Source organism: Podarcis bocagei, assembly GCF_964188305.1.
Source record: "Podarcis bocagei genome assembly, chromosome: 1".
Classification (NCBI taxonomy): domain Eukaryota; kingdom Metazoa; phylum Chordata; class Lepidosauria; order Squamata; family Lacertidae; genus Podarcis; species Podarcis bocagei.
The window spans coordinates 2903615-3191972 of record NC_138125.1 but is presented as its reverse complement, the minus strand read 5'-3'; the positions used below and the strand labels follow the sequence as shown (position 1 = coordinate 3191972).

The 288358-nt window shown below is 48.0% G+C and overlaps 1 protein-coding gene, 1 long non-coding RNA gene and 1 pseudogene across 52 annotated transcripts; 2 read left to right on the top strand and 1 right to left on the bottom strand.

Moving 5' to 3' along the window:
* Positions 1-81806: 81806 nt before the first annotated feature.
* LOC308582437 (prefoldin subunit 2 pseudogene) lies at positions 81807-82485 on the top strand (annotated as a pseudogene). The gene has a single exon. The product of its transcript is annotated as a prefoldin subunit 2 pseudogene (transcript).
* A 35003-nt stretch (positions 82486-117488) lies between these two features.
* On the bottom strand, positions 117489-274382 carry LOC308588239. The gene is made up of 2 exons (XR_014008605.1): positions 273974-274382; positions 117489-117554 (listed from the first exon to the last, which is right to left on the bottom strand). It is a non-coding gene; the product is annotated as an uncharacterized lncRNA (long non-coding RNA).
* On the top strand, positions 193887-198160 carry LOC308592431 (uncharacterized protein). Of its 50 annotated transcripts, none has more exons than XM_081203893.1 (4): positions 193887-196177; positions 196304-196330; positions 196628-196654; positions 196709-198160. In XM_081203893.1, the coding sequence occupies exons 1-4, from the start codon at positions 194305-194307 to the stop codon at positions 197971-197973; spliced, it is 3192 nt and encodes a 1063-aa protein (XP_081060019.1). In that variant the 5' UTR covers positions 193887-194304; the 3' UTR covers positions 197974-198160. The 50 variants fall into 50 exon arrangements, with proteins under 50 accessions (XP_081060019.1, XP_081060018.1, XP_081060017.1 ...); XM_081203892.1 differs by lacking the exons at positions 196304-196330; positions 196628-196654 and adding exons at positions 196223-196276; positions 196358-196384; XM_081203891.1 differs by having other exon boundaries at positions 196223-196330.
* Positions 274383-288358: the final 13976 nt, after the last annotated feature.

Below are 288358 nucleotides of genomic sequence, written 5' to 3'. Positions count from 1 at the left end.
GCCAGGGCTCTGGGTGCAAAATTTTGAAGGGGCAAACCAGGCGCCCCTAGGCAGGTGCCAGCTTCCAGGGGGATCCCTGCCCTCCTCTGGGGAAGACAGCAAAGCAGCTCAGGCACAGAGGGAGGGAGGGAGGCAGAAGAACCAGTTAAGGCGGTGAGTGCCCTGTGCGAGTGTCTGGAGGTGGTTGGAGGATGCATGGCAGCTAACAGATTGAGGTTGAATCTTGACAAGACAGGAGTACAGTGGTGCCCCACAAGATGAACGCCTCGCAAGACGGAAAACTCGCTAGACGAAAGAGTTTTCCATTTTGGAGGTGCTTCGCAAAACGAATTTCCTATGGGCTTGCTTCACAAGACGACAATGTCTTGCGAGTTCCTGCTGCCCCCCCCTTTTCTAAGCCGCTAAGCCGCTTATCAGCTGATCCGATCAGCAGATAGGCCGCTAAAAGCCGCTAATAGCGCTAATCCGCTAATCCGTCAATGGGCTTGCTTCACAAGACGAAAAAACCGCTAGACGAAGAGAATCACAGAACGGATTCTTTTCGTCTTGCGAGGCACCACTGTACTGTTTTGGGGGGACAGGATACGGGTGGGTGTGGAGGACTCCTTGGTCCTGAATGGGGTAACTGTGCATTTTGGACTCACAGCTGCCCATGGAGGTGCAGGTCAATTCTGTGTCCAAGGCAGCTGTCTACCAGCTCCATCTGGTACGCAGGCTGAGACCCTACCTGCCCGCGGACTGTCTCACCAAAGTGGTGCATGCTCTGGTTATCTCCCGCTTGGACTACTGCAATGCGCTCTACGTGGGGCTACCTTTGAAGGTGACCCGGAAACTATAATTAATCCAGAATGCGGCAGCTAGACTGGTGACTGGGAGTGACCACTAAGACCACATAGCACCGGTCATGAAAAACCAGCATTGGCTCCCAGTACGTTTCCGAGCACAATTCAAAGTGTTGGTGCTGACCTTTAAAGCCCTAAACGGCCTCAGCCCAGTAGACCTGAAGGAGCATCTCCACCCCCATCGTTCAGCCCGGACACTGAGATCCAGCACCGAGGGCCTTCTGGCGGTTCCCTCATTGCGAGAAGTAAGGTTACAGGGAACCAGGCAGAGGGCCTTCTCGGTAGTGGTGCCTGCCCTGTGGAACACCCTCCCAGCAAGGGAGTCAAGGCAATAAACAACTACCGTATTTTTTGTTCTATAAGACTCACTTTTTCCCTCCTAAAAAGTAAGGGGAAATGTGTGTGCGTCTTATGGAGCGAATGCAGGCTGCGCAGCTATCCCAGAAGCCAGAACAGCAAGAGGGATTGCTGCTTTCACTGCACAGCGATCCCTCTTGCTGTTCTGGCTTCTGAGATTCAGAATATATTTTTTCTTGTTTTCCTCTTCCAAAAACTAGGCGCGTATTGTTGTCTGGTGCATCTTATAGAGCGGAAAAATACGGTAATTTACTTTTAAAAGACAACTGAAGGCAGCCCTGTTTAGGGAAGTTTTTAATGTTTGAAGTTTTATTCTGTTTTTAGTGTTCTGTTGGGAGGCACCCAGAGTGGCTGGGGAAACCCAACCAGATGGGCGGGGTATAAATAATAAATCATTACTATTATTATTACTCTCTGTGGGAATGGGGGAATTTGGCCATCAACAGCTGCATCTGCCTGCCAGGCTCCCCCCTGCGTAGACAGGAGGTGCAGCGCAGCCCCATTTGGTTCTGTGGGGGGGGGGGTCATCGCTCCGGTGCCATCAGCAGCTTCTCTGTCCTGGGCACCAGCAACCCACGCTACACCTCTGTGGCACTATGTGTGAGCTTGGGCTCATCACACCAAAAAGTGGGTCACCTGGCTGCGGTGGGCGGGGCCATAGGCAAAAGTGAGCAGAGCAACAAATAGAAAGGTTATAGCTGTACAGTAGGCTGGTTTCTATACACATTCCTAGATTTAGATAAGCAAGGGGCATTGTCAGAGTTCAAGGACTCATTTCAACCAGGCAATAAACTCTTGAGGGCCAGGAAGAGATGTGGCCAGGGGAGGATTCCAAGGGCCAGCGTAAGAGGCCTGGAGGGCCACATTCACCCCCTGGGTGTGAGGTCCCCTACCCCTGATGTAAAGAGACAGACAGATCCCCAAACCCCATGTCTGCTTCTGCAAAGATTTGGGCCGTGTGGTTTTTCCTTTCCTTGCTCTCGGGATTAGTGGTTTAACTCCATGGGATTTATCACCGAGTGCGAAGTTATTAGCATCACACTTGGCCTCGGAAGGTGTCCTTGCCCCCTTCCCATTCCCCCACAGCTTTAGTTGGGAGCTTTAGCGAAATCCTCTTTGGAGATCAGCTCGGAGGGGCCTCCTGCCTCAATCTTCTCCACCCCCTTAATGCAGAGGCTTCATGGCTCCAGAAACAGAAATCTTAGTGTTGCACAGAAGTTTGATCTCTGAGTGCCGGGGAGGAGAGAGTTCTGCTTTTGCACTTGAATCCTGGACTAGATGGGGCCACTCTTGCCTGACCCAGCAGACAGGCTCCCCTTACATACTTATGAAGCTGCAGTCTCTAAAAATAAGGAAGAGAAAACCCCACTCAGTGCTGAATTAATTAAACCATGGCAACCCACCTGTCACGACAATACTGTGACGTCATGTGAATGACAGGTGGGTTATCTGACCCGCCTGTGAAAAACTCCATCGTGCCCTTAATGCCTGCAACATGCTCCCTGTGTTCCCTCACTGTCTGTCAGTTGGTTTCCATTGAACCTCTGTTTTAGCAGTAGTTTTAATGGAAATGCTTCGTCCTACAGGAGCAAGACTAATAAGCATCAGGAAGAACTTTCTGACAGTAAGAGCTGTTTGACAGCGGAACAGTCTTCCTTGCAAGGTGGTGGACTTGCAAGGACTCCTTCCTGTGGGATGTGAAACACAAGAGCAGTCAAGTATAACATTCCTAGAGTGAACATGTTTACACATGGGGAGGAATGTTTGTCCAGCCAGCAGGTAAACTTTCTGTTTCCTTCTGGGCTGGGGCAGACTTCCTCTGCATGGGACTAGAGGTGGGCGTGGCCTCACCTGTGCAGGTAACGACAAAAGCACAGGGCAGGGCAGCCATCTCTCTCTCTCTCTTTGACTACATGCATCGAAGAAGCAACATCTGCCTAGCCAAAGATGCTCTCTTGGCCTCCAGCCAAGAGAGGACAAAGGGACTGTCTTCTTATGAGATAGTTTCCAGGTGTATGTTACTTTGCTAAGCGAAGTCTGCCTTCTGCGATCCGACTGGGAACAGAATGTAAGTGAGTAAACTCTTTTTATACTTTTATAGAAGACTGTGTTGTGTCTTTTCTTTTATGAAGGAATAAGGGGAAAATACCAGAACAGTTGTTATAGAGGCTTTAGCGAGCCTGAGCAAACGCATCCGCTGTGAGTTTAAAAAGGGGAATGTTACTCTGCTAAATTGTGAACTTGTTTACCCAAGTTGGAAAGGCTGTAATCAAATAATATATCCTCTCCTGCATCCCTGAACATTCCCACACTTCGTTGGAGGCTTTTAAGCAGAGGTTGGAAGGCCATCTGACATGGATGCTTCAGATGAGATCCCTGCATTGCAGGGGGCTGGACTAGATGAAATTGGGTGTCCCTTCCAACTCTATCATTCTATGGTTCTATGGGCTTCTTGGATCAATAGCGGGCTTTGAGCTTTGAAATTTCAGAGCATCCTGCACAGCACCAAAATTCAATGCCCCCCTTGCCTCTCACCTTCTGCTGTCCATTATTGTTGCAGCGCTCCTACGGCACCCTCTTGGCTCAGCACCCGGTGTTTGCAAGCCAGCTGTGTTCCCTTAAACTCACCTCTTCTTGGATATATCGGTGCCTGATCAATCGTATTGACTAGCTCTGAGCACGACACATCCTAACCCAGAGCGGGCTGTCCTTCTTTTCTTTAAAAGCAGATGATAAATTATTCCCGACTCTTCTTCCTGCCAGTGGTTTTGGACTATTAAGCTGCTAATTTCCATTTGGCACGGGACGCTATATGCTCACTGCCTAGTTCCTAGTCTCCAAAACCAATGTAGTCTTCATTAACTCGAATGAGGATATATTAACCCAGATGGAGGCAATAAGATAGTCTTTCGCAGCTAATTGGCTCCTTAAAACCACCCCGTCGCGGGGCTGCCTCTGCCTTGGGGACATTACGGCTTTCGACGGCGCTTTAGTTCCTAATGAATGTGCAGCCGTCTTAATTGTTATCTATAGTACAGGGTGCATCCTGCCTCTCCGTATTGCGGGGCCCAGTCCCAAATGCATCAGGACGGATCTCGCACTGGGAGCGACCAGCTCTAATTATTGCGGCTCACAGCTGTACTGATGGGTGTTCTGCTTTGTTCCGGTGGAAAAGGAGCGTAATTGCAGAGGCACAAAATGTTGTGCTCACCACTTCCAGGGCTCGTTCCACAACAAAAAAAGGAACAGGGAGATTTGTTAGGGGAACGACTCAGCTTGGTTGATACAGCATTCTCAATCAGATTTTGCCCTCTCCTACTCACCTGCGCTTTCCTCTCTGCATTCGCTTGAGTCAGTGGAGGGTCTACATTTTTGGGGTCCCCAAAGCTTGAACTGTCATGGGGGTCCCTTCGCAACCAGCAATGAGGTCTGGGTAACTGCTGTTATCTTCTTCAATGGGGTTGTTTGCAGCAATCTTTACGAAACCTGTGCTACTGGCTCTCAGACTTTGGGATTGCTGAAATTGTTGTTGTTTAGTCGTGTCTGACTCTTCGTGACCCCCTGGACCAGAGCACGCCAGGCACTCCTAGCAACTGCCTCCTGCAGTTTGGTCAAACTCATGCTGGTAGTTTCGAGAACACTGTCCCACCATCTCATCCTCTGTCGTCCCCTTCTCCTTGTGCCCTCCATCTTTCCCAGCATCAGGGTCTTCTCCAGGGAGCCTTCTCTTCTTCATCTGTCCTTCCAGTGAGCACTCAGGGCTGGTTTCCTTCAGAATGAATGAGTTTGATCTTCTCAATTTGCCTCATGCCACTCAAATTGAATCTACCAGACCCCAAATTTTTAAGCAATGTGCACTAAAGTTGCCACTGGGATCCCTCCAGGATGAAGGACCCTCAAGCTTAATTTTTTATTAGTTTCCTAGTAGCCCATGTGAGTGTAAAAGAGGCTTAGGGATGTAGTAAGTTGATCGCTGAAGAATGGATGCTTTTGAATTATGGTGCTGGAGGAGACTCTTGAGAATCCCATGGACTGCAAGAAGATCAAACGCATCCATTCTGAAGGAACTCAGCCCTGAGTGCTCACTGGAAGGACAGATCGTGAAGCTGAGGCTCCAAGACTTTGGCCACCTCATGAGAAGAGAAGACTCCCTGGAAAAGACCCTGATGCTGGGAAAGATGGAGGGCACAAGGAGAAGGGGACGACAGAGGACGAGATGGTTGGACAGTGTTCTGGAAGCTACCAGCATGAGTTTGACCAAACTGTGGGAGGCAGTGGAAGACAGGAGTGTCTGGCATGCTCTGGTCCAGGGCGTCACGAAGAGGCGGACACGACTAAACGACTAAACAACAACAAGTTGCTGTGCACTGAGTCTGGCCACTAGCCCATCAAGGTTGGTGTTGCCTACACTGGCTGACAGCAGCTTTTGAGAGTTTCGGGCTTTACCTGGAGGTTTACCTGGAGATGCTATTGGGGACTGAACTTCTGCAGTCAAAGCAGATGGTCCACCACTGACCAAGAACATTTACTGCAAAGGAGAACGTTAAAGGTCAAGGGACCCCTGACCATTAGGTCCAGTAGTGACCGACTCTGGGGTTGCGGCGCTCATCTCACTTTATTGGCCGAAGGAGCTGGCGTACAGCTTCCGGATCATGTGGCCAGCATGACTAAGCCACTTCTGGCGAACCAGAGCAGCGCACGGAAACGCCGTTTACCTTCCCACCAAAGTGATACCTATTTATCTACTTGCACTACGTGCTTTCAAACTGCTAGGTTGGCAGGAGCAGGGACTGAGCAACGGGAGCTCACCCCATCGCGGGGATTTAAACCGCCGACCTTCTGATGGCAAGACCTAGGCCACCTGCGTCCCAGCCAGAGAATGTTACTCCCCTATTAAAACATCTTCACTGGCTACCGGTTCATTTCTGGGCATGATTCAAAGTGCTGTTTATGTGGAATTGTGGTCAAATTAAAGGAGCCTTGGGAGGGGAAGGAGGGAAGTCGCTGAATCTATTGGTATAATGAAAGATCTTAATGTGGTAATGTATACAGTGGAACCTCGGTTGTTGAATGCTTCGGAAGTCGAACATTTTAGCTTTCGAACACCGACAACCCGGAAGTGAAGGCTTCCGTTTTTGAACGCGCCTCAGAAGTCAAACGGCTTCCATGGGGCGTTTCTCCATTTTTCCAATGGATTTTGCTGTTTGTCCATTGAGCCTCGGTCGCTGAACGTTTCAGAAATCAAACGGTCTTCTGGAACGGATTGCGTTCGACAACCGAGGTTCCACTGTATTAGAAAATCTTTTAATAAAAATTATTCACCTCAGTGAAAAAACAAAACAAAGACCTATAAAGCCCTTTATGGCTCGGGCCCTGGAAACCTGAATGTTTGTATCTCCCTCTATGAACCTGCCCAGGTGCTAAGATCCTTCCTGTCAGCTTTGGAGACATGATTGGTGTTGGCACAAGAGGCCCTTTTGATCATAACGGCTAAATGGAACCTCCAGAGTGCAGGAGCCTTAAACAGACCGGGCCCTGATCCAACTGCGCTCTTCTCATAATCTTCTGTGGTGCTGGAGACCACAGGAGGAGACAGTGCTCTTGTCCTTGCTGGTTTCTCACAAGTAACAACCGATTGGTTCAAAATTGGGAAAGGAGTACGACAAGGCTGTGTATTGTCTCCCTGCTTATTTAACTTATATGCAGAATTCATCATGCGAAAGGCTGGGCTGGATGAATCCCAAGCCGGAATTAAGATCGCTGGAAGAAATATCAACAACCTCAGATATGCAGATGACACAACCTTGATGGCAGAAAGTGAGGTGGAATTAAAGAACCTTTTAATGAGGGTGAAAGAGGAGAGCGCAAAATATGGTCTGAAGCTCAACATCAAAAAAACGAAGATCATGGCCACTGGTCCCATCACCTCCTGGCAAATAGAAGGGGAAGAAATGGAGGCAGTGAGAGATTTTACCTTCTTGGGCTCCATGATCAGTGCAGATGGTGACAGCAGTCACGAAATTAAAAGACGCCTGCTTCTTGGGAGGAAAGCAATGACAAACCTAGACAGCATCATAAAAAGTAGAGACATCACCTTGCCAAGAAAGGTCCGTATAGTTAAAGCTCTGATTTTCCCAGTAGTGATGTATGGAAGTGAGAGCTGGACCATAGAGAAGGCTGATCGCCGAAGAATTGATGCTTTTGAATTCTGGTGCTGGAGGAGACTCTTGAGAGTCCCATGGACTGCAAGAAGATCCAACCTCTCCATTCTGAAGGAAATCAGCCCTGAGTGCTCACTGGAAGGACAAATCCTGAAGCTGAGGCTCCAATACTTTGGCCACCTCATGAGAAGACTCCCTGGAAAAGACCCTGATGTTGGGGAAGATGGAGAGCACAAGGAGAAGGGGACGACAGAGGATGAGATGGTTGGACAGTGTTCTCGAAGCTACCAGCATGAGTTTGGCCGAACTGCAGGAGGCAGTGGAAGACAGGAGTGCCTGGCGTGCTCTGGTCCAGGGGGTCACAAAGAGTCGGACACGACTAAATGACTAAACAACAACAACAAACCTGGTTGGCCACTGTGGGGCCAGGATGTTGGAAGGAGATGGGCCAGTGGCCTCATCCAGCCCATTCTTCTTATGTTCTTATGGGAAGAGGATCCCGGAGTCGATAGACCACTGGCCTCATCTATCAAACCCTTCTTATGTTCTTATGCCTGTTCGTTTCTCTCCCTGCCTTCCCCATCCCCCCTTGCCAATCTCACAGTTCTCTTCCTAAAAATAAAATAAAACATTAATAGATTTTCAAAAGAGCATTTTTAAAAGCCCAGGCTTTGTTCCTGCCGCGCTGCCCGTCCCCAGGTGAGCAATGGCGCTCTGATGATGGAGGCTGCAAATCCATCATCCTTCCGTGATGCTCGGATGATGTATGCCACAAAGGCATCACTGGGAGAGCAGCCTGCTGATCAGCGGGGCTTTGATGATGTATTTGTGTAAACGCTCATCAAAAGGTCATTGCCCTGATGATGCATTGCTTGGTGCCATCGCTGAGCCAGGCATGCCAAAAGCACATAAAGGATGTGGCTTGGGGAAATGGCTGCAAGTTGGATTTTCCTTTGCATGAAGGGAGCCAGGTGTGCTGGGCCCGGGGGTAAACCCGAGCAACGCGGTCCAGGTCCGGTCCTGAATCCAAGGGTTGCGCGAAGAGTCAGTCCGACAGGCTCAAGGCAGGAAACCAGGCTAGGTCAGGCACAGGGTCACAGGCAGGTTCTAGCAAACAGCAATGTTGCTCCCGCAACCTGGGGCGGGGTCCGACATCCTTTTATATGTGTCGGGATAACGGCCAGTCCTGATCCCCCGGCGACTCACCTCCCTGTCTCGCCCAAGCACTCCTCCTGCGAGTACTCAGGTCTCTCCTTCTCTCAGACCTCAGTCTCTGCAGCTCAGGAGACGTTGGTGGGTGACTAGACCCAGGGGCTGCCTCAGCCTCCCCTGACCCAACCGGTAGTGGAGCAGCTGTAAGTGATGGCCCAGCTGAAGGCAAGGAGGTCATCCCTGCATCTGGAGCCAGGGCAGGATCAGGCCCCGGACTCGGCCCAGCTGGTGCTTGTTGCAGGGGAACCTGTGCAGACTGGGACTCTTCAGGATCAGGCCCTAGACTTGGTTCAGATGCCGCCTGAGGCAGAGGATCTGGTGCAGACTGAGACTCCTCTGGTTCCGAGTGCGAGCCTGAGTCCCAGGCCATCACACCAGGAGACCAATCCCCCCACACCCCTGTCCCTGGGAGCAGGGCATCTTCTATCTTGACCTGGTGTCCCCCAGATGGCTTGGACTACGAGCAGAAAGAATGGCCATGTTGATGGGAGGTGAAGTCAGAATAACATAAGAAGAGCCTCCTGGATTAGACCAATGGCACATCTTTTAGAAGATATCTGAAGGCAGCCCTGTTTAGGGAAGCTTTTAATGTTTGATGGACTACTGTATTTTAATATTTTGTTGGAAGCCACGCAGAGTGGCTGGGGAGGCCCAGCCAGATGGGCGGGGTATAAATTATTATTATTATTATTATTATTATTATTATTATTATTATTATTATTATTATTATCCAGCATCCTGATCTCACAGTCAGTGACTGTCTGGTTTCCGTCACGGTGTCCCTTTGTGCCAGAAGCAGTTTAGTCCTGCTGGCCACATGACCCAGAAAAGCTGTCTGTGGACAAACGCCGGCTCCCTCTGCCTGAAAGCGAGATGAGTGCTGCAACCTCATAGTTGCCTTTGACCGGACTTAACCGTCCAGGCATCCTTTACCTTTTACTTTTTACCTTACCTTTACCTGTATGTGGAGGTTGTCAGTGTCCCTTCAAACTCTACAATTCTATGATCCTGTGATTTCAAAAAGCCTGGAAATGGGAGCCAAAGGCTGATGCCTTAACTGGCTTGCCCCATGATCAGCAATGACATTGTCATAGGCAAATAATAATAATAATAATTCATAAACTGATAAATAAATTGATGGATTTGCCCATCCCTGGGAGGAATGGGTGCTCTGCATGTTGGTGCAGAGATTGGTGGCTAGGCTGCTGATGGAGACAAGTTACACCATTGTTAAAATATCTGCACTGGCTGCTCATCTGCTACTGATTCCGGTTCAAGGTCCTTGTATTAATTTACAAAGCCCTGAGCAACTCAGTTTCAGGGTCCCTCAAGGAACACCTGAATTCTTCCGTCCCAGAAGGATCACGAAGACCATCAGCAGGAGCATCGCTATTTGCTGCGGCTCATTTGACGACGAATCCTGTTATTGCAAAGATCTTCCAAGCTGTTCTCCTACACATGCCTGGAAAACTACAGAAGACCTGCGTTCAGACCAGGGGTCTGCAACCTTTAAGACAAAAAGAGCCACTTGGACCCGTTTCCAAAGAAAAAAAACCTGGGAGCCGCAAAACTTGTCATTATAAAAATAACTTTTTTGTCACTTTTTTATTATTTCTTTGTTTGACCCCTCAGAATTACTCCTCCTCATAGAAATAAATGTTAAATTAACAAGTTACATTTTTGTGTGTGTGTGTTCTTCACTCCCCTTCAAAACAGTGACCAGCGTACATGCCCCCTTTCAATGCAGTGACCAGCGTACATGCCCCTTACAATGCAGCGGGCGGGCAGGAAGGTGACGTCAGGACGGTGCGTGACTAACACATGCACCGCCCCCATGCGATGTCACAGCCAGTACAGCGCCCGCCACAGTGGGGAGTGTCGGGGCGCACAATGCGCCTCCTCCCCTCGCTAGTATCCGCCCCGGAGCCGCGGCAAAGGTGTAAAAGAGCCACATGCAGCTCCGGAGCCGCAAGTTGCAGACCCCTGGTTCAGACCCACCCCTTCCTCCTGATTCACCTGATAAATGGTCCTTCCTGCAAAGAAAAGCCCCTGAACATGGTTCACCAACAAACAACGCGGAGGCAAATACAATACAATGCATTAAGAAGCAAACTAAAACTTCACTTTTCAAGGGGATTAAAAATGCATTCATTTTCCTGCCCCAAAGGCAGCAGATTATTCTCCACAAAACTATTAAGAGGGAGCAAGAGAAAGTAAGAGAAAATAAGGACCAGCTTGCCCCATAGCTCCAACACTCTCTCTCCTCTGTGGCAAGCAAACCATGGCTCCTGACTTGGCTGGACTCCCGAACTGACGGTAGCAGCTTTTTCCTTTTCCTTGACACTCTCCCCACCAAGTGACTCTTCAGAATGCTTAATAGAGTATTTAATCTCACATCGGAGCTGGTTGCACCTATTATAGAATCTCAGACACAATTCAAAGACATTCAAGAAAATTTACTACGGACAGAGAGCTCAGAGGGAAGCGGCTGTGTGTCTCTGCATACTAATTACGGGTGTATATTCAAGGCACCTCAAAAGGGGAAAGGGAGCCGAGTCGGTGGAAAGAACCCTGAGCTGGAGCATGTAATGGGGGTACGCTTGACTGGAAACTTTCTTTGGTTCGTTTTGAGGGTAAAGGTTAAAAGGTAAAGGACCCCTGGAAAGTTAAGTCCAGTCAAAGGGGTGCAGCACTTATCTCGCTTTTCAGGTCGAGGGAGCCGGCGTTTGTCTATTGACAGCTTTTCTAGGTCATGTGGCCAGCAGGACTAAACTGCTTCTGGTGTAACGGGACACTGTGTCAGAGTGCATGGAAATGCCATTTACCTTCCCACCACAGTGGTACCTATTTATCTACTTGCACTGGCGTGCTTTTGAACTGCCAGGTTGGCAGGAGCTGGGGCAGAGCAACGGGAGCTCACCCTGTTGTGCAGATTCGAACCGCTGACCTTCTAATCAGCAAGCCCAAGAGGCTCAGTGGTTTAGACCACAGCGCCACCCACGTCCATTTCGAGGGACACATTTCAAGGGACCAGTGATAGAAATTAGGAGAGGATACATCAGTTAAATATTATCCTTCCTAAACGGCCTCAGCTCAGTATACCTGGAGCTTCTCCACCCCCATCGTTCAGCCCTGACACTGAGGTCCAGCTCTGAGGGCCTTCTGGTGGTTCCTTCACTGAAGGAAGCGAAGTTACAGAGAACCAGGCAGAGGGCCTTCTCGGTAGTGGCGCCCTCCCAATCAGATGTCAAGGAAACTATTTGACTTTTAAAAGACATCTGAAGGCAGCCTGAAGGCAGACTGCCCTGAAGGAAAGTATTTAATGTTTGATGTTTTATTGTGCTTTTAATATTCTGTTGAGAGCCACCCAGAGTAGCTGGGGAAACCCAGCCAGATGGGCAGGGTGTAAGTAATAATTTATTATTATTATTATTATTATTATTATTATTATTATTATTATTATTATTATTATTATTATTATTATTCCTTACTCATGTTTGTGAGTAGAGTGGTACCTTGGGTTACATACGCTTCAGGTTACATATGCTTCAGGTTACAGACTCTGCTACCCCAGAAATAGTTCCTCGGGTTAAGAACTTTGCTTCAGGATGAGAACAGACATCGTGCTCCGGCGGCGCGGCAGCAGCAGAAGGCCCCATTAGCTAAAGTGGTGCTTCAGGTTAAGAACAATTTCAGGTTAAGAACGGACCTCCAGAACGAATTAAGTACTTAACCCGAGGTACCACTGTACAGCAGATTGCAAACTCACTACATCTCTGCAGAGATGCAATGGTAGAAGATGAATGATGGAGACAAGTGAGCAAGGTAGAGTCAGAGCATAAGGGAGAGACAGAGAGAGGGTGATGTGACCAGCCTTTTAATATAAATTACTTCCATCTCTTCCTGGCCGCACTCAGGGGGGAGTGGCTCCCACAGGTTTGACAGGAAGTGAGTCATAGAATCATAGAATCATAGAGTTGGAAGAGACCACAAGGGCCATCGAGTCCAACCCCCTGCCAAGCAGGAAACACCATCAGAGCACTCCTGACATATGGATGTCAAGCCTCTGCTTAAAGACCTCCAAAGTAGGAGACTCCACCACACTCCTTGGCAGCAAATTCCACTGTCAAACAGCTCTTACTGTCAGGAAGTTCTTCCTAATGTTTAGGTGGAATCTTCTTTCTTGTAGTTTGGATCCATTGCTCCGTGTCCGCTTCTCTGGAGCAGCAGAAAACAACCTTTCTCCCTCCTCTATGTGACATCCTTTTATATATTTGAACAGGGCTATCATATCACCCCTTAACCTCCTCTTCTCCAGGCTAAACATGCCCAGCTCCCTTAGCCGTTCCTCATAAGGCATCGTTTCCAGGCCTTGGACCATTTTGGTTGCCCTCCTCTGGACAGAGTCCTCTCTGTTGGATCCACAGTCGGCTGAGTGCCCATTCTAGCAAAACAGGAAATGTCGGATTGGACTGCTCTTCTGGATATCCCACAACATGCACATAGGTTCTGAGTCCCTGCATGGTGGAACAGCCTTCTCTCCCCCATGTATGTTTTGGAAGCAAAGCGCTAGAATGCCTGGACATCAGTGTGAAGCTGAATGCTGGAAGATTCAGGACAGATAGAAAATACTTCTTCATGTAGCGCATAAACCATGGAACTTACTCCTACAGAATGCAGTCATGGCCACCAAGCTAGATGGCCTGAAAAGAGGATTAGGCAAATTCATGGAGGAAAAGGTTGTCAGTGGCTACTAGCCACAATGGCTATGCTCAGCCTTGATAGTAACGCTTTCTGAAATATACTTGGAGTCGAGAGTGGATTTCATGCTCTTTACTCAGCTCATAGTGGTGAGGAGGAATGGAAGTTTCCCCAGGATGTCTGCTTTATATACATTATTTACACAATGGGCCCACGTGATTGGCTGATTCCGGGATTCACCTGTAGGCCAATCAGGTTGCGGATTCACTTCCACCTGGAGCTGGATTGGATGGCTCCTGTGGACCAATCAGACTGCTGCATTCTGAATCTTATTGTTCTAGGACCAATCAGACTGCTGCATTCTGAATCCTATTGTCTTAGGACAAATCAGACTGTTGCATTCTGGATCCTATTGTCCTAGGACCAATCAGACTGCTGCATTCTGAATCCCATTGTTCTAGGACCAATCAGACTGCTGCATTCTGAATCCTATTGTTCTAGGACCAATCAGACTGCTGCCTTCTGGATCCTATTGTTCTAGGACCAACCAGACTGCTGCCTTCTGGATCCTATTGTTCTAGGACCAACCAGACTGCTGCCTTCTGGATCCTATTGTTCTAGGACCAATCAGACTGCTGCCTTCTGAATCCTATTGTTCTAGGACCAACCAGACTGTTGCCTTCTGGATCCTATTGTTCTAGGACCAATCAGACTGCTGCATTCTGGATCCTATTGTTCTGGGAGCAATCAGACTGCTGCATTCTGGATCCTATTGTTCTGGGACCAATCAGACTGCTGCATTCTGGATCCTATTCAACTCAGTACATAACACTTTCAAATAGCCGTTGCTGGAGACCAGAGGAGGAGAGAGGGATCTTGCCCTTGTGTCCTATTTGATGGCTTCCCACAGGGATCTTCTTGGCCACTGTGAGAGTTTTTGAAAGTTGGCTTAGATTTGGCTTTCAGTGTCTCTGCTGGAGAGCGGGACTTAGGTCATTTTTAGCGCTTCCCAGTGCATTTTCAAAATGCCATTTTCTTATTGTGGTCGGATGAAATGACCTGCCAGCCGACGTCCTTTCAGAGTTTTATGAGTGAGTCAGAGATGAACTCATATCTCTGGGGTCCAAGTCCTACATCATAACTACTGGCCCACGTTCTCACCCTTGAACTTCTGAAGAGTCCTCTCTTTGTGTGGAACTCATGCCTTGATTGAGATTCTTGACCATAGTTGATCCCAGCACTTTTATTTATTTTCAGGATTTTTGGTGGTGGTGGAAGGAGAGGTTGAAAGAATACTCTGGACGCGCATCCAGTTTGACTAGAACTAAAAGACAGCTGCATGCTTGAGTTGAGATTCCTTCATTGCAGGGGGTTGGACTAGATGACCCTCGGGGTCCCTTCCAACTCTATGATCAGGACAACCTGTCAGGAGTTCAGCCTATACTTGAGTAGGACCCTGGCAGGGACACATGCCCGACTGACATGTTCTCTCCCTCCTGGTAGATCGTTCGGGAGCTTCATGAGCTTTCTTCTGCCCGAACATCACAGCGACCGATGCCAACAGACACCGGCACACTCAGGGATCCGCAGAGTTTGCGCACCTTGTGTGACAAACCTCAGCAACACAGCATTTTGGCTAGCAGTCACGAAATTAAAAGACGCCTGCTTCTTGGGAGAAAAGCAATGGCAAACCTAGACAGCATTTTTAAAAGCAGAGACATCACCTTGCCAACAAAGGTCTGTATAGTTAAAGCTCTGGTTTTCCCAGTAGTGATGTATGGAAGTGAAAGCTGGACCATAAAGAAGGCTGATCACTGAAGAATTGATGCTTTTGAATTATGGTGCTGGAGGAGACTCTTAAGAGTCCCACGGACTGCAAGAAGATCAAACCTCTCCATTCTGAAGGAAATCATCCCTAAGTGCTCTCTGGAAGGACAGATCCTGAAGCTGAGGCTCCAAGACTTTGGCCACCTCATGAGAAGAGAAGACTCCCTGGAAAAGACCCTGATGTTGGGAAAGATGGAGGGCACAAGGAGAAGGGGACGATGGAGGACGAGATGGTTGGACAGTGTTCTCAAAGCTACCAGCATGAGTTTGACCAAACTGCGGGAGGCAGTGGAAGACAGGAGTGTGTGGCGTGGTCTGGTCCATGGAGTTATGAAGAGTCGGCCACGACTAAATGACTAAACAACAACAACAACTTTATTTACATATCAACACACACGGAGCACTGCAACATGGCTCCCTCTCTCTCTAGCACCAGACAGCAAAGAGAAAAAGAACAAAGGACAATAGTCCCACTTCACGGAACACAGTAAAACAAACATCCTGTCTCCGTCACTTTCCACTCTGTGGAGTCAAAACATACACCATCATGTGATAGACAAAAACCCCATGACTGCAATCATGGAGCAGGAATTCTAACACAACCCGTCTCTGTTTTGGATTGGGTTGCAAAGTACCATTACCACTGATCGGTGTTTGTTATTGCTTAAAAGATGACACTTATATATTCTGGCTGAGAGGGTTTTTGCAGTATATGTAAGAGTTTCTTACAACGTTTTAAGGAATATAAGGCCCATTAAGATTTCCTGCAGAAATACATACATTGTGGTGCCCAATTGCACTCATTCTTGTGAGCAAATGCACATATGAAAGAATGCCAGTATTGTATAAGCCTCAGGATCACACAACCCATGATGCAGTGAGACTGCGAGTAAGATTTTAAAACCACACAAGGCTTTTAAAAATCAAGGCCAGCACTATGTAATAGTGAAAAAATGGTGCAGGGAATGAAATGTGATGGCCTGGGATTCGGACTCGGAGGCTGAACCTGAGGAATCCCAGCCTGCACAGGATCCCCCAACTCCAGAACCAGCTGAGCCGAGGCTGGGGCTTGAGCCTGAAAGGCCCTCACCTGTGCTGGATCCTCAGGTGCAGGCACCAGCTGAGTCTGCTCTGGCTCCTGAGGTGATGGAGGACCCATTGCCTGCAGGTGCTCCACTCTCAGCCCCGTCAGAGGAGGCTGAGGTTGCCTCTGGGTCAGGTCACCCTCCAGCCTCTCCTGAGCTGCAGAGGCTCAGGGCAGAGAAGCGGAGGGAACTGAGTTCCCACAGGAGGAGGGCTCCCCTCCAGGCCAGGAGAGGTGAGTCACCAGAGGATCGGGGCCGCCTATGCCTCGGGGCAGATAAAAGCCAGCCACCCCAGTCCCAAGTTGCGGGAGCACCATTGTTGGTAGCCTGTTCCTGCCTGAACCCTGTCCTGCTCTTCTGCCGGAGCTCCTGACCCCACCCAACTCCCCGCCTTGGACCCAGCTTCAGCTTTGACGGACTGCCTCCATACTGCACCCTCGACCTCGGACTGGACTCGGACCTCGCCTCGCGGTTAGCCCCCGGGACCAGCACATGAAATGACATAAAATCTGAATATGCAAACTGAAGACTGACAACAGAGTTTTACTTGGTTCTGGTTTTTTTGTATGCAGGAAGGTCCAAACTTATTAGAGAGCTAAGAATTAGAAACCACACCTTGAATCTAGAATACGCCGAGAAGCGTCCATTTGTTCCGCGGCCAAGTTGCTGCTCCACTTCTGCTCTTTTGCTAACGACTGAGCATGTAGCCAGAAGAGGCAAAGGCAAAGTGGATATTCTGGAAGGTTAATTTGACATTCCCAGTCTCACGTTGTTAAAATGAAAAGGAGAACGAGATCCATGGCTTTTGACATTTAACAAAGGGTTTGCAGTTACCCAGAGCATCAAAAGCAGACTCCTAATGGGGAAATGTAATTTGGACACTGAGAAACGAAACTTTAAACAACAGCTTGCAAATGCTGATGGAACCTAATGGCCCCATGCGGCCCACAAAGCCGGGGGGAGGGGGGCAGGACAGGATCTTGAGATGGAGTTGAGGTTAAAAAGGAGCATTATAAAACCATGCGCCTTTGGCAAGCTGATGAAGAGCTGCTCTGTGAACAAGCTCCATCAAAAGATAAAGAGAACCGAATCCCCGTCCCAAAATGCCTTGATTTGATTTCACAGAATCATAGAATTGTAGAGTTGCAAGGGAACCCCAGGGGTCATCCAGTCCAACCCCCTGCTGTGTAGGAATCTCAGCTAAAGCATCCCTGACAGATGGGCTGGATCCAACCTCTGCTTAGAAACCTCCAAGGAAGGAGAGTCCACCACCTCCCAAGGGAGGCTGTTCCACTGTTAAACAGCTCTTACTGTCAGAAAGTTCTTCCGGGTGTTAAGTCAGTCTAAGGATCCATGCGACAGTCATCTCCAGGCTTGACTACTGTAACTCGCTCTACGCGGGGCTGCCCTTGAAGCTGTCCCAGAAACTCCAGCGGGTACAGAATGCTGCAGCGAGGCTCCTCACAGGGTCTCTGCCATGGGAGCATATTCATCCAGTGCTTTTCAAGCTGCACTGGCTCCCGGTGGAGTACAGGGTCAGATTTAAGGTGCTGCTTTTGACCTTTAAAGCCCTTCACGGCCTAGGACCCTCGTACCTACGGGACCGCCTCGCCTGGTATGCCCCACGGAGAGCCTCAAGGTCCATAAATAACAACACCCTAGTGGTCCCAGGCCCTAAGGAAGTTAGATTGGCTTCAACCAGAGCCAGGGCCTTTTCAGCACTGGCCCCAACTTGGTGGAACGCTCTGCCTCATGAGACCAGGGCCCTGCAGGATCTGATCTCTTTCCGCAGGGCCTGTAAGACAGAGTTGTTCCGCCTGGCCTTTGGATTGGAGCCAATTTGATTCCCTCTGCCCCCTTTTTCTTTTTTCTTTTCCTTCTCCTGCAATGAGGCTCCATTTTAATATTTTAATGTTCCATTATTTTAATGTTGTATTTTATTTTTGTTTTTAAGTTGTAATCACTCATCTTGTTTTTATTATTGCTTGTAAGCCACTCTGAGCCCGGCCTTGGCTGGGGAGGGCGGGGTATAAATAAAAAATTATTATTATTATTATTAAGGAATCAGAGCATCTTTCTTCTAAGTGCTCATGGACCGACTGCTGAATGATCTGTTTTAAGACCTTTCCTGGTATCATAATAATAATAAATAATAATAAATTTTATTTATACCCCTCCCTCCCCAGCTAGAGCCAGGCTCAGGGTGGCTAACACCAATAAAATCACAGTAAAAACATAATAGGGGGGAAAGAGAAAAGGGGAAAAAACCAATTTAAAATACAGGTTAAAATGCAATTTAAAATGCAGCCTCGTTTTAAAAGTAGCCGATAGATCAAGACCATAAGGGGAGGGAGGGATAAGGGTCAGACTCAGTCCAAACCAGAGGCCAGGCGGAACAGCTCCGTCTTGCAGGCCCTGCAGAAAGATGTCAAGTCCCGCGGGGCCCTAGTCTCTTGTGACAGAGCGTTCCACCAAGTCGGGGCCAGTACTGAAAAGGCCCTGGCCCTAGTTGAGACCAACCTAACAACCTTGCGACCTGGGACCTCCAAAGTGTTGTCATTTGTGGACCTTAAGGTCCTCCGTGGGGCATGCCAGGAGAGGCAGTCCCGTAGGTACGTGGGTCCTAGGCCACGTCAGTAGTTACCAATGTCAACCGGTCAACCTGGGTCTTTTTCTCCCCCTCTCCCACTTTTGGGAAGAATGTTTTCTTGCCTCCAGTCTGCAGGGTCCTCATCTCTTCTCCAAGAATTCTAAAAGATTATAGGCAGAAGCTCTGAGATTACACTCCAAAGCTCCTTTTTGGTTGGCTGGAGAACTGCGTTGCAAAATCCACAGAAGTGTGAATTTCGAAGAATAGCTGTGCTTCAGTCTGTGCATTGGCTCAGGAAGTGTGAATGAGGCAGCTTTTCGTTAAGGTGCAAACAAAATCCCATTTCTGCTGCATCCCTGCTCTTGTTAGGGTGTCTGGCAATCATGCCTTTCTTGAGGATATTGCGGCACATGTGCTAAACCCTGTCTGTGATGCCTACCCTTTCCCCCCAAAGAATGGGACAAGAGACTGGAGTATGGGTTCAAATTGGCCACAGCTTTATTGAGCTTCAGAAGTGGGAAACTTGGCACAGGCCTTGGCAGGTAACCCTCTCAGCCCATCTGGTCCAATGAGAGGAGACTGCAAAGCACAAACTTACACAGCATGCCCTTCCACTAACCTTGTCCCAGGAGTTTGACCTACATGCTCTAGGGGCAGAGACTCACAGTTTTTCCCCTTTAACGGGTCCTGCAAGTGCCGCCGCATGGGAAAGGAGCATGAATTCTCCCCCCCCCCCGACATGATGTTAGATTAAAGAATACCTTGCCAAGGCCTAAAACCGCTAAAGTTGTGACGAAATGCTACGGGGAAGACGCAACCTGCCAATGCAGGGAAAATTCTTCCCGGTTCTGAATACAGCAATTGTCTTATGACCGCAGCAGTGCCGGCTGACCTGGAATGCAAAATATTAGTCTGTAAGGAAAAAGATGATCACCTCATCTGTCTCCTGAGAAATCTCTATGTGGGACAAGAAGCTACAATTAGAACTGGATATGGAACAACTGATTGGTTCAAAATTGGGAAAGGAGTAGGGCAAGGCTGTATATTGTCCCCCTGCTTGTTTAACTTATATGCAGAATTCATCATGCGAAAGGCTGGGCTGGATGAATCCCAAGCCAGAATTAAGATCGCTGGAAGAAATATCAACAACCTCAGATATGCAGATGACACAACACTGATGGCAGAAAGTGAGGAGGAATTAAAGAACCTTTTAAGGAGGGTGAAAGAGGAGAGCGCAAAATATGGTGTGAAGCTCAACATCAAAAAAACGAAGATCATGGCCACTGGTCCCATCACCTTCTGGCAAATAGAAGTGGAAGAAATGGAGGCAGTGAGAGATTTTACTTTCTTGGGCTCCATGATCACTGCATATGGTGACAGCAGTCACGAAATTAAAAGATGCCTGCTTCTTGGGAGAAAATCAATGACAAACCCAGACAGCATCTTAAAAAGCAGAGACATCACCTTGCCAACAAAGGTCCGTATAGTTAATCCATGGTTTTCCCAGGAGTGATGTAAGGAAGTGAGAGCTGGACCATAAAGAAGGCTGATGGCTGAAGAATGGATGCTTTTGAATTCTGGTGCTGGAGGAGACTCTGGAGAGTCCCATGCTGTTAGAAGATCCAAACTCTCCATTCTGAAGGAAATCAGCCCTGAGTGCTCACTGGAAGGACAGATCCTGAAGCTGAGACTCAATACTTTGGCCACCTTGTGAGAAGAGAAGACTCCCTGGAAAAGACCCTGATGCTGGGAAAGATGGAGGGCACAAGGAGAAGGGGACGACAGAGGACGAGATGGTTGGACAGTGTTTTCGAAGCTACCAGTATGAGTCTGACCAAACTGCGGGAGGCAGTGGAAGACAGGAGTGCCTGGCGTGCTCTGGTCCAGGGGGTCACGAAGAGTCGGACACGACTAAACGACTAAACAACAACAAAGGGAAAAGTATCATTAACTTGGTGACCGCTGACCTAGGATGAAATCAAGACTCTTCAAACTCAATTTGCAATGATAATAAATAAGGAAGTCGAATGGAACATTAAAAGGTTAAGGCAGAAAAACTTTGAGTTCGCAAACAAATCAGGAAAATGGCTTGTGTGGCAACTTAAAAAGAGAAAGGAGCAGAGCACAATTAATAAAATCAGGATAAATGGTGAAGAGACAGCTAATCCGAAATAAATCAGGAAAGGATTCTTGGACTTTTACAGACAACTATACAGAAATAAAGAAAGGAACAATGTGAAGAAAGTAGAAAGATATTTAAGAGATAAAATGGTGCAGAAGATCCCGACAGAACAAAAAGACCAGCTGAATGCCCCAATAGAAAAAGAAGCAGTAAAAGAGGTGATAAAAGATTCGAAGAGAGGGAAAGTACCGGGACCTGATGGATTCACATCAACTTATTATAAAGAAATGAGAGATGTGTTGATGATCCCTCTGATAGAAGTTATGAATAATATTTTAAAAGAAAGAGACATTCCAGAAACGTGGAAAGAAGCATATATTACACTGATCCCAAAACAAGATTCGGATTTAACCCAAGTTAAAAACTACAGGCCTATTTCACTATTGAACACGGACTACAAGATTTTCGCGGGAATTTTAGCAAAGAGACTGAAAAAGATATTAACAAGATTTATACACAAGGATCAAGCAAGTTTCCTACCAGGCAGACAAATGAAAGATAATATAAGAAATATAATCAATGTCTTAGAATACCTGACTGCTAGGAATGACAAACAAGCAATTTTAATGTTTGTGGATGCTGAAAAGGCCTTTGATAACATTATATGGGAGTTTATGTTGAAAAATCTAGAATATATGGAGGTGGGGAAAGAATTTTTCAATAGTATAAAGGCAATCTATACAGAACAGAGAGCAAAATTGATAGTTAACAACGTAATTACTGAAGATATAAAAATAGCTAAAGGAACAAGACAAGGTTGCCCACTTTCGCCATTGTTATTTATAACGGTTCTGGAAATCTTTTTAAATGCGATTAGACAGTAGGGCAGAATGAGTACAAAGTTAAAGCCTTTGCTGACGATTTGGTAATGACTGTTGAAGAACCAATAGAAAGTGTAAAAGAGGTATTGGAGGAGATGGAACAATTTGGAAGGGTAGCCGGATTTAGACTGAATAAGAAAAAGACTAAAATGATTGTAAAAAATATGGAACAAAGTAAGATTGAAATAATGCAGCAACAAACGGAGATAGAGGTGGTGAAAAAGGTAAAAAAATCTGGGAATTTGGTTATCGTCTAAAAATATAGATTTGTATCAAAATAACTACATTCCGGTTTGGAAGGAAATAAAGAATGATCTGGAGGTGTGGGGCAGAATGAAATTATCCTTTTGGGGAAGAATTTCTACGGTAAAGATGAGTGTACTGCCAAAGATGTTATTTTTATTTCAGACTATACTCACTATAAAGGGTATAGGAATCTTTAAAGAATGGCAAAGAGTGATTTCAAGGTATATCTGGCAGGGGAAGAAGCCAAGAATAAAATTTAAGTTATTGACGGATGCAAAAGAAAGAGGCGGCTTCGCCCTGCCAGATATGAAACTATACTATGAAGCAGCATGCCTATGTTGGCTAAAAGAATGGATTAAATTAGAAAATAAGGAGCTATTAGACCTTGAAGGTTTTGATAACAGATTTGGTTGGCACGCGTATCTATGGTGTGATAAGAAGAAAGTTCATAAAGGATTTGGAAGCCACAGTTTCAGGGGTTCTTTAATAGAAATATGGGATAGATACAAAAATATATTGGAACCAAAAATCCCACATTGGCTATCTCCGCTAGAGGTTATGAGTGTGAAGAAAATTAACATGAGAGGTAAATGGAGTATATATGGAGAATTGGTAATTAAAGAAGGAGGAAAATGGAAATTGAAACCATATGAACAAGTTAAAGATCATGTATATGATTGGTTGCATTATTTTCAAGTAAACGAAATGTTTAAAAAAGATTTAAAAGAAAGGGGGTATGTAGAAAAAGATTCTGAATTTCATAGATATAATAAATAATGATTGTAAAATTTTGTCAAAAATGTATAAGATACTGTTGGAATGGCATACGAAAGATGAAGAGGTTAAATCGGTTATGATACAATGGGCCAAAGATTTTAGGTATAATATACAATTTGATGAGTGGGAAAAACTGTGGAAAGAGAATATAAAATTCACTGCATGTTCGGCACTGAAAGAAAATGTTATGAAAATGTTTTATAGATGGTACATCACACCTGTAAAGTTAGCAAAGATGTATAAGACGTGCAATAAATGTTGGAAATGTAAAGAAAAAGAAGGAACATTCTTTCATGTGTGGTGGGAATGTAAGAAAGTGAAAAGCTTTTGGGAAATGATAGACAATGAAATGAAAAAGATGTTAAGATATACTTTTATAAAAAAAACCGGAGGCTTTTCTTTTAGGGACTTCAGGAAAGGAAATTAGAAGAAAAGGCTGTAAACTCTTCCAATATGCAGCAACGGCAGCCAGAATCTTGTTGGCCCAGAAATGGAAACAAGAAGAAATACCGACGATAGAGGAATGGAGACTGAAATTGACAGATTACGCGGAACTGGACAAATTAACTGGGGAAATTAGATATACCAAAGACCAAAAGTTCATCGAAGACTGGGGAAAGTTTGTAGATTATCTGAAAAATGTATGTGATGTGAACACAACGCTAGTGGGCACTGTAAAAATAGAGAAGTACTGTTAATATGAAATAGTGGGGGAAGGGAAGTTTAATGGCACTATGAAAGAAGGGAATGTGTAATTAAAGATAAAATATGGATGATTCTCAGAGACACTGAAGGAAGTTCAAAAAGAGACAATCTGTAGAAATTTGGTTAAAAATGTATAATTGTATGGAAAACCAATACAAATTTATCTAAAAAAAGAGGATGAAATTATTTGGGGGCAAGAAATTATTAATTTGAGGGAGGGTGGGTGGGTGATCCTGGAAGGAAGAAAACCAAAAGAGGCTTGGACTAAGGGGTCAGCCTCTTTTCTTTGGCCTTAGCCCCACCCCTGGCCAGCCGTCCATTGTCCTCCCTGGCCGAGGGCAGGTCAAAGGCCGGCCCAAGCAGGTGGGAGGCACCCACCCAGGTGAGCCCTCGCCCGGTGCCGCAAACCCCACCCACCTGTGGGGAAGGGAGGGCAGAAATTAGAAGCTGTTTGGCCAAGGATGGTGATCCTGTGAAAGTACCACTTTTGAAGCCAGATGTTGCAGAATGCCCATGATCACCCTGGCCAGTATGGCCAATGGTTAGGGATGATGGGAGTTGGAGAATATCTGGAAGTCACCAGATTGGGAAGGGCAGGTGTGGGATGATGGAGAACAGCTTGACCCCAGCAACTGAAATGTTGCATGCCGGGTGGCAATGGTAGGGTGTCTAACTCTAAATGCCTCCCTTTTGCGACAGCCCTTACGCATCCTTTCCTCTCGAAGCCCAGGGTTTAATTCATGCTGCGGAGTTCCTTTTGATGCAGAAGCAAGGCTCGTTCACAGTGTGTTTGGAATAGGTCTCTCCTGCAGGTAAACAATTCTTCTAAGGACTTTTTTTGCACACGATGAAAGCAAATCACCCTCCCGTATGACAGCTTCACTGCCCTTCCTACAGATTAAAAGGCTTTGACAATCTGCTGGCAATGAAGGGAATCGCTAAATGTTTATAGGACCCGACTTGAAAGAAGGAATTCCTGATGAGACGGCATTAGGTGCAGGAGCTGACTTGGGTAATATGGCACTCTGAGCGTGGACAACATTTGGCACCCTCCCCAAATATTTATGATTTTCACAATAATTCATTTAGGGACAGTTGCTTTTCAATGGATTTTCTCAGTAGGTACCCATATAATTATAGTTTCCTCCCATTAATATGACTGTTTTGTGCCCCCTCAGCTCAGGGTCCTGTGTGTGGGAACTGCCTGCCATACCCTAAATCTGGCGCTGTTAGATGCAACCCACAAGCAAGAGGGCTTTTTTTGGTTTCTCTATGTAAGTCCTTGACATGCCTTTACTACTTCGACAGGTGAAACATATCCCTCCCTTTTCTGGAAATAAGGGGCGTGGCTTAACAGGAGGTGTAAAAGGATAAGAACTTAAGAAGAGTCTGCTGGATTAGGTCAATGGCCAATGTCGTCCAGCATCCTGCTGTCCAAGTGGCCATTCAGATGCCCCAAATTGGGAAGATTGCCTTCCATGAATATGGTCTTAACAGTGAGTCCGTAAGTGACTGTGGAGGCCAATTCTGGATCCACACGTCCTTCCACAGTTGGGACATTGGTTTCCAGGCAGGAGTTGATCATGGTGTGGATTTGCCAAGCGTGCCTTCCTCTTAGTTCATTTCTCCCTTGCATCCTGAGTTCGAGTGTCTTCAAAGCCCAGGACACCTTTGGTAAAGGCTGTTCTCCAACTGGAGCTCTCGCAGGCCAGTGATTCACAGTTGTCGGTGTTTATACTACATTTTAAAAGATTTGCCTTGAGAGGACCTTAAACCTGCTCTGTTGTCCACCAGCATTACGCTTTCCATTCTTAAATCAGGAATAGAGTACTGTAGTTGCTTTGGAAAATGATAATCAGGCATCCGCACAACATGACCAGTCCAACGAAGTTGATGTTGAAGAAACCCTTAGCCTTATCCTCCATTAGATGGTTCCATCAGAGTCAATGGAGTTACATTCAGGATTATTATTTTTTATAAGCCTAAAATATGTTTTATAAGCCCATAACATGCCTTTCTTTTCAAGGTTGCTAGCCTAAACATTTGCATGGGTTCTTATTCACTTCTAGGCACAGATCAAGAAGGTGGTTTTTCACTTTAGTACATAAGAGGAATACTGCTGATTGCAGTAAAGGTAAAGGGACCCCTGACCATTAAGTCCAGTCATGGCCCACTCTGGAGTTGCGGCGCTCATCTCGTTTTACTGGCCGAGGGAGCCGGCGTACAGCTTCCGGGCCATGTGGCCAGCAGGACTAAGCCGCTTCTGGCGAACCAGAGCAGCTCATGGAAATGCCGTTTACCTTCCCGCTGGAGTGGTACCTATTTATCTACTTGCACTTTGATGTGCTTTCGAACTGCTAGGTTGGCAGGAGCAGGGACCAACCCCGTCGTGGGGATTTGAACCGCCAGCCTTCTGATTGGCAAGCCCTAGTCTCTGTGGTTTAACCCACAGCGCCACCCGCATCCCGTTGATTGCAGTATTCACACATATATACAACCTGATCACAAGATGCATTAACACCCAAAGGAGATCTTGCTTCTCCCATAGTTGGTCTCTAAGGTGCTACTGGAAGGAATTTTTATATTTTGTTTCGACTACGGCAAACCAACACGGCTACCTACTTGTAACTAGAACTTATCCCATAGTTACAGCCTTGGACTCAGGCAGCAATCAAGCATGGCTCTCCCTCTCAGACTTCTGCCTGCAGCCTGCTTCTTGCTCTCTATTCTGTCTTTCGATCTACCAGCCAATTGGGGGAGGGGGCACCACCCATCTGCCCTCTGGCACAGAGCCACTTCCTTTGTTGCCCCACCGACCCATACTTAGCCCATTACCAAGAAACTCACCCGGCTATTCCAACAATTGAATCCTTGCTGGATGCAGGTATTACCAGGGACTCAGGCATACAGCCTAACCCTCACCCCACCGCCAAAAAACCCACGCAACAGTATTTTCCAGGTGCAAGAGATGAGCTTTATTTTCTTTTTTTTGCAGGAGTTATGTTTGTGATCTGGGATAAAAACTATATTTCCTGCTGGCTTTTATCAACACGTTCTTAGCTGCTTCACGGAGATCAGCAAATCATTTTCCTTTGTAAAGTTTTAGCTTAGTCGGAAACACAAAGCAGATGGCTCTTTGAATGTGGAAGGAGGGAGAGAGTTCTCAGGAAGGTCCTAAATGCCAGATAAATGGCAAGGGAGGTTTACAATCAGATTAAGAGAATATATTACAGTTTGGGTGGGCGTAAACAGAGATATTAAATGGAACTTCTAATTTGGATCACCCCTGTGGAGAGGGAGACGGGCTCTCTCCCACTTTGACAGCCTCAGGGAGCCTGCCTGCTCCCCACCCCCTCTTTTTAAGACGCACCTGTACATTTGGAGAAGAAAACGTGCATTGACTCCCCAGAAACTTTAAAGCACAATTCTACGAATAGCAGAGGACATGCTTTATAAATTATAGAGTCACAGAGTTGTGTTGTTGTTGTTTAGTCATTCAGTTGTGTCTGACTCTTCGTGACCCCCTAGACCAGAGCACGCCAGGCACTCCTGTCTTCCACTGCCTCCCGCAGTTTGGTCAAACTCATGCTGGTAGCTTCGAGAACACTGTCCCACCATCTCGTCCTCTGTCGTCCCCTTCTCCTTGCGCCCTCCATCTTTCCCAACATCAGGGTCTTTTCCAGGGAGTCTTCTCTTCTCATGAGGTGGCCAAAGTCTTGGAGCCTCAGCTTCATGATCTGTCCTTCCATTGAGCACTCAGGGCTGATTTCCTTAAGAATGGATACGTTTGATCATTTTGCAGTCCATGGGACTCTCAAGAGTCTCCTCCAGCACCAGAATTCAAAAGCATCCATTCTTCGGCGATCAGCCTTCTTTATGGTCCAGCTCTCACTTCCATACATCACTACTGGGAAAACCATGGCTTTAACTATACGGAGCTTTGTTGGCAAGGTGATGTCTCCGCTTTTTAGCATGCTGTCTAGGTTTGTCATTGCTTTTCTCCCAAGAAGCAGGCGTCTTTTAATTTCATGGCTGCTGTCCCCATCTGCAGTGATCATGGAGCCCAAGAAAGTAAAATCTCTCACTGCCTTCATTTCTTCCCCTTCTATTTGCCAGGAGGTGATGGGACCAGTGGCCATGTAACCCCCTGCAATGTAGGAATATGCAGCTGTCCCTTGATCCTGCAACCTTGGCCTTATCAGCACCACGCTCTAATGGTCCAACCAACTGAGCTATCCAGCTGATGGATACAGAAGGACCAAGGTAACATTTTCCCAGACCCAGTTCTTGGCATCTCCAGTGGCATGATTTCAGAGAGCCAGCTAGATTTCTCTCATGTGCTCTGGGTCGGCAATTTTCAAAAACAGCCCAGAAACTGATGTCCCTCAGGTGTGTTGGTGGAGAAGAGGGATGTAGAATTTCTATTGGGCTCATGATCAGTGAGGTCAATGTCAAGTACAGTGGTACCTTTGGTTAAGTACTTAATTTGTTCCGGAGGTCTGTTCTTAACCTGAAACTGTTCTTAACCTGAAGCACCACTTTAGCTAATGGGACCTCCTGCTGCCGCCGCACCGCCGGAGCACGATTTCTGTTCTCATCCTGAAGCAAAGTTCTTAACCTGAAGCACTATTTCTGGGTTAGCAGAGTCTGTAACCTGAAGCGTATGTAACCTGAAGCATATGTAACCTGAGGTATCGGGGGAACATTTTAGGGAAACACCTGCTGACGCTCTGGAAATGTGCTTAGATGGAAATATGTCCTGTTCAGGGTGGTTTCACTACTGTTTCCAATTGTTGACTTCTGATAATAAAAGGAGCCTTGGCAGAGCTAGTTGGCAGCTTGCTTGGAGCATGCTTGCCAGCGTGCTTCTGCACAGCTCACCTGCCTCCAACCTCCCCACGTCTCTGTTACTCCTAGACTCCATTCCCGGAGGTGCCGTTAACATTTGAGCAGAAGGCAAAAACAAACTCAGCTTCATCTGTGCAGAGCAAGGATGTACCTTGTGAGCTCTTCCATCACTCCAGGGCCTCGTGCGCAGCTTCAAAAGGAGGCTGCCATACCTCACAGCCCCAAGGGGACGACTGAGCATCATTGACTGCTGCCTTTGCAGAAACTTTGTCAAGAAGAATTTGGATTTGATATCCCGCTTTATCACTCCCCTTCAGGAGTCTCAAAGCGGCTAACATTCTCCTTTCCCTTCCTCCCCCACAACAAACACTCTGTGAGGTGAGTGGGGCTGAGAGACTTCAGAGAAGTGTGACTAGCCCAAGGTCACCCAGCAGCTGCATGTGGAGGAGCGGGGAAGCGAACCCGGTTCACCAGATTACGAGTCCACCGCTCTTAACCACTACACCACATTGGCTCTCAAGAAAAGGCTGGATTTGAGAGAAGGGAGAGGGGTACTGAGTCTCCTCCATGGGGGTGAGGGCTACTGCTACCCACTGAAAGGATAAACCAGGCACCCCCAACCTTCGGCCCTCCAGATGTTTTGGGACTACAATGCTGGAGTTCATAGTCTACGTGCAGCTTGGCAAGTGAGCAATTGGTGTTTTGACTACAAGCTAGGGAGACAGAGCATGGGAGAAATTTGTCTGGAGATAAGAGGACCTGGTAACAGCTCAGTAATTGACTGAGGTCTCTCATATAGGCAGCATGACCTATGACATTATTTGGCTAGTTTGGAGTATTCTGGAGTGCCTAGAGAGTGATGAAGTTTGTGTCTGTATATAGTAACTTGTATATAGCTTGTGAGTTTACTGCCGTACAGTCATACCTCGAGTTGAATGCGCTTCGGGTTGAGCGCGTTCAAGTTGCGCTCTGCGGCAACCCGGAAGTAACAGAGCGCGTTACTTCCGGGTTTCGTCGCTCGCACATGCACAGATGCTCAAAATGATGTCACGCGCATGCGTGGAAGCGGCAAATGCGACCTGCGCACACGTAGACGCACCGTCGCATCTTGCGTTCCGTTTGGGATGCGAACGGGGCTCCGGAACGGATCCCGTTCGCATCCCGAGGTACCACTGTATATAATAAACTACAAAATCAAGTTACTAGTTGTCAGCTTTGTTCCTGATTGTCGCCCTGACTGAGCAGTCTTGATTGTTGCCTAGGGAAAGCTGCACTACTCTGCTAAGTTGTGCCTCATTGAAGAAGTTCAGAAGTGAAGAGACTGGTCCTAGTAGCATGCAAAAGGACTTCAGAAAGTGCTCACAGGCTTTGGAGTTTTAGCATACAGTTCCCATCATCCCTGACCACTGGTCCTGTTAGCTAGGAATCATGGGAGTTGTAAGCCAAAACATCTGGAGGGCCACAGGTTGGGGGTGCCTGGGATAAACTCTGGTGGAGGTGAACTGACTCTGCAATTCCTCTGTTTGCATTCTTATTTTTTGCATCGGGCAGAAATGCATATATTGCATGAAGCCAAGGAGTGTGGTGGAGTCTCCTTCTTTGGAGGTCTTTAAGCAGAGGCATGACAACCATATGTCAGGAGTGCTCTGATGGTGTTTCCTGCTTGGCAGGGGGTTGGACTCGATGGCCCTTGTGGTCTCTTCCAACTCTATGATTCTATGTGGGTTTTTGTTTTTTAAAATTACAGACTGATGCAGAAACGGAGAGAAGCAAATGTAGAGGTCCTTCCACTCCAGGTATTCCTATACTAAGACTTGCTACCACCTGTAGCAACAGTAGCGCTAATAGCAGAAGCTAATAGTAGCCGTAACATTGCTCTGTTTGGGAGAAGGAAGGCACACACTCTCAATGTAGCCCCTATACAGCTCAGCCCGCAGCGAAACAGTGTGATGATGATAATTGCACAACTGTGGAATTATGAGCCTAATGATAACAACCTAATGATAATTACCATTTTTGTGTGGTGTTGATTGATCATAGGACTTTCCCTGCGTGAGAAGACAGGCTCCAGCACATTGATCCATAGTCAAGATCCATAGTGGGCCCAACGGTCAAGAAGGCAGTTTCCTCATGAGGGGCAGGTGGGGCTTGTCCCCCTGGGAAGGGAGCCCATCTAGTCCATGGGCCAGTGGCCTGATCCAGCAGGCTCTTCTTATGTTCTACCACTGAGTTTTGGCCCTTCCCCAACAGGTCCCAGAACTGACTCCTCACTGTAACAGCCTTGCTAGCACTCTGAAAAAATGGGCCCTTCTTCAGCAAGGAAGACTGTTCACAATTGTCAGGCATTCCTGAGCTGAGGAACAAAGCTGATTTTCCGAAGCAGAGAGGTTCAACTTGTGCAGAGGAGGGCAAACGTGATGACCAAGGGTCTGGAAACCAAGCCTTATGAGGAGCGGTTGAAGGAGCTGGGTATGTTTAGTCTGGAAAAGAGGAGACTGAGAGGAGAAACAAGAGCCATCTTCCAATATCTAAAGAGCTACATAGGCGCCGACTCCATGGGGCCTGAGGGGGCTCGAGCCCCCTCAAAAAATTTTTTGGGGGGGCTCAGCCCCCCCAATAATCTCGGGCGCCCTTCCAGCAGAGCGCCGCCGCCATCCCCCGCCTCCTCCCCACCTGCTCCTTCGCCAGCCAGCCAGCCAGCCACGCGCCCTAATCGGAGAGCCCCGGCCGTCCCCCGCGAGATTAGGGAATCCCCGGGGGCGGGGGCTCCTGCCTCGCTGCTTCGCAGCACCACCGCCACTGCCAAGGCACTGCCGGAAATCCCGCGAGAACGGGGGAATCCCGACTGGCCACACCTCCCAGCCAGCCAATCGGCTGGCTGGGGGTGGCGTGGCTTGCCCTATTTAGGGCCGGAGCCACTTTATTTGCATATTCATGAGCTTATTTATTATTCATGAGCTTTCCCGGGCCCCCCCAATATTTTTTATAAGTCCGCGTCCCTGAAGAGCTACCACATGGAAGAGGGAGAAAGATTGTTTTCTCCTGCTCTGGAGGGGAGGGTTGAATTAATGGATTGAAGCTGCAAGAAAGGAGATTCCGACTAAACATACGGAAAAGCTTTCTACCAGTAAGAGCTGTTTGACAGTGGAACGGTTTCCCTCTGGAGGTTGTACACTCTCCTTCCTTGGAGAGTTCTAATCTGAGGTTGGATGGCCCTCTGTCTTGGATGCTTGAGCTGAGATTCCTGCATTGCAGGGGGCTGGACTAGATGAACCTTGGGGTCCCTTCCAATTCTACGATTCTATGCTACTATGGTTTTGCTGAAGGGCATTTCCCACCCCTTGACCTGATTCTGGGGAGGAGCCATTCTCATGTCTATGACATTCCTCAGGGTGCCCACCAAGCCCTGCCACATCCCATTAGAAGAAGAAAAAGAGTTTGGATTTGATATCCCGCTTTATCACTACCCGAAGGAGTCTCAAAGCAGCCAACATTCTCCTTTCCCTTCTTCCCCCACAACAAACACTCTGTGAGGTGAGTGGGGCTGAGAGACTTCAGAGAAGTGTGACTGGCCCAAGGTGTGCTGGTCCCGGGGTAAGGTACCGTGAGTGTAGCAGAGTCCACACGAAGCGGGGCGAGGTCCGATGCAGAGAGACGGGCGGGGAACAGGAACGCTGGAACAGAAGGCTGAGCAGGTAACAGGAACACCGGATGGTCGGGAACAGGAGGCCGAGCAGGGAACAGGAGTACTGGATAGTCAGGAACAGGAAGCCGAGCAGGGAACAGGAGTACCGGTTAGTCAGGAACAGGAGGCCGAGCAAGGATCAGGATCACAGGAAGGTCCGAAGCCAACAACGACGTTGCTCCCGCAACCTGGGGCCGGGATGAGTGGGCTTTTATCCTCTTCTAAGGTCAGGGGCGGTCCCGACCCCCAGGAGCCCCGCCTACTCTGGCCTTAAGGCGAGCACTCCTCCTGGGGGCAACCAGTTCCCTTCGCCTCTCTGCCCTAAGCCTCTGCAGATCAGGAGAGGCCGAAGGGTTACTGGGCCCTGGAGGAGGCTCACCTGTGGCCACTGAGTCTTCCAGCACCTCTGGGGCCAGAATGGCTTCACCTGGTGCCTGCTCTTGAGTTTCCTCAGCATCTAGGCCTTGCCCCAGTTCAGCCGGCCCTGGAGGCGGGGACTCCTGTGCCAGCTGGGATTCCTCCGGATCGCTCTCAGACTCGGAATCCCAGGCCATCACACCATCCCCCCTCCCAGGCCCCCCCCTCACTTGAGGGTCCGGACCCGGCTTGCTGGGGTACGCCGCATGAAACTCTCGGATGCAGGCAGGCGCGTGGACGTTGGCCGCTGGTTCCCAGGAACAGTCCTCTGGCCCATATCCCTTCCAGTCAATGAGATACTGCAGCCTTCCCCTGCGGTATCGGGAGTCCAGAATGCGTTCCACCTCGTACTCAGGCTCTCCCTGCACCAAAACTGGCTGCGGTCGGGGACGGTTCGGGTGGAACTCGTCGGGTGGGGCCACCGGACTCAGAAGGGACCTGTGGAATACCGGGTGAACCTTCAGGTGTGCTGGCAACCGGAGACGGAATGCCACAGGCGAGACCTGGTTCACGATAGGGAACGGGCCGGTGAACCGGGCGTCCAGCTTCCGCGAAGGTCGAGAAGGGTGGAGATGGCGAGTGGAGAGCCAAACCAGGTCACCGACGCGAAGTTCCGGCCCCACCTGGCGGTGGCGGTCGGCCTGGGCTTTGTACGCTTCCTTGGCCTGGTGCAGTTGCTCCACCAAAAGCTGTTGCTGGGACTGGAGCTCTTGAAGCCACTCCGTCACTGCCGGGACCGCGGATGCCGGCAGCACCTCTGGAAACAGCCGTGGATGATAACCATAGCTGGCCTGGAACGGGGTCTGCTGGGTGGACGCATTCACCGCGTTGTTATAGGCGAACTCCGCCAATGCCAGGTGGTCGACCCAGTCATCCTGCTGGTAGCTGCAGTAACACCGGAGGTACTGCTCTAGCACCGCGTTCGCCCGTTCCGTCTGGCCATCGGTCTGTGGGTGGTAGGCTGACGAGAGACAGACCTCTGTCCCGAGGGTCTGGTGTAATGCTCGCCAGAACCGGGATGTGAACTGAACGCCCCGGTCGGACACCACGCGCTCAGGTAGTCCATGCAGGCGGAAGACATGCTGAAGATACAGCTGCGCAGTTTCCTTGGCTGTGGGTACAGATGGACAGGGAGCGCAGTGTACCATCTTGGTGAAATGGTCGGAGAAAACCAGAAGGCAGGTACAGCCACGAGACGAGGGTAATTCCACTATAAAGTCCAACGAAACCGTGTGCCAAGGGCGCGGTGGAACTGGCAATGGCTGAAGTAGGCCGGGGGGTCGCCCGGTAGGACCCTTGGCGCGACGGCAGACATCACAACCAGCAACGTAACGAGCCACGTCAGCCTTCAGGCGGGGCCACCAAAACTCCCGACTGACCAAATGGGTGGTCCGATACCGTCCAAAGTGCCCCGCTGCTGGGGCATCATGGGCCATCCGGAGAACCTCCAGCCGTAGTGGCCCTGGCGGGACGTACAGACGACCGTGGTGCAGCAGCAGGCCCTGATGCAGGACCAGCCCCGGATATTGTGGACTGGACCCTTCAGCCAGCTCCCGGAGACGATCCTGGGCCCAAGCGTCGACCCGCTGCTGTTCCCGCACCCGAACCTGCAGTGGCTGCGCCTCCTGGGTGGCCAGGAATGCAGCCGAAGGTAGAATCGTGGTGGGTTCTGCTTGCTGTACCGTGTCTGCGTTGTCTTCAGGTTTCCGGGACAGAGCATCCGCCTTCTGATTCTGAGAGCTAGGGATGTAGCGGATCCGAAACTGGAACCGGGAAAAGAACAACGCCCACCGGATCTGTCTCTGGTTCAGCTTGCGGGTGGTCTGGAGGTACTCCAGGTTCCGGTGGTCGGTTCTCACCTCCACCGGATGTCGTGCCCCCTCAAGATGGTGGCGCCAGACCTCAAAGGCTACCTTGATGGCCAGTAGTTCCCGCTCCCACACAGTATAGTTACGCTCCGCTGGGAGGAGCTGGCGGGAATAGAAGGCGCAGGGTAAAAGTGGCGCTTCCGGTCCGTGCTGCTGAGACAAGACGGCACTGAGAGCCGTACTGGAGGCATCAGTCTCTACCACAAAGGGTCGAGAAGGATCCGGATGTTGCAAGATTGGCGCTCTCTGGAAACAGGCCTTCAACCCTTGAAACGCCTCCTCCGCCTCCTTGTCCCAGGAAAACGGCGTCTTGGGGCGCAGTAGTCGGGTCAACGGGGTGGTGCGGTGAGCATAGTCCGCAATGAAGGTTCGGTAATAGTTGGCGAACCCCAGGAACGCTGTAGGTCCTTGCGGTTCCGAGGTGCCGCCCATTCTCGAACCGCTGCCACCTTCCCAGGATCCATCTGCACCCCACCTGGTGAGAGTCGGTGACCCAGGAAGTCCACTGACCGCTGATGAAACTCGCACTTGCTGAGCTTTGCATACAGACGATGCTCGCGCAAGCGCTGCAGCACGGTCCGGACATGGCCTTCGTGGCACGCCGGGTCACGGGAGTAAACCAGAATGTCATCCAAGTACACCACCACATACTTGTCTAGCAAGTCCTGGAACACGTGGTTGATGTACCGTTGGAACACAGCAGGCGCGTTGCACAAACCAAAGGGCATAACCAAGTATTCGAACTGACCGTACCGGGTCCCAAATGCGGTCTTCCACTCATCCCCGGCGCGGATCCGAATCAAATTGTAGGCACCCCGGAGGTCTAGCTTGGTGAACACCTGCGCCCCTTGCACCCGCTCCAGTAACTCCGAAATAAGGGGCAAAGGGTACCGGTCCGGGATGGTGATTTTGTTCAGGGCCCGGTAATCATGGCAAAGGCGGAGCTCCCCACATTTCTTTTTAACAAAGAGCACTGGCGCAGCAGTGGGCGAGGTAGAAGGCCTAATGAACCCACGCTCCAGGTTCTTGCGCAAGAAGTCCTGTAAAGCCTCACGCTCTGGCTCGGTTAACGAGTATAAGCGACTCACCGGTAGAGGCGCTCCGGGCTGGAGGTCTATGCCACAGTCAAAGGACCGATGCGGCGGCAGCTGGTCTGCCCCCCGTTCCTCAAACACGTCGTGATAGTCCCGGTATTCAGCGGGGAGCGTTGCAGCAACCTCCTCAGTGGGCGCAGCCGCTAGCATCTCAGTCTCAGCCGGAGAACTGGGGTCTGGGAAGTGTACAGTCCGTTTGACCCAGTCAATCCGCACATTGTGAGCCTCCAGCCAGTCCATCCCAAGCACCAGGGGGAACCGGGGCATGGAGGCAATATCCAGAGTTCGCATCTCACGGTGCTGCTGGAGGCACAGGACCAGGGGCTGGGTCTCTTGAGTGACGGCACCCGAACGCAGGGGCCGTCCGTCGATTGCCTCCACCTGCACCGGTTCTGGCTTGTTCCGCAGTGGCACCCGATGCTGGGCAGCAAAAGCAGCGTCCATATAAGAGCGGGTTGCGCCCGAATCCACCAGCGCATGGGTAAGAATCCATGGCCCTCCTGGAGGGTATAGATGTACCGGAACCATAAGGTGTTGTAATTCAATTGGTGCGGCCCCATTCTGTGCTGTTTGGGACCCCCGGTAGCCAGGGCCATCAGCTACTGGGGTTTGGTGGTTTCCCTGCGGCTGGCGTTTCTCAGGACAGGACCTTGCATAGTGTCCGCTTCCGCCACAATAGAGACAAAGATTCCCCTCCTGACGCCGCGACTTCTCTGCGGGGGAGAGGCGTGGCCGCACTGCCCCAAGCTGCATAGGTTCCTCCAATGACTTAGCTGGGCCCGTGGGGCTGCTGGTCGACACTGGGGCCAAGAACTGGAGGTGCCGGCGGTCCCGAGCCTGACGACGATCCTCCAACCGGTCGTCTATTTGTAGACTCCGTTGAATGAGAGTGTCTAGCGTGGTGGGGCGTTCCATTGTGGCCAACTGGTCCAGTACCTCGTCCGAAAGCCCTTCGAGATACTGGTCCCGCAGTGCCGAATCATTCCAGGTCAAGTCCTGTGCCAACAGCTGAAACTCCGTGGTATATGCGGCCACCGTGGACTTGCCCTGTTTCAAACGCCGAATCGCCCGGTTGGCTTGACTCCCTTTCTGGGGGTTGCCGAACGCGGCCTCCAAACGATTGCAAAATCCCGTATAGTCTGCTAGCAAGGGGGAGTCTTGCCTGAGTAGCGGCAACGCCCACTTGGCCGCCTGGTCCTTTAACAAACTAATCAAAAAGTGCACCTTGGTGCGGTCGTCAGGAAAGTTCCGGGCTCGCCCCTGGATATATAACTTGGCCTGGGCCAGGAACATAGGAAAGCTGGCCGGGGCTCCATCAAATTTCTCAGGCAAAGCCACTGGGTACTTGCCAGGAGCCGGGGCGTCGGCCCCAGGAGCCGGTAGGGCTTCTAAGCGTTGCTGAAGTGCCACGACCGCGTCACTGAGCTGCTGCACGGTGTGGGTCAAGGCCTGGTTCTCCTGGGCCAAAGTCACTAGTGCAGCCGCCTGGTCCTCCATGGCCTCTGGCTCTTCCCGAACGCACCCCTACGAAGGGGGAGTGCGGGTGTGGCGGGAGCAAACTGTGCTGGTCCCGGGGTAAGGTACCGTGAGTGTAGCAGAGTCCACACGAAGCGGGGCGAGGTCCGATGCAGAGAGACGGGCGGGGAACAGGAACGCTGGAACAGAAGGCTGAGCAGGTAACAGGAACACCGGATGGTCGGGAACAGGAGGCCGAGCAGGGAACAGGAGTACTGGATAGTCAGGAACAGGAAGCCGAGCAGGGAACAGGAGTACCGGTTAGTCAGGAACAGGAGGCCGAGCAAGGATCAGGATCACAGGAAGGTCCGAAGCCAACAACGACGTTGCTCCCGCAACCTGGGGCCGGGATGAGTGGGCTTTTATCCTCTTCTAAGGTCAGGGGCGGTCCCGACCCCCAGGAGCCCCGCCTACTCTGGCCTTAAGGCGAGCACTCCTCCTGGGGGCAACCAGTTCCCTTCGCCTCTCTTCCCTAAGCCTCTGCAGATCAGGAGAGGCCGAAGGGTTACTGGGCCCTGGAGGAGGCTCACCTGTGGCCACTGAGTCTTCCAGCACCTCTGGGGCCAGAATGGCTTCACCTGGTGCCTGCTCTTGAGTTTCCTCAGCATCTAGGCCTTGCCCCAGTTCAGCCGGCCCTGGAGGCGGGGACTCCTGTGCCAGCTGGGATTCCTCCGGATCGCTCTCAGACTCGGAATCCCAGGCCATCACACAAGGTCACCCAGCAGCTGCATGTGGAGGAGCGGAGACGCGAACCCGGTTCACCAGATTACGAGTCTGTTGGATAAAAGCAGCAATGCAAAAGCCAGCTGCAAGTGGCTGGAATGCAAAACAGGATGTTGTTGTCTCGAACTATACTGTTGGGAAAAAGGGGGAGTCTATTCTCTGTACTGAGCACCGGATGTTAGCTCAGAGTGTCATCTGACCTGTACTGGAAGTACAGGGGTGGAGCTGTGACTCTTCTGCTGGAGTCTGGAAGGTGCAGTCACGTTTCTATGTACTGCTGAATGACAGGAATAAAAGACATGTAAATAGACTCCTGTCTGTCTCATTTCCCCTCCCTGGGGGGAAAGCTGGGAGAAAGAAGCAGAGGGTGTGTTCTTCTCACGTCTGACGAGGAGAATCGCCGATTTGCGACCTAGCCTGCCGGGAGACGCAGACGGAAGGTCAACAAGTATCTCACTCAGTTTGCCCCGGGGGAGGCCAGTTACCTCTGACCGTGAGCTGAGATACTAACAGAGTCTATCGCTCTTAACCACTACACTACATTGGCTCTCACTGGGCCGGCTTCTCTGCTTCTCCCTCCTCCCTGTCCTCAGATCATCAGACATCTGTGAAAAAGTAAAAATCTGCACTCTGTGCACCTGTGAGCAAGAGGTAATCTTATCTCTTAGGAAAGAGAGCCATGGGCTAAAGTTATTCCATTATAATTGGCCGATTTTTAATTTTAACTTTTCAAATATGGTTTTATCATATGATTTTTATGTGCAATTGCTGTAAACAGAGACAGTGTGGCATAATGGTTAAAGTGTCAGACTAGTGTCTGGAAGACCAGGGTTCAAATCCCCACATGGCCAGGAAGCTCACTGGGTGATCTTGGGTCAAACATTTTTATCAGCCTAACCTAACACAATAGGGTTGTTTTGGGGATAAAACAGGGAGAAAAAGAACTATGTTAATTACACTGAGAACTGGTATCCAATGTAGTATTGTGTTCACCAGACATGAGTTTTCCTTTATTTCTTTATTTCTGTCTATTTTTTATGAGGTCAGGGACAATATGTTCTTAAGCTGAATGCTTTGCTCAGTTCCACACGCCACACTTTTCTCAAACTGCCATAGAACTGCAAACCTTGTTGTTGTTGTTTAGTCATTTAGTCGTGGCCGACTCTTCGTGATCCCATGGACCAGAGCACACCAGGCCCTCCGGTCTTTCACTGCCTCCCCCAGTTTGGAGGAGTATCTCGTCCTCTGTCGTCCCCTTCTCCTTGTGCCCTCCATCTTTCCCAACATCAGGGTCTTTTCTAGGGAGTCTTCTCTTCTCATGAGGTGGCCAAAGTATTGGAGCCTCAGCTTCACGATCTGTCCTTCCCGTGAGCACTCAGGGCTGATTTCCTTCAGAATGGATAGGTTGGATCTTCTTGCAGTCCATGGGCCTCTCAAGAGTCTCCTCCAGCACCAGAATTCAAAAGCATCCATTCTTTGGCATCAGTCTTCTTGATGGTCCAGCTCTCACTTCCATACATCACTACTGGGAAAACCATAGCTTTAACTATACGGACCTTTGTTGGCAAGGTGATGTCTCTGCTTTTTAAGATGCTGTCTAGGTTTGTCATTGCTTTTCTCCCAAGAAGCAGGCATCTTTTAATTTCGTGGCTGCTGTCACCATCTGCAGTGAGCAAGCCTTAGCCTTACAAAGCCCCATTTATAGGTCAAAGCTATGCATGACTTTATAGGACATAACCGCCAGTTTCCCTGCACAGGAAGACTTTCTGCCAACTTCCTCCAGCCTCCCGCCGGAAACATTTAACTCTCGAAAGTTGTCGGAGTGATAGAGAGCTGGCAATGCATTTATGACACCTTCGCTCACATTGTATTAAGCGCTGGCTTTTTAGAAGTTTCTCTGGCGACAGTTATGCAAATCCTGCAAGACAGGAATGGATGTGGAAATGATTTCCTGCGTCGGAAGATAAGCCGGGAAAACGACGCGTTCCTCTGAAATATTGTAGTTCCTCTGTGTCTGAAACTTCAGACCCTGGGAGGGGAAAGTGGAGCCTGAAGTGAAAAGCAGATTAAAGCTATTAATTTTCCCTTCATTATTCCGGAATTTGGATCCTTCCAGGTCATTGCAAGTGCTTAGCTATTCAGTGCAGGAGTTCTGCGATGGTATCCCAGCTCTCAGAAAGGTCTGAAAAATAAGATGCACGTAAACAGCTAGCCTGGGCAATACGTGGGCCAGCAGAGACTGTCTGTCAGGGACTGGCTGGATTTGGGGGAGAGGATTTGGTTCTGGGGTCCTGGTGGTGGGAAACCAGCTACACCCCAGAGGAGGGGAAGATCTGGGAAGTGCTGCAGGCAGGGATCTTGGAGGAGGATGAAGAGGAGGACTCAGGGAATTTCACCAGTACAGGGCAGAGGTGTAAAGGTAAAGGTAAAGGAGCCCTGGACAGTTAAGTCCAGTCAAAAGCGACTATGGGGTTGTGGCACTCATGTTGCTTTCAGGCCAGGGGAGCCAGCGTTTGTCCACAGACAGTTTTCCAGGTCATGTGGTCAGCAGGAATAAACTGCTTCTGGTGCGACGGGACACCGTGACAGAAACCAGAGTGCACGGAAATGCCGTTTACCTTCCCACCGCAGCGTTACCTATTTATCTACTTGCACTGGCGTGCTTTTGAACTGCTAGGTTGGCAGGAGCTGGGGCAGAGCAATGTGAGCTCAGTCAGTTGCGGGGATTCGAACCGCCGACCTGATCGGCAAGCCCATCTGCGTCCCTACAGGGCAGAAACAAGGATCAGACTTGGCAGCTCCACCACAGAGCCCTCCTGATTGCTTCTCTGCTGACAGCCTGCAAGCCCGCCCCCCCCGGCCCCACTCCCAGAACAAGGCATCTATTGCATCTTACTGAGCAGAGAGCCAGGCAGAAACAGAGAGGGTCCCTTGGGGTTTGCCGTGGGCAGAGGAAGGGGCCTGACACAGAGGGATAGAGAGTGGAGGGGGAGTGGCAAGCCAGTCCGGGCAACAGCTTCATCTAGAGAGGAGCAACCTTTAGAAGTCTCCGTGTGTTCTCTGATCTACCGTACTTCATCAATAAATAAACTGACTGCAGGTAATAATAATAATAAATTATTTATACCCTGCCCATCTGGCTGGGTTTATCTCTTTGACATCAGGTGGGAGGGTGTTCCACACAGCGGGCGCCACCACTGAGAAGGCCCTCTGCCTGGTTCCCTGTAACCTCGCTTCTTGCAATGAGGGAACCGCCAGAAGGCCCTCGGCGCTGGACCTCAGCGTCCGGGCAGAACGATGGGGGTGGAGACGCTCCTTCAGGTCTACTGGGCCGAGGCTGTTTAGGGCTTTAAAGGTCAGCACCAACACTTAGAACTGTGCTTGGAAACATCCTGGAAGCCAATGTGGCCGGTGTGTTACTGTCATTTCCTGATCTGTGAATGACCTGCTCTCCTTGTCGGCTCCTTGACCCTGACCCATTGCATGGAGAAATCCTTTCTTACCTGTTGTGGCATCTGGATGTTTCTCAGATCCTGCGATCCCACACTGTGACTCTCCTTGCCTGGAGATGCTGTAGGAGATTGGATCGGGGACCTTCTGGAGAGGGTGCATGAATAAACACATGTGGAATTGACATGAATGAAGATACACCAATCCCTCCATCCCTATTGGATGTGCTTTCAAGCACAGCAATTTTTCAAACGACTCCTCCCACCCCCATTTTTATAGACAGCTCAGAACCGGTAAATAGTTCTTACTGGTAAATCTCTGCCAAATCTCTGGTTTGGGCTGGGTGTTCATCAGTATGCAGATGATACCCAGCTCTACCTCTCTTTTAAATCAGAACCAGTGAAGGCAGTGAAGGTCCTGTGTGAGTGCCTGGAGGTGGTTGGAGGATGGATGGCGGCTAACAGATTGAGGTTGAATCCTGACAAGACAGAAGTACTGTTTTGGGGGGACAGGGGGCTGGCGGGTGTGGGGGACTCCCTGGTCCTGAATGGGGTAACTGTGCCCCTGAAGGACCAGGTGCGCAGCCTGGGAGTCATTTTGGACTCACAGCTGTCCATAGAGGTGCAGGTCAATTCTGTGTCCAGGGCGGCTGTCTAGCAGCTCCATCTGGTGCGCAGGCTGAGACCCTCCCTGCCTGAGGACTGTCTTGCCAGAGTGGTGCATGCTCTGCTTATCTCCCACTCCCAGATGGGCGGGGTATAAATAATAAATTATTATTATTATTATCAAGGTGTTGTGGGCTCCATCTCCGCTTCAGGGCAAATGCATCACAAGTTGAGTTTATCGTGCCAAGATTTATTGGTTGGTTGCCACTAGAAACGCCTCTAGATTCAGCAGCCCCTGTGCAAGGAGAGAATCAAAGGTCAACCCCAGGGTACAGATTACACATCCGCCTGCTCTTTGTTGCTGGTGGCTCCCTCCAGGGGGATTTCTTTCAACACGTTGCAGTGTTTAATTAAGAGTCTGACAAAGGAGCCCCTTTCAAACGCATGACTCAGATGTTTGCAGGCAGAACCCCTATTCTCCGAAACAGGGAGGGCTTGCTCCCTCTTCCATGATAGGCTCTCATTCAAATCCATGGATCTGAGCAAACTTTGGGTTGTTTTGGAAAGCTGCCTTTTCAAATGCAAACGCCAGAGCGTTTTGCCTGTTCCCTCTGGGGTCATCATTATGATTTACTTTGCGAAGTGCTTTTCACATGGGTGTTAAAAGGTGATTTATGGAAATATCCTGTAGATCTTGGGGTTCAGCTCCCTGACCCACCTTTAAAAGGGTAAAGGGACCCCTGACCATTAGGTCCAGTCGTGGCTGACTCTGGGGTTGCGGTGCTCATCTCGCTTTATTGGCCGAGGGATCCAGCGTACAGCTTCCGGGTCATGTGGCCAGCATGACTAAGACGCTTCTGGCGAACCAGAGGAGCAACACTGTTTACCTTCCCGCCAGAGTGGTACCTAATTATCTACTTGCACTTTGAAGTGCTTTCGAACTGCTAGGTGGGCAGGAGCAGGGACAGAGCAACAGGAGCTCACCCCATTGCGGGGATTCAAACCGCTGACCTTCTGATCTGCAAGTCCTGGGCTCTGTGGTTTAACCCACAGTGGCATCCGTGTCCCTTTAGCCCTTACCTAAAACAGGGAATTGACTCCCTCTGAATATGATGGTGGACTCCCCTTCCTTGGAGGTTTTTATCTAGAGTACCCACATTGAATTGTTTTGTCATGCCAAGCCTTATGCAATATATGAAGGGCTGTCCCATGGAAGAGGGAGCAAGCTTGATTTCTCCTGCTCTGGAAGGTAGGGCTTGAACCAGTGGATTCAAGTTACAAGAGAGGAGAGATTGTGAGTAAACCTTAGGAAGAACTGTCTGATAGTGGGGCAACTGGTTGGCCACAGAAGGAACAGGATGCAGGTATAATAAACAAAATCTGCCCTTATTCCCTTATGGGGGACACAAGAACCCTGATAGAGTCTTTAAGTGGGTTCCCTATTGGTAGGAGAAAAGAACAGAGGCCAACCAGAGAATATTGAGAAGCAAAGCAGCTAGTAAGCCTGATCTTTATTAAAGCTGTTGCAACAGGGTGCTCCCCTCACACGCAGGAGGACCCAGAACAAAGGTGTGTGCATCCTTATATAGACATTTTAAACTGCCTGCCCTGGAGTCCAAGACAACCCCCCAGAAACACCATACCTACATCACAGAAAAGGCTGTCTACAACAGAAATCTGAGTGCGTCGTTTATCTCCTGTCTGGCTGGTTACCTGTTAATGCTTGATTGGATTACCTGGGGAGCCTGGCCAGTCTTTTGTAATGATAAGTACTTAGTTCCTGTGCCAGGTCACAGGCTCACCCTATTCATGCACAGACATACCCTTAAGACAGGATTTGTGTAGGAAAAGAGAATGGGGAGGCTTTTCCATTTTCCTTTGACCTTGCAGAGAAATATTTGAGGTCAATTTGGGAGGGACAAAATGGTTTCAGGACTTTTTCTGTGGGGTTTCAGACATGTGTTTTATATATACAGTTATATCTATCATCTATCTATCTATCTATCTATCTATCTATCTATCTATCTAATCTATAAATTATAAGAATAGTAAGAGCTGTTTAACAGTGGAACAGACTCCCATGAGAGGTGGTGGACTCTCCTTCCTTGGAGGTTCTGAAGCAGAGGTCGGATGACCATCTGTCATGGATGCTTTAGCTGAGGTTTCTGCATTGCAGGGGGTCAGACTAGATGACCCTCGGGGTTCCTTCTCAACTCTAAAATCCCAAGATTCTATTTGAATGACCGCCTGGGAGCCGTATCCCCAAATTCTCTAATCCGAATGTGAAAAAGGCTGAGGAGTGGGGCGGTTTGGCCTAATGCTATAATGATATTTAACATCTCACATAGCTATTTATCAGATTTTCCATGAGTCTGAGAGGCATAATGAGAGTTTTATAGATTGGTGTGGCAAATTAACAACTGCTGGGCCTCTTTGATATTTCTCACCCAGCTGGAGAAAACTTGGGCTTTAAAAAAAGGAAAGAAAAGTGTTGGTTTGTTTTTCGAAGTATTTCCTCTCCCCCAATGTCCTGCTGGGTATTGTAGGATGAAGCAGAAATAGATGATTAGCTGAGTCTAAGAGCGCACACATTTTTTTCCATTGGATTTGTTTTGAATACCCATATGTGGAAATTAAATGAGGAGCGGACTGTTCGTTTTCATCGAGTAAATGGCAGGCGACACACGGCAAAAGGCACTGCTGAGTGGAGGGACAGCTTTGGGGGGAAATCGTTGCTGGATCCCAGTGTTTGCTAGTCTTGATTTTGTAGTGGTCTTGGCTGAGGGAAGCTCTTGGAGGAAAACAAGTAAAGCCATGCTGGATGAAGTCAGTGGCCCATCAAGTCCGGTACCCTGTTGTCACAATTGCCAAGCAGATGTCTGTGGGAAACAAAAGCAACTCTTCCCTTCAGAAATCTCCAGCAACTGGAGTGGATTTGTAACTGGATGACTGACCGATCCCAAAGAGTGCTCATCAATGGTTCCTCTTCATCCTGGAGAAGAGTGACTAGTGGGGTGCCACAGGGTTCTGTCTTGGGCCCGGTCTTATTCAACATCTTTATCAACGACTTGGATGATGGACTCAAGGGCATCCTGATCAAATTTGCAGATGACACCAAACTGGGAGGGGTGGCTTAACACCCCAGAGGACAGGATCACACTTCAAAACGACCTTGACAGATTAGAGAACTGGGCCAAAACAAACAAGATGAACTTTAACAGGGAGAAATGTAAAGTATTGCACTTGGGCAAAAAAAATGAGAGGCACAAATACAAGATGGGGGACACCTGGCTTGAGAGCAGTACATGTGAAAAGGATCTAGGAGTCTTGGTTGACCACAAACTTGACATGAGCCAACAGTGTGACGTGGCAGCTAAAAAAGCCAATGCAATTCTGGGCTGCATCAATAGGAGTATAGCATCTAGATCAAGGGAAGTAATAGTGCCACTGTATTCTGCTCTGGTCAGACCTCACCTGGAGTACTGTGTCCAGTTCTGGGCACCACAGTTCAAGAAGGACACTGACAAACTGGAACGTGTCCAGAGGAGGGCAACCAAAATGGTCAAAGGCCTGGAAACGATGCCTTATGAGGAATGGCTAAGGGAGCTGGGCATGTTTAGCCTGGAGAAGAGGAGGTTAAGGGGTGATATGATAGCCATGTTCAAATATATAAAAGGATGTCGCATAGAGGAAGGAGAAAGGTTGTTTTCTGCTGCTCCAGAGAAGCGGACACGGATCTTCTGCACCACCTTCCCCCTGTTCAGTATAATTGGTTTAATTCACACTGAAATGTGTGAATTCACTCTAAATGTGTATCGCTGAAAAGGGCTTAACATGGGAAAATTCCACTGAGCTTTATCTGAGTTGATATTTGATGATTGCTGCTTTCTGCTAACCAGCACGTGAGTGTTTAACCTTAGATCACATGAGAGGTATTGAATTACAAATTTGCCATCTTGGAAGGGTGGTGACTAGAGTTTTTTTTGTTTGTTTCCCAGGCTCTGTGAGAGTGATGATGTACATGAAGCCCTCCAGGTAAACAGCCTAAGGCAGGATGCAGTTTGTAGGGAGAGACAGACCTCTGCTTCTAGGACTGTTGGAATGAGTTCATGTTTTCTAAGATGCTGAGCCTATGCCTTGGACTGGTATACGTCCTGTAGAACTGTTTGGATGCATCATTTGATGCTTCTGTTTTGTTTTGAAGACAGTTCTGCAAGTAAAGTTTTGAGTAATATCTAAGGAGTCTGGGAAACGCTTCGTTTCCAAAATAGCAAGGATAAAACTGATTATGAAAAATATATTTACCAGTTATCAAAACATTCAAACATCCGTAACTAAAATGAATAATAATAATAATAATAATAATAATAATAATAATAATAATAATTTATTATTTGTACCCCGCCCACTCTGGGCAGCTTCCACAGAGACAAAAAATACACTAAAATGTCACACATTAAAAACTTCCCTGAACAGGGCTGCCTTCAGATGTCTTCTGAATGTCAGGTAGTTGTTTATGGCTTTGACATCTGATGGGAGGGCATTCCACAGGGCGGGAGCCACCACCGAGAAGGCCCTCTGCCTGGTTCCCTGTAGCTTTGCTTCTTGCAATGAGGGAACCGCCAGAAGGCCCTAAAACAGAGCAACAATTAAAACAGGAGGTTCAGGTCAGGAGATTGGGGTTTGCATCTACAGTGGTACCTCGGGTTATGTATTTAATTTGTTCCGGAGGTCCGTTCTTAACCTGAAACTGTTCTTAACCTGAAGCACCACTTTAGCTAATGGGGCCTCCCACTGGCACTGCGCCGCCAGAGCACGATTTCTGTTCTCATCCTGATGCAAAGTTCTTAACCCAAGGTACTATTTCTGGGTTAGCGGAGTCTGTAACCTGAAGCGTATGTAACCCAAGGTACCACTGTATTCAAACCATACCAATGATTACAGTTAAAACAGCACAGCGCCTGTCTTTCTCAAAGCCTGTTAGAACAAGAAAGTCTTTGTCTGCCGGAGGATTGACCGAAAGGAACCAGTCTGGCTTCTCTAAGGAGCGAGTTCCAAAGTTTGGGTGGAGGCACCGAGAAGGCTTCTCCCCTTCTCTGCTTTAGCCTTACAACGACCCTGTGAGGTAGGTTAGGCTGACAGATTGTAGCTGGCTCAATATCACTCAACGAGCTTCATAGCTGAGTTGGGATCTGAATTCAGCCCAACAATCTAGCCACCAGGTGGTGAGCAGTGTCAGCTCAAATTACCTGCAATAAAATGTAACAAAAAGACCCCATATCTGTTAATAACAAAAAAGAGGCAGATTGAAAGCTGAAAAGTAAACTGAAACTGAGCCTCAAGAGGCCAAATGCCTTTAAAGAAGAGAAATCTTTGCCCAAAGGGTCTCTCTCTCTCTGTTTGAGAAGGCTCTAGCTGATTTTAAGTGGTCTCCAAAGACATTTTCATTTTCATTAGGCTGTTTAAAGGACAAAATGAATTTATTTGCTCTTAAATCTCTTTACTAGCTTCTATTTTTCCATTTTATTTCTGGCTGTTTTGAGACGGCATCGTTGCGTCAGGGTACATTTCCCCCTGAAATGCAGCGGGAGAAATTCCTGCAGTTTGATGCATAAGGCAAGATTCTCTTTGCTGACGGTTCAAGAGTCCAGATGTGGCTACAAAAAAAGGACTCTGTCCCATGTGCCAAGCAAACACAACTCAGTGGTTGGCGGGATGCAGAGAAGGACCTCCAGAGCAGACCTTAATTGGTGAGCAGATTTGTGCGGGAGAAGGAAGCATCCTTGAAGAAAGTATCCTAGACCACAGAACCACAGCACTGTAGTTGCAAGGGACCCAAGGGGTCCTCTAGTCCACCCCCTGCAATGGAGGAATCACATCTAATTTGTCAGTTGCATGGACAATTCCCTCCTTTCCTGACACTAGAACTTGTGGACCTCCAATGAAGCTGGAAGATTCAGATAAACATGCAGCACCACTTCTTCTTCTTCCTCCTCCTCCTCCTCTTCTTCTTCTTCCTCCTCCTCCTCCTCTTCCTCCTCTTCCTCTTCCCCTTCTTCTTCGCTCTTTCTCCTCCTCCTCCTCCTCTTCTTCATCTTCTTCCTCTTCTTCTTCCTGTTCTTGTTCTTCTTCTTCTTCCTCTTCTTCCTCCTCCTCTTTTTCTTCCTCTTCGCTCTTCTTCTTCCTCTTCCTCGTTCTTCTTCTTCTTCTTCTTCTTCTTCTTCTTCTTCTTCTTCTTCTTCTTCTTCTTTCACCTTCACTGCTCTTCATCTGAGGATCACAGGGTGGTTTACAATATAAAAACACAAAAATGCAAATCGTGCTAACAAAGAAAAACAATACCCACCCCACTCCACAGTTTAAAAGGCCATAGATTGTTTAATCAACCAAAGGCCTGGGAGAAGAGGAATGTTTTTGCCTGGTGCCTAAAGATATGTTAAGGATTGAGCTGTGATTCCTGCATTGCAGGGGGTTGGACTAGATGACCCTCAAGGTCCCTTCTGACTCTACAATTCTATGATACTATGGAACTTGCTTCCACTCTGTTCTGGCTCCTGGATGCTCTCCACTCAGACACAGAGATGCAATCACCGGAGCAAGAATTCCCATTTTTCAAACTGAACCCAAAGACAGGTGCAGGCCCTATGATGAGATCTGGCTTTTGGCATCTCCGATTGCAAGCGGGAGTCATTTGCTTGACATTCATCTTTCAATAAAGGCAATCAGCTCCCTGCATTTACACTCAGGTAGCCTTTTGACACCTGGTTGGCATCCAAGCCCCCCTCATCGCCCCACCCACTCCAGCACTGCAATGCCCTCCCCATCTCCCTGCAAATTTCCTTCTTGTCTCCTTTCTCCTCTGCAGGTACAAAATTGCAGCAGAGGGCACAGGAGACAGGGACCTGCGTGGCATAATTCCTAAGTTTGGTTTTGCAGAGATTTCCTCTTGGTGAAGTGTTTGAGGATCATGTTCACCAGTGCATCTCTCTGCCTTGTCTGTGGTTTGGGGTTCATTGAGGACCTAGATTTGCTTGCCATGAATTAACCTCCACCAGTTGTTATTTTTAATTCATAGAATTGTAGGGTTGGAAGGGACCCCAAAAGTCATCTAAACCAACTCCCTTCATTACAGGAATCTTAACTGAAGAATCCCTGGCAGACGGCCATCCTACCCCTTCTGAAAATCTTCCACCGATGCAGAGTCCACCGACTTCTGAGGTCATCCATTCCACTGTGAAACATCATCAGAAAGTTCTTCCTAATGTTTAGCCAGAACATCCTTCCTCGTCATTTGAATCTACCCCCTGGAGCAAGAGAAAACAAGCTTTCTCCCTCCTCCATGTGACAGTCCTCTAGGTGAGTGGTGTCCCAACGTTTTTGAAGAGGGCCAGATTTGATGAAGTGAAGGGCCGTAACGGCCAATCAAAGTTATTGAGCTTTTTTTAGGGTTGAAGTTGTTGAGATGTTTTTTAGGAAATAAACTTCCATAGAGGCCGGATTAAACTGACCGGCAGGCTGGATTAGGCCCCCAAAATGAATTTTGGACATGCCTGCTTTAGATATTTGAAGATGGCTATCTTATCTCCACCCTTCATGGATCACTGCCTTGCCGTGGCGAAGGGGCTTGAATAACTCAAAGAAGCTATGAACTATGCCTTGCAGGGCCACCCAAGATGAACAGGTCATAGTGGAGAGTTTTGACCAAACGTGATCCACCTGGAGCAGGAACCGGCAAGCCACTCCAGTATCTCTGCCAAGAAAACTCCATGGACAAAGACAACAGGCATATAAAAGTTATGACGCTGGAAGATGAGCCCCTCAGGTCGGAAGGCGTCCAACATGCTACTGAGGAAGAGCAGAGGACAAGTACAAGTAGATTCAGAGCTGATGAAGCGGCTGGGCCAAAGCCGAAAGGACGCTCAGTTGCGGATATGCATGGAAGCGAAAGGAAAGTCCAATACTGTAAAGAAAAATATTGCATAGGAACCTGGACGAGATGGTTGGATAATGTTCTCGAAGCTACCAGCATGAATTTGACCAAACTGCAGGAGGCAGTGGAAGAGAGGAGGGCCTGGCGTGCTCTGGTCCATGGGGTCACGAAGAGTCGGACACGACTAAATGACTAAACAACAACAACAAATCTTATCTCCTCTTAGTCCCCTCTTTTCCAGGTTAAACATACCCAATTCCCTCAACCGTTCCTCATAAGGCTTGGCTTCTAGACCCTTGATTATCTCGGTTGCCCTCCTCTGCCCACGTTTCAGCTTGTCAACATCCATCCTAAATTGTGGTGTTGTGAACTGGACACAGTAATCCAGGTGTGGTCTGACCAAGGCAGAAGAGAGTGGGACTATGACTTCCCTTGATCTGGACACTAGACTTCTGTTGATGCAACCTAGAATAGCGTTAGCTGTTCTTGCTGCTGCACCACACTGTGGGCTCACGTTAAGCTTGAAAGGCCATGATTCATGCTGACTGCCCTTTCCTTCCTTATGAACGCAAAGTGCCAAGAAGAAGCCCTAGATAGGAGCAAGCAGTGGCGTAGCGTGGGGGGTGCAGGGGGGGCCGGCCGCACCGGGTGCAACATCTGGGGGTTAGGGTTAGGGGGCGCAAATCCACGGGTTAGGGGGCACAAATTACTTGCCTTGCCCCGGGTGCTGACAACCCACGCTACGCCACTGGGAGCAAGGAGCAAAAACTGTGACTCTGACATACCACAGTTGTTTGCTTTCCTTTGCTCTGGCCCCTCCCCATGCAATGCTGTTCTTGATTATTCCAACTGTTTTTGCCCAGAAAGCCGGAACGTTCCCTCCAGGGGCAGCATTAAGCCTGAAGCCTCCTTCACAGAACGGAGCTGGGAGCAAATAAATTGGAAGACCGAGTTATGCAAATAGTATCAAAAGCCCAGTTTGGGATCTGCATGTTATTCAGTTCCAGCCCCCTCCCCACTCCCCCAGTCTTTCAAGGCATCTCTCAAACATTTATTCCTGTCCTCGGGGCAAACTCAGAAGATAATGGACAGAAATGTCAGAGAGAATGAGGAGGAATGATGAGGTTCCCCAGCAGAGTAAATAGCATTTTTGCAGACAGAGGAAATGCATTTCCAGAGGTTACCAAAGGAGCAGAAGGGAAGAAAGGGGTCAGTTTACTCCCAGGACAGACACTCTGGGTAGGGTAGGCATGGCAGAGACTCTCAAGTAGGCTCCCCCGAAACTCTACCCCAGAGTTGTTGTTGCTGTTTAGTCGTTTAGTCGTGTCCGCCTCTTCATGACCCCCTGGACCAGGGCACGCCAGGCACTCCTCGCAACTGCCTCCCACAGTTTGGTCAAACTCATGCTGGTAGCTTCCAGAACACTGTCCAACCATCTCGTCCTCTGTCGTCCCCTTCTCCTTCTGCCCTCCATCTTTCCCAACATCAGGGTCTTTTCCAGGGAGTCTTCTCTTCTCATGAGGTGGCCAAAGTCTTGGAGCCTCAGCTTCAGGATCTGTCCTTCCAGTGAGCACTCAGGGCTGATTTCCTTCAGAATGGAGAGGCTTGATCTTCCTGCAGTCCATGGGACTCTCAAGAGTCTCCTCCAGCACCATAATTCAAAAGCATCAATTCTTCGGCGATCAGCCTTCTTGATGGTCCAGCTCTCACTTCCATACATCACTACTGGGAAAACCATAGCTTTAACTATACGAACCTTTGTTGGCAAGGTGATGTCTCTGCTTTTTAAGATGCTGTCTAGGTTTGTTATTGACCCAGAATAGAGGGATGTAATGATTCATAGTGATATCACAATTATACAAATCTATGCTGCCTTGCAATCATATTTGGAATAGTCTGTCGTGTACGGTTCTCGTCTCCTCCCCTCAAAAAGGATATTCTAGAGTTGGAGAAGGTTCTGATAGATCAAGGGGATGGACAGACTGCTCTGCAAGGAAAGGTTATAGTGCTTGGGACTTTTTAGATTAGAGGGAAGGCAAGTAAGTGGTAATATGATACAAGTTTATAAAGTTATACCTGGCATGAAGAAAGTAGACTGACAAAAGTTTTTCTCACTCTCTCCCAGTGCTCCCCCCCCAAAAAAATGTTTAGGGGTACTCTCATTTTGACTCAAGTAAACCACCATTTTGTAGTTCAAATCGGGGGAAATAAATACAGCAAATGGACAAAAGTACAAAGATTCACAAAATGTTTAGGGGTATGCGTACCCCTGCGTACCCCCCAGAAAAAAAGCACTGCTCTCTCCTAACACTGGAACTCATGGACATTGAAGGAATCTGCATGTTGGAAGACTCAGGACAGATAAATAACGCATAGTTAGAATTATATAATTGTCATCTTTTTTGGCGATCCATTGTAGCCGAGTAAGATTGTCTTCCATGAGCATGGTCTTAACAGGTGAACGTAGAGTTGGAAGGGACCCATAGCAGTGCAGGAATCACAGCTAAAGAATTCTAAGCTCTGTTGAAAAAAGAAAAACCATCAGTTAAGTGTGCAAGGTACACCATTCCACTGTTGAACAGTTCCAACGGCCAGGAAGTTTTTCCTAAGGTCGATTCGGAATCTCCTTTCTTGTAATTTGAACCCATTGGTTCAGGTCCTACCCCTTGGAGCAACCAAAAGCAAGCTTGCTCCATCTTCCATGGGGCGGTCCTTAGATGTTCAAAGTGTGCTGGACCAGACCAATGGCTCGTCTAGTCCAACATCGTGTTCTCTCTGTGGCTGTCCAGATTCATCTGGGCAGCCCATAAACAGAAGCTGAGTGCAAGAGGACTCTACCAACCTTGCTCTCTCAATGTTTGGATTATTAATATAAGATTTAGAACGTAGGGTGGTTTGGTAGTGTTTTGTGTGCCGCTTATGTGCTGCTTACTTCATACTGGTCTACTATGAGAATTGGCAGCATAGGTTCATTTCTTCAGAAGCTGTGATTCCCAGCAACTGGGAAATGCAAACTGCTTCTGTATTCATGTTTTCCAAGGTCAAGGGGCTCCATTCAGAAGCCAAAGTGTAACATTTTCAGAACAGAAATCTATTTGAAGGTCCTTTTTTCATGGCTCACAGATGCTCTCATCAGAATCAAAGTTTCTGCAGCAAAGAGCAACCACTGAGAAGATAAACTGAGTTGAAGAGAAGTTTTGTTTTTAAGGGAGGAAAAGTCTATTTGCCACCTCCATAATGATGAGGCATTTGCATAAGATCAAACAAGGATCTCTCCTATTAGCTGATAAATAACTCCATTGCTGGAGACCTTTGGGGGATGCGTGTTTGCATTTTATGGTAATGAGCCTCCCATATCTTGGGGCCCTTGCTAAAGGGCGTTGGAGGGGGTGTGTGTCACAACAATGAAATATTTTCATAATTAAATCCTGGGAAGAGTCACAAATTTATCACATTGGATCCTTTTGATTTGTCTCCCAGACTGTCCCATTTGGCGATCCCCAACCTAATTTACGAAAACGTTGCCAATTACAATTACTTTCATCCAAAACAAGAGAATCAAATCACTGTGAATAAAATAGCCAGGGGTTGTGTGGAGGTGAAGTTCACGGACGTGACTTGGGTTATTAACGGCAGCTCTGAAGATCAGGTGAGGGGGAATTGCCACCGTGAAGAGAAAGCAGCTTTTTGGACAGCAAGGCACACATTTTCCTAATTTGCAGAGGCCTCTCCGTCTCTTAAGGATGTCCACGTCCCCTCTGAGAAAATCTGCTGCACTTATCAGAGCCCTTCACAATTCCTCAGATGTGATCTCCTGGGAGAAAGGCCTACAAATCAGTTTCTTCTAAGGAAATATAAGAACATAAGCAAAAGCCTGCTGGGTCAGGCCAAAGTCCTATCTGGTCCAACATTCTGTTCCCACAGTGGCCAAACAGATGCCCAATGGGAAACCAGCAAGCAGGATTCAAGCGGAAGAGCAGCCCTCTTCCCTCCTGTGTTTTCCAGCAACTGGTGTTCAGAAGCATTGCTTTCTCACATAGAGCATAGCCATCCTGGCCATCAGTTCTTGCGTCCTCCATAAATTTGTCTAATCCTCTTTTAAAACCATCAAAGTGTCAGGAAAAAGCAGCAATGCAAAAGCCAGCTGCAGGTGGCTGGAAAGCAAAAGAGGATGTTGTGGTCTGCAACTGTACTGGTGGGGAAAAGGGGCAGTCCATTCTCTGTACTGAGCACCGGGTGTTAGCTCAGAGTGTCATCTGACCTGTACTGGAAGTGCAGGGGTGGAGCAGAGACTCTACTGCCAGAGTCTGGTGGGTACAGACACGTTTTCTCTGTACTGCTGAATGACAGGAATAAAGACATGTAAAAAGGACTCCTGTCTGTCTTTCTTCCCCTCCCTGGGGAGTGTAGGGAGGGAGAGAAGGAGGAGGGTGTGTTCTCCTCATGTTTGAGGAGGATCGCTGATTTACGACCTTGCCTGCCGGGAGAAGCAGACGGAAGGTCAACAAGGATCCCAGCCGAATGCCTGGAGTGTGGCCAGTTCACCTGTGACCGCGGCTGGAATCCTGACACAAAGATGGTGGCCATTACTGCCTCCTGTGGCAGGGAGTTCCACATGGGGCAGGGGGTGGGGAGAGTCCTTTCTACTCTTGAACAGCTCCTTTCGTGTAATTTGAATCCATTGGTTTGAGTCCTGCCTTTCGGAGCAGCAGAAAACAGCCCTTTAGGTGTCTGAAGATTGCTCTCCTATCTCCTTTCAGTCTCCTCTTTTCCAGGCTAAACATACCCAGCTCCTTCAACCGTTCCTCATATGGCTTAGTTTCCAGACCCTTGATCATCTTGGTTGCCCTCCTCTGCCCACCTTCCAGCTTGTCAATATCCTCCTTAAATTGTGGTTCCCAGAACTGGACACGGGACTCCAGGTGTGGTTTGATCAAGGCAGAATAGAGTGTCCCATTGAACTTCTTGGAGAAAAAGGTGAGATATAAATGCAATCAATCAATCAATCAATCAATCAATCAATCAATCAATCAATGAGAGATTTCAGGTGTTGCTGCACAAAGACTGGGTCAGATTTTCTTATGCAAGCTGCATGCAAAGTCTCCTCTTCCTCCTCCTCCTCCTCCTCCTCCTCCTCCTCCTCCTCCTCCTCCTCCACCACCTCCTCTTCTTCTTCTTCTTTGGACTCACATCTACCTGGACATTTAAGACACCCACCTGCCACCTAGAGGGTGACAGGCAAAACTGGAGACCTGGAAGGCTAGCCAGCCTAAGATCCATTGACATTCAGCTAGTTGTGGACTTAATTTAGTCGTGGCTGCTGTATTTAGTGGGTTTACTGTGAGTAGGGTTGGTATTGGCTACACTCTATTCTGCTGCCCAATGAACGTACCCTGTACTCCAGAATGAATCTGCCAAACTGGGTCTATTTCTTCTCTCTCTCTCTCTCCCTCCCAATAGCATGTTAAGCCAACTTTCCTCAATGGCCTATTATGTCTCTCTCTCTCTCTCTCTCTCTCTCTCTCTCTCTCTCTCTCTCTCTCTCTCTCTCTCTCTGTTTAATACAGTATAAAATTGCTCATCTCTGCTTTTAAAGACCTTGAGCTGCAAGAAGAAAAGGGGGGAAATTAAATGCATTTAGTGAGCAGATGTAATCCTATTTGAGAAGAACCCTTTTGTATAATTGGCCTTGCAAACTTTCACTTAGCGGAAAGGCTGCTCTGTCAATGATTCCGCCTCCTCCCCTTTCCAGTGGGATCAGGGTCGGACTCTGTCAAAGGCAGCCGCTTCCTCTCGGTGTTCTGCAAGCAGGAGATGTTTGCCACCACACAGAGGTTGGATGGCAATTTGTCATGGATGCTTTAGCTGAGATTCCTGCATCGATGACCCTCAGGGTCCCTCCCAAATCTACAGTTCTATGATTCTACTGTGCACTGCCCTTACGTCGCACAGCTGAGATCATGTGTGTCAGCATCAGCATCAAAGAAGCAAATACATCAGCATTTCCTCTCCTATTGGGTGTCCTGGGAGGAATCAATCTCCATCCCAGCCAGGCAGGTGGAGCCAAGGTAATGTTTAGATGCAAGGTTATTGAAAATGACCTTTAACCAGCCCCCCCCCATCTCATTGGCTGTTTATCTATCACATAAGGGAGAGAGAGGGAGTGTCAGGAGTGCGTGCAGGAGCGGGCCCTGGACTGGGGCCTTCCTAAGTTTGTTCTGGAGAGGCAAGGCTCACAGCTGAGGCCGCTTCGTAACTCACTGCACATGGTGGCTAGAGCTGGAAGGGATATAAGGTAAGCATTTCCTTTCAGCTCTTTGCCACAGTAACACGTTTCCTGCCTCGCTGCGTTTGGCTTCTTGCTTCCTGATTCTCAGACCTCGGCTTCTTAACTCCTTGCTTCTCGACCCTCGGACCCTTGACTTTGTGACTCCTTGCTTCTCGACCCTCGGACCCTTGACTCTGTGACTGCTTGCTTCTCGACCCTCTAACCCTTGACTTTGTGACTCCTTGCTTCTCGACCCTCAGACCCATGACTCTGTGACTCCTTGCTTCTTGACCCTCAGACCCTTGACTCCGTGACTCCTTGCTTCTCGACCCTTGGCAGTGGCGTAGCGTGGGGGGTGCAAGGGGGGCAGGCCGCACTGGGCGCAACATCTGGGGGGGGCGCTCGCTGCCTCCGGAGTCGCCGAAGAGCCTCGGGCGCAGGCTGTAGCAGAGCCGCATGTCTCGCGGCGCCCGGCTGAAGGCGCCCGGCAGGCAGCGGCTCTCAGCGCTCGCCGCGGAGGACGCGCCTGGCAGCCCCTCCTCACAGCCCCGCCTCCGCCGCTGCTGCTGCAGCTGCTGGGCCGTTGCATTTTCCTCGCCTCTCTGCCCCCCTCCTCCTCCGGGCAAGCGGCGTCGTTTGGGCAGCAGCGCCAGCGGCAACTCGCAGGTTAGGGGGTAGGGGGGGCACAAATTACGTGCCTTGCCCCGGGTTAGGGGGCGCAAATTACTTGCGTTGCCCCGGGTGCTGACAACTCACGCTACGCCGCTGACCCTTGGACCCTTGACTTTGCGACTCCTTGCTTCTCGACCCTCGGACCCTTGACTTTGTGACGCCTTGCTTCTCAACCCTCGGACCCGTGACTCTGTGACGCCTTGCTTCTCGACCCTCGGACCCTTGACTTCTGGACTCTCGTTCCTGCTCCCACCCCGCCATCTTGCCCCTGGTCCAAACGTCCTCAGCCGGGACTTTGATCGCCCGTAGACCGGACTGTGACAGGGAGGTATGTTCAGCCTGGACAAGAGAAGTCAGGATAAGATAGGATAGCCAGCTTCAGATATCTGAAGGGCTGTCACATGGAAGATGGAGCAAGCTTGCTTTCTGCCTTCCAGAGGGTAGGACCCGAACTGATGGATTCAACATGCAAGAAAGGAGATTCTGACTAAACATCAGGAAGAACTTTCTGATGGTAAGAGATGTTCAACAGTGGAGCAGACTCCCTCAGAAGGTTGTGGACTCTCCTTCTTTTTAAACAGAGGGATATAGAATGCGGCAGCTAGACTGGTAACTGGGAGAGGCCGCCGAGACCATATTACACCAGTCCTGAAATAAATACATTGGCTTCCAGGACATTTCTGGGCACAACTCAAAGTGTTGGCGCTGACCTTGAAAGTCCTAAATGGCCCTGGCCCAATAGACCTGAAGGAGCATCTCCACTCCCATCATTCAGCCCAGACACTGAGGTCCAGCTCCGAGGGCCTTCTGGCGGTTCCTTCACTGCAAGAAGTGAGGTTACAGGGAACCAGGCAAAGAGCCTTCTCGGTAGTGGTGCCTGCCCTCCCATCAGATGTCAAGGAAATAAACAGCTATCTCACTTTTAGAAGACATCTGAAGGCAGCCCTATTTAGGGACGTTTTTAATGTTTGATGTTTTATTGTGCTTTTAATATTCTGTTGGGAGCCGCCCAGAGTGGCTGGGGAAACCCAGCCAAATGGGCAGGGTAAAGGTAAAGGGACCCCTGACCATTAGGTCCAGTCGTGGCCGACTCTGGGGTTGCAGCACTCACCTCACTTTATTGGCCGAGGGAGCCGGCATACAGCTTCTGGGTCATGTGGCCAGCATGACTAACCTGCTTCTGGCGAACCAGAGCAGCACACGGAAACGCCGTTTACCTTCCTGCCAGAGCGGTACCTATTTATCTACTTGCACTTTGAGGTGCTATCGAACTGCTAGGTTGGCAGGAGCAGGGACCAAGTAATGGGAGCTCACCCCATCGTGGGGATTCGAATCTCCGACCTTCCAATTGGCAAGTCCTAGGCTCTGTGGTTTAACCCACAGCGCCACCCAAGTCCCTTAAATGGGCAGGGTAGAAATTTATTTATTTATTTATTTATTTATTTGCTTGCTTGCTTGCTTGCTTGCTTGCTGCCTCGGTCCATCTAGCTCAGTCCTGGCTACACTGGCAGCAACTCTCTAGGCAGGAGTCTCTTGAGGTGCTGGAGATTGAATCTGGGAGCTTGTGAATGCAAAACAGATACAGTGGTGCCCCGCAAGACGAACGACTCGCGAGACGAAAAACTCGCAAAACGAAAAGTTTTTCCGTTTTCGAGTTGCCTCGCAAGACGAATTTCCCTATGGGCTTGCTTCGCAAAACGAAGCGTGCCCCGCAAGCTCCGGGGACAGCGGGTCTTCCCCTCTGTCCCCGGACCCCTTCTGAACCAAGGGGCGGCAACGGGGAGAAGCGATCTTCTCCCCTCCGCCCCTTGCTTCAAAAGAGGGGACAGAGGGGAAGGCACGCGGCGCTTCCCCTTTGTCCCCGGACGGTCTCCATAGGAACGCATTGCTTGATTTTCAATGCATTCCTATGGGAAACCGTGCTTCGCAAGACGAAAAACTCGCAAGAAGAAAAAACTTGCGGAACGAATTAATTTCGTCTGTACTGTACTGTACTGTACTGTACTGAACTACAGCTGTTCCCTGAGGCAGCCATCAGGGGTGATTTCGCTGTGATTCCTGCATTGCAGGGGGTTGGACTAGATGACCCCCCGGGCCCCTTTCAACTCTATACATCTGAGATTCTATAACCCCAAGTGGAAAATGGAAACAGAATATACATACTTTTATGAGAGAGCGTGAGAGAAGATACGGATTCTGTGCAACTATGATCTCCATGCAGCTTAGGCAGCTTACAACATTCCATCTGTCACACTTCAGGGTGACCAAGATGCCAAACAGTTAATAGACCCACAAGAGCTGCTCATGGGGAGCATTGATGCAGCAGGATGGGGACGGGGATCCACTAAATCTGCCATAGAGGAGCCCAACCCTCACTGACAGCATTCAACCACCCTGGAGAAGAAGAAGAAGACTGGAATAAGGCTCAGGGTGGTGGCAAGGTATTCATCACAAGAATGACGCCACTGAGTTTCAGCAATCTAACATGCATGGTCTTCCCCCATTCATCCTGCGCAATTAAAAACCCAGCGAGCAATTTACATTTATTGTGCAGGGATCATTAGAGTAATCAAAGCCTGTTCACAGATGTAAATAATGCTGTTTTAATGGGATTTGGCTGTCAAGCGAACACCTTTTTTCACGTCCCTGTCAGGAGAGAAATAGAAACTTTTGCGGAAGTTTCATGTGGAATCTGACTGGTGCAGCTGGAACAGCTGCGCGGCCAAGATCCAGAGCAACTTTTGCCAACATCTGGATCCCATCAGGAGGGCGGCAGGTTGACAAAAGCTGATTTTGATAGAATCATAGAGTTGGAAGGGATCCACAAGGGGCATCTAGTCTAACCCCTGCAACGCAGGAATCAAAGCTGAAGAATTCCTGACAGATGGACACCCAACCTCTGTTGAAAAACCCACAAGGAAGGAGAGCCCACCACCTTTCATCTCAGTGTCAAACAACTCTTAGTGTCAGAAAGGTCTTCCTAATGTTGGGTCAGAACTTCCTTTCTCGCAATTTGAACCCATTGCTCACTCCTTCTTTCTTCTTCTCCTTTGGCGATCCCTCACAACCGAGTAAGATTGTCTTGCATGAACACGCTCCTCCTCCTCCTCCTCTTCTTCTTCTCCTCTTCCTTTTCTCTGGCGATCACTCGTAGCCGAGTAAGCTTGTCTTCCATAAACACGGTTTCCTCCTCCTCCTCCTGTCTTGCCAGAGTGGTGCATGCTCTGATTATCTCCCACTTGGACTACTGCAATGTGCTCTAATTGGGGCTAGCTTTGAAGATGACCTGGAAATTGCAATTAATCCAGAATGCGGCAACTAGACTGGTGACTGGGAGCGGCTGCCGAGACCACATAACACTGGTCCTGAGAGATCTTCATTGGCTCCCAGTATGTTTCCGAGCACAATTCAAAGTGTTGGTGCTGACCTTTAAAGCCCTAAATGGCCTCTGCCCAGTATACCTGAAGGAGCGTCTCCACCCCCATCATCCAGCATGGACACTGAGGTCCAGCTCTGAGGGCCTTCTGGCAGTTCCCTCACTGTGAGAAGTGAGGTTACAGGGAACCAGGCATAGGGCCTTCTCAGCCTGCCCTGCGGAACGCCCTCCCAACAGATGTCAAGGCAATAAACAACTATCTGACTTTTAAAAGACAACTGAAGGCAGTCCTGTTTATGGAAGCTTTTAATGTCTGACACTGTATTGCTTATAATATTCAGTTGGAAGCTGCCCAGAGTGGCTGGGGAAACCCAGCCGGATGGGCGGGGTATAAATAATAAAGTCATCTTCTTCTTCTTCTTCTTCTTCTTCTTCTTCTTCTTCTTCTTCTTCTTCTTCTTCCTCTTCCTCTTCCTCTTCCTCTTCTTCCTCTTCCTTGGCGATTCCTTGGAAATCATTCATAGCCGAGTAAGATTGTCTTCCATAAACACGGTTTTAACAATGAGTCCGTTGGGATGGGTTTTTGTAAGACACCTGTGCGTGAATTTGTTTTATGTGTGTAGATCAGTGCACGCTGACCAACGCACACTCTTCACAGTATGGCTCTGTTCCGATGGCATGGGTAGATTCTTTTCTGCTGCAGCCTTCATTCACCTTCACAGCCATTGTAACACACTGCTTGTTATCATCTGCCTGTTCTGCCGTTGAGGACTTCTTGGATCATTCTTTGTCTAGCTCCTTCCCTTTGACCTTACCGCCTTGGGTGACCCTGCTGGGAGTACAAGACTGCTGATGGCTTCACTCACAAGGGTCATAGGAACGTGCAAGCCCACTCAGCAGGACAAGGTGATGATCCAGCGAGTGAAAAAAATAACAGTCTGTAAGTGACTGTGGAGGGCAATTTTGGATCCACTCGTTCTTCTGCAGTGGGGCCAGAGGTTTCTGGGTGAGAGTTGATCATGGTGAGGGTTTAGCCATCATCCACGTGACAGCACTTTGGATATTTGAAGATGGCTCTCATATCATCTCTCAGTCTTCTCTTTTCCAGGCAAAATTTGCCCAATCCTCTCAATCTGCAGAGGTTGAATGGCCACCAGCTGTGCTTCCTTCATTGCAGTGGGGTTGGACTAGATTATTCTCGGGATCCCTTCCGACTACAACTCCTCTACAGCCCCACCCCCTTTTTGGATTAGGCTGAATCATCTTAGCTTGTGCTGACACAAATTAAACAGGGACCCTGCCGTCTATTGATTCTGCCAGCACTCGGACAATTTGCTCCCCACCCGCCCCTGTTCTTTCCCGAAGTCATCTTTAAAGACTTTACTTTTTATTAAACTAATGCTGCCAGTTAACTAAAGTCTTTGTTTTTATAGACTCGGGAGAACAAGATCCAACATAAATTAATCATGACTTAATTGAGTGAACTAATTCTGGTTCTCTCCAGTCCGCTGCACCGCAATCTCCCTGTCTTCCCAGTGCTGTAACTGAGGGCTAAACGGCGCACGACTCTCACAGCCTCCACTCTTATCTCCGGAACACAAAGGAATTCAAGTTTTAATTTCCCCCAGAATTAAATCTGGGGGGACAGGACAACAACACACCCACATTTTCTTGGTTAGGAAGGCAAAACCCTTTGGAAAGTCTTGGAAATCAATATTGGAAATGCCATCCACCCTGGTTTGGTCTCTTGGGTTTCTCCAGGACGGATGACAAATCTTTCAAGATCAGTTTCTCATTTTACTGACGCCTGGTCTGTTCAGACCAGGGTTTCCTGAACTTGGTTCTCCGGCTGTTTTTGAACTACAACTCCCATCACCCCTAGCTAGCAAGGCCAGTGGTCAGGGATGATGGGAATTGTAGTCCCAAAACAGCTGAAGGCCCAAGGTTGAGAAACTCTGGTGTAGACAGTGCTGAGCTGGAGGGACCAATGGCCAGACACATTTCTACGATCTCCATTTGTTTGTCTCTTTTTCCCCTACAAAAAAGTGCATGTTTCCCCTAATAAACACGTTTTTGCAAGAGTTTTCCCCAGTGCAATGCATTTTTGTGTGTTACACTTTCCCCTAAAATTTTTTTTATTTTTTTTTATACAAACATCAACCGCAAAAGGCACATACAACAAAAACCATAATGACAATAATAACACAATTTGACAATTCAGATTTGAATACACTGATATACCTATGACTATCCATTCTGAAGGAAATAAAGCCTGAGTGCTCCCTGGAAGGACAGATCCTGAAGCTGAGACTCCAATACTCTGGCCACCTCATGAGAAGAGAAGACTCCCTGGAAAAGACCCTGATGTTGGGAAAGATGGAGGGCACAAGGAGAAGGGGATGACAGAGGACGAGATGGTGGGACAATGTTCTCGAAGCTACGAACATGAGTTTGACCAAACTGCGGGAGGCAGTGGAAGACAGGAGTGCCTGGCATGCTCTGGTCCATGGGGTCACAAAGAGTCGGACATGACTAAACGACTAAACAGCAACCTACGGCTACACCTTTTTTAGCATTATTTCCCCATCTCTCTCTCCTGCCCCTACTTCCCACCACTATCCACCTTATCGCTTCATTCCAGATTTCTTCATATTTATCCATTCTTAATTTGCGTCAACATGCAATTCGTTCGTATGTGGCTAATCTGTCCATATTATCAATCCATGTGCTCAATGGAATCTTTTTGCGACTCTTCCAATTAATCAAAACCAGTTTTTTTGCTTCTAATATAGCACGGTACATACATATTTTTTTTTGACCCCTTGAAATCTCCCACGTTTCCGGAATATAATTTAGAATATAAAGTCTAAATATAATAAATATTCTAAATATAATATAAATAGAATTAAATAGAATTAAATATAATTTAGAATTAAATTCAGTTCCCCTAAATAACAATTTCTTTTTATTACACTTTCCCCTAATATGCACCTCTTTGCTGGGTAAATAGCATTGCAAAATTCGGGATTATGTGTGGATTTTGCAGGATTTCGTGCAGTGCTTTGGAAGGTGCATGTTGGGCAGTTTTGCTACCTGAAAATCCCCCCCCCAAATGTTTATTCCCCAGTCCCTATATATTGATGCAGACTGTCAACTTTTCAATTTAGCAGAAATCCTCTGAACTCCACCAAATACCAGTACTTCCAGTGCTGCATCAAATGTCCACGCATTTCCACCTTCAGGCTGAAAGCAGTGTTTTCTCGGGGTCCAAAACATTCCACCAAAAACCCAACCAGTGAAGATGGTAGTCAGGTAACACAATTGAAGAGCTAGAAGAGACCTAAATGGTCACAGGATCAGAGTTGGAAGGGTCATCTAGTCTAACCCGCTTCTCCTGGTATGTCCTGCAGGGGACCCTAAGGTCCATGAATAATAATAGCTTAAGGGTCCCGGGCCCTAAGGAAGCCAGACTATCCTCCGCCAGGGCCTTCTTAGTGGTGGCTCCGACCTGGTGGAATGCTCTGTCCGATGAGGCTAGGGCCCTGCAGAACTTGATCTCCTTCTGCAGGGCCTGTAAGACAGAGCTATTCCGCCTGGCCTTTAATTTGAATTCAGCCTGATCCTCTGTTCCCTTTTCCTTTTCCTCTTCTATGAAGAAACCCTTTCTGGGACCCCACATTTAAATTCTTCCCTGGTCTCCTTGCTGGCCCTGGTAGGACCAATTTGGCCAGTTAGCCCTGGTGGTCACTTGATGTCTACTGACTGGGTCCCCCCCCCAATGACCCCTGAATTTTTGAATTTTATTGATATTGATGCTGCATTTTATGTTGTATTTTATGCTGTTTTTAAGTCGCATTTTAATCAGTGTTTTATATTTGCTGTTAGCCGCCCGGAGCCCGGTTTTTAAACCGGGAAGTGCAGGATATAAATATAATCTATTATTATTATTATAAATGCAGGAATTTCGGGTAAAGCATGGATGTCCGACCTCTGCTTAAAAACCTCCAAGGCAGGAGAGCCCACTATCTTCCCAGGGAGTCTGTTCTACTCTCAAAGAGCTCTTACTATCAGAAAGTTCTTCCTAATCCCATTGCTCCACCGGAGGAGCAATAGAGGACTTCTGAAACAATAGTGGGATATTACCGTATTTTCCCGTTTATAACACGCCAACCTGTATAAGACACCCCCTATTTTTGGAGACTAAAATTTAAGAAAATGGGGGGAGATGACTATATTACCAGAGTTTTTAAGCTTTTTGGGGGGAGGATGGCCCAGGGTTGTTGAGTTTGCAACTGCCTATTTGCAATTGCAAGCCAGAAACCAAATGCCCAATTGCCACAGTGGCAGCAAACCAATCGCCCGCCCTATTAATGCAGGAGCAGCCAATCCCAGGCAGCCCTGGACGCAGCAACCAATCACCTGCCCTATTAACGCAGGAGCGGCCAATCCCAGGCAGCCCTGGACGCAGCAACCAATCGCCCGCCCTATTAACGCAGGAGCAGCCAATGCAAGGCAGCCCCGGACGCAGCAACCAATCGCCTGCCCTATTAATGCAGGAGCAGCCAATCCCAGGCAGCCCCGGACGCAGCAACCAATCGCCCGCCCTATTAACGCAGGAACAGCCAATCCCAGGCAGCCCTGGACTCAGCAACCAATCGCCTGCCCTATTAACGCAGGAACAGCCAATCCAAGGCAGCCCTGGACGCAGCAACCAATCACCCTCCCTATTAACACAGGAGCAGCCAATCATCACCCACCAAATCTCCGCTTACAAGGTGCAGCTCGTGAATGCAACCACTCACCAGGTCCCCCAATTCAATACCCGTCTATAAGATGAGCCCCGTTTCTTAACATTATTTTTTAGTAAAAAAAAAACACCTCGTCTTATACACGGAAAAGTACGGTAGCTCTGCCCAATAATAGTAAGACATGATGGGGAGAAGCAACGGCTGGGGAAAGAGAGACAGAACATTTTACAAGGACAAGGGAGGGAAACCAGGGACAGAATAATTGTCCCACACAGGAGGAATAAGTGTATAGTTTGAATGCTTCACCTATAGCTTTATAAATCATTTGATGTGTCAAATGACACAAAGTCATTAATATTGCAGTTGTCGTATAAGCGATTGTTACTTTGAATGGAACGTAATTGAGATGAATAAGATTTTGGGATGCAGTAATAAAGAAAATCATCAAGCCATCAATTCCAGCACGCGGGAGGCCGCCTAAATGATATAATTTGGCATCTGAATGATTGGGATTAGTAACTGTGTTATAATTTGGCATTGTTATAATGAGGCTACCGTTGGATTATTATAACTGAAAAATAATAAAAATTATTGTCAAAAAATTAGAGAAAGTTCTTCCTAATGTTTAGTCAGAAACTTCTTATTTGTCATTTACCTAGTTCCTTCAACCGTTCCTCATCAGGCTCGGTTTCCAAACCCTTGATCATCTTTGTCACCCTCCGTTGCACACGTACCACTTGTCAACATCCTTCTTAAATTGTGCTGCCCAGAACCGAATGCGACAGTATCATAACAATGTTGCATAAGCTAGTTGGATTTGGCTGTATGTTGGCACAAGTGAGGGCAAACCTAGCTCATTCAGAGCAATGGCAGGTTCCTCTGTTTGCTTTGAGTGTTTATCCTCTGCTCTGCAGTCCCCAAGGATTCCTAGAGTGCCTCACAAGAGAAGTTAATATCCCTCAGAATAAAAGACTTAAGATAAAGAAAAGACATCAAAAAAAGCAAACTGAAAACACAGCAAGCTTGAGGTGCGAGAAGGAAGAGGTCAATACATCTAAAAGTCCTGAGATGATAAAAGGGCTTTCATCTGCTACGTGTTTTTCCAGACTCAGTGCCAAGTCAAGCTCTCTGGGGGGAGAACGACAGAGATGGACTGGGGACACGACTGGAAAGGAAACAGGAAAGCAAAAGAAATTTGTTAAGTTGTGGGTGAACATATCAGACGACACAGCGATTCTTCAAACAGCTCTTGTTTCTTCACAGGCCCAGAACAAAACTGAGCTGAAGGGTTCAGCCAACATATAGAGCTCCACTACAACGCAACAGTAACAACTTTCTGTAAGTATCCAATCACTGAACGTCACTTTCAATTCCTTATTTGCATATGTGGACCTGAGTGAAAACTATCTACAGTATCCCCCTGCTGGCCCAGGGTGAGAACTTCAGTACATAACAGAATTAGACCAGGCATAGCCCAAATGGTGCCCCCAGATGTTCCATCACTCAAGACTGCATGACTGCAATGCACTCTGTACTTGATGCAGAAACTGCAGTTGGAGCCTCTACTGAAGCACAATTGCTGCCTTTTCTGCAAGTAATGAGCGCGCTCAGAAATCTGCGCTGGTTTCGGATTTGCTACTGGACCAGTGGTGTTAAATAAATGCTATGGAATAAATACAGTGGTGCCTCGCAAGACGAAAAGAATCCGTTCCGCGAGTCTCTTCATCTTGCGGTTTTTTCCGTCTTGCGAAGCAAGCACATTAGCGGCTTAGCGCTATTAGCGGCTTAGCGGGCTTAGTGGATCAGCTGATAAGCGGCTTAGCGGATCAGCTGATAAGCGGCTTAGCAGATCAGCTGTTAAGCGGCTTAGCGGATCAGCTGATAAGCGGCTTAGCAGATCAGCTGTTAAGCGGCTTAGTGGATCAGCTGATAAGCGGCTTAGCGGATCAGCTGTTAAGCAGCTTAGCGGCTTAGGATCAGCTGATAAGCGGCTTAGCGGCTTGGGGAAAAGGGGGGAAAAGGAAAAAAACCCCGCAGGAACTCGCAAGACATTTTCGTCTTGCGAAGCAAGCCCATAGGAAATTCATTTTGCGAAGCACCTCCAAAACGGAAAACTCTTTTGTCTAGCGGGTTTTCCGTCTTGCGTGGCATTCGTCTTGCGGGGCACCACTGTAGTTTAAAGAAACTCCTGAACTGGGAGCTGGAGTCCAGCAGTGTCTTGTAGGCACCAAGTTGACTACTTCTGAACTGGATGATGAAATTACATTTCCAGATTTCTTCTTTCCCCTCTGAGAGGTAAACAATGCCTTCGGTGGCGTACCATGTTCACTCTGGTATCTCCAAGCAGATGTGAATAACCGGCAGCCTGCTTGCAGGCGGATTCCTGTAATGAAAACCTAGAATTGAATTTTAACTTAATAAAGTAGATTGTTTTTAAATTGAAATGTATTTCTTCCCCTTCCCCTCTCCCTCAAGTGGGACTGTTCCAAATAGTTAATTATGTTTCATCTAAAGGGAGAAGACCTACCAATTAATTTATTTTCTGACTGTCAAATGAAAACAGGGACTACTTCTCACCAGCTTCTGAGAACAACGTTTCAGAACATGGCCTTAACGCAGGGGAGACAAACTTATTGAAATAAATGCGCATATGCTGCATCTTCTCTCGCGGGGGAATGTGCTCTTGTGCGCAAAGAGAGTGGGAATGCTGAAACAACCCCTCTGCTAGGCAGCTACTAAAGATGTCCTCTTTTTCGCCTAGCTACTTTACCCAGGATTCAAAAGCCAGTGTTTCCCAAACTTGGGTCACTAGCTGTTTTTGGACTACAACTCCCATCCTCCCTACTAGGACCAGTAGTCAGGGATGATGGGAATTGTAGTCCAAAAACAGCTGGAGACCCAAACATAGCTGTCAACCTTCCCTTTTTGTGGGAAATTCCCTTATTCCAGTGCCGTTTCCCACTGCTTCTTGCTGCTATCCTGGATTGTTAGATATCCCGTAGACTGTCCCCAGGACAGGTGAGGCTGTTGATCCCTTATTTTCAAATCTGAAAGTTGACAGCTATGGACCCAAGTGTGGGAAACACTGGAAGCCACATTTGGCAAACCCTCACCATGATCAATTCCCACCCAGAAACCTCTGTCCCCACTGTGGAAGGACGTGTGGATCCAGAATTGGCCTCCACAGTCACTTATGGGCTCACTGTTAAGACCGTTTTCATAGAAGACCATCTTACTCTGCTACGAGTGATCGCCAAATAAAGAAGAGAGCATAGCCCTCTCTTCCCTACTCAGGACTGAATAAAGCAAGATGTGTGCTCTAATTGGAGAACAGCCTTTACCAAAGGTGTCATGGACTTTGAAGACGCTTGAACTCAGGACGAAAGGGAGAAACATGCTAAGAGCAGGGGTAGGCAAACTAAGGCCCGGGGCCGGGGACGGCCAAATCACCTTCTGAATCCGGCCCACAGATGATCCAGGAATCAGCGTGCTTTTACATGAGTAGAATGTGTCCTTTTATTTAAAATGCATCTCTGGGTTATTTGTGGGGCATAGGAATTCATTCATATTTCCCCCCAAAATATAGTCCGGCCCCCCACAAGGTCTGAGGGACAGTGGACCGGCATCCTGCTGAAAAAGTTTGCTGACCCCTGTGCCAAGAGGAAGGCACACTTGGCAAACCCTCACCGTGATCAACTCCCACCCAGAAACCAGTGTCCCCACTGTGGAAGGACGTGTGGATCCAGAATTGGCCTCCACAGTCACTTACGGAATCACTTTTGAAAACTGTGTTTATGGAAGACAATCTTACTTGGCTATGAGGGATCGCCAAAGAAAGATGAGAGCATAGCCCTCTCTTCCCCGCCCAGGACTGAATAAAGCAAGATGTGTGGCTCCTCCATACAACTTGCCTTTATGAGGAAATCAAAGTAGGGTGAGCCTCCTGGATCAGGCCAGTGGCCAATCTAGTCCAGCCTCCTGTTCTCACAGGGACCAAACAGGGGCCTGTGGGAAACCTACAAGCATGGATTCAATCATCATCATCATCAAATAATTTTATTTATATCCCGCCCTCCCCAGCCGAAGCCAGGCTCAGAGCGGCTAACAACAACAAAAGTAACACAGTTTACGTAAAATCACAACCAATTAATTCAAATGCATTCTAAAATCAATTCATTCTAAAATCAATTCAAAATCAAATTAAGGGCAACCATTGACAGTACCTCCGGCTGTGGACGGGATCCATTCTGGAGCTCCAGCCAGATCCCGAGGTTTCCGCAACCGAAAGGACCACTTCTGTGCATGCGCGCATGGCGGTAGACTGCTTCTACACATGGGCAGAAGTGGTTGACCTCTTCTGCGCATGCACTTCCCAGAAGGAGGACAAGAAGCCTGATCCTGCAGTTTTGCCTGTGGGTGTCGTGGGCACGCATTGGCTAGTGCCTGTGACGTTGCTGCAGCCAAGGATCACACTTCCCAACCTATGTTTTTAAAGGTTCACACAAATAGCACATCCTGAGACCATAGCTGTCAACGTTTCCCTTTTTTAAAGGGAATTTCCCTTATTTCGAATAGGATTCCTCGCAAGGAAAGGGAAAAGTTGACAGCTATGCCTGAGACCAGGAAAAGCAGTTCTTCCGCCTTCCCCATTTACTTTGTGCCTCCCAGTGCCTTCCCACAGCAGGCACAACGCGGGAAGCCCCTGACCAGAATCCTGGTCAAATCTGATCAGCTGTTTTCCATCCCCTTAGAAACACGGCGTCCGTTGCATCACTGCAGGCATGGTAAGATTAATTTTTCTTTTTGGAAGCAGGACCCAGAGGCGCTGGGATGCTTCTGTGCGCATCCATTCCCTTCTCTGGTGCCCAAGCAGTCTGCAGATTGAGCCTCAATTGAAGGGAGGAAAAAATAAGCTTCACAATCTCAACGCCCAGTGGTGATTCCCTTTCAAAATAAAACAAAATAAACACATTCATCCACAATGGCTGTTTGCCTTGTTTATGTGTCATGGAAGCTGTTCAGGGAATGGGCACCTGGAGGACCAGCGTTCAGTTTGGAAGGAAGATAAACGGTTGTAAAAAGAGACTCGCGGCCCTTCTTCCCTTCCCTTTCTCTCTCTGCCACAAGAGTTGCCTGACAGGAGTGTATCCCACCGCCTTGTCTTCATCTGTGTGAATAATCAATCTGAATGTCTCTGACAGGAACTAAAATAACAGAACAAGCCAAATAGCTGTGGTAAGAAAGCAGCCGGCGACGGAGAATTCTTTTGAAAACTTCTCGTTTTCCTGCTTTGAAAGAAAAGCGCCTCACGACTCGAACAAATTCCGTTGTGCTTTCCTTCAAAAGGTTTTGCTTTAAAAGGCTCCTTATGTTGACTGACAGGCCAGTAAAGGCTCCCAACAGGCCCCAAACGGTCCGTGAAAATGGAACCCAGATTAGCCAATGCCAGGGAGGCACATCAAGGACTCTTGGCCATGAGAACTCAGAGGAGACTTCTAGGTTAGAGACAGGAGGCAGGAAGCTGCCTTGGACTGTCTTTGTGGAACATCAATCAGCTCTTGGGTTTTGGAAAATAAACTGGTTTATAACAGAGTTAAAAGTGTGTGTGTTGGGGGAGCTTGGAAGCTGGAGCTGCCCTGTCCCACCAGCAATCGTTCTGCCTCATTCATGCACTATGAACGTTGCTTAAAAGAGTGGAACAAAACACACAGAGGTCCCATTGGTCAAAGGGCAAAAAAGGTTTCTTTACTTACATACCCTTCAACATTTCTTCAATGAAGAGAGCGACGTCTTATTTTGTAATAATAATGATTTCATTATTTATACCCCGCTCCTCTGGCTGGGTTGCCCCAGCCACTCTGGGCGGCTCCCAACATACATAAAAAATGCAAGAAAACATTAAACATTAGAAAACAGATGTTTTCTAAAGGTTGTATAGTTACTTACCTCCTTGGCTCTTGGGTTGCATAACTCCATGCCCTCCAACATTTCTCCAAAGAAAATAGAAACATCCTAAGGAAAAGCGGGACATTCCGGGATCAAATCAGAAAGTGGGACGGCTTCTGCAAATCTGGGACTGTTCCTGGAAAATAGGGGCACTTGGAAGGGCTGTACTTGCAGTTTTTTCCTGTTTGTTATTGGAATCTAATCATGGTGGGAGCTAGTTTCTCATGGCTGCTTCATGCAGGAGCAGGGGAGAGAGATGGAGGCAGACATTGATGCCGAAATCCAGCATCGCCTGAGCTCAGTGAGTGCAGTTTTCTCCTGATTGAAGTGAAGAGTGTTTGAGGAACGGGATATTCACAGGGAAACCAAACTGCTTGTTTATAAAGATACTGTACTACTAACCTTACTGTAAGCTTGTGAAACATGAACCACTTATAAAATCCATCTCCAACTCCTTGAAAGATTCCATCAACGGTGTCTCCGAAAAAATGTTCACATCACTTGGGAAGACAGGCGAACTAATGCCAGTGTACTGGAAGAAGCAAAGATCACCTGTGTCAAAGCGATGATTCTTCAACATCAACTTCATTGGACTGGTCGTGTTGTGCGGATGCCTGATGATCGTCTTCCAAAGCAACTACTCTCTTCCAAACTTAAAAGTTGAAAGCGCAATGCTGTTGGTCAACAAAAGAGGTTCAAAGACTCTCTTAAGGCAAATCTTTAAAAATGTAGTACAGTATAAACACCAACATTTGGGAAGCACTGGCCTGTGACAGCTCCAATTGGAGAACAGCCTCTACCAAAGGTGTCATGGGCTTTGAAGACACTCGAACTCAGGACAAAAGACAAAAACTTGTTAAGAGGAAGGCATGCTTACTGTGATTAACTCCTGCCCAGAAACCTATGTCCCCCTGTGGAAGGATGTGTGGATCCAGAATTGGCCTCCACAGTCACTTACGAGCTCATTGCTAAAACTGTGTTTATGGAAGACAATCTTACTCAGCTATGGGGGATTTGAAAGCTCTATGGGATGAGATTAGATTTCATTTATGTATCACACTCCAGCTGCCCATGTTGCTTCGAATAATTTTACACACGGGGAAAGGGGAGGCTGAGAGTGGCCAAGGTCTCTGAGTGAGTTTGTGGGAGAGAGATCTGCTTAGAAGAAGTGGAAAGTACGTACTTGGGTTGCCTTCTGAGTGTGAGCACTGCGACACCAGTCAGCGCATGTCTGAGCGCAGGCTACCAAGCCAGGAACAGAGGGAGGCAAATAGTCAGTTCCTTGCCTTGCTCCTCTCTCACGCTGGGACTCCACTCGCTGAGCTCTGAAGAATGAAGTATCATAATCAGTTCCACAAAGCCGAAGGTAAACAGACGAGGAAAACAGGGATTATCCTGGGTTTATAGAACATCATCAAGTTCAAATTTGCCCAGATGATGAGTAATATAATTGGGGATTTAGTCAAATCTATCGCTAATGGCTTCTTTTATAGATAACCTTTCTCTTTAGAAATGAGATTAAGGGGAGAGGGAGGATTTGGCTCTGTTAATTAAAGTCAAAAAAGTGATTTGAGGGGCAATTGGATTGCCAAATATTACAGCGCTTAATGGGTGCATTGATCGGCCCGTAGGGTCTTGCAGTTTCTGCAAGCTTGGAAGTTCAAGAGGACGGGCGCTGGGTCCTGTGAAACCACATGGAGGGGGCTGTGATTTACATGGCAGTTGGAAATTAAGAATAGAATCATAGAATCGTAGAGCTGGAAGGGTCCTGAGGGTCATCTAGCCCAACCCCCTGCAGTTCAGGAATCAGAGCTAAAGAATCCCTGGCAGATGGCCAGCCAACCTCCAAGGAAAGAAAGCCCACCACCTTCCAAAGTTGTTTGAACAAACAGCTCTTACTGTCAAAAAGTTCTTCCTAATGCTTAGTTGCAATCCCCTTTCTTGTAACTTGAATCCATTGGTTCGATTCCTTCCCTATGGAGCAGCAGAAAACAAGCTTGTTCCCTCCCACGCCAGGCACTCCTGTCTTCCACTGCCTCCCGCAGTTTGGTCATGAAGAGCCATGATGGAGAACAAAAAGTTGCCCACAGGAAGCCCACCAGCAACATTTTAGAAATCAGCCCTGAGTGCTCACTGGAAGGACAGATCCTGAAGCTGAGGCTCCAAGACTTTGGCCACCTCATGAGAAGAGAAGACTCCCTGGAAAAGACCCTGATGTTGGGAAAGATGGAGGGCACAAGGAGAAGGGGATGACGATACGATACGATATCTTTATTGTCATTGTCCCTTGCGGAACAATGAAATTGACAGAGGACAAGATGGTTGGACAGTGTTCTCGAAGCTACCAGCATGAGTTTGACCAAACTGCAGAAGGCAGTGGAAGACAGAAGTGCCTGGCATGCTCTGGTCCAGGGGATCACAAAGAGTCGGACACGACTAAACGACTAAACAACAACAACAAAAGGAAGTCACAGAGTCATAGAATTTTAGAGTTGGAAGGGATCACAAAGGTCATTTAGTCCAACCTCCTGCAATGCAGGAATCTTTTCTCCAATGTGGGCTCAGCCAGTGCCAGATTTATGCAGAAGCTAAACAAGCTATAGCCTAGGGCCCCACTCTCTTGGGGGCCCCCAAAAAAATTAAAGGAAAAAAACCCTGGATGCACAGATTCTGCGCACAGCTCTGTAGGCGCAGACCACCCCCCGATTCAATCTAGTTTGTTAAGAAAATTCCCAAACCCAGATCCACAGGTGACTTTGGGTCATTTCTCTAAGGTAGTCTATTTTAAAGTTTTAATGTGTTTATATGCCTTTTGCACTTTTAAACTTAAAATCCACTGATGCATATTGTTTTAAATGTTTGCTTTTGGGATTGTGGTTCCATTTGTGTTTCTCAAGCTGGTCTCTGGCAGTAATAAATTTCATGTTCAACCTGGATGTATGTTTCCAAAATATAAGATAAAAAACAAATGAAATAAAACCTACATCCAGCAACAGTGTTTTGTGTTGTGTAGGCTCCTATGATGTAAGTCATGGACCCCGCCTGCTCGCCTGCTCCCTCAAATATCACTGGTTTGCTCCTTTCTATATATAGGGTGCCTACATTCTGCATGGACTGGTTGCATGGCAACATGGGCAACTGGCTTTAGATACCTATTAGGTCCATAAATTACGATATAGCATATACAGCGACAATTTGTTGTTGACAAAGGACAGCTGGAGATATAAAGGGCCCCATTACCTTCAGTAGCTGAGGGCCTCATCAAACCTTAATCCAGCCCTGGGCTCAACCTGGAGATTAAGAATCTCATGTTCCACCGACTGAAGTATATCCAGTCCTTTGTGCAGTCTATAGTTAAACTGTGGAACTCATTGCCACAGGAGGCAGTGATGGTCACCAACTTAGATGGCTGTAAAAGAGGATTAGACAAACTCGTGGAGGAGGAGAGAGCTATTGGTGGCTACTAAATCTCATGCTATGTCCTGCCTCTACGGTCAGAGGCAGCTGAGCTTCTGAATCCTAGTTGCTGGAAGAAGGCACAGGAGGAGAGAGTTGCTCTTGCGATAGGATCCTGTTCTGTGGCTTCCCACAGGCAACTGAGAACAGGATATTGATCTAGATGGGCCATTGGCCTGATCCAGCAGCTACTCATTTGTTTGTTTATATTTGCAAGCCAGATACCAGGGCAAAAAAGGCCTGAAATGGCAAAACATTGGAAGACCCAAGATTTGCCCACACTGGAAGAATGGCAGACGCAATTGATGGATTATATGGAGTTGGCTGAAATGACTGGCAGAATCCGAGATTTGGGAGAAGAAACAATGGAAGAGGACTGGAAAAAGTTTAAGGACTATCTACAAAAACAATATAAATTGTATGAATGTTAAGAAACTGCACGATTGGAAAAATACGGTTCCAGCAATTTAGTTGAAAGATACAGGAAACTAAGTGATGAGTAAGAAAAGGTTGAAATTTAAAGTAATATTATGTTTAAATTTAAGTTATAACTAATTGACAAAAACTATTTGACGTCTAGAGACATAATATGTGAGAGGTATAAAATAAGAAATTGAAATAAGGTATTAAATTGCTGTCACTAGTTCTATCATAGAGAACGCAGGGAAGGGAGATGTGAGGAAGTCCAACTAGTTATATAAAGAAGTGTTATTAATAGTTATGCTTTTTCTCTTTACATTTTATGTCGGTGTAAGTGTATGTCTTTCTCTTTTGTCTGTTATTTGTTTGGTGTGTATATGTTTGGTATATGGTTGGTGACTCTTTCTTGCATGTTTGAAAACTGAATAAAAACTTTTATAAAAAAACAAAAACAAAAAAGGCCTGAAATGTAAGACCATAATAAAATAAAATGCCATCATTTCAGGCAGTAATTAAAGAGATCTCAAAGTCCAGCCAAGCCATCCATAAAATTAATGAAACCACTTTCAAAAACAGTTTTAAACCTGCAGTAAAATAGGCACTCATAATCCCAAACCAGCCTGTGTTCCTAATTAAAAGGCATCTGAACTAAAAGCACTTTGAAGCCAATGGGTCTTCACAACCCATTTTAAAGCCAGAACCAATGAGGGCAACCACATTTTCCTTGTCTGTGGGTCTGTATGTGGGGACTTACTGCAGAGAAGGCTCTATTTCTAATGCTGTCCATCTAACTGATTTTATAGGCGAGCCAGTCAGTGGCGTAGCATGGGTTGTCAGCACCCGGGGCAAGGCAAGTAATTTGTGCCCCCTAACCCGTGGATTTGTGCCCCCTAACCCTAACCCCCAGATGTTGCGCCCAGTACAGCCGGCCCCCCTGCACCCCCCACGCTACGCCACTGGAGCCAGTAAGTAGAGCGTTAGATGCAAACCAGGTTTTTTTAAAAATACCACTGAGCTATGACCTGCCCATAGGAATATTTGCATGGAATATGCAGAGTTGTCTAGTATTATTAATCACATTTGTCTCCCATTCTTCCAGTGTAGGAATGCACTGCACACAGGCACTGAAAAGATGTGATATTAGCATGATAGCAGATCCATTGGTCCTTAGCCACCCTGATCTCTAGCCTGAAGCAGGGGCCGGTGGGATATAGGAGCCTTTAACAATAATCTGCCCCATTTGGTCTTCACAACAACCCTGTGAGGCAGGGCCAGGCTGAAAATGTGACTGGTGGAAAGAAGGTCACCCAAGGAACTTCAAGGCTGGGGGCTGATCCTTTCCCACAACATTTCTTCCCCTTTTATAGCTCTCCCTATTTCAGGGTTGGTAATCAGGGACCACGGGATCCACAAAACCCGAAACGCCGGTCTGCTCCAATCCTGCCCCTGAACAAATAGATATCCACCTGCCAGCCGATCCCCAGTGACCTCTGGGCAATGCACTTGCTTTGTGCATGAGTGACAAAGGACATGGAACTGGGTACCCAGCAGAAAAAGGCATATGATCCAGAGACCCAGCCCAGAGAAAGAAAATTGCTCTCTCCCATTTCAATGTGTCATTCAGCTTCAAAGCATTGCAACTGAGAGCCCTAATTTCAAGAGCAGCCCACAGAAGCTTTTCAAAGGGAGAAAATATTTCCTTTGCGCTGATGCTCCAGTGCTTTTTGTTGTTTGGGGGGGTTTGTGTTCCCGCAGAGCTTTCTCTGTGCTCCGAGGAACGGGCCCCGTATGGCAGTCTTGTTACACAAAAGCACCCGGAGACATTGTGGTTGCCAGGGATGAGGAGGCTGAGATATACGGCTTTAATTGTGGCTTTTGTTTTCGCTCCCCACAATGGAATTAAAAGGCTGGGCCGCTTTGGTTTTACTGCAAGTCGTTTGGAAGCAAAACAGGAGCCTGCCTTTTCCTCTCCTCTCTGTTTGAAGGCCATTATATGTTGGAGGTTGGCCAACGATTTCCGACTCAGAGTTGCCGGAGAGATGGATTGGGCTACAGAAAAGGTGGCGCAGCGACGTCGAAATATTTGTTTCTGAAATATTTCCCCTTTTGCAAAAGGCCTTTTGTTTCCCCATGAATGGGGAAGGGGAGTTGGGGCAGCTATAATTCTGCAGATTGCGTTGCCATTGAAGAAGACAGCCGTTTGGGTGATGTATGAATGGCTCTAATTCCGCTTCCTGCTCCTGCCCAATCCTCCATCCAAGTAACTATTTGTGTGCATACGGAGGGGGACACACAGGAGGCACAGATTAACTCATCTCTGGGCACATCATGGAGCTGTATGTCAGGAGACAAATGCACTCTCTCTCTCCGATTCCTCTCGGCAAGGTTGCTTTGTAAAAACAGGCCCGTGAGCAGGAATCTGAAGTCCTTACAAGGACTGATTTTATTTGGAAGCTATCCTATCCCCGACATTCGTGATGAGCAGCGATAAACTGTTCAGGTAGCTAATAATAGAAACATCCGCCGATTGTACGGTTGATAGCTGCAATCCGTCAGGCAGTGGAGAGAGCGCGGCGGTGGAGGAAATGTCTTGCATGCAGATGGTGCCAGGTTTTCATCCCCGGCATTGCCAGTTCGGAGAGGAGGCTGTGGGGGAAATTCCCCTGGAAGGTTCAAATACCGAGACTCACACCAAACTACCAAACGGTCAAACTTTATTTTAAAAAATTAAAAAAATGCCCAGGAGCACCTTAGAGACCGACTAAGTTTGTTCTGGGCGTAAGCTTTCGTGTGCATGCACACTGAAACAGAAGTCACCAGACCCTTATATATAGTGGGAGGGTGGTGTGGGGTTTTTCCTCAGGAGGGGAGTAGGAGATGGGTGATTGACTCAATGGGTATGGTCAACGTGTTGACCACTTTTAATGGCTGTAATTAGTCCTGCAATTAGACAGCTGCTTTTTACAAAAGAATTTCAGAAATGGGCTTGGAAGAGAAGTTGCTGAATTACAACTCATTACTAAACTGAAATGGGACACAGGTGGCGCTGTGGGTTAAACCACAGAGCCTAGGACTTGCCGATCAGAAGGTTGGCGGTTCGAATCCCCGTGACGGGGTGAGCTCCTGTTGCTCGGTCCCTGCTCCTGCCAACCTAGCAGTTCAAAAGCATGTCAAAGTGCAAGTAGATAAATAGGTACTGCTCCGGCGGGAAGGTAAACGGCGTTTCCGTGCGCTGTTCTGGTTCGCCAGAAGCGGCTTAGTCATGCCGGCCACATGACTCAGAAGCTGTACGCCGGCTCCCTTGGCCAATAAAGCGAGAAGAGCGTCCCAACCCCAGAGTCGGAGCAGGATGTTTGTGTCACAGCCTGCGTATTTCCTGTTCACAGGATGTTTATGTTTCTATTGCTTTCGTCTCTCTCTGTCGGAGACACTGACGCAGGCAGTTATGTCTTTCTTTGTTCTGATCAACGCTGAATAAAGCTTGTAAATAATGCTCTCCTGAGTGCGACTTCTGCTGTCAATTATCTGCTGATAAGAGTGTGCATGAGCTCTGGAATGTGGCAAGATATTTTCTAGAAACTCATGTCGCTAATCAATGATACTGCGTGCCTACGGGAGGTCGATGGATTGTCCGGCAGACGGCTTGGGGCCATGATGGACTTTATCTCCCTGGCAGTATCCCAACAGTTTCTTCCATTTCCCTAACTGCTCATTTCCGCATTAAATTTCTGCTTTTGCATGGCATAAATGCCACTTCTGGGGAAAAACGAATGAAAATGGTCAGGTTTAGCTCTCATTTCTGTGTTATTTGATTCCAGGAAAGATCTGTTGGCAGTCCCCTTAACCCAGAAAATAAGAGGAGCAAAGTGATGAAATCTGGGGTGGCAGGCATGTGAGGAAAGGGTGCAGGAGGAGCAACATTGTTCAGTGATAATAGAATCATGGAATTGTAGGGTTCGCAGGGACTATATGGTCATGGGCGTAGCCAGGGGGAGCAGGGGGCAGCTGCCCCTCTAAATCAAGTAAAACAATAGTAATACTTAACCAACTGACCAATATTGTCATTTTTGCCCTCCAGCAAAAGTCCTGCCCCCCCAACAAAAATCCTGGCTATGCCCATGCACGGGGGTCATCTAGTCCCACCCCCTGCAGTGCAGGAATCTTTTTCTGACATGGGGCTGTAACCCGTGATAAGAATTTTAAGGTCTTAGATAAATGTACCAACCAAGCACGTACAGCACAGGAAGACCGACCGAAACCATTTTTGATTCCCCCGCCTGTGGTTTTCGAAGGGGCCCCCGCTTCGCCGTAGCGGCAAGACCCGATTTCCGCGGAACTACTCCCTCAAGACTAGAGGGAATCCGCCATTGCCGATAGCGCCGCCTCCGGAAATCCGCCAAATGTTTTCTCTGCAACATCAAAGGAAAATGGAAAAGCCTCCCCATTGTCTTTTAATTCACAAATCCTGTCTTAAGGGTATGTCTGTCTGTGTTTGAATAGGGTGAGCTTGTGACCTGGCTCAGGAACTAAGTATTTATCATTACAAAAGACTGGCTAGGCTCCCCAGGTAATTCAATCGAGTGACCATTAACAGGTAACCTGCCAGACAGGAGATAAACAAGGCACTCAGATTTCTGCTGCTGTTGTTGTTGTTTAGTCGTGTCCGACTCTTCGTGACCCCATGGACCAGAGCATGCCAGGCACTTCTGTCTTCCACTGCCTCCCACAGATTTCTGCTGTAGACCGCCTTTTCTGTGATGTAGGTATGATGTATCGGGGGGGGGGGTTAGGTTTATACCCCTTCTGTGAGGTATGTATGATGTATGGAGGGGTGGTCTTGAGCTCCAGGGCAGGGAATTTAAAATGTCTAGATAAGGGCAGGCACACCTTGGTTCTGGGTTCCTCCTCCTTTCCTGCGTGTGAGGGGAGCACCCTGTTGCAACAGATCAATAAAGATCAGGCTTACTAGCTGCTTTGCTTCTCAATATTCTCTGCTTGGCCTCTGTTATTTTCTCCTCCCAATAGGGAACCTACGTAATGGCCTCTATATGGGTTCTTGGATACCCCATAAGGGGAAAAAGGGCAGATTTTTGTTTACAACAAACCCGTGGTCCTTAGATTAAGAATCTCATGCCCTACCGACAGAGCTATTGTGCCACACCACACCTGCTGGCATGAATAAAGCTTAGCATGACATGCCAGCGTATCAGTGAGAAAGCCATTGTTCCATAGCACAACAGGTTCTGCAGCGTGAAAGAAACATCGTAATCTGGGACAAAATCACTAACATTACAATCAGGACAACTAATGCAATATCTCCCATGTCTAAATGCGTCCTTTGTTGGCAAAGACTCCTCCAAATGGATCAATGGAAGACTCAGAGGTTGATGGGGTTGGGCAGCCCAGGGAGAGAGGGACGTCTCTGTGCAGAACTCCGTCTCTCCCTCCCATCCAATAATAATGTGCTCCCTATATTTCTCCCAAAGTTGAAGCACCATGACCAGAGCCTTGCTGTGGGGTGTATCTTCCAGGTGTTCATCAATCTGGGGTGCCCAACTTGTATTGACTATCTGAATGTCCACCTCCCACTTCTTTCCCAGAATGCTCATTTGATTGATATTTCCCCCACTGTTCAGGAGCATGGAATGTTCCTCTGATATATTAAATTCCCACAGAGCAATGTTTGCAAATCCCACATAATAGACTTTTATCGCACATACTAGAAAGTCTCTTTTCTAACCGGCACACATTTTTAATAGTCTCCAGACAGTTTCAGAAGATTAACAGGAGGTGCTATAAAAACACTCTTTATTTTTTTTAAAAAAAACAGTAAAAAACAGCATTCATTTTGCCAGCTTTCTGCAAGTTCCCCCACCCCAAAGTAAGACTAAGCAGATGATGTTTTATACGGCTTGCAAATAAGAATACACATTTCTCTCTCTCTCTCTCTCTCTCTCTCTCTCTCTCTCTCTCTCTCTCTCTCTCTCTCTCTCTTAGCATTTCTCCAGTCTTATAATGTGGCATTGTGCTTATCTGCATTTCAATAGGGGTTTAACAAAAGCCATGACATTTAACAGGCTTGGCTGACAGTAGACTACCCCATAAAAACAGCTAGCGGGCGTATTAATAAAGATCGCATCAGGCAGGTTAACTTAATGCAGCTGTTACAAAAGAGCATCTACAAACTCTTAACCAGAGAGCTGCATTTTATAATTATAGCAGCTCGGAACCAGTTGACGCGAAGAATTGCCCTGCCCCCAATGTGCCCGTTTGACCGCTTCAATCTGCGAAACATGTGATTTTTTTCTTCCTCCAAGTGTCACATACTGTTTATTCCCTAATGGTGAGGAGGAATCGATAATTTAGTTTGGCTCCCCCTGAACTTTGGAACCCCCTAATCGACCTCAGCCCTGTATATCTGAAGGAGCGTCTCCACCCCCATCGTTCTGCCCGGACACTGAGGTCCAGCGCCAAGGGTCTTCTGGTGGTTCCCTCACTGCGAGAAGTGAAGTTACAGGGAACCAGGCAGAGGGCCTTCTTGGTGGTGGCACCCGCCCTGTAGAACGCCCTCCCACCAGATGTCAAAGAGATAAACAACTACCTGACGTTTAGAAGACACCTGAAGGCAGCCCTGTTTAGGGAAGTTTTTAATGACTGATGTTTTCATGTATTTTTAATCTTTTGTTGGAAACTGCCCAGAGTGGCTGGGGAAACCCAGCCAGATGGGCGGGGTATAAGTAATAAATTATTATTATGATTACTACTTAGTGTTAGGCAGGCACACTCGCCATGCCATCTTGCTAAACACGTGCTGACCCAGTACGTTTCCGAGCACAATTCAAAGTGTGGTGTTGACCTTTAAAGCCCTAAACGGCCTCAAAGGCCCAGTATAACTGAACGAGAGTCTCCACCCCCATCGTTCTACCCGGACACTGAGGTCCAGCTCCGAGGGCCTTCTGGCGGTTCCCTCATTGCGAGAAGCAGAGCTACAGGGAAGCAGGCAGAGGGCCTTCTCGGTAGTGGCGCCTTCCCTGTGGAACACCCTCCCACTAGATGTCAAGGAGATAAATAACTACCTGACATTCAGAAGACATCTTAAGGCAGCCCTTCAGGGAAGTTTTTAATATGTGACATTTTAGTGTATTTTTGGTCTCTGTGGAAGCTGCCAGGAGTGGCTGGGGAAACCCATCCAGATGGGTGGGATACAAATAATAAATTATTATTATTATTATTATTATTATTATTATTATTATTATTATTATTATTATTATTGATGTCTCTCGAGGGCCTGGCCAGGTGAAGGAAGATGGCGGAGAGCGGCAAGATGAAATGTGGCCTAGCGGCTCCTCCCAGTGGCGTCGGCACTGCTTCTTCAGTTGGGGGTGCCGGCAAGGCCATGACGGCGAAGCAGGTGGTAGCTGGATTTAACCGTTGGTGTCAGGAGCAGTGAGGTCTAGCCTCAAAGGCAGCTGAGCTGGAGCTGGAGCTGAATGAGCACAAGCTGGTAATTAAAACACTCCGAGAAGTGGACCCTACTAGGAAATGTTACTGGATGGTGGGAAGTGTGTTGGTGGAACACACTGTGAAAGAAGTTCTCCCAGCCTTGGAAAATAACAAAAGAGCAGATCAACAAGATCATAAAGGCCTTGACCCAGAAGCTGCAGACGAAAGGGCGGGAGCTGAACGAGTTCCAGGAAAAACACAACATCCGCCTGATGGGTGAGGACAACCAGAAGGCTCCCTCCCAGGACAGCGCTGAGGGTTCAGGTGGCAAGGCCAGCTCCACAGGGGTCCTCATTTCCTAGTGGGTGCAGCAGCCATCTCCCAAAGGACTTTTTTTTACCGCCTCTCGCTCGGCAGTTGTGGCTCTTGACCTCAAAAGGCTTAATTTTATTATTATTTTGGTGTCATCTCTGACAATTTTTTTTTGTTAAATAAAACTTTTTGGTGTGTCACATAAAAAACACACATGCTGACACTTGCTAAAAGCCTTTTCATTTCCTCAATTAGAAAATGGACTTGAATATCCCTTTGTAAGCAGTTTGAAAGAAGAAGAGTCTTTCAAAGGGATGGTTGCTCAGGACTCAACAGCTGATGGGCGCTGAAAGCTCAATTGGCTGCACTGGGGAGGTCCTGATGGAGAAGTCCTTCATGCGGCCTGTCCCTGTCAGAAGAAATCAGGTGATTGGCACTGTCAGTTGCCCTTCAAAGGGGCTTAAAGGTAAAGGTAAAGGTACCCCTGCCCGTACGGGCCAGTCGTGTCCGACTCTAGGGTTGTGCGCTCATCTTACTTAAGAGGCCGGGAGCCAGCGCTGTCCGCAGACACTTCCAGGTCACGTGGCCAGCGTGACGAAGCTGCTCTGGCGAGCCAGCACCAGCGCAGCGCACGGAAACGCCGTTTACCTTCCCGCTAGAAAGCGGTACCTATTTATCTACTTGCACTTAAGGGTGCTTTCGAACTGCTAGGTGGGCAGGAGCTGGGACCGAAAGACGGGAGCTCACCCCCCGCGGGGATTCGAACCGCCGACCATGCAATCGGCAAGCCCTAGGCACTGAGGTTTTACCCAAGGCGACACCCGCGTCCCTCTCAAAGGGGCTTAGTGGGCCCCTATCAAGTTATCACTGAAGGCCATCAGGACCCTGGAGAGCTCTCAGCTGCCAGAACTGGCTGTGACTCACACACAGAGAACTGTTGCCTTCAAAGCACAAGGTGATTGACAAGTGTGTGGTCACCTGTCAAAGACTCACCTGTCTTTGTTGGCCATCAGGTAGGAGGAGTGAAGAGGAGGAAGAATTCAGTCTACTAAGAACATAAAATAGGGTTGCCATATTCTGAAGAGCAAAAAAAGAGAGATCACATTTGTGTGCCATGTCATGTGATTGATTATATGGGGCGGGGCTTAGCTGACACCCACCCACCCATATTTTATTCAAGTTGACACCCCTATCAGATATACTTTAGTTGAGATTCCTGCATTTCCATGATCTATATTTCCATATAGAATATTTTAGTGGTCCTCTAACATCCACAGCCCCACTGGATGTACTGACTGACACATTAAAAAAATATTTTGTGTGTGTGTGGGGGGGAGCAGCAGAAATTTTGACAGTTATTTCTGGCGTTTCTAAGATAAGGGCTGTTTTGCAAAGGGCATCGTTCCAGCTTAGCTGGCGAAAAATGTGGGCCATTTGTGAAATTAATCCACGACGCATAATTGGCTTCATATATTTCCCCTTGAAATGGTAATAAATGGTAATAAAATCGGGAGCTTCTTTTTGACAAGTCGCTCACCCACGTGGGCGCAGCAAAAAAGAAAAAAATGGGGGGGGGGCCTTTTCAGGATTAAAGGTGTGCAGACGTTACTTAGAACGGGAAAATAAAACCCGGGCAAGTATATCTGAACGTTGCATGCGTTTTGTAGGAGATAATCATATTGCAATGAGCTTTTCAAAGACAATCTTCCCTCTCTAAATCACTGTCCATCTAGGATGGATTTGCCAACTTATTCTGCTTAGGGAACCTCCCTGGAATGCCTGTGATGGATGTTCATTGGGGGAGGGAAAGAAATCATACCCACAAACATTTGGGGAGGGCAACTCAGACCCCCCCCGACCCCATCGCTAGCCCCCTCCCTGCCACTGCCTCTTCCCTTGCCCCTCCCTCCCCCACCTCCTACCTTTCTCCAACCTCCAGGGCATGGGTAGGCAAACTAAGGCCCGGGGGCCGGATCTGGCCCAATCGCCTTTTCAATCCGGTCCGGGAATCAGTGTGTTTTTAAATGAGTAGAATGTGTGCTTTGATTTAAAATGCATCTCTGGGTTATTTGTGGGGCATAGGAATTGGTTCATTCCCCCTCCCCCCAATATAGTCCAGCCCCCCACAAGGTCTGAGGGACAGTTTACCAGCCCCCCTGTTGAAAAAGTTTGCTGACTCCTGGTCCAGGGAGTGTTGGGAGAAGTGGCGCGGTTGGGTGTGGCCTAGCAGAAGGCCACCCTGGCCTGCACCCAGTCTCCCGACACCCGTCTTTTGGTCCCTTGCTCTGGCTGGACCAGCACAGGGCAGCAGAATTGGGGCATTTGGGATTGCGAACAGGAGACAGGGTGGCTTCCATCAATTCGTGATGCCCCAATTAAATCGGGACACTCGAGGTGTCTGAGAAGTGTGTGTGTGTTAAAGGATTATAATTTTAACTGGAACATAAGTGAAATTAATAAGATTTTGGAATGCAGGGGGTGGAAAACCCTTAGGGAGCCATCAAATCTAGCCACTTTAACTAAAATGTGTAATTTGGTATTTGATTAATCTGTATTAATGATTGTATGAATGTGATATGAATTGGCATTGTTATGATGCGGCTATTATTGGAATAATATTGGAAAAGTAATAAAAAATTAATTTCTTAAGAAAGAGAAAAGTGTGTGTGTGTGTGGGGGGGGGGGATTTCAACAGCAGCCTCTGGCCTAGACTGCCTCATAAACTCCTATGAGAACATATGAGCCCGCTGGACCAGGCCAGGGCACCATTGAGTGGCCAGTCAGGTGCCACTCATGCAGAGCCTAACAGCAGCAGCAGCAATAATAATAATAATAATAATAATAATAATAATAATAATAATAATAATAATAATTTATTTATACCCCACTCATCTGGCTGGGTTTCCCCAGCCACTCTGGGCAGCTTCCAACAGAACACTAAAATACAATAACCTATTAAACACTCAAAGTTTCCCTAAACAGGGCTGCCTTCAGATGTCTTCTAAAAGTCTGGTAGCTGTTTTTCTCTTTGACATCTGAAAGAGGGCGTTCCACAGGGCGGGTGCCACTACTGAGAAGGCCCTCTGCCTGGTTCCCTGTAGCTTTGCTTCTCGCAGCAAGGGAACCGCCAGAAGGCCCTCAGCACTGGACCTTAGTGTCCGGGCAGAATGATGGGGGTGGAGACTCTCGTTCAGTTATACTGGGCCGAGGCCATTTAGGGCTTTAAAGGTCAGCACCAACACATTGTGCTCGGAAACGTCCTGGGAGCCAGTGTAGGTCTTTCAGGACTGGTGTTATGTGGTCTCAGCGGCCGCCCCCAGTCACCAGTCTAGCTGCTGCATTCTGGGTTAGTTGTAGTTTCTGGGTCACCTTCAAAGGGAGCCCCACGTAGAGCGCATGGCAATAGTCCAAGTGGGAGATATCCAGAGCATGCACCACTCTGGCAAGACAGTCCGCGGAGAGGTAGGGTCTCATCCTGCGTAGCAGATGGAGCTGGTAGACATCTGACCTGGACACAGAATGGACCTGTGCCTCCATGGACAGCTGTGAGTCCAGACTTGAGGACTTGGGAGTGACATCACTTCCCTCCTTATTTGTGATTCCCAGCAACCAGTATTTTTTTTCTACAAAATGGAGACTTGCTTATTATAATCTTACTGCTTTGTGAGGTCCGCCTGAAAAGCGGAATATAACTGTAAACAAATAATACTAAAGAGCCCCTGGAGAACATCAGGTTCAAAACTCCTGAGAGACGCAGGCGGCCCCCTTTCTCCTCCCCTCCTCCTCCTCTGTGAACTCTCGAAAAAGTCGGAGCTATTTTGGCACTAACTAGTTTAAAGAACTTGTATCAGCTTTTTCCATTTGAGGCTCTGGCAGTTATTGTTCCCAAAGTGGCCATTCAGTTAAAGAAAAAGCAATTTCCAGTTCTCTGCTGACGAGGGAGAGAGAGAGAGAGAGAGAGAGAGAGAGAGAGAGAGAGAGAGAGAGTCCATATCTCCCCAAGAACTGCTTGCTGCATGAGATCAGAAGAACTTCTTGGTGTATTTTCATACTTAAACTGATTTTTATTTGGTAACGCGAACATAAAATGCATAATGATCATTATAATTCTCATTGGGATTCCACCTCCTCCCCGGCGCCTTCTGTTCCATATTAGCTCATAACTAGGAGTCCGCATGGGCTCGTAAAGAATGTAATAGAGGTCTGAGCCCCTCTCTCGATTCCAAGAACCATCTTCACTGAATGCAGGGAGCAGAACTTCATCAATTAACCCGACCTCCCTGGGCTGGTGGTACAAGACATTTTGCTGCCCGAGGCGAAAGGCATTCCACATACAGAGGCATTCCACCTGCAGAAACCAGCCAGGCTGGCAGAGCTGGATCTGACTTCAACAGTGGGGACAGGTTAGCACCCCCCACTGCATGGGAGGCAGCAGGATAGGGTTGGGGGGGGGGTCAGGACAGGGCATGTGGAGTGCAGAAAGTTGCGCCCAATGTTGCATGTTGGGGAATCTGACTTATGCAGAGAGATTTCCCTTCCTCCCTGCACAATCTCAAAACCTTCTGTCTGAATTCAGTCCAGTCCTAGGCTAAGCACCCCAAACCTGAACCAAGTTGGCCAGGCCAGCAGAGACGCCTGAAGACTGCATCTTTCATGATTCACAGGACTGTCGTCTGTGATTGTGTGGATCCATTGGAAATCTTAGTTTTGCCTTTTTCACCTGCTTTCCTCTGAGCCTGAGAAGCAAAAGCAATGTTGTAATTTTATTCTTTTCTCTGCCTATCAGCCACGGTTTGCCGACGCAACGCTGAAACTCTCTCCTGATTAATATCTGTGAATCTTTCATAACTACTTATCAGAGGACAATATTTGAAAACTGGAGCAAGGCTGTAGGAGAAACACCCAGTGTTTTGTCTTTTATTTTCCGCCAAATGTTTCTGCTTTGTGTATTTCTCTGCTCTTTTGTTCTCAAGTGCCTTCCTGACTGAATCCAGCCTCCCCAAAACAGTGGAGGAATTAGCATAGTTTGAATATGAATGCGAGATCTGCAATAAGGCTTCACCTCTCTCTGAATTTTAATTCCACCACACTTCCTTGAAATGCTATTCATATGCGTAATCAGGCGTTTGATCACTGCCACGCTCCTTGGAGCCACCATACGGGAGCACATACATATGCGGAGGAGAATGGAGTGAAAAAGAGTTCTATGGCAGCCACAGCGCAGCCTGGTCATAAGCAGGCTAACTTGGAAGTCCAGCTACAAGGGGGCTAACTTGAATAAAATATTGGGGGGGCCAGGTAAGCCCTGCTCTGCATAATCGATCACATGATGCCATGCACACACATCATTTGAATGGCAATGCCCATCAACTTTTGGGGGGACATCTCTCTCAAATACTTTATTGGGGGGCCAAAGCCCCCACAGCCCCTGGGATTTGGCTCCCAAGTCCAGCTGAGTCCAACAGGGACAAATGTCAGGTTCTGCACTTGGTAGAAAGAACCAGCTGCACAAAAATAAGATGAGAGACACTTAGCTCACTAGCAGTATGTGTGAAAAGGATCTGGGTGACTTAGTGGACCACTAGCTTAGCATGAGTCAACAGTGTGATGCGGAAGTGAAAAAACCCGAATGCTATTCTAGGCTGCATCAACAGAAGTAATGTTGTTGTTGTTTAGTCGTTTAGTCGTGTCCGACTCTTCGTGATCCCCTGGACCAGAGCACGCCAGGCACTTCTGTTTTCCACTGCCTCCCGCAGTTTAGTCAAACTCATGCTGGTAGCTTTGAGAACACTTTCCCACCATCTCGTCCTCTGTCGTCCCCTTCTCCTTTGTGCCCTCCATCTTTCCCAACATCAGGATCTTTTCTAGGGAGTCTTCTCTTCTCATGAGGTGGCCAAAGTCTTGGCACCTCAGCTTTAGGATCTGTCCTTCCAGTGAGCACTCAGGGCTGATTTCCTTCAGAATGGAGAGGTTGGATCTTCTTGCAGTCCATGGGACTCTCAAGAGTCTCCTCCAGCACCAGAATTCAAAAGCATTAATTCTTCGGCGATCAGCCTTCTTTATGGTCCAGCTCTCACTTCCATACATCACTCTATTGGTCAGACCACACCTGGAGTCCTGTGTCCTGTTCCAGGCACCACAATTTAAGAAGGATATTGACAAGCTGGAAGGTGTGTAAAGGAGGGCAGCCAAGATGATCAAGGGTCTGGAAACCAAACCTTATGAGGAACGGTTGAAGGAGGTCCATGTTTCACAAGCATACAGTAAGGTTGGTAGTACAATGCAAACTCATATCAGTGTACTGGAAGAAACAAAGATCACCAGTGTCGAAGCAATATTCTTCAACATCAACTTCATTGGACTAGTCATGTTTGTGGATGCCTAATGATCATCTTCCAAAGCAACTACTCTATTCCCAGTTTAGGAATGGAAAGCAAAATACTGGTGGACAACAAAAGAGGTTTAAAGGATGCGCTCAAAGCAAATGTAAAAAAATGTGGTATAAGCACTGATAACTAGGAAACACTGGCCTGTGAGAGCTCTAATTGGAGAACAGCCTTTACCAAAGGTGTCATAGACTTTGAAGACGCTTGAACTCAGGACGAAAGGGAGAAACATGCTAAGAGTGTGGGTAGGCAAACTAAGGCCCAGTGACGGGTCCGGCCAAATGGCCTTCTGAATCTGGCCTGCGGACGGTCCGGGAAGCAGTGTGTTTTTCCATGAGTAGAATGTGTCCTTTTATTTAAAATGCATCTCAGGGTTATTTGTGGGGCATAGGAATTCATTCATTTCACCCCCCCCAAATATAGTCCAGCCCCCCTCATCATAATTACTCCCACCCAGAAACCAGTGTCCCCACTGTGGAAGGACATGTGGATCCAGAATTGGCCTCCACAGTCACTTATGGACTCACTGTTAAGACTGTGTTCATGGAAAACAATCTTACTCGGCTATGAGGGATCGCCAAAGAGACAATGGAAACAAACTGTAAATTGTAATATACAATCACCAAGCACATTGCAACCACGGAAGATGCCCACTTCTGTTTCATTGTCCCACAAGAAGTCCTTAGGATAGACAGTGTCCCCAGCTGCATTTCCAGAAATGGCTTCAGTGACTGATTATGCATTAGGGTAAAGGTAAAGGTAAAGGGACCCCTGACCATTAGGTCCAGTCGTGGCCGACTCTGGGGTTGCGGCGCTCATCTTGTTTTATTGGCCGAGGGAGCCGGCGTACAGCTTCCGGGGCATGTGGCCAGCATGACAAAGCCGCTTCTGGTGAACCAGAGCAGCGCACGGAAACGCCGTTTACCTTCCTGCCAGAGCGGTACCTATTTATCTACTTGCACTTTGAAGTGCTTTTGGACTGCTAGGTGGGCAGGAGCAGGGACCGAGCAACGGGAGCTCACCCCGTCGTGGGGATTCGAACCGCCAACCTTCTGGTTGGCAAGCCCTAGGCTCTGTGGGTTACACCACAGCACCACCCACACCCTGGATGCATTAGGAGGAACATCCTAATCGAGAGAGGAAGAGTGGAATGCACTCGCTTGGGAGGAGGTTGGCTGCCCCAGGCTAGATAGGGGTGCTGTGGCTGGGCAGATCCATGCATTGAGAAAGAGTTTGTGGCTAGAGGACTTCCCAGCTGCCTTCTATCCCACAGGTTTCGTTTTGGGGATGAAGGGTGCTTTAAATGTATGGTGTGCTTGCAGCCGGAATTTGAGCGTTGTCAGAACTGGCTGCCTAGACACTGATCATGCTCCCATGCCTTTGCCTTCTCTTTCTTCCCTGAGAGATTAATCTCTCTTCTCCTTCAGTGTGACAAATGCATTTCGCTTCCCAGAAGCCCTAATATTTCAAAATCACTCTCCTGAAATCAAGCTTCTTGGATCTGCGTGAAACCTTGATTTGTGATCACACTGATGACACAAACCACTGTGGCCACAGGCTTCATTTCTCTTCATGACTGATGTCACTTCTTGCAGAAGGCAATGATGACAGTCACTCTTTTGATCCTCTGTCATCTCAGACTGTCAGTCCCAAGCACGCATGCCCTCACTTCTCCCATTATCCAGGACTGGTAGCCATTCACTCCAGCTCACTCATGCAACCAAAGAAGATCCTGCTGGATCAGGCCAGAGTGTGATGGCCTGGGACTCAGGCTTGGACTCGGAACCAGAGGAGTCTCAGTCCGCACTGGATCCTTTGCCCCAGGCATCACCTGAACCAAGTCTGGGGCCTGATCCTGAAGAGTCCCAGTCTGCACAGGTTCCCCTGCAACAAACACCAGCTGGGCCGAGTCAGGGGCCTGAGCCTGCCCTGGCTCCAGATGTGGGGATGACCTCCTTGCCTCCAGCTGGGCCATCACTTACAGCTGCTCCACTACCGGTCGGGTCAGGGGAGGCTGAGGCGGCCCCTGGGTCTAGTAACCCACCGACGTCTCCTGAGCTGCAGAGACTGATGCCTGAGAGAAGGAGAGACCTGAGGACTCACAGGAGGAGTGCTTGCCTTTGGGCGAAACAGGGAGGTGAGTCACCGGGGGATCAGGACCGGCCGTTACCCCGTCAGAGATAAAAAGCTGTCTGACCCCGCCCCAGGTTGAGGGATCAACATTGCTGTATGGCAGATTCTGCCTGAGATACTGTACCTGTCCTTGCCTGGTTTCCTGCCTCGTGTCCTGCCTTGGCCCTGTTGGACTGACTCCTCATGGAACCCTTGGATTCAGGACCGGACCTGGACCGCGTTGCTCGGGTTACCCCCGGGCCCAGCACAGAGCGCATCCAATTTCTCAGTCAAGGTTTAGCACTATTTGGCTATGTCCCAGCGATCACCCAACCTTCAACGGAGGGGGCACCCTCAAAGGCCTCTCTAGCCATCCCCCCCCCACTTCTCCCCTCTCGCCATTATGGTGCTTCCAAATTCTGTGCGATAATTTCTTCTAAGCTTTCATCTCTGGGCTGTATCTCTTACCAAGCAGCTTTTGAGAGAATGTCAGAGGTTCAGGACTGACATAAGACATCAGTTAAGGCTCAAGTCTTAAGTCTTTGAAATGTCTCTGCGTGGGAATCAGCTGAAGCCATTTCTTCTCCTGGATAGGGATTGACACCCCCTCTGTTCCCCACATGACGCTCTCTGATCAAGCAGAAGATAACAAGGGCTTCTTTTCATTGTGGAAATGAGAGTGCATGCCATCATTTGATCCTCAGAGTCATTTTGTCCTTCCTAATAATGAGAGGATGATAAAACAAAGGATCTCTGCCCACCAAACTTTTGTTACATATTTCCAAGGAAGGAAGAGTGAGAATTAGGATCAAAGTTTTTGCTTTTTTAAAAGCAAGCTTTTAAAAAGCGTTTACTCACCCTAGAAATAACCAAGCCTTATGAGGAATCGTCAAGGGAGTTGGGTATGTTTAACTTGGTAAAGAGGAGACTGCGAGCACATATGGTAGCTATCTTCAAATATCTCAAGGGCTGTCATACGGAAGCTTGTTTTCTCCTGCTCCGGAGGCTAAGACTTGAACCAATGGCTTCAAGTTACAAGAAAGGAGATTCCAACTAAACATCAGGGAAAGCTTCCTGACCGTAAGAGCTGTTTGACAATGGAATGGACTCCCTTGGGAGGTGGTGGACTCTCCTGAGAGCCAGTGTGGTGTAGTGGTTAAGAGCGGTTAAGAGACTTGTAATCTGGTGAACCGGGTTCGCGTCTCTGCTCCCCCACCTGCAGCTGCTGGGTGACCTTGGGCTAGTCACACTTCTTTGAAGTCTCTCAGCCCCACTCACCTCACAGAGTGTTTCTTGTGGGGGAGGAAGGGAAAGGAGATTGTTAGCCGCTTTGAGACTCCTTCGGGTAGTGACAAAGCGGGATATCAAACCCAAACTCTTCTTCCTTCCTTGGAAGTTTTAAGCAGAGGTTGGATGTCCATCTGCCAGGGATGCTTTAGCTGAGATTCCTGCATTGCAAGCATTTGGGGGAAATGACCCTCATGGATCCTTCCAACTCTACAATTCTATGATTCTGTGAAAATTCTCAAGAATAAAAACTGATCTGGTTATATTTAGTGACATTTAATGATGGGTGTCTGCATCTCAGCTTTCTCTAAGTGGATCAGGAAAGTCCATATTGTTCTCTCCTACCCATAACTCATTTCATGTTCACAACACCCATGTGAAGTAAGTTAGCTTAAGCACGGTACTCCTACTTGTAAAAGTGGTCAACCGGGGTGCCCTACCAGTTCCTCCCCATGGAAATAGGGTTCAGAATCAAGCAATGAGTTTATTTCACCAGTTGTTTGGCTGAAGAAGAGTTTACTCTTCTGTTTTGATGATCTGTTGTTTGGTGGTGGTGGTGGTGATGATTTCTTACCTATCATTCACCATGAGATCACAGAGTAAGTTACAACTACAGTGGTACCTTGGTTTATGAACTTAATCCGTTCCAGAAGTCCATTCTTAAACTAAAGCATTCTTCATAGAATCATAGAATCATAGAGTTGGAAGAGACCACAAGGGCCATCGAGTCGAACCCCCTGCCAAGCAGGAAACACCATCAGAGCACTCCTGACATATGGTTGTCAAGCCTCTGCTTAAAGACCTCCAAAGTAGGAGACTCCACCACACTCCTTGGCAGCAAATTCCACTGTCAAACAGCTCTTACTGTCAGGAAGTTCTTCCTAATGTTTAGGTGGAATCTTCTTTCTTGTAGTTTGGATCCATTGCTCCGTGTCCGCTTCTCGGGAGCAGCAGAAAACAACCTTTCTCCCTCCTCTATGTGACATCCTTTTCTATATTTGAACATGGCTATCATCTCACCCCTTAACCTCCTCTTCTCCAGGCTAAACATGCCCAGCTCCCTTAGCCGTTCCTCATAAGGCATCGTTTCCAGGCCTTTGACCATTTTGGTTGCCCTCCTCTGGACACGCCTTCTTAAACCAAGGTGTGCTTTCCCATAGCAGCGGGGGACTCAATTTACAAATGGAACACACTCAACAGGAAGCGAAACATGTTCTTATTCCAAGGCAAAGTTCACAAACCAAAACACCTGCTTCCTGGTTTGCAGCGCTCTTAATCCAAGTTGTTCATAAACTAAGCTGTTCTTAAACCAAAGCACCACTGTATTTAAAAATACAATGTTAAAACCAGTTGGAAACAGATTATGGTCGAGTTAATGGTGTGGGTAGAGATTAGATTGCAATATGTTATTGGTGATTTTATTTGCATTCAAGAACATAAGAAGAGCCTGCGGGATCAGGTCAATGGCCCATCAAGTCCAGAATCCTGTTCTCACAGTGTCCAACCAGGTGCCCATTATTGGAAACCCACAGGCAGGATTCAAGCCCCAGAGCAACTCTCTCCCCTCCTGTGGTTTCCAGCAACCGGGATTCAAAAGCATTGCTGCCTCTCAATGTGGAGGCAGGGCATAGAAATCATGGTTGTGGTTGTTGTTGTTGTTGTTGTTATTACTATCGCTATTACTATTATTCCCTGCAAGGTCAGGGCAGAAACAATGCTGTCCAGGGTTGTAAAGAATGCAGAGAGAATAATTGGGTGCACTCTTCCCACCTTGGATCAAATCTACGCTTCCAGGTGCCATAAGAAAGCTGCAGAGATAGCGCAGGATAGTGCGCACCCCAGAAATGATCTCTTTCAGCTTCTGCCTTCTGGAAGAAGGTCCAGGGTTATAAAGAGTAGGACTAGCTGCCTGAGAAACGGTTGCTATCCAAATGCGATTTTGGTTTTAAACGCAGTGTAAGGTAGTCTCTGTGGGGAGTATATTGTACAGTGGTACCTCGCAAGACGAATGCCTCGCAAGACGAAAAACGCGCAAGACGAAAGAGTTTTCCGTTTTTTGAGTCGTTCCGCAAGACGAATTTCCCTATGGGCTTGCTTCGCAAGACGAAACGTCTTGCGAGTTCTTGCGAGTTTGTTTCCTTTTTCTTAAAGCCGCTAAGCCGTTAATAGCTGCTAAGCCGTTAATAGCCGCTAAGCCGCTAATAGCCATGCTTCGCAAGACGAAAAAACCGCAAGGCGAAGAGACTCGCAGAACGGATTAATTCCGTCTTGCGAGGCACCATTGTATTTAATTATGGGGTATCAGAGTTTTTAGGGGGTTAACCAGGCTGGGATAGCTGGGATAACAATCTTACTCGGCTACGAAGGATCGCCAAAGAAGAAGATAGTTAAAAAAAACACAACAACTTAAAAAGAAAGGAAGCAAGAAAGAAATGTGTTCATCTTGTAAGAGGCAGAGATGACTCTTCCTTTAATAATACCTTTATCTCTGTGGCTTCTACCTCTGCCTTGTCCGGGCTGTGCCTGAGTACATTTGCTCCATAGCTGTGACGTCCTCCTGACTGCACGGTGCATCTTTATTACAGAGCCTGATCATCCATGCCGAGGTCAGCTTGTGTGGCAAAACATCTGCTGTCTGGAGGATGGAGTAGACTGTGGAAAGCGTGGCATTGGCTGGCATATGATGATCGGAGGGGGAAATCCAGCGTTTCATAGCGCGAGAAAACAGGTTTGCTACATTCAGCAAAGGCTTTTGTCTTTCTTGATTGAAAAAGAAGAGAGGAAATTTCATTTTGAACCTCCCCTCGGAAAAAAGGGTGGGAGGGGAGGGGGAGAGAAATCCAAACATGTTTGGCATTTTTGTGGGTTGGCAAAGGGAGCTTTGTTCTGCTCCTCGCTGAATTACCCATCAGGCAAATGGCCAAGCTCCAGTTTTATGAGAATGGAAAGCTAAGCCGGGTTTTGGAAGCAAGTTGAAGGATTTGGCCTTGCGCAGATTGCTTCGTTGTAATGAAAGAAATCTCCAGATGTCAGGGTCCCCCCCTGCTCCTCCCCACTCCTTTCCTTCCATGGATTTACATAATCTTTTAGTTTTGATTCCCCCCTTTCAATGAAGGCTCCCAAATTGTGGTTTTCTCCCTTTCCTTTTCCACAGGTAAATGGCAGAGCGTCCACACTGTTTGGGACCTTTCCGTTTAGAGAAAAGGCAAGCAACGTGAAAGAAGTTTATAAATGATGCCTGGCATAGAGAAAGTAGATAGAGAAAAGTTTTTATTGCTCTCTCATAACCTTAGAACTCTTGGACATTCAGTGTGTGGGATAAAGGTAAAGGGACCCCTGACCATTAGGTCCAGTCGTGACGAACTCTGGGGTTGCGGCACTCATCTCGCTTTACTGGCCGAGGGAGCCGGCGTACAGCTTCCTTCTGGGTCATGTGGCCAGCATGACTAAGCCGCTTCTGGCGAACCAGAGCAGCGCACGGAAACGCCGTTTACCTTCCCGCCAGAGTGGTACCTATTTATCTACTTGCACTTTGACGTGCTTTCAAACTGCTAGGTGGGCAGGAGCAGGGACTGAGCACCCGTCATGAGGATTCGAACCGCCAACCTTCCAATCGGCAAGCCCTAGGCTTTGTGGTTTTACCCATAGCGCCACCCACGTCCCTATGTGGCATAACCAGCCTCATATAACCCACATGCTTCTGTCTAAGCATGAAGGGGTTAATACCACAGAGTAAGCTGTCCTGCCAGGCTTAGCAAGGCAACTTGCCCTTACACTGAGAGGGAATAGGCAATCAAGCCTCTAGTCTACCTGAGAAGTTCATTGGGCAAAGGGGCTGGTTGCTCTAGCTCAGACCACATGGCTCTCACAAACCACTCTTGAGTTCTTAAAGCAATAACTTAGGAACTTTCACCACTTTGTAACTAAGCCAAGTTTCACTGCCTGGGAAACTTTTTCTGAATACTGTATGAAAAAGCACATGAATAGAACCTTTGGAGAGTTTGTAAGTAAACCATTTTTAAGTTACCTAATGTGTGGGGTTTTTTTCCCCTATGCTAGGGGAAGAGTTCAGACAGCCCACTGGAAACCAAGGAGCAGACATTGTTGTCCTGGGCAAGACAAAGCAACTAACAAACTTAATAAATAACAACAATAGTATTTTAGTTGCTAGTTCTAAATGTATTTTAATGTATTTTAAGTATTGTTTTTAACAAGCACAACCCCCCTGGATCTTCATGCCAGACCACCCCACCCCCTACCCCGCAATTGACTACCGTATTTTTTGCTCCACAACACTCACTTTTTTCCTCCTAGAAAGTAAGGGGAAATGTCTGTGCGTGTTATGGAGGGAATGCCTATGGGTGGGGGGGGGGATCTGCTGCAGTCGTGAGCAGAGGATCCATGGTTCCCCTTCCTTTCCTCCTCCGTGGCTTGCTTTGAAACAGCAAAGCGGGAGAAGAGCCGCTGAGTGGGGAGGAGAGAGGGACAGAGAGCCTGCTTGCTTTAAAGGAGCAAAGTGGGAAAGGAGAGGATCTGCTTACATGAGTGTAAGCGGCTACTGTCCAGCTGGCTCCTTTAAAGCAAGCAGGCTCTCTGTCCCTCTCTCCTCCGCACTCAGCTCGCTAAATAGCAGCAAAGTTTTTCAGCTCGCTAACCAGGGGAGGTGGGAGAGAAGGAGCAAAGCGGGAGGGGAGAGGAGCCTTCTCCCCTTATACCCCTCTTCTGCATTATTAGCAGCATCCTTCTCCACACACCCCACACGTGCTTTTCCTTCCCTCCCCACTTAAAATGTGGTTACAAAGCACAGATCCACATGGATCCTCAGGATTTTTCCACTGGGTCACCCCAAATTCACCATCAGATCACATAGTATGTCCATGGCTACAGCTTGCACCCAAAAAATCAGGCACCCACTGTCGCCTGGGGCTGCAGTGGTTCAAAAACGTGGTTACAAAACATGGATCCACATGGATCCTCTGGATTTTTGCATTGGGCTACCCCAAACGCACTGTCAGATCACATGTCTGTGGCCACAGCATGAACCACAAAAATCATACACCCATTGTTTCATCTAGAATTTTTTTTCTTGTTTTCCTCCTCTAAAAACTATGTGCGTGTTATGGTCGGGTGCGTGTTATAGAGCGAAAAATACGGTAAATTATTTTAAGCCCTCAACCAGAAGAAAATCCAAGGCCCCTAAAATCTATCAGGTTTAATAATGACTTCTGAATGGAATGGGGAGGTGGGGTCAACACTCAGCAATCTCTTGCATCAGAGAAAGCATACCTCTTTATATTCATTTGATCAATAGTCCTGATGGAATTATTAGGGAGGCGGGCTGCAACAGTAGCACTCGGTCAAGCTGAGGTTTCTACTTCAACTGCAGCAGAATCTGTCTGGATGCCGTTTGCAGTGGCAAAGCTGCAAGCTCCACCACCAAGGGCAGAGAGCATGCGGGGTGTGTGTGTGTATGTGTTTGGCACCCCTGGGGCGTGACGTGCATCCCGGGGGCGTGGTACGCCACCCGTGAGGGAGTGGCATGTGTTATGGGGGCGTGACACGCCGCCTGTGGGGGTGTGACGCCTGGTGCGCAAGGGGTGGTGTGGTGCACGGCATGTGTCCCGGGGGGGGGGGCACTGCGATGGCACCCTACCGGAATAATGGTGCTGGGGGTGGTCTGTGCCCTCCACACTCCTGTTTCTCCGCCAGTGGCTGTTTGGAGGTGAAGATTTGAGTTTCCGTTCAGGCCGTCGTGGACTGCAGCTGAGTCCAATTTGGAATCCTCTCCTGAGTCCACAGAGGACTTAAGGAGTGGCACCTCTTCGGACCCCACTGGCGGATAAATGTGCCCCTCCAGGTCTCTTTGTGTGGCTCCTGAAATTCTCCCAGGCCTCCCCCCTCACCTTTGCACCATCCTGGAGTGTTTATGTCTCCCTGGGATGTATCCTTGAACTCTGACGATGCCTCTAGATGGTACATTTCCCAGTACGTTTCCAAGCACAATTCAAAGTGTTGGCACTAACCTTTAAAGCCCTAAACGGCCTTGGCCCAGTACAGTGGTACCTTGGGTTAAGTACTTAATTCATTCTGGAGGTCTGTTCTTAACCTGAAGCACCACTTTAGCTAATGGGGCCTCCCGCGGCTGCCGCGCCGCTGGAGCATGATTTCTGTTCTCATTCTGAAGCAAAGTTCTTAACAGGGAACCAGGCAGAGGGCCTTCTTGATAGTGGCACCCTCCCTGTGGAACGCCCTCCTATCAGATGTCAAGGAGATAAACAAGTATCCTACTTTTAAAAGACATATGAAGGCAGCCCTGTTTGGGGAAGCTTTTAATGTTTAATGCTGCATTGTGTTTTTAATATTTGATTGGGAGCCGCCCAGAGTGGCTGGGGAAAGCCAGCCAGATGGGTGGGGTATAAATTATTATTATTATTATTATTATTATTATTATTATTATTATTATTATTATTATTGTTAATGCAGGGCACTGTGGTGGTAGATGTTGGTTGCTAGTGGATGGACAATTAAGATGATGGACAGTATATATATATATATATTGTGTGTGTGTGTGTGTGTGTGCGCGCTCTCTCTCTCTCTCACAGACTCTTTTGGACTCTGTCTAGGAAGGCATTACTGAATGAAGTCTAGCAACCCAGCTTGGCCCTCCGATTGAGGGGGCAGGGCAGCGCAATGTGAGCACGCCATGCTCACAGGCCATAAGCCGTGCTGACGTTACATTCCTCTTTCTGCAAAGACAACCTCAAGAGGGGAAACCAAAATCATCCACTGAGATATGAGCCAAATGAAACCCAAACTGCTGATACTCCCTGGGTTATGTTTATTTTATTTTCTTCTGCCTTTCCTAACCCCATTCAGGATGTGCTTCTTTTATCTGCCTAACCAACATCTGTCAGGGCACATTATTCCATTTCGTGTGTCTACAATCCCTCGAGTGGACTCCCATTTTGGGGCCTTGCTGGGACTCAGGCTTCACCCACCAGACAGATAATCTGTTCAGTTAAGGAATTCCTTTCCAGTGTACTCCTTCTGATGGGGATGGGGGTGGTGGGGTTTGACTTAGCTTTCCAACGCTTTTGCCTCCAGGTCAGGCTTCTGGAAGAAAAGCTCCTCTGTCTGCAGGCACCGCGATTCCAACTCTTTGCCCGTTTGGTTGTTGATGAAGCTTCCTTCCTTCTCAGAATCCTCTTGGCCATAGATCAACAGGAGGTCCTCCTCATCTACAGGCACAAATACAAGTGATGACTCTATTTTGAATAGGATCTCGTCACTAGGATGCTTGTTAGTTACAAATGTCTCATATGACTCCATGGAGTTTTGATACGCCCTTCGATCATGTATGTCACTGTGGACCCATTGACTGATGGTTTGCTGCCCCCTAGAAGCACTTCGTCCCCCTTCACTTTCTTCCACTGTGGTCTCTGGTTCATTTACTTCCAGAGTTCGATACCCTTTTCTTCTGTAGTTATCCAGTGTTATTGGAACAGTGGTGGAAGGGAGGGCCTCCACTGTCTGTTGACCACGGTTTACAAGGATTTTGCGGGTTTTCCTGTTTAACAGGATTCCCCTTTCCAGGGAAATTATGCTGTATGTTTGCTCAGTTTCCTCTCCTTCCGTATACGACAGCGTCATCTCCCTGTTCACTTTACTTCCAACGTCAGATCGAGCCCTGTCAAACATTCTTGCTCTTCCATTGACCTTGCCTCTCTTTTGCTGAGATTCTTGACCTGCGGACTGTAGAATTTCCGAAAGAGGTTTCATTTTCCATGTACTGCTTGTCTGCTGACCTTTGCATTTTATTTCAGCACCAGTTCTTTGGCTGACCCAAGTGTGGTCCCTCTTGACACCAGCTGCGTCTGTCTGTGATGACCGGGAACATTTGGGGATATCTGGTGAGCCTTGGCTATTGCGTTGCTTAGTGGAATCCCATACCTTCTGTTCCTCTGGCACTTGACACATCCATTGCTCTCGACCCCCAAGTTGGGATGGCGATGCTTCTGGCTGCAGATCACTGTAAAGCACCGTGATCTTCTCTGACCTGCTCTCTTCTGAAAAAACCACCTTCCCCATTGACCCTCCTTTTTTTGATTCTCGGCTTTCCTGGGGTTGCTGAATTGCAGGGTGAAGAATTTCTGAAAGGGGCTTCCTCTCCCAAACCAAGCTTGTCTGTTGATTTCTGCTGACCATTTCTGAGCCAGTTTTCTTGCTGATCCAAGTGATGGCCCTATTTGTACCAGCTTCATCTGTGGGCCTCACCTGAGAAGGCTGTGGTGTCTCCTGAGATGCTGTGCCATCTTCACTGCGATTTTGAGGTTTCTGATTTTGTAGCTCTTGACTAATCTCTTGGGCTTTCCCTAGATGTTGGCTCTGAAGCTGGGACAGGCCCACGCCACTATGTAAATCTTGCTCCTGGTTGCTGCTGTGCGATTCCTGCCCCGTACGTCCCTCTCTCTTTGTCTTACCTGAAGAAAAGGTGCTTTCTCCTGACCTGCCCTCTTCACTTTCCTTTGAGTCTTGGCTTACCTGGGGTTCTTCTGTTGAAGGGTGTAGAATTGCACAGAGGGGCTTCAGCTGCCAAATCCTACTTGTCTGTTGGCTTTTGCATTTCATCGTTTTGCCTGTTCTTGGGTTGATCCAGCTCACGCCGTCTTCGAGGGCATCTGCCTCGCTTGCATGCTCCACACGGGAAGCCATTGGGGGCTGCAGGCTGATAAATGGCTGGTTGGCCCGGTGTGGTTCCTGCCCGGCGAGGCCTCGCTGGATGCTCCGGTGAGATGCTTTGCGGAGGGACGTGCTGTTTCGGACACTCCCTGCCACAGCTGCCTGCTGACTTGGGTCCATCACTCCTGCTTGCCCAGAACAGCCCACTCCCTGATCGGTGGGAATGGATTGATCTGGCACGTCCTTACCCGGGATTCTTCTCTTTGACTCTGCCCCTTGTTCCAGTGTCAGACCAGTATCCCCACTTTCCTGGTGACAGTTCATCTCGCTGTTTCTCTCCACCTTGATTTCAGGGCAGTGCTTTTCTTCTTTCGTGTCAATATAAATGGTTTTCCAACTCCCCAGGATGACCAGATCTGGTGTACGCTCAGGTCCATCCATTAGCTGCCTGGAACCAAATGCTGATCCCCCTCCTTCTGCCTTTCTCTGATGACTCAGACAAGAAGACAACTTGAAAGCTACCTGAGATCTACCTTCCCCACTCGCTTCAAGGAGGTCTCCTTGCTCTTCTCCTTGAGGCTAAATCTTCTTTACAGGCTGTGACATGGCCTAGATGGTTTCAGGTTTTCATTGTCTCACTTCTCCTCTCAGCTGAGAGCCAGTTGGAATCATGGCCTTTCCAGGAAAGCCGAAGCTTCTGGATGTTCTGCAGCTCTGCTTTCTCTCTTTGGTAGCCTTCCCATTCTCACTTCCATGATGTTCTAGAGGATTCTAAAGAATGATAACCAAACGACTATGACATCATGATACATTCTGCTCCATCTCTCTGTGTGTGTTTTGCGGGATGTAATCCATTGGTGCAGTCAAATGCAACATTCCTTATTTCCCTAGAGTGGGCACAGGCAGGGGGACATCCAGTCAGTGTAACTTCCTGTTCCACTGGTTTGGAGCTATTTCCCCCTGCATGTGACCTGGGAGATGGGTGTGTCAGGAGCGTTCCTTCTCAGAGTGAAAGCGAGGAATCAGAGGGTTGGGGGGGGCGGGAGGGAGGCAGACAGAGACGGGGGCTTGCTTTCTTCACAGGCAGAGGGTGAAGCGAGCCCCTCCTTCCCTGGGATGCAGGTCGTAAATTCCCAGGGAGACATGAGACAGAGCAGCCACAACTTTCAGACACGCTATCAGGGGAGGAGGGACAAGCCGGGCAGTCTGTTCAAGAATCCCCTCGCTCTCAGAGATGGGGCAGAATTCAGGCTTGGCGTCAAGCCCACAAGAAGGGGAGGAGCCGATGGCATGTTTCCTGTTGGAGAAGAGCCCGTCTTCCAGTAGACGATTGAGCTATGTGCTCGGACTGAGCTACTGTGTGAAGCTACCAATGAATCTGAAAAAAAACATAAAACCACCAGCCTGCCGTCTCTTGGTGTGAGAGGGAGATCATAAATTCTGACAGGGCATGGCTCTGTCTGACTCCATTAAAGAGCCGAGTCACACAGCCATTTTATCAGTCTCTAGTTTTGGTCTCTCTTGCCTTTCTTCTATCTTTTGCTGCCATGCTGCTCTGCTGCAGCCATTTTGTTGTATTGATGTATTTTTTGCTGTCTGTTGGCTCACAGCCAGCAGCACACGAGTTCAGTCTTCCTATGAGACAAACTCACACTTGATTGTGTAACTACTAAGGAAAGCCTGCCTTTCAGGGATCATATCGTGAACTGAAATGTGAGCAAACTTTTGTTACTTTACTCAGAAAGACTCTTGTGTCTTTATTCTTTTAGGAGGGATAAAAGGGGGCACCAGGAAATAATCTTAACTAAGAGATTCAAATGAATCTGCAGACTAGCTTCTAGCTATATTAAGGGGAATTTGCTCTGCTACATCACTCACTAGTATGAGTGAAGGAAGGATAATAATTATTCAATATATCATTTCCTACTATCCTTAACATCCCCACATGTTCTAACAGCATTACCAGAGGGGGAAAAAGGCTCTGGAATGTTGTCTGAAATTAGGCAGCCACTTGTGACCACGTGAAGATGCCTGGGAGACAGGATGGCACCTGATGCCACCACCATCTGGAGGTGCAAGCTGTCAGGAGTTCAGCCTACACTCGAGTAGGACCCTAGCAGAGACACATGCCCCACTGGCACGTTCCCTCCCTCCTGGTCAACCGTTCGGGAGCTTCCAAAGCTTTCTTCAGCCTGAACATCACAGCGACTGATGCCAACCGCCACCGCCACACTTAGGGATCCGCAGAGTTTGCGCAGATGCGTAACAGAGCTCAACAACTCAGCATTTTGGCTAATCTACTTTATTTACATATCAACACACACGAAGCACTGCAACATGGCTCCCTCTCTCTCTAGCATCAGACAGCAAACAAAGGACAAATAGTCCCATTTCATGGAACACAGGAACACAAGCATCCTGTCTCTATCACTTCCCACTCTGTGGAATCAAAACATACACTGTCATGTGATAGACAAAAATCCCATGACTGCAATCACGGAGCAGGAATTCTAACACATGCCTGGGGATCCTTAGATCTGGACTGTTTTCACACACTAATTCCACATCCTGTAGAATTCTAGCACTCATATTTTATCTGCACAATCAGAATGAATTTCTGGAACCAAAATGCTTTTTCTTCACAGCCTGAGCAGGAGCAGTCACCATTATGAAGAAGAGGTCTCTCCATATAGTGCAAATATTCCCTTATAGATAAGTTGAATTGTGCCTGGTTTTAGATTCATTGCAGGTTTGTTTGTTTGTCCCCCCTGGATTTATTCCTTTCTTATCTCACGCTCAGCTGAGCTACCAAGACTTGATCATGTGACTGGTCACGTGTGTTGGTGAGCCACTTGGGAAGGAACATGCAGAAAGAAAAATGGGATTTGCGATGTATTTAAATGTCAAGGCCAATCTAACTGAAAAAGCTTACGGGAGAGATACAACTAAAAAAGAAAAAGAAAACTAAGGATGTAAAGTTAAATGCTACACTAAAACCTCTAATTGAAAACCAATACGGAAAGAACCATCTAACCTTTAGAAAATTCTAACATTCCCCAAGTCCTACTTAACTTGCCTATTAAAATTCAACCTTTCGCCATATAGTCAGTCGGTGCCCGGAGCATTCTGCATTCTGGATGGTGCATCTATCAAAACTTTGTACCTTCACACCAGTCATTCATTCCCTTCCAGTGCTTCATGGACCTTATAGTCTACCTGAGACTGCCCAGAAGGTTCCCAGGAGAGTTCAGAAGAGCTCTGTTTTCATAGATTCATAGAGTTGGAAGGCACCTAGTCCAACCCCTTTGCAATGCGAAAACCTAAACTAAAGCATCTGTTCCACTGTTTTATTCTTTTTGATAGAACTGGGGCAGGCAGAAGGTAGATCTGGAACTCCTGGTGGATCTCTTGAGAGTTTTGCAGCAGACTGGCAAAGATTCCCAATTAGTTAACAAGAGGAACCATAGACCCCACCCCCTGTTGAAATGTCAAAAATGTGGGGTAGCCAGTAATGGATTGCTTCTGTAGAAAGAATGTAAGCTCTGATCCGCTGTGGCACTCAAAACAAATTCCTGGTCTCCCAATTCTTTAATACTATATTTTGCATTAGGTTGTTGAATTTTTGGGTTCTAGTGAAAAACAAAGTCGATCCCGCAAGTCTGAAGTCCTCCCATCCCTGCCCAAGAAGACCAGCCCCACAAATCTTGACAACTCCCGATGAAATCCCAGGAGAACTTATTATTAGATGTTTCAACTACCAGCCGCCTCCCTCCTCCACCCCTTTGTATTGGCCCAGAGAATGGGATAAATTACTCTTGGACTACAGTATGAAACCCAAGAAAACTTGTCTGTGGGTGATTAATGGCTCCATCTTTTAGAGCTGGCTTGAATTCCACAGCTATTAATTTGGGCTGCTGCGGCTGGCTCCAAAATCCGGGTTCAGCCTTCTCCCTGCCTCTCAGATCTTGCAGCTTGAAGAATGATGGGTTTGCTGTTCCTTACACTGTCAATCTCTGAGGGGGAAGCATTACTCCTTTTTCTTTCTTCTGATGGGGAGAGGGAGGCATGAGCCGGATTCAGCCGGGCTCCAATTAGACTCTCAGTATTTCTCAAACTCAGCGCTTGGGGCTGTGAGTGCATGTGGCCTCCAGCCACACAGAGAGCTCTTGAGGGGCTTCACACACACACACACACACACACACACACACACACACACACACACACAAACAAAAAGCCTACAACTCGCCAGAAAAGGTATTCTGCTGAATTACCGAGTGATGGATGCTCAGCAGAAGTCCAGCGATTATCTCCCAGCTGAGAGGCATGATTCAACTCAACTTTGCCATTTTTAGACATTAGAAAATGATCTGGTCTGAATTAAATCCAGACAATAGTAAACAGTGGGGGGACGGGGGAGAGTTCTGAGGCCCTCGTGTTCATCTGAGGGGAAGCATGCCATAAGAATGCTTAGAACTCTCACATTCCTGCATTGCTAGGGGTCAGATTGGATGACCCTTAGGGTCCCTTCCACCTGTGCAATTCTATGGTTCTATGAGCCAACTCTGGTTTATTTTAATTTGTGCAAGCTGCCTTGAGTCCTGGTCTGGAGAAAAGGTGGGATATAGATAAATATAATATCAATTGCAATGACAAATACAGTCTTACCTCTTCTTGTGAATGCTTCATGTTGCGTTTTTTCGGGTTAGGAACACAGCAAACCCAGAAGTGTTTACCTCCGGGTTTCACTGGGTGCACATGTGCAGAAGCGTTCTGCACGGTTTTGCATGCACAGAAGCGCTCTATCATGCTTCACACATGCACAGAAGTGCTGCTCTGGTTACAGACTTTTTGGGGTACAAACGGCACCCCAGAACAGATCATGTCCGCAACCAGAGGTACCATTGTAGTAATAAAAACCACAGTTTAATGAGCCTGAGGGCAGGGTGTCAGCTGTTAATTACAATACCAGTTTGTTTTTTGCCCAATGCAGAGGTAAGTTCTGCATATCTAGGGTGTGAGTCATTTCGCTGAATAGCCGAGCCATGTCTGTAGGACTCTGAGGAAGTGTGTTAGCATTGTGTTCTCATGAAATCTGCTCCTTCTGTGTTAACAACTGGGCAGGAATAACTATTGTATCTTGTGGCAGCTCCGATTTGCTCCGCAGCTTTGGCAGAGATATATGATGCGAGATGATCATTTCAGCTTCAAGATTACTAGAAATCAATGGACCTGTCATATCTGCTCGCTGACGGGTTGTGCCAAACAGTCTTCTGAGTCGCTCCGGGAAATGGAAAAAGACCCTATTAAATTGCTAACAAGCTGACAGGTCTGGACCAAGTGAGAGCATCCCTCGATGCGAGTGAAAACTTAACGGCCCCTCTCAAGACTTTTTGGAGGGAAGCAGGAAGCATAACAGAAGAAATGCCCATCTTGCTTGTGAAATCAATTACACACAACGTGATCCGGCCATAGCCTGCAATGTCCTTTATAGCATCGTTTGGAGACCGCGGGTTTCTCGGTCGAGGGGTTCGGCTGCACCAGGAGGAGGATTCGGGTGGAAATCGCCAGGGTCTGTTTCCAAACGAGGAAAAGCTTAATAGCACGGCAGGTGTAATGGCATGTATTATGGCTGGAGGTAAATGCCTTTGCTTTTTAAGAATGAAATGTAGCTCAACAGAATCCCCTTTTGATGCCTCCTGCGTCTCCTGTGTGCACATAGCAACTGCAAACAAGGTAGAAACAAGGGCAGTTTTTCTACCACATTAATTTTTGGAGTCTGAGGACAGCACACCTCCCAAGATGGCAGCAAACTTGGTAATTTAGGCTGTTGGGGTGGGCTGAAGGGGAACAGGCAGCAGCAAAGGAGAGCCAGTGTGGTGTAGTGGTTAAGAGTGGTGGACTCGTAATCTGGTGAACTGGGTTCACTTCCCTGCTCCTCCATATGCAGCTGCTGGGTGACCTTGGGCCAGACACACTTCTCTGAAGTCTCTCAGACTCACTCACCTCACAGAGTGTTTGTTGTGGGGGAGGAAGGGAAAGGAGATTGTTAGCCACTTTGAGACTCCTTAGGGGGTGAAAGGCGGGATATCAAGTCCAAACTCCTCCTCCTCCTCCTCCTCCTCCTCCTCCTCCTCCTCCTCCTCTTCTTCTTCGAAACAGACTCCCTCAGAAGGTGGTGGGCTCTCCTTGGAGGTTTTTAGGCAGAGGTTCGATTCTGGGATTCCAAAGACAAAGAAAGATGATTCTGACTAAACATTAGGAAGAACCTTCTGATGGTAAGAGCTGTTGGACCATGGAATGGACTCCCGTGGAAAGTGGTGGACTCTCCTTCCTTGGAGGTTCTTAAACAGTGACTGGGTGGCCATCTGGCCAATTATTCTTTAGTTGAGATTCCTGCATTGCAGGCAGTTGGACTAGATTTCCCTTGGAGTCCCCTCCAACTCTACTCTTCAATGATTCTATGATTCAGAGCGAGGCTTGCTGTCAGGGCCAATCAGCTGACTGGCCCTGAGAGCAAGCCAGTTGGGCTAGGCAGTGCTACAGAGTTGCTCCCATGCAGCCAATCCCAGCTTGAAATTGGCACCTGTCAGTTGATGGATGCTGACTTAACTCTGCATCGAATCGGCTGCACTACAGTGAATTGCCCTGATCTGGGGGCTACAGATTGGTGTTCCAAGGCCAGATCAGTGGGGGTCCATGCACAGCCCTAACCTGTAGCCCTCCACTTATGGTTAGACTACAATTTGCATGATTATTAGTCATGCTGGCTAGGGCTGATGGGAACTGGTGTCCAACCCCTTGAGGAACCCCAATCTCAGCTTCATGGGTAGAACCCAATAGGTCTGATGTATAGTAGAAAGCAACAGAAATATTGGAGGAAGACAGTGACTGTACTGGGGACCCCCCACAGAACTGGACATAGTACCCCAGGTGAGATCTGACCAAGGCAGGCTAGAACAAGTACTACGACTTCCCTTGTCAGTGGACATTTAGGGAGCGCCCCGGCAGCAGCTTATTCATCTGCCCCTCACCTGACCTCACCTGCAATGTCAGGTGAGGGGCAAGTGGGGCGTGTTTTGGGGAAAACAGCTTCCTGGTGCCCAACTGGAACTTGCACTGGGCCAAATTAATAGGCAGTGGTTTCTCAAATGAACTTTCCACCTAGATAAAAAAAACAACAACACTCAGCCAACCGACACTTTTGAAATTCAAATGACTCGCTGTAACAGCTTTATTAAAATACTGCTTTCGTGTGTGTGTTTTTAGAAAAGGAAACCTAACTGTGTTACCAAATGCCTCGAAGAATAAGGCAGCATTCTTGAGGCTTCCCTGTTAAAACTTGATAATGGTATCAGTCTTCATTTAACAAGAAATGTCTGCAAAAAAAAGAGAAACAATAAAAACATTAATTTCCCATTACGCTCGGCAATGACTTGATCGAATCCCCTTTGGTCCTGAAAACGGATATTAGGGAAGACAATATATTATGATTATTGCAACACCTGCATTTTTGAAACTCAATCTGCAGCCACCAGCCCTCCAATAACGCGGCAGGCGGGACGAGCCAGTCAGGTCCATTTTTCTTTTGTCTTGGAAGCTGTTCCAAATGGGCCAATTCTTATCTGCAGCTCCCCTCATTAAGGTGTCATTTAAAACCTCCGTGGTGCTCTTGACAGGTTTATGCCTCCCGGCAGATTAAATGATGAAAGATAAATGTATTCTTGAGCTATCGGAGATGATTTTAGTATCTAAAGAAAGCGCAGTTGAAGGGTAGAAAAACACTGCGTTGCTCCATCACTGGAGAAAGCCCATGAGATAGCAGGTCAGAGGAGGGGGACCAATAGCCAGCTACCTGGAGATGCCATTGAGGAGTGTACGTGGGACATTCTGGTTGCAGAGAAGATGCTCAGTCCTTGAGCTACAAAGCCACTTCCACCCTGCAGAGGAGGTGGGATTGCGGGCATCCCGGCACCACCACGCGTGTGGTGGCTGGAGCCCAGCCCTCACACGATTGGGGGAATCCCTGGCCACGTCATCCCCTGGCCAGCCAGTCGGCTGGCTTTGGGGGCATGGCCTGCCCGATTTAAATGCAGGTGAAGCCAGGGATCTCCCTCTTTTCCTGCATACCAGCTGTTCCTGTTTCCCACCCTCCTGCCCTTTAAGGTTTTCGTTCCTTGACCTTCCTATGGACCTTGGTTGGTCGCCGTTGAGGGGCCTGGTAGGAAATTTTCCACTTGGCAAATTTAGGAACTAGGGGAGTTCCTAGTTGATATGCATCAGCAGGACTCCCCCTACTGGTGGTTAACTCTTCCCGGACTTCAAGCAGACAGGCTGGAGTCAGATATACGTAGTTGGTTAGGTCCAATGCCTAAGCCAATACCGCTCATCACCTGTAACCAATAAAGTTGTGGCGTTATTTAGTCGATTAACCTTAATAATTGTGTTATGTGTCATTATATCCCCGGGGGGGGGGGGGGCGGAACTCGCCACGCAATGCTTCTGCTCACACCTGTACTAGCAGTCGGTACTTCCAGGAGGTTGGGGAAGAGAGTGAACCATCACTGTCCCCTCTGGCATTTGTCTTTTGCTGCTGCCAGCTTCCTCTGGAATAAGACTATGGCAGCCATTTCTGTGTCACGCACTCCTCCCCCTGAACTTTATTTAAGCCAGGCTCCTCGCAGAGCAGCAAGGCCGGTGCCAGAAATGTTATTGTCAGCTAGTTGTTGCTTTGCTAGCAATGTTTTACAGGTTGCAGTTGTTTCACCGATGAAGAAGAAACGACAATAATAATAATAATAATTTATTATTTATACCCCGCCCATCTGGCTGGGCTTCCCCAGCCACTCTGGGCGGCTTCCGAAAGAATATTAAAATACTATAATACATCAAACATTAAAAGCTTCCTGAAACAACGGGGCTGCCTTCAGATGTCTTCTGAAAGTCTGGTAGTTGTTGTTCTCTTTGACATCTGGTGGGAGGGTGTTCCACAGGGAAGGCGCCACTACCGAGAAGGCCCTCTGCCTGGTTCCCTGTCAAAAACGTACTGGGAGCCAATGTAGGTCTTTCAAGACCGGTGTTATGTGGTCTCTGCGGCTGCTCCCAGTCACCAGTCTAGCTGCCGCGTTCTGGATTAGTTGTAGTTTCCGGGTCACCTTCAAAGGTAGCCCCACGTAGAGCGCATTGCAGTAATCCAAGCGGGAGATAACCAGAGCATGCACCACTCTGGCAAGACAGTCTGCGGGCAGGTAGGGTCTCAGCCTGGGTACCAGGTGGAGCTGGTAAACAGCTGTCCTGGACACAGAATTGACCTGTGCCTCCATGGACAGCAGTGAGTCCAAAATGACTCCCAGGCTGCGCAGCTGGTCCTTCCGGGGCACAGTTACCCCATTCAGGACCAGGGAATCCTCCACACCTGTGCCTCCTCTCCCCCAAAAACAGTACTTCTGTCTTGTCAGGATTCAACCTCAATCTGACAAGATCCTCTCTCACCATTATATCTTAACTTTCATCCCCTAGAGAGGAAGGTGTGCCCTCCCAGCTCTCACCTGAGCTCACCCTTCCCTTGTCACAGCCTCTGATCCTGGGAGATCTCCTCTTATCCGCCTCTCTTGAGGGGCCCTCAAAATATCCTTCCCCTTCATCTGTATACAGTTCTTGCCAAAGTGCAAGGAGAGAGAATATAAGAAGAGTAAACTACCAAGGGAGAGAAAGAGAGAGAGAGAGAATATACGTAACGGACAGATGGATAGCTGGAGGTCATTTTATTGATGATTTGTTAATTATTCTATATGATTTATGCTAGAGTTGTGATGTTTTATTATGTTGTTTCACGTTGTTGTTATTCATTGTTTGCAAGCCAAAGATCCAGGACAAAGCATCGCCATTCGGAAATTCCACCTTTGAAATCCCAGTAATGCCTGGGAAAATCCAGTCGTTTGGCAGCCCTTTGCCCCCCCCCCTCCATGTCAGCTCTTCATATTCTACAACATTTCTCCAAGGAAAATAGGGATGCCCTAAATAATAATAATAATAATAATAATAATATTGATTATGGGTTCTAGCCTGCCCATCCAACTAGGTTGCCCAAGCCACTCTGGGTGGCTTCCAACATACAGAAAAAGATAATAAACATCAAACATTTAAAAACATTTTAAAAACTTCCTTTGGGGGCACATAACTCCCTACCCTTCAACATTTTTCCAATGAAAATAGGGACGTCCTAAGTAAAACCAGGACATTATGGGATCAAATCAGAAACCGGGACGGCTTCTGTACCTCCTGGAAAACAGGGACACTTGGGGAGTTTGAGCTCTTGACAGCTGCCCCCTGAGAAGACCTTCTTATCCCCATGGCCCGTCATGTGACGTTATGCGTGGGAACCTTTTGCCTTCCTGACCCTTACGCAGAAGCCGCTGGCTAGATCCATCACGCTGTAAGTGAGCCTCATGAGCTAAAAAGCCAGGCCAGCAATCACTCCCGGTCCCTGAGGCTTCCACTTAGCTGAATATCTCCAGCATCTAATCCAGCCATTGCCCCCCTAACTAGAAACTGCAATTTGTTCGTTTTCTGGTTTAAAATGCTTCCCACTGTGTTTGGATGTGCATTTGTGGGGTCAGAAGGAATCTTAACTCTCTCTCTCTCTCTCTCTCTCTCTCTCTCTCTCTCTCTCTCTCTCTCTCTCTCTCTCTCTCTCTCTCTCCTATGTTTGCATATATCCCAGTTCCCCCCCCTGCTTGAAGCTGCTGGCTCCATACGGAGAGATGCAGAAATGGCCATGCTTTTGAGCAAGCAAAGCCTTCCTTTCATCTACCTCCAGCTGAGGCTGTTGTTGCTTAGAAAGGCTCAGCATCCTTCCAAGCGCTGCTGTGAAAATCAGGATGATTCCCTCTCCCCCAGGCTCTTGCAGGAAAGCAGAAGCATGGGTCCAAGGGCCCGGTGCCCCCAGTGGAGTAATAAATGCAAATTACTGCAACATTCAGCATGTACCTGCGAGGTAAGCTGGCGAGGGGAGGGGAGCAGAGGCAGCAACTAGGTTTGGGAAGGGATGCAGCACCTAGGAGAGTTTTCAGTGCAGCATTTATATTTTATAAGCTGCTTATTTACTGCAGATTCTGCAGATTAGCTCACTATTACTATTTTGTAGACTCATCCCATTGCTCTTCCTCCGAGGAGGGAGAAGCTGTTCTTCTAGTCCCACTTCACGGAACACAGCAACACACACTTCCTGTCTCTGTCACTTCCCACTCTGTGGAGTCAAAACATACACCGTTATGTGAAACACAACAATCCCATGACTGCAATCACGGAGCAGGAATTCTAACAGGTGGGCCACTGGTCTGATCCTGTAGGCTCAGCTTATAGTGTTACATTTGCAGATATAGGACATACTCTTAGTGGAGCTGGCTTCAGGCGGCAGCCCTGCTAGCAGCAGGGGCGGAGGAGGTGGGGCTGTCCACCCTGGGTGTCATCACTGAGGGGGGTGACATTCAGCGTGCCGCCCGCCTGCGACTCCCAAGCCTACCCCGAGCCTTTGGGGGAAGAGGGGGAGCTGCACTGCCTTGCCAGTGGCCTTCCCCCCTTCCCCCTTGTTTTGACACCTCGGAGGAGGCTTGGGAGTCGCGGGTGGGCTGCGTGCTGTTGCCCCCGTTCCTGGGCTGCTTCCTGGGGGGGGGGGAGCCTCCCCAAAGCTGTCAAAAGGAAGAGGGAAGGGAGGAAGGCTGCTGGCCGAACAGCACGGCTCCCTCTCTCCCACCCCCCATCCAGGAAGCAGCCCTCCATGGGTGCCTTGCTCCACCCCCCTGGGACACTTGCCTCGGCACCCCCCTGGGATGCTCTCCCTGCCCCATGGCCCTGCCCCTGGATCCACAGTACATGCGGCACACCAGGTGCCCAAGCATCTAGCTCCACCTCTGGCTAGCAGGGCAACTCTGTGTTGCAAAGATGGCTGTCAACGTAACATGACAGCTGGCAACATCAACCTGGCCATGTGGGAATCCCTTGCAGATGACAGGAGGTGGTCAGGTTGTGCATCTGCAGCAGTGACCAGAAGAGGAATGACCGCTGGGAGGAGTGCAGAGAGAAGAAAAGCCCTGGTGCATCTGCAGCAGCGCAACCGGGCACCTTCCTCTGCCCCAGCTGCAACAAAACATGTCTCTCCAGTATTGGTCTCTACAGCCACAGCAGGCACTGAAACTCTCTGATGGTTTGACCTAACCTCCAGAAATGGACTCCTGCATTGTCTTCTGAGATAGACGGATACCAACAGGCCAATGTCTGAAAGCAAGATGAGCGCCGCAACCCCATAGTCGCCTTTAACTGGACTTAACTGCCCAGGGGTCCTTTACCTTTTTACCTTTATGGAAGTGAGTCGTGGGCAACTCACAAGCATCAGGTGCGAGGCCTCACCCCCTTCCACATGCGCTGTGTCAGGAAGATTTTGGGCATCACATGGCAGGACAGAATCCCAAACCAAGCTGTGCTCTCCCATGCGCACATTCCGGGCATGCTCACATTCTGTCTCAGTGACATCTACACTGGCTTGGTCATGCCCATGGAAGATGGCAGGATCCTCAAGGATGTTCTCCATGGGGAAATGGCTTCTGGCGCCAGGCCCATTGGCAGACCAACTCTGCACTGCAAACGGGACATGAAGGCTGGCCACACACCCCTTGTCATGTGGGAATCCCTTGCAGATGACAGGAGACAGTCAGGTTCTAAATCCACAGCAGGGACCCAGAGGAGGAGGAATGACCACTGGGAGGAGCACAGAGAGAAGGAACGCCCTAGTGCATTCGCAGCAGCGCAACTGGGCACCTTCCTCTGCCCCAGCTGCAACAAAACATATCTCTCCCGTATCTAGTAGCACCTTAAAGACCAACTAAGTTAGTTCTTGGTATGAGCTTTCGTGTGCATGCACACTTCTGTGTATCTGAAGAAGTGTGCATGCACACGAAAGCTCATACCAAGAACTAACTTAGTTGGTCTTTAAGGTGCTACTGGAAGGATTTTTTTTATTTTGACTATGGCAGACCAACACGGCTACCTATCTACTACTCTCCCGTATCTGTCTCTGCAGCCACAGCAGGTGCTGTAACTCTCTGACGCTTTGACCTAACCTCCAAAGGTGGACTCCTCCATTGTCTCCCGAGACAGACGGATACCAACAGGCCAATGTTGAGAGAAGCATGAGCTCAGAGGACAATTTGCAAGTCATGTAACTCTTTCACAGTAGCTTATAGAGCAGAGGATTCCCATGGATTTTTCGTTTGGAGCCTTTCAGCTTGATGATACGGTGGAATGTCAAGGGATCAGCTCCTAACTTACGACGGATACAACGCGCGACAGCTTTCTGCTTTCCTTATGTGCCAAGAGAGAGACTCGCCAGCTTTGCCTGTTTGCAGTGATAGTTCAGTCTTGATGGGACTCGGCTGGTATCTGAGTGGCGTTTGGGGAAGCAATGCAAATAATCTCTGCTGTCCTGGTGTCTGAGAAGCCGTGTGTGTTCCGGTGGGGAATCTGGTAGTTTCCACAGCTCTGAACATCACTGCCTGGCTTTTCAGTCCACGTTGGGTCTCAACAGCAGCTTTGCAAGCCACCCATGGCTCAGGAGGGAAATGAGGGCAGCCGAAAGCTCAGAGTGGGGAGTTGCGGGAAGAGGCAGGAAAGCAAGCTGGAAGCCGAGCTTGCCTCATTGCTGCAAGAAAGCGAGAGCTAATCCTCGGAGTTGCCAAGATTTAAAGCTGTGGTTTTAGCTGCGATTCCTGCATCGCAGGAACATGGACTAGGTGACGCTTCCAACTCTACAATTCTATGAGTCTTTGGTTCATTGGAGGCATTTAAGCAGAATTCAGATGGCCGTCTGTCAGGGGTTTTTTTGCTATAATTCCTGCCTTGTGGGGGTTGAGCTAGATGACCCCTTGGGGCCCCTTGCAACTCTACAATGATATGGTTTTAAAGCACGATGGGGGTGGAGACGCTTCTTCAGTTGGGTTGGGCTAGATGACCTTGGGGGGTCCCTTCCAACTCTACCATAACTCTCTTCTCTGGCTCCCCCTACAGCTGTTCTCCAGTCATTAATAATCCATTTGGAAATGCAATTCTTGCTCGCATGATGAGCCTGTCATGGATACCCATCATTTGGCTTCCTTGGTGCTGCCTGCTCCGGACATCCCTTACTTAATGTGACAGGTACAATAACCCATCAAGATAAGAGGGTCATTCTCCTGAGATGATTTAGCCATGTTGTACTTAGTAGTAAATGACCTTCTCTCTCTCTCTCTCTCTCTCTCTCTCTCTCTCTCTCTCTCTCTCTCCTTTTCCTTCTCCCTCTGATCTGTGGCTGAAGGTTAGCGCATGTCAAATATGTTTCCTGACAGCGTCTGCAGTTACTAAATTAACTCAAGAATTAGCGAGGGAGCGAGGGGCACTCCTACTGACATTTAATACGCTCCCAATCCGAATGTCCTTCTTCGGGAACAATGTTTTCATTTTGTTTCTTGGTTTATCTCCCACAGTGCATTCATATTGGGACATCTTGACAGATGCAACTCTGGGTTAACAGTTGACGTCTCACTGCAATCTTATAAAGCAAGGAGAAAAAACACTGTTTCCCCACAAAATCTTTTCTGTCTCTCGTTGTAAATGAAATATACTCGGAGTTGCGTAGTGATTTCATGCTATTTATTGCAGCTCGTAAAACAGTGGATGACGCTCCCCCACCCCCAAATCTCATGCTTTATATACATTATTTACACAATGGGTCCCATTTGATTTGCTGGTTCTGCTTCCCTCCTGGAGCCTGATTGGTCTTTTCCTACCTGCCCATTCTAGGATCCTACCTGCCTTTTGTTCTAGGATCCAAGCGTAGTACAGTGTGGTGTAGTGGTTAAGAGCGGTGGACTCGTAATCTGGGGAACCGGGTTCGCGTCTCCGCTCCTCCACCTGCAGCTGCTGGGTGACCTTGGGCCAGTCACACTTCTCTGAAGTCTCTCAGCTACACTCACCTCACAGAGTGTTTGTTGTGGGGGAGGAAGGGAAAGGAGAATGTTAGCCGCTTGGAGACTCCTTAAAGGGAGTGAAAGGCGGGATATCAAATCCAAACTCCTCTTCCTCCTCCTCCTCCTCCTCCTCCTCCTCCTCCTCCTCCTCCTCCTCCTCTTCTTCTTCTTCATAACACCCCTCACCTCTAAGTTCCCATTGCACCTGGAAGGTTTGCATTTGTAGTCATTGAGGTATGCCGGTCACCTACGTATGCGTTTGTGGTCTGGGGTGTCCCTCAGTAGGGGTTCCTGGTTCTGATTCTTGTTCCAGGGTTGCCGGAGCTGTTTGGTCAAGCGCCGCTGGTCTGCTCGGTTGTGGCTCTGGTACCCGTGGCCGCTCAGGCTCGGGGCCACCTCTGGGCTTACTAGTTCTGCCTCCCTTGCCCGCTCCTCATGCTTTACTGGCCTCACCTCCCTGCTGTCCCATTGGGTCCCCACCATCGTTCTGCCCGGACACTGAGGTCCAGCACCGAGGGCCTTCTGCCATGGTTGAGATTCCTGCAGTCTGGGGGGGGGGGGGTTGGACTAGATGCCCCTCGGGTACCTTCCAACTCTTTTTAAAAAAAAATATTAAATTTTATTAAATGTTACAAAAAATGAATAGAAAAAAAGAAATAGAAACCATACATAACCATACATAAAAACATTTTGTCTACACAATTTTCCAGAATGCAGACTAGAAAAGAAGAAAGAAAGAAAGAAAGAAAGAAAGAAAGAAAGAAAGAAAAGGATGAAGAGAAAAAATACTTTTCATAATAATTCCAAATTCATACTTCAAACATTACAATATATAAATCCTAGTTAAAATATTATAAAAGACTTCCACTGCATTCACCACGCGTCTCTTGGTTATCTAATTCACCTTTACATCTGTTCCTCAGTCACTTCCTTTCCTTAAATTCTTTCATAGTCCATCTAATCTTTGTATTCTCTGTATTCTTCACAAGGTTAGTCTAAGCACAACCAAACTTTCATGTTTGATCCCTGTTTGCGTAAATATTCATTTAAGCATTCCCATTGTTCCTGTACCATAGTTTTAGATTTATGCCTTATTATGTCCGTCAATTTTGCTAACTCCAGATACTCACATAGTTTAGTTAATTTTATCTTTGGGAATATCCTTACTCAAAATTCCTAAGAAGTATGCTTCTGCCCTTTAGTTATATGAAAGCTTTATTAATTTTTTAATTTCTTCATGGATCATTTCCCAGAATTTTTTTGAGCTCTTTCGTCCGAGTCCAATGCTCTCCTTCCTTCTTGCGTGTCTGAGGGGCAAAATGTGCTGTGTTTTGAGATCTGAAACACATGCTGTCGAAATCGTGCCACATCCCAGCATGGCGCAATTAGAGCGAAAGCAGAGGTGAGCCATGGAAATGGCTTCTGTTATGCTACACTGCACTCTGGGGGAGCCCAGCAGTGGGAGCCAAGGGCTGCTCTTCCCCTTCATGCCAGAGGGGGTGGGAGAAAGGGAGTATCCCCCCCCCCTCGCTCTGGCGGTTCCTGGAGAAGTTAGAACCAGCAATGAAAGAACAGCAGATCTCAAAGAGAGCGAGGCAAACGTTGCAAATTCCTTTCTCAGCTTATGAGACTGTTGTAAACAATCATCTGCCCCTGTTCCCTTATGGGGTGTCCAAGAGCCCATATAGAGTCCTTACATAGGTTCCCTATTGGTAGGAGAAAATAACAGAGGCCAACCAGAGAATATTGAGAAGCAAAGTGGCTAGTAAGCCTGATCTTTATTGATCTGTTGCAACAGGGTGCTCCCCTCACCTGCAGGAAAGGAGGAGGAACCCAGAACCAAGGTGTGTCCACCCTTATATAGACATTTTAAATTCCCTGCCCTGGAGCTCAAGACCACCCCTCCATACATCATACTTACATCACAGAAGGGGTGTAACCTAAGACCACCCCTCCATACATCATGCCTACATCACAGAAAAGGCAGTCTATAGCAGAAATCTGAGTGCCTTGTTTATCTCGTCTGACAGGTTACCTATTAATGCTCACTTGATTGGATACCCTGGGGAGCCTGGCCAGTCTTTTGTAATGATAAGTACTTAGTTCCTGAACCAGGTCACAGGCTCACACCCTGTTCATATCTTAAATGTGCCCTTAAGACAGGATTTGTGAAGGAAAAGACAATGGGGAGGCTTTTCCATTTTCCTTTGACCTTGCAGAGAAAACATTTGGTCAGTTTGGGAATAAAAAATGGTTCCAGGTCGGTCTTCCTGTGCTGATCTATGTACGTGCTTGGTTGGTACACTTATGAACATTTATCTAAGACCTTAAAATTCTTATCACTTTTCGGGATCTCCTTGTCTGACCATGGAAAAGCCGTCCCAAACCATGGGCTAAGCCATTGTCGTGTGTCCCCTAAGGAACTGCCCATGCGTGGCATGCAATAAAGCAGCTGGAAAATGGACTTCCCTTGCAAGTCCAAGGCTTCCGTGCCTGGGGGAGTCTTCTTGCTGCGCCTCTGCATGAGTCAGCGTTCTGGAGTTGTTCTCCACTTTGCCAGTGGCTGCATTTCTGGAGGGTGGCTGGTGCTTAGTTACTTGAGCAAACCCTAATCCCGGAGCAAGCCAAATCTTTATATCCCAGCTCAATCACGGAGTTCATCTGCAAGCCGCTGACCTGAAACTGAGCATTAAGTGTCGTCAGCCCAGTCCTGTGGAACTGTCTGCCACTAGGTGCCGAAGAATTGATGCTTTTGAATTATGGTGCCAGAGGAGACTCTTGAGAGTCCCATGGACTGCAAGAAGATCAGACCTATCCATTCTTAAGGAAATCAGCCCTGAGTGCTCACTGGAAGGACAGATCATGAAGCTGAGGCTCCAAGACTTTGACCACCTCATGAGAAGAGAAGACTCCCTGGAAGATACCCTGATGTTGGGAAAGATGGAGGGCACAAGGAGAAGGGGACGACAGAGGACGAGATGGTTGGACAGTGTTCTCAAAGCTACGAAGATGAGTCTGACCAAACTGCGGGAGGCAGTGGAAGACAGGAGGGCCTGGCGTGCTCTGGTCCATGGGGTCATGAAGAGGCGGACACGACTAAACGACTAAACAACAACAACAGATGACTTCTCTTTTAAACTTTAAATGCCTTCTGCAAACTTTACACTGCCAGGTTTATGCCGACAGTTACTTCTTTCTGTAACTGCCACTGCCCAGGCGTCGCCAAACTAATCTTTTCTAAATTGGTTGCTTCTCACTGAATGAGAACGGGGCCAAGTGATGTTGGGGGGATGAAGTATGGAAATTTAGCACCCAGGCCATTTAAATTCCAAGTTGCAAACAGTTGAAGTTGCAGCCTGTCTCCATTAAGCTGGCCCAACGTATTTTTGCACAATCACTCTTTGTTTTGCATGCATGTTTTCTTTTGATGTACACTCATTAATTTCCTTTTTTTACAGTTTTTTATTTATACTTTTCAAATTTATACATTTCATGAATTTTACAATCCCTTTAACATTTCAAAATTTGACTTCCTTCTCCCTCCTTCTGTGGTTCCTTAAATTTATTTTTTCAAATCTTCTGCACATCCAAATTCATTTAACTTGCTCATTTAATTATCTACTGTAAATATGTACTCGTACAGAAGCTGAAGAGCTTAGGGAGGAGTTACCCAATTATGAGATAATGACAAGGGAGCCAGAAAGGGAGGGTAGGGCTAGTTGAGATGTCCCTTGAGAGTGTGGGGGACCGCCCCCCTCACCATGGACTCGGAGGTCCAAACGTATCAGAAAGCAAAGGAGTCAGAGGGATGGAGGAACTTATCGTTGACGCCTAAAATGCTGCGGAAGCCAGAAGGAGAATTTAGAGTAGTCAACTGCCCTCCTTGCGGAGAGCTGTGTATCTGTTCTCACAATATGACGCTGTAATAAAAGGACTATGAATATATCAACTGCTCATTAATTTGCATCTGTGAAGTTATGGAAGGGGAGAACTCTCCACGTCTGACAGTACAGTCATACCTTGAGTTGAATGTGCTTCAAGTTCAGTGTTTTCAGGTTGCGCTCCGTGGCGACCCAGAAGTAATGGAACAGGTTGCTTCTGGGTTTTGCCACTCGCGCATGCGCAGACGCTCAAAATGACATCACGTACATGCGCAGAAGCGGTGAATCGCGACCCGTGCACGAGCAGACCCGTCTTGCGTTCTGCTCAGGATGCGAATGGGGCTCCGGAACGGATCCCCTTCGCATCCAGAGGTACCACTGTACCTGTGTTCAGTCTAATGTATGAATGTGTCTATACCTAGCAAGAAGCCCCCCCCCCTTTTATAGCATTGTTGAGAAGCACGGCAGTGAAGTAAAGATAAAGGTAAAGGTAGCCCTGACCATTAGGTCCAGTCGTGACCGACTCTGGGGTTGCGGCGCTCATCTCACTCTATAGGCCGAGGGAGCCGGCATTTGTCCACAGACAGCTTCCGGGTCATGTGGCCAGCATGACTAAGCCGCTTCTGGCGAACCAGAGCAGCGCACGGAAACACCACTTACCTTCCCACCAGAGCGGTACCTATTTATCTACTTGTTCTTTGACGTGCTTTCGAACTGCTAGGTGGGCAGGAGCAGGGACCGAGCAACGGGAGCTCACCCCATCGTGGGGATTCGAACCACCGACCTTCTGATCAGCAAGTCCTAGGCTCTGTGGTTTAACCCACAGCGCCACCCCAGCAAATGCCAACACTGCAAGCTTGGGTTTATTTTTTTTAAAGTCTCCTTTTCCCTTTGCATCCCATTTGCTACTTCCTTTTGTTTTCTCTTAGGTTTCTCTTTCTCTTACGTTTTTCACCGGGGTGCTCCCCAGCTGTGCAAGCAACAAACCAGGGTGTCATGTAATTGTTTTGGTGACTCACTGAAGCTTGCTGCTCCCCCCCCCCCGATTTGCGGCTGCCTCGCTAGCATTCCTAGGTGGCACAGGTGGGGGGGGGCGCGCGTAATGCCACAAAACATTATGAGTCACTGAAGAAGAGCTGTCTGGGAAAAAGTGACAGGATTCCAGTTGTTCACAGAGCAAGCTTGTAATTATTGACCCAAAGATGATTCAGTTAGTGTCTCTGTGTGGAACATCACGCCAGGAAAGCTTCAGCTGTTCAGCTTTCAGGAGCTCCGTCCACTTGGCATCTGGTTCCGCCATCAGTAATAGAATTATATAACCATAGAATCGTAGCGTTGGAAGGGACCCTGAGGGTCATCTAGTCCAACCCCCTGCAGTGCAGGAATCTCAACCAGAGCATCCCTCTCAAAGCAGTTTAACAATTAAAAAAAGCCTCAGCAGCAGAAATCTATATGCAACCATAGAAAAACAGTGAAAATAGAAAGTTCTTCCTGAGGTTTAGTCAGAACCTCCTTTCTTGTAACTTGAAGCCATGGATTCGAGTCCTACCCTCCGGAGCAGGAGAAAACAAATACACCTCCAGAGAAGCGGACACGGAGCAATGGATCCAAACTACAAGAAAGAAGATTCCACCTAAACATTAGGAAGAACTTCCTGACAGTAAGAGCTGTTCGACAGTGGAATTTGCTGCCAAGGAGTGTGGTGGAGTCTCCTTCTTTGGAGGTCTTTAAGCAGAGGCTTGACAACCATATGTCAGGAGTGCTCTGATGGTGTTTCCTGCTTGGCAGGGGGTTGGACTCGATGGCCCTGGTGGTCTCTTCCAACTCTAGGATTCTAAATGTCTGAAGAGACGTCACATGGAAGAGGGAGAAAGCTCATCTTAGACAGGACTAACATTGGTTAAAAAAGTGAAATACTTAGGGGTTAACATGACTGCTAAAAATGTGAATTTATTCAAGGATAATTATGAAAAAATGTTGGACTGAAGTGAAAAAGGATTTAGAAGTATGGACAAATTTGAAGTTATCATTGCTAGGCCGAATTGCTGTGATAAAAATGAACGTGCTGCCAAGGATGTTATTTTTGTTCCAAACATTGCAAATTTTGGATAAGATGGATTGTTTCAAGAAGTGGCAGAAGGATATTTCTAGTTTTGTTTGGCAGGGCAAGAAGCCTCAAATAAAATTTAAGATATTAACGGATGCCAAAGAAAGAGGTGGATTTGCCCTGCCAGATCTTAAACTTTATTATGAATCAGCGGCTTTATGCTGGCTGAGAGAATGGCTGCTTCTTGAAAATACTGAAGTGTTGGATTTAGAAGGTTTTAACAATGTATTTGGTTGGCATGCATATTTGTGGTACGATAAGGTAAAAATACATAAAGCATTTAAAAATCAACAGAAATACTGTAAAATTAATGAATGTTAGAAAAATGTTGAAATGAAGTTATATGGCTTTAGTAGAAATGTTATAAGGAATTAAGTATAAATAGATTAATAGAGTATTAAAGGGAAAAATAAGGTTAGAATGTGTTAAGATAATTATAGGATAGAAAACAGAGGAAGGTGGAAAGGAATTGCTGAAACAATTAATAGAAGTGGAATACAAAAAGGGAGGTGTGAGGAGGTCGTGGAAATAAGTGAAAGAAAGATAAGATATTGAAACTGGACAGTGTTTTAAATGGTTTTGTTTTGTTTTCTTAGTTGTATGTTAGTGTTTTGTAGTGTTTTTTTGTATTGTATTGTATTGCTGTATGTTTTTTTCTTTTTTGATTTTTTGTAGTGTTGTGTTCAATTTGTTGGAAAACTAATAAATATTATTATTATTTTTTTTTTTAAAAAGAGAAAGCTCATCTTATTCTGCTTTGGTGGGTAGGACTTGATCCAATGGCTTCAAGTTACAATAAAGGAGATTAGTAAGTAAGAGCTATTCAACAGTGGAGCTGACTTTCAACACAGGTGGTGGACTCTCCTTCCTGGAGGTTTGTAAGCAGAGGCTGCATGGACATTGGTCATGGATGCTTCACTTGAGTTTCCAGCATTACAGGGGGTTGGACTAGATGACCCTCAGGGTCCCTTCCAACTCTATGATTCTCTTCTTCTTCTTTGGTGATCCCTCGTGGGCGAGTAAGATTGTCTTCCATAAACACGTTTTTAACAGTGAGTCCGTAAGTGTCTGTGGAGGCCAATTCTGGATCCACACGTCCTTCCACACTGGGGACATTGGTTTCCAGGTGGGAGTTGATGACAGTGAGGTTTTGCCAAGCCTGCCTTCCTCTTAGCACATTTCTCCTTTTTGTCCTGAGTTCAAAAGTCTTCAAAGCCCATGATACCTTTGGTCAAGGCTGTTCTACAACTGGAGCACTCACAGGCCAGTGTTTCCCAATTGTTGGTGTTTATACTACATTTTTTTTAGATTTGCCTTGAAAGCGTCTTTGAACCTCTTTTGTTGACCACCAGCATTACACTTCCTATTTTAAAGTTTCGAAGAGACACAGGTATGAAGTTTACGGCATGTAATGCCTTAAGAGAGAATATTATGAAAATGATATACAGGTGGTACATGACCCCAGTCAAGCTTGCAAAAATCTATCATTTGCCCAATAACAAATGTTGGAAATGTAAAGAAATGGAAGTTACATTCTTTCACCTTTGGTGGACGTGCCCAAAGATTAAGGCTTTCTGGGAAATGATATATAATGAACTGAAAAAGGTATTTAAATATACCTTCCTGAAGAAACCAGAGGCCTTTCTCCTGGGCATTGTCGGCCAATTGGTGCCAAAGAAGGACAGAACTTTTTTAATGTATGCTACAACAGCAGCAAGAATACTCATTGCAAAGTATTGGAAGACACAAGATTTACCCACTCTGGAAGAATGGCAGATGAAGGTGATAGAGTACATGGAATTGGCAGAAATGACGGGCAGAATCCGAGACCAGGGAGAAGAGTTGGTGAAAGAAGACTGGAAGAGATTTAAAGACTATTTACAGAAATATTGTAAAATTAATGAATGTTAGAATGATGTTGGATAGAAACTAAGGGGTTTCCAGCTGTAATGCTTTAGGAGATACGAAAAAAAAGGTTTACAAATGGGTAAAAGCTTAATGGTAAGGATTTGCTGAACTAACAAATTGAAGTGGAATACAAAGAAGGGAGGTATGAGGAGGTCTGGGGAAATAAGTGTAAGGAAGATATGTTATGGAAAATTATTTGTTTTTTAACTGTTTTTATGTTGTATTTTGTATTTTGTTTCTTTTTATTTATTATTTTTTTCATTGTTATGTTTTAAAAACTTTAATAAATATCTTTTGGGGAAAAAAAGTTTGGAAGAGAGTAGTTGATTTGGAAGACGATCATCAGGCATCTGCACAACATGACCAGTCCAACGAAGTTGATGTTGAAGAATCATTGCTTCGACACGGGTGATCTTTGCTTCTTCCAGTACACTGGTATTAGTTCGCCTGTCTTCCCAAGTGATGTGTAAATTTTTTCGGAGACACCGTTGATTAAATCTTTCAGAGCTGGAGATGGCGTTTATAAGCGGTCCATGTTTCCCAAGCATGAAGTAAGGTTGGTAGTACAACAGCTTTGTAAACAAGCGTTTTGGTTTCCCTGCGAATGTCCCAGTCCTCAAACACTCCTGTGATTCAGAAAGCCTTGGCTGAGTGGGCTTGGTAGAATCATAGAATCATAGAGTTGGAAGAGACCACAAGGGCCATCGAGTCCAACCCCCTGCCAAGCAGGAAACACCATCAGAGCACTCCTGACATATGGTTGTCAAGCCTCTGCTTAAAGACCTCCAAAGGAGGAGACTCCACCACACTCCTTGGCAGCAAATTCCACTGTCGAACAGCTCTTACTGTCAGGAAGTTCTTCCTAATGTTTAGGTGGAATCTTCTTTCTTGTAGTTTGGATCCATTGCTCCGTGTCTGCTTCTCTGGAGCAGCAGAAAACAACCTTTCTCCCTCCTCTATGTGACATCCTTTTATATATTTGAACATGGCTATCATATCACCCCTTAACCTCCTCTTCTCCAGGCTAAACATGCCCAGCTCCCTTAGCCGTTCCTCATAAGGCATAAGAAGCCTGTGCTGCTGTTCGCATGGGGAGGAGGGACCTTTTCATGGCAGTGGGAGGGGCCAGTCTTGGTGGCCCTTTGACTACGGTCTTAATTCAACATACAGTCCCTGGCTGCCAATTTACAATCTGCAGCTTGGGCTGATTTTCACCTGAAGGCAACCTGGATCTTACACTCGAATCCTGGTTGGCCACCCTGGGAACAAAATGTGACTCTCGATTTCGGGGGTTCTGGGTTCGAGTCCCACCCTGTGCAAAAGATTCCTGCACTGCAGGAGGTTGCAATTGTGCCGCCTAAAGGCTTTCAGCCTGGCATATCACTGCCATGCCGATACTATGATTCTATGACTAGGTGGGCCCTTGGTCCAATCCAGCAGAATCCTCTTGTGTTCTTATATTTAGGGTTATGTACAGAGCAGAAGAGGGATGGAGATGAATACACACAGACACACATTGAGAGAGGGAGCAGTGAATTATCTGCTGTACTCTCCTGATACCAGAAAAGAAAATAGCTTTTCATTAACGTCTGTTTCCCTGGAAAAGTGAGTAAAAGATCGCAGCTAAGCAATAAAAAAACAACAACACGGGGTTTGTTTGTTTTTTGTTTTTATTTTTTTTAAAAAGCTTTATTGCCTTTCTGTTGCCCTCCAGCCAAATGATTAAAATGTACTGTATATAAAACAGCAGCGCGAGATGGCAAGCTTGATGGTGCCTCGTGGGCTGGCACCCTGCCCAGGACTCAGAATGAAATAAAAACAGGAGGCGAAATGCCCTCTCCTCGCGCCCCCGGGAGAAGCGCAGGAACTCTGCCAAGTGGGCTGCTGGCAGGTCCTTACAAGCAGGAGGCAGGAAAGGTCACTAGGCTCAGGAGATGGAAGGAAGCAGCACGGATTCCCTCTCCCTCTCGGACTTACGCCTTAAGGAACAGGGGAAAACATCAATGATGTGCAAGAGCAGGATTCAGCAAACTTCTTCAGCAGGGGGCCGGTCCACTGTCCCTCAGACCATGTGAGGGGCCAGAGACCTGCATTGGCTCCCAGTACGTTTCCGAGCACAATTCAAAGTGTTGGTGCTGACCTTTAAAGCCCTAAAGAGCCTCAGTGCAGGATACCATTCAGCCTGGACACTGAGGTCAGCGCTGAGGGCCTTCTGGCAGCTCCCTCATTGTGAGAAGCCAAGTTACAGGGACCCAGGCAGAGGGCCTTCTCGGTAGTGGCGCCCGTCCTGTGGAACGCCCTCCCATCAGATGTCAAAGAGAATCTTTGAGACAGAGCGTTCCACCAGGCCGGGGCCAGTGTTGAAAAGGCCCTGACTCTGGTTGAGGCTAATCTGACTTCCTTAGGGCCCGGGACCACTACGGCGTTGCTATTTATGGACCTTAAGGTCCTCCATGGGGCGTATCGGGAGAGGCGGTCCCGTAGGTAGCTGCCGTGTGAGGGAGAGGGAAAGAATGTGTGCACTCGCGACCCACGCGCTGGCGATTCCCACACCATCTGCGGGCCGGATCTAGAAGGCAATTGTACCTGATCCGGCCCATGGGCCTTAGTTTGCTGACCCATGCACAAGAGCCATAGAATCATAGAGTTGGAAGGGACCCCCATGGTCATCTAGTTCCACCCCCTGTAATGCTGGAAACTCAAGTGAAGCATCCATGACAGAAGGGAGAGTTCTCACTCCCAACACTTCCCCAAATCCTGCTTTCCTCCTCATGGGAGCCACAGCCAAGGCAGAGAGGGAGTGCTGTGGCGCATGAGAGAGGAATCTCAGAGTCGGGCCCTTGCAATTTGAGGGTCACCAAGTTGAAGGCAGCGCATGCATGGCCTGTTGAAGATCCCGGGTTGGCGGGAAATGATATATCATGAGTTGAAAAAAATGTTTAAAACAACTTTTTCTAAAGAAAACGCTGAAGTCTTCCTTTTAGGAATTCTAGGTGGCGAAATCCCAAGGGAGCAGAATGTATGCGACCATGGCTGCGTGGATGTTATTGGCCCAGAGATGGAAAGAAGATAAAGTCCCTACCAGAGAGGAATGGCAGATCAAGTTGATGGATTATGCCAAAATGAATAAAATGACTGGAAGAATCAGAAATCAGGAAGACCAAAATTTTAATAAAGAATGGGGGAATTTATAATTTATCTTAAAAGCCATTGTAAACAGTTAAAATCATTAGTAGGATTGGAATAACACTTGTAGATGGAAAAGAGGGAGAGTGGCAGCATGCCTTGTCCTTTTACCAGGTCTGGAAAGATCACGCCCATCCACTAGTCCCATGCAAGGAAGGATGCTCCAGGCCAGATGTTATGTACTAAGCTTGAGGCAAGTAGGATCCTAGAATGCAACAACTGATTGGCTTGCAGGAAAAGACCAATCAGGCTCCAGGAGAAAGTTAACCAGCCTATTAGGCTGGTAGGATCGTAGAATGCAACAACTGATTGGCCTGCAGGAAAAGACCAATCAGGCTCCAGGAGGGAAGCAGAATCAGCCAGTCAGACAGGACTCATTGTGTAAATAATGTATATAAAAGCCTGAGGTTCGGGAGGCAATTCAATCACTGTTTTACAAGCTGCAATAAAGAGCATGAAATCACTACAGGACTCCGAGTATATGTCACCAGGAGGAACAGGAAGTTTCGACTGGCTGGACCAAACATTCCCTTGCATGTCCACTCTGGGAAAACAAGGAATGTTGTACTTGACTGCTCCCAGTGGATTACATCCCATGCTGAGAAGACGAGGAGGGCCCATGAACTGACAGAAAAGCTCCTTCTAGATCAAGGGAAGTAATAGTGATCCCTAAACGGCCTCGGTCCAGTATACCTGAAGGAGCGTCTCCACCTCCATCGTTCTACCCGGACACTGAGGTCCAGCACCGAGGGCCTTCTGGCGGTTCCCTCATTGCGAGAAGCCAAGTTACAGGGAACCAGGCAGAGGGCCTTCTCGGTAGTGGCGCCCTCCCTGTGGAATGCCCTCCCACCAGATGTCAAAGAGAACAACAACTACCAGACTTTTAGAAGACATCTGAAGGCAGCCCTGTTTAGGGAAGCTTTTAATGTTTGATGTACCATAGTATTTTAATATTCTTTTGGAAGCCGCCCAGAGTGGCTGGGGAAACCCAGCCAGATGGGCGGGGTATAAATAATAAATTATTATTATTATTATTATTATTATTATTATTCTAGATCAAGGGAAGTAATAGTGCCACTGTATTCTGCTCTGGTCAGACCTCACCTGGAGTACTGTGTCCAGTTTTGGGCACCACAGTTCAAGAAGGACACTGACAAACTGGAACGTGTCCAGAGGAGGGCAACCAAAATGGTCAAAGGCCTGGAAACGATGCCTTATGAGGAACGGCTAAGGGAGCTGGGCATGTTTAGCCTGGAGAAGAGGAGGTTAAGGGGTGATATGATAGCCATGTTCAAATATATAAAGGGATGTCACATAGAGGAGGGAGAAAGGTTGTTTTCTGCTGCTCCAGAGAAGCGGACACGGAGCAATGGATCCAAACTACAAGAAAGAAGATTCCAGCTAAACCTTAGGAAGAACTTCCTGACAGTAAGAGCTGTTCGACAGTGGAATTTGCTGCCAAGGAGTGTGGTGGAGTCTCCTACTTTGGAGGTCTTTAAGCAGAGGCTTGACAACCATATGTCAGGAGTGCTCTGATGGTGTTTCCTGCTTGGCAGGGGGTTGGACTCGATGGCCCTTGTGGTCTCTTCCAACTCTATGATTCTATGATTCCTTCTAACAGCTCAATCTTTTTGCAAACATATGTTCCTTATCTCAGCCATCAATACAATTGCTCCAGGAGACTTTGAGAGTGGCTGCTGATTCCTCCCTTTTTATCCTACCCCTCTTTTTCTTTGTTTTGCATTAGTAATGGGCGAGGGGGGAAAGTCAAACACACAAGAAGCCTTGAGAGAGGACAGGCTGTCACAGCCCAGCCTGTCAGTCATGAGATGCCATCGCTTTGAAACTTCAGAGAGTTTGTCTGCAGGATGCAAAGCTGCGCTTGATGCCATCGCAAGGGGTAGCAGCAAGCCCAGCTGTCAGGTGGTCCCTCCCTTCCAGCCGCTGTGCATCTCAGCAGGGCCGCTCCGTCTCAAATCACAAAGAAATGCTCCCCCCCCAGCCTCTGGGCTCCCCTCAGCAAAAGTGCCTCCTTCCTCCTTTCCAGCAGAGACAGCTAACCGGCCCGCCTGACTTGCCAAATTCTCCAAGGCTTCCCAGTCAGACAGAAAATGGTGAAGTGTCTTCTCTGCAATGCTCCAGACAGCTCAGAACGTTGGTCGGGATCCCCCGAGAAAGTCACTCTGAGAACAGCCTCCTTTCTCTCCCGGAAACTGGTGGCGCAGATGTTCTTGACAGCATCTAGTTACGTCCGGAGATTTCTTCCCTGTCTCAGGAGGTGCTGGAGGGAAGCTCCGAAACAGAGCCTTCTCCTCCCCTTATATCCCCACCAGTGCCAGATTTACGTATGAGCTAAACAAGCTATAGCTTAGGGTCCCACTCTCTTGGGGACCCCCAAAAAATATAAAGGGGGGAAAAAACCTGGATGCGCATTTCCAAAATAAAAGATAAAAAAACAAATAAAATAAAACCTACCGGTACATACAGCAACAGTGTTGTGGCGTTTGCCTGTTCTTTTTAAAATGTCTGTACAGGGGGGGGGGGGGAGAAAAAGTTAATAGGTTGTTGTTTAGTTGTTTAGTCGTGTCCGACTCTTTGTGACCCCATGGACCAGAGCACACCAGGCACTCCTGTCTTCCACTGCCTCCCGCAGTTTGGTCAAACTCATGCTGGTAGCTTTGAGAACACTGTCCAACGACCTCGTCCTCTGTTGTCCCCTTCTCCTTGTGCCCTCCGTCTTTCCCAACATCAGGGTCTTTTCCAGGGAGTCTTCTCTTCTCATGAGGTGGCCAAAGTCTTGGAGCCTCAGCTTCAGGATCTGTCCTTCCAGTGAGCACTCAGGGCTGATTTCCTTAAGAATAGATAGGTTTGATCTTCTTGCAGTCCATGGGACTCTCCAGAGTCTCCTCCAGCACCAGAATTCAAAAGCATCCATTCTTCGGCGATCAGCCTTCTCCATGGTCCAGCTCTCACTTCCATACATCTCTACTGGGAAAACCATAGCTTTAACTATACGGACCTTTGTCGGCAAGGTGATGTCTCTGCTTTTTAAGATGCTGTCTAGGTTTGTCATTGCTTTTCTCCCAAGAAGCAGGCGTCTTTTAATCTCATGACTGCTGTCACCATCTGCAGTGATCATGGAGCCCAAGAAAGTAAAATCTCTCACTGCCCCTTCTATTTGCCAGGAGGTGATAGGACCAGTGGCCATGATCTTAGTTTTTTTTATGTTGAGCTTCAGACCATATTCTGCCATCAAGGTTGTGTAATCAGCATATCTGAGTAAAAAAATTCCTTCCAGTAGCACCTTAAAGACCAACTAAGTTAGTTCTTGGTATGAGCTTTCGTGTGCATGCACACTTCTTCAGATACACTGAAACAGAAGTTGCCAGATCCTTCTATATAGTGAGAAGGTGGGGAGGGGTATTACTCAGAAGGGTGGTGGGAATGGGAGATTGGCAGATAGCTGAGATGAGCCTGTTGACGACTCTTAACGACTGTAATAGGTCTTACAGGAAAAGGCAAGGGGTGAGAAGGTGAAAAATGGCTTAGTCATGTATAATGGGATAAGAATCCAATGTCTCTGTTCAGACCAGGTCTCTCCATGGTTTTAAGTTTGGTAATGAGTTGCAATTCAGCAGCTTCTCTTTCCAGTCTATTTCTGAAATTCCTTTGTAGTAAAACAGCTACTTTGAGATCTTGTATAGAATGTCCTGGGAGATTGAAGTGTTCTCCTACTGGTTTCTCTGTTTTGTGATTCTTGATGTCAGATTTATGTCCGTTTATTCTTTGGCGTAAGGTTTATTTTGACTATGGCAGACCAACACGGCTACCTATCTGTAACTGCATATCTGAGGTTGTTGATATTTCTTCCGGCAATCTTAATTCCAGTTTGGGATTCATCCAGCCCAGCCTTTTGCTTGATGAATTCTGCATATAAGTTAAATAAGCAGGGAGACAATATACATCCATGTCATACTCCTTTCCCAATTTTGAACCAATCAGTTGTTCCATATCCAGTTCTAACTCTAGCTTCTTGTCCCACATAGAGATTTCTCAGCAGACAGATGAGGTGATCAGGCACTCCCATTTCTTTAAGAACTTGCCATAGTTTGCTGTGGTCGACACAGTCAAAGGCTTTTGCATAGTCAATGAAGCAGGAGTAGAGGTCTCCAGCCTCCCCCCCCAAATATTTGGGGTCCCTCCACAGTTGACAGGCATTGTCTGTGCACCATGGCACAAGATCGATTATGCAGGGCAGGGCTTACTTGCCCCCCCATATTTTATTCCAGTTGGCCCCCCTGAAGGAACCCCAAGGTTTATCTGGTCTAAAGCCTCCCTGACAGATGGCCATCCATCCAACTGTTGCTTAAAAGTCTCCAAGGAAGGAGAGTCCAGAACTTTAAAAGAAGACGAGACAATTTAATGGAGAAGAAGGCTTTCGGGGTCCATGATCCACAGTCGCCTCTGATGTTGGAGGTGGGACTCACAGGGTGGGCAGAGCGCTGCTGTGCTCACGTTCTGCTTATTTTAAACGCCTTGGCCCATGACATCTTGTCCTAACTCTGTTAGGCGAGGCGGGTGTTATCAGCCCCGTAGGACAGATAGGAGACTGCAGCTCCCAGCATGCAGTATGATGGCAGCGAGATTCGAATCAGGGGCTTCAGCCCTGTGAATGTTTCGGAACCGTGTCGAGTCGTGGCTCCAAATTTACATCAGCCGAGAAATGGGGCAGCCAGGTAATTAAGCCAAGAGTGGTGTTCGTTTTCCCGGCTTGCTTTGATATTTACGGCCATCCGGCAGGTCTAATTGGATGCCGGTTGCCATGACGATGGGCCGAAGTTGAAAGCTTCTTTGTGGGAGCTCTTCCAGTACAGATTCCACCTGCCATCACTTGAAATGCTCAGTGTGGGGTACACTCCCCACTTAAAAAAACCCAAACACCTGGCCCTGCTTTCCACACCTCACAGATCTCCCTGGGACATGGATTTGCCTCCAGCGACCTATTTGAACTCCTGTGTGGACAGATCGCTTCAACTTCCCTGTTTTGAGTCAGATCATATTATGCATTCAGTTAGTGCAAGTTATGGGTCTGTTGCCCCAAAATAGCTGTCAGGGTAGCTGGCTTTTTTTAAAAAAATGGGTTTTTGGGGAGGGATTAATAATTATGTGTCAGAAGACCAAAGTGAGAGATCTCTGTGGGCCAGATGTTTTAGAATGGAAGATTGGCTGTTCCCATCAAAGGGGTGGAAAAACTCTCCTATGAAGAAACCTCACAACATTTGTTTTTGGGTTTTTAGTTTAGAGAAAATGCATATTAGAGAGGATACAATAAAAGTATATGCGTGGAGAAACTGGATAGAGAGAAGTTTTTCTCTCCCTCTCATAACCCTGTAATGCAGTGGGATGTTGGAAGATTCAGGACAGATGAAAAAATAGGACTTTTTCAAACAGCACATAGTTAACCTATGGAACTCCCTCCCACGATGGCTTTAAAAGAGGATTAGAAACAGAATGCCTCTGGATACTAGTTTATTCAGCAATCATTTATTTATTAGAAATTATTTGCACCTGCTGTCTCATGAAAACAATCTGTCCAAGTGGTCTGCAGCAATAAAAACACAGGACCCTACGATAACAACCATGAAAAGTTAAAAAACAAGTGTTGATTAACCAGTGTGGAAGGATCTGTTCTCAATTGCCTGTGTAGGCCCAGTGGAAGGCGCCTGCTGAATCTCCAGTGGCAGAGAGTTCCACAGGACTGGGTCGATGACACAATAAGCAGGTTATCTCAGTTTCTGGGAATCACAAGTGGGAAGAGGCACTGTGGCAACCCAGATCCTCATTGGTTGCCCACCATGTTTGCGTAGACCTGTTGCGTAGACTATAAGTTGTGCAGACCTGTGTGGACTTTAAGGCCAAGAGAATCAAGCCTCATCTGGAAAGGTGCCCTAAAAATATTTCCAAACAAACAAACAAACAAAAATGGATTTTCATAACACGGGAGGAATGCGCTTCGCTTCGCTCCGGTTTCGAGGTTTGTGGGTCCTTCTGCTATTTCTGAGATTCATTCAAGTTATAATTAGTTTTGTTTTCCCCGAAGCTTTCAGGCCATCTGAACAAAAAGATTGAATTGGCATCACCATGCATGAAATTATTTCTTTTCCATCGCAGAATGCTTCCAGTTGACATCAAGAGGAGACATTATTTGTGCATTTCCAGAAAACGCTGTGAAATTAGTCACAGAATTGCAGGGTTGGAAAGGACCAGAGGGTCAGAGAATCGTAGACGTGTAGAGTTGGGGGGCGGACCATCTAGTTCAACCCTCTGCAGTGCAAGAATCAAAACTAAAAAAATCCCTGACAGATGGCTATCTGACCTCTGTTTAAAATCTCCTAGGAAGGAGATTCCACCACCTTCTGAGGTCGTCCAATCCACCGTCGAACAGCTCTTGCCACCAGAAAGCCCTTCGACAAACAGCTCTTGCCACCAGCAAGTCCTTCCTTTTTAATTAATCCATTCATTAGGGCTGTGCCCTCTGGAACAGCAGAAAACGAGCTTGCTTCATTCCCTATGTGATAGCTGTCCAGATATTTAAAGGTTGCACCCACCCACCATTCCTCTTAAGGCTCCGTTTCCAGATCCTTGTTAAATTGCGATGAACAGAACTGGACACAAGACTCCAAGTGTTGAAAGTTCAATGGATTTTTAAAGCCTGTGGTCACAAACCACTGCCCTGAGCAGTGAAGACTGATGCACTGGAGCTCATGGGGACCACCAAGATCCTTTCCACATGTATGGCTAGTAAGACAGGTGTCCCCCATCCTATATTTGGGCTCCCAGTACGTTTCCAAGCACAATTCAAAGTGTTGGTGCTGACCTTTAAAGCCCTAAATGGCCTCAGTCCAGTAGACCTGAAGGAGCATCTCCACCCCCATCATTCTGCCCGGACACTGAGGTCCAGCGCCAAGGGCCTTCTGGCGGTTCCCTCATTGTGAGAAGTGAGCTTACAGGGAACCAGACAGAGGGCCTTCTCGGTAGTGGCACCCGCCCTGTGGAATGCCCTGCCACCAGATGTCAAAGAGAAAAACAGCTACCAGACTGTTAGAAGACATCTGAAGGCAGCCCTGTTTAGGGAAGGTTTCAATGTTTAATAGGTTATTGTATTTTAATATTCTGTTGGTAGCTGTCCAGAGTGTCTAACCTGACATTTGTCCCCATTGAAATTCATTTTGTTAGCTTGCGCCCGGTTCTCCAGTCTGCGAACGTAATCTTGAATCCCGATTTTGGCCTCTGCACGGTTAGCTACCCCTCCTAGTTTGGTGTCATCTGCAAATCTGATGAGCGCCCCCTCGATTCCTTTGCCCAAGTCATTTCGAAAAACGTTGAACAACAAACTGCCCAGGACAGAGAACCCTGCGGCACACCGCTTGTCAATTTCCCCCAAGATGAGGAGGAACTATTAGTGAGCACTTTTGGGTTTTGATCAGTCACTTTGAAGGTGACTCGGAAACTACAACTAATCCAGAATGCGGCAGCTAGACTGGTGACTGGGGGTGGCTGCCGAGACCATATAACACTTGTCTTGAAAGACCTACATTGGCTCCCAGTACGTTTCCGAGCACAATACAAAGTGTTGGTGCTGACCTTGAAAGCCCTAAACGGCCTTGGTCCAGTATACCTGAAGGAGCGTCTCCACCCCCATCGTTCTACCCGGACACTGAGGTCCAGCACCGAGGGCCTTCTGGCGGTTCCCTCCCTGTGAGAAGCAAAGCTATAGGGAACCAGGCAGAGGGCCTTCTCCGTGGTGGCGCCTGCCCTGTGGAACGCCCTCTTTCAGATGTCAAAGAGAAGAACAACTACCAGACTTTTAGAAGACATCTGAAGGCAGCCCTGTTTAGGGAAGTTTTTAATGTGTGACATTTTAATGTATTCTTAATCTTTGTTGGAGGCCTCCCAGAGTGGCTGGGGAAGCGCAGCCAGATGGGCGGGGTACAAATAAATTATTATTATTATTATTATTATTATTATTATTATTATTATTATTATTAGCCAGCTACAAATCCACCATGGTTGGCCACTGTGAGAACAGGATGCTAGACTAGATCACCCATTGGCCTGATCCAGCAGCCTCTTCTTATGTTCAGGATATTCTGGGTATTTGGGGTGGAAGACAGTGGAGCCTTGACTCTGGGGAGCAGCCTGATCCTAATTCAGCCGGTAATTTGCAGCCACTCCCCATATCTCTAGCCTGCATCCTGGCTCCTCTCTATCTGAATTTATGTCGATAAATTCCTCCTTTTGTTAAGCCCAGGCCTGCTTCTTTGAAGAGCGGGGAATTAGAATCTTTATCAACCCTTTGCGCAAATCAATTTGCTTCGCTCTCCTCGGTGACCGCGAGACTCGAGCGAGAGAGAAATGGCCCTGATCAAAATTCTGTCAGAAGACAACTTTCCATGGAAGTTTCTTGAGCAAACATGTTAACTCTGACAGCTCTATTAAGGAGTGAATGGAAGCTTGAAGCCGAAGTTAGGATATTGATTGGCTATGGAATGCCATTGCAAGAACATCTCGCAAAGCAGTTCCAAAAGTCAGTTCCGGTTTGTTCGATCGGCAGGATGCCTGTCAAACTTGCCGGAGTTCCCTGTGTCTGGCCATGATGGAAGACCGGGCCTTTCGGTAAGCTGGTTTGAAGAAAAAAAAGCCCCTCTTCAGACAGCACACCGTTAAACTGTGGAACTCTTTGCCACAGGAGTCAGGGACATCCCCCCCCCCAACTTGGATGGCTTTAAAAGAGGTTTAGACAAATTAGGACCACAATTTGAAAAAGAACTTTTACAAAATAAGGATAAACTTCTGTGTAAAACGTATAATTTTTTATTTGAATGGGAAACGAAAGACGATCTTGTGAAAGCTTCAATGAAACACTGGGCAATATATATATAGGACACAATATAGATCTTGGACGCGGGTGGCGCTGTGGGTTAAACCACAGAGCCTAGGACTTGCCAATCAGAAAGTCGGTGGTTCGAATCCCCGCAACGGGGTGAGCTCCCGTTGCTCGGTCCCTGCTCCTGCCAACCTAGCAGTTCAAAAGCCCATCAAAGTGCAAATAGATCAATAGGTACCGCTCCAGCGGGAAGCTAAACGGTGTTTCCGTGCACTGCTCTGGTTCTCCAGAAGCGTCTTAGTCATGCTGGCCACATGACCTGGAAGCTGTACGCCGGCTCTCTCGGCCAATAAAGTGAGATGAGCGCCGCAACCCCAGAGTCGGCCACGACTGGACCTAATGGTCAGGGGCCCGTTTACCTTTTTATAGATCTTAACCTCTGAGAGAAAGTTTGGAAAAGTGACCTGAAATTTACTGCATGCTATTCACTGAAAGAGAATTATTTGAAAATGATCCACAGATGGTTATTTATGTATTCAACAACTGCAGCCCATGTTTTGTTAGCCCCCAAATGGAAAATGAGCAAGGTCCCAACTAGTGGATTGCCAATTTAAGATGACAGAATATGCAGAACTTGCAGATTTAACACATAGAATAAGAGAGCAAGAAGAACATATATTTAAGGAAGAGTGGAAAACATTTATTAAATATATGGGGGGGGGGACTATACACAGCTGAAGAATTCTGGCAGCATTAAGATAAATTCAACAATGTAAATAATATTTGATTGGTGTAAAAGTGGAAATCAGATTTGAATGGCTATAGTAAAATATGCAGGGACGTATGATATGTAAAATGAACCATGGAAAGAGAGGAAGGGAAGTCTTTGGATATTCTAAAGTTTGTCAACTGTTTAAGTGGAAATGTAAAATTGGAAACTTCATAAAAATTACTACAAAAGGAGAGAGAAAGTATTAGACAAATTCGCGGAGGAAAGGGCTATCGATGGCTACTAGCCAGAATGGCTTTGTTCTGTGTCCACAGTTGGAAGCCGTGTCAGGAGTGCGTGCAGGAGCCGGGCCCTGTGACCATAGGGCTTCGCAGGATTGGGGCCTTCCTAAGTTTGCTCTGGAGAGGCAACGTGCGTCCGCACAGGTGAGGCTGCTTGGTAACTCACAGCACCTGGTGGCAAGAGCCGGGAAGGGATATAAAGTCAGAATTTCACTTCGGCTCTTTACCACAGCAACACGCTTCCTGCCTCGCTGCTTTTGGCTTCTTGCTTCCTGATCCTTGGACCCTTTGTTGGGAATACTGCCAGGGAGATATAGTCCATCATGGCCCCAAGCCGGCTGCCGGACGTCCATCGATCTCCCGTAGACAGGCAGATCCAGCAGTTAGCGACACGAAGCCTCAGAAATAGATTGCCACATTCCAGGCTTGTGCACACTGTTTATCAGCCGAAACACAGGCAGAAAGCTGCACCGCAGAAGAGCATTTTTTACAGACTTTATTTAGCGTTGAACAGAACAAAGGAAAACATGACTGTTCTGAGTCAGTGTCTTCGACCGATTGCTAAATCGAAAGGAATAGCAAACATAAACATCCTGTGAACAGGACATGTGCAGACTCTGTGACTCACAAAGCCTGCTCCCTTTTAAGGTGGAACAGAAATATCCTAACACCCTTGACTTTGTGACTCCTTGCTTCTCGACCCTCGGACCCTTGACTTTGTGACTCCTTGCTTCTCGACCCTCGGACCCTTGACTTTGTGACTCCTTGCTTCTCGACCCTCGGACCCTTGACTTTGTGACTCCTTGCTTCTCGACCCTCGGACCCTTGACTTTGTGACTCCTTGCTTCTCGACCCTCGGACCCTTGACTTTGTGACTCTTTGCTTCTCGACCCTCGGACCCTTGACTTGGTGACTCCTTGCTTCTCGACCCTCGGACCCTTGACTTTGTGACTCCTTGCTTCTCGACCCTCGGACCCTTGACTTGGTGACTCCTTGCTTCTCAACCCTCGGACCCTTGACTCTGTGACTCCTTGCTTCTCAACCCTCGGATCCTTGACTTTGTGACTCCTTGCTTCTCGACCCTCGGACCCTTGACTTCATGACTCCCTGCTTCCTGACCCTTGGACCCCTGGCTTCTGGACTCTCGTTCCTGATCCCACCCTGCCATCTTGCCCCTGGTCCCAACGTCCTCAGCCGGGACTTCGATTGCCTGTAGACTGGACCGTGACAGGCAGCAATACTTCTGAATGCATTCTGAATGGCAGTTCCTGGAAACCACATGAGGGGAGGAGGCTCTTGTGTTCAAATCCTGTTTACAGGTTGTGGGATATAATCCACTGAGAGCAGTCAAGTACAACATTCCTTGTAATGCTAGAGAAGGCATGCAAAGGAATGTTTGGTCCAGCCAGTCAAAACTTCCTGTTCCTCCTGGGCTGGAGCATCCTTCCTTTTGCATATGATAGAAGGTGGGCGTGACCTCACCTGTCCAGGTAACAAAAGGACGAGTCAGCACACCTCTCTCTTTTTGACTTCCTTTGTTGTTTGACCAATTGGGATTATTCCCCCCTATGGGGTAGATCCACATGTACATATTTGTAACTAAGTCTGCCTTCAGGAATCCAACTGTGAACTGATTTAAGTAAACGTCTTTTATTGACTTTGAATGAGATTGTGGCATCTTTATTCTTTTAAGAGGGATTCAAGGGAACTTACCAGGAAGATACAATTTAATCTGAAAACAGATTGAATTGTATAATAGTGAGAGGCTCACATGAGCCTGCAACCAGCTATCTGCTGTGCGTGGGAAGGGGGATGTAAACTCTGCTAAGTAAAGGGACTTGCTAGCGCAAGTGAGGAAGGATATTAATAAGCAGTATATCCTCTACTGCCATCCTGAACATTCCCACACAGGTTTCCCATGTTAGAACAGGATCCTGGCCTAGATGCGCCAGTGGCCTGATCCAGCAGCCCCGTCTTATTTTCTTCTGCCATATGGTAACAGAAAAAGGTGCCTGTTTCAAGAAACACCAAATTGCAACTGAAAAGGAAGTTCACGTACTTGTGGCTTGAGTTGCACCTTTAATTCATTTTTTTAAAAAATAAAATATTTATTAAAGTTTCACAAATTATATAGACAAACACAGTAATACAAACAAACACAAAAAAAAGAAACAAGTATAATTTCAAACCCTTATTTTCTTATAACTTACTTCTCCGACCTCCTTATACCTCCCCTTTCTGTATTCCAATTTCAGATTTTAATTCAGCAAATCCTCACCCTTAATTTTATCTAATTTTTAACCTTTCTTTTCTTTTAACTTAATCCTTACAGCTGTAATCCACTTAATTTCTAAAACCGCATCAATCTAACATTCATTAATTTTACAATGTTTCTTAAGATAGTTCTTAAATTTCTTCCAATCTTCTTCCGCCATCTCTTTTCCCTGGTCTCGGATTCTGCCAGTCATTTCTGCTAGTCCCATATAGTCTATCACCTTCATCTGCCATTCTTCCAAGGTGGGTAGATCTTGTGTCTTCCAATACTTTGCGATGAGTATTCTTGCTGCTGTTGTAGCATACATAAAGAATGTTCTGTATTTCTTTGGCACCAATTGGCCGACCATGCCCAGGAGAAAGGCCTCTGGTTTCTTCAGGAAGGTATATTTAAATACCTTTTTCATTTCATTATAAATCATTTCCCAGAAAGCCTTAATCTTTGGGCATGTCCACCAAAGGTGAAAAAAAGTACCTTCAGTTTCTTTACATTTCCAACATTTATTATCAGGCAAGTGGTAAATCTTTGCAAGCTTGACTGGGGTCATGTACCACCTAGAGTTGCACCTTTAATTCAAGCTGATCTGCAAAGGGGGGGGGGGAACCGAACTCTCTTGAACAAGCTCAACTGCAGATGAAGAAAGGTGCTTCCTTTGAAGTTGAGTCACCTGCCACCAGGTGACATCAAAGTGGTCCTCAGGGGGTGCAGGAGTTTTGGATCCAGCCCGCCACCTGGATCCAGTTTCCATCCCTACATTAGAGAAATTAGAGCTCTGATCCTCCAATGTCCTGTGATTTCAAGGCTTCATTTCCCGGACAACGGGTTTCCTTAACTCCTCTTGTCCTCGCTGCAGAGGGTGAGCGACTCCTTTGACATTCTCACTCAGTGGTGGCCCACGCTAAGTGCACCTGTTTGCTTAGGTGCGCTGAGTTTCCATGCATATTTATTAAAAAATTAAGTCCTGAATTCCATCACATTAACCCAAGGATGGGCTTAAAGAGCATAAAAGGCAACTTTTCAATTGGTTTATGGGTGGTGGTTTTTATAATCTACTTCCTTCAAGGAAGAATGAGCAAGATTTCTTCCCAGTGAGCAACTCAATACAAACGATTTTTTTTTTACTTTAAACTTTTCTTTTCCCTTTTTCAAATAACATTCCTGTAAATTATTTCAAAAATACCCTTTATAAGGACATAATAAGAACAATGAGCAAAGGAAATGGAAAGGAAGAGAAAGGAGTAATGAATTAAAGTCTGGCTTGGCTTGTAAAGTCTCCATGGACATAAACATCAAAGGTGGAACACAACCCCCCCCCTACAGACAGCCAATTTCGCTGGTCGATGGGTCACTCCAGTTGAGTTCACAGCTATCAAGCTGTGCTTAACAGTGACTCTGTGCTTCATGACACCCTTCAAATATTGGTTCTGCTGGAGTGTGTTTCTGTTGCCTCCAAGTCCTGCTTTTAAGCTTCCCAGAGGCATCCGGTTGGCTGCTGTGAGCAGTGGCGTAGCAAGGTCAGGGGGTACCCGGCACGGAAAATTTCTTGCCCTCCCCATTTACACACACACACACACACACACACACACACACACATTATTATTAAAAAGCAGAGACATCACCTTGCCAACAAATGTCCGTATAGTTAAAGCTATGGTTTTCCCAGTGGTGATGTATGGAAGTGAGAGCTGGACCATAAAGAAGGCTGATCGCTGAAGAATGGATGCTTTTGAATTCTGGTGCTGGAGGAGACTCTTGAGAGTCCCATGGACTGCAAGAAGATCCAACCTCTCCATTCTGAAGGAAATCAGCCCTGAGTGCTCGCTGGAAGTACAGATCCTGAAGCTGAGGCTCCAGTACTTTGGCCACCTCATGAGAAGAGAAGACTCCCTGGAAGAGACCCTGATGGGAAAGATGGAGGGCACAAGGAGAAGGGGACGACAGAGGACGAGATGGTGGGACAGTGTTCTTGAAGCTACCAGCATGAGTTTGACCAAACTGCGGGAGGCAGTGGAAGACAGGAGTGCCTGGCGTGCTCTGGTCCAGGGGGTCACGAAGAGGCGGACACGACTAAACGACTAAACAGCAACAAAAATCTGAGATGGCTCTTAGCCAGGCATAGGCAAACTCGGCCCTCCAGTGTGTATCTGAAGAAGTGTGCATGCACACGAAAGCTCATACCAAGAACTAACTTAGTTGGTTTTTAAGGTGCTACTGAAAGGAATTTTTTTATTTTGACTATGGCAGACCAACACGGCTACCTACCTGTAATAGTATTGCAGAGTTGAAATTGTAGGGTTTGGGGAGGCCTCTTACCCCCCACCACAAGTCCACGCAGTCCTATGATTCTGTGATCTCATAGAAGCTGAGTTTCTGAGCATGGTATGATTGTGGGAGTCTGAAGATTGGGACCATCTTAGAACAGATTATTGCAGGTTGCTCAGGGAGCCGTTTGAACCGAAGGACAGTGTAGAAATGCTCTAAATAAATAAATAAATAAATGCATAGTATCACCTTTCAAGTATATATATATAAAACCCACTGGGCTGATGTATTTGTGGTTTTTTTAGCCCATGTAAAGGTAAAGGTAAAGGGACCCCTGACCATTAGGTCCATTCGTGGCTGACTCTGGGGGTGCGGCGCTCATCTCGCTTTATTGGCCGAGGGACCCGGCGTACAGCTTCCAGGTCATGTGGCCAGCAGGACTAAGCCGCTTCTGGCGAATCAGAGCAGCACACGGAAATGCCGTTTGCCTTCCCGCCTGAGCTGTACCTATTTATCTACTTGCACTTTGAGGTGCTTTTGAATTGCTAGGTGGGCAGGAGCTGGGACCGAGCAACAGGAGCTCACCCCATCGCGAGGATTCAAACTGCCAACCTTCTGATCGGCAAGTCCTAGGCTCTGTGGTTTAACCCACAGCGCCACCCACGTCTCTCTTTAGCCCATGGGATGCATGTATTTCTTCCAGCCTTTCCTCAAAAGCTTGCTTTTTTCTCCCAGCTCTCTTGAATCTGTTTAGCAACCATTTAACCCTTTCAATGGTAATAGCTTCCCCTCCTCGCTTTGCCATTGATGCTTTGACACATTTGCAACTTGCATCTCTGCCGAGTCTGGTGGCTGCAACCTACCAGCGTTGCTGAAAGTTTTCATTAGTTCTGGTAGATTAGACTGTATTAATTAACTCAGATTAAGCATTCTTTTAAACCGCCGTAAACTGCCATCTCGCTGCTGGCAGCTTATTAAGGAACATTTTCTGGTTGTTTGTTAAACCAATCTGAAGTGACAATGTAATTATAATTGTTCCATCAAACAGAAAGGTCAGTTGACAAGGCCGATGTTGCCAAGTTAATTACAAGTGGGTGATTCCATTGATTAAGAAAACATGGCACAAAGCTAAGAGGGAGAGACGCACACCAGGAGGACTTCCATTATTTCCGGAAGGACTTGACAGCAATTGTCTGCGTTCGTTCTTGCAGAGGATCTGACAGGTTGGCCCCTTAATAGTCCCCCCCCCACACATTCGTGGTGGGAAACTGGCATCCCTGATTGGCCGCCTAAATAAGGGAAATTCATTGTGCTGTTTCGGATGCTCAAGGTCCCAAGAGCAGGCCTCTTGCATTATTATCTACATTTGAAAGGTGGAGAAAGAGTGCCTCGGTTTGCAAAAAAAATCTGCTTAAAAATAAGATCCCAGCATCCAGGAGGTTAGAAATATCTGTGCAAGTAAATGGACGTCTTTTGCTGACCCCCTTGCCAACAAAGGTCCTTATAGTTAAAGCTTTGCTTTTCCCAGTAGTGATGTATGGAAGTGAGCGCTGGACCATAAAGAAGGCTGATCGCCGAAGAATGGATGCTTTTGAATTGTGGTGCTGGAGGAGACACTTGAGAGTCCCATGGACTGCAAGAAGATCCAACCTCTCCATTCTGAAGGAAATCAGCCCTGAGTGCTCACTGGAAGGACAGATCCTGAAGCTGAGGCTCCAAGACTTTGGCCACCTCGTGAGAAGAGAAGACTCCCTGGAAAAGACCCAGATGTTGGGAAAGATGGAGGGTACAAGGAGAAGGGGACGACAGAGGACGAGATGGATGGATAGTGTTCTCGAAGCTACGAACATGAGTTTGACCAAACTGTGGGCGGCAGTGGAAGACAGGAGGACCTGGCGTGCTCTGGTCCAGGGGGTCACAAAGAGTCGGACACGACTAAATGACTAAACAGCAACAAAAATCTGAGATGGTTCTTAGTCAGGCATAGGCAAACTTGGCCCTCCAGATGTTTTTGGACTACAACTCCCATCATCCCTAGCTAACAGGACCAGTGGTCATGGATGATGGGAATTGTAGTCTCAAAACATCTGGAGGGCCAAGTTTGCCTATGCCTGCTCTTAGCACTGGACCACTGTCTGTGGTATCTGTGCACAGCAGAGGCTAGGGATTGGTTAGGGAAAGAGGAGCACAGACTTGGAAGGTACTCAGAGGTCCTCTAGCCCCTGCCAGTGCAGGAAAATCTGCAACAACAGCACCCCTGACTGGTGAAATCCATTGCACTGTTTCAGAAGCACAAGCACATCTCATGGAGGAGAAGGCTATCAATGATCATTGACCGCCAGAGGCAGGAGTTTTTCTGAATACCAGTTGCTGGAGACCACAGGAAGGGAGAATTTCTGTTGGGCTCAAGTCCTACTTGTGGGCTTTACATTGGTTGGCCACTGTGAGAACAGGATGCTGGACTAGATGGTCCACTGGCCTGACCCAACAGGCTCTCCTTATGTTCTTATGCCTCCAGATACCAGACGCTACAAGGAACCAAGGGTTGGAAGGGTGCTGTTGCTCTTAGCTCTTGCTAAGACATTAGGACATTCTGGAGGCATCTGGTTGGCCACTGTGAGTACAGAATGCTGGACTAGATAGACCATTGACCTGATCCGGCAGACTATTATGTTCTTATGGTCCCATTCCCAATCTCCCAAGAACAAACAGCCTTCTGACTCTATACCTTCTGTCAGGAATGAGCCAGCTCCAAGTGAAGGTTTGCAGTCAACTGCAGGAAGCAGCCAGGAAGAGAGAGGATTAGATGTTAGGCAGGAGAGTCAGCAGCTGCAGACTTCGGCTCTTCCTGACCCTGACGGGCAGGCTGATAAGGCAGTAGATGAGAGGCTAGAACACAGAGAAAGCTCGTAGGAAGCACAAATAGGAGCGAATAGACTCAGAGATAGTCTATTGGAAAAGGAAGAGGCTGGACTTGATCCAATAAGTCTGAGGAGTCAACAAATGGGAGGGCTGCTAGACAGGAAGCAAAACAAGAGACACAAGGAGCGTAGGTTCAATATAATCTGTAGACACCGGAAGGAGTCTTCAGAAGGGTCATCTTGAGTAATGATGTAATTGAGGCTTTGTCAGAGCAGTCTGGAGCTATCCGTTTGTTTTTGCAATAAATCCTCCTTTTTAATTACCTACGCTTACTGTGTTATCAAGCTGGGAACCTGGACTCCTGACACCTTCACATGAAAGGTTCGCGAACCCAATTACTCTGCGCCAACCTTTTACTCACCTCGGGATTGTTCTCCGATTGAGTACATTAGTGCAACCCAAAGGCTTCCCTTGAAAGCTTCGTGGGTTTCTTTGAGCTCACAGCAGCGGCGTCTTCAGCGACAGCTCTTGACATCTCCTGGTTCCTGAGTGTTGCACCGGCTTGACAGAATAAAAGAACGGCACCTGCTGGATCCTGTTCAAAATGGAACACCCAAGTGTGACGGGGCCATTTCATGAGTCGTACACGAAGCAAGACTGACATCCAAAGGGAGGGAGAACGGGAGGCTTCACTGCTTGTGAAATGTGTCTGCCATGCAGGGCAGAAAGCAGTTAAGACACTGCTCGAATGCTTTTACATTTCTTCTCCCTGAGCAGAGAGGTGCTAAAGCAACTGTCACAGGGTGCTGGTATTCAGGTGTTTATTCTTCATCATCTTTGCTTATTCCTTCTGGTAAAAGGTAAAAAAGGTAAAGGACCCCTGGATGGTTAAGTCCAGTCAAAGGTGACTATGGGGTTGCGGCGCTCATCTCGCTTTCAGGCTGAGGGAGCAGGCGTTTGTCCGCAGACAGCTTTCCGGGTCATGTGGCCAGCAGGATTAAACCGCTTCTGGTGCAACGGGACACTGTGTCAGAGCTCACGGTAATGCCGTTTACCTTCCCGCCGCAGCAGTACCTATTTATCTACTTGCACTGGTGTGCTTTTGAACTGCCAGGTTGGGAGGAGCAAGGATAGAGCAACAGGAGCTCACCCCGTTGTGCAGATTCAAACTGCTGACCTTCCGATCGGCAAGCCCAAGAGGCTCAGTGGTTAAGACCACAGCGCCAGCCATGTCCTTTACCTTTATTCCTTCTGGAAGCTCTGAGGAGTTGACGACAGAAGGTCCCAGGGTCAACCTTGGAAAACAATGAGCTAGGTGGACAAGTACCTGACTCAGTACAATGCACCTTCCTATGTTCCTAAGACATATGTGATCCATGCATGGAACAAGAATCCTCCGGAAAAATACCTGTTGATGGCATTTTACCATTGCACTGTGGAGAGTGTATTAACTTATGGTCTGTGTGCGTGGTTTGGGAGCTGCACGGCCAGGGGAAAAACAATGCTGTCCACGGTTGTAAAGACTGCGGAGAGAATAATTGGGTGCACTCTTCCCACCTTGGATCAAATCTATGCTTCCAGGTGCCATAAGAAAGCGGCAGAGATAACGCAGGATAGTACGCACCCCGGAAATGATCTCTTTCAGCTTCTGCCTTCTGGGAGAAGGTACACGGTTATAAATACTAGGACTAGCCGTCTGAGAAACAGTTTCTGCGCAAATGCAATTCTGGTTCTAAATGCATCATAAGGGGTCTCTATAGTATAGTGTATTTTAAAATACACTACAAGAAAGAAGATTCCACCTAAACATTAGGAAGAACTTCCTGACAGTAAGAGCTGTTTGACAGTGGAATTTGCTGCCAAGGAGTGTGGTGGAGTCTCCTTCTTTGGAGGTCTTTAAGCAGAGGCTTGACAACCATATGTCAGGAGTGCTCTGATGGTGTTTCCTGCTTGGCAGGGGGTTGGACTCGATGGCCCTTGTGGTCTCTTCCAACTCTTTGATTCTACGATTCTATGATTCTATGAAAATGGGGTTTCAGAGTTTTTAGGGGTTTTATGTAGTTTTTCAATTTCATTGTATATATATATAGAACAAAGGTCAGAACATAAGAAGAGCATCTGGTGGATCAGGCCAACAGGCCATCTAGCCCAGCAACCTGTTCCTACAGTGGCCAACCAGATGCCTGTGGGATACCTGCCTGGGCTACAGCGGCGGAGGAAGCCACTCGGGCGCCTGGGACGGTGCGCCCTGGGGCGGTGTGAGCTGCCCATAGGGGCAGGGCGAGGGTGGGGCAAGCCGCCCATAGGTGTAGGATGCACCGCAGTGCCTTCAAGGGGTCTGCCTGCCTTCTCCCACTCAGCCGCCCTACAGCTGGGGGGGGGGCAGTGGGCAGACTGTTTGGGCAGCGTGTGTCAGGAGCTCGTCCTACACTCAAGTAGGACCCTGGCAGAGACACGTGCCTGACTGGCATGTTCTCTCCCTCCTGGTCTGTCGTGCAGGAGCTTCAGAATCTTTCTTCAGCCGGAACATCACAGCGACTGATGCCAACAGACACCGACACACTTAGGGATCCGCAGAGTCTTCACAACTTGTGTGACAGACCTCAGCAACTCAGCATTTTGGCTAATCTACTTTATTTTCATATCAACATACACGGAGCACTGCAACATGGCTTCCTCTCTCTCTAGCATCAGACAGCAAAGACAAAAAGGACAATAGACCCACTTCACGGAACACAGTAACACAAACATCCTGTCTCCGTCACTTCCCACTCTGTGGAGTCAAAACATACACCATCATGTGATAGACAACAATCCCATGACTGCAATCAGGGAGCAGGAATTCTAACAGCATGGAGCCTGTATGTGCCCAAGCCACTGCATCTCTCCCAGGAGAGATGTGTCGCTCAGGTGCACCGCAGGCCCTGCGGTGAGTGCCGCCCTGCGGTGAGTGCCGCCCGCCATTTTGTCACCCCCCTCAGTGGTGACACCTGGGGCAAACCACACCCACTGCACCCTCTTTCCTCCGTCTCTGCTGAGCCAATAAACTGAAGCTCAGTCCAGAGAAGACGGAGACACTGTTAGTGGGGGGTTCCCACTGTTGACTGGGAGGTTGCCTGCTCTGGATGGGATTACATTCCCTCTGAAGGAGCAGATACTTCTTGATCATTTCCTTAGGTGGCCCTGGTGGCATGGAGGGCCTTCCATCAGTTTTGGCTGGTGGCCCAGCTATGTCCCAATCTGGACAGGGATAGCCTAACTACTGTTGTCTATGCTCTGGGAACCTCAGGGTTAGATTACTGCAATGCATTATACATAGGGCTGCCTCTGAAGACAGTTTGGAAGCTTCAACTAGTGCAGAATTCAGCAGCCAGGTTGGTCACTGGGAGAAAATGGTTTCAGCATATACTGCCAATCTTGGCTACCAGTTACAGCCACACCTTGGGTTACAGACGCTTCAGGTTGTGTTTTTTTGGGTTACAGACCGCCAAAACCTGGAAGTACCGGAATGGGTTACTTCTGGGTTTTGGCGGTCACGCATGCGCAGAAGTGCTAAATCGCAAGCCGCGCATGTGCAGCTGCGGGTTGCGAATGTGCATCCTGCACGGATCACGTTCGCAAATCAAGCGTCCACTGTAGTTTCCCAGCCCAACTCAAAGTTCTGGTTTTGACCTTGTTGTTGCTGTTTAGTCGTTTAGTCGTGTCTGACTCTTTGTGAACCCCTGGACCAGAGCACGCCAGGCCCTCCTGTCTTCCACTGCCTCCCACAGTTTGGTCAAACTCATGCTGATAGCTTCGAGAACACTGTCCCACCATCTTGTCCTCTGTCATCCTCTTCTCCTTGTGCCCTCCATCTTTCCCAACATCTGGGTCTTTTCCAGGGAGTCTTCTCTTCTCATGAGGTGGCCAAAGTCTTGGAGTCTCAGCTTCAGGATCTGTCCTTCCAGTGAGCACTCAGGGCTGATTTCCTTCAGAATGGATAGGTTGGATCTTCTTGCAGTCCATGGGACTCTCAAGAGTCTCCTCCAGCACCATAATTCAAAAGCATCAATTCTTCAGCGATCAGCCTTCTTTATGGTCCAGGCTTACAGCCTTATGGTCCAGCCTACAAAGCCTTAAAGGGCTCAAGACCGTAATTCTGCAAGGACCGCCTCTCTCAGTATGAACCAACCTGGACCCTGCGAGCATCATCTGAGGCCGTTCTTCATGTACCTCTTCTGCGAGAGAACAGAGGGTGGCAATGTGAGGAAGGGCCTTTCCTGCAGCTGTTGCCCATTTATAGGATGCTCTCCCCAGAGAGGCACACCTGGCACCTTCATGAGAAGTCTTTAGGTGCCAGGTGGAAATGTTTCTCTATAACCAGGCCTTTGGCTGGTTGTGATTTCCATGGCCTATTAAATGTGTTTGTGGGAGGGGGGTTTGTTTGTTTGTTCTTGTTTTTATCATGCGCCTTGTGTTCTCTTTTTGCATTTTAATGTTGTGGACCTCTCTGCCATCTTTGCACGAAGGGCAGTGTTCTGATTTAATAAATATATAAATAAAATCACCAGGGTGAAAACTCTGGGGTAATATGTACCTCTTAGCTAATGAGGCCCTTTAGTTTCTCTGCTGCCTGAGCAACAGGAGAGATTTAAGAGTTGTTTGTGGGTTCAGGCAGACCTGTAAACGCAATTTGCTGGCAATGTGCAACCAGAGAGTGCTTGACACAAAACACATAATTACATTAACAGATGTAGGCAAATTGTAAGGCTTGGCACATTAATAATAAAACTCGCAGCCATTAGCTACCCACAGGACTCCGCCGAGGTCTTCTGCAGGGATTTCAGCCTGGGCCAATGGCTCCCTATTAGTGCTTGTTTATCTTTAAGCAAAGCAAAACCGCAACAAAGGGGACATGAAAAGAGCCGCGCTGGATTGAAATGAAGGTCCAATTCACCATCTGATTTCCAAATAGGAAGTCCACAAACCGAGCACTCCCAGGCCAGCAGGGTAGCTGACCAAGGAAGTAAAAATTGGACGTCCCCATCTACGAGTTGTGATCTCCCAGGTATGCCACAAACCCTAGTTTTTGCAGTCCTAAGTAGGAAGCACTGCCAGGTTGGTGGGTTACATTTGGCGTAATAGATCACCACTTTGGCAGGCATGCCCATTATTATTATTATTATTATTATTATTATTATTATCATCATCATCATCATCATCATCATCATCACCACCATCCCGACTTTTCTCCCTAGACTGGGACTCAAGGCAGCTTAAAGGTAAAGGGTAAAGGGACCCCTGACCATTAGGTCCAGTCATGGCCGACTCTGGGGTTGCGGTGCTCATCTCGCATTATTGGCCAAGGGAACTGGCGTACAGCTTCCGGGTCATGTGGCCAGCATGACTAAGCCGCTTCTGGCGAACCAGAGCAGTGCACGGAAACGCCATTTACCTTCCCCCCTGGAGCAGTACCTATTGGTCTACTTGCACTTTGACGTGCTTTCGAATTGCTAGGTTGGCAGGAGCTGGGACCGAGCAACGGGAGCTGACGCCGTCGTGGGGATTCGAACCGGCGACCTTCTGATCGGCATGTCCTAGGCTTTGTGGTTTAACCCACAGTGCCACCCGCGCCCCCAAGGCAGCTTACACAAATTTAAACAATGCATCCACATATGAAAGTATGTGTAATTACAAAGTAATTAAATTCTAATAGAATTGAAACAATATAAAAACAAATCTGTATCAAAATACAGATAATAAAAACACAATAGGAAGCTCTTTCCTGAGATGGACAGAAGATAAAGTCCTGACCAGAGACGAATGGCTGACAAAGATGATGGATTATGCCGAAATGGCAAAAAATGACCAGGAAAATCAGAAACCAGGAAGAGAGGAACTTTGACACGGAATGGGAAAAATTTACAATGTACTTACGAGAACACTGTAAACAACTAAAAACTTTGGCAGGATTAGAGTAACGCTTGTAATGTATTAAAAACTAACATTAGGATTAGTAAAAATGGATTATTTAAGAAAAATTGAGGAAATATGTGAGGCAGTTGAAAAAGATTGAAAACGGAAAATTCCATCGCTAGAAGAATGGCAGACGAAGATGATGGACTATGCAGAATTGGCAAGGCTGACCGGGAAAATCCAAAACCAGTGTGATCAAAGTTTCCAAAAAGACTGGAGTAATTTGTAAAATATTCTGAAGGACAATTGTAAACAATTAACAACACTAGCAGGGTTGTCGTAAGAAAACTTGCAATGCTAAGGATTTGTACCTTTTTATATTTATTTTCCCAAGGGATGTGGGTGGTGCTGTGGGTTAAACCACAGAGCCTAGGACTTGCCAATCAGAAGGTCGCGGTTCGAATCCCTGTGACGGGTTGAGCTCCCGTTGCTTGGTCCCTGCTCCTGCCAACCTAGCAGTTCAAAAGCACGTCAAAGTGCAAGTAGATAAATAGGTACCACTCCGTCGGGAAGGTAAACGCCGTTTCCGTGCGCTGCTCTGGTTCGCCAGAAGCGGCTTAGTCATGCTGGCCACATGACCCAGAAGCTGTACGCCGGCTCCCTCGGCCAGTATAGCGAGATGAGTGCCGCAACCCCAGAGTCGGCCACGACTGGATCTAATGGTCAGGGGCCCCCTTTATTTTTTAAAAATGGTGATTAATGGAAGGAGTGAAACGTAAATGGGAAAATATATAAATGCTATGAAGTAAGAATGAAATATGGAAGCCCTGAGATGGGGGGGAAGTCGAAGCAAATATGTAATGAGTATAATAAGGATTTGTTTAAATGTGATAAAATGGAAACTTAATAAATATTTTTTTAAAAGAGCAAGTGGCCGAAGTGTACTGAGAGTGCGCCCTCATTGCGCTCTAGAACTCCCTTTGCATGCAGGAGCTGCTCCGTGGATTCTGTTTCTGCTTTTTCACAGGCGGAGAAGTTGCTTGGCCTTCACGTTTGTGTGAATCGGCCCCCGTGCCACACCTGAGCTATTCTTGGCTGCAAACATTCCAACAGCGAGGGACATTTGTCTATGTAATATATGTGCTTTGGCTTTTAAAGTTCTTGACTTGAATGCCTGCCTTTTATTTCCCAAGAACATGGAGCCAGAAATCTCTCGTCACCTGCAGTCTTTGTGCCTATCTGTACTCCATTAACGCACGATGCGCTCCCTTTTGTCAACACCACGGCAAACTTCGCTTTGAGGTGGAGATCAATGGGATGCGCAGGTACGTTGAAAGACATTTCCATCCTCCCAGCATCCAGGCACAACTTCAGAGATGACGGCTGTCCTTCTGATGAATTGTAAGGTGAGCATTTGCTGCCTGGTGAATCTAGGAGGGGCTCGGCGGTCAAATCTGCTTCCTGGCAGCTTGCAGAGAGGGATGCCACCTGGATGCCGTTTTACCTGCCAACGTGTTTTGTCAGTGCCTGCACCGCTTGCCAGGGCAGGCGGTGGAGAATCCAGTCAGTCTAAGCACACCGCTTTCCTCCCTGCTCAGCAAACTGCCTTTGTGACAGCTAGGGCTGGGTGATATCTGGTTTTGAACTTCATGATATATCACCAGCTGTATATTGCAATATACTAATGTATCACAGTGTCTGAAATAAGGATGGAGCTACGTTGGCTGCAAGGGCAGGTAGATAAATAGGTACCACTCTGGCGGGAAGGTAAACAGAGTTTCTGTGCGCTGCTCTGGTTCGCCAGAAGCGGCTTAGTCATGCTGGCCACATGACCCAGAAGCTGTACACCGGCTCCCTCGGCCAATAAAGCGAGATGAGCGCCGCAACTCCAGAGTCGGTCATGACTGGACCTAATGGTCAGGGGTCCCTTTACCTTTTAAAAGAGCTTTAAAGGTGTGCCCCCTGTACTTGAAAACACAGGAGTGGAAAATGTTCTACTTAATCCCTGTGAGAACAGGATGACAAGTTGGGCCATTGGCCTCATCCTGCAGGATCTTCTGACATTCCCTTGTCCCTAAAGCACATTTAGCTGTTGAGCTGAACTGGCAGAGCTTGGTATGCGGGTGAAGAAAAAGCAGAAAATGGTAGTATTGCACACCAGCAGTGAGCTGCGTGCTGTGTGCACTCGGAGCAGTGAGAACTTTCAGTTTTAGCTGTGGTGCCCTTAAAAGATCTACAGCCACTCAGTACTCACCCCAGTGTCAATTCTGGGGGTGGAACAGCAGAAATGGGAGCCTTCCCTGGGGACATTTTGGAGCGGGGAGGGGATGGTGGTAAGGAAACAAAACACCACATGGCACTGCAAGCAGTGTTAAAGCTTTCTCGAAAGGTCTGGACCTCCCCCAAGAAAGCTAGAAACTATCAAGGGAAGAGATATCCCCGTAACTGTCAAGGCAGCCAGTGAAACAGATGGGGCTGCAGGCCATTCTGTGGACACGTCAATATGACAGATTAGGGGTGTTAAGTGACAGCGGAGCTGTGGTCTCTCTCTCTCGGAGCTGACAAGTTTTTCAGAAAGTGGAGACAGGCTGCAGGGTGTCTTTGCTGGAGGGGTGGTTAAATCAGGTCACCCGTTTCCACTTTGCTAACACTTTAGCCCGATGATGGAAAAAAACAACGCACCAAACCACCCAGCCATTGGCTCCAAATCCTTTCCGGTTGCTCCTGAGTTCATTTGCGTTACCTGCAGGCAAAGAGACCCGGAACTCTTGGAGGCTTGCGCTTATTTACAGAGACAGCCGAGTCGGTGTGCATGGGAGAAGGAGGTGCATCTCGCAGGACTTTTCAAAATCCCATTCCAGAAGTGTTTCTGAAATCGGTCAGAAGCATCGCTTCCTCCAGCTGTGGAAGCAGAACGCAGCCAACCCGCCTAGGAGCTGTCAATTGCCTCCTCCCAGTGGCGTAGCGTGGGGGGTGCAGGGGGTCCCGGCCGCACCGGGCACAACATCTGGGGGTTAGGGTTAGGGGGCACAAATCCACGGGTTAGGGGGCACAAATCCACGGGTTAGGGGGCACAAATCCACGGGTTAGGGGGCACAAATTACTTGCCTTGCCCCGGGTGCTGACAACCCACGCTAGGCCACTGCCTCCTCCTCCTGCTCCACCATGAAAATCTCACATCCTCTTTTTGCTAAGCGATCAGGGAAGAACTAGAGAACATCTCTCTCAGTAGGGGGAGGCAGTTCAGGCACATCACGATTTCCTATAGCCATGAACTGTTTCTCCCTGCGCCTTTCTCCCTCATGTTTAAAAAAGAAGCCAAAACAGAGACAGCCCCACACCAGAATGCTGCATTATTCGCTTGCTGTAGTGACACAGTCACGAGGGAAAGCAGAGAGAAAAATAGGTTCAGATCTCCCAAGGAGGTAACCACTGCAGACAATGAATACTTACTCCAGATGCCTCCGGTTCCACATTAGCCTTTAACTTCACTTAGCTGTTCCTGCAAAGTGTCACGTAGGAAAGAATGCACACTCGCCCACACCAAGACGGGTCGTGCATTTGTTCCCTCTCCTTTTTAATTCCAGTGTAGTATATTCTACAAGTCTTTTGCATTCTGCTTTCCTGTCCTTGAGGAAATGCCCTAAAGGGACAACTGTCTTCTAGCACCAAGAAGCTGATATTCAGCAGGATAATGTATTCAAACAATTCAAACACAGCTGGGGGTTGTAGCTCCAACTGGTACACAGGCTAAGACCCTCCATGCCTGATGTCTGTCACACCAGAGTGGTGCATGCTCTGGTTATCTCCTGCTTGGACTACTGCAATGCGCTCTATGTGGGGCTGCCTTTGAAGGTGACCCGGAAACTGCAACTAAGCCAGAATGCGGCAGCCAGACAGGTGACTGGGAGTGGCTGCCGAAACCATATAACATCAGTCTTGAAAGACATTCATTGGCTCCCAGTACGTTTCCGAGCACAATTCAAAGTGTTGGTGCTGATATTGAAGGCCCTAACCAGCCTCGGTCCAGTATACCTGAAGGAGCATCTCCACCCCCATCATTCTACCTGGACACTGAGGTTCAGTGCTGAGGGCCTTCTGGCGGTTCCCTCACTGCGAGAAGTGAAGTTACAGGGAACCAGGCAGAGGGCCTTCTCGGTAGTGACACCCACCCTGTGGAACACCCTCCCATCAGATGTCAAGGAAATAAACAACTATCTGACATTTAGAAGACATCTGAAAGCAGCATTGTAGAAGGAAGTTTTTAATGATTGATGTTTTAATGTATTTTTAATATTTTGTTGGAAGCCACCCAGAGTGGCTGGGGAAACCCAGCCAGATGGGCGGGGTATAAATAATAATAATAATAATAATAATAATAATAATAATAATAATAATAATAATAATTATTATTATTATTATTATTATTATTATTATGGCTCCAAACATCTGAAAGGTGCCAGGCATCAATGGCTACAAGGCAGCAATGCTTCTGAACCAGTTGCTCTAAACCACAGGAAGGGAGAGGTCTCTGGTGCTCAAACTCTGTTTGCGGGTTTCCCAGAAGAGGCATCTGGCTGGCCACTGGGAGAAGAGGATGTTGGGCAAGATGGACCATTGGCCTGATCCAGCAATACTGTTTTTCGAGTCCAACCCCCTGCCAAGCAGGAAACACCATCAGAGCACTCCTGACATATGGTTGTCAAGCCTCTGCTTAAAGACCTCCAAAGTAGGAGACTCCACCACACTCCTTGGCAGCAAATTCCACTGTCAAACAGCTCTTACTGCCAGGAAGTTCTTCCTAATGTTTAGGTGGAATCTTCTTTCTTGTAGTTTGGATCCATTGCTCCGTGTCCGCTTCTCTGGAGCAGCAGAAAACAACCTTTCTCCCTCCTCTATGTGACATCCTTTTATATATTTGAACATGGCTATCATATCACCCCTTAACCTCCTCTTCTCCAGGCTAAACATGCCCAGCTCCCTTAGCCGTTCCTCATAAGGCATCGTTTCCAGGCCTTTGACCATTTTGGTTGCCCTCCTCTGGACACGTTCCAGTTTGTCAGTGTCCTTCTTGAATTGTGGTGCCCAGAACTGGACACAGTACTCCAGGTGAGGTCTGACCAGAGCAGAATACAGTGGCACTATTACTTCCCTTGATCTAGATGCTCTACTCCTATTGATGCAGCCCAGAATTGCATTGGCTTTTTTAGCTGCCGCGTCACACTGTTGGCTCATGTCAAGTTTGTGGTCAACCAAGACTCCTAGATCCTTTTCACATGTACTGCTCTCAAGCCAGGTGTCACCCATCTTGTATTTGTGCCTCTCATTTTTTTTGCCCAAGTGCAATACTTTACATTTCTCCCTGTTAAAGTTCATCTTGTTTGTTTTGGCCCAGTTCTCTAATCTGTCAAGGTTGTTTTGAAGTGTGATCCTGTCCTAGGCCGCATAGGGCTTTACAGGATTCTTTGGCTGTGATTCCTGCATTGCAGGGGGTTGGATTAGATGACTCTTGGGGGACCCCTTCCAACTCTACAATTCTACAAATCAAAGATGCTTGTCCCCACCTCCCTATTTGCGTGGTGAGTTCCCGCCTCCCCCCTCAGAAATAAAGACACGAGACACAAGAATTCGAGTTAATGGGTCAAATTAGGCCACAACTTTATTGATTACAGGATTTGAGCGGTATTGGCTTAGGCATTGGTCCTATCAACTAACCGGCTTCAGCCTGCTTGCTTGAAGACCGGTAAGGGCTAACCACCAATAGGGGGAGTCCTGCTGATGCACATCAACTAGGACCTCCCCCGGGGTCACCGCTCGGGGGCGTGCCGTGGGCCCACAGCTCCATAGGCTTAGGACAAGGCCAGGCCCCCCGGAATCCTTTACCGGACTACCCTTTGTTTTGGGGGAAGGTGATAGCACTTCCTTCCCCCCTTCATCTACATAACAATACCCCTACCAATGCCTAACCGCCAATACCGGAAGAGTTGTGACGATTTGCTACGAGGTAGGCGGAAACCAAATGGCCGGTGCTAATCTGCCAATTGGAAAACTTCCTACCAGGCCCCTCGACGGCGACCAACCGAAGCCCACAGCAAAGTCGGGAAGCCTAGCTAAAGGGTGGGAGGGGAGGGAAAATCTGATCAGCTGAGGCGAGGGAAAGAGGGAGATCCCTGGGGGTGCCAGCCCTAAATAGAGCTGGCCATGCCTCCTGAGCCAGCCGATTGGCTGGCCCAGGGGATGACACGTCGGAGGATTCCCCTGCTATTGTGGGGGCTGAAAGCCAGCCCCAGCGTGTGTGGGGAGGGGCGTGAAGCCCGCAACCCCACCTCCTCCCTAGCTCAGAAGTGGCTTTCTCTCATGTCCATACAACTTCCCCAGGTCCCACTAGGGTCACAAGGTAAAGTGGGAAACAGCAGAAACCCTCATCCACGGCCACCTTTGGCCAGACCTGAGTCCAGCGCATCTCACAAAGAGCATGAAGAGCGGGTTGTTTGGATTTGGATTTGATATCCCGCCTTTCACTCCCTTTAAGGAGTCTCCAAGCGGCTCACAATCTCCTTTCCTTTCCTCCCCCACAACAAACACTCTGTGAGGTGAGTGGGGCTGAGAGACTTCAGAGAAGTGTGACTGGCCCAAGGTCACCCAGCAGCTGCAGGTGGAGGAGCGGAGACGCGAACCCGGTTCCCCAGATTACGAGACTACCGCTCTTAACCACTACACCACACTGGCTCTGGTTGTTACCCAGAGTGCACTGCTAACTCTTAGCCATTCTGCAAGGGAAGCTCTAGGGAAAAGATTCAAAGCGCAGCAGCACCTGGTTCTCTCCTAACTTGCCTAAGCAGAACATTACTAATGATAGCTTCAATTTATCTCATTTACTCCAGTTCCTGAACAATATGACTAGAGCCTCTGAAGCATTAAGTTGGAAGTTAATGTTCATTGAACCTGTGAAGTGCACTCAATGCTTTAATATTTTTTTTCTTCAAAGAAAAATCTGCACCAGTGGCTTTGGAACAAAAGGGCACAGGCAGGATGGCAGCTACAGCCAGCATGAAATTTGCAGAAAATACATATTGTTTGTTGCCAACCTCTAAGTGGAGAGAGACTCTAAGGGTTCCAGGTGCTGACCCAGGTTCAGTTTGCTTGGAATGAAGGTCAGCAGAGACTGTGGTGTCTTTGGGATAAATGGCCCTATTTACACATATATATTCACGCTGAGAATGAGACGGAGGAGCTCACAGCGTCAAAGCCCCAACAGATCTTGCTCTTCCATCATTCATAGATTTGGATCCAGAACCAAACAAGCAGGTCTCTGGGTCTCCAGCTTCTAGCCTGCTTCCAGCTTAGCTCTCACACACTTCACTGGTGATCACACTCAGCAGTGAGACTACGACATTAGTGAGCAGGAGGAACCAGTGACAGGGAATGGTTCAGACTCCGGGGCTGAAGCAGAGGAGGAGGTCAAGAGGCCGGTGGAGAATCCAGGGAGTCTCCCTCTCCTGCTGCAAGAAGCTCCCCTTCCCTTGGTCTCCAAGAACTCACAGATTAATGGGAAGAGCAGAACAGAGGCCAGAGGTGCACAGATGCAGCTTGAGACTGCTTGGGAAACATCTGGGAGAGGGGGAGCCTTAGAAAGGTGGACTGTTGGGTTGAAATAAGCGACAGACAAATGGCAAGGTGTCATACGGGAGGCATCTCCCGAGCAAGTCTCGGAGAGTCCCTTTTATTGAATATTACAGCATTTGCCACATATGTGTTTATTGCTGATTGGTTAACACAAGTACAAAGCAAGGGTTACATTAATCACCAATAGATTAAAGGTTGGGAAAGGGAGCACAGAACTAGACAGGCATGAAACCTCCTAATTAAATTATAACTAGTGATTGATATTGTCAGGGGTTTAGGTGCAGAGGCACGGGCAAGGGAGGAAACAGAGAGCGAAGGGGAGGAGACAGAGGAAAGGATGAGTGATGACGACGACCCGAGATCTCCCAGTCTTTCCAGTGAATCAGAGGATTCACAGAAAGGAGCACCAGTGGCCAGGGCAAGGGGGGAATCTAGAGAGGCACCCCAGGAAGATAGAGCCAGAGGAGACTCAGGGGGGAGCAGCTGGAAATCGGGACCAGCGTCACCGCCAGGAAGTAGGGAAGAGGAAAGGAGCCAGGAGGGAAGCGCTGGCAGCTCACCACAGGAGGGAGGGCAGGAGTCAGGAGTGGCCACACCTCCATCGGGGAGCGAAGAAACGGTTAAGAGGAAAGTGGAAGGTTGGGCGCGCGCGCCAAGTTCAAATGCAGAGGAAGGCGGCGCAGTGAGCAGCCCCGAAAGGGAACCAGGTCCTAAAGCCCGGCGCAAGGAGGCAGAAGGGTCCGGGTCAGCGTCAGAAGAATCCCGGAAGGAAGAAGCCCCGGGGGGTAGAGGGACCCAGAGGAGGACAGTCAGGAGGAAAAGGTGGAGCAAGGCTAGGATATTAAGTTGGTGCGCACGGGGCGGAGACTCAGACGGAGCCTCGCCGATCTAGCTAGTAGACGTAGAGTTGCAGACAGCAGCGTGAGAATGGAAACTGTAATTCAATAAAGACTTTTACTTAATGACCGCTGGCTAGCGTGATCCTCTGTGAGCTAGGATCTGGAAGCAGCTCTGACAGTAGGCTCCGTCACCACATTGTGGGCATCTGCAGCCTCGAGGAGAGGAGAGAAACAGGCGCCCACTAGCGAGCTCACGAACGGCAGGAGACATGACGGCTGAGCAGCAGATAGAGGACCTCAGAAAAGCAGTGGCACAACTGAACGCCGAGGTTCTCGCATCCAGGAAGAGAGAGGACGAGGCAGCTGCCGCCTGCAGGGATCTCCAGGTCAGGTTAGACGTACTGGCAAAGCAACCACCCCGGCAGGAGGGAATTGGGTTGGCGAGACGGACAGGCGGGCTGCTCTCTCACTTCGATGGGAACCTGCAACAGTATCCCAACTTTAGAGCCGACGTACTGTGCGCACTGCAACTGTTGCATAAAGACTTTAGAGATGAACAGGAGAGAGTGGGGTTCATCATGTCCCATCTGCATGGGGAGGCGAAAGCATGGTTGCGCAATTTATGGAGAGATAACGATCCGGCGCTCCAGAATGCGGATGCCTTTATTAAAGCGATGGATGGGTGTTTCTTATCAAGTATTGACATTGATCTTGCACGGAAGGAGGTGCATGGGCTGAGACAAGGGAGGGCCAGCGTCAGACAGTTTCATGCACGCTTTTTTGCCTTGGTCAGCGCCCTGGAATGGGACAGAGATTCGGCTCCTGTAAGAGACCTCTTTTGGGAGGGACTGCACAACTCGATTAAAGATGAGATAGCGAGGGGGGAGAGACCCCGAACCACTCAGGAGGTCGTTCAGAGGGCGCTGGCCGTGGGGGTGAGGCTGGAAGGACGTCCGTGGAGCAAGGACGAAGGACGTGGAGGGCGCGAACCAGCCGGGGGCCCCTCCTTCTTTCCCAGAGAAGCAGCACGGGCGCAATCCACGCCTCCGCCAGGAGGAGGAGCCGAACCTATGGAGGTTGGAGGTGCAAGGGCTCAGTCAGCAACCAGAGCCCTAGCACCGGCAGCAGTGAAGGCGAAGCCTCCTAGAGGGACCAGGAAGTGTTACGTCTGTGAGCAGCCAGGGCATATGGCGAAAGAGTGTCCCCAGAGGCCCCACAAGCTTACTGCAGCCTCAGCAATGGTGACTGCAGCAACGCAGCAGGGAGGACCACAGCAGGGAAACGACGATGTCTGGCTGGAGGAAGAGGCACTGGGGCCCAGCCAGACGTGTTAGTGACGCAGTCCCCAGAGATTTTACAGCCAGTGAACCCCCTCCCGCCCAAACCAGTAGTGAGGCTCACAGCATCTCTCCAGCTACCCACTGGAATCACCATGGACGTGCCAATCACCATCGACTCCGGCAGCAACGCGGACTTTATAGGGCAGGAATTTGTCGACAGGCACGCTGTGCAGTTGCTGCCGGCCACACTGCCCCTGCAGGTTGTCACTGTGGATGGCAGGGAGCTGCTAGGGGGGCAAGTGGTGAAGCAGACGCCACCAATGGTGATGCGACTTGGAAATCACAGGGAAGTCATCAGCTTCAACGTCACTCAACTGTCTGACACGCCCATTGTATTGGGCATGAGTTGGCTGGACAAGCACAGCCCAACGATGGCTTGGTACCAGAGGCAGCTGGTTTTCGGCTCTTCCTTTTGTGCTGAACACTGCATCGTACCCAGGCAGGAAGGAGAGGAAGAGGAGTCACAGCTGCTGCTAGGCACGCTGCAAGCGATTCCCCACAAGTACGCAGAATTTCTGGAAGTTTTCTGCGAGAAGGAGGCGGACAGGCTACCCCCTCACAGACCATATGACTGCAAAATTGACCTGCTGCCGGGGGCGGCGCTGCCTAAAGGGAAGCTGTATTCCATGTCTGAGGACGAACTGCAGGAACTCAAAGACTTCATCGATCATAATTTGGAGCGCGGTTTCATCCGAGAGTCAAAGGCAGCGGGGGGCAGTCCTGTATTCTTTGTTAAGAAGCGAGACACGCCCCAAAAAAGACTCGTAGTGGATTACAGGATTTTGAACAGTGTGACCAAGCCGTCGGACTTCCCCATGCCCCGCATCGACGACCTCCTGGCGAAGGTACGGAAGGGAAAGGTGTTCACCAAGTTGGACCTGCGGGGGGCGTACAACCTCATTCGCATGCGGGAGGGTGATGAGTGGAAGACAGCCATGTTCACGCCACTGGGTACCTACGAATACAGAGTTATGCCTTTTGGACTGCAAAATGGCGCTCACGTTTTTCAAGCATTTATGCATCACGTGTTGGCGGGACTTCTCTACAAGACGTGCGTCTGTTTCTTGGATGACATCCTGATCTTTTCGGAGTCGCAGCAAGAACATGACAAGCACGTCAAGGAAGTGCTGGGCAGGCTAAAGCAACACAGGCTCTACGCCAAGCTGGAGAAGTGCCAATTTGACGTGCCGGAGGTGGATTTTCTGGGCTACAAGCTGTCTGACAAGGGGCTCGCCATGGACAGCGCCAAGGTTCGAGCAGTGTTGGATTGGAAGAGCCCACGCAACCGGAAGGAGGTCCAACGGTTGGTCGGCTTTGCGAACTTCTATCGCAAGTTTATCAAGGGCTTCGCGATGCAGACGGCGGCCATCACTGACACCCTTAGCTCCAAGAAGAAGAAGTTCATCTGGACAGAGCAGGCGGAGCGGTCCTTTCAGGCCCTCAAGCGTCTCTTCGCGTCGGAAGAGCAGCTGCTTCATGTCAACCCCAGCATGCCGATGAGGGTGGAGACAGACGCTTCGGACAGAGCAGTGGGGGCGGTCCTGCTGCAGAAGGACCAGCAGGGCGTGTGGCGGCCGGGAGCGTTTTACTCCAGGAAGCTCAGCAAGTCCGAGCAGAACTACACCATATGGGACAGGGAGTTGCTGGCCATTCATGCAGCGTTCAAGGCGTGGAGGCACTTTCTGATCGGCGCCAAGCACACGGTGCAGGTTTGCACGGACCACAAGAATCTGGAACACTGGCGCACGGCACAGTTCCTGAACCAGAGGCAGATACGTTGGGCTGAGTTCTTTGCGGACTTCGACTTCCGAATAGAGTATGTCCCGGGGGACACCAACATCATGGCAGACGCTCTCTCCCGCAAGCCACAGTATCTGGAGGACGCAACACCAGCGGCCGCCATGCACATCTTTGCACCGACAGTGTGGGCGTGCGCCGCGGCGACCGTGGACCTAGAGGCGGTGCGGCGAGCGTTGCAGGGGGACTCCTTCGCACAAACGAAGATGGCAGAGGTGCGAGGGGGCAAGGCAGCGGCCGACGGTTTCCAGCTACGAGATGGATTGCTCATCCGTAAAGGGGCCATCTACGTGCCGGGTGACGAACTTCGAGCCAAGGTGCTACAGCAGCTGCACGACGCACCCACGGCCGGGCACTTTGGCAAGGAGAAGACGGTGGAATTAGTAGCCAGGGATTTCTGGTGGCCTGGAATGAGAGGGGAGGTCGCAGACTACGTGGCGAGGTGTGACACTTGCCAGAGGGCAAAGACGGTGCACAAACCGCCGGCTGGACTGTTGGAGCCGCTGCAAACTCCGGTCGAACCTTGGGAAAGGGTGGCTCTGGACTTTGTCACGGATCTGCCCAGCTCAAGGGGCAAGACGGCAGTGTTGGTGGTGGTGGACCTGTTCTCCAAGATGGCGCATTTCATTCCGTGTGCTAAGGTGGCCACGGCAGAGCAAACCGCCAAACTGTTCATAGACCACGTGTTCAAGGTTCACGGTCTGCCACGGTCTATTCTGTCCGACCGGGGGCGGCAGTTCATCTCGAACTTCTGGCAGAAGCTGATGGGCTTCCTAAACGTCAAGATCAATCTGGCGTCGGCGAGACACCCGCAGACCAACGGGCAAGCGGAGCGAGCCAATGCCATCATGCAGCAGTACCTGAGATGTTATGCGAACCAACAGCCTGCGACGTGGGTGGATTACCTGCCGCTTGCAGAGTTTGCCTACAACAACACGAAGCACGTATCCACGGGCGTCACGCCGTTCTTCGCCAACAACGGGCGGCACCCTAGAACCTTCCCGGGACTGGAATGCAGGGGAGAAGGGGAGCCGCAGTCAGCAGATGCGTTCGCGTCGGAGCTGCAGGAAGTCCACGATCAGCTGCGGCGCCACCTGGAGCTGGCTAAACACGCATACAAGGTGCAAGCGGACAAACACAGAAGGGTTGGCGAAGAGCTCCACGTGGGAGACTGGGTCTGGTTAGCAGCCCACGCAGTGCCGGCCAGGTCATTGGCCAAGAAGAAACTAGGGCATAAACAACTGGGGCCCTACCAAGTCGAAGAGCAAGTCAACCCGGTGGCTTTCAGGCTGGCGCTTCCGGAGGGTTCCAGAATGCATCCGGTGTTCCACAGATCGGTGCTCACTCCCTACAAGGCACCGCACAGGTTCCAGGAACCCGGAACGGCGCCGAGTCCGCTCAGAGAAGGAACGGGGCACGCGGGAGTGGCACAGGAGGAGCGCATCAACGAAGTCACGGAGATTTTGGACTCCAGATGGGGGGAAGAGGGAGTAGAATACTTTCTCGCCAGGGAGGGCACCCCGGCCAGTGCGAACAGCTGGGTGCCGGGCTACGCTTTAGACGAACCTCTGCTCAAAGACGAGTTTCATGCCCTCTTCCCACATAGACCTATGCCAGCGGACTTTTTCGACGACTGGCTTTTCACGCCCACGCTTTCGGACAGCACGTTCAGGGGGTTCGACTCGGACGAGGAACCGACACGAGACGTCCGTTCCCCGGAGGGGTCACCCTCGGGATCTGTCTCGGAACCCTCGTATTGGTGGGACGATAGGCCGGAGGAGCAGTTCCGCAGGAAGTGGCTGGACTGTTCCGGCCGAGCAACGCCGCCTGGAGGAAGTGCGGGAGAGACGGACATGGACATTTTCGGGGACGACCCTGGTTTCGAGCACGGCGGCACAGAGATGGAAGAGGAGGTGACTGTCGTCAACGAGAGCAGGGAGGAAGACCCGGAAGAGTTCCGATGGAGGCCTGCCACGGGAAGCGACCGATATCCGACGTTCGTCCCTTTGCAACAGCAGCCCCCAGCTCCAGCACCGGAAGGAGGGGAGGGGGGACTGGGGGGCTTCGAGGGGGGGATGGATGTCAGGGGTTTAGGTGCAGAGGCACGGGCAAGGGAGGAAACAGAGAGCGAAGGGGAGGAGACAGAGGAAAGGATGAGTGATGACGACGACCCGAGATCTCCCAGTCTTTCCAGTGAATCAGAGGATTCACAGAAAGGAGCACCAGTGGCCAGGGCAAGGGGGGAATCTAGAGAGGCACCCCAGGAAGATAGAGCCAGAGGAGACTCAGGGGGGAGCAGCTGGAAATCGGGACCAGCGTCACCGCCAGGAAGTAGGGAAGAGGAAAGGAGCCAGGAGGGAAGCGCTGGCAGCTCACCACAGGAGGGAGGGCAGGAGTCAGGAGTGGCCACACCTCCATCGGGGAGCGAAGAAACGGTTAAGAGGAAAGTGGAAGGTTGGGCGCGCGCGCCAAGTTCAAATGCAGAGGAAGGCGGCGCAGTGAGCAGCCCCGAAAGGGAACCAGGTCCTAAAGCCCGGCGCAAGGAGGCAGAAGGGTCCGGGTCAGCGTCAGAAGAATCCCGGAAGGAAGAAGCCCCGGGGGGTAGAGGGACCCAGAGGAGGACAGTCAGGAGGAAAAGGTGGAGCAAGGCTAGGATATTAAGTTGGTGCGCACGGGGCGGAGACTCAGACGGAGCCTCGCCGATCTAGCTAGTAGACGTAGAGTTGCAGACAGCAGCGTGAGAATGGAAACTGTAATTCAATAAAGACTTTTACTTAATGACCGCTGGCTAGCGTGATCCTCTGTGAGCTAGGATCTGGAAGCAGCTCTGACAGATATCAAGACTTAAACTATTACTAATGATTGATCATGACATGAAAGAACTTAACAATCGCGTTCCGTAGATGTGGTCAACTATGCATTAAGAACAGGTCAGAGTATAATGTTTGCATGAACTCAATATGAACTGAACATTCTAGGGTGATGAGGGAATGTCTTAGTATTGGAACGGTTTGTGCAGCATGTGCAGAAGAAAAGCTTAGAAGCAAAGCTTCCCATCATGCCACAGTCATGTGCAAAAGCAAAGCTTACCTTCAGTGGACGGCAGGTACCTTCAGTCCTGGCAACTTCTTCCCAGGGGCAAGGCCTTCTGGGATGGTGTGTGGGCAATCTTTTCCAGAAGATAATTGTAATTTCGAGGGGTTAGTTGATCTAGCATGGTCGTCTCTTCCTGCCTCTGTTTACTTCCCTGCCCTATCTCTTGTTGAAGTTCTTTGATGGCTGAGAGCAGCCTTTAAGGTATAATCTGGTGGAAGGAAGAAGTGCTAATGTTGGGTACCTTCTGACTTTCGTTGATGTGGGAGCATCGGGAAGAGGGTGACTAATGAATGACCTGTGTGTTTGCTAATGTATATAATGCTTGCTGTTTAGAATAAAATCTTTACTCTTCCCATTCACTTGTGTTTGCATTGCTTCTGAATCTCGTTAAAAGAACCACCTTCCATTTGGCGAGACAAAAGGGTTGCTTAGCTGTACGCCATTGCCTTGAATGAAGAGTTAACTTCACTGACAACAGAGCCTGGCATCTTTTGTATGGACTTGCAGCTGGTTCTGGCCCTGAAATCTGGTCTACAATGACTGCCAGCAGCTGTCCAGGGTTTTCAGGAAGAAGTTTCTCCAAGCTCCACTTGGCAATGCCAGAGACTGAAGCGAGGACCTCTTCCATGCAAAGGGTGTTTTCTGTTGCTGAGCTGTGACTCTTCCTGGCAACAGAGGTGAGTGCGACCCTCTCATTTCCGAAAGATCTCTGATTCGCAGGCTGGATCCGGGGCCTAGCAGCTCAGTCAATTAGAGGCAATGAAACTAATCAAGGTAGCTAAGCACCATTCGCCCTCTCCTTATAAATATGCTCAGGGAGGCAGATGTCTTGGCGTCTGGTTATTACATGGCTGAACGGTGGCTGGCATTTGATTACAAAGCTGCCGTCATGACTGTATCATCCAAATCACTTTTTAATAAATCTTGCACCCAGGAGCCTGAGGCAATCAAATTAACTCCAAAGTAACTATTTTTCTTGGTTTCTTCTTAAATAATTGGGAACATTGTTTTGCCATGTGGGGAGCGGGTGGGGAGAGCTTGGAGGGAACAAAGTGTGCCCACCATCCTTCTCAATATGATGCTTCAGAGAAAGGGATAGAAAAGGGCGGGTGGTCCTTTCTCCTGACTCAGGGAAGGTGAGATATTGGACCTCCCCAGACCGTCCATCTGGCAAAATCATAGACTATAGAGTTGCAGAGCTGGAAAGGTCCCCAAGGGTTTTAACTTGAAGCCATCATCATTCAGTGGTTTGGTCCTTTGATGATAGCCATACATTTGAAAACACATTCCTGTCCCAAAGCACATCTCAGCAGCTGCAGATTTAGACTTCCATCCTTTCCGTCAAGATAAAGGGACATGGAAATGGACCTGACTTATGTGTAAGCCTTTTAGCAAACAGAATTGTCAAACGTTTCAGTAATGAGTAGAAATCCTGGACATCACTGCTCTCAGCACACACAGCTTGCCAATTAGCTGGGTTGCATTAATTAAGTTGTGGAGTGAAGCATTGAACTGTCAAGGCTCACGTCACCTCGCATTAATGTTCAGTGGAAGAAAATGGAGAGAAAAATGCAAATGTGTAGCTAAAGCAACACACCAAACTCATAAACCAATATTGTAATCCTCTTAATTGGGTTCCACTAGATTATTAGGACGGCTTCAGATTCTAGGCCTAGGTAAGGAGGAAGAGAAGTGATGAGGAACAGGGCCAAGGTAAGTTTTCCTTCTGTTGTTGTTTTTTGCCCCTCGCTCTGGTGTGAGCCAGCGGACTTGTGCCACGGCACATAACCAAAAAACACTGTTGCTCTGGCACAGACAGCACATGGAAGCAAAGTTGAGGCATTTGGAATTGGGGTCCAAAGTTGGCTTCTGTTGATTTGGGGTGTCCCGGTTAAATTGGGACACTTGAGGGTTATGGGATGCTGGAGATGATGCACTGACTTCCTGGAGTGGCAACGCCTTCCTTGAGTGCGTCCCAGGCTATTGGTCCTCAGAGGGGAAGGAAGGCTGTCTGGGAAGCTGGAGGCACCTCCTCCCTGTATGAAGATCCTTAACCTTTCAGCCCCAGGGATAAAGCAAAATGACGGCCGTGTGACATCTCATCATGGAGGTGGCATTACTTGGTGGTCCAGCTCTCTCCTATCTCGTGGATTTATGGGGTCACTGCTAAGTGCAGGTATTGAGTGGTCAGGAAATAGATTTTAATGCACAAATCATTTGCCCTTTTCCCAAGCGCTATCTTAAATGTCTCTGAGCAGTCTCTGAGCAGGATGGCAGTTTTTGGCAAAAGAACAAGTCACTCTCTTCTTTAGCTGCTCACGTAATTCTCCACTTGCTCCTAAGAAAAGCCATACTTCAGTGCTTTATGGCTGGACTTTCACAGGTGCCACGTAATGTTCATTTCACACTCGCAAAGAATAGATTTTTCTAAAAGGCTGCAGCTTAAGGTTGGAACTCCCTGCCCATTGGTGCTAAAAACTTTTTTTGTTCAAGCAAGCCTTATCTAGGCCTGCACATTCGACATGTGCTCTAATATGCAATTTTATTTTATAATGTTAATAATAATAATAATAATAATAATAATAATAATAATAATAATAATAATAATTTATTTATATCCTGCCCTCCCCAGCCGAAGCCGGGCTCAGAGCGGCTAACATCAAATGTATAACACATTAACATAAAATCAGAAAATCAATTAAAAGACATCCTCAAATCAGATCAGGATCAGAATAAAATCCAGTCAGATGGAAACCTGCAGATTAGGGTTGGGGACCTGAAATGCTCACCAGGCCCCCACTGTTTGTGCTGAACTTACATGGGCCTGTGAGAAAAATTGGGAGGCCACTTTCATGCAAGTTCTTATGAAAGGGGAGAGGGAGTCAGACTGAACCCCGACCAAAGGCCTGGCAGAACAGCTCCGTCTTGCAGGCCCTGCGTAAAGATGTCAAGTCCTGCAGGGCCCTAGTCTCTTGTGACAGAGTGTTCCACCAGATTGGAGCCGCAGCCGAAAAAGCCCTGGCTCTGGTTGAGGCCAGCCTAATCTCTCTGTGGCCCGGGACCTTCAGGATGTTTTTATTTGAAGACCGTAAGTTCTTCTGTGGGACATAACAGGAGAGGCGGTCCCGTAGGTACGAGGGTCCTAGGCCGTATATATTTTTAGGATGGCTGATTCTGGAAAATAATAATAAACTAGCTTATTTTGAACATTTGACTAGATCAATAATTTTATTGTATATTTTATATTGTACGTAAACTGCTAAAAGGTTTGGATGATTAAGCAGCATTTGGTCTGATAATGAAATACATTTGTTAAAAACTGGTTAGATGTCATCAGAATCTTCTTCAGCTAGGCTAGTCATGAAGGGTTTGTTATGTGCTATTAATCTTGAGCAAAGCCTGGAGTGGTTTTCAGAGGTTATTAACTTGTAAACTACTTAGTTATGGCCATTTATGGATTGCTTCCTATGAAGCATCTCACAAAACCATATAATTGTAGAGGTGGAGGGTCATTTAGTCCAGCCCCCTGCAATGCAGGAATCTCAACCAAACCATCAATCTCAAACCAGTTTAACAACAAAAGGCACCAATAGCAGGCAGCCATATGTAACCATACTTGTATAAAAACAATGAAAACAATTTTGTACATAATGGACTAGAACAGGCATCCCCAACCTTTGGCCCTCCAGATGTTTTGGACTACAATTCCCATCATCCCTGATCACTGTCCTGTTAGCTAGGGATCATGGGAGTTGTAGACCTAAACATCTGGAGGGCCGCAGGTTGGGGATGCCTGGACTAGGAGGACCATTGGCCTGATCCTGCAGGCTCTTCTGAGGTCCTCATGGTGCTACCATTTCAGTGGCTAATCTGTTACAAACAAACTTGAAAGCCTCCTCATCCCCTCATTCACTTACCAGAGGGAGGAGAGTCCATCAGCTCCTTTGATGCTGTGGCAGATGATGTCATTGTGGGATGTGATATGTAAGCAGCAGTCAAGTACAACATTCCTTGTTTTCCTAGATTGGACATGCGAGGGAATGTTTGGTCCAGCCAGTCAAAAACTTCCTGTTTCCTCCTGGCTCTGACATACTTCCTTTGCATGTGACTAGAGGTGGGCGTCCCCTTCATGGATCACTGCCTTGCCGTGGCGAAGGGGCTTGAAGAACTCAGAGAAGCTATGAACTATGCCGAGCAGGGCACCCAAGATGAACAGGTCATAGTGGAGAGTTTTGACCAAACGTGATCCACCTGGAGTAGGAACCAGCAAGCCACTCCAGTATCCCTGCCAAGAAAACTCCATGGACAAAGACAACAGGCATATAAAAGTTATGACGCTGGAAGATGAGCCCCTCAGGTCGGAAGGTGTCCAACATGCTACTGGGGAAGAGCGGAGGACAAGTACAAGTAGATCCAGAGCTGATGAAGCGGCTGGGCCAAAGCCGAAAGGACGCTCAGTTGCGGATATGCATGGAAGCGAAAGGAAAGTCCAATGCTGTAAAGAAAAATATTGCATAGGAACCTGGAATGTAAGAACCATGAACCTGGGTAAGTTGGATGTGGTCAAAAATGAGATGGCGAGAATAAATATTGACATCCTGGGCATCAGTGAGCTAAAATGGACGGGAATGGGCGAATTCAGTTCGGATGACTATCATATCTACTACTGTGGGCAAGAAACCCGTAAAAGAAATGGAGTGGCCCTCATAGTCAACAAAAGAGTGGCGAAAGCTGTACTGGGATGCAGTCTCAAAAATGATAGAATGATCTCGATACGAATCCAAGGCAGACCTTTTAACATCACAGTAATCCAAGTTTATGCACCAACTACTGGTGCTGAAGAAACTGAAATTGACCAATTCTATGAAGAATTACAAGACCTTATAGAAGTGACACCAAAGAAGGATGTTCTGCTCATTATAGGGGATTGGAATGCTAAAGTAGGGAATCAAGAGATAAAAGGAACAACTGGCAAGTTTGGCCTTGGAGTTCAAAATGAAGCAGGGCAAAGGCTAATAGAGTTCTGCCAAGAGAACAAGCTGGTCATCACAAACACGCTTTTCCAACAACACAAGAGACGACTCTACACATGGACATCCCCAGATGGGCAACATCGAAATCAGATTGATTATATTCTCTGCAGCCAAAGATGGAGAAGCTCTATACAGTCAGCAAAAACAAGACCTGGGGCTGACTGTGGCTCAGATCATCAGCTTCTTATAGCAAAATTCAAGCTTAAACTGAAGAAAGTAGGAAAAACCACTGGACAGGTAAGATACAATCTAAACCAAATCCCTTATGAATACACAGTGGAAGTGAGGAACAGGTTTAAGGATTTAGATTTGCTGGACAGAGTGCCTGAAGAACTATGGGTGGAGGCTCGCAACATTATACAGGAGGCAGCAACTAAAACCATCCCAATGAAAAAGAAATGCAAGAAAGCAAAGTGGCTGTCCAACGAGGCCTTACAAATAGCGGGGGAGAGAAGGCAAGCAAAATGCGAGGGAGATAATGAAAGATACAAGAAATTGAATGCAGATTTCCAAAGAATAGCAAGGAGAGACAAGAAGGCCTTCTTAAACGAGCAATGCAAAGAAATAGAGGAAAGCAACAGAATGGGAAGAACCAGAGATCTGTTCAAGAAAATCGGAAATATGAAAGGAACATTTCGTACAAAGATTACCATAATAAAGGACAAAAGTGGTAAAGACCTAACTGAAGCAGAAGACATCAAGAAGAGGTGGCAAGAATACACAGAGGAATTATACCAGAAAGATATGGATGTCTCGTACACCCCAGGTGGTGTGGTTGCTGACCTTGAGCCAGACATCCTGGAGAGTGAAGTCAAATGGGCCTTAGAAAGCACTGCAAATAACAAGGCCAGTGGAAGTGATGGTATTCCAGCTGAACTGTTTAAAATTTTAAAAGATGATGCTGTTAAGGTGCTACACTCAATATGCCAGCAAGTTTGGAAAACTCAGCAGTGGCCAGAGGATTGGAGAAGATCAGTCTACATCCCAATCCCAAAGAAAGGCAGTGCCAAAGAATGCTCCAACTACCGCACAATTGCACTCATTTCACACGCTAGCAAGGTTATGCTTAAAATTCTACAAGGAAGGCTCAAGCAGTATGTGGACCGAGAACTCCCAGAAGTGCAAGCTGGATTTAGAAGGGGCAGAGGAACCAGAGACCAAATTGCAAACATGCGCTGGATTATGGAGAAAGCTAGAGAGTTCCAGAAAGATATCTACTTCTGCTTCATTGACTATGCAAAAGCCTTTGACCGTGTTGACCACAGCAAACTATGGCAAGTTCTTAAAGAAATGGGAGTGCCTGATCACCTCATCTGTCTCCTGAGAAATCTCTATGTGGGACAAGAAGCTACAGTTAGAACTGGATATGGAACAACTGATTGGTTCAAAATTGGAAAAGGAGTACGGCAAGGCTGTATATTGTCTCCCTGCTTATTTAACTTATATGCAGAATTCATCATGCGAAAGGCTGGGCTGGATGAATCCCAAGCCGGAATTAAGATTGCCGGAAGAAATATCAACAACCACAGATATGCAGATGACACAACCTTGATGGCAGAAAGTGAAGAGGAATTAAAGAACCTTTTAATGAGGGTGAAAGAGGAGAGCGCAAAATATGGTCTGAAGCTCAACATCAAAAAAACAAAGATCATGGCCACTGGGCCCATCACCTCCTGGCAAATAGAAGGGGAAGAAATGGAGGCAGTGAGAGATTTTACCTTCTTGGGCTCCATGATCAGTGCAGATGGTGACAGCAGTCACGAAATTAAAAGACGCCTGCTCCTTGGGAGAAAGGCGATGGCAAACCTAGACAACATCTTAAAAAGCAGAGACATCACCTTGCCAACAAAGGTCCGTATAGTAAAAGCCATGGTTTTCCCAGTAGTGATGTATGGAAGTGAGAGCTGGACCATAAAGAAGGTTGATCACCGAAGAATTGATGCTTTTGAATTATGGTGCTGGAGGAGACTCTTGAGAGTCCCATGGACTGCAAGAAGATCAAACCTCTCCATTCTGAAGGAAATCAGCCCTGAGCGCTCACTGGAAGGACAGATCGTGAAGCTGAGGCTCCAATACTTTGGCCACCTCATGAGAAGAGAAGACTCCCTGGAAAAGACCCTGATGTTGGGAAAGATGGAGGGCACAAGGAGAAGGGGACGACAGAGAATGAGATGGTTGGATGGTGTTCTTGAAGCTACCAGCATGAGTTTGATCAAACTGCGGGAGGCAGTGGAGGACAGAAGTGCCTGGCGTGCTCTGGTCCATGGGGTCACGAAGAGTCGGACACGACTAAACGACTAAACAACAACAACAGAGGTGGGCGTGACCTTACCTGTCCAGGTAACAAAAGGACAAGGCAAGCAGCACACCCTCTCTCTTTGACTTCTTCCATCGCTGGAGCAGCAGCTTTTAGCTAGAGATGCTTCCAGCCAACAGAGGACACTGGGATCCCCATATGTGGAGCGTATACATGTGGAGCTATCCCCATATGGGATAGCTCCACATGTATATACTTTGTAACTAAGTCTGCCTTCAGGGATCCAACTGTGAACTGAATGTGAGTAAACTTGTTTTATATACTTTACACAAGATTGTAGTGTGTTTATTCTTTTTAAAGGGATATAAGGGAACTTACCATATAGTTAAAGCTCTGGTTTTCCCAGTAGTGATGTATGGAAGTGAGAGCTGGACCATAAAGAAGGCTGATCGCCGAAGAATTGATGCTTTTGGATTCTGGTGCTGCAGGAGACTCCTGAGAGTCCCATGGACTGCAAGAAGATAAAACTGATCCATTCTTAAAGAAATCAGCCCTGAGTGCTCACTGGAAGGACAGATCCTGAAGCTGAGGCTCCAAGACTTTGGCCACCCCATGAGAAGAGAAGACTCCCTGGAAGATACCCTGATGTTGGGAAAGATGGAGGGCACAAGGAGAAGGGGATGACAGAGGATGAGATGGTGGGACAGTGTTCTTGAAGCGACCAGCATGAGTTTGACCAAACTGTGGGAGGCAGTGGAAGACAGGAGTGCCTGGCGTGCTCTGGTCCAGCGGGTCATGAAGAGTCAGACACGACTAAACAACTAAAGAACAACAAGGGAACTTACCAGGAACCTAATAGTGAGAGGCTTACACAAGCCTGCAACCAGCTATCCACTGTGCTTTTAAAAGGGGAATGTGAAACTCTGCTAAGTAAAGGAACTTGCCAGCGCAAGTTAGGAAGGATATTAATAAACAATATATCCTCTCTGGCCTCCCTGAACATTCCCACAGTCATCACTGCCGCTGGAGCCATGCTCCCTTCTCCAGTCCCCCCTCTAGCATAACACTGCTCAGAACAGAGGGACAGTAAGATTCCACTCACTTATGGCAAGATGGCACCGTCGTTTAGTCAATGCCCCCAAACCACAATTAATATTTCACTGCTAGGAGTCATTATGCATACAAGAAGAGATAGCGGAACTTCCATATCTCTATAGCCTGAAGTAAAAATGCTCCTGTAAGGCAAGAGGCAGAATGATCAGGAATAAACTGTGCCCTGTTCTGATGCCTCCTGCATGAGAACTGATATCTCATCTGTGCCTTCAGAGCTTTTCCCTCAAAGGATGCTGGGAGCTATAGAATAGCAAATGAGCATCAAGGAAATTGGGAAGCAGTTCATCGGATAGAATTGTAGAGTTGGACGGGACCACAAGAGCCAGCTAGCCCACCCCCCCTTAAACATAGTTATCTTTCTTTCCATGTGCGTATGGAATTATTTTGATGTATCTTTGATGTTTTTGAAGGAATTTCTGCGAGTAAAACTTATGGGCATTGACAATGTTTTCTTTCCAAAAGGAGCTTCCAGATGCACATTATTAGTTTCTTCAATACAGCCAGTGCAACTGCCATAAGGTAACACCGTGATGGGCAAGGGTTGTACCCACTTTCAGGGTCATCTTACCCATAGGTGCCAGGGGTGCGGGGCACCCAGGCGCAGGGATCTCAGGGGCGCCAGGCCAAGAGTCCAGGGTCCGAGAGTTGGAGTCCAGGGAAGAGCCTGCCTGCTGTGAGTTTGGGGGCGAGCGAGCCAGCGAGACGCTGAGGTGGCCGTCCGGCTCCGCCCTCCTGCGCACCTGGGATTGGCATAGGGCCATGGAGAGGCCTGCCCAGTGCACGCTGTTTAGAGAGGACAGGATCACACTTCAAAACGACCTTGACAGATTAGAGAACTGGGCCAAAACAAACAAGATGAATTTTAACAGGGAGAAATGTATTTCACTTGGGCAAAAAAAATGAGAGGCACAAATACAAGATGGGGGACACCTGGCTTGAGAGCAGTACATGTGAAAAGGATCTAGGAGTCTTGGTTGACCACAAACTTGACATGAGCCAACAGTGTGACGCGGCAGCTAAAAAAGCCAATGCAATTCTGGGCCTCATCAATAGGAGTATAGCATCTAGATCAAGGGAAGTAATAGTGCCACTGTATTCTGCTCTGGTCAGACCTCACCTGGAGTACTGTGTCCAGTTCTGGGCACCACAGTTCAAGAAGGACACTGACAAACTGGAACGTGTCCAGAGGAGGGCAACCAAAATGGTCAAAGGCCTAGAAACGATGCCTTATGAGGAACGGCTAAGGGAGCTGGGCATGTTTAGCCTGGAGAAGAGGAGGTTAAGGGGTGATATGATAGCCATGTTCAAATATAGAAAAGGATGTCACATAGAGGAGGGAGAAAGGTTGTTTTCTGCTGCTCCAGAGAAGCGGACACGGAGCAATGGATCCAAACTACAAGAAAGAAGATTCCACCTAAACATTAGGAAGAACTTCCTGACAGTAAGAGCTGTTCGACAGTGGAATTTGCTGCCAAGGAGTGTGGTGGAGTCTCCTGCTTTGGAGGTCTTTAAGCAGAGGCTTGACAGCCATATGTCAGGAGTGCTCTGATGGGTTTCCTGCTTGGCAGGGGGTTGGACTCGATGGCCCTTGTGGTCTCTTCCAATTCTATGATTCTATGATTCTATGATTCTATGACCATGAGATGCCCAGCTTCGCTCAGTCGCCGACGCTGACGCCTCAGGCTGCTTTGTTGTGCTGGGTTCCTTGTGTTTACTATTTTCTTTTCCTGAGCAGAGATAAGCATGGTGTCAGCTCCCTTAAAAAGGGTCTACAATTCTGGGGTTTCCCCCCTAAAAAAATGGCCCAGACTCTGGGCAACCTGGGGGTGGGGGGCACCTGGCGGATCTTTGCACCCTGGTGCCGAATATGCTTAAGATGGCCCTGCCCACTTTGCATCCAGAAAACCTCAGGTTCCATCCCTAGTGTCTCCACAAGGACTCCTGTCCAGAAATGTCACAGCTGCTTGAGCTGAACCAGACCTGCTACACCACATGGCCTGATTCAGGCACCTTCTGAGTGATAGGCAAATCTCCCCTAATCTTCCTGACATTTCAGAGTAGTTCTCTCAGAATTTATACAGATCCTTTGCCTGATTAGGACCTTCAGTATTTACTCAAGGCTGTCACTTTAGGGAAAATTAGGTGGCAACACAAGTCACATCCATTTTTCTTCTCCTTTTCGCCTGACATACTCACTCGTTTGCATGAGATTTCTGATTGCCTCCGTGGCTCGCTTCTCTTTTTTCCTCATCTATTTTTTTTAAAATATATAAAAAACGGTATACCACCTATTTCTCCAAAGAGACTCAGGGTAGCTGACAAACAGTAATTAAAACAGAAACAATAATCACAATCTCTACACCCACCATACAAAATGCACCAATATTAATAAGTTAAGAGTGCCCAAGTTATGAAATCTGTCCTCCAACAAATTTTAACCAACTGATTCCCCTGCTCTGCCTGGCCTACCTCACAGGACTGTTGTGAATAATCACTGGAGTTGGGAATTTAACTCCTTGAAAACAATAATAATAAATAGCTAGCCAGCTAAGTCAATACCCACACCTCTCCATATTCATTCCTTCTCCACTTCTGATTATTTATGCTGTATGGGGTGTATGGGGATGGGTTGTATCTGCGGTGGGGGACACATCATGCTCCATCTGGGGTAGTTTGTCCACCTTTGCTCCCCACCCTGCACTCAGCTCTCACCTGTGGCTCCTAGAAGCTGTCAGCAGGCGACAGCAGCCACTCCTAGGGAATGGCTTCCACTGGCTGGCTAAACCGGGTGAGGGTAGCTGACGGGTCTCAAACCCGTCAAATGCGTTAGGGATTTCCCCTGCATGCAAAGACAGGCTCTGGCAGATTGAGCAGATAAGACCAAGAGTGGGTCCATTGGACAAGGAAGTGGTTTCTGCCCATGCTGCAGAGGGAAGTGAGGGGCAGATGGGGCTCATCTACCTGGGAAGCTTGCCCATCTAGAAGAAGGAAGACTCTGACCCTAAACTTCCACTGCCTTGCAGGATATCTTCAGGAGCAGAAAAGTCTCAGGAGTAAACCTCACACAAATCTGGAGCGGAGTCCCTAAGGCAGTTGGATGGTGTTATGTACTGAGTTGAATAGGATCCAAAATGCAGCACTCTGATTGGTCCTAGAACAATGCAGCAGTATGATTGGTCTGCAGGAGCCACCCAATCCAGCTCCAGGTGGAAGTGAATCCACAACCTGATTGGCCTACAGGAGAATTCCGGAATTAGCCAATCACGTGCAGCCCATTGTGTAAATAATGTATATAAAGCAGATACTTTGAGGGGACATTCATTCCCCCTCACCACTATGAGCTGAATAAAGAGCATGAAATCCACTCTCAACTCTGAGTATATTTCAGATGGCGCCTTGTATATCTTCTTCCGGCAACACCTGCAGCCGACCTGGTGCCAAACGTCTTGCTCTGCTTTCCTTTGGACCACATCAGCCAGGCTGAGAGGTGGGTCTTGTCCTCTGGGCAGCCCAGAAGCTCCAGACACACTGGCCAGACTTGTGCCCCAGGGAGGTCACTTTGGTGCTGCTAGCACAGAAGTTTGACTTCACCCTTGGAGGCACACTCCATTCATTGTCTCTTGAGAGAGATGCCAGCAATTGTGGTGAAGATCCCAGCCTGCAGGTCTCAGGTGGATTTCCTTCCAGCACTGTTTAGGATCTCACAGCAACCAGTTGAAGCCCATCAAATGCAGAAATTCCTGGTTCAATCCTGGCATCTCCGGGTTAGACTAGGGGAGAAACCCAAGTCTGGGGGGCGGAGGTCCTGACAGCTCCCTACATTCCTACCCTAGCTTTCGCCATGGGACTTTATCAGATATCTTCAGATCCGGCTGAAATTCTCTTTTTCATCAATGGCTCTGTTGGCTGCCTTATTCATTTATTCACTTGAGTCACTTGCTGTTGAACTCTGGGCTGGCATTTCCCATACAGGAATTTCATTCACTTCTAAATTCATTGATTCCAAGCTCTGTAGGAGGAAAGGCTCTCAGAGCGGTCTCTGAATATCAACGGTAAGACACTCTCTGCCCATAGGCTTGCAATCCACCAGTTCTTAAAGCGGCAGTTCTTCTAATGGCAGCTGGGGCGAAAACAATGCAGAAATCCTGATGGACTGACTGCTGTCAGTGGCAGCTGGGATACTGAGTTGCAAAATGATGTAAGTGCAGCTTCTGTCTTTTTTTGGAAGACAGTAATCAGGCACCCACATAACATGACCAGTCCAACAAAGTTGATGTTGAAGAATCATTGCTTCGACACTGGTGATCTTTGCTTCTTCCAGTACACTGGTATTAGTTTGCCTGTCTTCCCAAGTGATGTGTAAAAATTTTTTGGAGACATGCTAAATCAGAATTATGCCCTGCTAAGTAAATATAAAGGGATATGGGTGGCGCTGTGGTCTAAACCACTGAGCCTCTTGGGCTTGCTGATCAGAAGGTCAGCGGTTTGAATCCTCACAACAGGGTGAGCTCCCGTTGCTCTGTCCCAGCTCCTCCAACCTAGCAGTTCGAAAGCACACCAGTGCAAGTAGATAAATAGGTATCACTCCGGTGGGAAGGTAAATAGCATTTCCATGCGCTCTGGCTTCCATCATGGTGTTCCGCTGCACCAGAAGCGGTTTAGTCCTGCTGGTCACATGACCTGGAAAGATGTCTGTGGAGAAACGCCAGCTCCCTCAGCCTGAAAGTGAGATGAGTGCTGTAACCCCATAGTCGCCTTTGATTGGACTTAACCATTCAGGGGTCCTTTACCTACCTGTTGCATGAGCGATACGACATTGACATCAAGATCAAGTAGCCATCGGTCTGCCTGCAAAAAGAGAGGCAGATTTCTGTTCCAAACCATTTCCATTTGGGTAACTCCAAAGATGGACAGTTGGTTCTCTTGGAATAACCAGACTTCCCCAGGCAGCCAAACCATTTAGAAAGTCAACTACTAAACTGTATAAAAATATATTCATGTATGCTACTACAGCAGCAAGAATGCTAGTCAGCCCAAAATGGAAAGAAGCAGAAGTCCCAGTAAAGGAAGACTGGATACAAAAGCTTATGGAATATGCAGAAATGGCAAAACTCAACAGAAGAATAAGAAATCAAGATAACAAACTTTTTATAAAAGAATGGAAATGGTTTATTGGATATTTGCAGATAAATTGCAAACAGATGAAAGCACTGGCAGGATTATTGTAATAACCTGCAGTTTCATAAGAGTGTATATTTAAAGTAGATAAATAAATGAGCAAATTAAATGAATTTGGATATGCAGAAGATATTAAAAAAGAAATTTAAGGAACCGCAGAAAGAGAGGGAAGGAAGCTAAGCTTTGAAATGTTAAAGTGATTGTAAAATTAATGAAATGTATAAACCTGAAGAGTATGCATAATTTTTTAGAAAAAAGAAAGAAAGTCAAGTTCCGGAATAGTAACTCGTGCAACTTCCCTACGATTCCAAGCAGATGTGCCCATTGCCTGTGATAAAAACAGAGCATGGATTCTCTGTGGTTTTGCAGGATGGTTCCTCCCCAGTGCTTTGTCTCCGTGGGAAGTGGTAGTTGCATTTCTCTGCATCACTCATTCAGCTGCTTGGCAAGATGCCAATTCCAAACAAGATCCACTTCGAAGGGGCGAAGGAGAACTCATTCCCTGCCACATTCCAGACTGCAAAGTGCTGGTTCATTTTAGGGGCTTTGCTTCTCTCCCCCACTGCTGCCCCACAAACCAGATACACCTTGCAGTAAGCCCTCCCAGGCCCCCACCCTGAAGAGACAGCAGTTGTTCTACATTAATCTGTTTTAATGAAGTGCACGGCCTCCTTTCTCAGAGGGCCGAGGGCTAATTTAGCAAATAAATCTTCCCGGTGTCTTAATTCTATTTCGCAAATAATCCCAGCAGCTCATGTATGAGCACTTCGTATACTTCAGCGCGGGGACAACAGACAGAAAGGAGATAAGTCACAAGAAGGACTCTCCTTCTTGGAAGCTTTAGCTGCGATTCTTGTCTCTCAGGGCGTTGGACTACATGAGCCTTGAGGTACTTTCCAAACCTACAAATCTGTGATTCTATCAAGCTGTGATGGCCTGGGACTCGGACTCAGACTCGGAACCAGAGGAGTCTCAGTCCGCACCAGATCCTTTGCCTCAGGCATCATCTGAACCAAGTCTGGGGCCTGATCCTGAAGAGTCCCAGTCTGCACAGGTTCCCCTGTAACAAGCACCAGCTGGGCCGAGTCAGGGGCCTGAGCCTGCCCTGGCTCCAGATGTGGGGATGACCTCCTTGCCTTCAGCTGGGCCATCACTTACAGCTGCTCCACTACCGGTTGGGTCAGGGGAGGCTGAGGCGGCCCCTGGGTCTAGTAACCCACCGACGTCTCCCGAGCTGCAGAGACTCAGGTCTGAGAGAAGGAGAGACCTGAGGACTCGCAGGAGGAGTGCTGGCCTTCGGGTGAGACAAAGAGTGAGTCGCCAATGGATCAGGACCGGCCGCTACCCCGACAAAGATAAAAGGCTGTTGGACCCTGCCCCAGGTTGCGGGAGCAACATTGCTGTATGCCAGATCCTGCCTGAGATCCTGTACCTGCCCTTGCCTGGTTTCCTGCCTCGTGTCCTGCCTTGGCCCTGTCGGACTGACTCCCAGCAGAACCTTCGGATTCTGGACCAGTCCTGGATTGCGTTTCACGTGTTACCCCCGGGCCCAGCACACAAGTTCCTGTAATGCAGGAATCACAGCTAAAGAATGTGGGAATGTCCAGGGTGGCAGGAGAGAATATATTGTTTATTAATATCCTTCCTAACTTGTGCTAGCAAGTTCCTTTATGTAGCAGAGTTACATTCCCCTTTTCATGCACAGCAGATAGCTGGTTGCAGGCTCGTGTGCGTCTCTCACTATTATACAATTAAATCTGTCTCAGATTGAATTATACGTTCCTGGTAAGTTCCCTTGAATCCATCTTAGAAGAATAAAGATGCCACAATCTTACTCAAAGTCAATAGAAGAAGTTTACTCACATCAGTTCACAGTTGGATTCCTGAAGGCAGACTTGGTTACAAATATGTACATGTGGATCTACCCCATATGGGGAATAATCCCAGTGCTTCTGCTAGCAGAGCAGTCGTAGCTAAAAGATGGTCAAACGAAGAAGTCAGTCAAAAAGAGAGAAGTGTGCTGACTCGTCCTTTTGTTACCTGGACAGGTTAGGTCACGCCCACCTTCTATCACATGCAAAAGGAAGGATGCTCCAGCCAGGAGGAACGGGAAGTTTTGACTGGCTGGACCAAAAATTCCCTCGCATGTCTTCTCTAGCGTTACAAGGAGTGTTGTACTTGAGTGCGTGTCGAGGTCCCCAAGCCACCCCTAAAAATAACTCACAATTCACACATAATTTTTGTTTAAGGTTTTTGGCATAATTTTGGCCACAACTTTATTAAAATACATAATCTGTGAGTGATTGCTTAGGCATTGGTTAAGACTATCTGTCCCCCCCGCCTGGGACAGAACTGACTTCTGAACTCCCTTGGAAGCCAGTGAAGGGAAAACAATATTGGGGAGCAATGGAACTGAGTCACAGGCCCTCACCGCTCACCCCCATTCTCCCCAGGGCTTGCCGGCCCTGGTCCCATTTCAGGGATTGGACGAAATCGTGGCACGCCCCTGGATTCCTTTAATGGAAATTCCCTTCCACACCACCATTGGAGGGGCAGGCCCAGCCTATCCTTGCCCCTCCTCCAACCAATTTTTATAACCAATGCCTAACCGCAACCTTACAAGTTGTGATGAATTGCTATATAGTAGGCAAAAACCAAATGGCACCAGCCAATCAGCCAAATGGACAAAATTCCTACCAGGCCCCTGCCCCAATGGCAGACGACCCCATGACAGGCATAGCAAGGTCAACCAGAACTCAGGGCGGGCGGGCGGGTGATCCGATGCACAAAGAGAAAGCAAAAGCTGATTGCCCCAATATTTAAAGCCTTTGGTCCCACCCACCACATTGCAACATGCAATTTGCCCCAGCAACCCGGCCATCCAATCGTTGCCCCAGGCCAGCTTACATTTGCCCTGCCTGGCAACAGAGGGTTGGCTTGGCAGACCCCACCGCAACACGTGCTCTCATTTCAGGGAGAACACGTTCTGTCCAACCTGCTTTGTAAAAGGGCCATGGATGGTCGATTGATTAATCTCCAAAGAAATGGATTCAGAACTCTTTCCCAAATTTCACCTCTGTACAACATTTGGGGGTCACCTTGCTACCAACAAATTGTTAGTATTTCACTCCTCCAGTGGTGCAGATGAGATTGTTGTAAATCACATGCCTGTCTGGGATGAGTCTGGGAAAGGAAGACTGCCTTATCTCTTCTGCTGTGGGTACCATTACAATGTACTTTCACTTTTATTTCTGTTTGTTTGTTCTCTCGGAGCTGGAGAGAACCGACGCCATTATGCCTTTGTCCATACATAGTGTGTAAATCAATCGTAGACTAGTTTCTACAATGTCTCAAGCTTCTTGCTGTGTTTTGCCAGAAGATTAGTGTGCATAAATCGTCTGATGGGGAAATGCCTTTTCCAGAGCTGCGCATACTGGAGGATGCTCAGAGTTCCAGGGGCTTGCATGCTCACCCCCCAGGGCATTTTTCCAACACAAATTTGCTCAATCCTAGAAAGGCTGGGCTGGATGAATCCCAAACTGGAATTAAGATTGCCGGAAGAAATATCAACAACCTCAGATATGCAGATGACACAACACTGATGGCAGATAGTGAGGAGGAATTAAAGAACCTTTTAATGAGGGTGAAAGAGGAGAGCGCAAAATATGGTCTGAAGCTCAACATCAAAAAAACGAAGATCATGGCCACTGGTCCCATCACCTCCTGGCAAATAGAAGGGGAAGAAATGGAGGCAGTGAGAGATTTTACAGCAACCACGAAATTAAAAGACGCCTGCTTCTTGGGAGGAAAGCAATGACAAACCTAGACAGCATCTTAAAAAGCAGAGACATCACCTTGTCAGCAAAGGTCTGTATAGTTAAAGCTGTGCTTTTCCCAGTAGTGATATATGAAAGTGAGAGCTGGACCATAAAGAAGGCTGATCGCCAAATAATTGATGCTTTTGAATTATGGTGCTGGAGGAGACCCTTGAGAGTCCCATGGACTGCAAGAAGATCAAACCTCTCCATTCTGAAGGAAGTCAGCCCTGAGTGCTTACTGGAAGGACAGATCGTGAAGCTGAGGCTCCAAGACTTTGGCCACCTCCCGAGAAGAGAAGACTCCCTGGAAAAGACCCTGATGTTGGGGAAGATGGAGGGCACAAGGAGAAGGGGACGACAGAGGATGAGATGGTTGGACACTGTTCTCGAAGCTACCAGCATGAGTTTGACCAAACTGCGGGAGGCAGTGGAGGACAGGAGTGCCTGGCGTGCTCTGGTCCATGGGGTCACGAAGAGTCGGACACGACTGAACAACTAAACAACAACAACAAGAGCAAACAACTGACTGCCCTCCTTGAAATTAACTTCTGTGCCTTGGATTTCATCGCCCCAATATGCCACTTCCAGGTCAGGGATTCACTCAAGAGAATGCCAAGATATCTAAAAGTTTGCCCTCATTCTGGATGGTCCAACAGCATCCTCAGGTGGGGCTGGGAGCCAGTCCCATTGGAAACCCCAGAGAGCCACTGTAGACAATTGCCTACCTACGCTTTTCAGAGTACAAAACTCACCGCGGCTAGAAATCGCTTGCGTGGGCGGAGCAGGGAGCTTGCAGCATTTATTGAAACAAATTCCATCTTTTGTAAAGCAGAGTTCATAATGCAGGAACTATTTTAACTCGGTAAATACACGGAGGGCTCAATATCCCAGCCGCCGTGTTCTCTTATTTTAACGGTTTGTTTGCTCTTTGCAAAGCACCTCTCTGTATCCCTTTTATGGTCTCTGTAAAAGCTTTTCGGCTGCTAACTGGCTTCCTTAAGGCATAATTATATGTTTTATGAGAAACTGATGGGCATGCCCGAGAATAATTATTTGGATAAGTCTTGGGAAATAAATACAGTAATGAAACAGAAAGTTCATTTCTGCCAAGCTTATATAAAAATCACGTACAGAAGGTGGTTCTAGTCCCCTGAAATGGTACAGGGTCAGAGCTTGTCCTTTGAAAAAAATAAAAACGATGGGGAAATCTCTGCAGGAAAAACGATATAGGAAATTAATGGAAATGTGTATGTCAAAATGAACCACGAGAGTCAGTTTAGATGCACCTTGTTTTAAGACCAGCTCCCAGTGGCATTTTACTCTGGTTCCACGAAAAGATATAAGCCTGACATTTGCTGGAGACGGGCAGAGAAAGGGCATTATGAACATGAAGGGTGTTGCAGCTACTGAGGAAACAATGGTTAAGTGATCCATGGAGATGAGCAGATTTTGGACCCAGGTGATCTTTTGTTAATAGAAGGGATAATAGAACGGGTCCGATATCTAGGTGAAATATACTCGGAGTCGAGAGTGGATTTCATGCTCTTTATTCAGCTCATAGTGGTGAGGAGGAATGGAAGTTCCCCCAGAATGTCTGCTTTAATATACATTATTTACACAATGGGCCCCACGTGATTGGCTAATTCCGGGATTCTCCTGTAGGCCAATCAGGTTGCGGATTCACTTCCACCTGCAGCTGGATTGGGTGGCTCCTGCGGACCAATCAGACTGCTGCATTTTGGATCCTATTCAACTCAGTACATAACACTAGGGGCATGTAAAAACTTCATTGGTTTTGCTTGATCTGTCTTTGTTAAGAATGACTGCTCCCCACATCAAATGGGGGGTGCCTTTTGTGTGGTCGTGCACAGCCCCCTGGATCCCAGTGTGACTCCTGGTAGTTTGGGCTTGCTTAATTCCACCCCCCCCCCCAGGCAGGGTACCTGGAGGTCTCCGCCTACCTCAGCCAATCACCCAATCCCACCTGGGGAGGCATTGCCAGGGGATTGGCCAGGTATGGGGAGGAACCGACCTGCCCACACAATGGAAGGTGAATCTTACCTGTGAAGTGGCCGTCAGCTCCAGAGCTTCTCCCACCCCCCCTCCCTCAGTGAAGTCTTCTTTTGCAGATTAACCTCTTCTCCACAGGTACGCAGGCGCTGCTACATCAGGGTCACTGTTGAAGGGCCGGAAAGGAATTTTCCTGCATTGGCAGGTTTTGCCTTTCCCGTAGCAAAACGTCACAACTTTGGCGGTTTCAGGCCTTGGACAGAATCCTTTAGTCTATCTTCCTAAATGTGGAGGGCAGGGAGGGCATGAAATGGTGACCCACATCCCCCTTGCGGCTGTGACCCCAGGGTTCCCCGTTAAAGGGGTCTTGAGGGGAGGCATTAGCCATACGCCAAGAGGTTGTCATTGCTCTCCCCTCCAACGGCAGCGAAACAGGGGGTGGGCTCTCTGCTTGAACAAATGTTCTCCAGAGTCAGCCCAATCCACACACATTCTGGATAACCCTGGCGTCTCCCAGATCCCCGGCTGGGGACTGGGAAGGATAAACGCCCAATGCCTGAGCCAAGGTCAGTGTAAAGAAGGCTTTGATGGGTGCAATAATGGAATACTGAATGTTTTAGTTTATATAAAATATGTTGGGATTTATGCTATGCAAAATGAACCATGGAAAGAGAGGAAGGGAAGTCATTGTTATTTTAAAGTTGTTTAAATGAATATTCCAAATTGTGAAACAGAAAATTTAATATTCTCTCTCTCTCTCTCTCTCTCTCTCTCTCTGTGTGTGTGTGTTTGTGTGTGTGTGTGTAGGGTCCAGCAGGCTCTCTTTATAGTCTTAGACTGGAGTACCAAAAGTAACAGGAGAACCAAGAACTCCAGAAAGAGACGGCTTTGTGTCCCTCCATCTGATCTTTTTCCCTTTTAACTCCCTGCATCACGCCATTCCGATTGATCTCAGATATGAGAAGATGAATGCTGAGAGATCATTTGGCTGTGTCATCAGAAGGTTCCTTATCTTGAGCCGGAGAGAAGCCTCTCTCTCTCTTTTTGTACTCAGAGATGAAAACACTAAGATCACTCTGGGTAATGCGACCAAAGCACTATAGGCAGGAGAAGGGGGTGGGGGGGGGGAAGACTGAGAGCTCATTTTGCAAACCTTCATCTTGCTGTGGAGAGATTGCAGGCAAATTGCAGAATAAACCGATAATTTACTGTATTTTCCTCCTACCTCAGGGGCATTCTGTTGATGCAATTTCATCGCAAATTGTGTGCATGCCCCTAAAAATAAATGGAGTCTTGAGGCTTTGGCAGAGCGCAGAGTGCCAGAGTGGATTTCAAATGCCGTTTATCAGCATATGCCACTGAAATATCCTAAGATTTTTTTCTCTTCTGTATTAGGGGAGGTAAAAGGGTTTCCTAATTGGGCCTGATTGGTTAGAGAACCCTTTGAGTTGTTCTGTGTTCTTGGGCAGATTTGGACTCCTTTAGAATTTCTCCTTCAGAGCCCCATTCAAAAGAAGGGGGTTTCTGAGGGAGAGTGGCCCAATGTGCTGTGCGCCAGTGAGTCAGATTTGTTCCTTGTTTTGCTTCTCATATTTTGCACCTGGCACTTAGCAACCTGGCCACACAATAAGAAGAAACCATCGGCAAATGATTTTAATGAAACCACTCCAGCTATTACAAGGTATCAAATCACGGCAAGCCATCAGGAGAACATCAAAGGGTATGGACTGTTTTCTACTTGCCTTGAGAGATTATTGGGTGGCTGGCTGAAGGGTGCAAGGAACAGTTGCCATCCCAGGCCGAGCGTCCTCTGGGTGACGACCCCAGATTTATATGGATGGATTACAGTAGTACGTTGGTTGTTGAACTTAATCCATTCCGGGAGTCCATTCGACTCTCGGAACGGTTCAGAAACAAAGGTGTGGCTTCTGATTGGCTGCATGAGCATCTTGCGCCACAGAAGCAGCATCGGACGTTCGGCTTCCGAAAAAAGTTCACAAACTGGAACACGCAGTCAGTTTCCTATCATCATCATTATTATTAATTTATTAATTAAATAAATAATTAAATAGGATGTCCCTATGTTCATAAGAGAAATGTTGAAGGGTATGCAGGTGAAGATTTTTTTCCCCCGACAGGCCTTTGGGAACTGATTAGGTTTTTTCAGATGTCAAGGAAATAAACAACTACCTGACATCTTCAGAAGACATCTGAAGGCAGCCCTGTTTAGAGAAGTTTTTAACGACTGATGTTTTAATGTATTTTTAATATTTTGTTGGAAGCTGCTCAGGGTGGCTGGGGAAACCTAGCCAGATGGGCGGGATATAATTAATTAATCAATCAATTAATTAAATTAATAAATCTGCTGGATTGGGCCAAAGACCTACCTTCCTTCCTTCCTTCCTTCCTTCCTTCCTTCCTTCCTTCCTTCCTTCCTTCCTTCCTTCCTTCCTTCCTTCTTCCAGCTTTCCACCCAGGAGCTCAAGGCTGGCATACATAAGTTTCCTCCCCCCTGTGTTATCCTCACAACAACTCTGAGGTAGGCTAGGCTGAGAGTGAGTGGCTGGCTCCCAAGGGCACCCAACGAGCTTCAGGGCCAAGTGGGGATTTGAACCCTAATTTCTCCCAGGTCCTAGTCCTGCACTCTAACCACTATGCCACACTGCCTCTCTAGTCCAATGTCTTGTTCTCACAGTGGCAAGTCCAATGCCTGCAAGCAGGACCTCAGCACAACAGCAGTTCCCAGCGACTGGTGTCCAGAGGCTCCCTCTAGCCTTTGTGGCTAGTAGCCACCAGTAGCCACCTCCTTCTCTCCTTCAGCTTCTGGTTGTCTGCTGTGGGAATCAGGAAGCTGGACCAGACGGGCCTTTGATCGGATCCATCAGGGCCCTTTGTGCTTTTCCACATCTCCGCCTCTCTGCTCTCCCAGATCCTTTTAGCTGCAGGTGGCAGTCAGGAACGGAACGAGGACCACCTTTGTGCAGGACCTGTTGTGGCCTCTTCCAAACATCTCTGCCTGTTTCCCAGCTCTTGCGTTTTTATGCTGCAAGCCGCTCTGTGATCTCCGGATGAAGGGTGGTTTAAAAATTTAATAAATAATAGCAGCAACAAAGTGTGCTTCTGGTTCTGCTTGCCTCCCATCAAAAGGGACACTGTAGAGTTGGAGTGCAAAATATGGTTTGAAGCTCAACATCAAAAAAACGAAGAGCATGGCCACTGGGCCCATCACCTCCTGGCAAATAGAAGGGGAAGAAATGGAGGCAGTGGTAGATTCTACTTTCTTGGGCTCCATGATCACTGCAGATGGTGACAGCAGCCACGAAATTAAAAGACTCCTGCTTCCTGGGAGAAAAGCAATGACAAACCTAGACAGCATCCTAAAAAGCAGAGACATCACCTTGCCAACAAAGGTCCGTATAGTTCAAGCTCTGGTTTTCCCAGTAGTGATATATGGAAGTGAGAGCTGGACCATAAAGAAGGCTGATCACCGAAGAATTGATGCTTTTGAATTCTGGTGCTGGAGGAGACTCTGGAGAGTCCCATGGACTGCAAGAGGATCAAACCTCTCCATTATGAAGGAAATCATCCCTGAGTGCTCACTGGAGGGACAGATCCTTCCAGAGTTAGAACAGGTTTGGAAAAGTGCAAGCAAAATGACCCAAGGGGTTAGAGCAACTGCCCTATGGAGAACAGTAGCAACTTTGGGGACTCCTTGCCTTAGTGAAGAAGAGGTAACATACCGTATTGGCCCAAATATAAGCCGCACCCGCAAATAAGTTGCACCTTTAAAATTCAAGGGGGGGGGGGAGAAAAAAAGACAATACCCAAATATAAGCTGCTCCCTTAAAATTGGAGTCATATTTTTCCTGCAGCAATCTCCAGGAAAAGAGCAGTGACGAAGTGACAAAGTCAGGGAGAAAGAAAAGAATGATTGAACGTCAGGCAACAGCAGGAGATGCGGCCAAGATCCGGCGAGGAGGCGAAAGGAGGCCACCCCCCCGGCCATTCCGCAATTTAAACAGTCCTGTGGCCATGACTCTGGCGGCCCGATTGGACGGCCGGGAGCATGACGCAGACATAATCCCCATGACGTGGGTGGCATCCCTCCGTCCCAAATCTGGGAGATGGGGGGTGGCGGATGCCCCTCTGCAACACCGCCCCTCAGGGAAGGGGAGCGGACATATCATAAAAGCTAACTTTTGTAAGGTCACAAATTTAAGGCACATTTTAACTTTTCATGGTTGGAATTTGGGGGATAAAAGTGCGGCTTATATTCAGGCCAATACGGTAATAGACATTTATGAAATTATGCATAGCATGGAGAAATTGGGGAAAGGGCAGTTTCTCTCTCTTGTAATACTTATAGACATCCAATGAAGCTGGATGCTGGAAGATTCCAGAGAGATAAAAGCAAGTCCTTCTTCATAGTTAAACTATGGAACTCACTGCCACAGGAGGCAGTGACGGCCACCAGTTTGGGTGGTTTTAAAAGAGAAGGCTATCAATGGCTACTAGGCATGATGGCTGCGTTCCACCTTCGTGGCTGGAGGCAGTAATGCTGCTGGAAACGCCCAAGAGGATACAGAAGACTTTACACCAGGCCTGAGCCCTCTGTGCTGGCAGATTGGAGCAGATCAGGGGTGTGTGTGGCTCCCTTGATTAGCAAAGCCTGGAGAAACAAGCACTTTGCTAAATGAAAGGCTAATGGCTTTGGGATTCTTAATGTTGCCACAGGGCACTTAAAGGTCAATGCACTTGCTAGTTAAGGAGCTATTTCCACCAACTCCCCTAGAATTAGCAGGCTTGAATTTTAATGGAGGGACGCAGATAGTGTTGTGGGTTGAACCACAGAGCCTAGGACTTGCCGATCAGAAGGTCAGTGGTTCTAATCCCCATGACGGGGTGAGCTCCCGTTGCTCGGTCCCTGCTCCTGCCAACCTAGCAGTTCGAAAGCAAGTGCAAGTAGATAAATAGGTACCGCTCCGGCGGGAAGGTAAATGGCGCTTCCGTGCGCTGCTCTGGTACGCCAGAAGCGGCTCAGTCATGCTGGCCACATGAACCGGAAGCTGTACGCTGGCTCCCTCGGCCAGTAAAGCGAGATGAGCACCGCAACCCCAGAGATGTCTGTGACTGGACCTACAATTGGGAAACACCAGTTGGAGAACAGCCTTTATCAAAGGTGTCATGGGCTTTGAAGACACTCAAACTCAGGACGCAAGGGAGAAACGCACTAAGAGGAAGGCACGCTTGGCAAATCCACACTGTGATCAACTTCCACCCAGAAACCAATGTCCCCACTGTGGAAGGACGTGCGGATCCAAAATTGGCCTCCACAGTCACTTATGGACTCACTGTTAAGACTGTGTTTATGGAAGACAATCTTACTCAGCTACGAGGGATCGCCAAAGAAGAAGAAAGAAGATTTTATCTGCTTTCCACACTTAGGTGATGCGCCAGTTAGACACTTATATCCAGAAATCTATGTCTGCATACAAACAGATGCTTCTTGCACATAGAACTCTGTACAGAAAGGCTGTTGGAATGCACAGAGGTTTTCTGTATCTGTAAGGCAAGGACACAACACTGCTCCCTTTTTCTCCCCACCTGCAGCAGACCCAGCTGGTTATGAGACCCAGCCCTGAGTGTGTGTGGTTGTGCGCATGGGATTTGGGGTTTCTGAAATACCAGTTTGGTGTGACTTTGGGACATATTTGCAAATCAGAATTGGGAGGGCATCTTCTGATCTGCAATACCATGTAGATCTCAAACATTTTAAATAAGAAAGATTTGCATTAATTGGAGTAAGATTTCCTTAAAAATAAAAATAAAGAATTTGTGACACTGGGTGACATTCAACTGCATTCAGACTCAGAACAGACGCACCCTTTCTCACCCTTTAAAACTCAGTGCCCCCCCCCCCCCGCTTCCCGCTGGAAAACTGGCTCTTTAGTGCTGAATCAGAACAAATGGAAATATGGGTTTTCCGCAGATGCGAGAAGCAGGTTAACATGAGGAAAGTACAGGCGCCAAAAAGTGCTCAGAAATGGAGCTTTAAAATGTGGACTTGAGTCTACAAACACAGTTCAAAAGGAAGTCTGGGTGAGTGCTATGTACTGAGATGAATAGGATTCAGAATGCAGCAGTCTGATTGGTCCTAGAACAATGCAGCAGTCTGATTGGTCTGCAGGAGCCACCCAATCCAGCTCCAGATGAAAGTGAATCCACAACCTGATTGGCCTACAGGAGAATTCTGGAATGAGCCAATCACGTGCAGCCCATTGTGTAAATAATGTATATAAAGCAGATACTTTGGGGAAACTTACATTCCTCCTCACCACTATGAGCTGAATAAAGAGCATGAAATCCACTCTCGACTCCGAGTATATTTCAGTGAGCTTTTAGTTGGAAACGGTTAATTAAAATGTCACTTAAAACAGAAATGGATGTTTATGGTATTTAGAAATGACAAAGCTTATATTAGATAAGTTGGACATTTGTTAAGGGTTTGCAAAAATTATTCCCCATCTATTTCTTATTTGGGATACTTATTTGGGCGTGTATGTGTGTGTGTGAAGGAAATCGGGGGCATTCCTGACATCTATATTTACCTAAAATGCCGCTTTGGGACGTACCTTTCCAAGCATCTGCAAAGATGCCTGGCAGGCATTTTAGCACTTGAGAAATAGCTACAAAGGCCCAAGATGGGAGAAAGTGAGCTTGGAGTCTGGCTGTGTGCTGGTGATGGCAAAGCAGAAGAAGCTGCTGAACCGAGAAAGGGAGGAGGGAATTCAGCAGGGAGGCTTTCGAGCGAGTGGGAGAGGACAAGCTCTGTTCTTTGTCCCTAACATGTTGAAAAGGAGACTAATGGGGTGGAACTGGAGGCACCGTTCCAGAGATTGGCACTCTTTGCAACAGAGACAAAGAAACTCCATTAGTTGGGAAATGTACGCGGGCGCAGTCCCTGCCAGACGGGAAAGGCAGTTCCTGGAACACATCAGACAAGACCCCATGTGCTGGTCCCGAGGGTTAACCGTGCGGCGAGGTCCGAGTCCAGTCCGAGGTCAAGGGTGAGGTATGGAGGCTGTCCGTCAAAGCTGAAGCTGGGTCCAAGGCAGGGAGTTGGGTGAGGTCAGGAGCTCCGGCAGGACAGGGTGCAGGCAGGAACAGGCTACCAGCAATGTTGCTCCCACAACTTGGGACTGGGGTGGCTGGCTTTTATCTGCCCCGAGGCATAGGGCGGCCCCGATCCTCTGGTGACTCGCCTCTCCTGGCCTGGAGGCGAGCACTCCTCCTGCGGGAACTTAGTTCCCTCCGCCTCTCTGCCCTGAGCCTCTGCAGCTCAGGAGAGGCTGGAGGGTTACCAGACTCAGAGGCAACCTCAGCTTCCCCTGATGGGGCTGAGAGTGGAGCACCTGCAGGCAATGGGTCCTCCATCACCTCAGGATCCAGCACAGGTGAGGACCCTTCAGGCCCATGCCCCAGCCCCGGCTCAGCTGGTTCTGGAGGCGGGGAATCCTGTGCAGGCTGGGATTCTGAATCCCAGGCCATCACACCCCATCTCCACAGACAGGGATATCTTCCAGTGCCCCTGCAGAATTTGGAACCATAATAATATTGTTACATGCCACCCAACTGCTACCTGCTGTTTGTGCTAAGTGCCTGAGGTCTTCCAGAGCTCCACAAAGTCTTGGGTGGGTTTGAGAACTTGCTTCGTGATACTGTTTGGAGTGTGAGTTTTGTGGTTGCTCCTTTTTGTCAGGGGTTCAGCTTTACCCAACAATGCCGTCTTGGGTGCAGGGTGACTCATCATTGTTGCATTCACCCCAATCTCACAGCAGAGAGAGAATCTTGGGGTTCCAGGCTGCCTTGAAATGAAGGTCAGCAGAAACTGCAAAGTTTTCAGGATATATTCTTTTATTTACACATATACCGTATTTACGCAAGTGTAATACGCACCTTTTGGGGCCAAATTATGCTGTGAAAATTAGAGTGCGTATTAGATTTAATGGCGCCAGCAGATACTTATTTGGTTTCAAGGTTTTGAAAATTGAGGTGGGCATTAGATTCGAAGGCGCATTAGATTCATGTAAATACGGTATGTAACAACAACAGTTTTATTATTTGTACTCCACCCATCTGACTGGGCTGCCCCAGCCACTCTGGGCTGCTTCCAACACATAGAAAAACATAATAAAACATTCCACGCTAAAAAGCGTTCCTATACTGATCATAAGACGAAGCTCACAGCATCAACACCCCAACAGATCTTGATCTCTATTGCTGTTGTTTAGTCGTTTAGTTGTGTCTGACTCTTCGTGACCCCCTGGACCAGAGCACGCCAGGCACTCCTGTCTTCCACTGCCTCCCACACTTTGGTCAAACTCATGCTGGTAGCTTTGAGAGCACTGTCCCACCATCTCGTCCTCTGTCGTCCCCTTCTCCTTGTGCCCTCCATCTTTCCCAACATCAGGGTCTTTTCCAGGGAGTCTTCTCTTCTCATGAGGTGGTCAAAGTATTGGAGCCTCAGCTTCAGGATCTGTCCTTCCAGTGAGCACTCAGGGCTGATTTCCTTAAGAATGGATAGGTTTGATCTTCTTGCAGTCCATGGGACTCTCAAGAGTCTCCTGATCTCTATTAGTCACAGCTTTGGATCCAGAACAGATCAAGCAGGTCTCTGTGTCTCCAGCTTCCAGCCTGCTCCCAGTCCAGCTCATACACACACCTCTCTGGCTGCTCTTCTTCTTCTTCTTCTTCTTCTTCTTCTTCTTCTTCTTCTTCTTCTTCTTCTTCTTCCTCCTTCTTCTTCTTCTTCTTCTTCTTCTTCTTCTTCTTCTTCTTCTTCTTCTTCCACTCGTAGCTAGATGAGGGGATGTTGGAGGAAAAAAGGTCCACCCATTCCCCTGGAGGCCACTATCACTTAGATGCAGCTCTTGCAGCCTAGCTCAATCTTCTAGGATGCAGATGAGGAAACCTAAGGAGCCAGCTAAGGTCATTGTCTTAAAAAGAAACTTGTCTGAGTTGCTCAGCAACTTCCTCTCTGGACAAAGTCGTTGAGCTTTGCCCAAAATTCTTGAGCCATTTTTAACGGAAGTTGCCAAAATCTAGACTTCCGACTTGGGTTGCCACACGTCTGGATTTCCGGTGATTTCTGACTGCCGTATTCTGCTTCCAACAGCTGCATTCTGGCTCTGTGCAGGAAATTCCAGATGTATGGCAGCCCTATTCTAACCCTCACTGGGTACAGAACCCCAAGAACTGGAGGGCACTCAGGGCATCATCCACACTGCCCCCCACAACTCACAACACCGTTGCTCGTTTTCAAAAGAAAAGTCACTTGCCTATGTGGGGATTGGGTGAGGAGGGGGAAACCAGGTAGGCCCCTAAAAATTCCTACTCAGCTACCAAGCAGGCAACTAGCAAAGCCAAGGCTGTGTACAGAGGGAGGGAATTGCAGAGGGAAGAATGGAGTGCTTGGGGTGGAGCCAGTTTATACAGCTCCCTCCTCCTCCTGATTGGCCTGGCAGCCCACGTGACTCTTCTCCAACTCCTCGCCCCCTGTTTGAAACCCTGGAGAGTTGCTGTCAGTCAGTGTAGACAACAGATGAGACCAATGATCTGAGTTGGTCTAAGGCATCTTTCTGGGTCCCTAAAACCATTGCGAACCTTCTTCCCAGGAGAGCTGGGGCACTGCAAATTCAACCCCCCCCCCCGCCGTGTTTCAGAATACACAGTGATGTCACAGATGCACAGTCTTTGGAAGCTTCTAGAATGCACGGCAGTTGAAGGAAGAGCAAGGAGACCACCGCAGGGGAAGGGCAAGTCCAGAGTGCCGAAGGCTACTGTGACGACTCAAGGGCCATGATTCCAGCTGGCTGCCAGTAGAAAGGAAACAACAGCAACCACCACCCAACATCTTCGCCTCTGGACAATGACACAACCTACGTGCCACCTGCAGCCCCGATGAGAAAAAGGAAAAGAAGGAGGAGGAGAGACCTTGAAGTGAAATCCTATGCGAGGGGAAAAGGGACTTTCCATCTGTTTCAAGAGCGGTTAGTTTAGCCCCCACGAAAAGCACCGAGCGAGAGGGCTGAGAAACATTTGCCAGTGGTCCAGGCCTACCCAACGGACAGAGGAACTGTGCCTTAAGCTGCCCCACCGAGGTGTCATAGAAGAGAAGCAGGATGGATGATGACCCAGAGCCCAGTTTCGACGAAGCGGTCCTGGGCAGCTGCGAAATGAGCGAGCAATTGTTCAGCGTCACCGAGTTGCAGAAATGCACCCTTGAGGACGAGGTGAACATCCACCAGGAAGGTGGGGACAATGGTCCCTTCATGGATCAAGAACCCACCAAGAAAACCCTTTTGGGCAAAGATGTGCCAGACCAAGCCCTGCAGACAGAGAACAAAGGGGGCATTTTCAGAAGGAAAGACCAAAGTCAGGCACCAGATGTGTCCGGGAGCATCAAGAGCAGCACGTCGAGTCTACGGAAACCATCCCGCCGCAGCATCCCACGACTTCCTGGTCAGGAATCCCGCCGGAGCAGCCAGCAATCTGTTGGTGTGCAGTCCCCACTGAGCCTGAACCCTTCCCGAACACAGTCCATCAGTGAGTCGGATGCGAAAGACATCACGTGGGTGAGCAAAAGGACGGGGAAGCTGATGAAGTGTCGAACCCAGCAAACGAGCCTCATATGGGAGCAGAAGAGCTTTTCCGATATCCTCAGTAATTCCAGCGACGAATCCGACAGAAGCAGAGAGGGATCAATGGAAACCCTGAATACAGTAGACGAGTCTGAGATGATGTATTCGGAGGAAGCATCACTGCAAGAGTCTTTGGGGAGCAAAGGGTGCCACAGCAGCCAGCAGCTGGAAGGGAAGGGGTCAAAGCGCAACAGCCTAAAGAGGGACTCTCGCAGGAACAGCCAGCGGTCCATGGAGATACCTCTACTGCTCCCAAAGGGGATTTGCCTCGACGAGGACATATCCTGGATCAGCCCAAAGACTGGCAAGGAAATGAAATGCAAAGCTCAACAGACAAGCATTGTTTGGGAACTGAAAACTCTCTCAGAAATCCTGCATACTTCCAGCCAGGAATCTTTCCCCAATGCCTTAGAAACGGATACAACCCCGTTGTCTTCTGAGACTGAGGCTGAACAGCGAGCCAGACGAGGGTCACAGCGCACTGTCCAACGACCAGAGAGCAGGCCGCCTATGGGTAAAGAATCTCGCCGAGGCAGCCTAGTTCCAGATGCCGTAAAATCCTGGCAGGATACCCAGAAACTGGAGGAGCAAAAGCAAACGCCGTACAGGAACGCTAAAATAGACACCTTTATGTCTGAGCAGGCCCAACAGACAGACAGCTGTGAGAGTCTAAAGGAAGAATTGTTGCCCCACAGTCAACAGAGGGATGCCTTGGTTGGAGCCCAAGTTGTTTCTCACCGTAGCAGCTTGCGAGAAGATGCCCAAATACCCCAGCCTGCCAATCAAGAGCTTGTGTGGGAAGAGTCACAGCCGAGCATGCCAACAGCAGTGGATTTCCAGAGGGGCCACCCAGTGCCACCCCAGGGCCTTGGGAAGGACGTTGGTGTTGGGAAGAAGTCTAATATGCCAGCTGGTCTTCAAAGCAGGGCGACTGAAGCCACCCAAGAACCTCCTCTTGAGCAAGGCACCTGGATCAGCAAAAGGACGGGCAAAGTTGTGAAGAACAGGAGCCAGCAGACAGACAAGAGTTGGCTTCAGTACTGTGCAGCCAAAAGGCAAAAGGTCAAGAAGTGCACCAGCCAGCAGACCGACGAGAGTTTCCTCCAGAGCTATGCAGAGAGGAAAATGAAGAAAGCGAGCAGGGAATCCATGCCTGCTGCCAGGGATCAGCAGGAGCAGCCCAGGACTGGGGACGCCAGCACTATGCGCAGAAATGAAGATCCCAGAGGCTTCCTGCTCCATGGTTCATATTCATTGTCACCGCAGAATGAGCCATGTAGTGCAGAAATGGTGAAGGAAGGTAACCGTGCAGAGGCGGTGAGGGAAGGTAGCCGTGCAGAGGTAATGAAGGAAGGTAGCCGTGCAGGGGAAGGTAGCCATGCAGAGATGGTGAAGGAAGGTAGCCGTGCAGAGGTGGTGAAGGATGGTGGCCGTGAAGATGTGGTGAAGGAAGGTGGCCGTGCAGAGGGGGTGAAGGAAGGTAGCCGTGCAGAGATGGTGAAGGAAGGTAGCCGTGCAGATGTGGTGAAGAAAGCTGGCCCTGCAGAGGTGGTGAAGGATGGTGGCCATGAAGATGTGGTGAAGGAAGGTAGCCGTGCAGAGGGGGTGAAGGAAGGTAGCCGTGCAGAGATGGTGAAGGAAGGTAGCCGTGCAGATGTGGTGAAGAAAGCTGGCCCTGCAGAGGTGGTGAAGGATGGTGGCCATGAAGATGTGGTGAAGGAAGGTAGCCGTGCAGAGGGGGTGAAGGAAGGTAGCCGTGCAGAGATGGTGAAGGAAGGTAGCCGTGCAGATGTGGTGAAGGAAGCTGGCCCTGCAGAGGTGGTGAAGGATGGTGGCCATGAAGATGTGGTGAAGGAAGGTGGCCGTGCAGAGGGGATGAAGGAAGGTAGCCGTGCAGAGATGGTGAAGGAAGCTGGCCCTGCAGAGGTGGTGAAGGATGGTGGCCGTGCAGATGTGGTGAAGGAAGCTGGCCCTTCAGAGGTGGTGAAGGAAGGTAGCCGGCGAAGCTCTCATGAAGATGGTAAGGGACCACTGCTGCTCCACACTGTAAAGGACCCCCCAAACAGCAAGCTTGTCAGAAGCTCTCTCCAGTGGCCAGATGATTCTGAACCCAAGTCGTATATGGAGAATGGCATGCCATACTCATACTATATGGAAGGGGAAGATGACCAGATCTACAGCATCATTTCTCTGGAAGATGGAATCTGGATGAACAGGAGAACTGGGAAATTAGTGGTGAGTCACTTTCAGCAAACAGGTAAGACAGCTGTCCCAACCATCAGCAGGACATCTCTCCTGGGAAAGGGAGGCAAGTCAGGAAGAGCTTTTGGGGCTCCTGGAAGTGGGTCGGATGGAGCCAGGAGTGAGCAGGAGGAATCTGAAAGAGAAGAAGCCCCGTCAGGTCAGGAAAGCCACCGTGGCAGTCAGCAAGATTCTGACCGAGATGCCAGCCTTATCATAGTGAAGCCTACAGGGGGTGAATCTCAGTGTGCAGACGATGTTGAGAAGCTCCTGAGCCGTCGCCTGAGCGAGGCTATGCTGTTGAGCGTAGAGTCTCCAGACGTGGGGGACGAAACCGCATTGTACACCGCTGTCTCTGTGGAGAAAGGGAGCTGGGTGAACCTGAAAACAGGCCAGCTGCTAGAATCTCAGAGTCAGCAGACAGAGGAGGAGCACATTGATCAAGTCCTTGTAGAGGATGTGGAACTGTCATCGGAAGGTGTTGGCCAGCAACAAGCACCTGGAGAAGGCCCAGTGGGATTTCCAGTGCAGAGCCATGATAACATGCAAGGGTTTGGAAGAGAAGGCCCTGTGGGATTTCCAGATCCAAGCCACAATAAAACGCAAGGATTGGGAAGAGATGGCCCAGTGAGATTTCCAGAGCCAAGCCACTATAACATGCAAGGGTTTGGAAGAGATGGCCCTGTGGGATTTCCAGAGCCAAGCCACAATAAAACGCAAGGATTGGGAAGAGATGGCCCTGTGGGATTTCCAGAGCCAAGCCACTATAACATGCAAGGGTTTGGAAGAGAAGGCCCTATGGGATTTCCAGAGCCAAGCCACGATAACACACAAGGATATGGAGCAGAAGGCATGGATGATGATCCCATCAGCAGAGACGAACAACCAAGTCCCGCGGGTCGCGGGTAGTTGATAGATCCACCAACCCTTGATGGGCAAGGGCTGCTGGCACCTCGAGAAGATGGAGAGCACCAGAGGTGCACAGACTCTAGGGATGGAGAACATGGAGGTCGAGAATGAAGTCTTGAAGATCAAAAGAGTAATCCTCCCAGGGACAAGGAAGGAAACACAAAATAAAAAAAGATGACGAAACCAATACACCGTCTTGTTTGTCTGACTGCGATGGCTGGGATTCCTGCATTGGTCCTGGGTTTGGACCAGATTTGGGTTCCTTCCAATTCTACAATTTCATGATTCAATGACTGAATCATCCCATCATTTGCTCTTCCACATCCCACCTCTTCCCCAAGGAGAGAAAGAGTATAGGGATGACGGAGGAGGTCTTTCCTTTGCATTTGTACCAAGCTGAGATTTTTCCACACCCCCAAAAATGATGGCTCCCTTATGAACATTTGCCAAATGAGAGGTGAGCCCAGAGAACTTTTCATTTGAAAGTGAGGGGCTCTTGCTGGGGAGGTGGGGGTGGGGGTCTTGCAGGACCTCATCCCACCTTGCAGGGCCTTTTTACCATCATGACTTCTCCGTAGCCCAGTGTGCTGGGCCTGGGGGCTAACCTGAGCAACGCAGTCCTGGTCCGGTCCCGAATCCAAGGGTTCCTCGAGGAGTCAGTCCAACAGGGCCAAGGCAGGTCACAAGGCTGGAAACCAGGCTAGGTCAGGCACAGGGAGGTCCTAGCAAACAGCAATGTTGCTCCCGCAACCTGGGGTGGTGGTGGTCCAACCGCCTTTTCTCTCTGGTGGGGTAACAGCCGGTCCTGATCCCCCGGTGACTCACCTCCCTGTCTCGCCTGAAGGCGAGCACTCCTGCTGCAAGTACTCAGGTCTCTCCTTCTCTCAGACCTCAGTCTCTGCAGCTTGGGAGACGTCGGTGGGTTACTAGATCCAGAGGCTGCCTCAGCCTCTCCTGACCCAACCGGTAGTGGAGCAGCTGTAAGTGATGGCCCAGCTGGAGGCAAGGAGGTCATCCCCACATCTGGAGCCAGGGCAGGATCAGGCCCCTGACTCGGCCCAGCTGGTGTTTGTTGCAGGGGAACCTGTGCAGAATGGGACTCTTCAGGATCAGGCCCCAGACTTGGTTCAGATGCTGCCTGAGGCAGATGATCCAGTCCAGACTGAGACTCCTCTGGTTCCGAGTCCGAGCCCGAGTCCCAGGCCATCACACCCAGGCAGCTGTGACGCACCGGTTCATGATAGCTGCCAAGTGTTATCCCCACCACCAAACACCAGGCTTAAGAGTGATGGCATGAAGCCTCACCCTCCCTCTGAGTTGGCTTCACCCCATACGGTCATCATCACAAACCAATGAGGAAGTAGGCAATTCTCCCTGTCCTCAAGCTGGAGCAAGAGAGAGGGGGGAGAAGGGCATCTTTTGTTTATTTTATCCCTTTAAACAAGGCATGCATAGGCACCTGGTTCCACATAACTCGCTTCCACGGGTAACAAATTGACAGTGCCAGCAATTCAAAGATGGCGTCATAATTTGGCAAAGTGAAAGAGTCATGCAGTCAGGGTGCAGCCAATGGGGGCATGGGGTGGGTGGGTGGCAATCTGTCAGGGATCTTTAGTGGGGATTCCTGTATTGCAATGGGTTGGAAATAATAATAATAATAATAATAATAATAATAATAATAATAATAATAATAATAATAATAATAATAATTTATTTATACCCCGCCCATCTGGCTGGGTTTCCCCAGCCACTCTGGGCAGCGTCCAACAGAACACTAAAATACAATAACCTATTAAACATTAAAAGCTTCCCTAAACAGGGCTGCCTTCAGATGTCTTCTAGAAGTCTGGTAGTTGTTTTTCTCTTTGACATCTGGTGGGAGGGCATTCCACAGGGTGGGTGCCACCACTAAGAAGGCCTTCTGCCTGGTTCCCTGTAATCTCACTTCTCACAATGAGGGAATCGCCAGAAGGCCCTCGGCACTGGACCTCAGAGTCTGGGCAGAATGATGGGGGTGGAGATGCTCCTTTAGGTATACTTGGACGAGGCCATTTAGGGCTTTAAAGGTCAGAACCAACACTTGGAATTGTGCTCGGAAATGTACTGGGAGTGTTTCAAGACCGGTGCTATGTGGTCTCGGCGGCTGCTCCCAGTCACTAGTCTAGCTGCCGCATTCCGGATTAGTTGTAGTTTCTGGGTCACCTTCAAAGGTAGCCCCACGTAGAGCGCATTGCAGTAGTCCAAGTGGGAGATAACCAGAGCATGCACCACTCTGGTGAGACAGTCTGTGGGCAGGGAGGGTCACAGCCTGTGTAGAAGATGGAGCTGGTAGACAGCTGCCCTGGACACAGAATTGACCTGTGCCTCCATGGAGAGCTGGGAGTCCAGAATGACTCCCAGGCTGCGCACTTGGTCCTTCAGGGGCACAGTTACCCCATCCAGGACCAGGGAGTCCTCCACACCTGCCTGCCCGTCTCCTGTCCCCCCAAAACCGTACTTCTGTCTTGTCCCTAGAGTTGGGGTCCCTTTCAACTCTACAGTTATATGATTCCATGGGTTAGAATGCACCCATCTGTTGGGGGAATGGGTTTGGAATTCCACATCCGATGGGTGACCCTCAGGATCCCTTCTCCACCTTTCTAGGAGTCCATGATTCCCTCTATATCAACACAGCTCAGTCCCTTCCTGATGCCGTCACTGAAAACGGTAACAAAAAAGCCCTGCAAATTCCTTTTCCTCAACAACACGCAGTCCTTCACTCCTAAAGCCTTTTCCTTTTCCTCTTGGCCTTTGAACACTTCAGTCCTTAGGAGATACCTGGTGACGTTCCGCCTGGATGAGAAGATTGATTCTGACCCGAACTATTATTAAAATCCAATAAGGGCTGCAATGCAAAGTGAGTGAATGATGACCTGCTTAAGTGAATAATGATCTTGTGTTTTCCTGCTTGCTTGAAATAGCTATAGCTTCCACTGAATTTCAGTGAACTGAACGGACATATAATCCTACCTGATTACTGGCAATCATTATGCTCAAAGGAAGGCAATTGGATTCTGGAATATCTCACTGTCCACACGAGAAGCATTGCCCAGGGGCAGAGCGGTGGTTTTGTAGATGCGGTTGGAGTCAGAACGGAGCATGCCAGGAATCTGAGATCAGCTGTTTGCAGGATCTCACCATCCTTCTCAAGTGTGTTCAATGTATGAAGCACTTTACTAGGGGGGCGGTTGTAGCTCAATCGTCCAGCAGCAACACTGCATGCACGAGGTGCTTGGCTCAGTCCCCAACTTCAGATGGGCTCCTGTGCAGGAGAGTAAGATTCCCCCAGCAGAATCACAGCATTCCATGCAGAAGGTTCACTGTTCCGTCTCCAGAGCAGGGGTCAGCAGCCTTTTTCAGCCATGGGCCAGTCCACCATCCCTCAGACTTTTGGGGGGGCCGGACTATATTGGGGGGGGGGGGTGAACGAATTCCTATGCCCCACAAATAACCCATAGATGCATTTTAAATAAAAGCACACATTCTACTCTACCCCACGGAGAGCCCCAAGGTCCATAAATAGCAACACCCTAGAGGTCCCGGGCCCTAAGGAAGTTAGATTAGCCTCAACCAGAGGCAGGGCCTTTTCAACACTGGCCCCGGCCTGGTGGAACGCTCTGCCTCATGAGACCAGGGCCCTGCAGGATCTGATTTCTTTCCGCAGGGCCTGTAAGACAGAGTTGCTCCACCTGGCCTTTGGTTTGGAGCCCATTTGATTCCCTCCCCCTCTTTCTTTCTTTTTTCTTTTCCTTTCTCCTCCTGCCATGAGGCTACATTTTAATATTTTAATGTTTCAATATTTTAATGTTGTATTTTAATGTTGTTTTTAAGTTGTATTCATTCAACTTGTTTTTATTATTGCTTGTTAGCCGCCCTGAGCCCGGCCTTGGCTGGGGAGGACGGGGTATAAATAATAATAATAATAATAATAATAATAATAATAATAATAATAATAACTCCTGTAAAAACATCAGGCAGGTCCCACAAATAACCCAAAGATGCTGATTCCCTGGATTTAGAAGGTGATTGGGCTGGATCCAGCCCCCGGGCCTTAGGTTGCCTACCCATGCTCCAGGGTCTCCAGGTAGGGCTGGGAGAGTTCCCTGCCTGACGGCCTGCAAAAGGCTGCATGGAGCAAGATGCGCCAATTCCCTCTCTCATAACCAGGGGCGCCCTACCATCCTCAGGATTGTGGGTGCCCGCTGCTGCCCTGTGGATGTGTGACATCACATGCGTGCCTGTGCTGTCACGTGCACAATGTGCTGGCGTGTGCGTGTGATGTTGCATGTCTGCCTTGTGGCGGCCAGAAGCAGCCCCTCTTCTTCCTCCTCTCCACAGCCAGCAATGAACCCTTTTCCACCGGGAGGCAGAAAGACTCTGCATCCATATCTGAGCCCCCCCCCAAGAATGCCTCGCTGGCTGGCTGTGACTCTCTCAGGGGCTGCTGCTGCCTGCCGGCTTTTTTCATTGACTTTGTGGGTGCCTGGCCCCCACATTTATATTATTGCTGGTGCCCGAGCACCCACGGCACCCTAGAGTTGGCTCCTATACTCCTAACATGAGAAGTCATGGACATCCAATGAAGCTGATTGTTACAGGATTCAAGGCAGGTGAGAGACAGTCCTTCACAGAGCACATAGTTAAACTATGGAACTGGCTCTCAAATGAGGCTGTGATGGTCACAAGCTTGGATGGCAGAAGAAGAAGAAGAAGAAGAAGAAGAAGAAGAAGAAGAAGAAGAAGAAGAAGAAGAAGAAGAAGAAGAAGAAGAATAGTAGTAGTAGTAGTAGTAGTTTGGATTTGATATCCCGCTTTATCACTACCCTAAGGAGTCTCAAAGTGGCTAACATTCTCCTTTCCCTTCCTCCCACACAACAAACACTCTGTGAGGTGAGTGGGGCTGAGAGACTTCAGAGAAGTGTGAGTAGCCCAAGGTCACCCAGCAGCTGCATGTGGAGGAGCGGGGAAGCGAACCCGGTTCACCAGATTACGAGTCCACCGCTCTTAACCACTGCACTACACTTTAAAAGAGGATTAGACAGATTCATGAAGGAGTGGGCTATTGATGGCCACAATCCATGATTGATCAGCCTCTGCCATTGGAGGAAGCAATGCTTCTCCAATCCAGTAGTTGGGAACCAGAGTGCCGTTGTGCTCAAATCCTGCTTGCTGGTTTCCCATTGCGGCATCTGGTTGGCAGCTGTGAGAACAGGAGGCTGGACTGGACAGGCCACTGGCCTGATCCAGCCAGCTCTTCTTGTGGGCTTTCCACAGGCATATAGTCAGCAAGCAGTGAGAATAGCAGACCATCCAAGGATCCCTATTTTCCAGACACAGTCCTGGATTTACAGAGGTTGTCCTGGTTTCTGATTTGATCTTGGAATGTCCCACTTTTCCTTTTCGGAATGTCCCCTTCCTTTTCCTGCCCCTATTTTCATTGGATAAACGTTGGAGGTATGGAGTTATGCAACCCCTTAGCCAAGGACTATACAACTATGCATTAGGGACACGGGTGGCGCTGTGGTCTAAAGCACTGAGCCTCTTGGGCTTGCCAATCAGAAGGTCAGCAGTTTGAATCATCGTGATGGGGTGAACTCCTGTTGTTCGGTCCCAGCTCCTGCCTACCTAGCAGCTTGAAAGCACGTCAAAGTGCAAGTAGATAAATAGGTACCGCTCCGGCAGAAAGGTAAACGGCGTTTCCGTGCGCTGCTCTGGTTCGCCAGAAGCACTTAGTCATGCTGGCCACATGACCTGGAAGCTGTATGCCGCCTCCCTGGCCCAATAAAATGAGATGAGCGCTGCAACCCCAGAGTCGTTCGTGACTGAACCTAAGGTCAGGGGTCCCTTTACCTATACAACTATGCAACCTTTAGAAGACATCTGAAGGCAGCCCTGTAGAGGGAAGGGGTGTGTTTTTTTTAAATGTTGAATGCCTCATTATGTTTTTATACTGTATATGCTGGAAGCCACCAAGAGTGGATGGACAACCTAGTCTGATGGGCAGGTATGATCATTACAGTGGTGCCTCGCAAGACGAAATTAAAGTCTCTTCGTCTAGCGGTTTTTTCGTCTTGCGAAGCAACCCTATTAGCAGCTTAGCGGATTAGCGCTATTAGCGGTTTAGCGGCTATTAAAGGCTTAGCGGCTATTAAAGGCTTAGCGGATTAGCGGCTAAAAGGCTATTAGCGGCTTAGAAAAAAAGGGGGGAAGCGGGGGGGGAAATCGGAACACTCGCAAGACGTTTTCGTCTTGCAAAGCAAGCCCGTAGGGAAAATCGTCTTGCAAAGCAGCTCAAAAACGGAAAACCCTTTCGTCTAGTGGGTTTTCCGTCTTGCGAGGCATTCGTCTTGTGGGGCACCACTGTATTATTGAAAAGGACGTCCCTATTTTCACTGGAGAAATGTTGGAGGGTATGGAACAGGGGGCTTCTTTAGATGGGCCCCTGGCCTGATTCTGGCAGAGCTTCCTATGGGCTTCCCATGGGCATTGGGTTGGCCACTGTGAGAGCAGGATGCTAGATTCAGCAGGCTGATTCAGCCGGCTCCTAATTTATATCGGTCATTGCTGGACTTGCCTTTCCACAGCTCTGAGCCCGACTCTCGTTCCTGCAGGACTTTGATCTCTCTTGCTACAAGCCACGCGTGCAGCCCTGACATCTAGTCCTAATTGAACACCTTTGTCCGATGAAGCTGGCATCTTGCGCCACTCAGCACATCAGGACTCACAAACCATTTGCTCTCTGATGTGTAGCGAGGAGGAGGGAGGAATGCAAAGCAGGAAGAGAGCAGCGCCATTGTTTCGAATCCTGCCTGTGTTCTCGTTTTTTATCCGATGAAGAAAACCAGCCATTGCATTTTGTTTTCCTTTCCTCGGCCCATCAAAGGTTTTCCTGTGGCAAAGATGGATCTAAACAGATGTGCTGTGAGAGGAATGTCTCCCTCTGAATTTCTCAACCCCCCTCCCCAGTTCCTTTCATGCCCTCAAATGTTTAATGCAAGAGCACCTTGCAAGCTTGCAAGAGAGGGAGGTGAAGGGGAATGTCTGCCAATTAGTAAAACAATATTTTCCTTGCAAGATGAGGCTATGACTTGGGGGGGGGGGGAGGAACTTACCCATTTGTAATTGGGCTTATGTGGAACACCAGAGGAATTAATGGAATATGAACCTGGAAGATTAAAATCCTGGATAACCTTGATAATGTGCAGCCCTGGGAGGTGAGTAAGAACACAGGAAGGAAGAAAAACAGAATACATAAATGCAACATTTGAAAACCAGGTTTCTTCCTAGTCATTTGGGATTGCCATTACTGAAAACTAGAGGAATAGCTTTCCCCCTTTGTGTTGTGAAGAGGTCTAGGCCAGGCAGCTGTTCCACAGGGGCAACTTTCCTTGGCATGGAGCCTCAGCTGTTCGATTTCTGCCTGCAAGGCAGTGGTTAAAGGCACTGAACTCCGTCCAGAAAATTGGTGGCTTGAAAACCCAGTGCTTTAGCATTTCCAACAAACATCCGTCAAGTCTCTCCTAAAAATGGAAAGCCCAAACTCCCTGCCTCTCTGATCATCCACTTGCTCTCACCTTTAAGACTTTTCTCTTAATGTTCAGCCCCAAACTAGCCTCCTGCCACATCAATCTATTAGATTCCATTGTGCACTCGAGGGTAGCAGAGAACAAGGTCACATCTACATCACAGGATTAAAGTTAATTGCCATAGCTTCCCTTCCAAAGAATTCTGGTGACTGGAACTGGTTAAGGGTGCTGACGTCATAGAACTACAATTCCCAGCACTATTAAATTACAGTTCCCAGGATTCTCCATGACTGCTGGAATGGAATAAGAGTGCTTTAAATGCTGGTGTTGTGGTCTTTACTGTCTTCTGGGTGACGCAGCCCCTTTAGGTGACCTGCCTCATGAAATCATGGAACAGAATCATATAACTGTAAAGTTGGGAGGGACCTCAAGGGTCATCTAGTCCAGCCCCCTGAGATGCAGGAATCACAGCTAAAGAACCCTGACAGATGGCCACCCAACAGCGGTTTAAAATCCTCCAGTGAAGGAGAGTTCACCACTTTCCAAGGTCATATGTTCCACTGTCAAACAGTTCTTACCCTCAGAAAGTGCTTCCTAACATCTACCGTATGTTTCGCTCTATAAGACGCACCAGACCATAAGACGCACCTAGTTTTTGGAAGAGGAAAACAAGAAAAAAAAATTCTGAATCCCAGAAGCCAGGACAGCCAGCGGGATCGCTGCACAGCAATACCGCTTGCTGTCTGGGAGAGGCTGCGCCCGGCTAAGGGTCCCCCAAAAGCTGTGCTCCCTTTAAAGAGCGCATGGAGTGTGTGCACGACTCTTTAAAGGGAGCGCTGAGCAGAGCCTCCCGCCTGCATTCACTCCATAAGACCCACACACATTTCCCCTTACTTTTTAGGAGGGGAAAAGTGCGTCTTATAGAGCGAAAAATACGTAGTTCAATCTCTTTTCTTGTAACATGAATCCATTGGTTCGGGTCCTACCCTCTGGAGCAGGAGAAAATAGACTTGCCTCATCTTCCATGGGCAGCCCTTTAGATATTTGAAGATAACCATCACACCTCCTTCTCAACCTCCTCTTTTTCAGACTCAACATACCCAACTCCCTGAACCTTCCTTCATAAGGCTTGATTTTCAGATCCTCTTGGTCACCCTCCTCTGCACACACCTTCCAGCTTGTCAACATCCTTCTGAAATTGTGGTGCCCAGAACTGGACACAGTATTCCAGGTGTGGCCTGACCAAGGCAGAAGAGAACGGTACTTTTACTTCCCTTGATCTGGACACCAGGCTTCCCTTGATGCAGCCTAGAATAGCGTTAGCTTCTTTTGCTGCTGCATCACACGGTGGCCTCATGTTAAGCCTAAGACCCCTAGATCCTTTCCACATGTACTGCTGCTTAGTCTTTGCTTAGTTTCCCATTCTGTTGCTTTTTGGAGGGGGTTTTACAGCAACAGAGATCACGCATCAGCAAATGGAAACCTGGCACCAAATAAATCAAACAAACTTCTGAAACTGTATCTCTGCAGCTCCATTAAGCATTAAAACGTGTTTGTGTATATATGTCTGCCTTTTGGATTTCCATTGTTTAAAGGAGGAGGCAAATTCTTAGCATCAGCACTCTCCTTCATTATATTGCCATCACAGCAATAAATAACATTTTCCTGACCAGAGATTTCCAGTTTTCTTTGAAGTTTCTAAAAAGCTTAGCCAGTGTAAATATCCCCCCACCCCCATGCTTTAATTTATCTTACTTGCAGAATAAGGGAGGGTTGACAAAGTGGGGTGGAAGTTTGAAGATGAGCACCATTTTTAAAAATTAGCATTAGCAGTGCCCCCCCCCAAGACTAAAAAAATAAGGTGCTGGTATTCATAGACTGATAAATGTGCCATGGGTGCCAGCAAAAAATCGCAAAAAAGCTCAACAAGTTCAATCCTAAAAAAAGCTCATCAACTTTGGTTGGCCATTACGCTTGTTCACTTCATCAAATCTGGCCCTCTTTGAAAAAAGTTTGGGCACCCCTGGGCTAGAGAAATTGTTTTCTCTCTTTCTCATAAGATTCAGGCCACATAAAACAAAGTCCTTATTCACACAGCACAGAGTGAAACCGTTATGTACTGAGTTGAATAGGATCCAAAATGCAGCAGTCTGATTGGTCCTAGAACAATAGAATTCAGAATGCAGCAGTCTGATTGGTCCACAGGAGCCACCCAATCCAGCTCCAGGTGGAAGGGAATCCGCAGCCTGATTGGCCTACAGGAGAATCCCGGAATTAGCCAATCACGTGGGGGCCATTGTGTAAATAATGGATATAAAGCAGACATTCTGGGGGAACTTCCATTCCTCCTCACCACTATGAGCTGAATAAAGAGCATGAAATCCACTCTCGACTCCGAGTATATTTCATAAGCTATGGAACTCTCTCCCACCGGAGGCAGGGATGGCCACCAATCTAGGTGGCTTTAAAAGAGGCTGAAACAAAGGCACTCCCAGCCCTACTCGATTCCTACCATTCCAAATGGAAAGCTACACTACATGAAAAGCTAAGAGGCTTGGGGTTTTCCCCACAGGCCCTGATAGTTGTAGGTTATGAGAAAACTAGAGCAATAATCCACCAACGAATTTGGGGTGTGGAACTGCAATGCCACATGAGCGAGTTGAATAAACACCCAGTAATAAAAGATAATGGGAGAGGATTTACCCCAGCAAATTATTGGTCAAAATTACAAATACCCAAATACAGACGGCCATTTACCCTCGCTAGATTCAACGTGCTGCCGTCTGCCTTAATGCAGGGCAGATTCGAGGGTAAACCATACGCGGAACGTGTCTGCCCCTGCGGCTTGATGGAGGTAGAAACTGTCTCTCATGCCTTGTTATGCTGCCGTTTCTACGGGGATATAAGCTCGGTATTTATTACCCCGCTATGCAAAAATCTCCAAATGAATCCCAACTTCAATGTCTAAAATCCCTGGTAGAGGACAAGGATCCTGAGATCACATTAAGGGTAGCCAAATCCTGTGCGTTTGCCATAAAACTTAGGGAACAAGCTGTGCTATCATAATGATTAAGGCCTTAAATGATAATTTTAGGTTATATGTTAGTTTTAATTTATATATTTTTAACTGTTGCTATATCTGTAGTGTCCCTGTTATACCTAATTGCAAATTCAAATGTATCCCTATTGTGTTTCATGACTTCCTTGATATTGTATGTGGGCTGGAACTGGTCTGTGGCCGAAATAATAAATTCAATTGCTTTCAGGATTAAACAAATTCAGGGAGGAGAGGTCTCTGCAGTTGGAGGCAGCGATGCTTCTGAATACCAGTTGCTGGAAACCGCAGTCTGTGGACTAGATGGGCCACTGGCCTGATCCAGCAACCTCTTCTTAGGTTCTTATGTGGGGCCACACATGATGGAGCCATTTGTGTGCCCACGGGAATCCTGAACCTTCAAATCACCATGAAGTCCACAGCTTGGATCCCATTGCTTCCAGTAGCATCACCAGGGATGTTCCACTTCACTTCTCCATGATGCTCTCGCTTCTTTGATTTCTGCTGCTGTCATTGTTTTGACAAATGCAGTCTGGAGAAGCGCCTGCATGGACTCCAGCCAAAGCAATCCAGAGTGTCTGCAGGCTGGGCATAATTACTACACATCCCTGGGCCCTTATTGGGGTTAACAGGCGAGCAAGAGGAGCCAGGAGAGCTTGTCCAATGCTTTAGCCTTGAATGAACTCCATCCTCTACTCCATCCCTCCGTTGCTCCGGTCCAAACATCACCTGTCCAGAGACAGAGAAATGAGAGTCTCAAAACACAGCAATGCCAGGAAGTGAAAGACCTATTTCATCATTTTTTAAAAGCATTTTTAAAAAGGCAATGTATACTTAATATCCACCCGATGTCTATGCACAAACACACAGATCAGAGTGATCCAGTGGGAATCCTGAGGCCTTTGTGGGCAGCCCTAGGCAGCATTTGACCCCCGCCCCTACATACTGCCTTCCCAAAGCCAGTTGAGGTGCTGGGTTTTGGGGAAGAGGCATGGGGGCTCTGGTGGGGTCATAGAGCCCTCCCAGCTCCTTCCCAAAGCTTAGTTAGCAATTTCCCAGCTTTGGGAAGGTACAGTGGTACCTCGGGTTAAGTACTTAATTCGTTCTGGAGGTCCGTTCTTAACCTGAAACTGTTCTCTACCTGAAGCACCACTTTAGCTAATGGGGCCTCCTGCTGCTGCCACTCCGCCGGAGCCCAATTTCTGTTCTTATCCTGAAGCAAAGTTCTTCACTTGAAGCACTATTTCTGGGTTAGCGGAGTCTGTAACCTGAAGCGTCTGTAACCCGAGGTACCACTGTATTGCGAAGGCGCTAGGATTTGGCCAAAGCCTTGCACTTAATTCCCAAAACCTCCTCACCTTGCTTGCTGGGCTCTGGGAAGGCAGTGTGAGGGCTGGGTGGGGTGGGGGTGTCAAATTTTGGACTTCCTCACTTCTGTGCAACAAAGTTAGTTCTGGGTCAAAATACTATTGCAGCCCACTTGGTATGAAAAATTGGACCGCCCTGTTCTAGATACATCTCTGGGAAATGCACAAGCAGGATCTGAGTACAACAGCAACTCTCCCCTCCCGTGTTTTCCAGCAGAAGCAGTGCTGCCTCCAACTGTAGAGGAAGAACATGGCTAGTAGCCATCCAGTAATTTGTTTAATCCTCTTATATAATAATAATAATAATTTATTATTTATACCCTGCCCATCTGGCTGGGTTTCCCCAGCCACTCTGGGCAGCTTCCAACAAAACACTAAAATACAATAACCTATTAAAAATTAAAAGCTTCCCTAAACAGGGCTGCCTTCAGGTGTCTTCTAAAAGTCTGGTAGTTGTTGTTCTCTTTGACATCTGGTGGGAGGGCGTTCCACAGGGCGGGCGCCACTACCGAGAAGGCCCTCTGCTTAGTTCCCTGTAACTTGGCTTCTCGCAGTGAGGGAACCGCCAGAAGGCCCTCGGAGCTGGACCTCAGTGTCCGGGTAGAACGATGGGGGTGGAGATGCTCCTTCAGGTATACTGGACTGAGGCCGTTTAGGGCTTTCAAGGTCAGCACCAACACTTTGAATTGTGCTCGGAAACGAACTGGGAGCCAATGCAGGTCTTTCAAGACCAGTGTTATAAGGTCTTGGCAGCCGCTCCCAGTCACCAGTCTAGCTGCCGCATTCTGGATTAGTTTTGATGCTTTCCAAGCAGGATACCATCACTCTCTCCTGTGGGAAGTAGTTCTATAGCTTAACCACATGCTGCATGCAGAAATACTTCTTTTTTAATTTCTTATTTCTCTGCTCTGTTCTGAATCTTCCAACACCTTCGTTGGACATCTATGAGTTCTAGTGTTATGAGAGAGGGAGGAAACTTTCCACTTTATGCCAGGCATAATTTTATAAACTTCTATCATGCTGCCTTTTACTTGCTTTTCCTCTAAAGTCCCAAACACTACAACTTTTCTTCAGAGTGTGGGATGTAGCAGTCAAGTACAACATTCCTTGTTTTCCTAGAGTGGACATGCAAGGGGGTGTTTGGACCAGCCAGTCGAAAACGTCCTGTTTCCTCCTGGGCTGGGACATACTTCCTCTTGCATGTGACTAGAGGTGGGCTTCACCTTACCTGTGCAGGTAACAAAAGCACAAGGCATGCAGCCATCTCTCTCTTTGACTTCCTCTCTTCGTTGGAGCAGCTTTTTAGCTAGAAATGCTCTGTTAGCTTTTAGCCAACAGAGGACAAAGGGGCTATCTCCATATGAGATAGACTCACATGTATATACTTCGTAACTAAGTCTGCCTTCAGGGATCCAACTGTGAACTGATGATGTGAGTAAACTACAGTGGTGCCCACAAGACGAATGCCTTGCAAGACAGAAAACTTGCTAGCCGAAAGAGTTTTCCGTTTTGGAGGTGCTTCGCAAAACGAATTTCCTATGGGCTTGCTTCGCAAGACGACAATGTCTTGCGAGTTCCTGCTAGTTTTTTCCCCCTCCCCCCTTTTCAAAGCCGCTAAGCCGCTTATCAGCTGATCCGATCAGCAGATAAGCCGCTAAAAGCCGCTAATAGCGCTAATAGCGCTAATCCGCTAATCCGTCAATGGGCTTGCTTCGCAAGATGAAAAAAACGCTAGATGAAGAGAATCACAGAATGGATTCTTTTCGTCTTGCGAGGCACCACTGTACTTTTATATATCTTAAATAAGATTGTGGAGTGTTTATTCTTTTAAGAGGGAAATAAAGAGGGAAATAAAAAATTAATAGGGAAATAAAGGGATCTTACTAGGAATCTATATTGAGAGGCTTAAGCAAGCCTGCAACCAGCTACCCGCTGTGCTTTTAAAAGGGGAATGTTAAAACTCTGCTAAGTTCTAGAACCTGCTAGCACAAGTTAAAGGTAAAGGGTAAAGGGACCCCTGACCATTAGGTCCCGTCGTGGCCGACTCTGGGGTTGCGGCGCTCATCTCGCTTTATTGGCCGAGGGAGCCGGCGCACAGCTTCCGGGTCATGTGGCCAGCGTGACTAAGCCGCTTCTGGCAAACCAGAGAAGCGCACGGAAATGCCGTTTACCTTCCCACTGGAGCGTTACCTATTTATCTACTTGCACTTTGACGTGCTTTCGAACTGCTAGGTTGGCAGGAGCTGGGACCGAGCAACGGGAGCTCACCCCATCGTGGGGATTCGAATTGCTAACCTTCTGATCAGCAAGTCCTGGGATCTGTGGTTTAACCCACAGCACCACGCACGGAAGGATGTTAATAAACAATATATCCTCTGCTGCCTCCCTGAACATTCCCCCCCACAGGGCTTGCTCCATCCTCTTCATCATTTTAGTTGCTCTTTCCCAAACCTTTTCCATCTCTACAGTAGCCTTCTTTAGGCGAGGCAACCAGAACCATACACCATATGGTGTGCTTGCACCATAGATTTGTATAATGGCACTATGCTCCTGGCTCTTTCTTTCCTGTGTTTCTCTGTTCTGCTTCCCAGAAGGCATATTCGCAGGCCCTGCCTGGAAATTTCGGCCGCTTTGACACATTGGCTTCCTGACACGAGGCCGGAGTGTTTGCAGCATCTATAAAAGGCCCCACTCAGTAGCAGGGCTGGCAGCTCCCTGTTGCAGTGCAAGATTGCTTGTTAGATTTCCATCCTGGCGGTGACAAGTCATGCACAAAAGGACTCTCCCAGAGGTGCTGAGTTGAACTGCAGACTTGTTGCAGTGGGGAATGAAGGAATCAGTGGACAGGAGAGGCTGGGAGAATGACTGATGGATTGCACAGGGCATTCATTTACAGCTGGAAAGAGACAGCTTTTCACTGAGCAAACGGATCATTGGTTTTCTGTGTGCACAGCGAGCCCTCTGAGCAAAGGATAACAATCATTTTAAACATTTCTGCAAATTTATTTTCAGCGATAGACCACTTGTTGGGAAAGACCTCCTGCTGAAAGCAAGGACATTTTATTTTTATTTTATTTTTTTGGCAAAGAGCCTCACTAACACTGAATACAGATGTTACATTTTAAAAGGGTTGAGCTCAACCTCTTTCTTGGAGGTTGGAGCTGATTTCTTGGAGCTGATTGAGATCAACCTCTTCCTTGGAGTAAGATCTGAATGGGGGGAAACACACACACACACACACACACACACACACACACACACACACACACACAATGTTCTGCAGGTTTTTACTTATGGTTCAATTTGAACAGCTGAGCTGTACCTATTGGCTAGCAACTGTGAAGTCACTAACATCCACCCCAACAGACTCTCAAGAGTGTGTTGCAGGGGGTTGGACTAGATAACCCTTGGGGGTACCTTCCAACTCTCCAATTCCAAGATTTTATGAGTGGTTTTGCAACCATGCTAAAATGTTGCATATTCTTTTTTGAATTAAGGTGACGTATGAACCCCTATATAGATCAAGGTATGAGCCTCCCTGCACAAAAGGAAGAGAAATACTGAGGGCTTTCGACACTGTAAAACGTAATGCCCTGTGGAACGTCCTTCTGAAAATTGGCAGCCCAGATAAAGCAATGATTCTTCAACATCAACTTCGTTGGACTGGTCATGTTTTTCGGATGCCTGATGATTGTCTTCCAAAGCAACTACTATATTCTGAACTTAAAAATGGAAAGTGTAATGCTGGTGGTCAACAAAAGAGGTTCAAAGACTGTCCCAAGGCAAATAAAAAAATATATAGTATAAACACTGACAACTGGGAAACACTGGCCTGCGAGCGCTTCAGTTGGAGAATAGCCTTTACCAAAGGTGTCATGGGCTTTGAAGACGCTCGAACTCAGGACGCAAGGGAGAAACGTGCTAAGAGGAAGGCACTCTTGGCAAGCCCCCACCATGATCAACTCCCACCCAGAAACCAATGTCCCCACTGTGGAAGGACGTGTGGATCCAGAATTGGCCTCCACAGTCACTTACGGACTCATTGTTAAAACCGTGTTTATGGAAGACAATCTTACTCGGCTATGAGGGATTGCCAAAGGAGAAGGAGAAGAAGAAGATACTTGGAATGAGAAGGATCTGGTCCAATAAATTGCTTCCCGGTTTTGGAAGCTCACGTGCAGGGCATCAAGGTGAGTGCCATCCCTGGTATCTAGTATTCAGTGATACACTGCCACTGAAGAGGGAGGTTCTATTTACTTTCCACCATTTGACACGTGCTTGTGTCCATTCGTAATATGAATTTTGAAGCTGGGTTCATTCATGAGTCTTCTTAAAATGTCTTTTAAAATCTGTCTTTATCTGAACATCACAGTGCAATAGAGTGAAAAAGAGTTTCTGACTTCGGTCTAACAACTGCAAGTCTCCCTTTGTCCCCGAGTGTGACAGTGTTCTCCTCGCTTGTGACTACCAGCAACTGTTATCCGATAACAAACTTTTTATAAAAGAATGGAAACGGCTTATTGAATATTTACAGATAAATTGTAAACAGATAAGAACATTGGCAGGAATATTGTAATAAGTTTGGTGCAGTTTGGTAAGAGTATATATTTAAAGTAGATGAATAAATGAGCAAATTAAGTTAATCTGGATATGCAGAAGAAATTAAAAAATAAATTTAAGGAACCACAGAAAGAGGGGGAAGGAAGTCAAGTTCTGAAATGTCAAAATGATTGTAAAATTAGTGAAATCTATGAACCTGGAAAGCATAAATAAAATTTAAAACAACAACTGTTATCCAGAGGCATATGATCAAACTCATGTTCATAGCTTCAAGAACACTGTCCCACCATCTCATCCTCTGTCGTCCCCTTCTCCTTGTGCCCTCCATCTTTCCCAGCATCAGGGCCTTTTCCAGGGAGTCTTCTCATGAGGTGGCCAAAGTCTTGGAGCCTCAGCTTCAGGATCTGTCCTTCCAGTGAGCACTCAGGGCTGATTTCCGTCAGAATGGATAGCATTGATAAGAATGGAGGCATGTTACAAGCTGTCAAAATGCTGTTCTTCTTCCACCTCTGAATTGTGCCTCTGCTGGGAATCACAGGGTGGCCGAATGCTGTTGCACTCATGTCTTTCTGCAGGGATCTTGGTTGGCTATGGGGAGAGCAGGATGCTGAACTAGATGGCCCTTGGCCTCATCCAGCCAGCTCACCTCCATGAAAAGAACCATCTCCCTTCATCGGAATGATTGCACCAGCTGGCAGTCTGCGCTTGGTCTTCCTAGCGATCTCTCCTTGGTGTTTCCACCTTTCTGAAGCCACAGAGTCTTCTGATTTGTGTGGGTGTTTCTTTTCCAATTATCGAGGGCTACTCTCTATTTATTTGCAATACTCTCGTGGTGCAACAAGCCTCCTGGAGCCCGTCCACTGATATTGTGAAGTTAATGAATTTCTGAGCAGATCTTTTTTAAAAGGCCTCCTTCAGAAAACGCTGTAGAGCTCGAAATTAATTGGTAACATTCACAAAAGGGTCCATGCTCAGCCTCTACGGAAGTCAGCAGTGCAGGGGAAGCAGAGCACAGAGAGGTTTATGAGGAGAGCGTTGCGTGGCTTTCATTTCTCAGTACGTCTCTAACTCTCAGCCGCGTATGAATCTGCTTTATACTGGGAATTTAAGCAGGCACTCGGAACCAATTTAGGAAAAGGGAAGAGAGACTGCAGGGTTGGGAGCAGCTAGACATGGCTCAATTTAAGGGGAAGCCACTGCATCAGCCGAGCAACATCAAATAGCTGGAGCTTGTTAAGATGGAATATTTATTCAGCTGGTTGTTGTTTTTTAAAGATTTCTTTAATTCTGAAGGTTGGACTGTTGGTTTTAGCATGTGCTCTGGTGAAATCAACTTAGAAAGAGAAAGCAAATGCAACCAGAGTCTAGAAGCCTACAGTTTCTCCAAGAAGCTCAAGGAAAGGCCAGCATGGGCTGCTGCTGCTGCTGCCTCCTCCTCCTCCTCCTCCTCCTCCTCCTCCTCCTCCTCCTCCTCCTCCTCCTCCTCCTCTTCTTCTTCTTCTTCTTCTTCTTCTTCTTCTTCTTCTTCTTCTTCTTCTTATTCGTTTTATTATTTATACCCCACCCATCTGGCTGAGTTTCCCGAGCTGCTCTGGGTGGCTCCCAACAGAACACTAAAAACAGAATCAAACTTCAAACTTTAAAAACATCCCTAAACAGGGCTGCCTTCAGATGTCTTCTAAAAGTCAGATAGTTGTTTATTTCCTTGACATCTGACAGGAGAGCGTTCCACAGGGCGGGCGCCACTACTGAGAAGGCCCTCTGCCTGCTTCCCTTCTCACTTCTCACAGGGAGGTAATAGCCAGAAGGCCTTCGGAGCTGGACCTCAGTGTCTGGGCTGAACGATGGGGGTGGAGACACTCCTTCGGGTCCAGTGTGGTGTAGTGGTTAAGAGCGGTGGACTCGTAATCTGGTGAACCAGGTTCGGGTCTCTGCTCTTCCACATGCAGCTGCTGGGTGACCTTGGGCCAGTCACACTTCTCTGAAGTCTCTCAGCCCCACTCACCTCACAGAGTGTTTGTTGTGGAGGAGGAAGGGAAAGGAGAATGTTAGCCACTTTGAGACTCCTTTGGGTAGTGATAAAGCAGGATATCAAATCTGCACAAAGAGGTAGCAGAGACTCTGTTCCATCACCAGGAAAAAACTGTTACCCCAGCTGGACAGAGAATCACTTCTTTGTCAAACAGATTTCACTGAGATGTACCTCTAGCTGTTCTCTCCCCCACCACCCTCCCCCGTCCCCATCCACTCAAAGCTCTTGGAATCCTTTTTGGGACACCCCAGAGTAGGCCTTGCCTCATTTTCTGAAGGTTGGCTATTCACAATGCACCGGTCCAAGATAGCCCCACTCACAAACTCCTCCTCCTCCTCCTCCTCCTCCTCTTCTGGGCTGAGACCATTTAGGGCAGGGGTCGGCAAACTAAGGCCTGGGGGATGGATGCAGCCCACCGGGCTTATTAATCTGGCCCACAAACCTTGCAGACCCTGCCGTTGGCTCAGTCAGTCCCCGTGCTAAACCGGTGTGGCGTGGAAGCTCCTGCAGCCAATCTGAAGCCGCGGACACCTCTGGGCGGCACACCTTCTTTCCCGCTGAGGCGGCCGGGTATGGCCAAGAGCTGAGCGGGAGGAAGCAGCAGCGGCAGGAAGGCTGCCTACTCCACCGAGGCCAGCGGCATGGGCTCTGCGTCCTGTGGACCCCTGGCCAAGGCAGAGGATAATGACGACACTGCCAAAGACGAGGCGGCAGTGGTGGCGGCATGAGTGGCAGTGGCAGGGGTGCTTCTGGGAGAGATTGGGTCCAACCCCCCACAAGGTCTGAGGAACAGTGGACCTGTCCCCTCCTGAAAAAGTTTGCTGACCCCCGGTTTAGGGCTTTCAAGGTCAGCACCAACACTTTGAACTGTGCTTGGAAATGTCCTCAGAGCCAATGCAGATCTCTCAGGACCGGTGTTATATGGTCTCGGCGGCGGCTCCCAGTCACCAGTCTAGCTGCCGCATTCTGGATTAGTTGTAGTTTCTGGGTTACCTTCAAAGGATGTTGTTGTTTAGTCATTTAGTCGTGTCTGACTCTTCATGACCCCCTGGACCAGAGCACGCCAGGCACTCCTGTCTTCCACTGCCTCCCGCAGTTTGGTCAAACTCATGCTAGTAGCTTCAAGAACACTATCCAACCATCTCATCCTCTGTCGTCCCCTTCTCCTTGTGCCCTCCATCTTTCCCAACATCAGGGTCTTTTCCAGGGAGTCTTCTCTTCTCATGAGGTGGCCAAAGTCTTGGAGCCTCAGCTTCAGGATTTGTCCTTCCAGTGAGCAATCAGGGCTGATTTCCTGAAGAATGGCTAGGTTTGATCTTCTTGCAGTCCATGGGACTCTCAAGAGTCTCCTCCAGCACCAGAATTCAAAAGCATCCATTCTTCGGCGATCAGCCTTCTTTATGGTCCAGCTCTCACTTCCATACATCACTACTGGGATGTATACATCACTACTGGCATCTCTGCTTCTCCCATACCTAGAAAGCATGGGTCTGAGTGGGTTTCCTCTTCTCCCACACTTTCTAGGCAGGGGTCTGAGTTGCTTGCCTTTGCCATGCTACTCCTCCCTGGAAAACCCACTCTTATTGCTAAATTGGAACCAATGGCAATCTGCAGAAAACCCAGTTGCCATTTGTTCCGAGTAAGAAAAGTGTGGGTTTCCGGGGGGTGGGGAGAAGTGGTAGGGTGAACCAAGGTGTGGATAAGTCCTAAGATTCAGGGATGGGAGCTCAGCACACCTCTACACAGGTGCAACAGCTCCAGGGGGCCAAGGTGCCTTTGGCCCCCTGCATATTTGTTTGATGGGGGCCAGGCCCCTTAAATGCTGATGGAGCCTGGTGTGCATTGCAAATGTGATGTCATGTGTGTTGTGCGTTGTGCAGTGCAGCTTCAGGGCCTGGCTCCTCCAGAGCGCTCGGCGATATATGTTGCAGCTGTCTGGTGATGGGGGAATAAGCCCTGTATTCCCACCAAATCTCACTTAAAGTGAAGCAGAGATGAGAACCGTAGGAAAGGGAAAAGCAATTTCAAAAAGATTAGCTATGTTTTTCAGAAGGGTTCTCTGCCCACAATGGCAGGAAGGAGAACAAAGAAATAAATAAAAGCACACCCCCAAGATATAACTTTGTTTGTAGATGCCCGATGCAGCAGAACAGTGTTCACTAACCTGGTGCCCTCCAGATGTTTTGCACTGCAACTCCCATCAGCCCCAGGGAGTTGGTTGAGGCTGCAGTAGGAAGACCATTGGGCTGGGCTAGGAGAGACCTATAAGTAAACTCTCACCTGCATAACCCCAGCTGCTCTTACCTGCTCCTGCTTTTGCCACGAGCCAAGATAGCATTGGGAAAGGAAATAATTTAACTTGATTTTCACAGTGGGATGACCTAATCTGATACTTGGAATCTTGCTCGTAGATCAGAAAGCAACTCCCAGTCAGATGATGCACTTCGGCAGATCTGACAATGCATTTTCCATGCAGAAAAACACATACTTTATGTAAATGATACTCACAAAATGTGTATTCTACAGGTGGATGTATTGAACCGCATTGTCCAATTGTGATGGAACAGGACCCAAAACGGATGCAAATGACCTATCACTGAGTGCTAGTGAGTCAGAAATGGGGCAGAATTAGCTGTCTAGCCCAACATTTAGAGTCCTTGGACCCAGACTCCCTGGGTAGTAGTTGCTCCAAGGTAAGGGTACCAGATGTCCCCAGTTCCTGGGGGCAGTCCCCGGATTTGCAAATCTGTCCCTGGACAAATTCCGTCCCCAGAATGTCCCCAAATTTGCAAATCTGTCCCTGGGAAATGTGGCAGCGGCAGCCTCAGCAGCCCGGAGCCAGCCTGGTAGCGCAGTTGGCTCTGGCTGGCTTCAGGAGCTGCTCACTGACGTAGTGCCCACCATTTTTCCTCTCCAGAAGTCCCCATATGATGTGTTGCTGGGGATTTCTGGAGAGGAACAATGGCAGGCGCCACATCAGCAAGCAGCTCCTGAAGCCAGTCAAAGCCAACTGCTCTACCAGGCTGGCTCCGGGCTGTTGAGACTGCCGCTGCCACTGCCGAAGGGGAACCGGCAGTACAGATCTCCTGCCCCCTTCCCCCTTTGTTTTGACTGATTGTGGGAGGCTCGGGAGTTGTGGGGCATTGCCCAGTTTTTAAAAAACTCTACGCATTTATGTTTCACAGGGTGTGAAATAATAATAATAATAATAATAATAATAATAATAATAATAATAATAATAATAATAATTTATACCCTGCCCTCCCTGGCCAGGGCCGGGCTCATGGTGGCTAACACCAAATATGAATTACAATAAAACATAATAGAAAAAAACCAACAAACAACAACCAACCAACCAACCAAACAGTTAATTAAAATATGGCTTAAAAAGGGTTTTGCACCTTGCCCGGCAGAGAAACCGTGGGCCTTGGGCCGCTCCTGGGCAGCCCGTGACTCCAGAGCCTCCTGCGATCTATCAAAAGAAAGGGGGAAGGGGGCAGGAGATCAGGGAAGGCCCGGCAGTCACGGGCTGGCGATGCGCCGTTGCCCAGTTGCGCATTTATGCTTCACAGGGTGCGAAAGAAGGGCTTTGCACCTTTATACAATATGCATGTGTGCTTGGGCCCAGGGTCTTTTGCCTCACCATCCCCACTACTGACTCCCTGTTGCTACTCAGCTTCCCCCCCAAAAAAAAGTGTCCCCGGATTCATTGAAAAAAATCTGGTAACCATACAGAGTCTAAGGCGGAGATGGATTAACTCCCTGTCCATTTCACATATATTCACTAGCACCAGATTCTGCATTTAACTTATCCTACCCCACAATCCAGAGGGTACACCTTTGACTAGGAACTTTGCAGTTCTGCTAATTCCTGAACCCACCACCAAGAAGGACTCAATGGCAGCACTCGTCCTAATCTCAGGGTAGTGGGTTAGAGCCTCACACTGAGCGAAAGATTCCTGCATTTCAGGGGGTTGGACTAGATGATCCTTGTGGTCCCTTCCAACTCTGATTCTATGATTCTATGCCCTTTAACAAGCAGGCTGCAGCATCAGGAGACAGGGCTTCAATCTGGGTTTTCAAGGCCATTGCGACAAGCAACGAAGCAACCTTTCCATTTTAAGCGCCAGAACTGCTGTCCATGGTCCTGAAACTCTTGCTTCTGAATTCTGAGCCAGCAACCTGGGCTCTGTCCAGGGTCCTAACCTCACTCAGCACAAAACTGGCGCGGGAAGCCCTGAGGCTGCTTCCATCATTTCATTTGAACGGCCGCCTTCTCATGGCAGGGGCAGAGATAGCTGTGGATCAGGAGAGCTTTGCTATTAGATTTATTTTCTCCCGCCTCATTATTATCTAAGTCACATTCATCTCATAAAGACTGTAAGACTGGGGTCACCTCACAGCTGCGCGCTGCATAGCACCTAATAGACCATTCAAAGTCATACATTCCAAGTGTGGTCATGCTATAGATCTGTGTTAAAAGCATGGTGCTAGTGCTAAGATTATTTCAAATCCTTTTCTTAATCCTGCCTAACACTGGACTCACCCTTTTCTCAACAGGCCTCTTGCCCAATCCAGTGATGTCGTACTGCATCACAGGGGCTGATACTGCAGACACAAACAGACCTGCTTCCTCCTACGCTTGAAGAGGGCAGTGGGTCCTGAGCAAATTAAATCTTCGGTACGTCATGGGTTTAGTTTTTAGCATCAGGCCCTACCAATGAGTGTGTGTGTGAAGGAACAGGACTTTCTGGCATCTAGCGTTTGAGTTTGGGATGGAAAACCTGAGTTGTTAAATGTCTGATTTTTCACTGTAAAGGTTCTCCTGCACAGGAGGTCAAAAATTCAGCCTTAGGAGCTGGCAATTAAGGAGAAATTGAAACACAACCACAATTTCTTTCTTCTTCTAATAGGCTTAGAGGTTAGAAGAGAATGTAAACGTATTGGGGCAGATTCAACTAACCTGGCGCAGTAGGGGAAGCCAGTGAAAGGAGTCTCCTGCTAGCACAGTGGAACTTCCTCTCGTCTCCCTGCTGCATGTCCACACACATCCCCCAAATCCAGTGTGGAGTATAAGGAGAACCCCTTGAAAAGTGTACTGGGGGCAGGGGGAGGAAAGCGGAGTTGCTTGCATCGACAGAACAATTGTATCAGCATGACATTGAATTCCACCCACTGCATAAATGCAATTATATAGAAGCCAATCTGGAAAACAGGGGTGCTAGCTGAAGATGCGTTGAAGAGGCACTTGAAGAACTGAAGAGAAATAACTGAATCACTGTAAGAGACAGAGAGGCATCACCATAGATGGAAAAGATCAGTGGAAGGTTGCAAGGGAACCCAGGAGTTGAATGATGCAAACTGAAGCATTCGCTTCGTTCGGAAAACAATCTGCAATAGGTATAGAGCTGGGGTAGTGAACCTCCTGCTTGCAGCAGGTCTGTTCAGCTCTCCCTGTTCTCCCTGTTTGGCCTCCAAGGCTGTTGCATAGAACTGTGGAGTTGGAAAAGATCCAAAGGATTGTCCATCAAACCTTATGAGGAACGGTTGAAGGAGCTGGGTACGCTTAGCCTTGAAAAAGAGGACACTGAGATAGGATAGCCATCTTCAAATATCTCAAGGGAAGTCACATAGAAGAGGAAACAAGCTTGTTTTCTCCTGCTCTGGAGCATAGGACTCGAGCCAATGATTTCAAATTACAAGAGATTCCAACTAAACATCAGGAAGAACTTTCTGACACTAAGAGCTGTTTGACAGTGGAACGGTCTCCCTCGGGAGGTGGTGGGCTCTACTTCCTTGGAGGTTTATAAGCAGAGGTCAGATGGCCATCTGTCATAGATACTTTAGCTGAGATTTCTGCATTGCAGGGGGTTGGACTAGATGACCCTCAAGGTCCCTTCCAACTCTACAATTCTATGCGTCTATGATCACATAGGATACTGGGCATGGGATAGGCAAAACCACAGCTCTGAACTGTGCCAACAAAACATTCCTTTGCAGCTGTGGCTTGAATCTGGAGCCTCATCCTGCTGTGTTGCATTAAGCAAGGACCAAGGAGCTCCTGAATGCTGTGGCTGAAAAGGAACAGCCAGACGTTTTCCACTCACCTACGAAGCAGCACATAGTTAAACTATGGAACTCGTTCCTACAAGAGGCAGCGATGACCACCAGCTTAGTTGGCTTTAAAGGAGGATTAGACAAATTCAGGGAGAATAAGGCTGTCCATGGCTGCCTCCTAGCAATGAGGGCTCTGCCCTGCACCCGCAGTCAGAGGCAGCAATGCTTCTGAATGTGGGATGTGAAACACAAGAGCAGTCAAGTACAACATTCCTAGAGTGAACATCTTTCACACCAGTGTGGCAGCTGCTGGGTGACCTTGGGCTAGTCACACTTCTTTGAAGTTTCTCAGCCCCACTCACCTCACAGAGTGTTTCTTGTGGGGGAGGAAGGGAAAGGAGATTGTGAGCCGCTTTGAGACTCCTGAAGGGATTATCAAATCCAAACTCTTCTTTACACATGGGGAGGAATGTTTGTCTAGCCAGCAGGTAAACTTCCTATTTCCTTCTGGGCCGGGACAGACTTCCTCTGCATGTGACTAGAGGTGGGCGTGGCCTCACCTGTGCAGGTAATAAGAAAAGCACAGGGCAGGGCAGCCATCTCTCTCTCTTTGACTACATGCATCGAAGAAGCAGCATCTGCTTAGCCACAGATGCTCTCTTGGCCTCCATCCAAGAGAGGACAAAGGGACTGTCTCCTGATGAGATAGTTTCCAGGTGTATGTTACTTTTCTAAGCTAAGTCTGCCTTCTGGGATCCGATTGTGAACAGAATGTGAGTAAACTCTTTTTATACTTTTATAGAAGACTGTGTCGTGTCTTATCTTTTATGAGGGAATAAGGGGGAAATACCAGAACAGTTGTTATAGAGGTTTTAGCGAGCCTGAGCAAACGCATCCGCTGTGAGTTTAAAAAGGGAGAATGTTACTCTGCTAAATTGTGAACTTGTTTACACAAGTTGGAAAGGCTATAATCCAACAATATATCCTCTCCTGCATCCCTGAACATCCCCACACTGAATACCTGCCTCTAGCAGGTGCAGGAGGGGAGAGTGATGCTCTTGTGGTCGGATCCTGCTTGCAGGTTCCCCATTGAGGCACCTGGTTGGCCACAGTGAGAACAGGATGCTGGACTAGATGGGTCATTGGCCTGATCCAGCAACCTCTTCTTAGGTTCCTATGGCGCGGTCTACAGCCTGTCTCATCACAGAGAGGAAGAAAATACGAAATCTGTACATTGAATTAAATGTATGGTTTATATGCATGAAATGTATCGCTTACATGTAAATAAATAAATGATAGCCTTGCATATCTCCTTCGAAACATCTCCAGGGATGGGTTTCCTTAGCTGGCATTTTCCTGCACTGGGACCACGTTTTCAGAATGGTCAACATTTGAGCAACTCTCCAATTGCTTAAAAGGATGCTAGGTAAAGTAAAGGTAAAGGTACCCCTGCCCGAACGGGCCAGTCTTGACAGACTCTGGGGTTTGTGCGCCCATCTCACTCTATTGGCCGTGGGCCAGCGCTGTCCGGAGACACTTCCGGGTCACGTGGCCAGCGTGACAAAGCTGCATCTGGCGAGCCAGCGCAGCACACGGAACGCCGTTTACCTTCCCGCTGGTAAGCGGTACCTATTTATCTACTTGCACCCAGGGGTGCTTTCGAACTGCTAGGTTGGCAGGCGCTGGGACCGAGCAGTGGGAGCGCACCCCGCCGCGGGGATTCGAACCGCCGACCTTTCGATCGGCAAGCCCTAGGCGCTGAGGCTTTTACCCACAGTGCCACCCGCGTCCCAATTAAAAGGATGCTAGCTGCTGCCAATTATTGAATGAATGATTCCTCCCCCCCCCCATTAGGTCTCCTCTCCCCCCTCTTTCTCCCCCTCTCCTCTTCTTTTGGAATGTAGCAGCTCATGTGACATTCCCAGTAATAGCTCTGGCTTCTTTTCCACTGTGTCTGTGAATCCTCCCCCCCCCCCGAAATTAAAACGCCAATTGCTTGGTTCATGGATGAGGGCCAAGCGAGTGGATAGGGTGAACGGGAGGTCAGCTCCAAAGTGAGCAGATGCTCAAAAACATCCTTTCCACTCTTCGCTTTGCAATAAGCTTTAAAAGGTTTACATCAGGACTTGTCAGTCTGCAATTGTGTCAGCATGTAAGGCCCCGGCGAGAGATCTCAAGCAGGGGACACGGAGGATGAGTCAGACCCAGTTGCCTTAATCCCTTGGCAGCTGGCCAGAAGAGGGCACTGCTAACCTGCTCTCTGGTGGGCTGCTGCTGCAGATGGGCAGAGAATGGGGCCACCTGCCCTGCTCCTTGGCTAAGATGTTGGGCTCAGTTTGGTCTGAACCGACAAGTCTTTTCCCACATTGTACTTTGGTTTGTTTGTTTTTATCAGACCTCCTGATAGTCAGCCTTGTATGTCCACTGCACTTTTTTAAACAGGGAGAAAACATGCATTCTTCACACAATACAAAATTAAGCAATGGAATTTACCAGCACAAGATGCCATGATGGCCACCAGCTCAGAGGGCTCCAAAGGGGCGTTAGACAAACGGACATGAGATGAGAACTGCTGGATCAGGACAATGGCCCATCTGGTCCAGCATCCTGTTCTCACAGTGGCGAACCAGATGCCCCGATGGGGAACCAGCAAGCAGGATCCGACCACAAGAGCATTCTCCCCTCCTGTGGTCTCCACCAACCGGTATATGGAAGCATGGGAGGGTATAAATGACTTCTAGTCATGATGGCTATGGATCACTTCCAAGTTTAAGAGGAAGGATGGAGGAAGGTTATCATTTGGTCTTTTTGCAGCATCCAGTGTTCCCAGACTTGCTTGTGGATAAGAATGCAGCTATTGATTGGGTTATGTGCTTCTCCAGATTTTGCAAGGCAGATTCAAGTCTCCAGAAAGTGCACACATAACAAAATGCTTATTGGGGGGGGGGGGATGAATTGAAAAGCATTGGAGGGGAAATTGTATTTTTTTTGTAAAGGGTGTGCTCAAAGTGTGGTATTTAGCTGAATAGTTGCACTAGTGACTAGACCAAATATTATTGCTAACGCAATAATCCCTTTCTTGTCCCCACCCTGTGAACCCTGAACTATCCTCAAATCTATTTTGGATAGTTGGGCGAATCCCCAGAACAGATTTAGGGTGTGCATGGGGGCAGGAGGAGGTTGGAGGAACAGCCCGTTATGTGAGAAGAAACGCATGCGCTGATGGAACATTGTGCTTAGTGCTACGCTGAATGCAACCTGAAAATGTGTACAATGAACATGCCGGCTTTCCATGCATTCTTTCAAAAGGTACAACACAGAATGGACTTAGATTGGTCTACCCATTCATGTTTAGCAGGAATCATACTTGTCTGTGCCAGTTCTTCTGCAAATATTGACATGATTAGCCAGAGAAAGCACAGCGCAAACACTAAGAGCAGCCCCAACACAGCACATTCTAATGTACCCCACACCTTCTGTTTTTACAACCTGCGGAGCACGGTTGCAACACCAGAAGGAGGCCGAGAGAGGGTAAATGTTTTGCAAGAACAGCAGTCCAGAAGGTTCATAAAGAAAAAGGATGTTATCCGCAAATAAAGGGCCGGGGCGATATTCCCACCTGGAGGAGGAGGCAAACTCCGCTCATACCAATCCTTTATTTGTTGTCCCCAGAAGAAGGCTGCAAGAGAGAACATAATTCTGGACTTGGCACTTGGAAATTAGGCCAGGTGCTAAATGGCTCATCAGGTAATTCCCTTTTCGAAACAGAACAACTTGGCGCTGTTGAGCATTCTTGGCAAGCAAAGCCTGGACTGCAAAGGTGCTTACACAACAGAATGGTCAATTGGGTGTTTTTTTTTTTAATGGGGTGGGGGTGATATTTCCAAATGCGTACCTAAATACCATTCTCATCTGAAGGCCTAGAAAACTTTGTTGTTCTTGTCATTACCAACGCCTTCTACTCGTTCACGGGGAGCTAGAGCTACTTTCAAGCTTGTTTTTCATGAGTATTGAAAACCACTTCCCATTGTCAGTGATTTCCTTCACCTGTTGCAAAGATAACCCACATTGTTTCATAATCATTCTCAGCGCTAGTGAGGTGGAAATGCTGTAAAATGCATTATCAGTGCCACATATATGTGGAACCTAATGTCTGGCTGTTAAGATTGAAAAACAAATGCATATGGGGCACTTATAAGCTCTGGATGGGGTTGCGCTTCCTCTGAAGGAGAGGGCACATAGCTTTGGGGTGCTTCTGGAACCTTTGCTGTCACCAGGGGTGAACATTTCTCTGATCTTTGCATGAAGGATGGAATACAATAATAGTAATAATAATGAGGAGGAGGTCTTTGCACATACAGCAAACATATTTGTGTTGAGTAAGTGTTTTCAGGGGATGCGGGTGGCACTGTGGTCTCAACCCCTGAGCCTCTTGGGCTTGCCTATTGGAAGGTGTGCAGTTCAAATCTGCATAATGGGATGAGCTCCCATTGCTCTGTCCCAGCTCCTGCCAACCTAGCCGTTCGAAAGCACGCCAGTGCAAGTAGATAAATAGGTACCGCTGTGGTGGGAAAGTAAATAGTGTTTCCATGCACTTTGGTTTTCGTCACAGTGTTCCATTGTACCAGAAGTGGTTTAGTCTTGCTGGCCACATGACCTGGAAAGCTTTCTGCAGACAAACGCTGGCTCTCTTGGTCTGCAGTGAGATGAGCGCTGCAACCCAATAGTCACCTTTGACTGGACTTAACCATCCAGGGGTCCTTTACCTTTTACCTTTCAGGGATGATGTTTGGGTGAAAAGAGGATAAGGTGCTGGGGTGGCAAAGGTGATAGAAAATGCTCAGGTGGAGGATGGGACAGCTGTGTTGTCGTTTAGTCGTTTAGTCGTGTCCGACTCTTTGTGACCCCCTGGACCAGAGCATGCCAGGCACTCCTGTCTTCCATTGTCTCCTACAGTTTGGTCAAACTCATGCTGGTAGCTTCGAGAAGACTGTCCCACCATCTCGTCCTCCGTTGTCCCCTTCTCCTTGCGCCCTCCATCTTTCCCAGCATCAGGGTCTTTTCCAGGGAGTCTTCTCTTCTCATGAGGTGGCCAAAGTCTTGGAGCCTCAGCTTCAGGATCTGTCCTTCCAGTGAGCACTCAGGGCTGATTTCCTTAAGAATGGATGTGTTTGATCTTCTTGCAGTCCATGGGACTCTCAAGAGTCTCCTCCAGCACCATAATTCAAAAGCATCAATTCTTCGGTGATCAGCCTTCTTGATGGTCCAGCTCTCACTTCTATACATCACTACTGGGAAAACCAGAGCTTTTACTATACGGACTTTTGTTGGGAAGGTGATGTCTCTGCTCTTTAAGATGCTGATGAGGTTTGTCATTGCTTTTCTCCCAAGAAGCAGGCGTCTTTTAATTTTGTGACTGCTGTCACTATCTGCAGTGATCCTGGAGCCCAAGAAAGTAAAATCTCTCACTGCCTCCATTTCTTCCCCTTCTTAGCTGGAACAGCTAAGATGACATTTATTTCCCATACAGAGGATGTGTTAATGGAGATGTTCTCACACACCTTTTTGGGCTCCAGTGATGCATTTCTGAATAAAATATAATTGGAAATTTGGTGTGAGCCTCCTTATTGAACCTCCAAATGGTATTGTCTCCCACAAGCTGAAGGGGATGAATATGGTTCTCCCCTCCCCTTTTTACTCAAACAACAACCCTTTGAGGTAGGTTAGGCTGAGAGGCAATGACTAGCCCAAGGCCACCCACTGACTTCCTGGCTGAGTGGGGAGTCAAACCCTGGTCTCACAGGTCCTAGTCCAACACTCTAATTTCTAGACCACACTGGCTTGGCTCTTAAATATAGCAGCCTAAATTTGCGCAGCTGTTAGGCTAGCACTAGTGACACCCCAGAGCATCATCACAGGTGTGTGTGTGTGTACAGAAAATGCTGGATAGCTTTGAGAAGGTAGGCTTGAGTCAGCTTCTCTTGGCTCCTGCCCATCATTCCTTTCACTGCTTGCAGGTAAAGTTCTGGGATGCCAAATATAGCAAGCGCCTTCTGGCGCAGCAGCGAAAAGCACCGTTGAGCATGAATCTTTTATGGCAGCAGGCCGGGCCCCGAAGTTCTCGGCTCATGCAATATGCAGGAGTCCCGAGTCTCCAGCATGTCACTCTATTGACAGGCTAAATTCCAGGCAGCTTCTCTGACAGCCTGCCTTCTCCGCAAATGGCTCATTGTACACCACAAGGCCTCTTTAAAATTAACATGTGAATGCCTTGCCTTTTCCACCCCTCCTCTCTCTTTGCCTTTTGGCCCCGTTTTGCACACCATGCTGCAGCTGTTTTTGCATCTCTGTAGTTACACTGTGAGCAGAATAATTATTATGATTACTTATTGAATTTATATGCCGCCCTATGCCCAGAGAGATTATGGATCCAGGGGAAGGAACTGAGGCAAGTCCCACTTTGGGGTGCCACAGGGTTCTGTCTTGGGCCCGGTCTTATTCAACATCTTTATCAACGACTTGGATGATGGACTCAAGGGCATCCTGATCAAATTTGCAGATGACACCTGTCAGAGCTGCTTCCAGATCCTAGCTCACAGAGGATCACGCTAGCCAGCGATCATTTAGTAAAAGTCTTTATTGAGTTACAGTTTCCATTCTCAAGCTGCTGCGTGCAACTCTACGTCTAGTGGTTAGATCGGCGAAGCTCCGTCTGAGTCTCCGCCCCTTGTGCACCAACTTAATATCCTAGCCCTGCTCCACCTTTTCCGCCTGACTGTTCTCCTCTGGGTCCCTCTGCCCCCCGGGGTCTCTTCCTTCCGGGATTCTTCTGACGCCGACCCCCCGGAACCTCCTGTCTCCTTGCGCCGGGCTTTAGGACCTGGCTCCCTTTCCGGGCTGCCTACTGCGTCACTTTCCTGTGCATTTGAACTTGGCGCGCGCGCCCAACCTTCCACTTTCCGTCTGACCGTTTCTTCGCTCCCTGATGGAGGTGTGGCCACTCCTGACTCGTGCCCTCCCCCCTGTTGTGAGCTGCCAGCGCTTGATCCCTGGCGCCCTTCCTCTTCCCTGCTCTCTGGCGGTGACGCTGGTCCCGATCTCCAACTGCTCTCCTCTGAGTCCCCTCTGGCTCCATCTTCCTGGGGTGTCCCCCTAGGCTCCCCCCTTGCCCTGGCCACTGGTGCTCCTTTCTGTGAATCTTCTGATTCACTGGAAAGACTCGGAGATCTCGGGTCGTCGTCATCACTCATCTTTTCTTCTGCCTCCTCCCCCTCGCTCTCTGTTTCCTCCCTTGCCCTTGCCTCTGCTCCTGAACCCCTGACATCCACCCCCCCTCGAAGCCCCCTCTTCCCCCCTCCCCTCCTTCCGGTGCGGGAACTGGGTGCTGCTGTGTCAGAGGGACGAACGTCGGATACAGTTCGCTTCCCGTGGCGGGCCTCCATCTGAAGTCTTCCGGTTCTTCCTCCCTGCTCTCGTCGACGACGGTCACCTCCGCTTCCATCTCTGTGCCGCCGTGCTCGGAACCCGGGTCGTCCCCGAAAACGTCCATGTCCGTCTCTCCCTCGCTTCCCTCCGGCGGCGTTGCTCGTCCTGGACCCTCCAGCCACTTTCTGCGCCACTGCTCCTCTGGTCTATCGTCCCACCAATACGAGGGTTCTGAGGCAGATCCCGAGGGTGACCCCTCCGGGGAACGGGCGTCTCGTGTCGGTTCCTCCTCCGAGTCGAACCCCTGGAACGTGCTGGCTGAAAGCGTGGGCGTGAAAAGCCAGTCGTCAAAAAAGTCTGCTGGCATTGGCCTATGTGGGAAGAGGGCATGAAACTCTTCTTTGAGCAGAGGTTCGTCTAAAGCGTAGCCCGGCACCCAGCTGTTGGCACTGGCCGGGGTGCCCTCCTTGGCGAGAAGGTATTCTACCCCCTCTTCCCCCCATCTGGAGTCCAAAATCTCTGTGACTTCGTTGATGCGCTCCTCCTGTGCCACTCCCGCTTGCCCGGTTCTGTCTCTGAGCGGACTCGGTGCCGTTCCTGGTTCCTGAAACCTGTGCGGTGCCTTGTAGGGAGTGAGCACCGATCTGTGGAACACCGGATGCATCCTGGAACCCTCCGGAAGCGCCAGCCTGAAAGCCACCGGGTTGACCTGCTCTTCAACTTGGTAGGGCCCTAGTTGCTTATGCCCTAGTTTCTTCTTCGCCAACGACCTGGCCGGCACTGCGTGGGCTGCTAACCAGACCCAGTCTCCCACATGGATCTCTTCGCCAACCCTTCTGTGTTTGTCCGCTTGTACCTTGTATGCGTGTTTGGCCAGCTCCAGGTGCCGCCGCAGCTGATCGTGGACCTCCTGCAACTCCGACGCGAACGCATCTGCTGTCTGCGGCTCCCCCTCCCCCATTCTTTCCAGTCCCGGGAAGGTTCTGGGGTGCCTCCCGTTGTTGGCGAAGAACGGCGTGACCCCCGTGGACACGTGCTTCGTGTTGTTGTAGGCAAACTCGGCGAGAGGCAGGTAATCCACCCACGTCGCAGGCTGTTGATTCGCATAACATCTCAGGTACTGCTGCATGATGGCATTGACCCGCTCCGCTTGCCCGTTGGTCTGCGGGTGTCTAGCCGACGCCAGGTTGATCTTGACGTTCAGGAAGCCCATCAGCTTCTGCCAGAAATTCGAGATGAACTGTCGCCCTCGGTCGGACAGAATAGACCGCGGCAGACCGTGAACCTTGAACACGTGGTCTATGAACAGTTTGGCGGTTTGTTCCGCCGTGGCCACCTTAGCACACGGAATGAAATGTGCCATCTTGGAGAACAAGTCCACCACCACCAGCACGGCCGTCTTGCCCCTCGAGCTGGGCAGATCCGTGACAAAGTCCAGGGCCACTCTCTCCCATGGTTCGACCGGAGTTTGCAGCGGTTCCAACAGTCCGGCCGGCGGTCTGTGCACTGGTTTGGCCCTCTGGCAGGTGTCACACCTCGCTACGTAGTCCGCGACTTCCCCTCTCATTCCGGGCCACCAGAAGTCTCTGGCGACTAATTCCACCGTCTTCTCCTTGCCAAAGTGCCCGGCAGTGGGCGCGTCGTGCAGCTGCTGCAGTACTTTGGCGCGAAGTTCGTCTCCCGGCACGTAGAGGGCTCCTTTACGGATGAGCAATCCATCTCGCAGCTGGAACTCGTCGGTCGCTGCCGTGCCCCTGTGCACCTCTGCCATCTTTGCTTGCGCGAAGGAGTCATCCTGCAACGCTCGTCGCACCGCCTCCAGGTCAACTGTTGCCGCAGCGCACGCCCACACTGTTGGTGCGAAGATGTGCATGGCGGCCGCTGGCGTTGCCTCCTCCAGATACTGCGGCTTACGGGAGAGAGCATCCGCCATGATGTTGGTGTCCCCCGGGACGTACTCTATTCGGAAGTCGAAGTTTGCAAAGAACTCAGCCCAACGTATCTGCCTCTGGTTCAGGAACTGTGCCGTGCGCCAGTGCTCCAGATTCTTGTGGTCCGTGCAGACCTGCACCGTGTGCTTGGCGCCGATCAGGAAGTGCCTCCACGCTTTGAACGCTGCATGAATGGCCAGCAACTCCCTGTCCCAGATGGTGTAGTTCTGTTCGGACTTGCTGAGCTTCCTGGAGTAAAACGCTCCCGGCCTCCAAACCCCCTGCGGGTCTTTCTGCAGCAGGACTGCTCCCACGGCTCTGTCCGAAGCGTCTGTCTCCACCCTCATCGGCCTGCTGGGGTTGACATGAAGCAGCTGCTCTTCCGATGCGAAGAGGCGCTTGAGTGCCTGAAAGGACTGCTCCGCCTGCTCTGTCCAGATGAACTTCTTCTTCTTGGAGCTGAGCGTGTCCGTGATGGCCGCTGTCTGCATGGCAAAGCCTTTGATAAACTTGCGATAGAAGTTCGCGAAGCCGACAAACCGTTGGACCTCCTTTCGGTTGCGTGGGCTTTTCCAATCCAACACTGCTCGAACCTTGGCGCTGTCCATGGCGAGCCCCTTGTCAGACAACTTGTAGCCCAGGAAATCCACCTCCGTCACATCGAATTGGCACTTCTCCAGCTTGGCGTAAAGCCTATGCTGCTGTAGCCTGCTCAGCACTTCCTTGACGTGTCTGTCATGCTCCTGCTGCGATTCCGAAAAGATCAGGATGTCATCCAAGAAACAGACGCACGTCTTGTAGAGGAGCCCCGCCAACACGTGACGCATGAACGCTTGAAAAACGTGGGAGCCATTTTGCAATCCAAAAGGCATAACTCTATATTCGTAGGTGCCCAGAGGCGTGAACATGGCTGTCTTCCACTCATCTCCCTCCCGCATGCGAATGAGGTTGTACGCCCCTCGCAGGTCCAACTTGGTGAACACGCAGCCCTTCCGTACCTTTGCGAGGAGGTCGTCGATTCGGGGCATGGGGAAGTCCGATGGTTTGGTCACACTGTTTAAGATGCGATAGTCCACCACAAGCCTTTTTTGGGGCGTGTCCCGCTTCTTAACAAAGAATACAGGACTGCCCCCCGCTGCCTTGGACTCTCGGATGAAACCGCGCTCCAAATTATGATCTATGAACTCTTTGAGTTCCTGCAGTTCGTCCTCAGACATGGAATACAGCTTCCCTTTGGGCAGCGCCGCCCCCGGCAGCAGGTCAATTTTGCAGTCATATGGTCTGTGGGGGGGTAGCCTGTCTGCCTCCTTCTCGCAGAAAACCTCCAAAAATTCTGCGTACTTGTGGGGAACCGCTTGCAGCGTGCCTAGCTGCAGCTGTGACTCCTCTTCCTCTCCTTCCTGCCGGGGCACGATGCAGTGTTCAGCACAAAAGGAAGAGCCGAAGGTCAGCTGCCTCTGGTACCAAGCCAGCGTTGGGCTGTGCTTGTCCAGCCAACTCATGCCCAATACAATGGGCGTGTCCGATAGTTGAGTGATGTTGAAGCTGATGATTTCCCTGTGATTCCCAAGTCGCATCACCATTGGTGGCGTCTGCTTCACCACTTGCCCCCCTAGCAGCTCCCTGCCATCCACCGTGACAACCTGCAGGGGCAGCGTGGCAGGCAGCAACTGTATAGCGTGCCGGTCGACAAAGTCCTGCCCTATAAAGTCCGCATTGCTTCCTGAGTCAATGGTGATTGGCACGTCCATGGTGATTCCATTGGGCAGCTGGAGCGATGCGGTGAGCCTCACTACTGGTTTGGGCGGGAGGGGGTCCATGGGCTGCAAAATCTCTGGGGACTGCTTCACTGACACGTCTGGCTGGGCCCCAGTGCCTCTTCCTCCAGCCAGACTCCGTCGTTTCCCTGCTGCGTTGCTGCAGTTACCATTGCTGAGGCTGCAGTGTGCTGGTGGAGCCTCCGGGGACACTCTTTCGCCATATGCTGCGGATCATCGCAGATGTAACACTTCCTGTTCCCTCTAGGAGGCTTCGCTTTCACTGCTGCCGGTGCTAGGGCTCTGGCTGCTGACTGAGCCCTTGCACTTCCAACCTCCATAGGTTCCGCCCCTCCTCCTGGCGGAGGCGTGGATTGCGCACGCGCTGCTTCTCTGGGAAGGAAGGAGGAGCCCCTGGCTGGTTCGCGCCCTCCACGCCCTTCGTCCCTGCTCCACGGACGTTCTTCCAGCCGCACCCCCACCGCCAGCGCCCTCTGAACGATGTCCTGCGTGGTCCGGGGTCTCTCCCCCCTCGCAATTTCATCTTTAACCGAGCCGTGCAATCCCTCCCAAAACAGGTCTCTTACCGGAGCCGAATCTCTGTCCCATTCCAGGGCACTGACCAAAGCGAAAAAGCGGGCATGGTACTGCCTGACGCTGGCCCTCCCTTGCTTCAGTCCATGTATCTGCTGCCGAGCAAGATCCACGTCAATGCTTGATAAAAAGCACCCATCCATCGCTTTAATATAGGCATCCGCATTTTGGAGCGCCGGATCCTTATCCCTCCACAAATTGCGCAGCCATGCTTTAGCATCTCCATGCAAATGGGACATGATGAATCCCACTTTCTCTTGTTCATCTCTAAAGTCTTTGTTCAGCAGTTGCAGTGCACACATTACATCTGCTCTAAAGTTGGGGTACTGTTGCAGGTTCCCATCGAAGTGAGAGACCAGACCGCCTGTTCGTCTCCCCAACCCAATTCCCTCCTGTTTGGGTGTCAGTTGCCCTTGCTTCGTAAGCATGTCCAACCTGACCTGGAGATCCCTGTAGGCGGCAGCTGCCTCCTCCTCTCTCTTCCTGGATGCGAGAGCCTCGGCATTCAGTTGTGACACTGCTTCTCTGAGTTCCGCTATCTGCTGCTCAGCCGTCATGTTGTCTGCCGTTCGTGAGCTCGCTAGTAGGCACCCGCTTTCTCTCCTCTCCTTGAGGCCGTAGATGCCCACAATTAAGAGACGGAGCTTACTGTCAGAGCTGCTTCCAGATCCTAGCTCACAGAGGATCACGCTAGCCAGCGATCATTTAGTAAAAGTCTTTATTGAGTTACAGTTTCCATTCTCAAGCTGCTGCGTGCAACTCTACGTCTAGTGGTTAGATCGGCGAAGCTCCGTCTGAGTCTCCGCCCCTTGTGCACCAACTTAATATCCTCTCCCTCGCTCTCTGTTTCCTCCCTTGCCCTTGCCTCTGCTCCTGAACCCCTGACAACACCAAACTGGGAGGGGTGGCTAACACCCCAGAGGACAGGATCACACTTCAAAACGACCTTGACAGATTAGAGAACTGGGCAAAAACAAACAAGATGAATTTTAACAGGGAGAAATGTAAAGTATTACACTTGGGCAAAAAAAATGAGAGGCACAAATACAAGATGGGGGACACCTGGCTTGAGAGCAGCACATGTGAAAAGGATCTAGGAGTCTTGGTTGACCACAAACTTGACATGAGCCAACAGTGTGACGCGGCAGCTAAAAAAGCCAATGCAATTCTGGGATGCATCAATAGGAGTATAGCATCTAGATCAAGGGAAGTAATAGTGCCACTGTATTCTGCTCTGGTCAGACCACACCTGGAGTACTGTGTCCAGTTCTGGGCACCACAATTCAAGAAGGACACTGACAAACTGGAACGTGTCCAGAGGAGGGCAACCAAAATGGTCAAAGGCCTGGAAACGATGCCTTATGAGGAACGGCTAAGGGAGCTGGGCATGTTTAGCCTGGAGAAGAGGAGGTTAAGGGGTGATATGATAGCCATGTTCAAATATATAAAAGGATGTCACATAGAGGAGGGAGAAAGGTTGTTTTCTGCTGCTCCAGAGAAGCAGACACGGAGCAATGGAGCCAAACTACAAGAAAGAAGATTCCACCTAAACATTCGGAAGAACTTCCTGACAGTAAGAGCTGTTTGACAGTGGAATTTGCTGCCAAGGAGTGTGGTGGAGTCTCCTTCTTTGGAGGTCTTTAAGCAGAGGCTTGACAACCATATGTCAGGAGTGCTCTGATGGTGTTTCCTGCTTGGCAGGGGGTTGGACTCGATGGCCCTTGTGGTCTCTTCCAACTCTATGATTCTATGATTCTATGGGTCTCTGTGTCACTCGCCATGGGAGCATTCTGGCAGTAGAATCTAGGCACCAGACTTTGGGGCCCTCACATGTCAGGTCAGCGAAGAACTTAAGAAGAGTGTTTTGGAAGAAGAAGAAGAAGGAGGAGGAGGAGGAGGAGGAGGAGGAGGAGGAGGAGGAGTTTGGATTTGATATCCCGCCTTTCACTCCCTTTAAGGAGTCTCAAAGCGGCTAACATTCTCCTTTCCCTTCCTCCCACACAACAAACCCTCTGTGAGGTGAGTGGGGCTGAGAGACTTCAGAGAAGTGTGACTGGCCCAAGGTCACCCAGCAGCTGCATGCGGAGGAGCGGGGAAGCGAACCCGGTTCCCCAGATTACGAGACTACCGCTCTTAACCACTACACCACATTGGATGAGGCCAACAAGGCCATCTATTCCGGCACCCTGCTCTCACAGTGGCCAACAAAATGTCTGTGGGAAACCTGAAAGCAGGATTCAGGCACCAGAGCCCTCTCCCTTCCTGTGGTTTCCAGCAACTGGTATTCAGAAGCATTGCTGCCTTCCACTGTGGGAGGCAAAGCATGGTCAGCATCCTGGCTAGCAGCCATTCACAGCCCTCTCCTCTTCCATGGGTTTGTCTGACCCTCTTTTAAAGCCATCCAAGTTGGTGGCCATCGCTGCCTCCTGTGGCAGAAAGTTCCACACTTTGTGCTCCAAGAAGAAGAACCTCCGTCTATCTTGACTATCCCATTATTCAGTTTCATTACATGTACGTGAGTTCTACTGTTTCTCTATCCGCTTTCTCCTCGCCAAGCAAAATTATTTAAACTGAGAATCATAGACCTGTCTTCTTCTTTTTTGGTGATCCCTCGTAGCCAAGCAAGATTGTCTTCCATAACCATGGTTTTAACAATGAGTCCGTAAGTGACTGTGGAGGCCAATTCTGGATCCACACATCCTTCCACAGTGGGGACATTGGTTTCCGGGCGGGAGTTGATCACGGTGAGGGTTTGCCAAGCGTGCCTTCCTCTTAGCACATTTCTCCCTTGCGTCCTGAGTTTGAGTGTCTTCAAAGCCCATGACACCTTTGGTAAAGGCTATTCTCCAACTGGAGCGCTCGCAGGCCAGTATTTCCCAGTTGTTGGTGTTGATACTACATTTTTAAAGATTTGCCTTGAGAGTGTCTTTAAACCTCTTTTGTTGACCACCAGCATTATGCTTTCCATTTTTAAGTTCAGAATATACCTGTAGAGTTCGGAAGATTCCTCTAGCCCAACTCCCTGCAATTAGGGAATCACTTCTATCATGGAACCTCTTCCTCACCCTTTCTCTAACTCACCCTCTATTTCTCCCTGCCCCGGTCTAACTCCCTTTGAAGAAGCAGTTTCTTAATTTTGGGGTGCTTCTTGACCCAGTTTTGTTGCCGGGGGCCCAGGCAGCCTCGGTGGCTAGAAGTTCCTTCTATAAACTCCTGCCGGCACATTAACTGTGGCCATTACTGGACTGGGAAAGCTTGGCCACAGGAGTTCAGGCACTGATGATTTGAGGATTGGATTACTGCATTGCACTTTTTGTAGGGTTTCACATGGTTCATAAAGTGCAGCCAAGGCAGAAAGCTACAGGACAGCTGCTGGCAGGGGTGAGATCCTGTCTGCATCCTCTGCTCAGAGTTCTGCACTGGTTACTGACATGTTTCTGGGCTGAGTTCGAGGGCTTACTGCTGGCACATAAAGCCTTTAATGGCTTGGGACCAATTTACTTGTGGGATTCCCTTACGCATTATGTACCCACTCAACTACCGTGGACGCTCAGGTTGCGAACGTGATCCGTGCGGGAGGCACGTTCGCAACTTGCAGGGTTCACAACCCGCAGCGCTGCGTCTGTGCACTTGCGGGTTGCGATTTGGCACTTCTGCACATGTGCAAAGCGCGATTTAGCACTTCTGCGCATGCATGAGTGCCGAAACCTTGAAGTAACCCGTTCCGATACTTCCTGGTTCAGCGCAGTGCGCAATCCGAAAACGCGCAACCTGAAGCATCTGTAACCCGAGGTATGACTGTATTTTGACCTGCAGATAGGTCTTAGCTGTAGCTGACTTAGCAGGAAAAAGGACAGCCCCCACACCCCCCCCTCTGCATTCCACAGCCCAGGTGTTGCAGGGTAAATTCCCCTTGTGGGGTTCAATTTTTCCCAATTTCCCTTTTGGTCAGACTTTCTTCAGTAATCTTTTACCGGGCAAAGAATTTGAGAGAGCATTTCCCTTAGGGCACACCCTATATAGGCAAAAGATACATCATCTTAGCTGCTCCGCCTCCACCCAATCACCTCCTGCCACATCACCACCTCTCATCCAACCAGAGTCCCTGAAATGAAACTCACTCAACCCATTTTTCACTGCGCATGTTGGAACCTTCCTTGTACCTTAACTTGAGTTGTTTTCCACATTAATGGCCAACGTTAGGCTCCTCCATGACTGGTCCTTACCAGTCTTACGGTCAGGTTGTGTTCTTACTGGCCTCTCCAATAACAGAAAGTCCACCTCAGAGTGAACCCTGTTCGCTCCACATTTTATGCCAGCTTTAAACTCTTGTGATGGCCCTGTTCTTTAAAACCCCAGAAGGCCTTATTAACGAAGGAACAAGATGGTAATAACAAAGGCAAAGACTTATGGGCTGCAATATCCTTATTGCAATATCTCCCCCTTCCCTGGGGCTTCTCCCTGGCTCCTCAGTACTCAAAGCTGAGCATTCCTCCTCCCCCCCCCACCCCCCAACAGGCCAAAGGAAAGTCATTAAGAGCAATATCAGCCTCTTAATAAGGCTTATAACTCAAGCCTAAGAGTGGACATTCATTTCTTTTCCTAGACATCTGAGAGAGAAGCTCAGGCTTTTAGCAAATGTGAGGAACATTATGCTCGCATTAAACCACTTTCTCCCACAAAAGCTGCATTAACCTCTGGGGGAAAGGGCTACTTTCACAGTGCATTGTAAACTTTTCTATTTAGCCTCGGGCTGATCTTCAAGGATTTGTTGCTCTTTCAGAAATGTGGCACTTGAGAGCGGTTCGGCTGGGTCCTTGCCCCAATAAATCCGTTAGTCTTATCTAAGCACTCAGGGTGGTGTAAAGAACATTACAAACATGTAGTAAACTCCAGTCAAATCAAGTAGCACCTGGCTTTCTGAAAAGTAGCCATTTCCCCTTTCTAATCAATTTCCCCTTTCTAATCTCCTTCAATTAAGATTGCTGGAAGAAATATCAACAACCTCAGATATGCAGATGACACAACCTTGATGGCAGAAAGTGAGGAGGAATTAAAGAACCTTTTATTGAGGGTGAAAGAGGAGAATGCAAAATATGGTCTGAAGCTCAACATCAAAAAAATGAAGGTCATGGCCACTGGGCCCATCAGCTCCTGGAAAATAGAAGGGAAAGAAATGGAGGCAGTGAGAGATTTTACTTTCTTGGGCTCCATGATCACTGCAGATGGTGACAGCAGCCACGAAATTAAAAGACGCCTGCTTCTTGGGAGAAAAGCAATGACAAACCTAGACAGCATCTTAAAAAGCTGAGACATCACCTTGCTAACAAAGGTCTGTATAGTTAAAGCTATGGTTTTCCCAGTAGTGATGTATGGAAGTGAGAACTGGACCATCAAGAAGGCTGATGGCCAAAGAATGGATGCTTTTGAATTCTGGTGATGGAGGAGACTCTTGAGAGTCCCATAGACTGCAAGAAGATCCAACCTCTCCATTCTGAAGGAAATCAACCCTGAGTGCTCACTGGAAGGACAGATCCTGAAGCTGTGGCTCCAAGACTTTGGCCACCTCATGAGAAGAGAAGACTCCCTGGAAAAGACCCTGATGTTGGGAAAGATGGAGGGCACAAGGAGAAGGGGATGACAGAGGGCGAGATGGTGGGACAGTGTTCTCGAAGCTACCAGCATGAGTTTGACCAAACTGCAGGAGGCAGTGGAAGACAGAAGTGCCTGGCGTGCTCTGGTCCAGGGGGTCACGAAGAGTCAGACACGACTAAACAACAACAAAATCTCCTTCTCCCCCTACCCTAATTCTTGAGGATCTTTCACCCCCCCCCCACTACAATCTGATCTATGGTTTAATTCACTCAAGGTGAAAGGAAATTAATTACTGAGAGTCAACTAAGCCTTCCTCCTTAAGTCATCTTCTGGATCTTGCCTCTACTGCCATTTCAATTATTTTATTACTGAAAAAAACAGGCAGGTGGACTTCAGAACCTAACTCTCCACTGTCTCAGGCATGGGCATCAAAAGCAATTAAATATTTTATAGCTCCCTTAAAGCTCTATCCGGATTTCCCCCCAACCACCATAAATCGTCTCTTTTGCTCTACTCTCCTGCCCACACAGATATGCACATGGTTTCTCTGAAATTGGAAAAACATAGAGTCGATTCTTTTCTTTATGCGCACCGAGTACCTCTCTTCAACAAGCTATGCCATGGATTTTAATGTCGAATCCCCAATCAAGCAGTGTATAATTTTTTTGGAAATAGAAATGAAATAAAAAATCCATATGCTGAAAATGCAATGGTCTCTAGAACAGGAAAATAGCAAAACCCAGACCATAGTGACTTATTCTGCCATTGCTGTTCTAGTGATATGATAGCCATGTTCAAATATATAAAAGGATGTCACATAGAGGAGGGAGAAAGCTTGTTTTCTGCTGCTCCAGAGAAGCGGACACGGAGCAATGGAGCCAAACTACAAGAAAGAAGATTCCACCTAAACATTAGGAAGAACTTCCTGACAGTAAGAGCTGTTCGACAGTGGAATTTGCTGCCAAGGAGTGTGGTGGAGTCTCCTACTTTGGAGGTCTTTAAGCAGAGGCTTGACAACCATATGTCAGGAGTGCTCTGATGGGGTTTCCTGCTTGGCAGGGGGTTGGACTCGATGGCCCTTGTGGTCTCTTCCAACTCTATGATTCTATGATTCTAGTGCTGCTCTTAGCAGGGGAAAAGGCCTTGCACTGTCTTCAAGGGCACATTAAATGTCTTTTAGGATCAGGGTGGGTGGATGTGCTTGTTTCAGTTTCTCTCAGTGTCCCATTTTTCCACTCTGATATTGTCTGCCACATTTCCACATTGGCTTTGCATTTTAAAAACAAACAGAACAAAAGCCAAGAAGATTAATCACAGGGCACATAACACACACCTAGCAGAAAGTAGTGCGCCGACTTCCCCCACAGGAGAAGGATCATCTGCCAGGTTAGCGTGTGAAGCACCTAACCCAATGAGCCACACAGCTCTAATCCTGTTTAAGCCTCACTCTGAGGACTTAGAGTCTGATGGGTTTTTGACAAGGCACTTAACTTGCTTCACCTGGGAAGCTACCTTCTGTAAGTCCTGGTCGCTGCATGATGGCAAGGGACTTTCAGTAACAATGCATTGTGAGACCTTTGTCAAATGTGCTGGGTTGTGGTCCCCCCCCCCCAAAGATGTTGTCATACATTGATTCTGTTTTGTGATGTAATGGGTAGAATGGCTCTGCGAGTGCAGCTTTCTCCCGATTGAAGTGCAGAATGTTTGAGGACCAGGACATGCGCAGGGAAACCAAAATGCTTGTTTACAAAGTTATTGTACTACCAACCTTACTGTATGCTTGTGAAACGTGGGCCACTCATAAATGCCATCTCCAACCCCTCAAAAGATTCCATCAACGGTGTCTCTGAAAAATGTTACACATCACCTGGGAAGACAGGCGAACTAATGCCAGAAGCAAAGATCACCAGTGTCAAAGCAATGATTCTTCAACATCAACTTCGTTGGACTGGTCATGTTGTGCAGATGCCTGATGATCGTCTTCCAAAGAAACTCCTGTATTCCGAACTTAAAAACGGAAAGCGTAATGCTGGTGGTTTAAAGACTCTTTTGTAAAGGCAAATTTTAAAAAATGTAGTATAAACACTGACCATTGGGAAACACTGGCCTGTGAGCACTCAAATTGGTGAACAGCCTTTACCAAAGGTGTCATGGGCTTTGAAGACACTCAAACTCAGAACGCAAGGGAGAAACATGCTAAAACCATGTTTATGGAAGACAATCTTACTCAGCTATGAGTGATCGCCAAAGAGGAAGAAAGGAGTAGAATGTTGGACTAGGACCTGGGAGACTTGGGTTCAAATTCCCACTTGGCCATTGTCAGGGAACTGACATCGGAGCGAGAGGCGAAGGGGAGGCTCCCAGATGATGCTGGCGAAGGACCCAGCAGCAGGGGGAGAAACAGCTCAGTAGAGGGGGAAGCCAATCAGCGCAACACCAGGGATAAAGGGGGGCAGGCAGGGGAATTGGAGAGAGGGCTCCAGGACTCTTCACTGGACATCAGTGAGGAGAGCCCAGGTCCTCCGCTACCCACACCTTCCCTGCGCAGAAGACTCCCGCGCAGTGAGAGGAGGAGGAGACTGGGTGTCAAACAACTTTTATGCTGGAAGAGGTTCAAGAAACGCCCACTGACGGATTCTGCCAGTGACTGAGGCAGCCACGATGAGAAGGGGCTGTGCAGTCAGAAAGGTTTAACAAGGCAAATTAACCAAGAAAGGCACCAGTTTACGCACGAGTAACTCATACCTATTACAGCCATGAAACACCCTGGGGTGGTCTTGTTCCGGTGTCTGTCTCTCAGCCTAGCCTACCTTACAGGGCAGTGATGAGGATACACTGGGGAGAGGGGACCTATATATCCCACCCTGAGCTCCTCTGAGGGAAGGTGGAATGCAAATAAAATAACAAGCAAGCAAATTATTAAGCAAATAAGATGGCTGTAGAGTCCAAGCAACCATCAAGGTAGGTCACTAGATCCCTAGATCTTAGCTAGGCATCATGTGATTCCTCGTTCAGGTCCCAGAATCCCCAATGTTTTATTCCCATCATCAGATCCACTTTAACGGCACGGGATGAACCCCACAAGTTAATTACGCCTTGTGTGAAAAAAGAAACAGGTGTGCAACAGGAACCGACTGTTTCCAATCTGTCCTCCGTCAGGTACCAAATCATCTTTTAATGCCAGATTTATTTGCTGGAGAGCACACCTGAGCCACCGGGTCTCATCCTGTTCCTCTTCGGCTTTACATCTGCTTTGTAATTATTAAACAATAACAACAATTAGAGGAAAGACATTTTTTTTGCATTTCCCAGATGTAATTACCATCTCAGGCAACAACACGAGACTGAAATGATTTCAGATTTGTGAGCTGCGGCGGCGCAGGTGGCCCTGGCTTTAAGCGAGTGTGGTCTTGTCGCTGCAGCTGGAGATCAGTGCAGGATTGTCAAAGGCCAGTTGCATTCATCCTCGCAAAGCTTACTCACTTTAGGCTGAAAGGCTCCTTCCCTCAGAGCCAGTGTGGTGTAGTGGTTAAGAACGGCAGACTCGTAATCTGGTGAACCGGGTTCGCTTCCCTACTCCTCCACCTGCAGCTGCTGGGTGACCTTGGGCCAGTCACACTTCTTTGAAGTCTCTCAGCCCCACTCACCTCACAGAGTCTTTGTTGTGGGGGAGGAAGGGAAAGGAGAATGTGAGCCGCTTTGAGACTCCTTTGGGTAGTGATAAAGTGGGATATCAAATCCAAACTCTTCTTCCCTTGGAAAGCAGGCACCAGGGGGAAGGCATGTGAGCTGCTGTGTGGATGGAAGGAGGCGGCGATTCAGTGTATCTCATGATGAGAACATCAAATGAATCCAGAAGCAGAAGACTTATAAGAACATAAGAATGGCTTGCTGGATCACGCCAGCACCCTGTTCTCACAGTGGCCAACCTGATGCCTTAATAGGAAACCCACCGACCAGAGAAGAATGGCAAATCCAGTTGATGGACTATGCCGAAATGGCAAAACTAACTGGGAAGCTGGGGAATCAAGGAGACAAGAAATTTTAAAAAGAATGGGAAATGTTTATAATGTATGTACAGAATCATTGTAAACAGGCCAAAAGATTAGCAGGATTTTAAACATACTTGTAATGTAACAGAACGTAGAGATCAGGGATGTGCAACTCCCAGGAGACTGTGATCTACTCCCACTATAAAAACACTGGCAGTGATCTACCCATTAGATGGACCAAAATTCTTGAGCTTCTTCTGGGGAGGCTATCAGGATCTTGTAAAGATCTATCAGGATCACACGATCAACCAGGATCAACTAGGAACGCACCATGATTTACCTGTAGATCGCGATTGACCTGTTCGACATCCCTGGTATAGATAATTTAGGAAGATGAAAAAATTGACAAGCATTGATATGCAGTTGAAAATAGAATCAATAGGATGGGGGATGTCAGGCGATAATTAGATTGGGAATTGTTTTTGCTGTATGTTTAAATTTTGGAAAATCAAATAAAAAATTATTTTTTAAAATAGGAAACCCAGAAGAAGGATTCAGACACAAAAGCAACACTCTCCCCGCCTGTGTTTTCCTGAAACTGATATTAAGAAGTAACTGTGGAGGCAGGGCAGAGCCATCATGACAAGTAGCCTCCAATAGTCCTCTTTAATATGTCTTTGGCTTTTTGTATTTTACCGGCGTGGTTTTTAATTTGTGTAGGCTGCCTTGAATCCCAGCCTGGGGAAAAGGTTGGCTATAAATATAATAACAATATCAATATCATACACGGTCTGTGTTTCAGTCTCCATCATCTCCAACTGGGACTGGCAGAGAGCCCCGTCTGAATTCCTGGAGAGCAGCTGCCATTCGGTGTATACAATATTTAACTACCGTATTTTTTGCACCATAACACTCACTTTTTTCCTCCTAGAAAGTAAGGGGAAATGTCTGTGCGTGTTATGGAGGGAATGCCTACGGGTGGCATGCCTACGGATTTTCCTCCTCTAAAAACTACGTGCGTGTTATGGTCGGGTGCGTGTTATAGAGTGAAAGATACGGTAGATAGACTAAAAATCTGACTCATTATAAGGCAACGTTCTGCATTGCAGATGGCAAAATGTCTTGGGCCGGTCCTCTTGCCGTGACCCAGTGAGACCAATTGATGGGGTGGAATTCTGAACACAAGTAGCACAGGAACTGGGTGTGTCTGGTGTGTGTGTGTGTGTGTGTGTGTGTGTGTGTGTGTGTGTGGACCTTGTCCATAAATGACCTTTAAAGGATGAGCAGTGATGCAGCCAAGTTTGCTGACGATACCAAATTGATCAGGGTGGTTAAAACAATAGGATTACCATAAATGAGGTCAACGTAATGCTATTGCAAGCCATCCTCTTTCCTGCCAATTGATTCCAGCTGCAGATAATGATGGGCATTTGAAATTATGGAATGTGGCCAAAGAGAGGAAAAACTTCTGGGGCCAGAGAGTGTTTTTTTTTTTGGGGGGGGGGTGGAATGCACCCCCTCAATCAAGTCTAATTTGATCTCCAGATGTTTTTCTTTTTCTGGAACGAGGGAGAAGCACACTGAGTTGTGCATATTGGGGTAGGAATAGACGGATTTTATTGGATTTGTGGAATGCTTCCATTACCTAGATGAAATCTGAATTGAATGAATGGGATGCAGGATTGTGACTGGTCTCACAAACATTTTCATCGTGTGGCAGTATACAGTTTGCTGTTCTATTCTTTTCTATTTTAATGAAAAAGGTCCCCATATAACAGGTCTGATATAATGCACCACCATGCTCCTCTGAGTCCTCAGGAACCATGTTCACAGCCCCAGATCTAGACAGATGCTGCAGCCTGCAGTTCAATGACTTGCCACATGGAGCAGCCACACTCAGAGCAAAGAAAGAGGCAGGATGGTACCCAAAATCTGGCAGTCATCCGCCCTGCAAGTTCCCTAAGCTCCAGGCTCACACATAGTGCGGGCACCCAACTGCAGGCTGCTATGAATTTGAGTCTTCCACACATTTAATTGCTTGTCAGGGCAAAGGGTATCCTAGGCGTTCCCTCATTGACAAGTGCCTCCAGAAGACACATCTTCAGGCCCATAAGTGGAAAAGATGCATCTCAGTTGTATTGCTGTTGTTGTTTAGTCGTGTCTGACTCTTCGTGACCCCATGGACCAGAGTACGCCAGGCACTCCTGTCTTCCACTGCCTCCCTCAGCTTGGTCAAACTCATGTCGTAGCTTCGAGGACACTGTCCCACCATCTCGTCCTCCGTCGTCCCCTTCTCCTTGTGCCCTCCATCTTTCCCAACATCAGGGTCTTTTCCAGGGAGTCTTCTCTTCTCATGAGGTGGCCAAAGTCTTGGAGCCTCAGCTTCAGGATCTGTCCTTCCAGTCAGCACTCAGGGCTGATTTCCTTCAGAATGGAGAGGTTTGATCTTCTCACAATCCATGGGACTCTCAAGAGTCTCCTCCAGCACCAGAATTCAAAAGCATCAGTTCTTCATGGATCACTGGCTTGCGTGGCGAAGGGGCTTGAATGACTCAGAGAAGCTATGAGCTATGCCGTGCAGGGCCACCCAAGATGGACAGGTCATAGTGAAGAGTTTTGACCAAATGTGATCCACCTGGAGCAGGAACCGGCAAGCACTCCAGTATCCCTGCCAAGAAAACTCCATGGACAAAGAAAAAGACAACAGTGGTATAGTGTCTGCTTTTCATGAAGAAGGCCCTGAGTTCAATTCTCTGAGTCTCCAGGTAGGACTGGGGAAAACTCCCTGGACAGCTGCTGCCAGCCAGTGTGGGTGACACTGAGGCAGATGAACACAACCTCACGCAGCTTCCTTGTGTCCATAGAAGTTTCTTTGCGTGTGGCCCCCAAGGGAATTGGTCATGTTGTTCGGATGCCCGGTTATTGTCTTCCAAAGCAACTATAGTCGTACCTCAGAAGTCAAACAGAATCCGTTCTGGAAGTCTGGAAATGTTTGAAAACCAAAGTGCAGCTTCTCATTGGCTGCAGGAAGCTCCTGCAGCCAATCAGAAGCCACAGAAGCCCCGTCAGATGTTGGGCTCCCAAAAGAACGTTTGAAAACTGGAACACTCACTTCCGGGTTTTGATTGTTTGGGAGCTGGAACGTTTGACTCCCAAGGCATTCGGGAGCTAAGATACAACTGTACTCTGCTCTGAACTTAAAAATGGAAAGCGTAATGCTGGTGGTCAACAAAAGAGGTACAAAGACTCTCTCAAGGCAAATCTAAAAAAAAGGAGTATAAACACTGACAGCTGGGAATCACTGGTCTGCGAGCGCTCCAGTTGGAGAACAGCCTTTACCAAAGGTGTCATGGACTTTGAAGATGTTTGAACTCAGGATGCAAGGGAGAAATGTGCTAAAAGGAAGGCATGCTTGGCAAATTCACACCATGATCGTATCCCGCCCGGAAACCAATGTCCCCACCGTGGAAGGATGTGTGGATCCAGAACTGGCCTCCACAGTCACCTACAGACTCACTGTTAAAGCTGTTTATGGAAGACAATCTTACTCGGCTACGAGGGATAGAAGAAGAAGAAGAAGAAGAAGAAGAAGAAGAAGAAGAAGAAGAAGAAGAAGAAGAGCACATATGAAATCAAACACACAAAATGCTACACTGGTTTTTCTTCTCTGGCTATGTTGGACTCAATAAAACCCAGGCAGGATTTTAGATTTGGTCTCTCCACTCTTTTCCCCCATTTTAAATGCATTGTCTCACTTGTGGCATTGTTGATTAAAAATCATGTGCTTTATTGCCTCTGGTTTGCTGTAACTCTCTGTTCCTGTCCTCATTAGGTGCTTGTTTTAAGACAGTTGGCTACAGAAAGGCAATATATTTGGATCCCCCGGCCAAAAAAGAAAGAAAAAAGTCAATAAATAACCATCTGTAGTGTTAATAACTCACCTGGTGAATTTCCTAACACAAAGTTCGATCTGTCGCTTCTATCTCTGGGAGGTTTTCCTGTAATATGAGAGCTCTCTAAGACATGATAAAATGCAAAGTGGCTCAGGAGAAGTCAAAGTGTTTTCCCGTTTGCAAGGAAACAAACCATTTGTTTCAGGAGAAATGGAATTATGAATTTGATTCCCGCGGAATAGGGGGGGTGAGTAATCTGAGTGATTCCTTCTCTTCTGACTGCCCTATCAACTAGGTTATTAATAGCAATGAGCTTAGCTTTGCTAATCTTTACATGCTGGATGGTCACCCTCACAAATACAGGAAGTTTCATGTAAAAAGAGAGGATCCTGTTTTCCTTAAAACAATAGCCAGTCACAGGCTAGAGCAACTCCTCTTTATGCCTAGACTCAATGCCCAGACACCCAACACAGACTGCTGGTGATCTTCCAGATCTGGGGTTGGCAAACTAAGGCCTGGGGGCCGGATCAGGGCCACTTGCCTTCAGGATCCGGACCATGGACTGTCCGTGGATCGGTGTGGGGATTCTGATCGTTTGGGCTGCTCCATTTCTCTCCCTCACACGCATCGCGCTGCCGCCTCCTCCCTCCCTCCTCCTGGCTTCTCCCTGCCCTGCCTAGAGGTGGAAGGGGGCTGAGCACCATTTTGAGCTGTCCCTCTCCAGATCCAGCCCTTTCACACTGCTCATCTTCCCTCCTCCTCCTCTACCACCGCCCTGGTGCTCCTGTGGGCCAGAGAGCGGAGCGGACCAGCTCCCTCGGTCTACTCACGAGAAGCAGCAGCAGGGGTGGTGGTGGTTGTGGTGGCAGAGGCAGTACCTGGGAAGGTAAGCGCAGCGGCTGGGGCTGGGGGGGACTACTTGCCCCCCTCGCCTCTTCTTCCAGCTCTCTCTCCCCCCCCGGTGCTTCTTCTCTGGCCCACCACAAGGTCCAAGGGATAGTGGACTGGTCAGCAGCTATAAATTGTTGCTGACTCCTGTTCCAGATCCTGTAGTTAAGAACAGAAAAAGAACCTAATGGATCAGGCCAATGGCCCCTTGAGTCCAGCATCCTCTTCTCACAGTGGCCAACCAGATGTCCATCATGGGAAACCACAAGCAGGATCTGATCACCAGAGCCCTCTCCCCTCCTGTGGTTTTTGTGGGATGTGAAACACAAGAGCAGTCAAGTATACAACATTCCTAGAGTGAACATGTTTACACATGGGAAGGAATGTTTATCCAGCCAGCAGGTCAACTTCCTGTTTCCTTCTGGGCCGGGACAGACTTCCTCTGCATGTGACTAAAGGTGGGTGTGGCCTCACCTGTGCAGGTAACAACAAAAGCACAGGGCAGGCAGCCATCTCTCTCTCTTTGACTACATGCATCGAAGAAGCAACATCTGCTTAGCCAAAGATGCTCTCTTGGCCTCCAGCCAAGAGAGGACAAAGGGACTGTCTTCTTATGAGATAGATTCCAGGCGTATGTTACTTTCTACAATAAGGCTGACTTCTGGGATCCGAATGTGAACAGAATGTGAGTAAACTCTTTTTTATACTTTTATAGAAGACTGTGTCGTGTCTTATCTTTTATGAGGGAATAAGGGGAAAACACCAGAACAGTTGTTACAGAGGCTTTAGCAAGCCTGAGCAAATGCATCCGCTGTGAGTTTAAAAAGGGGAATGCTACTCTGCTAAATTGTGAAGTTGTTTACACAAGTTGGAAAGGCTATAATCAAACAAAATATCCTCTCCTGCATCCCTGAACATTCCAACAGTTTCCAGCAACTGGTGTCCAGAAGAACTGCTGGCTCCAACTGTGGAGGCAGAGCATAGCCATCCTGGATGGTGGTAAAATGGCCGAAATATTGGGAAATTTTGGAACAAGATGGAGATAGATTGAAATTGCAGAGTTTTGAAAAACTAAAAAACAAAGTGCATGATTGGCTTCCTTATTATCAGATAATAGAGGCATATAAATTGAACAAGAAAATTGGCTTCCAGGTGGAAAAATCAAAATTAGAAACAGAACTGTTAGAACCTAAAACTAAGACTTTGTCAAAGATGTATAACTTGCTGTTGAAATGGAATACTCAGGATGAAATGGTGAAATCCGCTATGATTAAATGGGCACAAGATGTTGGACATAACATTATGTTTGCTGACTGGGAACAGTTGTGGACCACAGGTATGAAATTTACGGCATGTAATGCCTTAAGAGAGAATATTATGAAAATGATATACAGGTGGTACATAACCCCAGTCAAGCTTGCAGAAATCTACCATTTGCCCGATAATAAATGTTGGAAATGTAAAGAAACTGAAGGTACATTCTTTCACCTTTGGTGGACGTGCCCATGCTATAATAAACAGTGGTGCCCCACAAGACGAATGCCTCGCAAGACGGAAAACTCGCTAGACGAAAGAGTTTTCCGTTTTGGAGGTGCTTCGCAAAACGAATTTCCTATGGGCTTGCTTCGCAAGACGACAATTTCTTGCGAGTTCCTGCTGGTTTCCCCCCCCCTTTCCCCCCTTTTTCTAAGCCGCTAAGCCGCTTATCAGCTGATCCAATCAGCAGATAAGCCACTAAAAGCCTCTAAAAACCTCTAAAAGCTGCTAATAGCGCTAATCCGCTAATCCTTCAATGGGCTTGCTTCGCAAGATGAAAAAAACCCGCTAGACGAAGAGAATCACAGAACGGATTCTTTTCGTCTTGCGAGGCACCACTGTATTAAGATTAAAGATCAGGATAAAATAAGGAGGGAAAGGAATTGCTGAACTAATAAATTGAACTGGCATACAAAAAAGGGAGGTTTTTTATTTTTTATTTTGTATTTTTTCTTTTTCATTATGTAATATTGTGAAAACTTTAATAAATAAATATATATATATATATATATATATATATATATATATATATATATATATGTGCTTTCGTAGATTTTCACGGGTACAGGAATGCAGGTTTTGGTGTCTTCGGGTGTCTTCCCGTGTAAGAGTTGGGGTGTCTAGGCGACGTTTCGACGAGGTCTCACTCGTCATCTTCAGGCTGGTGCTTTCGGCTTCTTGTTACTGGAACAGAGCAGGATCTCAGTGTTTGAGTTCCTATAAATACTGTTGAGGGGGTGTGGTGTATAGCCTCCAACGTTCTGGGCAGAGAGGAAGTTCCCAGGTTAGTGTGTCTTTTCTTCTTTTGTTCATTAATTACTTGAGGGATATCTTGAGTGATTTCTTGAGTGATATTCTGAGTACCACTTAGGAGGGTCATTAGGTGTGGATTAGTTGCTAAAGCTTTCGTGTCTTGACCTCTTGACCTTGTGAAGAGTTTTTTCTGAGAAGATGGCTGTACTGCACTTAGTTGTGCTCTGGCTTGGCTTCGTGTATAGGGGCGAGCTGTGGTTTTGTGCCCTGTGCCAGCCAGATCTGTGTAGGGATTGCAGGGGGGTGCAGCATCCGGAGGTGCCACTATGGTTTGGCTACTGGATGGTGTCTGTAATTTATCTGTGGAGAGGGTCTGGGTTTGGGTCTGGTGTGGTTGATTGGAGATGGCGTTCTGTGTGCCTCTGGTTCTGGTGTCGGTTTTTGTGGGGAGGGCTATTTTCCAGATGTCTGGCAGGCGGGACGTATCGTCACGCTTGTTCATGTTGTGAGGGTGTTTCTCTATCTCGATGGCTTCCATGATTATTCTCTTGTGGTGGTGTTCCATGTTAAAGAGCAATTTGGAATCTGAAAAATTAATTTCGTGTCCTGTTTCTTTCATGTGTTGGTAAAGAGAGGAAGTTTTTTCTTCTTTTTTGACGGCATTCTTGTGTTCTGCGATACGTGCATTTATTCGTCTGTTTGTTTGTCCAATGTACGTGGCTGGGCAGACTTTGCAGGGTATTTCATAGACCCCTTGGTTTTCTAACTGGATTTTATCTTTGGGGTTTCTGAGGATATTGGCTATTTTTTGGTTGGTGCAAAAGGCTGTTTTGATATTGTGTTTATGGAGGATTTTGCTAATTTTATCTGTAGTGCCCTTGATATAAGGAAGGAGGGCCATGCCATTGTTTTCTTCTGTGTCTTGCTTTTTGGGGGGTGTTTCTTTTTGGATTAGCTTCGTAACCCTGTATATATATATATATATATGAGAACATAGCCACCCTGGCTAGTAGCCATCAATAGCCCTCTCCTCCATGAATTAGAATTGCTTTTCTCATAAATAGACCGGGAATCACAGTCTTCCCATACACACACACACACACACACACAAACATGATAGATATATTTTTGCACATCATTATCTGGAAAAAACAAAACTTCCAATTCTATCCATTCCTAGCTGCATCAGTGACATTCGCTTCCATTTTTTCCCCAGGTTTTTTTTTTAATCCATCTGTCTCAAGAGGCAATGGAGCGCACCTCTGGGAATGAAGTTAACCTGCTGTGATAGCTGCACTGAGGTGACCACCGCAGGGCGCAAGCCTGAGCAGTGCGTTGGAGGTCCTGGGCTGGCCAGATGACAAGAGCCCCATCTCATCCTCACTGATGGGGTCCAAAGGAAAGCAGAGCAAGACATTTGGCACCAGCTTGGTTGCAGGAGTTGCCAGGAGGAGGCACACAAGGCGCCACCCAACTGTCTTATGAGCCAGGTTGCAAGAGCCACAATTAGGGGGCCTCCCATGGTGGCCTCCCATGGTGGACCTTTCCTCCACCCCAATCAATAGCTAGTGAAAGTGTGCATGAGCTGGACTGGAAGCTGGAGACACAGAGGGCAGCTTGCTCTGGGCTGGATCCAAAGCTGTGACAAATGGAGAAACAAGGGTGGAATCTACATGCATAAAAAAAACACCGCTGTGAAAATGCCTTTAAAAAAAAGTTCTGAAAATATATTGAATTTGCCATAGCTCACCATCGCCCTCTACTGTCACATTTGTACAATGCACTTTACAACACACTTAAAACTTTTTATTTGCAGCTGTATAGAAGACAGGAGTGCCTGGTGTGCTCTGGTCCATGGGGTCACGAAGAGTTGGAGATGGTGACAGCAGCCACGAAATTAAAAGATCCTGCTTCTTGGGAGAAAAGCAATGACAAACCTAGACAGCATCTTAAAAAGGAGAGACATCACCTTGCCAACGTAAAAGCTATGGTTTTCCCAGTAGTGATGTATGGAAGTGAGAGCTGGACCATAAAGAAGGCTGATCACCAAAGAATTGATGCTTTTGAATTCTGGTGCTGGAGGAGACTCTTGAGAGTCCCATGGACTGCAAGATGATCAAACGTATCCATTCTGAAGGAAATCAGCCCTGAGTGCTCCCTGGAAGGACAGATCCTGAAGCTGAGGCTCCAAGACTTTGGCCACCTCATTAGAAGAGAAGACTCCCTGGAAAAGACCCTGATGCTGGGAAAGATGGAGGGCACAAGGAGAAGGGGACGACAGAGGACAAGATGGTGGGACAGTGTTCTCGAAGCTACCAGCATGAGTTTGACCAAACTGCGGGAGGCAGTGGAAGACAGGAGTGCCTGGCATGCTCTGGTCCAGGGGGTCACGAAGAGTCGGACACGACTAAACGACTAAGCAACAAATGATGATATACTTGCGTGAAGTGTGTTTATTACAGACAGAGAGTGATACCTGTGGGATATTTAAAATGCAATCCAACCAACAGTTTGTGTTTTGCTAGAAAGGCATATTAAGGGAGCTCACAGAGTTTCCCTGTAAGTTTGCTAGAGAGGACTCTGTGAGAGACCCACTGTCACAGTCCAGTTCACGGGCGATCAAAGTCCCAGCAGGGGACGTCAGGACTGGGAAAAGATGGAAGGGTGGGAGCAGGAACAGGGGTCTAGAAGCCAGGAGTCTGAGGGTCAGGAAGTAAGGAGTCACAAAGTCAGGGGTCTGAGGATCAAGAAGCAAGGAGTCACGAAGTCAGGGGTCTGAGGATCAAGAAGCAAGACAGGGAACGTGTTGCTGTGGCAAAGAGCCGAAGGGAAAATACTGACCTTAAATATCCCTTCCTGGCGCTTGCCACCAGGTGCTGTGAGTTACCAATTGGCCTCACCTGTGTGGCCATGCCTTGCCTCTTCAGAACAAACTTAGGAAGGCCCCAGTCCTGCAAAGTCCTATTGGCCACAGGGCCTGGCTCCTGCATGCACACCTGACACCCGCCCACTGTGCCCTGACAGCGGGAGGGCATAGCTATAGGTATTTTCTTACATCTGCCAAGTCTGAGCTCCAGGGCTCAGACTCCATCTTTAGCTAGACTCCAGATGTAAGAAAGGAAAATCCATTCTGCCTTAAAGCATTCTGGTTTACTTACATTAAAAGGCTAAAACTAACCTATCTGAGCTTCCCTTTTAAGCTGATGAACTCACAAATGTGAGGATGGAATATCTAGCAAATATATCCTCTCCTAGCATTTATTCACACCCCCAACAGTACTTTTGAAAAATCAATGGCGCATCCCTCTCGACTGAAAGCAGCTCCCCGCCCCCAGCTTTATTCTGCTGAGTGTCTTTCGGGTAAAATCTTGTTCAGCATCTCTTCTCCCTCTCTGGTCACAAGAGGGACCTTCTTTCCCTGATTTTGCATCTTCCACCGATTTCCCCTACACAGGAATTCAGCCGCGAGGTGCTGGCCTCTGTTCTATGCGTCTTGTCAGAATCGGGTTCCCCAGGGCCGTCCCTTTTGACGAATTAGGGTTGTGTTAGGGGCGGGCGAGAGGCATGCTGAATGTTAATGCTCTTGCACAAAACATCCCCATGAAATCTAATGATCTCGCTGTATCTTTTATGGGTCAGAATGCACTTAATGAACTGAACCAGGCAGGTTACCTCTTCTGCTCTTTCGTCTTTCAATGGTTCAGGGGAACAGGCCACGGGAGAGGAGAGGGTTTTTAAATTATAAATTTTATCGTTTAAAATATATGTTACCAGAGTGGATAAAGCACGTACACTTGAAACACAGCTTATTCAAACATACACATCTTTTGCAAGGAGGGTGGGTCAGTGGTAGAAAATCTGGGCTCCCAATGAAGCTGAATGCTGAAAGCAAGCTCTTCTATACACGGGTAGCACTGTGGTCTAAACCACTGAGCCTCTTGGGCTTGCCGATCGGAAGGTCGGCAGTTCGAATCCCCGCGACGGGGTGAGCTCCCGTTGCTCTGTCCCAGCTCCTGCCAACCTAGCAGTTGGAAAGCACCCCAGGGCAAGTAGATAAATAGGTATGGTAAGGTAAGGAAGGTAAATGGCGTTTCCTTGCACTCTGGTTTCCATCACGGTGTCCTGTTGCACCAGAAGCGGTTTAGTCCTGCTGGCCACATGACCCGGAAAGCTGTCTGCGGACAAACGCTGGCTCCCTTGGCCTGAAAGCGAGATGAGCACCACAACCCCATAGTCCCCTTTGACTGGACTTAAGACTCCAAGACTTTGGCCACCTCATGAGAAGAGAAGACTCCCTGGAAAAGACCCTGATGTTGGGAAAGGTGGAGGGCACAAGGAGAAGGGGACCACAGAGGACGAGATGGTTGGACAGTGTTCTCGAAGCTACAAACATGAGTCTGACCAAACTGCGGGAGGCAGTGGAAGACAGGAGTGCCTGGCGTGCTCTGGTCCGTGGGGTCACGAAGAGGCGGACACGACTAAACGACTAAACGACTAAACAACAACAACAACAAGCAGCCAGGGGTCCTTTACCTTAAAGCACATACAGTGGTACCTCGGGTTACATACGCTTCAGGTTATATACGCTTCAGGTTACAGACTCCGCTAACTCAGAAATAATGCCTTGGGTTAAGAACTTTGCTTCAGGATGAGAACAGAAATCGTGTGGCGTGGCGCGGCAGCAGTGGGAGGCCCCATTAGCTAAAGTGGTGCTTCAGGTTAAGAACAGTTTCAGGTTAAGAACGGACCTCCAGAACGAATTAAGTACGTAACCGGAGGTACCACTGTACACTTAAAACGCAGCCTATTCAAACAAGCACATCTTTTGCAAGGAGGGTGGGTCAGTGGTAGAAAATCTGGGCTCCCAATGAAGCTGAATGCTGAACAAAGGCTCTCCTGATGCACGTATGCTCCTGTGTGGACACACTTTCCGGGTGTCCTGGTTTTTACATTTTGAAACATGGCAACCCATATTTCTGGGCCCCAGTTCTGGGCACCACAGTTCAAGAAGGACACTGACAAACTGGAACGTGTCCAGAGGAGGGCAACCAAAATGGTCAAAGGCCTGGAAACGATGCCTTATGAGGAACGGCTAAGGGAGCTGGGCATGTTTAGCCTGGAGAAGAGGAGGTTAAGGGGTGATATGATAGCCGTGTTCAAATATATAAAAGGATGTCACATAGAGGAGGGAGAAAGGTTGTTTTCTGCTGCTCCAGAGAAGCGGACACGGAGCAATGGATCCAAACTACAAGAAAGAAGATTCCACCTAAACATTAGGAAGAACTTCCTGACAGTAAGAGCTGCTCGACAGTGGAATTTGCTGCCAAGGAGTGTGGTGGAGTCTCCTCTTTTGGAGGTCTTTAAGCAGAGGCTTAAAGGAGTGCTCTGATGGTGTTTCCTGCTTGGCAGGGGGTTGGACTCGATGGCCCTTGTGGTCTCTTCTAACTCTAGGATTCTATGATTCTAACCCTAGCTTAGTCCATGCGTAGCTGATATGGCTCTTGGTTAGCATTCAGGAATGCGAGAGGCAGCCGCTAACTTAGCCTGAACTATTCCGCTTGCTAAGCACCGGCAGACTTTGCTCTCCAAAGAGCACTGGAGAGAGATAAAATCATGGTGGAGACTGCAAGAGGAGCATTTAGAGATTAGCGGCACTTGTGGAATCCCCCCCCCTTCTCCCTCCCTAATGACATCCTCGAGATAAAAATGCTCTCAGCTCCGTGCTCTGTTTCCCTATTTAGATCCACGAATGTGAGTCGAGATAACCTTTATCCTGTTATCAGCTCCCTTCCTCTACAACAGCCGATCTGCAGCCCTTGCAATTAACATCTATCAGAATCGGGGACTAGGAGAAGGCAAGGCTCCCACCTGGCCCTTGGGGAGGAAGGGAGGGCAAGAGAGGAGCCCTCGCTGAGGACCAGGAGACCAGTGGGTAAAAGTCAGAGCAAGCAAAGGGCCTTGGAGCAGAGCTTCCAGGCTGAACTCCGGGGCCTGTTTAAATTATGCAAAACAAACAGATTGCTGGCTCATTGCATTATTTACTCCGCTTCTGCAATCACATTGAGATGCTCTGTGAGACATTGAAGTCATGTTTCTGAAAGGATGGATGTTAGCTGGCACAGTTCTCATCTAAATTCCAACATGAGAACATTGGATCCAGGGTTGTAAAGACTGCGGAGAGAAAGAATTGGGTGCACTCTTCCCACCTTGGATCAAATCTATGCTTCCAGGTGCCATGAGAAAGCTGCAGAGATAGCGCAGGATAGTGCGCACCCCGGAAATGATCTCTTTCAGCTTCTGCCTTCTGGGAGAAGGTACACGGTTATAAAGACTACGACTAGCCACCTGAGAAACAGTTTCTATCCAAATGCGATTTTGGTTTTAAACGCAGTGTAAGGAGTCTCTATGGGAGTATATTGTATTCAATTATGGGGTATCAGAGTTTTTAGGGGGTTAACCAGGCTGGGATAGCAGGCTTGTGGGTTTTTGAATGTCTGATGTAGATTTTTTCAATTCCGTTGTTCTGTATGGGACAATGACAATAAAGATTATCATATCATATGGGACAATCTAGTCCAGCATGTTTTCTGCTGCTCCAGAGAAGCGGACACGGAGCAATGGATCCAAACTACAAGAAAGAAGATTCCACCTAAACATTAGGAAGAACTTCCTGACAGTAAGAGCTGTTTGACAGTGGAATTTGCTGCCAAGGAGTGTGGTGGAGTCTCCTACTTTGGAGGTCTTTAAGCAGAGGCTTGACAACCATATGTCAGGAGTGCTCTGATGGTGTTTCCTGCTTGGCAGGGGGTTGGACTCGATGGCCCTTGTGGTCTCTTCCAACTCTAGGATTCTATGATTCTATTCTATGATTCTATGATCACAGTAGCAGGATCCAATCATAAGGGCCCTCTGCCCTCCTGCCATTTCCAGCAGCTGGTATTCAGAAGCACGACTGTCTCCAGTCCTGGAGGCAGAGCACAGCCATCTGTGGTTAGCAGCCATTGATAGCCCTCTAGGTGGCTGGCCATCATTGGATGAGGCCATTGGTTCATCTAATCCAGCCTCCTGTTCTCACAGTGGCCCATCAGGTGCCCCAGTGGGAAGCTTGCAAGCAGGACCCAAACACAAGGCCACTCTTCCCTCGTGCCATAGGCACCATCTTTGGGAGGAGGGGCTGGGTACATTGGCACCCACAAAACTTCCACTGTGGATGCTGCACGCACTGTTCAGAGTGTCTGTGGCCATAGCAGGCCTTGGTGCAAGGCCATCTCTACAGGGCTGTGGGTAGCTGTGCTCTTCTGTGTGGGATTCCTTGTTTTCCTAGAGTGGACATGCAGGGGAATGTTTGGTCCAGCCAGTCGAAACTTCCTGTTCCTCCTGGCTGGAGCATCCTTCTTTGCATGTGACTAGAAGGTGGGTGTGACCTTACCTGTCCAGGTAAGAAAAGGACGAGTCACACAGCACACCTCTCTCTTTTTGACTTTCTTCTTCATTTGTCCAGCTTTTAGCTAGGACTGCTCTGCTAGCTCTCAGCTAGCAGAAGCACTGGGATTATTCCCCCATATGGAGTAGATCCACATGTACACATTTGTGACTAAGTCTGCCTTCAGGAATCCAACTGTGAACTGATGTGAGTAAACTTCTTTTATTGACTTTGAATAAAATTGTCACATCTTTATTCTTTTAAGAGGGATTCAAGGGAATTTACCAGGAACTATACAATTCAATCTGAGACAGATTGAATTGTATAATAGTGAGAGGCTCACACGAGCCTGCAACCAGCTATCTGCTGTGCATGTAAAAAAGGGGGAATGTAGCTAAGTAAAGGAACTTGCTAGTGCAAGTTAGGAAGGGTATTAATAAACAACATATCCTCTCCTGCCACCCTGAACATTCCCACATGCTGGCTGCAGCTCTTTGAGCCAACTGTAGTTGCTGAGCCCTTAATTCTGAGTTGAACTGCTAAGATGCATAAGACTGAATCAGATAAATGTTGGAGATGCAATGAGACTGAGGTTACCTTCTGTCATGTGTGATGGACCTGTAAAAGGGTAAAAGAGTATTGGGAAATAATCCATAATGAATGGGGGGGGGGAATGTTTAAAAGAACTTTTCCAAAAAAACAACCCAGAGTCCTTCTAGTTGGGGATAATTCAGACAGAAATTCCCAGGCATCAAAAAAGGTTATTTATGTATGCCACTACTGTGGCTCATGTTTTGTTAGCCCAAAAATAGAAATGGAATGAAGTCCCAACTAAGGAAAAATGGCAACTTAAAGTGATGGAATATGTGCAGCTTGTGGACCTAACATACAGAATAAGAGAACAAGAAGAACATATGTTTAAAGAAGATTGGAAAATGTTTATTGAATATATGGGGGGGGGGAATTGTGTACACTTGAAAATGTTGGCAGCATTAAGATAAATTCAACAGTGTAAATACCGTTTTTATGGATGTAATAATGGAATACTGAATGGGTTAGTTTATATAAAACATGCAAGGATTTATGTTATGCAAAATGAACCATGGAAAGAGAAGAAGGCAAGTCATTGATATTTTAAGGTTGTTTGAATGAATATTCTAAAATGTAAAACAGAAAATTTAATAAAAAATATAGAAAAATAAAAGAAAAGCTATTTATACCATTGGAAAAAATAAGAAGTTGTAGCTTAGCCCATTTGAAAAGTAGTCCCACGTATAGCACATGACAGCAATCCAGACGGGGTAAAACTAAGGTGTGTGTCACTGTGGCCAAAACAGACAACTCGAGAAGTAGGTGGCGAGTTTGCAATAAATTAGAACCAAATGGATTTCCCTCCCAACCTGAGGAATGGCTGAGGCTGGGAAATGGGGGGGGGGGCTTCTCCATGGCATTCCCAGCTCCCCGCTTTCAACAAGGACTGACTGATAGCCAGAGGACAGTAACATCCAAGCAGTAACAACTCCATGGTGATGACATTTCAGGCAAACGGTAGGTTTTATTTCCCCCTCTCTGCTTCCTTGGTGCTGACTTTTCAGTGGAAGAAATCATTTAACTCTCTCTGGTTCACCTCCAGAGGAGTGCAGTTGAGATTTTTCCTAGACAGGGATCTGTTACATGCAGAATATCTCACACTACAATTGTCCAGTTCCTTCTCTTTCTCTCTCTCCTGTCCCAAGGTGCAGAACCCTACTGCCATAACTCTTAACGCAGGCCTTCTGAAACTCCTTGATAATGCCTACAGTTAATGATGTTGTTGTTTAGTCATTTAGTCGTGTCCGCCTCTTCGTGACCCCCTGGACCAGACCACGCCAGGCACTCCTGTCTTCCACTGTCTCCCGCAGTTTGGCCAAACTTACATTGCTAGCTTCGAGAACACTGTCCCACCATCTTGTCCTCCATCGTCCCCTTCTCCTTGGGCCCTCCATCTTTCCCAACATCAGGGTCTTTTCCAGGAGGTGGCCAAAGTATTGGAGCCTCAGCTTCACGATCTGTCCTTCCAGTGAACACTCAGGGCTGACTTCCATCAGAATGGAGAGGTTTGATCTTCTTGCAGTCCATGGGACTCTCAAGAGTCTCCTCCAGCACCAGAATTCAAAAGCATCCATTCTTCGGCGATCAGCCTTCTTGATGGTCCAGTTCTCACTTCCATACATCACTACTGGGAAAACCATAGCTTTAACTATACGGACCTTTGTTGGCAAGGTGATGTCTCTGCTGTCTAGGTTTGTCATTGCTCTCCTCTCAAGAAGCAGGCATCTTTTAATTTCGGGGCTGCTGTTACCATCTGCAGTGATCATGGAGCCCAAGAAAGTAAAATCTCTCACTGCCTCCATTTCTTTCCCTTCTATTTGCCAGGAGGTGATGGGACCAGTGGCCATGATCTTCATTTTTTTGGATGTTGAGCTAATAGAGACACTTTGAAAATGGGTTTGCAAGTCTTGAATATAGATGCATGGAAACCCACACACCCTGCCGCCAAGTCTGGCTTGGAAACAACTTCTGGGGATTTCAGAATGCTTCCTTAAAGAAGAGACTGTTTTAAAAAGACACTCTGTCCCCACTTCCCCAAATGCTTCTTCATTCCCCAAACCAACTTCCCTTTATTTACCTGAAAGAGGAGACAGTAAGATTCCCCCCCTTCTCCTGTTAAACATCACTGTCTCTATGAAATTGCTCATCTGGTTTCCCTGCCTCCCCCCCTCCCCCCACTGCTCACTCGCTTCCCTGCCTGCTGTTTCATCACGATGCTGGAGTTGTCAGCCATGCAAACTGCAACATGATGGCAGCCTTCCATTTCTATGGAGAGAGAGAAATACAAAAAATAGACACTTGTTGCAGAGACCCATTCGTCCAGCTGGGAAAGCCTGTTATAAGAAAAACGTCTTCCATTGTTTTCAGAATTTGAACCCAGACTCACTACAAATCCTTCTGCGGTGCTTGACCACAAACACTAGCTAAATCAGAATCATGCCCTGCTAAGTAAATATAAAGGGACGCAGGTGGCGGTGTGGTCTAAACCACAGATCCTAGGGCTTGCCGATCAGAAGGCCAGCGGTTCAAATCCTCACGATGGGGTGAGCTCCCATTGCTCGGTCCCTGCTCCTGCCAACCTAGCAGTTCGAAAGCACGTCAAAGTGTAAGTAGATAAATAGGTACCACTCTGGCGGGAAGGTAAACGGCGTTTCCGTGTGCTGCTCTGGTTCGCCAGAAGTGGCTTAGTCCTGCTGGCCACATGACCCAGAAGCTGTACGCCAGCTCCCTCGGCCAATAAAGCGAGATGAGCGCCACAACCCCAGAGTCGGCCACGACTGGACCTAACGGTCAGGGGTCCCTTTACCTTTACCTAAGTAAATATAAGCAAATCAATCCCATTCACAATGCAGTTGTAGGTGAGTTTTTGGCGCACAGAATTTGCTTAGGTTTTTCTTCTCTTCTTGGAAGCACTGAATCCCTGGCTTCCAGAACATGTCATGTGTCCTACTTAACACCGGAGCCAAACAGTTACATGATTTCCAGGTGGCCTTCAGCCAGCAGGGAAATAATTCTGGCTCTCTGTTTGGGCAGCCTCAAAGTAGTCCGTGAGTGTCGCTCGCTGGCTTTGTAAATGCATTGCCATTTGAAAAGCATCCAAGTCGAGGGACTGGGAATACAGGACGCTTCATAAATAATTTCTGCACCACTTAGATTCAAATTCCGCGGCTCTCGCTGATAAAAATGCAAGGCCAAACCTTCAGAATGCATACACCCCCAATCCCACACACCAAATCCTTCACCTTTTGTGCTAATGGAATTGTCGGAGAGTTCTAAGCTTGCATCGGTCCTGCAGCGATGGAGTGACTGAACTTTGCAGGCTCCCTGAGCTGCAAACCAAGCTCGTATATTCAGCTCTAGGAGAGAGGCAAAAATAAAAGATATCCAGATTATCTGAGTGCACAGAGAAAGGCTTAGACATCTCTTGTGGTCCAGAGACTCAGTGCATTACCATGTCAAATTTCTGCCTAAGTCTAAAGAGTCTCCAGGGCCAATTTGTTCTGACTGCAGAATTCTTGGTGCAGAATTGGGGTTAGCCTAGTACAGGGTAAGGATTAGTTTTTCACAGAAGACACACTGCCCAAGCACTGCTCTTGAATGAGCTTCATTGAAAGATGTTACTGACCTCAGCTTAGGGAACGATTTGGAGGTGCTGGCCCGAATCTCTGACCCTGGAGGTGGCAGGAGTGCCAGCTTGGCTCTGTGACCATGGGTGCCCGAGGCCATGGGTGCCATGCAATGTGCATGACCCTGGCAGTGAAATTTATGGGTGCCCAGACCCTTCATGGGGAATTTTTGGGTGCTCAGGAACACAGGGTCCCAGGGAGCCGGTGTCAGGAACATGCCCCCCCCCCCAGAACACAGGGGAAGAGTTAGACTCGGAAATCGAACTAAGTGAATGAGAGGTCGACTTTACAGATGAGAGCTATCTGACAGAGTTGAGAAAGGGCAATTTGACTCCCCTTCCCTGGGAAGACTCTATTATCTCTCAAGGAGAGGAAGAGTTGGAAGGTAGCTAGAGCATTGCTAGGCAATCAGCAGGTAAGCAGAGGTCTGAGTCTGTGTCAAGTAGCAGTGGGGAGGGAACAGTCCAGCTTCTCAGTCTTCGTGATAGGCATCTGAATAAGATCATATGGCACCGGAAGGGCAAGAGGGGAAAGGCGGGAGTTTGGCGTCCTTCCTGCTGTGGGAGGGGCGAAAATTCAGACAGACCAACTATCGTCAATGCGAGCAGGCGAGAAGCCGTGCCCTGGATGTGTCTTTTTGTAAATAAACGTACATAAAACTGCCGGAGAGTCATTACTTCTTATCGGGGGCTTGCTTGCCTGCCAGAGATCATGACAGCCGGCACCTATGGGAGTTGGACTGCACTGTTAGAATAGTTAGACAATGGAACTCACTTCCACAGAAAGCCGTGCTGGGCATCAACCTGGGTGCCTTTAAAAAAGGATTGGACAGTTTCATGGAGGAGGGGGCCAATGGGGGCTATTGATGACTGCTAACCAGGAAGGCTATGCTTTGCTTCCAAAGCTGGGTGCAGATATGCTTCTCAAAACCAGTTGCTGGAGGAAGGGAAAGGAGAATGTGAGCCGCTTTGAGACTCTTTAGGGTAGTGATAAAGTGGGATATCAAATCCAAACTCTTCTTCTTCTCTTCTTCACAGGAGGGGACAGTACTGCTGCGCTCTGATCCTTCTTGGGGGGAGAGACTCCATCAGGCAAGGCCTCTTTCCACCTGTCTTGCTCCACCCTTCAGGCTCTGCTGCTCAATTTCTATTGTACAGTGGTACCTCGGGTTAAGAACTGAATTCGTTCTGGAGGTCCGTTCTTAACCTGAAACTGTTCTTAACCTGAAGCACCACTTTAGCTAACGGGGCCTCCTGCTGCCGCCGCGCTGCTGGAGCAAGATTTCTGTTTTCATCCTGAAGCAAAGTTCTTAACCCGAGGTACTATTTCTGGGTTAGCGGAGTCTGTAACCTGAAGTGTCTGTAAGCTGAGGTACCACTGTATTATTTTATATAATGTAGCTTGCCGTTGTTTTATTGATTATAGTTTAGAAATTATTCATCGTAACAGTTAAGGGTGAATTTCTGTTTAATTTCTATATGCTGATACTATTATTTTATACTATTATAATGATTGTTGAATGTTACTTTTTGATGCAGATTGCTTATTTTAAAATGATGTTTTATTATCACATTTTTGTATTGCATTAGATTGTTATAAGGTGTACATTTTTTGTTTCTTCAGCTTGTAAACAGCCTTGTGTATTGTAAGATAGAAGATAGATGGTATACAAATTAAAGGTGATGATGGTGATGATGATGAAGAGGGTTTCCCACTGGGAGAATAGGCCTGGATGGGCCATTGGCGTGATCCAGCAAGCCCTTCTTTTCTATTATGTGCTTAATATTTCACTCTGGATCCTTCACTTAAAGGAACTCTTGGTCTCAGATAGCCTCAACTCTTTGCCATCTGCTGAGCATTCTTTAGCTGTGATTCCTGGATTAGAGGAGGTTGGATTGAAAGAGCGTCTCCACCCCCATCGTTCTGCCCAGACACTGAGGTCCAGCGCCGAGGGTCTTCTGGCGGTTCCCTCCCTGCGAGAAGCGAAGTTACAGGGAACCAGGCAGAGGACCTTCTCGGTGGTGGCGCCCTCCCTGTGGAACGCTCTCCCATCAGATGTCAAGGAAATAAACAATTACCTGACTTTTAGGAGACATCTGAAGGCAACCCTGTTTAGGGAAGTTTTTAATGTTTGATGTTTTATTGTGTTTTTAATATTCTGTTGGGAGCCGCCCAGAGTGGCTGGGGAAACTCAGCCAGATGGGCAGGGTATAAATATTATTGTTGTTGTTGTTGTTGTTGCTTTTAGATGACCCTTTGGTCCCTTCCAACCCTACAATTCTTTGATTGCGTTATTCAGTTGTTACCTAATCAAAACAAGCAAATACTTCAATTTCCCTTTATGTTTTTGCTCCTTGCTTATGATCAGGTCCTCTCCTTTTAGGAAGCTTGGCCATGGATATAACAGAAAGATTTTGTTGTCCTGTTTCCCTTTTTCTCTGGATGTCCCTCAAAGTGGCCAAGGTGTCAGCAGCCAATGTCCATCTGTTGGTCCCAGAAGAGTCTTTTGTTGTAGTGAGCAACACTATGGCAACACTAATGGGTCAACTCAAAATCAATGGTGTTTCCTTGGGCACCTTACAAAGGGAATAATGCTCTCGAATGAAGCGCCCAGGGTGGGCAGGGACATTTCTGATCCTCAAATGGTAACCATGCTCAAAATGTCAAGGAGGTTGCAAGAGCTGACATTCTTTCTGGGCTGGGAGACCTTTAAGATACAATGAAGTCCTTTCCTGACAGCCGTTGGCATGAAAAAGTCAACACATCTGCAGCAGAATGGGAGACTTTCACAAGCCCAAATGGAACATGGAACACAATAAGCAGGGGGCCTCTTTCTTTGGAGACCCAGAAGTACTTTCCTCACAAAGGGTAAGATTTCCAGGACTAAGAGTACACCTGGTGCTCTCCAGAAGAGAACTCAGAAATTTGGTGTTGGATATAAGAACATACAGTGAGGGGGGGGGGAGTATTTGATCCCCTGCTATTCCAGCACGACAATGACCCAAAACACATGGCCAAGGCAACAAAGGAGTGGCTCAAGAAGATGAACATTAAAGTCCTGGAGTGGCCTAGCCAGTCTCCAGACCTTAATCCCATCGAAAATCTGTGGAGGGAGCTGAAGGTTTGAGTAGCTACACATCAGCCTTGAAATCTTACTGACTTGGAGAAGATCTGCAAAGAGGAGTGGGACAAAATACCTCCTGAGATGCGTGCAAACCTGGTGGCCACCTACGAGAAACGCCTGACCTCTGTAATTGCCAACAAGGGTTTTGCCACCAAGGGATAAAGTACTTACTTCATTCATTATAACGCACATCAATCTCTGACTTTTGTCTTATGGGTTCCTGGGGGGTTTTCCTGTTGTTATTCTGTCTCTCACAGCTACGATAAACCTACCATTAAAATTATGGACTGGTCCTTTCTTCGTCAGAGGGCAAACAGGCGAATTTAGCAGGGGATCAAATACTTCCCCCCTTCACTGTACACAACTTACCCCATTGTTGCACGCCACCCCAAATCTCTGAGCACTTAACTAGTCCGTGTTTCTTTTTGGGAATGAGGCACAGCAGAAACTGGGCAGAGATATGTGTTATTTACACATGTATACAACCAGAACCTACAGTGGAAGGGGATTCTAGGGGTTGTTCTTGTTTACATTATGTATTGTATGTTTAAATCTTGTGATTTTATCCTGCGAACTGCCCTGAGAGTTATAGGAGCCAATTCCTAGGGGCTGAGGGGGCTTCACCCACCCAATAAAATATTTGAGGGGGTTGAGCCAAAGTTGATGTGCATTGCCATTCAAACAATGTTTGTACACAGCTTCATGTGATCAATAATAATAATAATAGCATTGTTATTATTATTTCTACCCCTCCAATCTGTCTGGGGTGGTGGGGCTTACCTGGGCCCCCCACAATATTTTATTCAAGTTGGCACAGCTGCTGTGGGTATAGGGCAGTATACAAATTTTAACAACAACAACAACTATACCCCAAGAGTGCCTTGTTTTTCACATAGCCAGCATCTTGGATGCAAACACACACCAAACATTGCTCTCTAGCGCTGCTCCCCCTCTCTCCAGTTTGCTACTTTCTGTCTCGGTGACATCACTCCTGTCCAGCACCATAATTCAAAAGCCTCAATTCTTCGGCGATCAGCCTTCTTGATGGTCCAGCTCTCACTTCCATACATCGCTACTGGGAAAACCACAGCTTGAGCTATACGGACCTTTGTCGGCAAGGTGATGTCTCAATATGTGGGGCAGGTGATGACGCTTCCTCCCCTCTTCCATCTACAGAGCAATTCCAATGCCCAACCGCCAGTACCAAGAAAGTTGTGACGATTTGCTACGAGGTAGGCAAAAAGCCAAGTGGCTGGTGCCCATTTGCCAAGTGGAAAAAATTCCTATCAGGCCCCTCAATGGCGACCAACCAAGGTCCATAGCAAGGTCAAAGAACAGAAACCTTATAGGGCGGGAGGGTGAAAAAAGCAGGAACAGCTGGCGGGCGGCAAAGAGGGAGATCCCCGGCCACGTCCTGGTTTAAATAGGGCAGGCCACGCCCCCTGAGCCAGCCGATTGGCTGGCCAGGAGGTGATGTGGCCGGGAATCTCCCCAATCGTGCGGGGGCTGGGGGCGGTGAAGCCCACAACTACACCTCCTCCGAAGGGCGGAAGTGGCTATATGTGCTAAGGTCACCAAAAGTGAAGGCAGCCATTTCAGAGTGAGGGCAGCACTCCTTGAATATCTGAACAGTTTTGTCCTGTTTCACAGCACTATGAGGAGCAAGGGGAGTCATTTGAAGTAGAGAAAAACTTTTTTTTTTTAAAAAACACCTCCCTTTCCAACTGTGCCCTATTATTAATAGGGCAGCACTTTAATGTGTTTTTTTTATTTAAAAAAATCTCCCCGTTCTCACCAATTTGTATGCACATATCAAAATACATTATTAACTTCTGCATACCATAACTAATTATGCTTATTTTGGGCCCAGCCGCTACACTTTAATTAGGAACTGTTTGCATTTTCGCAGCCTCTCAGTGCCAAAAGTTTGCTTTCGTAATTAAAAGTAAAAATGCAAATGAAGGGCTTTCTTTCCGCTGGCGTGCGAATTAAGTCCTAATGAAGGGGGAAGGAGGGGGCAGGATGGAAACTTCTTGACCTTTGGTTTCCTGGTGGCCTTACCTGAATCTCATTAGGCTACCGTCTGTTCAATGTCAAGGAGGAAGGCAAAATAGACTAATGAGGCCTTTTTCTTCCACAGAGTATGCTGAGATTCAGCTTGGCCAAGGGAAGAGAGGAAAAGAAGCAGTTATGAGCCAAACAGTCTTCTAAAAGTGAATGGTCAGGAACAACTGATGCAGCAGCTACGTTGAAATCAGTAAGCCAAGAAGACCCTCCTGGATCACGTCAAAGGGGGCCCGCTTATTCCACCACCCGTTCCCACAGTGAACAACCAGATGCCAGTGGCGTAGCAAGGTCTGGTGGTACCCGGTGCGGGAAATTTCTTCTCACCCCCCCCCCATTGAAATCTAGTTGGACTCCCAAGAGACCGCGATCTACTCACAGTATAAAAAGACTGGCTGTGATCTGTGTTGTTGTTTAGTCGTGTCCGACTCTTTGTGACCCCCTGGACCAGAGCACGCCAGGCACTCCTGTCTTCCAGTGCCTCCCGCAGTTGGGTCAAACTCATGCTGGTAGCTTCAAGAACACTGTCCCACCATCTCATCCTCTGTTGTCCCCTTCTCCTTGTGCCCTCCATCTTTCCCAACATCAGGGTCACCTTGCCGACATCACCTTGCCAACAAAGATCTGTATAGTTAAAGCTCTGGTTTTCCCAGTAGTGATGTATGGAAGTGACAGCTGGACCATAAAGAAGGCTAATTGCTGAAGAATTGATGCTTTTGAATTCTGGTGCTGGAGGAGACTCTTGAGAGTCCCATGGACTGCAAGAAGATCAAACCTCTCCATTCTGAAGGAAATCAGCCCTGAGTGCTCACTGGAAGGACAGATCGTGAAGCTGAGGCTCCAATACTTTGGCCACCTCATGAGAAGAGAAGACTCCCTGGAAAAGACCCTGATGTTGGCAAAGATGGAGGGCAGAAGGAGAAGGGGACGACAGAAGACGAGATGGTTGGACAGTGTTCTCGAAGCTACCAGCATGAGTTTGACCAAACTGCGGGAGGCGAAATTGACACACAGACTGTGTGACAAGGACAACTGTGACTTTAAAGAAGAACGGGAACCTTTTACAAAGTACTTAAAAAACAACAAAATGAACTGGACTCCTTGGCAGGTTTTGAATAAACATTCACAAACTTTTTATTGGTAATATACAGATAGATAAATTAAGGATCCTTACAGTGTTATAATATGCAGAGAATAATATGTCTTGAGAAACCAGAGAGAGGAGCTGAGGGGAGTCTGGGAAGTGGGGTGGGAGGGTGGGGTTTTCCTTTTTGGGGAGGGGGGAGGGGGGAAATGGGGGGGGGAAGGAGGAGGATTTATTTTTGATAAATTGTTATGTTGAAATTCCTAATAAAAATATTCAAAAAAAGAAAGGAGAGTCCACCACCTTCAAAGGGAGACCACTCTACTGTGGAACAACTCTCACTGTCAGAAAGTTCTTCGTTTGAATCCCCTGGTTCAGTTCCTACCTAGAGCAGCAGAAAGCAAGCCCATGTGAGAGCCCTATATAGATGGCTATCATATTACCTCTTCTTTTCTCCAGACTAAAAAAATACCCAGCTCCTTCAACCATTCCACATAAGGCTTGGTCTCCAGACCCTTGATCATCAAAATGGTCAAAGGCCTGGAAACGATGCCTTATGAGGAACGGCTAAGGGAGCTGGGCATGTTTAGCCTGGAGAAGAGGAGGTTAAGGGGTGATATGATAGCCATGTTCAAATATATAAAAGGATGTCACATAGAGGAGGGAGAAAGGTTGTTTTCTGCTGCTCCAGAGAAGCGGACACGGAGCAATGGATCCAAACTACAAGAAAGAAGATTCCACCTAAACATTAGGAAGAACTTCCTGACAGTAAGAGCTGTTTGACAGTGGAATTTGCTGCCAAGGAGTGTGGTGGAGTCTCCTACTTTGGAGGTCTTTAAGCAGAGGCTTGACAACCATATGTCAGGAGTGCTCTGATGGTGTTTCCTGCTTGGCAGGGGGTTGGACTCGATGGCCCTGGTGGTCTCTTCCAACTCTATGATTCTATGATTCTATGATCTTGGTTGCCCTCCTCTGCACATGTTCCTGTTTGTCCACATCCTTCTTAAACTGTGGTGCCCAGAATGGGACACAGGACTCCATCTTTCAGTAAAAGTGATATCCTCCATTAGTAGACCAAAGCCTTTGTTCCCATCAAGACCACCTCAAAGAATGAGAAATGCTAAGAAAGGGATTTTGATAATCTTTTACTTCCATAATTTCATAGCCTCCAACATTGTTTGTTGTAAAGACCTTCCACAGATAAACAGAAGGAAATAAAATTTTAGCTATAAGCTGCCTTGAGTCTCTATCAGGGGGAAAGGTGGCTAGATGTAATAATAATAATAATAATAATAATAATAATAATAATAATAATAATAATAATAATAATGAAGTACGCTCCATTGAATACATTGGGACTTACTTCTGAGTAGACAGTGCAAGGCTCAATTTACAATAAAGGAATAAATATTCCACGTTTCCTAAAAAAATGCTTACTGCTGAAACATAGCAGTTAAAGAATTTAAAGCGGATTGCTCACCTTTTTTCCCCCAAAAGTATAGGAAGGGCTTTGTATGCCAGCTTCTCAATTTCCTTCATCGGGTGCAGGTATTTTATTTTCAGAATAAAGATGACTCTGTCATTACACCTACACACACCCCACCACTTTTAATCGTTCTCCGAGAAGTGGAGGGGAAGAAAAAGCGAATCCAGGACATTCCTGGATCAGATCAGAAACCTGGACGGTTTCCGTAATTCCAGGACAGTCCCTGGAAAATCGGGACACATGGAGGCTATGTAATTTCCAGATGAAACACTGCTGAATGCCCTGGATGGCTATTCCCCCCTTCGATACTCTTGCTCCCTGGACCATTATGGGAAATCTTGGCTTTGTGATGGCAGCTGCCAAGTCAGATGCCATCAAAAGGCAAACGTCGGTTTCCTAAGCACGCAACTCTGTGTACCTGCCGATGGAAAGGTTTGTGTATAAAGGTCACACACAAAGCAACTCCACTCGCAGCATGTCAGGTTGGCTGCAGAGGTTTACCCTTGTGGGGGATCATTTTGCACTCCCCCGTGAAATCAAGTTGGCAGTTTCCTGAAAGATGCAAAAAGACCCCCCAAGCACATATGCTCTTTGAGCAAGGAGAGTGGCCGTCCCTCCAAGAGGCTCTTTGCTGTGTTTTCCGGGACAGCTTTATAAAAACAACAATTCACTGACTGCCGAGGCTTCCTTTTCAGTCAAGGCAGTGACCTGGATAATGGCATGTTTGACGTAGAGCAAATTGTGCTCTGTCTCTGGGTAAATGGCACTGTCCCGGTTGAAGGACTGCTTGACCCAGCTGGGCCAAAGGGCTCCCAGGAAGTAGGCAGCCAAGACGGGCAGAGCGATGCTAAAGGTGGATCTTGGCAATGCAGTCAAACCAACCATTCATGTTTTGCTAGATAGGCATATGATAGAGGATGGCGCTGTGGTCTAAACCACTGAGCCTCTTGGGCTTGCTGATCAGAAGGTCGGCGGTTGGAAACCCCACGATGGGGTGAGCTCCCGTTGCTCTGTCCCAGCTCCTGCCAACCTAGCAGTTTGAAAGCACACCGGTGAAAGTAGATCAATAGGTACCACTCTGGTTGGAAGGTAAATGGCATTTCCATGCGCTCTGGTTTCCATCACGGTGTCCCATTGCACCAGAAGCGGTTTAGTCCTGCTGGCCACATGACCCAGAAAGCTGTCTATGGATAGATGCCAGCTCCCTCGGCCTGAAAACGAGATGAGCGCCGCAACCCCATAGTTGCCTTTGACTGGACTTAGCTGTCCAGGGGTCCTTTACCTTCACCTTTTACCTTTTAACTTTAGGAGCTGACGCTCACAGAGTTTCCTTGTAACTTTGCTAGAGCGGACTCCATGAGAGACACTCCCACTGTGCCCTGACAAGGGGAGGCCTAGCCATATATATTGTCCTCACCTGCCTGTGGACAGCCTCTTTTCTTCTTTTATCTCTTCATCTCATCAGCAAGACAGGAATGTGGAAACATCTGCATGTCTGAGCTCCGTAGCTGTCAAGTGTCCCTTATTTGAAGGGACAGTCCCTTATTCCAGTGCCATGTCCCGCTGCTGTCCCTTATTGATGGATGTCCCTTAAATGATGTCCCTTAAATTTCAAAGGAAGCAGCTCCTCTCCCTCCCTCCCTGCCGGCCAGGGAGGAGGGAGGCTCCAACTGTGTTGCTTGGCTGTGTTGCTCACCCAATAAGAAGTCTAAGAACGACTGGGGCGTGGAGCTTGCATGCCTTGTGTGTGGCTAGTTAATGCAAGCTGAGGGGTTTTTTGAATGCTGGACGCCATTTTGTTGCACGTGCTGCTGCAAACTTTGCAGTGCAAAGCCAGGCCGGGGAGCCGTCTTTAGTTGAGGCTGCATAGGCCTTGTGGTGCATGCGATTCAGATTCTAGTCAGTTGAACCTCTGGTTACAAAGTTGGTTGGACAGTGTTCTCGAAGCTACCAGCATGAGTTTGACCAGACTGCAGGAGGACAGGAAGACTGGAGTGCCTGGAACAGGTGAGGCTGCAGGTCCCTTATTTTGGCTGCTGGTCCCTTATTTTCAAGGCTGCTGGTCCCTTATTTTTCAAATCTGTAATTGACAGCTATGCTGAGCTCCAGTATTCAGGCACTATTTTAACTGAGATTTAATACCTTCCTTGGCTCCCAGTACGTTTCCGAGCACAATTCAAAGTGTTGGTGCTGACCTTTGAAGCCCTAAACGGCCTCGGTCCTGTATACCTGAAGGAGCGTCTCCACCCCCACTGTCCAGCCTGGACACTGAGGTCCAGCGCCAAGGGCCTTCTGGCGGTTCCCTCACTGCAAGAAATCAAGCTACAGGGAACCAACAGAGAGCCTTCTTGGTAGTGGCACCTGCCCTGTGGAACGGCCTCCCACCAGTTGTCAAAGAGAAGAACAACCACCAGACTTTAGAAGACACCTGAAGGCAGCCCTGTTTAGTGAAGCTTTTAATGTTTGATGCATTACAGTGGCTTGATATCAATAGGCAGGGCGTTCCATAGTGTAGCTACTGCCACACTAAACAATCAGGTTCTAACAGATGCAGAATGGATATTAGGTACGTAACTCTGTTCCTTGACTTTTGATACTGATCACCTTGCTCTGATCCGGCACTTTGAAAAGGTGCTCACTCACACATGACTGCCACATTTCTCCTACCACACCTGCATTCTTGGTTCACAACGTTCGTTCAGTATCATCGCTCAAGTTCCTGGGCAGCTGTTCAGAGACGCTTTGTCACCGAATGCCACCAGAGGACCTTTGCAAGGTAGGAAACAGGCCTGGCTGCGCTCTGCTCTGCTTGCTCTCCGCCCAGACCTTGTGTCTATTTTCATTTAATTGCTAATATGTTTTTAAATTTGCTGTGTGTTGTTTGCCTTGCTTCCTGGATGCCCTTTGGTGACTTCCTCTGGCCTCATTTCAATATTGACATTTCCTCCTGTCCACAGTCATTAAGTGCTGAACTGTGGTGTCGCCAACCTTTGCAAGCGGCACTGAGAACAAAATAGGTTGCTTAAATGCAAGTCGGAGCAAGCTTGCTCACATTATTGAGGCCGGTGCGGAGGCTCCAGCAGGTGCAAAATGCAGCAGCCCGGCTGCTCGTCGTTCCTGGAAGAATTGAACTGGCTGCCAATTAGCTACTGGGCTAAGTTCAAGGTTTGTCATAGGTTTTGGAATCATGGGCAGGGGGAAAGGAAGAACCAGCCAGGTGACAGGACACTCAGGTTACCACCACAACTCCTCCCTCAACCCCTCCTTTCTGTAATGTATGCATGATGTCAACCCCTTCTGTAATGTATGCATGATGTTTCTGGGGGTGGGCTTGACCTAGAGGATGGGAATTTCAAAAGTTTTTATAAGGTCTTGCACACCATCTTTCTGGGTCTTTCCTCTCTCCTGCAAGTGAGGGGAACACCCTGTTGCAACAGTTCAATAAAGGCCAAGCCTACAGGCTGCTGTTTTGCTCCAAGTTATCCTGGTTGGTGTCTTTGTTTTTGTCCAAGGGAGCCCTCGGATTTTTCTGGTAACAGTTTGGCGATCACGAAGGGACAAAACCTTCCGGTAACAGTGGCAACAGGGTCCTCACTCACCACACGCAGGAAAGGAGGAGGACCCAGAAAAATGGCATGCAAGGCCTTATAAAGACTTTTGAAATTGCCACCCTGTAGATCAAGACCACCCCCAGAAACATCATACCTACATCACAGAAGGGGTGTAACCTAAGACCACCCCTCAGATACATCATACCTACATCACAGAAAAGGCAGTCTAAACAGAAATTTGAATGTTGTTTTTCTCCTGTCCTTGTTTATCTCCTGTCTGGCAGGTTACTTGATTAGATTGCTTGGGGAGCCTGGCCATACTTTTGTAGTGATAAATACTTAGTTCCTGGGCCAGGTCACAGGCTCACCCTATTCATACACAGACATATCCTTAAGACAGGATTTGTGAAGGAAAAGACAATGGGGAGGCTTTTCCACTTTGACCTTGCAAAGAAAACATTTGCTCAGTTTAGGAATCAAATGGCTTCAAGTCGGTCTTCCTGTGCTGATCTATGTACGTGCGGTTATGAACATTACTATATATCGAAGACCTCAAAATTCCTATCACAACATGCATAGAAATAACAACAGAAACTGAGATGTACAAGGAAGACAACAAGAAAGGGTTTAGTTATACAACTTCTAGATTTCAAAAGGAAGTCATAGAAGAAGAAGTGAAGCTGTTGAAGAAAGCATATAGTATTCTGCTAGAATGGGAAACAAAAGATGAGGTCAAATCGGTAACAATCAAATGGACACAGGATATAGGACATAATATACAATTTGAGGACTGGGGGAAATTGTGGAAAGTAAATTTGAAATTTACAGATTGTTCTGTATGAAAATGATGTATAGATGGTATATTAGACCAGTACAGATAGCAAAAATGTACAAAACTGGGTCAAATATTTGTCGGAAATGTAAAGAAAAAGATGGGACTTTTATCATATGTGGTGGGAATGTAGAGAAGTTAAAATATTTTGGGAAATGATATGTAATAAATTGCAAAAAAATATATTAAAATGACATTTGTAAAAAAACAACACAGAAGCATTTTTGTTAGGGATTGTAGAACAATACCTGCCAAGAGAAACAAAGAATTTATTTGTGTACTGTCAGGGAACTGCCATCAGAGGCGAGAGGAGAGGTAAGACGCTCCAATGATGCAGGGGAGGGAACTAGCAAGGAGAGAGAGAGAGAGCTTCCACTGGGGAAGGAAATCCAGGGGACACCAGGGAGAAAGGGGAGGCTGAGAGTACTGCGGAAGGGAGGCTCCGAGACTCTTCCAGTGAAATCAGCGGAGAGAGCACAGGACCTCTGCTTGGCACGCCCACGCTGCGCAGAAAGCTTCCGCGCAGAGAATCTAGGAGGAGACTTGGAGTCAAGGAATGTTTATGTTGGAAGAAGTTTAGGAAATGCCCACTGACGGATTCTGCCAGTGACTGAGACAGTCGCGTTGTAAGGGCTGTCAAACCAGGGAAAAGTTTAGCTATACAACCAGCTTTGAGCAGTTTGCAGTTTACGCACAAGCAACCCCAATTCCCATTACATGTGCACTACAACAGCAGCAAGAGTCTTGATAGCACAAGGATGGAAGAACGAGGAAATCCCAACGAAAGAACAGTGAGCTATGCAGAGTTGATGAGCTATGCAGAGTTGGCTAAATTGATATAAAAATTGTGGGACAACGACAACTGTGACTTTAAGGAACAATGGGAGCTTTTTTACAATTGATCTAAAAAGACAACAAAATGAATTGGACTCCTTGGCAGGTTTTGAATAAACATACACAAATTTATTGGTTGATAAGGTGGTAGATAGATAAGGTAAGGATAAGTATAATTTTATAACATGTGGAGAATAATATGTGCTGAGAAATCAGAGAGAGGAGCTGAGGGAAGTCTCAGGGCAGGAAAGGGTTCGAAGGGGGCTTGGAACAAAGGGGAAAATTAATGAATACAATATGTTTTGATAATTTGTTATGTTGAAATTGTTAATAACATTTTTTAAAAAAGAAAAAAAGAAATAACAAGAGAAACATAGAATTATAGAGTTGGAAGGGACCTTCAGGGGTCATCTAACGCACCCCTACTGAATCCAGGAATCACAGCTAAAGAAACCCTTGACAGGTGGCCAGCCAACCTCTCTTTAAAAGCCCCCCCCCAAAGGAGAGTCCATCGCCTTCTGAAAGAGCCTGTTCCACTGCTCACCATCTCTCACTGCCAGAAATCCTTCCTAATGTTCTGTCAAAGGGCTGATCCACATTTAGCATTTCCCCTGCTCTTTCTAGGGAAGCAGGTGGCGCTGCGGGTTAAACCACAGAACCTAGGACTTGCCGATCAGAAGGTCTTCACTAAGGTAAACTCCCAGGAATTTAAAGGAAGAGACTCTCTCCACACAACCCCCCTGAAATACAACGGGGCTAGTTCGCCTCTCTTCCTCCGAGAGTCCAACACCATCTTCTTTGTCTTGCTAATATTTAAAGGTAAAGGGACCCCTGACCATTAGGTCCAGTCGTGGCCGACTCTGGGGTTGTGGCGCTCATCTCGCTTTATTGACCGAGGGAGCCGGCGTACAGCTTCCGAGTCATGTGGCAAGCATGACTAAGCCACTTCTGGCTAACCAGAGCAGCGCACGGAAACACTGTTTACCTTCCCACTGGAGCGGTACCTATTTATCTACTTGCACTTTGACATGCTTTTGAACTGCTAGGTTGGCAGGAGCAGGGACCGAGCAACGGGAGCTCACGCCGTCACAGGGATTCAAACCTCCAACCTTCTGATCAGCAAACCCAAGAGGCTCAGTGGTTTAACCCACAGCGCCACTCGCGTCCCGCCTGCTCTTATTTAGGTTCAAGTTATTCTCTAAGAACGATGTTGATACTTTTTGAATCTTCCCCCTTGGTCACCCTCCTCTGCAGACCATCCAGTTTGCTCATCTCCTTTGTAAACTGGGGTGCCCAGAACTGGACACAGGACTCCAGGTGGGGTCTGACCAAGGCAGAAGAGAGCGGTGCTATTATTTCCCTTGAGCTGGACACTAGACTTCTGCTGATGCCCCAGTGTGGTGAAACAGAGATGTTCTGCATGCAAACCATGTGCCTGACTACTTTGATCCTGCTTGCACTTTGAGAAGATAGATCCCCCTGCTTATTATCCCAGGTCTCCCTTTGGAGGACAGCGCCTGCCCTTAGGAACCTTCGCCATCATTATCACACCGGTGAAAAAGCAGCGCAGCTTCTCCTCAGAATTCAATTAAGCCTATACCCAGAGCAATAAAAGATTCTTTTGCACGTAGCCAAAGGCAAATGATTCCTTTGTGAATCCCTGCAGATGTATTCCCTAATTGTTGCTTCCTAGACCCTAACGGCATTATTTCCGATTTGCAAGTGTAAATAAATATGCTTCTCGTGATGATCACATTTCACACCAATTTATTTGAATGACACTAATGAGCTCCTGCCACCTTCACACAAAGAAGGGAGACTGCATTTTGCTCCCCACAATTTAGGCTGAGCTGGCGTCAGTGGAGAAAGTCTGACAGAGGGAGATTCTAAAAAGGACCACACATTTTGGGTATCTGTGGATGCTATATCTTCCCAGAACAAAATTCCCTTCAGGAATCTAAATCCAAGCAAAACAAGATAAAAAGTCACCGGTTTGGGAATTGTTCTCCAGAAGCGCCAACGGCACTTAAAAAATAAATCAAGGCAGTTGTGCTGCATCTCATCTGAAATACCGGTACTTTGTTACAAGTCAAGATGATATTTTTAACCTAAATATATTGCCCTAAATGGCTGAGATCTTGGATTAGGAATGGGCAAATCTGTTGTTGTTGATGATTATTTGAATTCTTCTTCTTCTTCTTCTTCTTCTTCTTCTTCTTCTTCTTCTTCTTCTTCTTCTTCTTCTTCTTCTTCTCCTCCTCCTCCTCCTCCTCCTCCTCCTCCTCCTCCTCCTCCTCCTCCTCCTCCTTCTTTCCCTCGTAGCCAAGTAAGATTGTCTTCCATAAACATGGTTTTAGCAATGAGTGCGTAAGTGACTGTGGAGGCCAATTCTGGATCCACACATCCTTCCACAGTGGGGACATTGGTTTCCGGGTGGGAGTTGATCACAGTGTGGATTTGCCAAGTGTGCCTTCCTCGTAGCACATTTCTCCCTTGCGTCCTGAGTTCGAGTGTCTTCAAAGCCCATGACACCTTTGGTCAAGGCTGTTCTCCAACTGGAGCACTCGCAGGCAAGTGTTTCCCAGTTGTCAGTGTTTATACTACATTTTTTAAGATTTGCCTTGATACAGTCTTTAAAGCTCTTTTGTTTACCACCAGCATTACGCTTTTCATTTTTAAGTTGGAATAGTTCAGAATAGAATTGAATTTATATACTGCCCTGGTTTCACATTTTCCCAGTCTTACATTTAGTTTGCCACATCTCCACATGAATTTGCATTTTTCAGAAAACAAAACGAAACAAAAGCTCTTCTCAAAAATTTGCTGTGTTACTCCTCCACACATCATCCTTCCCCAACCTCAAACCTTCAGGGTGTCTGGACTACAAATCCCATCAGCCCTTGATGGAGATGATGGGAGTTGCACTCCAAAGCATCTGTGGCACACCTGGTTGGAGAAGGCAACTGTATGTCACAGTCCGGTTCATGGGCGATTGATGTCCCAGCTGGGGACGTCAGGACCGGGGGCAAGATGGCAGGGTGGGAGTGGGAACAGGAGTCCAGAAGCCAGGAGTCAGAAAGCCAAGAGTCCGAGGGTCAGAGAGCCGGGAGTCAAGAAGCTAAGGGTCCGAGGGTCAGGAAGCAAGGAGGCACAAAGTCAGGGGTCTGAGGGTCAAGAAGCAGGGAGTGAAGAAGTCAGGGGTCCGAGGATCAAGAAGCAAGGAGTCAAATGCAGCAAGGCAGGGAACGTGTTGCTGTGGCAAAGAGCTGAAGGGAAAATGCTGACCTTATATCCCTTCCCTGCTCTTGCCACCAGGTGCAGTGAGTTACCAAGCAGCCTCACCTGTGTGGCCACACCTTGCCTCTCCAGAACAAACTTAGGAAGGCCTCAGTCCTGCAGAGCCCTACAGGTCACAGGGCCCGGCTCCTGCATGCACACCTGACACTGTACAGCCTCTACCATGTTGCCGAAGCCAGGCGCAAGCGAGTAGCAAAAGTAGGGATTGTCTTCCCTAATCTAGTGCTTGTTGTATGCACTGTAAGAACATAAGATGAGCTTGCTGGATGAGGCCAATGGCTCAGCTAGTCCAACGACCATTTCTCACAGTGGCCAAGCAGATGCCTGGGGGAAGCTGGCAAGCTGGATTCAGAAGGTGGTGGACTCTCTTTCACTGGAGGTTTTTAAGGAGAGGTTGGGTGGCTAACTGTTGGGGACACTTCAGCTGTCATTCTGATATTGCAGGGGGTTGGATGAAATGACATGCTGGGTCCCTTCCAACTCTGCAGTTCTGTGATTCTATGGACCCAAGCACATGACCCCACACCCATCCTGTGGTTTCAAGGAACTGGTATTCAGAAGCATCGCTGCCTCCAAATGTGGGGGCAGATCTTAGTCTTCATCATGGCCAGTTGCCAGTGAGAACCCTCTCTTCCATGAATTTGTCCAATCCTTTAAAAAAAAAAATTCAATGCAAAATTACAAACAAAAATTACAAACATTGAATCCAAAATAAAACAGTACAAACAAGGAAAAAAATAAAACACAAGAGAAAAAAGAACAAAAAAACAAAACAAAAACACACATCTACAAATAAAACCATGTCATCATTCTAATCTAGTCATTACATACATATACACATATTGACTCCCTTCCTTTGTTCTAAGACCTCAAAATTTTTACTCTTTCTAAGTTGTTGTGTCTAATGTAGATTGTTGTTGTTGTTTAGTCGTTTAGTCGTGTCCGACTCTTCGTGACCCCCTGGACCAGAGCACGCCAGGCACTCCTGTCTTCCACTGCCTCCCACAGTTTGGTCAAACTCATGCTGGTAGCTTCGAGTATGTATGTAGAGGTAATCTAATATAGATTACCTCTATCTTTATACTTTTTACATCATTTTTCTCTTTCTTTAACCCTGCAAAGCATCATTCATTACATACCGATATGCTTAGAATCATAGAATCATAGAATCATAGAGTTGGAAGAGACCACAAGGGCCATCGAGTCCAACCCCCTGCCAAGCAGGAAACACCATCAGAGCACTCCTGACATATGGTTGTCAAGCCTCTGCTTAAAGACCTCCAAAGTAGGAGACTCCACCACACTCCTTGGCAGCAAATTCCACTGTCAAACAGCTCTTACTGTCAGGAAGTTCTTCCTAATGTTTAGGTGGAATCTTCTTTCTTGTAGTTTGGATCCATTGCTCCGTGTCCGCTTCTCTGGAGCAGCAGAAAACAACCTTTCTCCCTCCTCTATGTGACATCCTTTTATATATTTTAACATGGCTATCATATCACCCCTTAACCTCCTCTTCTCCAGGCTAAACATGCCCAGCTCCCTTAGCCGTTCCTCATAAGGCATCGTTTCCAGGCCTTTGACCATTTTGCTTACTCCAGAACAATGTTTTTTTATATACTCTTTAGCACATCTCCATTCTTTTAATAATTTTTGTGTCCAACCCCTTTTTATAGCCACCCAGGTTGGTGGCCATTACTGCCTCCTGTGGGGTTGAGTTGTACACATGACTGAACATATCCCACAGCGGAGGAAGCTTTCTCCTTTTCCCTAGGGTTCAATGTACACAGCCCCAGCGTGCAAAGACAACTGCCTCCCGTTGGTTAATGCAACGTCCGTTGGATCCATCCATTTTGAGACTCGGCGAGCGAGCCTGAAACCGCGGCGTATAATGGCAAGGTTGGCAAGGCTTCTGAAAGTGCCACCTCATCAGGAATGGCATCTGCCAAGCCGCATCATGCACGTAATGCCTGGTTAGCATCGACAATTCCTGTGTGATTTACTCTCTTTGTAATGTATGGGTGGCAGGACGCCACGCCAAAGGAAGGGGAATCGCTCATCTGCCTGGAATATCAAGTGGAAGAGATAACACGCTCGGCTGAGCTGGCTGGCTCTGCATGAATTCTGTTGCAAACGCCTCTTGGAACGTCTCCCGTGAAACAATGGAATGAAACCAGGAAGAAAGGATGATTCCCGGAGAAGGAGAAGCTGCCAGCACCCCAAGGCTTCTGGGAAAGACAGAGGTACTAGGAAGCAGAATCCGTACCCTTCAGCGAGGAAATCTACTAGGCATGGTCTGATGTGGCGTTAAAAAGGCAAAGTTCACTTGGAGTATTCCCTTTGGCCAGAAAATAAAAAGAGCTGTGCTGACTCTTCCTCAATCCGTGCTGTCTGGTCTTGTAATTTCCAAGAGTAGCAGTGGTCGCCAAGACCATATAACACCGGTCCTGAGAGACCTGCATTGGCTCCCAGTACGTTTCCAAGCACAATTCAAAGTGTTGGTGCTGACCTTTGAAGCCCTAAATGGCCTCGGTCCAGTATACCTGAAGGAGCATCTCCACCCCCATTGCTCAGCTACTGAGGTCCAGCGCCAAGGGCCTTCTGGTGGTTCCCTCACCGCAAGAAGCCAAGCTACAGGGAACCAGGCAAAGGGCCTTCTCGGTAGTGGCACCTGCGCTGTGCAACGCTCTCCCATCAGATGTCAAGGAAATACAGTGGTACCTTGGTTTATGAACTTCATCCATTCTGGAAGTCTGTTCTTAAACCAAGGCATGCTTTCCCATAGCAGCGGGGGAATCAATTTACAAATGAAACATGCTCAACAGGAAGCAAAACATGTTCTTATTCCAAGGCAAAGTTCACAAATGAAAACACCTACTTCTGGGTTTGAAGAGCTCTTAATTCAAGTTGTTCATAAACTAAGCTGTTAAACCAAGGCACCACTGTAAACAACCACCTGACTTTTAGAAGACATCTGAAGGCAGCCCTGTTTAGGGAAGGTTTTAATGTTTGATCTTTTATCATGTTTTTAATATTTGACCAGTGTGACCAAGGCAGTTTCAGTCCCATGATGAAGCCTGAACTGGAAGGGATCCAAATGGTCTGCTTCTTCCAGGCGTGCCTGGAGTTGTTCAGCAACCGCTCGCTCAATCACCTTGCCCAAGAATGGAAGATTTGAGACTGGGCGATAGTTGGCCATCATGGCCGCATCTAAAGTTTTTTAAGAAGCAGTTTAATAAACGCATCTTTCAGCTGGTCTGGGAAGGCTCCCTCACGGAGGGAAGCATTCACCACCCCACGAAGCCCATCGCCCAGTCCTTCCCAGCTAGCTTTTATAAGCCAGGATGGGTAAGGATCAAGGAAACAGGTGGTTGGTTTCACTCGTCCAAGCAGCCTGTCCACATCCTCAGGGGTAACAGATTGGAATTGATCCCACACAACTTGACTAGACAGGACTCTAGCACTCTCCCTGCTCCCACAGTGCATCTTGAGTCTTCCCACCGGTGTGATAATAATAATAATAATAATAATAATAATAATAATAATAATAATAATAATTTATACCCCGCCCATCTGGCTGGGTTTCCCCAGCCACTCTGGGCGGCTTCCAAAAGAATATTAAAATACTGTGATACATCAAACATTAAAAGCTTCCCTAAACAGGGCTGCCTTCAGATGTCTTCTAAAAGTCTGGTAGTTGTTGTTCTCTTTGACATCTGGTGGGAAGGCGTTCCACAGGGAGGGTGCCACTACCGAGAAGGCTTGTAGGTCTTTCAAGACTGGTGTTATATGGTCTCGGCGGCCGCTCCCAGTCACCAGTCTGGCTGCTGCGTTCTGGATTAGTTGTAGTTTCCGGGTCACCTTCAAAGGTAGCCCCACGTAGAGCGCATTGCAGTAGTCCAAGCGGGAGATAACCAGAGCATGCACCACTCTGGCGAGGCAGTCCGCAGGCAGTTAGGGTCTCAGCCTGCGTACCAGATGGAGCTGGTACACAGCTGCCCTGGACACAGATTTAACCTGTGCCTCCATGGACAGCTGTGAGTCCAAAATGACTCCCAGGCTGCGCACCTGGTCCTTCAGGGGCACAGTTACCCCATTCAGGACCAGGGAATCCTCCACACCTGCCCGCCTCCTGTCCCCCAGAAACAGTACTTCTGTCTTATCAGGATTCAATCTCAATCTGTTAGCCACCATCCAACCTCCAACCACCTCCAGACACTCACACAGGACCGTCACTGCCTTCACTGGTTCTGATTTGAAAGAGAGGTAGAGCTGGGTATCATCCGCATATTGATGAACACCCAGCCCAAACCCCCTGATGATCTCTCCCAGTGGCTGCATGTAGATGTTGAAAATAATGGGGGAGAGGACAGAACCCTGAGGCACCCCACAAGTGAGAGCCCAGGGGTCTGAACACTCATCCCCCACCACCAATTTCTGAACACGGCCCAGGAGGAAGGAGCGGAACCACTGTATGACAGTGCCCCCAGCTCCCAGCCCCTCAAGATGGTCCAGAAGGATGTTATGGTCAATGGTGTGATGGCAAGAAACCCTGAAGTCATGTTGTTGTTGTTTAGTCATTTAGTCGTGTCTGACTCTTCGTGGCCCCCTGGACCAGAGCACGCCAGGCACTCCTGTCTTCCACTGCCTCCCGCAGTTTGGTCAAACTCATGCTGGTAGCTTCGACAACACTGTCCAATCATCTCGTCCTCTGTCGTCCCCTTCTCCTTGTGCCCGCCATCTTTCCCAGCATCAGGGTCTTTTCCAGGGAGTCTTCTCTTCTCAGGAGGTGGCCAAAGTCTTGGAGCCTCAGCTTCGGGATCGGTCCTTCCAGTGAGCACTCAGGGATGATTTCCTTCAGAATGGAGAGGTTTGATCTTCTTGCAGTCCAGGGGACTCTCAAGAGTCTCCTCCAGCACCAGAATTCCAAAGCATCAATTCTTCGGCGATCAGCCTTCTTGATGGTCCCGCTCTCACTTCCATACATCACTACTGAGAAGTCATGTTAATCGGGGCCATTTTACTGTGACGTTGCATCTTAATTATTTTAAAATAAATAAAGCTGAAATGGTGGAGGGGAACACAGTGGCAGGAACTGCTATTAGCCCAATTGCATGCAGATTGCCAACACTTCACCCCCGAGGAACCACAAATATTTCACATAACGCTAAGTTTCAAGGACTGGCCAAGCTCCTGGTTAGCCTTGAGCTGAGATGCCCCGCCCCCCTCGGAAATTAAAGCTCTGCTTTCTTCCATTACACTGCAAGGCCGAGGTGTTTCTGTTTAGCAGACTGCTCCCCTCTCCATATCTGCAGAAAGTCAGGTGGGGGAGGGAAAAGCTTTTGTCTCTCCCAACAACTGCTGAATAATATGCAGCATTGTCATTGTTCAAACTTACCTGCCTTGAAGTACCAAGGCAGGTCCCCCCCCCCCGCCTGCGTCGATTCCTCAATGAAGTGTCAAGAAGAGATTTGCAATCCTTTTTTGCACTGACCCCCATAAATCTCATATGCGCCATATGAATTATGCTGCTTTAAAGAGTCACAAAGGACCACTTTGCACTTTGCATTATTCAGGCTCTTGTGGGAGATGACAAACTCACTGAAGAACTTCCTGGACTGGGTCCAAAACAGAAGTGGATACCAAGCCTTTTGAGGAATGGCTGAGGGAGTTGCGGATGTTCAGCATGGAGAAGAGGAGACTGAGAGGTGACATGAGAGCCCTCTTCAAATCTCTGAAGGGCTGTCCCATGGAAGATGGAGCAAGCTTGTTTTCTGCTGCTCCAGAGGTTAGGACCTAAACCAATGGATTCAAATGACAAGGAAGGAAGGAAGGAAGAAGAAGAGTTTGGATTTGATATCCCGCCTTATCACTACCCTAAGGAGTCTCAAAGCGGCTAACAATCTCCTTTCCCTTCCTCCCACACAACAAACACTCTGTGAGGTGAGCGGGGCTGAAAGACTTCAGAGAAGTGTGACTGGCCCAAGGTCACCCAGCAGCTGCATGTGGAGGAGCAGAGACACGAACCCAGTTCACCAGATAACGAGTCCACTTCTCTTAACCACTACACCACACTGGCACTGGAGATTACAACCAAATGTAAGGAAGAACTTGGAAGGTGGTGGACTTTCTTTCACTGAAGGTTTTTAAGCAGAGGTTGGATGGCTACTTGTCAGAGAAGTCTCCATTTCAGGGGGATGGACTAAACCCTTAGGGTAACTTCCAACTCTACAACTGGATAGCAAGTCAGAGAAACCAAGGCACCACTGGTTTATTTGTTTCCTTATTTGCTATAGACTACGGTCAGTACTCTGGAGCTGGTGGAGCTTCTCAAACTTTCCATTGGACACACAGTATCAGATGAACTTGTTCATCTTGGCTTCTACCACTTGGCGAATGAAGAATGCTTCACTGCTTTCATTGATTAATTCCACTGATGTTCCACCTCTGGGTCCAGCTCAGGTCAAGAAGTGCTCTGAGGAAAGTGGTGAAAGGTGAGGTCCCCATCTACTGGGGCTATGAAGACAAAGGGGAAGGATTTACCTGCAAACTGCCAGCCATTAATGCTACACAAATCAGTACTCACAACTGGACAGCCAGCCAATCCCAGGGGTTGATTTTGCCATCTGAATATTAGCAAGAAATTATAAGAAGCTGCTTTAAAAAAAAATAATGAACAGGAATTATCAATAACCCAATGGTGTTACACCATCTCAGAACCCATGATAACAGTATAATTAGATTTGAGAAAATCAAAAGGGGTAGATGAAAAAGTGCAATTAGTCTGATAAAAACTAGGAATGTTGGAGAGTGCAACGGACTGGATTAAAGGGAGAAGGAAAGGTTAATTGGGAGCAAGAATGGAAGGAAAACTATTAGCAAGGAGCTGGAACTGTTCAAAACAGCGCTATGGTCAGAAGCAGCCTTTATGGAGCTTGGGAAATGCTAAGGACACCCAAACGTCAACACCCATTGAGAGAATAAACTGAGGATGTCTAGTAGAGTGAAACAACTATTCTTCCCAACACAGGAAAGGGCCTTTAACAGAACAGAAGAAGAGGAGAGCATGCCCGCAACTGGAACAGACCAAAGGACCATCGAGTTCCAGCATCCTTTCTCACGGCGGCCAACCAAACGTCTCAGCGGGATGCCTGCAAACAGGACCCAAGAACAAGAGCCACTTTCCCTACTTGTGGTCCCCAGCAACTGGCACATGAAGGCCTACTGCCTGACAGTGGAGGAAGACTACAACCATCATGGCTAGTAGAATCGTAGAATTGAAGAGTCGGAAGGGACTCCAAGGGTCATCTGCTCCAACCCCCCGTAATGCGGGAATTTCAGCTAAAGCATCCATGACAGATGGCCTTTCAACCTCTGCTGAAAAACCTCCAAGGAAGGAGAGTCCACCACCTTCTGAGGGAGTCTGTTCCACTGTCCAACTGAAAGTTCTTTCTCCTGCTTGGTCAGAATCTGCTTTCTTGGAACTGGAATCCATTGGTTCGGGTCTGACTCTCTGGAGCAGTGGGAATTGAGTTTGCTCCATCTTCCAGGTGACAGATATTTGTTGGGAAAAACGCCCAGGAAGGCCGTCACCTTCCTAAGACACCGGGGCGTCTCTCCGGTGGTCACCCTCTGGCTGTAAATCTTCCTCAGTCCAGAGAGACCGGTAATATGCAACCCCTCCCTCCTGAGAGGAGCACACTTGTTTTCTGGCATCTCATTGCAGGAGAAAGAGACAATCAGTAGCTTGTTGTTGTTGTTGTTTAGTCGTTTAGTCGTGTCCGCCTCTTCGTGACCCCCTGGACCAGAGCACGCCAGGCACTTCTGTCTTCCACTGCCTCCCGCAGTTTGGTCAAACTCATGCTGGTAGCTTCGAGAACACTGTCCAACCATCTCGTCCTCTGTCATCCCCTTCTCCTTGTGCCCTCCATCTTTCCCAAGATCAGGGTCTTTTCCAGGGAGTCTTCTCTTCTCAGGAGGTGGCCAAAGTATTGGAGCCTCAGCTTCAGGATCTGTCCTTCCAGTGAGCACCCAGGGATGATTTCCTTCAGAATGGATAGGTTGGATCTTCTTGCAGTCCATGGGACTATAGCTATAAACTACTTTATTTTACAGTCTATATACAAAGAACCCATCAGCATGTCTGTGCTCTCTCAGCATCAGTACAGAAAATCATCACACACAGAAGTGAAACTAAACTCCCAACAGTGCTGAGGCTTCCTGTCTCATGCTCTCAGGCACTCACATGCTATAAACAACATAGTGCTACTTGCTGGAGCAGCGCGGGTGGATAAAATTCCTAACAATATTCCAGTCCCTTGCTATGAAAGGAGACACGAGAGGAGAATTTGTGTCCCTGCTGGATCAGGTCAAAAAGGCCAATCTGACCCAACCTCCAGCTCTCCCTGAGGTCAGCCAGATGCCACAAGCAGGATTCAAGCAGGGCTTCTCCCCTACTGGGGTTTCCAAAAGCTGGACTCTCCTTCATTGGAGGTTTTTAAGCAGAGTTTGGATGGCCACCTAGTAGCCATTGATCGGCTTGTCCCCTTTTGACTAATTGGCCCAACTCTCTTTTAAAATCGTCGAGGTGGCAGCCTGTTCCATAGCTTAGGTATGTGATGTGTGAAGAAGCAGTTTCTTTGGTTTGTTCTGAGCCTTCCAACATTCAGCTACGTTGGATCACTCCAGAATTCGAGCATTATGTCTATTGAGTCACTCATCCACCTTGATCATTCTTGTTGCTCTTTCCTGAACCTTTCCCACCTCCACAATAGCCTTTTTTGACTTGATTCGACCACAACTGTGCACAAATGGGGTTGCAACATAGACTTGAACAATGGCCTCGTGATATTAGCAGGTTTCTTTTGAAATATCAGGCAAGCATTGTTCGGCAAATCCACCACGGAAGGTCATAAAAGCTGTTGACCTGTTGGGGGGAGAGGACAGAACAGGAGAGCAAAGTCTTTATTAGGGCCAACCAAAATGTCATAAAGTGGGGAGCAAACTTTTCGAGTCCTTTGGAACTTTTCTTCAGGCTGGCTATTGAGTTTCAAAAGCAGGTGAGGAAATAGGGCGTGACGTTAAAAGCCCCCAAGTCTGCTGTTTGTAACAGTTTTAGGATGGAGTGTAGAAAGGGCTGTGCAGATTTAATTAGATTAGCCTCTTGCTAGGTGCTAAAGAGATTTCCGGTTCCACCAAGGGCGAGTGGAATGAAGAAGCAGTAATGGAATTTTTTTTGAAAAGGATATGCAATCTAGCAGCTAGTTCTCCAGGAGATCCTGAGCAGAGTTTAGCAGAAAAAGAAGTATTTCAGGGCCCAAAATGGAAGAAAGCAATTGAAGATGTACACCTTGCGAGAGGAGAAGCCTGCAAGCCATTGGAAGGAAGGACACAAACTGATGGCTTCAAGTTACAAGAAAGGAGATTCTGACTAAACATCTGGAATAACTTTTTGACAGTAAGAGCTGTTCGCGGCGTAA

Excerpts from the sequence above, each read along its gene's own strand:
- LOC308592431 (XM_081203850.1), top strand. The coding sequence starts at position 194,305 with ATGGATGATGACCCAGAGCCCAGTTTCGACGAAGCGGTCCTGGGCAGC. Across the intron at positions 196,178-196,222 it reads TGCAGAGGTAATGAAGGAAG|GTAGCCGTGCAGAGGTGGTG; the intron begins GTAGCCGTGCAG and ends TGGTGAAGGAAG.